The following is a 258,572-nucleotide window of genomic DNA, read 5'->3' as shown; positions in this document are numbered from 1 at the left end:
ATGAAAGCGCTACAACACATTCTTGAGCTCCATACCAAAGTTTATTTCAGACATTTGACTTGTGCTTGGACACCTCTCCCCTACCCCCCTCCAGCTCTGTTTAGTTGAAGACATGGAAGAAATAAGACAAAAATTTTTAAAAAAAATTCACAATTCATATATGTAAACATTTTCACAGACACAAGTCAAAAGTTCCAGTATTTTAATCTCAGTCGCAGACATGTAACAATTTTTTAAAGGTAGAGGAGTTGTTTCCTCCTCATCAACAGGCCACTGGCGAAATAAGGTCCTAGTGGACAAAACAAACGTTTTCCTCCCCAATGTCCCACCAAACAGCATTGTTTGATTTGGCTCAGTTTGGTTTCTAAAATGTTCAATTTCAAATATTATACAATCAAAACATTGGAGCACTTCATAAACATGGTCAGATGACGACATCGGAACACAGCAAAGAGATGGTCAGTTGGTACAGAGATTTCACTCTCATTGGCATGGCATTGAAAGTAGGCGGAGCGATTTACTTGAGATAACAGAGCGAGGAGAAAAAAGGACAAAAAAAAAATGGTATGACCATCAGCACTAAAATATCTGCGCCACAACGTCCTGCTTTGTTAATAGCACATGAAATCAGTTGTATTCTAAAGCGTTTACCAAGGCTACAATGAAACAAATGTTTGTTAGTGTTTTTTTTTTTCTTAAATTTGAATCACATCCCTGAGTTACTTTAGATAAGAATGTAAGACTTGGCGCTATTTTCTTCTTCGGCCTTCGCAGGCAATCAAGAGTAATATTCAAACCAGTTCCATTCCAATATAATGTCTATCAAGTGGCAATATCGAATATTTTAAGAATAGATCTCATCTACCTCAAGCCGTTGTAATTACATTTCAAATCTTCAATGCCCTATGGGCCCATACCTCTGTACCTTTCCCATCCACACTTTAAGAAGCACCCTTTGACTGTTTCTCTAATAGAGCGTGTGTGTGTGTGTATTTCTAGTGTAAATATAAAATAGGAGGGTGTTTTGATTGGGCAGATTGGGGAGTTTCTGATGAAACCACGAGGTGGTCTTGCATAAGTTAGTGGAACTAACCGAGAGTCGTGAGACGGAAAGAACGTGTTTTTGTAGTGAGTTTTGTTGGTACTGCCGTCACTGGGGGGAACTCATGTGTGGGCGGCATCGTTCTGACCACAGCTAATGTCCAGGCATTCATCTCATTTCCATGAGATGATCCATAGTAGCTTCGCGACTGAAGGAGGCCATAGCATATCTGGTTTTAATTAGCGTTTGTTTCTCCATGTACTTTCAAGTTAACTTTGTGTATACTGTTTAGAAAAATTACATTCAGTTTTATTTAATCAAGTAGTTTGTTGAAGTTTATTTCAAGTTGTACACCTGTGATATAACACGCCCACATTGGTCTAGGTGTACTAGATGTTTGGAACCTGAAGACAACGAGCCACCTACACCAGTAGAGCCTGTATTACTGTATAACGTATTTCTAATGTCAAGAGGGAGGGGGGAAGAAGATGACCAGAATGATGATCAAATGCCTACGACTGCAACATCATTTACCATTCAACCAAATTGTGTTTCCGGTTTTCATATGAGCACGAAGCTGTCGAACTATTTTCTATCGCGGATGTTCATGCCTTCAGTATGTGGAAAGAGTCCTACTTTCTACAGATCTAGTATCTGAGTGCTAATTGAAGACAAGGGAGTAGACGCCATTTCTCTTCTTTTAATTTCTTTCTTTTAATTGAGCACTTGGAGACAAGGCTGTGACATGTTTAACTCAAAACTCAAACATTGTCACCGAGAACACATGCACGCATGCACGCACATACACAGCGTCATCAACGAAAACAATGCCAGTGTGTGCAACTGTCTTGATGAGCAAAGAAAGCACGATTTCCGTGTCAATAGTTCGCATCCCTTTCGATACACAGTCGCCGTGCAGGTAGCCATCGCTGTTGTTTCCTTCCTCACGCTCTCCCATATTGAAGTATTCAACTGAGCTGGTGGCCATGTTGGATAACCGTTGACATTTAAAATTGGCCACCTTCTCCTCCCCCCTTCTCCCAGTGAGGTGAAATGTTTGTTTCGGAGATTAGGCAATGGGTGCCGAGTTCGTCTCCACAGGGTCAGATCTCCACTGATTCTTGTATACTCTTGCACTTTCACAACCAGAATTTATTATACAATTACCTATAGACTACATCAGACATAATTAAGAGTGTCAGCCCTTTATAAATAAATATATATATTCCAATTTCTGTTATTAGCTTACATTTTCTTCATTAGTTAACCCTTAAAACGCGTGTGGTAGTTTAGCCTCTAAACATCAGAATTGTAATTCCATTTTGTATGCACTCATTCTAAAACAGCTCAGCATTTTAAGGGTTAAGGAACTCAAAAGTGGAAAGTTGATCAAAGTGTGCAACGTGGTGTGAATATGAAATGGTTCGAATGCGTGCTTAGTACAAAAGAAAAACAAAATGAGGAAGACGACATCTTAGGGAGATAGATTTCTATTTATTGATGTAATGGATGTAGTCAAGTAGTAGAGAACGTTCTCGATAGTATTGTTAAAATATAAATGACGTAGGTTCGATCCCCATACTGGCCTTTTTTTTGTTCATAACATAACTACCAAAAAAAGTCTTTCCACTAGTCTCAGCCATAACGTTCCATTGGCTAATAACAATAACAAGATACACTAAACAATGTCAAGGACTCTAAATGAAATATCACTGCTGCCAACTACAGAAAAAAAAAAGAAATGGGTTATAATTTTAACACTAGGCTATCTCACTACGAGAAGGGAGAGGGATGGTAGAAGATAGCCAAGAAATGGGGCAGGGGGAAAGAGTGGGAATAGATTTTATATCTTGATTGAGGAGAGCATGGTGTTTGACACCTAATATAGAGACACACCATAGTTTACGGACTTTGAACGCGACATTTAGTAATGTCACGGATTAGTGAGTTCTAGTTTATTTATGATATTTTCAGTCAGTTTGGTGTTAAGAATTCAAGGCGACAACATCGTATTACGGACAGAGACTCAACTGTGGCCTTTCTTCATTAAACTTTATTCAAGTCTCTAATGGTCTGGACTTGGTCCGTACATCTTGTTCATGTGTAGGTCTTGTACACAAGTAGTTTAAACGATTCTAATACACCCGGCTATGGCCAAATTTCGATTCACGGTGCCCCCGCTGTGGAGAAGAAGAGGTAACCGTGCCTTATATTTTGTCTGACTGCCCCAGACTTGCTGATCTCCGCCTCGACAGGTCTGGGAAACCAAAAATTCTCGACCTGTATGGCGACATTTATGCACTACGCAAGACAGCAGGGTTTCTGTCCAGGGCTTTTGCAAGAGAGGAGCCTCTCAAGCCCTCACTCAAATGGAGTTTGATGGTGATGATGATGAATACACCCGTACAAGAAACATCTCATGAGTTATCTGTCGATGTCAGACATCATACAGCTACAAGATTAATGCTTATCACAATTGTTTATTTATACACACGATTTTTTTTTTCATGGAACCTGGATCCAGAAACCTTTATCCTGCAAAAAACCTGGATCCTGGAACCTGGACAGCTGATCTAAAAAATAACGGTTCTAACAATTTTTCTAGAAATGTAAAGCTGCTTCAAGTTTATTCAAGTTTCTATGCGTTGCTTATATTTGTACGTCAATCTACTAGAGAGAGAGTACACCTAGACTATGGATCTAGATCTACTAGAGAGAGAGTACACCTAGACTATGGATCTAGAAGTAGATCTAGACTAGATCTTAAGAGTTCTCAATCAGAACTTAGGTCTATAGATCTAGATGTCCATAGAATGAACATACCAATAAATAATTGCAAAAAGTATTCCATGCTCGCTGGACAAATAAACAAATTGCTGAAGTTGTAGCAGATGACGGTGTTGCGTGTTCGATACCCGCATTGATTCAAAAATTATTTGATGATTATTTTTTTAGTATTTTATTATATATTGTGGACCAGTGGAGGAAGGGGGTATCTGCCTTTAGGGCAACTCAGCTCGAGTTAGGATTTAAACTCAAACCCCATCCCCCCTCCCCCGATAAGGAGCAAAGCGGATTTTGCCACCAAGCCACACATCCCACAACATTGACTTGCGTGTCTACCAAGATACTAGAATAACTAGATGCCTTTGTCACATCTGAGTTGTATTTACAGTCTCCGAGTAAACGTCGTGTCACATTGATTTTACTATTTAGTCTGTTAGAATAATGCAATTGATTTATGACAATACACGTGACAGAGTGTCTTTGTTAGAGACAGAACTATAGCAAACGCAATGAGTTGATTGTCAGACTCTACCGAAGTGTCTTTAGCAATGTCGTAAACACAGCAATGGGCACGGTTGTCTGATCACTATGACAAATCTCATTCCCTTTATGAGTGTGTGTTTGGTCATTGAGCTTAGTGACTAGGGCATAGTCACACTGCTACCAAACAATTACTTTGGATGAGTGAGCTCATTAATTTGGACCAAATAAATATTCAACAAGCGAGGATTTAACCAAATTAAATTTGGACTTGATTTATTTAGCCCATTCATTTTTTATTTAAAACTCCTTTTAAAATAGCACGAAATCATATTTGAAACAAAATATCTGAAGAGAAAAACAGCAGTAAAAAAACAAACAACTGAGTTGACAACCAAAATAAAGAACATTTACAACTATCTGTCACCGACCGATAAATTTACAACTTTCTGTCACCGACCGATACATTTACAACTATCTGTCACCGACCGATAAATTTACAACTATCTGTCACCGACCGATAAATTTACAACTATCTGTCACCGACCGATGCATTTACAACTATTGGTCACTGATTAATACATTTACAACAATATGTCACTGACCAATACATTTACAACTATAGGTCATTCACAGATACATTTACAACTATATGTCACTGACCAATACATTTACAACTATAGGTCATTCACAGATACATTTACAACTATATGTCACTGACCAATACATTTACAACTATAGGTCATTCACAGATACATTTACAACTATAGGTCATTCACAGATACATTTACAACTATATGTCACTGACCAATACATTTACAACTATAGGTCATTCACAGATACATTTACAACTATATGTCACTGACCAATACATTTACAACTATAGGTCATTCACAGATACATTTACAACTATATGTCACTGACCAATACATTTACAACTATAGGTCATTCACAGATACATTTACAACTATAGGTCATTCACAGATACATTTACAACTATATGTCACTGACTTATACATTTACAACTATAGGTCATTCACAGATACATTTACAACTATATGTCACTGACTTATACATTTACAACTATATGTCACTGACCAATACATTTACAACTATAGGTCATTCACAGATACATTTACAACTATATGTCACTGACTTATACATTTACAACTATAGGTCATTCACAGATACATTTACAACTATATGTCACTGACTTATACATTTACAACTATATGTCACTGACCAATACATTTACAACTATAGGTCATTCACAGATACATTTACAACTATATGTCACTGACTTATACATTTACAACTATAGGTCATTCACAGATACATTTACAACTATATGTCACTGGCTTATACATTTACAACTATATGTCAATGACCAATACATTTACAACTAAAGGTCATTCACAGATACATTTACAACTGTATGTCACTGACTTATACATTAACAACTATATGTCACTGACCAATACATTTACAACTATAGGTCATTCACAGATACATTTACAACTATATGTCACTGACCAATACATTTACAACTAAAGGTCATTCACAGATACATTTACAACTATATGTCACTGACTTATACATTTACAACTATATGTCACTGACCAATACATTTACAACTATATGTCACTGACTTATACATTTACAACTATATGTCACTGACCAATACATTTACAACTATATGTCACTGACCAATACATTTACAACTATATGTCACTGACTTATACATTTACAACTATATGTCACTGACCAATACATTTACAACTATATGTCACTGACTTATACATTTACAACTATATGTCACTGACTTATACATTTACAACTATATGTCACTGACTTATACATTTACAACTATATGTCACTGACCAATACATTTACAACTATATGTCACTGACTTATACATTTACAACTATATGTCACTGACCAATACATTTACAACTATATGTCACTGACTTATACATTTACAACTATATGTCACTGACCAATACATTTACAACTATATGTCACTGACTTATACATTTACAACTATATGTCAATAACCAATACATTTCTATGTGTGTTTTTGTATGTATGTGGGGAAATGGTTAAAAAAGGTGTCAAGTTGCCAGCACAACTTCTAGCGGCCTTGACCTCCCCAACGTATGTCGGGTAGCCATTACAGACTGTTAGTCACTGTTCAATAGTTTAGTTAGGGATTTTATTTGTGTAGACATGTATCAGCTACGATTATAAAGTCAAGACCTTGCGACATAGAGTTTGGAAGATATTGAGCTTTTCTGTTTCTATGGTCGACCGCCTTGACTTCTCCGTATGTCAGGTACTCAGTAGAGTTGGGTGGACAGGGCCGTACCAAAACCTTTAGGTTTAAATGTTCCGTTTTCGCGGGGATTCAAACTCGAGATCCCTTGGTACTGAAGCCGAGCGATGTACTACTCAGCCTTCTCGACGACGAGGGTTATTAATTACTTTGATTCGGGTGTCCATTAACCTTTGTTTGTTTTTTAAAGTCTCTCTAATTCATTCTTAAAGTCTGCGTTTGATTGGCCAGTTCGCACTCTTTATAGCGTCGTTTAAATATCAACGATCTGACAAATATGTATCTGTTTGAGTGAAACACATTTGTTTAAAAATAGTAACATAAAAAGAACAGGTTTTTTTTTTGGTTTCAAATCAATTCCTCCATTGTGAAGTTGTCTCTAATTTCTTACTCTACTTAGTTCTTCTAATGGTTGAATATCGCAAGGAGTCTTTCAAGTCAGCTTTCCACAATCAAGTTCTTCTATTACAGTCCAGCTAATTTCTACTCAAGGCTGCGCACAAAATCTACAAGAACGTCTATTTATGTATTCGACTCTTTACTTAATACAAAGAAACATTCGAGTCGAATTCGGGAATACCCGCTGAAACGTATTCAAAATACAAAGAAATATTTGAGGTGAGTGCGCGAATTTGCAATGCAGCGTGCTCAAAAATAAACCAAATTTAATTTTAAGATGATAATATTTTGAAAAAAAAAAAAAAAGCTTATACGAAGTGTAAACAAAGTAGTTAGCCTTTCAGACCTTGCGACCTATGGGGCAGATGATGTCCAGGTCATTTGGTCATTTCTATACGAAGTGTAACTGTAGCAATTAGTTTAGATCAGTCATGTTTGTAATAGATCTAGACCAACAACAATCTGTGCGATTAATAATATTTGTACCAATTTGTTTTTGTTTATATTTCATGCTTTGAGCTTTCTCAATACGCTTCTCTGGACCAGTTGGAAAAATTGTGGGGAGGGGGAGAAAGAAAAGGGTTATCTGGGTGGATTTTACAGTAATCGATCATTTTTATCAGACAGGCAGAGTGAGTGGATATAAGCTTTGTACAAAAATTATATCTGTTAAGGAAGACTTTTCAATGTGGCCAATTAATTAGTATTTTCCCCAAAGATATTCATAAACTGTCAAATTTCTAGGAAAATATTTAGAGCTGTTTTCGTAATCAGCGTCCACCCAACCTCCAGCCATGACGAGCTTGCAAGCTAATAAGAGGAACTGCAATACTTACAGTAAGCTGGAACTTAGACCCTTCAGCAACCAAACAAACTATTGTTGTGCAAAGAAGACATTTGTGCTGAAGACATTTTGAAATGCCAATTTTTAAAACTGCTTGAAGACATGAATACTAAACAATAAGAATATACAAAGATATCCAATCATGGTAAGAGGTGTGTGAACAGTTATTAATGGAAACACTGAAGTTCTAAAACTATATTTTAGAAAATACAATTTTGAGACACTTAAATACTTCAATATCGTTCACACACTGAAGACAGGATCTAATATATGCATATATATATATTAAGTGTAAGTAGTATCATGGAGTGTTCTCTCCTTTTTCAAAAGTGACATAAGAGAAAGCCATTGTAACCCTGCTTAGGGATGAATGACAACTGTCGTGTTGAGTAATTCTCTCCCTTTACTCTATTTTAGTGCTGTATTTTTTGCGTGATCGAGTTGTCTTCCCTTGTCGTCACTCGCCCGGAAGCTGCTTGGTGACAGAATCACTTTATTTAACCCGGTCTACGCCCCAGCGCCCTTGCCTTAAAACGTGTCACACCCTGTTCATTGGTTTCATCCTTTCTTCTTATTTCGGTTCTCTCTCTCTCTCTCTCTCTCTCTCATCATCCTTGAAGAAAATGAATTTCATTTGGGGACAAACAAGCCACAGAAAAGTCAAACATTAAAGTTGATCGACACTCCCAGACCTAAAAAAAAAAACAACCCTGCTTGGTTCTCGGCGCCCTATCAGACATACACACACAATCGCACACGCTCTTAGGAGAAAAAAAATAATTCGTCTGACCTTCTGGGCGCTAGATTATAACATCATATCAATGGCGCCCTGACCCTTTGTCATCTAAAGTCCAGTAATGATATTTTCTCTGGGGCTCCCAGTGTCTTCATGTCCAATGTCCTACCTCGTGACCTGTCAATTGCTAGGAGATGGTGTTATGTCAATAATATGTGATTGGAGTTTCCGCCTCTATCCCCCCCCCTTTTTTTTTAGATTTTTTTTTCTGTCCAGGGAAAAAAAGAATCGTCTGCCGACATGCAATGACATGTAATTTACTCCGGAAACAAACGAGAGAAACACAAGAGAAAGAAGAAAAAAAGAAGATGGATATTCAGACAGGACTCTAAGAGATAGATGACAAAGATGGAGGACATTGAGAGTGAAAGAGAACATTTAGAGTGAGAGGAATTAAGAGATGGCATAGAGATATAGAGCTGTTTTCGTAATTACAGGTTTTTCTTACAGATTCAGCCAACCAGTTCCATGCTCTAATGGCCCTTAGGAATAAAGAGCAGTTGTGAAAATTTGTCCTAGCATACGGAATAAGAAATGTGCCTTAATTGAGGTTAAATGTTTTAGGTACTTGTGCTAATTTATGTCTGAAGCCTGTCCTGTAGTGTCTCTAAATTTTATGATTTTAATTATGGTGTTACTTTAGTCATTTGGGAATATTCATTTTTGGTGAAGGGAAAAGGCATCTTAGTTTTATGTTCTTTTCCAAATGCCTCGGTATTCCAGTTTTCTTATTGCAAATGTGAGAACTACTGCATGTCTTCATCTACCTTGAAATTCATTTGAATGCCATTATTAGCATTATGGGGGGGGGGAGGGGTCGTTATTGTTCTAGAAAGATCGTGAACATCACGCCTAGACCAGACTCTTGGACACCACATCTAAAACATATTTTATTTTCTCTTGGTCTCTTCTTCAAAATTAATTTGAATACACACAATATAAAACGAGTTTGTTTAAAGAAATGTGTTGACTAAAAGGCCTTTGAAGTAGATTTACTTGGTTGAAATAATAGTAAAATTCATGTCATGCAATCCACCCTCGCACTTATTACAACGCTTATATTAACTCACTCTGTCTGACAGTCTGGTAAAAACTTTGTACACGTTATTTCTCCAACACACAATCTCGGATCAACCTGAAATTTTATTTTGCACAATTAATTATTTTTTTTACCTGACAACAGAAGAATCGATTTAAAAAAAAAAACAACAACTAATTAGTTAATTAACTATTTGTGATTAGTTATTTTGTTTGGTATCTTGAACAAGACAAAGAAATCGTACTTGACAAATGTTGTGGTATAAGTTGAATTAGTCCCCTTGAGGAATCCTGAGCCCTAAGTGAGCATTTTTTTATGCATTGAAAAACGACCATGTAAACATTCACCAAGATCCCCCCTTCTTCCCTCACATTTTCACACCTGGTCCAGACAAGTGATAGGATCATAGCGCAATGAGAAAGCTAGAAGCTAAGCAATCATTGGTAAAAATATTTCTATCGCAGATTTATATGTCTAGGTCAGTCATGCATATAATTACATGACTGATCCAAACTAATTGATACAATTACACTTAATATAGCATTTTTTAAAAGTAATTTTTATGTTGTTCTTGTCTCTGACCTCCCCCTCCCCTCTGTCAGCCCTCCATGTTTTCTGGTTAGTTCGGTCTTTTCCTGCGCACTGGCTCTGCCGTTGAGGTACATTCATTACAAAAATGTTTCACTAAAACTAGAAAAAAAATTGTGTCCACGCATGTTGTCCACTGCATTACCGGTCAGTTTCCGTGGACAGCTAGTGGCTCATCAGTTGGTTCAACAGTTTGTGTGTGTACACGCCCCAAATGTTGACTCCGCCAAAATACAAGGGGAGGCTACTGAAAGGTGTAGCAGACGTCACAATCTCGCCATTGTTTCTTGTCCTGATGACACTGAACGAAATAAAAAAATTGTTAGAATTTTTTTTTTTTGAACAAATAGCAATTTAAATGCAAGGGAGAAAAAAACAACACGGAGACAGGCTGTCCGGGTATAGTGTGTATATCTACCTCAATCTGTCTCTGAATAGAACAATGTAAAGCTATCATGTAACAGTACACAGGTGTTTGCTTTCCGCATAGAGATACAGTGGAATGAGGACATAGCAAAATGTTTTTTTTTTCTTCACCAAAGTGTTTTGTTTTTTTATAAAAAAGTTTATATCAACTCTGTCTGGTAAAAAGTTTTTACATGTTATTTCTCCCACACCCAACAACGGATCAAGTTGAAATTGTGCACAATTATTTCTTGTACCTGACAAAAAAAATCAATAAAAAAAAAACTAACCAATTAGTTAATTAACTAATGTCAATTGATCATTCTATTTGGTATCTGTCACGGATGAATGTGTGTATGTATGTATAATCTATTTTTACACTCTGCGCGAATGACCGGGAGTGTGTTTTGTTGTTAGACAAGAGTCCAGCGTGTGTGATATGCAGTAAAGCTGATTAAAGTTTATGTGTTTGATCTAGTGGTTTAATTGTTTTATTTCGTTAACTAGAACTGAACCAGGCACACCTAGACGTATCGAGACCTAAGGTAGATTCTATCGAGTTATATAAGTATAGATAGAATAGGAAAGCTGTGACAGTATCGAACAATGGAAAAGAAATTGTACTTGGTAGATGTAGTGGTATAAATTGAATTAGTCCCCTTTATACTTTGCGCAGAGAATTAGGCCGTCGCTTAACTAAGAATAGATAACTATAAAACCTTATATTTTCGTATGTCCTTCGCTGGCACAGTGGTTCGTGAGCCCTCAAGGTTAAATGCAAATCGTGCAGCTTTTTAAAAAATATTTCTTAATTATAAACTGCATTTGAAAAAGAGGTAACGTAACTTTCCAACAGTCTCTGCCCGCCCCCCCCCCCCCCCATTTTGTTTTCCTAGCTGGTCCAGACAAAGTGATAGGATCATGGCGCATTGAGAAAGTTAAAAGCATGAAATTGTGATAAACAAAACAATTACAACAAAATATTTCTTATCGCACAGATTTATTATAGTTAGTATAGATCTATTACTAATTAAATTTAATGACAGATTCAAACTAGTTGATACAATTACATTTAATATAAGTTTTTAAAATATTTTTCTTATTTTGCTCGTTTATATACTAAAATTTGACAGCAATTGAAATCGGTTTATCAGCGTCATAATTGAAACAGCATCACAGTTGCAACAGCATAGATCAGTCTATTAACATCCCAATAACAACAGCATACTTCAGTGTATCTACATCATAATAACAACAGCATAATTCAGTGTATCTACATCCCAATAGCAACAGCATACTTCAGTGTATCTACATCCCAATAACAACAGCATACTTCAGTGTATCTATATCACAATAACAACAGCATACTTCAGTGTATCTACATCCCAATAACAACAGCATACTTCAGTGTATCTACATCATAATAACAACAGCATAATTCAGTGTATCTACATCCCAATAGCAACAGCATACTTCAGTGTATCTACATCCCAATAACAACAGCATACTTCAGTGTATCTATATCACAATAACAACAGCATACTTCAGTGTATCTACATCCCAATAACAACAGCATACTTCAGTGTATCTACATCCCAATAACAACAGCATACTTCAGTGTATCTACATCGCAATAACAACAGCATACTTCAGTGTATCTACATCACAATAACAACAGCATACTTCAGTGTATCTACATCACAATAACAACAGCATACTTCAGTGTATCTACATCACAATAACAACAGCATACTTCAGTGTATCTCCATCACAATAACAACAGCATACTTCAGTGTATCTACATCCCAATAACAACAGCATACTTCAGTGTATCTACATCACAATAACAACAGCATACTTCAGTGTATCTACATCACAATAACAACAGCATACTTCAGTGTATCTACATCACAATAACAACAGCATACTTCAGTGTATCTACATCCCAATAACAACAGCATACTTCAGTGTATCTACATCACAATAACAACAGCATACTTCAGTGTATCTACATCCCAATAACAACAGCATACTTCAGTGTATCTACATCACAATAACAACAGCATACTTCAGTGTATCTACATCACAATAACAACAGCATACTTCAGTGTATCTACATCACAATAACAACAGCATACTTCAGTGTATCTACATCACAATAACAACAGCATACTTCAGTGTATCTACATCCCAATAACAACAGCATACTTCAGTGTATCTACATCACAATAACAACAGCATACTTCAGTGTATCTACATCCCAATAACAACAGCATACTTCAGTGTATCTACATCACAATAACAATAGCATACTTCAGTGTATCTACATCACAATAACAACAGCATACTTCAGAGTATCTACATCACAATAACAACAGCATACTTCCCTGTATCAAAATCTGAATTGCAACATCATAATTCAGTGTATCATATGTATCATATTGCAATATTGAGAGATATTACAGTGATTTGCAGTGCTTTCCATTTATAAGCTTTGTTTATTAAAAACATATTTTATATTTTGCTTGTTCGTAGTAATTCTGTTTACATTTAGAAACACATACTGCACACAGAGAACGCCCTCGGTTACACATTCAAATGTTGTTAGGTGGTGCATGATATTAATGGATTTTTTTTTCAGAGCTCATAAAACAAAACAAAAAAAAAGTCTGGGGTCAAACCAATTCAGAGTAGGTCACGTCACTGTTGGTACCACTGGGGCTCCCTGGGCTCCTCTATTCTGGCCACTTCAACGCCCGGGCCACTAGGCGTGTGACGTGGGCACCAAGGGAGATAACTGAAGGAGGAAATCACTTCGACTGATTCCTATCTCGTGTTCAGTGAACGCTGGACCACCAGGCTAATTATGCAGTTTCTTTGGACCGGCTACAGACTGATGACCACAGCTAGCAGGTCATCACAGCAATGCATTCAATCGTCGGACGCTGTCGATTGACATTAAAGGTTGGTATGGTCTAGAGCTATCCCTTCGGACTAGCACAAAGCAGGCTGGGGTTCGACCCCCTCCTATCATTCTCTCAAAAACTTGCTTAATACATAAACAAGCTCAGTTTCCCAATTGTTAAAATATCAAGCGTCTAGAGTAGTCTAGACGTTATACTCATTCGTGCCGTGAGTTATCAAAACAATAATAGTGTAATAACTCAAGGGAGACAACTCAAGGAGGCAGGGATGTTTATTCACAGGACATCACAAATACATTATAACAACATCCATCTCTAGCACAGTTTCTTCACTTCGGCTCTAGACTTGGGCGGAAATCGCTCTTCGCATTCATAATGTTGACATCCTTCTCAGTCTAGTTTATGACAGTGCGCACTTTCTGCACTTAGATGGCCGTGCGCATGGCGGGGTTATAACAATATTCAAAGAAAGTTCTCAAAGGACACGTTTACTTTTTAAAGAGAAGAAGTGAAGGTCACCTACCCCCAAATTGGGATTTATCCTCGACCCCTTTTCCCCAATTAAATACATGATAAAAATTAAAATTACTTTAAAAAAAAAAAGACAACTCCTTATACAGCTTATAGAGCGATTATTTTTATCAACTCACTTTGTCTGTCTGGTAAAAAGTTTGTAAATATTATTTCTCCCACACCCAATCTCGGATCAAGCTGAAATTTAGCACAATTATTTTTTGTACCTGACAACACAAGAATCAATAAAAAAAAACAATTAGTTAATTAACTATTGGTAATTGATTTATTTTGTTTGGTATCTCGAACAAGGGAAAGACATTTTACTTGACTGAAGTGGTGGTATAAGCTGAGTTAGTCTCCTTTATAGGCCGCCGCTCTAAATTGTAATAAACAATATAAAACTAGACAATCTTCTCTAGTCATACGTATCTCATTAGCAGAGTGGTTATCACGTCGGCCCGAGAAGGCGTGAGCTACGAGTTCGCATTTAGGCCGTTCACACCCCTCCCCTTTTTTTTTTGTAAATGCTCCCTCCCCCGCAATTTCCCCAACTGTCCCAGATAAGTGAAGAGATCATAGCGTATTGAGAAGGCTAAAACTATCAACTAGCAATTTCTAGGACCATCGTTTCAGTCGTTTTCTGTGTCCATCCAGCTTTTTGAGCCCAGAAGGTTTTAGTTTCCACGAAGGTACGAGTTGATAAGAGGAAATGTTATAACAATAATCACCTATCTTACCAGCTTCACCTTAGTCTTTTAGAACTAGTCTAATACTTAGTAGTGCATTGCATCTACAAACGAATCACGCTCAGTTTGTTTTTTAAAAAAGTGGTTTAAAAATAACTCATTCACTGTGTACTATAATAATAGCACTGACCATCACCCATCCAAATGTGGTATAAACAAGTATAAAATTAGAAATCGAAAAAAATCAATTTCTTCTGTATGTTCAAATAATATAGAAAATACATTAATATAGGCAGGCGGTTTACTGAGTGGTAAAGCGCATGGCTTTCGAATGGATGCCCCTTGTTCGAATCCTCGTGAAGACTGGGATTTCTATTTTCGGGTTCCTTGGGCGCCTCTGAGTCCACCCAACTCTAATGAGTACCTGACTTTGGTTGGGGAAAGGTAAAAGCGGTTGATCATTGTGCTGGCCACATGACACCCTCGTTAACCGTAGGCCACAGAAACAAGGTCTGAAAGGGGAACTTTACATTACTTTTTTTACATTAATATAGAAAACTTATCTTTCAGATTCTATTTGAAAAATACAGAGAAAACAAATTGTCTTAAAAAAAAATCTTAAAAACTGTAAAAGCTTTAAATCTACTATCGCGGTTACAAGCATGGAAAAACTTTCCGTATTTAATTCTCAGTTGACAATGTACATTTATAGTTCAATGTTATTCGTCTGTTACAGATAATCCAGCTATACAGCTTTGAGACACAAGGATTCAATCTGTGAACATATGCTACTCATGGACGATGGGTATTAACGGGCGCCATACTCCCGTGTGCGCCCTTCCTGGAGCTCTGTTTTGATAGTCTCCCTACAACACCTCCTCCATCTTGTAGCGGATGAAGCCCAAAAAGAGAGAGAAGCTGACCACTAGAGGCAATATTTTTACAATGTTATTCTGCTGGTCACTCCGATGTAAAACAGGGACTGGTCATTTACTGACCCTTAGGCGCTAGCGGCTGTCAAAACATTAAGAGTGCTATAGAAATATAAAGGGAGAAAAAAAAAAGTAAATTTGAGTGATGGGGTGGAGGTAGGAAGGGAGACAATCTACTCTTTTAATGTTTTTTTCCTTGAGCATGTTGGTTCCTGAGAGCTAGAAGACTGTCCAGTTTGAATAGCTCGTTGGAATGTTTCAACATTATGTCCAGAGAAATAAAATTGTTAAAGGATTCATTAATACAAGTGACCAGCTAACAGAAGCCTGGTGGTCTCGTGTCAGATTGTGAGGCTTTACCTTTCAAATAAATTGATGTCAGAGGCCTGGTTGCCATGGTGATCTCACCTTACTCATTTGTGTGATAAAGACGCAATGAGGACGACAGAACCAAAGTCGTCAATGTCAGACCTCAAACAGAGTGGTCGAGGAATGAGAGTTGACGGATTCGAACCCAGATTAAGTTGGCAAAGCTAAGTGAAAACCGTTTTCTTGTACTCATTTGTATAGAGCCAGAAGGCCGCTTCTTGAAACCATGTATTCTTGTCATCCATCTGGGAGTTTATCAAACGTCTAGTTTAAAATATGCCACTCATAAGACTTACTCACTGGGCTATGTTGCAGAAACATAAAAGTGTACACGTTTCCGTCGCAATTTGAAGCACATTTTCCAAATTGAACTTACGAAATTAAATGAGGTAGTTCCGGATCTCTTCTCAGTCACGTGGGTGTGTTGTTTACATTAATGACCTCATTGATTTCATTGTAATTTAAACATGAAAATAGTCTAGATCTATACATCTTTAAGTAATAAAAAGTATGTTACAATAATTCACTAATGTTTATGATTATTTAGTAGTAGGACTACTAGATCTAGGCTAGCACCAAATCTAAATCTACATCTTATCATAGGAAGATATTGCCATTATTGCCATGAATAAGACTTCAGACCACAGTCATACATATGCTAATTTCTATATTTGACATGATCAATATTCGCCTCGTGACTGAAGGAGGTAATACATTTTGTAAATTTAATTCTATCATAGAATCTAATAAAAACTGTATTAATACATTGGAGGCTAATTGATGGCCTTGGACTTTGCTGATGATGTTGCACTACTCGGGGCTACAAATAAATGCATTCAAGAAATGACGGAGAGCCTAGACAGAGAGGCACCCAAAATTGGCCTCCGCATAAACTTGGATAAGACTAAAATTATGCGAGTGGGATATAAGGCAAAGGGTGTCCCCATCAGACTTGGCGAGTCAAAGCTTGAAGAGCTGGACAAGTTCACGTACCTTGGCAGCATCATAACAAATGATGGAGATGCTTACCATGATGTAGCATGTCGAATAGGAAAGGCAGGGAGCATTTTCCAAAGGCTGCAGCCTATTTGGACTAGCCAAGCCATTGGACTCGAGACAAAAATACACCTTCTCAACACAATCGTCATTCCAACTGCTACATATGCATGTGAGACGTGGAAGTCATCTGTCAAAATTGAGAAAAGACTAAATGTGGCTCAACAGAGATGGCTGAGACGGATTTTGGGAGTCAGTTACACAGACCGGATCTCAAACAAGGAAATCCTATGCCGAACTGGGAGTCGAACACTTAGTGAGGTTGTGACTGAGCGTCGCATGAGGTTTGCGGGACATGTTCTACGTCAAAATGAATTACGCACACCAAGAGTTGCGATAACCTGGAAGCCAAAACGAGGAAAGCGCAAACAGGGACGTCCTCGTATTACCTGGCGACACACCTTCATGGAGGACCTCAGAACAGTGGACACCAGATGGGAGGAGGCTTCAGACATTGCCAGTGACAGATCATTATGGAGACAGCTTGCCGCCCAATGCGCCGAACGGCGCGGGAGGACCTAAGTCTAAGTCTAAGTAAGTCGTCGTAGATCTCAGAGAAAGTATCTGTTTAAGATTCCAACTGTACTGTTTAGATCTAGATCATGACCTAGATATCATTTATATTTTGTTATAGGTCTATGATACACGATACTATTATTCGTATAAAAAACAACAAATAAATCTTTAAATAATTATTTTTTAAAATTTGAATTCCAATCAAATGCTATATCTGAACAGAGAGTGTAGCGGATTTACCAAAAACAAAATGAACACAAATAGGGCGAGGATGTGCGAACTACTTATCTAGTTGTAGATCTAACAAGTTTCGATATTGTATATTTTTTTTATATGATCTGTAACTGTTAATTTTCTAGAAAGAAACTTATCATATTAAAAGGCTTAATTCTACGCATATATATATATTTATACTAATACGCACCGGTAAAACATAGCTTATATTAAGAGTAATTGTATCAATTAGTTTGGGTCAATTAAATTTGTTGTAGATTATAACTAAAAAAAAAAATCTTTACGATTGTTTAGCGCAATTTCATGCTTTTAGCTTTCCAATGCTTTTTAATCCAATCACTTGTCTGGACCAGTTGGGTAAAAGAGGGGGGGGGGGTAGAAAGAAGTGGAGTATTTGTATGAAGATTACCGTGACCTCTTTTACAATGCAATCTTTGATCTTTATGTCTGTTTAGCAAGAGTCTATAAGGGTAGCCATACCGAGATTTTAAACTCTTTTTGGTAAAAGTCTAAAAGGTAAGGTCTATTTTGGTCTTTAAGTCTATTTGGCCAAGGTCTAATCCACATGTCTGTACTCTCTCGTAACAGGTCGTGAAAACATCTAGACGGCCGGTCTATAACGGTCAGTAGATCTACTTACTTATGCTCCAGTGGCTGCCACCAGAGTTCAGCTCAAGTTGTTTTCACAGGTTGCAGAGAAGGTGTTCGCAGGGGGCTCGACTCGACGGGTGGTACGCCCCTGTCCTGTCAGGCGTTAAACGAGGGCAAATGAGCTGTACAATGCCCGAAAGGGCGCCGAACAATGATCAGGGGACGCCGAACAATGTCCACGAGTGGACACTTCAGGCTATTTATTTCGCGATCTTTACATTTCCGACATCCATTTCTTCCCTAACGAGTTGGCCTCTTTTATTCTTCACCGTGTTCTTATTATCCCCCCTTTTTCAATATTCTTTTTTTCTTTTGTTGCTAAAAATGTTCGTTTTAGTCCAGTGATTCCCATTGAATGTTCACACCGACAGATCTCTTTCTCTAGCCCGCCCCCTGCGCGACCCCTGGCTTTCACAGGTAGCCGCCTTGTATAGTTAATTTGAGACACTGCCAAGGGAGATACAAAAGACTGAAGGCAATTTTCTCATTACTGATCTCCACACAGTAGTCTTCCCCTGGCAGGCCCAGCAAAAGGATTTAAAGAAGACAACATTTGAAAGAGAAAAAACTGACAGACATTCTCAAAATATATTCCTACATCCTCTGAACCTGCCATTGTAATGAAAAAATAATACCCTAGGAACAAGTATAAATTCAAACATAAAAGTAATATCAACAACAGCAATAATAAATTGATTTGCATTCACAACAACAAACGTAGGTGTATAATAAAGAAAAATAAATAATGGGAAAAACTCCATATTTAAAGACATTTAAGATTTATTTTCCCCTTTACAATATTAATTAATTATTTAAATAATTAACTAATTGGTTAATGTTTAATTGATTCCTATTTTGAAAGGAACAATAAATAGTTGAGGAAAATTTCAACTTGATCAGAGAAAGAGAAGTGGGAGAAATAATCATTATTAAGAATCAAACCCGAGACGCCTCAGTTCAGAAGCTAAGCGCTTTACCACTCAGCCACAACGACCTCTTGTGACAGTATAAGGCGATCTCGAAAAATACAATAGAGATCTTTTTTTAGCGGCCCCCAAAAGGGGAAAAGAAGCTTTTAATGTTGTGTGGTTTGTCTGTCTGTCCGTCAGTCCCGTTTAGATCTCGTAAACTAGAAAATAATGAAAATCCGACATCATGATATTTTAGTCCATTCAAAGTTCTGATGCAACGGCTACTTTTTTTTTCTAAAAGCGAAAAATTAATTTTTAAAATCAACTATGCAAGCAGTTTTTTTCATAAAAATACACCATTTTTACAACTATTCACTATTAATAGTAACAAACATAGGAGGCTATTTAGTATGGGAGAGAACCATTTACCATATTTTGAACACATTTATGTAAACGGTTGAAATTTTTAAAAAATTTTAAATAAATGTATTGCTAAGTTAAATAAGTTCTGTCACGAGAAATAATGTATTTAATATGCATTTAAGTAGTTTTTCATATTATCGCATGAACCGCTAGGAACAGTCTCATATACATAGGATACTGAACTAATGGGATTTTTTTTTTTTTTGCGATATATAAGATACAATATTACACTGAGACTTTGAATAAGAGACTAACTCTTTGCAAAACAATTAGATCAATTAGATACTCATTATAAACAATTAAATCTACTAGTTAGGATAGGTTCACATTTAGCTTCACCTTCACTTTCACCTATTCCTTTGTCTGCTGGATCGTTGGGGAACCGCACAGGATCTGTCAACCTTCTTTCTCCATTCTCCTTTGTCATTAGCCTTTGATAGAATTTCATTCTGATATTCTTTCTGAAAATATTGCAACCTGCGTTTTTACCTGCCTTGGTGGACCACTTCGGGAGCCGATTTTAAGTTTGTGTTTCCACATAAACTGTCTTTGTATCATTGTTTTTCTTTAATCCCATTTACCACTAATAAAGACTATTACTTAATATACAATTTCTATGTATTTCTGTTGTTATGTTATAAGATTATAATAAACTGTTATAGTTACACTTCAAATGTTACACGATATTACTTTAATGTTACAAATGAGATATTTCTGTAACAATTCACACAGCTTCAATATGCCAACTCTAAAACTGCTTTATAGCAATGTTATTTTTAAATATTAAGGTAAATGATCAGATCATCAGAGAAAGGTTGCCTGGTCGAGTGGTATGCCCTAAGAATTGTTGCTTTGATGGTCTTGGGCTCAACCCTTGCTTACCGCTATCCCTCGTCGCTCTGTGGGCGTTTTCGGCTATGATGTAATAATATTGAAAATTATGAAGGACCACCCAAATCGTGTAAAAGAACTCTTTACCAAGAGGCCCGTACAAGACACTGGCCCCAAAACACCCCAATAGAAAGAAAACTATATGGAGAGCTCCCTGATTTAGAAACCACTGCGCAGTTCATCTCATGTATTGGTCTAGTCATCCGAAAGCTCCAACAGTTCATCTCATATATTGGTCTAGTCATCCGAAAGCTCCAACAGTTCATCTCATATATTGGTCTAGTCATCCGAAAGCTCCAACAGTTCATCTCATATATTGGTCTAGTCATCCGAAAGCTCCAACAGTTCATCTCATATATTGGTCTAGTCATCCGAAAGCTCAAAAAGTTCATCTCATATATTGGTCTAGTCATCCGAAAGCTCCAACAGTTCATCTCATTTATTGGTCTAGTCATCCGAAAGCTCCAACATGAAAAATGAGAACTAGGAAGATGAAGTGTAAAAGAAAAGGAACAAAGTTTGACACTTCCAGTTGGCAGGCAACAAAATGTTTTGTTCTGTAAAGGAATTCTAAGAAGTTCTTAACATTCAAAAGTTTTCCAAAATGTCAGATTTTCACTTCAAGACTTATGCGTTTTATCTTTCACTGTGTGTTGAGCTGGTGATGAGTTGGCAGCAGAATGTCTCGTTATCAAATGTCGCAACACGAAATGTTTAACAATTCAGGGGAGGCAATAAAGAAAAAACATTGTTTTGACTTTGGTATCAGGAGTTATCAGTAGCGTATAGTTCTGGCTTAGTTATGAAGAATTAAAATTAATGAGCCAAGTTAGTTTTACATGGTCAATCAGTTTTAATTAAACTGCATGTTCAAAATATTTCTTAGGATTTGTCACGGACATTAGTGTTATAGTGTATACTTCATTAAAATATGGTATTGCTTTCATCTCATCATCAGCATCTTTCCTTTGCGTTCTTTCGTGGGATATAGGCAAAAACACGCCAAGCTCCAGTGTCTCTTGCTAGTTTTTTAATGGCTTCCCAGCTCTTTCCTGTCCTCTCTGCTTCCTATTGCTTTCAATAAGGATTATTAAAATATTCAATACTTTGACTGTACATTCTGTTGAAATTTTTCCACCTACTTTTCGTAATTGTGGAACTATGGCATTGTACGAACCACACAATATCAGCGTGAAACTGGCAAATGTAATTTGTGCCCATCTCATCTCATAAAGAGTCCTCCGTGGAGTAATACTATTAAATTGTAACGTTGAACCAAACTAAGAAGTAGTCTTATCTATTTGTATTAATAACAAACAGGTCACCTGAAAACTAACTGGGCAAACAAAGAAATGTCCACTTTGTGTGTACACTTCCGATACTCCGTTTGGGTTTAAACCCGAGACATTTTTTTTTAATTTAGACATCTAATAAACACATTTAACCAGATGATTAAAAAAAAAAGAAGCCCTAACAATTGCGGGGCCGTATACGAAACGGATTTCGCGGGGCCCAGTCTAGGTAGGGACAAGCATAGATGTCAAAATTTGGTTTTAAAAATTAGAAAATACATTCGTCTTTGCAATAAAGTTTTATTAAATGAAAACTGACAATGCCGTTTTTTTTTTAATCGCGCGTAGGATTTTAATAATTTCAGGAGATTTCCAGGACTTTAAAAAATATATTTTGCAATTACAAGAAATTTCCAGGAGGCCATGGAAAATAAGGAGGCCAAGGGAACCTTGTTATAATGATTTAATTTAATAATTTACATCTAGTATTAGCGCGGGGCCTATTATTGAGGAAGAGCTTCTAGAAAGTATCATTTGTATTGAAAACTCGAGGTGAAAATTGTCGTTTGATTTCGAACACGATGTGGTATGAATCTCTTTATATATTTTATGCCGTTAATGTAGATATTTCTTTGTGAGTTTTTTACTAAATTGTATTGTATATTGTGTTTGTTGTATGCTACGTACCCGAATAGTTATTTATATTCATAAAAGGTGTCATCATATTGTTATGTTTTGTAAATACAGTATTCACAGTTACATATAGTTCGTGGTATTATATATGTATATGCTATATCGTAAATTGTTCTTGTTTTAAAAAAAAAAAAAAACAATGTTAACTTCAACCATAGATAAAAGTTTTTTTTTTTAAATAAGTGCAAATCAAGGGAGAATACTGATGAAATAATAAATACCTTCCAATACACGATACATTCCCTTATCCGAGGTGTAAGCCAGATTAGTTGATCGTAAAGCATACCCCTAGTGACGTATCGGAAATATAATCAGAGCTCTGTTCTATGGCCCTTTTGGTAGAACCGTATTTTCATTCGGCGGAAATATTCCGTAAAAAAATATAATCTGTTACGTATTTGGCTTTTTAAAATTTTATTTCTACAATCTGATCTGACAGTATCTATCGGTGTAACACTTGCTTGCACAGCGGGTTCTAGTGCACTAGCTCATAAATGACTATGGACGGACTAAGTGAAACAAAGAATATAACGTGCTGGCATAGAACTGGAGTTGATCCGTCTAGTGTAGAGATAGGAGCATCGCTGGAGTAACGGTTCAGGGAGGTGAGAAGCAGCGTCGGTTCTCTGCGTGGGTTCTCTGTAGGTTCTTTGTGTGGGTTGTCTGGTAAAGACGTTGTCTAGGGAAACCGTGGAAGGGTTGTTCCAACGAATGAAGGATATTCCTGTAGCTTTGTGAAGGCAACTGGTCTTGAGGCGACGTGACCATACAGAGCGACATGGTCTGTGAGTGTAAACTTGATAGGAAAGTGAAGACAGAAGGGCGACTGTGAACTCCACACGTAAAGGCTGACAGACCTGACAGCAAAGACTGACATTTATGTTCATTGTGAACATGTGGTCATCTTACATCCCTATACTAGACATCATTCGTCTGTACCTTCATCTGCACTTAGATTTGCTATAATAAAAATATTATATATATGTATATATACAGGGAGGGTCAAAAAAATGTATAGACACTTTGAACTGTCATAGACAATTTATTTCTCGTTCTACAATGCTAAATATCTGCACACGGAAAGCTTAATGTCCAATTGAAAAAATAAATGTGAAGGTGGTTCTGTACCACGCACAGTGGCGGAGTGGCAAGGAAGTAACTGTAACATGGCGGACGTGCGTTTGAGTTTTGAAGAGCGGAAGCAGATAATTAACTGGTATTGGAAGTTTGAGAATGTTGCTGCGGTTCGAAGATAGTGGAGACATGAGTATGGTACAGAACCACCTTCAATGTAAACAATTACACGTTTGCGAGACAAATTTGAAATTCACGGAACAGTGTGTGATGTGCATAAAGGTCGATCAGGGCGACCTCGTTAGAATTTTGTGAACGTGTTCAGGAGAGGGTGAGAAGTGAACCGGGATTTATGGGTGGCATAATTTGGTCGGATGAAGCCCAATTCAAACTTAATGGAACTGTCCATAGGCACAATTGTGTGTACTGGGCTGAAGATAATCTTCGCATTACAGTTGAAAAGGCTGTGAATTTGCCTGGCGTAAATGTGTGGTGTGGTTTGTCTGCAAGGGGACTCATTGGGCATTTCCGCTTTGAAGGTACTGTTACTGGTGAAACGTACCTAACAATGCTTGCTGACTCCATATTCGCTGCCATTTGTGCATTATACAGTAATGATGAGTTTTATTTCCAACAAGATGGCGCCCTGCCGCACTATCATAGGGACGTATGAGCATACCTGGATCACAATGTGCCAGGCTAGTGGATAGGCCGCAGGGGACCAATCGAGTTTCCTGCATGCTCTCCAGACCTCACGCCACTGGATTTCTTCTTATGGGACACAGTTCAAGATGAGGTATACAAACATAAACCACGTCACCTGGACACACTGTGGAATGAGATTCTGGCAGTGTGTGCAGAAATCTCAGTGGACTCTTTGGTACGATGTACGGAATCAGTGTTGACTCGTACTCAGCAATGTATTGATGCTGAAGGCCACCAGTTTGAACATTAATCACATTTATTTTTCCAATTAGACATTAAGCTTACCATGTTCATAAATTTAGCAATGTAGAACGGGAAATAAATTGTTTATGACAGTTCAAAGTGTGTATACATTTTTTTTGCATTTTACGGTAATGCCCAAAACAGAAACAAGAGAATGAAACTTTCAAACACAGGTGACTAGCTGTGGATGATGAAATGATTCAAACTGAAACACTGTTAAAATTAAACATATTTATAAGGTGGAGAAGTTAGCACGTGTGAGATGGATGCTGACTTTCACATGTCTACAGCGGAACATTGGACTTCGGAATGAGAACATAAACATTGTTTTAGTAGATTTTACATCATATTGTGAGGTCTAAACCCAATCTCTGTAGGGTATTATTATTTGAAAACAAATGTGGGTGTGAATGCTGAAAGTCTTAAATTGGGATATTTAATTACATTTTAAATTAATGTTTCACATATGGTGAAACAAGTCTACATTTACGGATAAATAAATAAACCTACTCTCTAAGACTGCAAAACCAAAAAAAAAAAAAAAAAAAACACCAAAAAATAACTAACAACAATAGAGTGTAGTAGCACAAATAAAATATAAATTTATATTAAATATATCTATATATTTTTTTAAACACAATACCTCCATTATTAAACTTCAAGTATAAAAAAAATAATGTTTACAAATATTTATTCCATTAGGGTATCGAACCCGTAATACCGTCATCTACTAGAACTTACGAGTTCCTAATTCGGCCAGCGAGGAAGGTATTATTTATTGGTAAGTTCATTATATGGACATCTAGATCTAACACTAGAGACTAGACCTTAAGTTCAGATATAGAACTCTTAAGATGTAGTCTAGATCATAGACATATAGAACTCTTAAGATGTAGTCTAGATCATAGACATATAGAAATAATTGGAAGACCGAAGTTTAAGTTATTTGGGGAGAGACAAATTTTGTATGTACTCTATCTGTTTTACCTCAAATAAAAACACAATTGAACTATAAATTCTAGGACGTACATTTCAGCCTATATATAACTATGATCTTCAGTTTTGAAAAATACAAAATTACCATATTCCCAATATTTTGCCTCTATATCATAATCATAGACATAAGAATACATCTATAGGTTTGTGATGTGGATCTATTTTCGTTATTATGGCTTCTTTAATGTATGGCGGTCGGCCTGTCGATTCAAATTGTTAGAATTAGTTTTTAGCAAAAAAAAAACAAAAAAAACAACAACACAAAGAGCAGAGCGTGCTCTAACGTTCGTAGTCCGATAGACCAAGGCAGCCAAGGGATAAATTCTAAAGGTTAAACAATTATTTTGCACTATTTTGCTTCAATAAATTGAATACACAGTAGACTAAAAAAAAAGTGACTTTTAAAGTCATGTGAGTCTATGCCCAGATATTCGATGGCATCTAGTCTAGATCTAGATCTACAATTAGTCTCCAGCCAAATTTACATTTATGTATTATTTTACTTAGAAAAATTATAACGATCAAACTAGAGTTTGTAGCTCTTTTCTCAGCGATATACACCAACGATTAAATTTCTAGGAAAATCGTTAGAGGCGTTTTTGAGATTAGTGTCCAAGTTCTAGGTTCCACGAAGAAGTGACTTGAATAGAGGCATTGTATAAAGATATGTACGGGATGAACTTCGGTATCGACATTATAGAGGGACTTCTTATGGTCCGAGAGTTACGCTGGGCAGGGCACGTATCCCGAATGCAGAGGCGGCCTCAGCAGTGCACGGGGCCCTGGGCGAGTGTCATATCCGGGATCCTGAGCCGTAAGGGTAGACTATAGAAACCGTATCACATCGTCCGCCCTTACGCTTATTTTTGTTACTAGCATAAAACCTTACGTAAGTACTGTACTAATGGCCGTTTGAATACATTACATACTGTATTGTAATTGTTCTGCATGAAAGATTTTGCCTTTAAGATTAGTTAACGCATGGAACTACTAATGATTCAGAAACTATTGTATGATGAGAAATGAACAATCTGGATACTAATAATTTCTTCCAAACCTGCTGGAGTTGTAAAGTAACTATAATTTACAAAGTAGAGCTATCACACTTACAATAAAACTTTTACCAAGTTTAACAAATCCTAGTTTATGAGAACGGGGATCTGGTTTTCGAAGCAGACGTTAACAGGAAATCACCAATCTTAGTCACGGGGCATGGGGCCGTTGCCCTATTTGCCACCTCCTATGGCCGCTACTGCCGTATAGAGGACGAACGTATGCCAAAAGCGGTCTTTTTAGTGAGCTAAAAGGTGGTCAACTTAAAAGAGGTGCTCCACGGAAACGCTTTAAATACCAGCTTAGGCGCCAACTTGCCTAAGCAGACATAGAAGAGAACACCTGGTTGCATGCGGCTTCAGAAGAAAACAGCTGGAGGTCACTCACAATGGCCGCTGAATACACATTTGAGACCAAAAGATAATCTGCTTCCGTGGACAGACGCAGACGGCGAAAGGAACTTCTTAATCGACCATCGGCGAACAATGGTTATGCTTGCCATGGATGGGCAAAATATGTAGGTCACAGCTGGGGCTGCGTTGTCACGGGAAATATTGCATTCCTCATTAATCTTCGGACTCCAATACAAACCTTACTATTATTATTGTAAAAAGAAAAAAAAAACAAGTAGCATAACCTAGGAAATTCACGTAGAGGTCTTATTTCAAGATTATTTCCCTTACTATTTTTTTTTTCCATGCATGGTTTGATGCCAACTATAAATGTCGAGGTTATTATTTACTTTAACTCAACAAATGTCAAACATTCTATACATAATCTATATGGCTGCCTTGTTTCGTACTTTGCCAGTAGCATATACATGTACACTTTAAGGCTCGCTGTCATAGAACAAGAACATTTGAAAATCTGAAGAATAAGATCGACCAGGGGCGGACTGGCTATATGGGCAAACGGGCAAATGCCCGGTGGGCCGGTACCAAATGGGCCGGTCTGGTCGCGACCTAAGAAAAAAAAAAATCAATGCAAAAAAAAAGTGACAGCAGCAAGACACAAAGGTTCGAACACTTTATTCTTATTACAATTAATTTTGTTTGAAATTCAATAAGAATATCAACAACAAAACAATACAAAATACACTGTACGTATTATCATTTGCAAAACGCTAGACCGTACTTTCTGCTATGCACGAGCGGCATGGACTGCTTTGATGTCTTCGAGGTTGTGTTTGGCCTAATCATTTTGCTGGTCGGCATGGGCCTTTGATGGCATTCCCATTTTTTTTGCTCCTTCCCTACCCCGTCTTTTAATGGTTCCAATAATATTTAACTAAAAAAAGAGGGATGAGAGAGGTTAAGTTAGAAAACCTTGATATAACGCAGAAACAAAAATTAAAAAAAAAAAAAAAAGATAGGCGCGACAATTAGCTCTTTAACAAAACTTAATAGAAATTAACTTTAACACATACACACAGCCGCAAAATTGCAAACCACCCAACTTACTCACAGCTCAATATGGGTATAAAGCTCTACTTTCTGCGATTTGAAAAAAAAAGTAAGGTTCTTTATTTTTATTTTTAATAACATAGATCTAAAAATACTACACTTAAGGCTTAAAAAAATATTATTTAATAAAAAAATAAATCTAGATCTTAATCGATTTTTGTATAATTATGATAGATGGCAAACTTATGCTTAGTATGAAGTCATTAATGATGAAAATAATTACAATAATATATATAGCGCTGTCACATCCGATATTTAATGAAAGGAGATTTATATTTTAAATAATAGGTCATGGTATATTCATATACAAATCGAGTTTTTGAGAATGTACTTGGAGGAAGCAAGAGCTTTTCACATTAAGTAAGTACCTCTCTAACCGTTCTGCTTTCTCTTATCTTTTAATGGAATGGGTTGCCTGAGTCAGCCAGGAAAACCAATGATTTAGCATATTTTAAGTCACAGATCAACATGCATGACTAGATTGACACATGAAATGCGTAAGACGTAACAATCTTATTTTTTGAAGAAACGTCTGTTACTATAAGTAATACCAAAAAGCTTCAAACTCATTAGGCTGCTATTGTATTGTTTATAGTTTTCAGACTACATACATGTATAAATAGAATACATTATGTAATCCTACTAATGCTTACATCCAGTTTTCGATGCGTTATCAAACTTTATATATTTTGTAGAGAATTAGGCTTACACCTAAAATATAACACATGGGCGTAGCCAGGAGGGAAGGGTCTTCAAACCCCACTTGCCTCAGACCTCATTGTCTGAAAGGGAAATTTTACTTACTGCCCCAGTGCAGCCAACGTAAGCAAACTACAATTTCTCAAATTTCATGAGCGTAGCCAAAACGGGTTTTGTGGTTTCCCTTCCCCCTCCAATACCAGGGGCGGACTGGGTATCAAAATCGGCCCGGGCATTACCATATAAACCGGCCCACAAATGGCATGTCATATATTTTCGGTTGGAGGGGAAAAATCCCCCCCCCCTCCGCAATTTATATACATATATATATGTGTGTGTGTGTATATGTAATTAACCTTCATTACATTCGGATCTTTCATTCTTTCAAACGTTTTTTTTTTCTAGCCTAGAATACTTTCTTCCTATAATTAGTGGAAAGACAGTACACACCGCCAAAGGGCAGCTAGGAAGTCCGGGGGAGCGCTGCGAGCTCCTCCTAGTGGGGTCCGGGGCGAAGCCCCGGAACAAAGAATTATTTCCGTTATTTTAAGCTTTAAAAATGCATATTCTGAGGTATCTACAGTGCAATTAACCTGTTACTCTATCGCTAAAAAAATTCAAAAACCAAATCTGCTATTCAATGGAGTCCAGCGACTGGTAGAAAATGGTAAAATGCTTTAGTTTTTTGTACTGGAGGGGGAAGGGAAACCACAAAACCCCTTTTGGCTACGCTCATGAAATTTGGTGACTGTAGTTTGCTTAAGTTGGTTGCACTGGGCAGTAAGTAAAATTTCCCTTTCAGACAATGAGGTCTGAGGCAAGTGATGGTTTGAAGACCCTCCCCTCCCGGCTACGCCCATCTGTTATATTATAGGTGTAAGCCTAATTCTCTACAAAATATATAAAGTTTGATAACGCATCGAAAACTGGATGTATGCATTCGTAGGATTACATAATGTATTCTATTTATACAGGTATGTAGTCTGAAAACTATAAACAATACAATAGCAGCCTAATAAGTTTGAAATTGTTACGTCTTACGCATTTCATGTGTCAATCTAGTCATGTATGTTGATCTGTGACTTAAAATATGCTAAATCATTGGTTTTCCTGGCTGACTCAGGCAACCCATTCCATTAAAAGACAAGAGAAAGTAGAACGGTTAGAGAGGCACTTACTTAATGTGAAAAGCTCTTGCTTCCTCCTAGTACATTCTCAAAAACGCCATTTGTATAGGAATATACCATGACCCATTATTGAAAATATAAAACTCCTTTCATTAAATATCGGATGTGACAGCGCCATATAAATTATTTTAATTATTGTAATAATTTTCATCATTAATGACTTCATACTAAGTTGCTCGACCGACTAACCCACTCTTTAGTGGACGAGGTCTTATCTGAAAGCCAATGTGATATTTGTTCTGCGACAATTACAAGAAAAATGCAAAGAGCAGAACTTAAACCTATACGCTGCCTTTGTGGACCTCACCAAGGCTTTCGACACAGTCAGTCGCGATGGTTTGCGGAGGATTTTAGCTAGGCTGGGATGCCCACCTACGCTCCTTTCCATTCTCAAGCAGCTTCACGTGGGACAAAGAGGCCAGATCAGACACAATGGTGCCCTTCCTTATCACTTCCCAATAGAAAATGGTGTGAAGCAGGGCTGTGTACTTGCTCCTACTCTATTCGCTATCTTCTTTGGCGTAATGCTGGGTCTAATGAGGCAGCGATTGCACGAAGGCAACTATATCCGGTTTCGTTCTGACGGCAATGTGTTCAATCTTCGACGTCTACTACCCCATACAAAAACAAAGGAGATGGTCATAACGGAGCTACTCTATGCCGATGATTGCGCCCTGCTAGCTCACAATTAACATGACCTCCAGAACGCGGTAAACGAATTTGCATACGCTGCCGCCTCTTTATGTCTATGTATAAACCTCGGGAAAACAGAAGTCATGTTCCAGAAGTCACCCAATAAAACATACTCAGCCCCAAGGATCACCGTAAACGGACAGCCCCTTAATGTGGTAGACCACTTCACATATCTAGGTAGTATAGTGTCAAATGACGCCTTTCAAGGGAAGTTGATAACCGTCTGGCCAGGGCTAGTAGCGCTTTTGGACGCGTTCAGGCGAGAGTTTGGCCGAACAGATCGCTCCGCCTGCCTACAAAAATCAGTGTCTACGAGGAGGTGGTTCTTTCAACCCTTCTGTATGGCTCTGAGACATGGACACTATACAGGAAACATCTTAGACTTCTTGAGCGCTTCTACAAAAGATGCTTGCGCTCCATCATGGACATACGGTGGCAAGACCGCACTACAAACAGCGATGTCCTTTGCGAACGCCGGTATGAACAGTATAGAGGGACTTCTTTTGGTCCGACAGTTACGCTGGGTAGGGCGCGTATCCCGTATGGGAGACGAACGTATGCCAAAGGCAGTCTTTTTTTGGTGAGCTAAAAGGTGGTCGATGTAACAGAGGCGTCCCACGGAAACGCTTCAAAGACTAGCTTAGGCGTCAACTTTCCTTGGCTGGCGTAGAAGAGAGCACCTGGTTGAATTCGGCCAAAGAACGAGACATCTGGAGGTCACTCACGAAGGCCGCGGGATACACATTTGAGACCAAAAGAAAATCTGCTGCCGAGGACAAACGCAAACAGTGAAGATGCAATCTAAATCGACCACCTGCGGACATTGGTTATGTTTGCCCTGATTGTGTCAAAATATGTTGGTCTGAGCTGGGGCTTCGCAGTTAAGGGAAATACTGCATTCCTCACTAATCTTCGGACTCGAAGACTAGCCTTATTATTATTACTAAGCATAAATTTGCCATTAATTATAATTGTATAAAAATTGATTTAGATCTAGATTTATTTTTTTATTAAATATTCTAATTAAGTGAAGTATTTTTAGATCTATGTTATTAAAAATAAACAAAAAGAAACTTACTTTTTCTTATCAAATCGCAGAAAGAATAGCTTTATACCCCTATTGAGCTGTGAATAAGTAGGGTGGTTTGCAATTTTGCGGCAGTGTGTATGTGTTAAAGTTAATTTCTAATTTTCGCGCCTTTTTTTCTTTTTTTGCTGCTTTATAGCAATGTTTTCTAACTTAACCTCTCTAATCCCTCTTTTTGGTTAAATTTCATTGGAACCATTAAAAGACGGGGGAGGGAAGGAGCAAAACAAAATGGGATTGCTATCAAAGGCCCATGCCGACCAGAAAAATGATGAGGCCAAACACAGCCTCGAAGACATCAAAGCAGTCCATGCCGCCCGTGCATTGCGGAAAGTACGGTCTAACGTTTTGCAAATGATAATACGTACAGTGTATAGTGTATTTTTTGTTGTTGATATTCTTGATGAATTTCAAACAAAATTAATTTTAATAAGAATTTAAAAAAAAACAACAAGAAAACGTGTTCGGGCCTTTGTGTCTTGCTGCTGTCACTTTTTTTAAAAGTTGTCTGCGTTAATTTTTTTTTCTTTGGTCGCGACCAGACCGGCCCATTTGGTACCGGCCCACCGGGCATTTGCCCGTTTGCCCATATAGCCAGTCCGCCCTGTCCAATACAAAAACTAAAGCATTTTACCATTTTCTACCAGTCGCTGGACTCCATTGAATAGCAGATTTGGGTTTTGAATTTTTTAAGCGGAAGAGTAGCAGGCTAATTGCACTATAGATACCTCGGAATATGCATTTTTAAAGCTTAAAATAACGGAAATAATGCTTGGTTCCGGGGTTCCGCCCCGGGCCCCTCTGGGGGGAGCTCACAGCGCTCCCCCTGACTCCCTAGCTGACCTTTGGCGGAGTGTACTGTATTTCCACTAATTATAGGAAGAGAGTATTCTAGGGTAGAAAAATGTTTGAATGAATGAAAGATCAGAATATAATGAAGATTAATTACATATATACACACACTAATATATATATATGAATTGCAGAGGGGGGAAAAATCCCCCCCCCCAAACGAAAATATATGACATGCCATTTCTGGGCCGGTTTATATGGTAATACCCGGGCCGATTTTGATTCCCAGTCCGCCCCTCAGATCGACCATGGTTCATCCCGAACAACGTATGTCTGTACAGCCCTATCCTGGAGAGACTTTCAATCAACACACAACGCAGGTAAAGGAGGCATTTTCTTAGGTGAAAGAAAGAAAGAAGCGATTTTTCGTTTGACTTGCTTTCTTCCAGAGCCGGGTCATTGTCTTTTCAGTCCATAGTTTTCTTTGTCCATAGTTTTCTCTTGCCACGTGGAGCGTCGGCCCTGGACTACGTCTTCTAAAGTGTTTCTCAAACTTTTACTTTCAGACCTTGCTATCTGTAATGCAGGAAATGTAAAGGTCATTTGTTTTATGGCGGACGATTTGCTAGGGTGTCATGTGGCTAGTACAACGACCAACCGCGTTTCCCCAACTAATGTCAGGTACCCATTAGAGTAATAAAAAGGCAAGGCAACGATAACTTAATACAAGTTTACAAAGAGAGTCTGTGTTATCACACAAACTCAGAGGCCACCACAATGGATCCGCACATGGAGAAAGAATATTCAAGCCATGGACTTGTTTTGATTACCTAAAGTAATGCAATGTTCAAGATTCATTTGGCTTGAGAAACAAAACAAAACAAAAAAAAACATCAACAGAAAAACATATCAGAAGATCAATTTCAATTAATTATTTGGCGTTGTTTTTCATTTAAAAACAAACCTAACAACCTACTATTGATAATGAGATATTTAACATATAGGATACTTTTTTTACCCAAAAAGGAGAAAATAGCCTTTCAATAGATTTCTAATTTTTCGATTTAAATATGTCAGAAAAACAGACAGACAACACAAAACTTTTCATTTTAATGGGGCCGCTAAAAAGGATGCACATCATTTGAGACTATTTGGGGACTAACACAACCCACAGTTTACACGAAAGGCATAACACTGCATGAAGTACTGTAATTATTTTTAATTAAACAGTTCACTTTCAGAAAACAAAAATTAGTAGCACCAGAACTGTGCAAGATCTAAGACATTATGATATCGGATTTTTAAAAATATCTTTTTCAGCTTCTGTTATTTAAATGATACGGACAGACGGACAAACAGACATACCACACAAAACCAATGGCGGCCTTTTTTCTGTCGAGGTTCAATCCCTCTCAAGTCAAGGTCAATGGGCTCCATTACTACAGTAAATCTACAAGAAATACAAGATAAAATTTGATTAAAAAAAAAAGAAGCAAAATACTGTAGCCAAATAAGATAAGTTCCAAGGCCCCGCCCCCCCACCTGTAAAAAATTAATTAAATCTGTAGTTACCAATAGAGGATTTGAATACAGTGAAATAATGCCCCCTTCCCCAAATGTGCTGGGTACCCCAAAATGCCCCAAATTATATACATATAAATCTATATGGTCTCCATACCAGGTGCAGTGAGGCCCGAATCCACCTTACACCACTTGGAGAAACCATTTATCAACACTAAAGTCTTCTGTTTCCGCCCATGATAAAAGACAATTTTGAAACAAAGCTTGGACAAAATTTCTAAATTAAATAAACTACTTTTAAAAAAAAATCTCTTTAAAATGTCGTAATTGATTTTTGTTTTTTAAGGCACAATTTCAACTAAACAAGATAATGAAGAAGTGGGCGGGGCTCTTCAAACTAGAGTAGGTCACACAAAAAAAAAACGTGAGACATTAAGCCGTATAAGGAAATCCTGCTTCACGTGCTGTAACTTGTGTCAGAAGTCTTGCCCAGTTGACGGACTCGCACTTTGATCCGACTAGAAGCGAGAGTGCATTAAAAAGAAAGATTACACAACAAAAGGCAGTAAACATCAACAGATGGTGTTTATAGTTACATTCATACTAGATCTAGAAAGTCTTGCTGGCTTTGATAACTCGGCAGACATCGAGATCTATAGACAATGCGTCATCTTTATGACGGCAAAGCTAAGCCTACCGCCTCGTTTTCTCCAAGTCCGTGGCCGAATGCTTATCACGCTGTGACCCCGTGGTTGAATTAGGTCAAGTCTGCTACAAGCCAAGTAGGATGGGCTTGTCCTGGAAGCAGGAAGCGAATAGCATACTGACAAACTCTATCGAGAAAAAGGGTAACTAACAATATGCTCTAATACAGGGGTTCTCAACCTGTGGTCGCGACTCCCTTGGGGGTTGATTGACGATTTGCCTGGGGTCGCCAAAGACCATAAAAAAAAAATGGATTATATTTGTCTATTCTTCTATTGCTGTGTGTATTTGCTGGGGGGGGGGGGGTCGCGGCAGACTGGGGGATTGTAAAAAGGGGTCGCCAAGCATAAAAGGTTGAGAACCGCTGCTCTAATAGTATTACAGATGTCCAATCCATGACATCTATAACTGACTTGAGCATATTTCTTACTTAAATTGTTATCTGAATAACAAAATGTTTTTATTTATTTATTTGTCTTTATGTACAGACCAATATCTTTACGACAACAGGTTGAAACTAAAACTTAAAATATCTATTTCGCTTTTTTTTTTGTTCATTGTTTGATGACTTTAATGATTCAAAGCTCCGTTTAAAGATTTTAATTACATAATTTGTGTTATAGTCTTGTGTATGTGTGTGATGATGTGTTCACATAAACCTTTGTTAAACATTTTACTTGAAGTAAAAGAAAAAAGGAAACACATATTTTAAAAACTATTCAATTCTAAAAAAAACTTCGCTCATTTCTTTTACACCAAAGATTCGTTGGGCATATCTGTTGACAAGACGAACAACGTTGATCATGGAAGCTGAAAAAAAGGAAATTGAAAACTTCTAAAACATGGTGTCGCTTCTCTTCTTAGAAGACTTAAAATTCTTAGGTACAAGGTGGGAGGAGGATTTGGAAATCTCTATTGAGATGTCTTGTCAGCCATGAGATGTCTTGTCAGCCATGAGATGTCTTGTCAGCCAATGCGCCGAATGGAACAGGACTCAAAGGCTGACTGTCTTATGAAGGCATTCAAGCAAATGACGAATGAGCCATTTTGAATGACATTAAGTCTCGTAATCGTGACTGGCCCCTGACTCATCTTTTATGAAAGATCTTTCGAGATGTCATATAGGCCTATAGTCTTTTAGTCTACCGTTTAGAGATGTCATTTACATAACGTGAACCTACTTTTGCATGCTTGCGTTCAGCTTTCATATATATATATATATATATATATATATATTATCTAAACCTTACGGAGCGCTATTTGAAAATCAATCAGCTCCATGGGTGGATCTAAGTGTTAGTCTTCAGTAAGCTATTTTACACATGCACATTAGATCTTTATTTATATCTCACTGATAAAATGTGCAAATCGCTTGTCACATCCATAGGACTAAAATGGTTTTAGGTTAGCACAAGCCCGAGTACGCTATTCTGCACTCAGGTGGAAACGATCGCTAGAGGAAGGGGTTAGGCTAAATGAATAGCAAAACAAAACTCCTGTGGGAGTGTATAAGGGAATACGATAGCTTTCCCATTGCACGGTGCGGAATTGAAAGAGAGATTCCACGTGCCTGTCGATAATCCGCGCGCCGTTCCTCAAGGGACCGTTACACTAATGGCGAATCCTGCACGGTTAGCTTGGTAAAATATAGGAAGATGGTGGGGTTCCCGGTGTGCTCGGCCTTCAGCCATGCATTCTAGTCCATGCGCCCGGAGTGCCAAATATATCGGAAATTGCAATTGACTTGGACCTCTTCCAGACAGAACGGTTTGTTCAAGCAGGCTTACATAGACATTGACTTGGACCACTCCCAGACAGAGCGGTTTGTTCAAGCAGGCTTACATAGGCATTGGCTTGGACCTCTTCCAGATAGAACGGTTTGTTCAAGCAGGCTTACATAGACATTGACTTGGACCTCTTCCAGAGAGAGCGTTTTGTTCAAGCAGGCTTACATAGACATTGACTTGGACCTCTTCCAGAGAGAGCGTTTTGTTCAAGCAGGCTTACATAGACATTGACTTGGACCTCTTCCAGAGAGAGCGTTTTGTTCAAGCAGGCTTACATAGACATTAACTTGGACCTCTTCCAGAGAGAGCGTTTAGTTCAAGCAGGCTTACATAGACATTGACTTGGACCTCTTCCAGAGAGAGCGTTTTGTTCAAGCAGGCTTACATAGACATTGACTTGGACCTCTTCCAGATAGAACGGTTTGTTCAAGCAGGCTTACATAGACATTGACTTGGACCTCTTCCAGAGAGAGCGTTTTGTTCAAGCAGGCTTACATAGACATTGACTTGGACCTCTTCCAGAGAGAGCGTTTTGTTCAAGCAGGCTTACATAGACATTGACTTGGATCTCTTCCAGACAGAACGGTTTGTTAAAGCAGGCTTACATAGACATTGACTTGGACCTCTTCCAGACAGAGCGGTTTGTTCAAGCAGGCTTACATAGACATTGACTTGGACCTCTTCCAGACAGAGCGGTTTGTTCAAGCAGGCTTACACAGACATTGACTTGGACCTCTTCCAGACAGAACGGTTTGTTCAAGCAGGCTTACACAGTCATTGACTTGGACCTCTTCCAGACAGAGCGTTTTGTTCAAGCAGGCTTACATAGACATTGACTTGGACCTCTTCCAGACAGAACGGTTTGTTCAAGCAGGCTTACATAGGCATTGACTTGGATCTCTTCCAGAGAGAACGGTTTGTTCAAGCAGGCTTACACGCCTAGAGTTCCAAGGGTCTTTCCGCTCTAAATTTCCGGGTGCCTAAATATCCGGGTGCCTAAATTTCCGGATGCCTAAATATCCGGTGCCTAAATTTCCAGATACCCACACGATCACGACAAGCCAATTAATTATAGATATCAACAACAAACTATTACAAACTTAAGCATTCTTTTTAAAACAAAAGACACTCCAAAGTGCATGCCATACAATCCATATCTTAAATATTAATGCTAATTTATACAGGTCTCAAACAAACAGCATTGCCAATACGCAATCAATACAACCTCTTTCAAATGGTCATGCTAAAATAAATATCACGCGTGTAGCATAAAGCGTTTGCGATTCGTTCTCTGGGAGTGTCATTAATACGTCTGAGGAATATTCAGGTCACGGGGATTCATTGCGCTAAAAATAGCACTGCTAGCACGCCTCTAGCTTTCTATTCTGCAAAACAACACACACATTTCATCAATATTCTGGGTGCTCGCGACTCGGCCCAAACATTCGTTTTAACACTGAACTCATTGAATATATAAAGGCGATTGCATTACACTCTTTCACTCGCGGTCAAACTGAACTTTTAAAATTTATCGTGCGAATAAGTGAAATGATAGTTGATACTATCCCATTAAATATTTAATTGAAAATTGAACGTAAGAATTCTCTCCTAGAAATAGAAAGACAACTAAACAGCTGACGAGGAAAGAATAATTAGGTCAACTGCAGGCTTCATTAATAGTTTCGTGTTTCTGCTGGTTTTAGTACACACAAATACTGTGGGATTTATAATTATAACTTATCTCAAGTTTGCTGTTGAATACACTGAAAGGTAAGTTCTCAAATATAATTTATTTAGATCTAGATCTATATAGATCTAGATTCCATCTAGACCTGGCGTCCTAGAGTCTAGATTTAGATATCTGTAATCTAGATCTTGATGAAAGTCGATGATCTAAACATTTGGTCATCACTATGGCATTACTAAATCTAGTCTATATAGATCTAGACTCTAGTGTACCTAAATATCTAAATTTAGACCTAATAGTGTACTATTATAGTGTTTGAACAATTCCTCATCAAGCCGGCTACCTGTAAAGGCCACCAAGTACACGTGACAAGCAGACGATGTACTTTCATGTTAGTAACAGGCACATGATGGCTTTTTTTTTTTGGATCACTTCTGTTGCCAACGTTGTTATTCCTCTTGATCGATATCTTCATATAGTCTATTTATAGACTCTAGACCTATAGAGCTCTGGGTTATAGGATATATATCACGGCCATGGACGAAGATAGACTAAAAGTTAAAGTAAACGTCAATAAAATATTTAAAAAATGATTTCAAATTTAATCTAGATCTAGCTCACCGCAAGCTTGCTATGATAGCAGAGTCTAAAGCTCACGTCATGGTTTGACCACCAAATCGAGGGGGTCCCTTATCGATCCTAGAAGGAGTGGGGAGTATTTGGAAGGCATATTGGAACGTTCTTGTTGGGACCAAAACAAAAATCTCTAACGAGTCCCATCCTTCTGTTGATTAGTTCAGAAAAGTAAAGGCGGTTAGTCGTTGTGCTGGCCACATGACATTAACTGTTGGCCAAGAGTGACCTTTACATCTTCTGCCCTATTGATCGCAGGGTCTGATAAGTTAATTTTGTTTTACTTAATAGGCTTTGTCTTGGCCACGTGACATCCTCATTGAACAGCTGACAACATGGACACGAGTTCGTGTTTATTTGTTGCTGGTGGGGAAACACATAATAACAATAACAATTGCTAGTTGATAATAGTTGATTGTTTTCTGGAAGTTGTCCTTGAAAGTTGCTGCATTGTTTTTCACCTTGGGTGTGAAGGGTTATGTTGACCCTGTGTCACTGTACATGATAGATGTGCTATTATTGGAACAAAACAAGGAGTGTATGTGTGTGCGTGAGTGTATATGAAGAGGACGCCAGGGCTGGTTGTGATACCCGGCAGTGTCAGTGGGGATAAGCCCCCAGTCTAAGAGTTACACCTAAATGCCACGCGTCTGAAATAAGCTCTGGAAACTTTATGCACTAAGGGGAAAAAATGATGAATGTTTACGATCGATACCTGCCGCTTCTAAAAAAACCTGGAGCTTCGAGCTGGTGGAGGTCTTTAGCATCTTCACCGAGGAGTGATCTAGAAGGCCTTGTCTCTGTAACTGAGCTGGTGGAGGTCTTTAGCATCTTCACCGAGGAGTGATCTAGAAGGCCTTGTCTCAGTAACTGAGCTGGTGGAGGTCTTTAGCATCTTCACCGAGGAGTGATCTATAAGGCCTTGTCTCAGTAACTGAGCTGTTGGAGGTCTTTAGCATCTTCACCGAGGAGTGATCTAGAAGGCCTTGTCTCAGTAACTGAGCTGGTGGAGGTCTTTAGCATCTTCACCGAGGAGTGATCTAGAAGGCCTTGTCTCCGTCTGTCTGTCTGTCTCTCCAGTCATATGTTCTCATGTATGTTGTTCGTTTATTGAGCATTATTGACGTTTATTCAGCATTATATTAAGCTTTTGTTTTATTATCTACACTGTGAGCGCAAGGTGGTTATGTGAAGCACGCGCTCTTAGCGGAACTATTTCTGTCCTCTTGACCTACTTCAACCACTTCATTGTTGTACAACAATAACACAATCTAAAGCCAAATAACACAATGTGTTGCACTGTAGTTAGACGCAGTTTAAAATGGTGTGATAGCATTCTCTAGCATGTTCTAGCAGCTGAATCATCGTTGATGTGACTCAAAGTTTGGCACTTAACGAACATTAGACACAATCTACTCTGTTCGGATGTTTGTTCTAGATGTAGAATAAATTCTATAACAACTTTGGACCTATTTCTCCAATCTTCTTAGTTTGAGATTTAAATTATTATCTTTTGGAACATTCCGAAGTATAATACACTAGTCAGTCAATAAATCTATTTAACAATCAATCTTCTCGATGTTATGTTGTTTTTCCCCCGTTCAAACTGTTGTAGTGTTCGTTTATAAATAAAACACTAAATATAACATCAGTTACGACATCTGGGATCTACAGAAATTCGCAATGAGACTTGGAAGTCGTAAAACCATGAGAGTTAGAATTTGAGCCAAGAAAGATAACCAATATTTCTTACTTTCATTAGTGCAATGTGTGACCAAGGGAAATTACTAGTTTGTTCTTGCGTTCTATTCTAAAGTAACAAGCGCTGTTGTTTGCATTCATATCAAATACAATTTTTATGGCGGAAATATAACTCTGGACCTCAACATGATTACATTTCTACTTCACGAAATTCGTTATACTTTGAGAATTGATCGATACATGAAATTACATTGTGCCAGATCACAAGTCAGAATTGACTCTTGTCTCTCACAGAACACGCTCTCCGGACTATGGCATGCCCGAAGACTTCACCAAACTTATTCTGTATCCGTTGTCTGGTGGTCCTGGGATTTGTGTCCTGTTTTCCAATTGAACAGATAACCAGAGCACAGTTTATTAGATAACTTGTGTCCCTAGATCTGGAGCTTGGATGAAATGTCGCTGATCAACTTTCTTTCCGTTTTTCTTTGGTCATTCATTGTATGTGTGTGTGTGTGTGCGTATGTAACTATATGGTTATGTATCGTTCACTGCATGTGTGTGCGTATGTAACTATATGGTTGTGTATCTTTCACTGCATGTGTGTGTGCGTATGTAACTATATGGTTATGTATCGTTCACTGCATGTGTGTGCGTATGTAACTATATGGTTGTGTATCTTTCACTGCATGTGTGTGCGTATGTAACTATATGGTTTTGTATCGTTCACTGCATGTGTGTGCGTATGTAACTATATGGTTGTGTACCTTTCACTGCATGTGTGTGTGCGTATGTAACTATATGGTTATGTATCGTTCACTGCATGTGTGTGTGCGTTTTTAACTATATGGTTGTGTATCTTTCACTGCATGTGTGTGTGTATGTAACTATATGGTTGTGTATCGTTCACTGCATGTGTGTGTGCGTTTTTAACTATATGGTTGGGTATCTTTCACTGCATGTGTGTGTTTCACTCTTGCGAAAGTGCCTACAACTCAGCAGTAAAATGCTGGCTAAAAAACAGTTATTTCACTGCATGTGTCTTTCAGTAAATATGTATGTGTGTTGTGTATTGGAGTGCATATGTGTTTATTATAATCATGTATTGTTGAGTGACAGTGCTGAGGATATGCTAAACGTCATATTAAGACGCACGTTCTAAGAAGTGGTGGGCGGATGTAAGCTCAATCTAACAACAAGCTAATCTTCTTCTATTTTTACCTCCCCCTCTCTCCACTTCTATTTCATTTTTTGTTTATGTGGTAAGCGGATTATAAAAATGAATTGAAAACGAGGCGTTTGAAATGACGCCATTCGCTTGCTTTGTCTTCAGGGTAACATATTCATCTCCCCTTTTGGTTACTGCACTGTATCTCTTCAGGTCTCGGGTGCTGGTCTGCACGTACCTATCTATATATTGTTTCCTTAAACTGTTTTAATTGATTACCTTGTTTTTCTGTGACAAGTATTTATTTAAACCTCTTTAGATCTATTATACAACTTGCATGGCGTCGGATGTGGACGCCTCTCATATGAGTGTGACAGAAGGTTATCCCGTACAGTGTCACGCCTAGGTCAATGCTGCAGTTTATTATATCATCCTAATAGAGACCGAATGTGTTTAATGGATTTATCATACAAGTTTAAAGTCATTACAAATCAATGGGTTGGAATTAATCTAAGACTAAAAGGTCTAACACAGTTTGTATTTTAATTATAATTACCAACCTTCTAATGTGGCCTACGTGTAGACTTTGTTGGAATTAGAACAAAAAATGCCAAGATCAAATCAGAGTCCAAGTCTAAAAATTCTGTATAGTTGCTGAAGGTTATTTACCAACTTTGTAAAATACACTCACCCTCTCTTCCGCCACCAAAGAAAAATAAAAACCGAAATTATTTTTTTTGACACAATTAGATATTTTTTTTTTTAAATCTAATAATTGGCCTATATAATTTTTCAAAACCTTAAAATTAAATTTGGCTTACGTCTTACTTATAAAGTAATCCTCTTTAAAGTAACCATAAAGTAACCTCTAGGGAAATCTCTAAAGTGACTTTCAAATATAACTAAATTTATTCCTAAAGTAAAATTTAAAGTATCTCTAAATAAATTAATCTTTAAAATATTTGTAATCATAAACTAACCTCTAAAGTATTACTGAAGTAACCTCTAAAGTATTACTGAAGTAACCTCTATTTGTATACCTCTATTTACCATTACCACCTCTACTGGCCTCTACACCAGTGTAACCCTCACCCCCCAGGCTGAGAACCGTTGCCTGGAAGGGTAAAATATATGCATCAAGGGTTGAGTGTACGCTGCATGCAATAACTCGTCCATAATTATTTATGTTGAACGTGCGTGGTTAGGGTTGTACCATACCTTTGATTAGTTCTTATTTATTGATGGGGCCACAAAGACAGCGCTGTCACGCCATGTTGAAGTAATAAGACATTGAACTGGCAGTAAAATAAATCACTGGACTTTTATAGCACGATATCTTGGTGTTTGGTTAGCGCTGGTGATAGATCTCTCTGTTGAACATACTAGTAGGATAGCCATGGTATCGAAATGCTATAGAAGGATTCTAGGTACCACATAAAAAGACCGCATCACAACTGAGAAAATAAAAAAAAACACAGGATCATATTGGCAATCAGGCCCCACGATGGCCTTCTGACCATTGCTGAAAATGCAAGTAATGACTGTGCGAGTTTATCAAAAGATCCTCAGGTCTCGCTAAAAACTTTCCTGCGGGGAACATTTCTAGGAAAACGAAAGACAGGCAGACAAAATAAGCAATGGGAAGACAACTTCAGTGAATGGATAGACCTGTCAATGAAATCCTATCGAAAGACATAGGGATAGAGATAAATGTTCAGCAGATCACATGTAGTGCCCCAAAGGTCAGAAAGACTAAGCTTAAGACAGGGAAGGTGAAGGAATGTGTATGAAGGATCTCTCTATATAAAACCTACTACTAGAATATTTGAATGCATGTAGTGTCAGTGGATACTTATCTGATACTCAGGTGACTTTGACTTTTACCAGAAAGTTATTTACAGCACAATGGTGTTATCATACTAGTCTCTCATATTTTAACCAGACGTTTTAACCACAATAGCGACAACAAATCATAACAAAACGACCACAAAGCCTGCGTCTATACGTTGTAATTAGAATGCTTTCTACCTGTTATAATCAATCACGTGCTTTTGTCATATACCATAAGATAAGAGTATGGCGGATACTATATATCACAATGGGAAAAGGGGGGAAATACAAAGGATTTAGGATTTCCGGCCGGAAATACGACTAGAAGCAGAAGATTATTATTTAGTATTAATTTTTTTTAAGGACGTTAGATAAATGAAGAAAAAAAAATCAAGATTCACCAAAGTACTTTCTCTCGAGTGTCTATGACGTTGAATCGTCTAATACTAAAGGTATTGACCGAGTAGCCTACAGCCTAATAACCTCCCTTAGCATGTTGCCAAATGTCAGTAAATTTATGGACAGACTGCATAAAGTTGATCTCAAGTGTTGGAACCTCCCCCCCCCCCCTTTCCCTTTTCAACAAAAAAGTCATAGATTTTTTTTTTTCGGTTCTTTACTATAGTCCATCAAAGCTTATTTTGTTGTTGTTCTATATTTGAGACATTCTGTGACACGATCTCCTGTCTCGTTTGTTTGGCTTGAGCTATAAATTCCTTGTCACGTTTTAAAATGTGACACTATGTCACAGCGGCTCTTTAATGAGTCCACTGTAGTCATAAAACAAGAATGATTAAAGTGCAGATTGGATTCGATATTTCGCCTTACACTAATAGCCCGGGTGCTTATAAGAACAGCACGACATTACTTACATAGAGACAACAGTTTCAAGATGTGTTAGATGTAAGTCTTTTTTTTTTTAAATATTGTAGATCAAACTGATATTTATGCAAGTGGAATCCTCTTTTTAGTTCTAAGATGAAAACTGTCTTAATTGAAGATTTTCATTCAACTCTATAAATAGCAAACTTTGTGGTGTATCCGGCGTACAAAAGAAAGGAAGTGTTCAGCTGTTCTATTTTGAAACACGTTTTAGGATTTGTGTGTGTGTGTGTGCACTTTTAGCGTTGCTGAATCAAATTGTCTAAGCGCTTCCGTTTGTAGCTTTGTGGTTAGCAGCATTACAGTTTAACGTCCTTGACATTGATATCATTGAAGTTTAGCGTCCTTGACATTGATATCTTTTGAAGTTTAGCGTCCTTGACATTGATATCTTTTGAAGTTTAGCGTCCTTGACATTGATATCGCGAAAAACGTCAAAGTGATACCATAAATAGAACTTGGCTAGAACATGATAGAAGCATCACGTTTTGGTTACAGGAGGGAATAAAAGAATGAAGAAAACAGATCCAACACACTATGCTTACATTTGTTTAAAAAAAACGTTATTGCCAATGGGCCATGTTGAAAGTTGGGACACAGTTCTCCCTGGGCAGCTACATCAGTATATTGCAGGTGGTTCTTTATCATTTCTTACACGTTAATTTTTTTTTTTACAATACCTCTATTCATGTTAAAACTTCATGGAACCTCCAGGAACCTGGAAAGCTGATCTAAAAAAAAACTGTTTTCTTAGACATTTAGATCTATACATTGTTTTTTAAAATTTTTTTTTTAAGTATTTTAACTGTTTTTCTTGTTGACTTGCATGTCCCGAATAACACGGATTCTGTTCATGATGGCACTAACTTCCTTTATTGTTAATGACACTAGCTCTAATGTCACTGACATTTCATATGGGCATATGGACCTAAGCAAAATTTTATGAATTGTTTGTTTTGTTTTTGTTTTACATGTTTCGGATGTTCCTTCAGAGTTGAAGATAGTTTTCTTCCTAGTCCAAACCTCCCGCAGGACGACGGGGGATGGGAGCGGGCAGGGTTTGAACCCTCGACCGTCGATAAATCCGAACGACAGTCCAGCGCGCAAACCTCACGACCAGGCAGCCATCCAATTGGTGGCAGTAGAATGAGTTAGTTTTAAAACGTGAACAAAGTTTCAAATATTGTTTTCATTTTCTTTCTTAGCTGACATAGATGCACCTTGATTCTAAAAGTCGATAGCTTAGACATTATTTTCATGACTAGTCAAACCGAGTCGAGATTTGCTACCCCATTGGGTTGATATACAAGTTTGACTTGTTATGTGATAGTTCCGCGTAATCATCAATTTGTCACAATTAATGTGTTTGTGTCTCGCCTACCTTAGACAACCTTTACTCCTCTCACGTGTGGCTTCCCCTTCCCCCCTCTTATTCAGGTTTGGCTAGTTTTGTTTCTCCTCCCCCTCTCCCCCCCCCCCCCTCAGTGTGCTATTAGTTAAATAAATGAGAACGGAGTAGAACACTGGTCTATATGAACGCATTACATGCAGTTCATTCATGGGACTTGTCTGTTGTTTGGCAACAGTAGGTGTCTCTCACCTGTCTTAGCCTACATCTCCCCCCAGGCCTGGAACGTAGACTTCTCACGTAAGTTGGGCTGCTATTTATAGAACCAGTGCGTCCGTGTGACGTTATTAGCAGGTTTCACTGTGATTTTCTATTTCAATCGTCTTCTGATTGACCTGATTGTATAGGGAAAAGGTCATCACCGCCAGCGCTTGTCATATTTGTCCTCCCTGACGTAAAGTGTAACATTGGGAGGACGTTCCATGGGGAACTGAGTTTTTTTTTTTAAATTTTTCTTTGTCATTGCATTCTGCACCCACTTTTTTTTCTTTCTATCTACGTGTGTCTCATGTTTGCCTTTACATGTGGCTCAATTTTTCCTTTACATGTGGCTCAATTTTTCCTTTACATGTGGCTCAATTTTTCCTTTACATGTGGCTTAATTTTTCATTTACACGTGGCTCAATTTTCCTTTACATCTGGCTCAATTATTCCTTTTCACGTGGCTCAATTTTTCCTTTACACGTGGCTCATTTTTTCCTTTTCATGTGGCTCAATTTTTCCCTTACATGTGGCTCATTTTTTTCTTTACATGTGGCTCAATTTTTCCTTTACATGTGGCTCAATTTTTCCTTTACATGTGACTCAATGTTTCCTTTACATGTGGCTCAATTTTTCCTTTACATGTGGCTCAATGTTTCCTTTTCATGTGGCTCAATGTTTCTTTTACATGTGGCTCAATTTTTCCTTTACATTTGGCTCAATGTTTCCTTTACATGTGGCTCAATTTTTCCTTTACATGTGGCTCAATGTTTCTTTAACATGTGGCTCAATTTTTCCTTTACATTTGGCTCAATGTTTCCTTTACATTTGGCTCAATGTTTCCTTTACATGTGGCTCAATGTTTCCTTTACATGTGGCTCAATGTTTCCTTTACATGTGGCTCAATGTTTCCTTTACATGTGGCTCAATTTTTCCTTTACGTGTAGCTCACATTTTTCCCTACGTGTGACTTAATTGTTTTGTGATCGCGCTGCCCATTAAAGGCATTGTACGATGAAATAATTTGTTAACACCCCCACTTCCCACCTGACATGACTAGATTGACCTTGGGACACGCGTAGGACGTAATCGTCTTTTTTTTTTTTCAGTAACGTCTGTATTTTTTAAGATAAGCTAATCTGTCATAAGCAATGATACAATGTATTTCAACTGTATGCTTCTACTCTAGAGAGATATGTTCAAGATTTCCAGCAGTACCTCTGATGTTAGCTGCTACTGTATACATTATAAACCTGGAACAAACCAACCACGTGGCCTCTTTCATGATCTAAGCTTGACCAAGAGAGTCCCCGAAATCAGAATTAGAACTCGAAACAATCAGTTCGAAATTCATGCTTTGACCACTCGTCCACAAGGCCCGCAGTTCGTTTGCAACGAGTTGATTGTGTATGATCGTAAAGGAAAGTCGTTTAAATATACGATGTCTATTTCCTTGGTTGTGGTGCTATTATCATCAGTGCCAGGCCATCGTGTGTTTTGTATTCAAAAGATTTGATTGTTAATCTGCCCCATGGCTCATGCAGGTCTTGAAACAAATGAGGAATGTGCTTTAATTAAAAGTCAACGTTACCATTGGTAATTCTGATCACACAACTTTTATCGACGAGGTGAATACTTTCAATATCACTTAGTTTTTAGTGTAGTTTGACTCTTTGTGCTGTTGGGTCCATGTTTACCTCGATGACTAAAACCTAGCGCAGATTTATGATAATTAGCTCGTTTCAAGTTTTAAAAAAATTATAGGGTTTTTCCTTTTAATGTCACTTTTAGCGGCCCCCGATAGGGGAAAAGACGCTATTAGTTTTGTGTGCATTGTCTGTCCGTCCGTCCGTCCGTCTGTCCTCCCGTTTAGATCTCGTAAACTAGAAAAGATAGTGAAAATCCGATATCATAATATTTTAGTCCATTCAAATTTCTGATGCAACGGTTACTTTTTTCTTTTCTAAAAGCGAAATATTTTTTTCTCTATTCTTCTGTCATTTGTCTTTGATAGAATTTAATTCTTATGTTATTTCTGAAAATATTGATACCTGCCTTTTAACCTTCCTGGATGGAACCCTTCGGGGGCGCTTTTTAGTTTGTGTTTCCACACAAACTGTCTTTGTAACCTTGTTTAAACAAGTTTTTGAAGATCAAAGCCTTTGATGAGGACTTGTGTTTTTTTTTATACCTATTATTCAGTGTTTAACAACTTTTCTTAGATTGGAGTTCACTTTGTATCAATAGAAGGTATACAAATATTAACTATGAACGTACGTAATGTCTCATCGCTTTACAAACTTGTTCTTACACTGCTCTGTGTGTTGATAACTTGAACCTAGTTAGAATACTAGGATAAGAATTTCTTTCTTTTTTTAAATTTTGGTCTTAATTTATTTTTGTCTTGATTTATTTTACTTTGGTCTTGATTTATTTTATTTTAGTCTCGGTTTATTTTATTGTCCCAGCAGCTCTAACTTCTTGTATAGTTTTGTTTTGTTCTTTCATAATGAAAGATTTGTACCCTGCTAGCCCAGCCGGCGGGCTGGGATTTAACCCGGAACCATCGAGACGACAGTCCAGAGCGCATACCACACAGACAGCTTTTAAGTAGGCTACCAAATTTCATGGATTACTTCTTTTGCTACTTTTCTTTCTCCATAATTTCATAGTCCCCATACTCCCGCCCCCTAAGCAAGTGCTTCCTCTTGCTGAAGCTCCAACTCTGCAGTAAGTGTCCAACAGGAAAAGAGAAAATCTGATTTTTTTATATTTTTTTTGAAGTAATTTTGAAATGGTAGGCTATAGAAATAAAAAAGATAACCTCGCCAAAGCAGTACTCTCACATGTTATCCACCCAAATGAATATTTCTTCTTTTATCCTCTGTAATTCGTCATGCGACGTTGTTGTTTTTTTCTGCTGACAACCTTGGCATTTTCAGGTAGCGGAGTCTGTTCCAGTTAGTTGCCAACTCTCTTACAGACTTCGCCTGGATAAAAGTGCAATGGTTCGCTCTCTCCTCTCCCCCCACTTCCTCCTTAAATCTCTTCTCTATTTTTTCTTTCCAGTTGATGGGATCGTTTTATGGTGGGGTGAAGATTGGCTTGTTATGGTTTAGGTATTTAACGAAAAGGATGCATTTAAGTCAGCTTGACCCTGTCACATTGACCCTGCTCGCCCTCGTATTGATTGTTTCCATAGGTTGACACCATTTCCTTTGTCTGCTTTCATTGTTAATGAATGAATTACTCTATTGTTTTTCTTTCTTTCTCTCTCTCGCTTTATAACTGTCTCTCTCAGTTCTTATGTTTATTTCTGCTGTTTATTCATTAAGACATGGCGTATCTATGTAACTAAATACATGACGATGCAGAAATCTCAGCATGAACTGTTTGTAAACAAAAATAAATCAAGACATGGTATTATGCTAATATTTTGTCATCTATTTGGAAACACAACCATATCAACACATGGTAATGTGTATCAACACATGGTAATGTGTTACCATCTTATCAACTGTTTAGAAACAATAAGACGATGTTTACAAAGCTTTAAATCAACTTATTTTGTCTGCCTGGTACAAATCTTGTACACGTTATTTCTCCCACTTCTTAAGTTGAAACTTTGCACAATTATTCATTGTCGATGACAACACATTGGATTAATAGATAGAAATAACCATTTAGTTAATTAATTAGTAATAATAATTTTTTTTGTTAAGAAAAAAGGGATTTAGATCTCACAGTATTGAGAGACATGATAGTAATTGTGCGGTTCTTTGCCTTATATGAGCTTTTTTTTTTTATACCTTTTTTTTATATATTGCTTGTTGTAATGTCTGTAAAAAGCCTTAACAGAACATGAGCTGATCAGGTGTTGGTTGTCTTACTACAAAAATCTATATTGATTTATTGTTTGGGTGTTGTTGTTTTTTTTTAAATCCCAGTCTTGCATTTTTGAACGAATTTTTTTTTCTTTTATCGAACGTTACTTTTCAATCACGTAATGGAATCAGTAAAATCGAATGAATCCAATGGGAGTGGATCTTTGAATGGATCGATGAAAATGATTGATTCTTTGGGTATTAAGCATTGCTCTCCGTGACCGCTTTCTCTGCCCTCTTTTTTTTTCTTTTTCTCTTATCCTCTCTTCCTCTCTTTCCGGTCCCTCGCAATGTTTCTGTCCTCAACCCATCTCCTCATTGTTACTCTCTGACTGTTATATCCCTTATCACTGTGCGGACAATGTATCAGTTGGTCTGCTAATCCATCGTTCCATCTCTCTTACTGGATCTATGCCTGGCGTCACTTCTCTTGTCCACTATAGTGGCGTTTTTTTAGCGGCCCCCGAAAGGGGAAAAGACGCTATTAGTTTTGTGTGAAATATCTGTCCGTCTGTCCGTCCGTCCCGTTTAGATCTAATAAACGAGAAAAGATATTGAAAATCCGACTTCACAATATTTTAGACCATTCAAAGCTCTGATGCAACGGCTACTTTTTTTTTTCTGAAATCGAAAAATCTAATTTTTAAAATCAGTTATGCAAGCAGTTTTTTAACGAGAAAAAGCTAATTAGTATGCATTATAAGTTAGACATAATTTAAAACGAATAGTAATCTTGTAAACGTCATTCTCCTGAACAATTCTTTTTATTGCTGAAGTATTCGATTAAGAGATTGAGACTTTTCAAAATAACTAGATCAAATATAAGACATCAGTTAGGCCAGGGTAGGTGCGGTGGCTGAGCGGTAAAGCGCTTGGCTTCCGAACCGGGGATCTCGGGTTCGAATCCTGGTGAAGACTGGGATTTTCAACTTTGGAATCTTTGGGCGCCTCTGAGTCCACTCAGCTCTAATGGGTACCTGACATTAGTTGGGGAAAAGTAAAGGCGGTTGGTCGTTGTGCTGGCTACATGACACCCTCGTTAACCGTAGGCCACAAAAACAGATGAACTTTACATCATCTGCCCTATAGACCACAGGGTCTATAAGGGTAACTAGTTAGGCCAGGTTCACATCTAATTTTACATTCACCTATCGTTTGACCTGCTGGACCGTTGGGGCACTACACAAGATCTGTTAACCTTCTTTCTCCATTTTTATCTCTCATTTGTCTTTGATATAATTTCATTCGGATGTTCTTTCTGAAAATATTGAAGCCTGGGTGGACCACTTCGGGGGCCGATTTTGAGTTTGTATTTCCACACAAACTGTCTTTTGTAACCTTGTTTTTTTGTTGTTGTTGTTTTATGAACGCGTTACATTGCGAAAAAAAACTAGGAGTGGCAGAAAGCTTATAACACAATGTCATTAAATACTAAGAAAATATAAACTTTATATGTGTATGTATAATGATAAATTGTGTGTGAGTGTATGCATTTAAATGATAGAGGCTACAACAATCTTTAACCTCTTCCTAATTGTTTTTATTCACAAAGTAAAAAACTTTATTTATATCTTCGATTTTTTAAAATATATTTATCAATAAATATTTTTTTTTAGTCAGCGGAGTACATCACTTCGATACACATGTACTATGTTATTGTCTATTTTAAATTCATTTTACTGTTTTGATTAGAAATGGTTGTGTTTACCAAATGCATATATATGGTAGCCGAATTACTGGAAAATAGCATACGCATCACTAATTAGGAAGTCCCCTCTATCAGTGTCCGTCAACACACAATTTAAGAAAAAAACTTTTGAATATCAAACCAGATCTCAAAGAAGCCGGCCCAGGACAACAAGGTCATTCGTCGACCTAATAAGCCAGACTTTGCCCATCCATGTATTAGTTGTACAGCGGTTCTAAATCTTTCCAGATTTTACGAACTCTCAGCTGACCACCTCGGAAATGATTACACCATATAAAGTATCTATAATGTAATATAAATGTGTTGCCTTGCTCGCTACCGCTAGAGACGTTGATCCGGAAAATCTCCACAAAGTGAGAAACATTGACTTAGAATTGTTTGAGAATCTCTGTCAATCAATGCTTCATCAGACTAACTTCGGCTTTACCCAGAGGCTAATGATGTAGATGCTCCAAATTTGCAAGTGTTCTGACCTATGTTCAGGCAACATCTGTTGAAGACCAGAATCATATTACTATCTCTCATTGGCTTATAATTATACAATCTAAATCGACCACTGAATCAACTGGTTCAGTGTGTATATGTTTGCGACAGCATTCAGAATACGCGCTCCCAATATAGAATATATTGATGTAACTATAATTGTTGTCTTGTCATTTTCGCCAATCATTAATTTGTAATAACTTGTCTAATGAAATTGAACATTACTATTGAAACAGCCTACAATCATCAAAGAAACTACTCTGAATAGATTTTAGTTAGGATGTTTTTAAAATATTGTCTCTGACCTTTTTTACTTTAATTTGTATTTTTTTTTCTATTTGCTTGTACTTTTATTTTTAGTTCCCAAGGGACGCAACACCTCTTTGATAAAACAAAAACAGCACATGGGTGACATCCGTACTACTCTGAAGAAGTTTCATAGTAAAAGTACATTTTCATGGGTTTTGTATTTATAAGTCACGTGATTAGGCGTCTAAATATAGCCGCCCTGAAGTATTAACACGCAAAGTACTCCGGAAAGTACAATAAACATTTGTAGTTATTCAGGGTTGGGCCTGCTTGCCTTAATCGGGTATCTTAACATTAATCCATCATCATCTCCTTTCTTCTGTGTGGTCGTTTATGAGGTAAATTCCACCAACCAGCTTCCTCCATGCTCCCGTCTTGCTCATCTGCTTAGCATCTGCATCCAAATCTCAGCGCCATGTATTCCTGTGCCGGCCCTCTTTCCTAGGAGAGTTCCAGGTGAGAGCTTGTATTATAATGTTTGATGCAGGCTTGCGAAGGGTGTGACCTATCAATCGGGTGTGACCTATCAATCGGGTGTGACCTATCAATCGGGTGTGACCTCTCCATCGGGTGTGACCTCTCCATCGGGTGTGACCTCTCCATCGCCAGCGTCTCAGAAGTATATCACGTCAATGGGTAGCTGCTTTGTTCTGGCCACAGTTCCTGATTGGTCAATGTGTCTGGCCAGCAGACCATAGAAATGACTTAGGACCTCGTGTAATACGGTTTTCTTAAACGAAACACAACTTCCCATCAACAAACACATTAGCAAACCGACCTTAAGTGGAACCGTCTTGCACGCCCTTCTTGTGGCTTTAACCTAATTAGGCGATTAACTAAAAGGCCAGATTTAATGGTCATGGACTCAATTCGTTAAGGCCATTAATTAAATTATGCAATTAAGCTGTTTGCACTGCTCTACCTTTAAAAAAAAAAAAATAAACAGATATAACAAAATAAGTAACAAAAAACACAACACAGAAACACAAAACAACAACAGAAACACAAAACAACAACAGAAACACAAAACAACAGAAACACAAAACAACAGAAACACAAAACAACAACAGAAACACAAAACAACAGAAACACAAAACAACAACAGAAACACAAAACAACAACAGAAACACAAAACAACAACAGAAACACAAAACAACAGAAACACAAAACAACAACAGAAACACAAAACAACAGAAACACAAAACAACAACAGAAACACAAAACAACAACAGAAACACAAAACAACAACAGAAACACAAAACAACAACAGAAACACAAAACAACAACAGAAACACAAAACAACAACAGAAACACAAAACAACAACAGAAACACAAAACAACAACAGAAACACAAAACAACAACAGAAACACAAAACAACAGAAACACAAAACAACAACAGAAACACAAAACAACAGAAACACAAAACAACAACAGAAACACAAAACAACAACAGAAACACAAAACAACAACAGAAACACAAAACAACAACAGAAACACAAAACAACAACAGAAACACAAAACAACAACAGAAACACAAAACAACAACAGAAACACAAAACAACAACAGAAACACAAAACAACAACAGAAACACAAAACAACAACAGAAACACAAAACAACAGAAACACAAAACAACAGAAACACAAAACAACAACAGAAACACAAAAAAGAAACATCTGGACGTTGTACGTTATTGAAAATCTGTGTGTGCAAGGGCGAGTAGAAGAGGAAATCAAATGTGGCAAGTCGTATATCGAAAGCTGAAATAACAACTGATCCTTTCATCAGAAAGAGAGTCGAGTTAGCGAGGATCTTGTGCTTTACTCTATACGTGATATACAGGATAAAAGAAACTTTGACTTAACTACCCTTGTTATAAAGTTTATATTTTATCAGCATTCTGTTGTATAGAAGCTATTTTAGATAACTCGTCTTTTGACACTATAGTGTAACTCCCTCCCTTTTTTTTCATCTTAAAAAATTTCACTTTTCGAAAATATTTTGGTCTCTCTTGTTTCGGAATTTCCCAGAGACTGTATATTCTGACATTGTTGACATGAAATATGGATTTATTAATTAGTTTAGATTCTTTAAAGGTACATTCTTGTGGCTGTGTATGATTCATAATCAGGTATCCTACATATTGCCACTTCTAGTTTATGCTTACATAAGCATCTTACAGTTGATAAACACACTCCCATAGTTTGCTAGATTAGTGTTAGAATTTGTCAAAAAAAAACCTCCCTTTAAAAAAAAAAAAGAATTTTCTACTATTAACTTACACATTCTTCATAATGGACATGTCAATGGGAGAAAAAAAAAGTGGATCTTATCAGTAAATTAAAAAAAAATGTTTATTTATTTCAAGCTAAAATGGTGCACATTGTAGTGTAGTTGGATAGTTAAGTAGATAGAGCTAGTAGCGCAAATGTGATAGACCTTTTTATTTTTTTACGACAGAACAAAATGTGAATGTACAATTAAACTATGTATATATATAACATGTTTCTGTGTGTGCCTAATTTTTAAGGCCTTAACAGTCCAGCAGAAAGTCATCATTTCATATAAAAAAAAAAAAACTTAAACGCTTGTTTAGAGTGGGACGTGAGGTTCTTTCACTGGAAATTGATCCACCGCCAGACTTGTTGGCTATTGACTTGAGACACAGAGCTGAGTGACCGCTGAGAGTGAGGTGGGAAGCGGTCAAGCGGTGATCTGGTTATCGGGATAGAACTCAAGATATTGATGAAAGGTGAAAGATTTGACGTATGGACCCGAGACACTGTCGAAGCGGGGGAGGGCAGGGAATGTAAATAGCCTGCATTCAGGAGTCTGGCAGGTCGTTGGGATAACAATAGAACTCATGTCATTGAAGTCGTGACTGCTTGGATCTAAAGTAAGAAATCCAGAGGAACTTGAGTTAAATCACTGCTCTAGAGGTACTTGAGTTAAATCACTGCTCCAGAGATATTTGAGTTAAATCACAGCTCCAGAGGTATACAATCACTTAGCCTTTGCTGTTGTCTATGAAAATCAAAGAGAAATTGGAATTGACTTCAAGTGGGAAGGAGTAAAACAAAGTAACATGCAAACAAATAGTCCCAAGACCTGAATTGAATATCATATGAAGGGCTTGACGGAGATCTAATGAAACTTACAACTGAGGAACTTCGATATGCTTGGTAGTTTCAGGAAGAGATGTCCAGACTTCGGCCCGTGGACCATATCCAGCCCGTGACGTCTGCTTCATAATGAAGCCGCAAGAGTTAGTTTCCTTTGGATTTTTTTTTTCGACGATGAGACCCGTGGTACGCCTGTCGGAGATGTAAATGTCTCCAGGCCCGTGGTACGCCTGTCGGAGATGTAAATGTCTCCAGGCCCGTGGTACGCCTGTCGGAGATGTAAATGTCTCCAGGCCCGTGGTACGCCTGTCGGAGATGTAAATGTCTCCAGGCCCGTGGTACGCCTGTCGGAGATGTAAATGTCTCCAGGCCCGTGGTACGCCTGTCGGAGATGTAAATGTCTCCAGGCCATGTAAATGTCTCCAGGCCCGTGGTACGCCTGTCGGAGATGTAAATGTCTCCAGGCCCGTGGTACGCCTGTCGGAAATGTAAATGTCTCCAGGCCCGTGGTACGCCTGTCGGATATCCGTTGTATTCCTCGTTTCAAAAATAAGTTTGGCCGCCACTGACATAAAGTGATAATGTAACAATATTACAGTAACAACCAGAAGTGACATTCAGTGTTGGAGACGTAAATCTGTCCAAGTGTTTACTTCTAATAAATGTCAGGAATTGAAAAGAATGAATTGGTACACTTGTGTGTACACGTAGAGTCTTGTGGAGTTTAATGTATAAATGTTGTATTCATTTTGTTCTCTTACCCTATTGTTTGTGCCCTTTGACATTCTCTATTAACATATAAAACAACCCATCTCACCCATAGCTGGGATAAACTGCTAGTAAACTAAAACTATGACTAGAATACTATGTAGGCATAAAGTTTATTGAAGATGTTGAGTAGATGTTTAAAAAGAATGTCGTTTTCCTAACAAAACTGTCATCTTTTTGGTGCCACTTTCTCTCCGTAAGTTGAGTTACTTTCTCTTATCACTCCGTCGTGTGTCGTGTGTCACCCCCCTATTGCACCGCCACTGACTAAGCAATGGCTTTAAATAATTGAGATGTAAGTCCAGTCTTCAGTCTCCCTGTCAGCTTACTATGTTCTAGACCGATGTTCAGGTTTTATTAATGGGCTAGTCTCGTCTGTTCTCGATATGCTAATCAATATGAGGCTTTTCATGAGCTTAGTGGGTTTTTTTTTATTTGCTATAAATTCCTTTGGGCTTAGTGAACGAGTCTAGGGCTGGAGGTCGATGACGTGATGGTCTTACTGTGGGCTAATGACACTTTTAATTTTAAAACAATCTGCTTAATTATAAGCGGTCATCTTTCTGGCAACGCTTTAACGATTTTTACCGAGAACAGTTGTTATAGAATTGCAGAACACTGACCTGCAACGTCACAACCTGTGGGCAGTTTAGACCAATACCTAATTAATAGAATAATAGAATTAATCTCTCTAAAAAAAACAAAGTGTTCTGCTAATACTCAGAATGTGCAAAAGTTTTTCCGTTTAGGACAAAGTGTGGAAACACTGAATTCTAAATGACAGACCTGTTTCCTAAATACGACATTGAAACAAGTTCAACCAGTGATGCCCAATCTGTTTCCTAATTACGACATTGAAACAAGTTCAACCAGTGATGCCCAATCTGTTTCCTAATTACGACATTGAAACAAGTTCAACCAGTGATGCCCAATCTGTTTCCTAATTACGACATTGAAACAAGTTCAACCAGTGATGCCCAACCTGTTTCCTAAATACGACATTGAAACAAGTTCAACCAGTGATGCCCAACCTGTTTCCTAAATACGACATTGAAACAAGTTCAACCAGTGATGCCCAATCTGTTTCCTAAATACGACATTGAAACAAGTTCAACCAGTGATGCCCAACCTGTTTCCTAATTACGACATTGAAACAAGTTCAACCAGTGATGCCCAATCTGTTTCCTAATTACGACATTGAAACAAGTTCAACCAGTGATGCCCAATCTGTTTCCTAAATACGACATTGAAACAAGTTCAACCAGTGATGCCCAACCTGTTTCCTAATTACGACATTGAAACAAGTTCAACCAGTGATGCCCAACCTGTTTCCTAATTACGACATTGAAACAAGTTCAACCAGTGATGCCCAACCTGTTTCCTAATTACGACATTGAAACAAGTTCAACCAGTGATGCCCAATCTGTTTCCTAATTACGACATTGAAACAAGTTCAACCAGTGATGCCCAACCTGTTTCCTAAATACGACATTGAAACAAGTTCAACCAGTGATGCCCAACCTGTTTCCTAATTACGACATTGAAACAAGTTCAACCAGTGATGCCCAACCTGTTTCCTAAATACGACATTGAAACAAGTTCAACCAGTGATGCCCAATCTGTTTCCTAATTACGACATTGAAACAAGTTCAACCAGTGATGCCCAACCTGTTTCCTAATTACGACATTGAAACAAGTTCAACCAGTGATGCCCAACCTGTTTCCTAATTACGACATTGAAACAAGTTCAACCAGTGATGCCCAATCTGTTTCCTAAATACGACATTGAAACAAGTTCAACCAGTGATGCCCAACCTGTTTCCTAATTACGACATTGAAACAAGTTCAACCAGTGATGCCCAACCTGTTTCCTAAATACGACATTGAAACAAGTTCAACCAGTGATGCCCAATCTGTTTCGCCACGAAGTTCAAGGCCACATCACTTCAAAAGTTCAATGGCGCCGAGCTTCTGCAGCTTTATTATGCGCTGTGGTCAGACGTTTGAAAGGGTTAGTGTTAGCACCACATTCCAGGATGGATAGCACCACATCACAGGATGGATAGCACCACATCCCAGGATGGATAGCACCACATCCCAGGATGGATAGCACCACATCACAAGCACCACATCCCAGGATGGATAGCACCACATCCCAGGATGGATAGCACCACATTCCAGGATGGATAGCACCACATCCCAGGATGGATAGCACCACATCACAGGATGGATACTCTAATATCGATCAAATCGTTAGACTCGTTCTGTGATGACAACATTGCAACAAGCGAACATTATCAGAATTGTTCTACACACTGCATAAGTGTTACATACTAGATCTGTTATTGACACACTTTAACTATTCAACACACCAGGCATTCTGCCCAATCGATTTACTCATGGCAGTCCTAAGAAAGGGGCACTTATTAGATCGCGTTCCTTCGTTTAAATCCCTTCATGGTTGGCTGGCTTAGAATCATAACTAACTTTGTTATTAACAGAGCATAACGCGAAGTGGTGACGGCAGACGTAACCTGGGATTAACGGCACTAACCTTGCATTCTCGTGATCTTGAACTTTGGATTATAATGCACAGGTTGTTGGGCAAACCAATGTCAGGGTCACTTATTATTTTAACACGGTTCTCAATACTTTGTACCGAATGAGGAAGACCGTTGGAGGAGTTAGTTACAGTCAGCGTTGTATACATTTCTGTTAGAGACATCTGCGCATGCTCCACTCGACCTCTGTATCTTCGTATCATTTTTGTTTCCTCTCTATTTAAATACCCACATTTTGTTCTGGGGTTTAATACTTACATTCTGGGTATTTTTTTTTAAAGTATGAGTGGAAGCTTTATGAATTATCAGGCCCTTATAATCACATTTGTATGTATCAATGAATACTTGAAAGAAGGACCATGTAAAATAAAACATAACGCACGCTGAATAGCTGTCATTAAATGTAATTGTGTTGTATTTATACTCTCATCGGCCCTCGGGAAGTGTTGACTGTTCAATTAAGAAGATTAGTGTTAAAATAAACATTCCATGATTGACATTATTGAGTGGAGAAGTGCTTGGTAAGCAGCAGGTAAGATTTGAACTTAGTAAATTTAATCTTAGCAGCATCTTCGACGATTGGTTTATTGAGTTATTTTGTTACTTTCAAATTTTGATTTGTATGTGCCTTCAAATATGAATATGATTACATTCTAGCCCAAACCTTCCGCAGGACGGTGAGGGATGGTTTCGGGCAGTGTTCAAACCCTGGATCATTGAGCCGACAGACAAGGCAACCCTGCAACATATTGCAACAACAGGGGAACAGCTTCCGGGTTAACTCATGGCGAAGAATGTGTGTGTGTATATATGTGTTTTGTGTGTGTGAGAAAGAATTAAGTTGTATTTTATTGTCGAGTCCCAGTGGAACTTGAGTCTTTGATCATGGCTTTCAATGAAATCGAGTTTCTTATTACCACGTCCAACCCTTCCCGCCATTTCTTCTCCAATTCTTTCTTTCTATTTACATCTTTGTTTCTTCAGACCAGACGTCCTGTGTTCATTCGTCTTGGTGGTCTAGTGAAATAAAATGTCTTTCAATGTTGTAAATGTCCATTTGTCGTCGTTCGACTTTTTAAGGTTAAAGAATATCGTTCCATTTTTTTTTTATCTTTTTGATGGTATTTTTTAAAAAAGTCCTGCTAAATGATGGACCTGGCTCCTCAATTGACGTTACATCCACAGCACGATACGTTAAAACAAGACTTCAGTTGTTAGTGAAACATTATTGTGTTTGTATGTATTTATTTGGACAAACAACGTACATTGGTTTATTGTACACAAGACTTACATCTCACATGAGAAGTCAACTCCAAATATCTACGCTAGCACTGAATACCTTATGACCACGTCGAGCTATTGCAACAGAAAACGCAAACCATTTTTTTTATTGAAACACTCTTCAGCAACAGAGTATCATTCCATTGGTTACGTCAAGACTTTTTTTGTTGAAATTTGTCGTGACGATAGCTCGTTCAGCCTCCTTAGTTACGGAAATAGCTCGTTTCCAGGGAGATAATTTGTTTTATCCGATGGTAAATCCGAGTATCTGGTTGTCTGCTAAACAAATGAACATTCTTTGCAGACGTCAGATCCTGGAGATTTTCTTTAGCGCGTTTTACGTACAAGTTTTATTTCAAAGTTTTTTCTTTTATTATTACAATTTGAGTTCTTTCAATCTGGCCACCGCGAATGTTCTATTTATTTTAATATCAGTTTACAACACAGACAGACAAGTGGACTTTACACAGACAGACAAGCGGACTAAATACAGACAGACAAGTGGACTATATACAGACAGACAAGTAGACTATACACAGACAGACAAGTGGACTATATACAGACAGAGAAGTGGACTATACAGAGACAGAGAAGTGGACTATACACAGACAGACAAGTGGACTATATACAGACAGACAAGTGGACTATATACAGACAGAGAAGTGGACTATACACAGACAGACAAGTGGACTATATACAGACAGACAAGTGGACTATATACAGACAGACAAGTGGACTATATACAGACAGAGAAGTGGACTATACAGAGACAGAGAAGTGGACTATACACAGACAGACAAGTGGACTATATACAGACAGAGAAGTGGACTATACAGAGACAGAGAAGTGGACTATACACAGACAGACAAGTGGACTATATACAGACAGAGAAGTGGACTATACAGAGACAGAGAAGTGAACTATACACAGACAGACAAGTGGACTATTTGGTTCTAGCTATCTACGTATTTCTCATGTTGTGCTGATAAAAGCCTCATAGACAAAATGTTCCTTGTTTGTCCATAATCCAGCAAGGTTTCCTCTATGTATGATGTTTGTACTTTATATACAGTGGTTCACCCCCTGCAGCAGTCATTGTTTGTTCGTCAAACTTATCAGTAATACGATGCATGTATCATCAGATATTATTTTCTTACTAGAGTGTGAAAAAGTCGATTTTGGGTAAAAAAATCGATTTTTCAATTTTGGTGTAATTAAATAGGTGGACATGTATTTTATAGACTGGCACCAACAATTTTCTAAAAAGTAGCATTTGTTATTGAAAAAAAATTTTTTAATGATGCATGGTGAACACTATTTCCCATATTTTTCTTAAAATTCACTGTTTTTGAGTGAATGCATTTTTTGTGACCCCCCCTCCTCCCCCCCCAAACATATTTCTAAAATCTCTAGAACTAATAGAGATAAATGTGTCAAATTTGGTGCACATATTCAGAGATAAATAGTACAGAGAATCAGCTAGTTTTAATGACTTTAGCTGAAGAAGTTTTTAATAAATGATCTTTTGGAAAAAAAAAATGTGGATTAATTTTACAGGTAAAAAAATCACCCTTTTGAAAAAAAATTATAAAATTCACAATACTAAGGGAAAATGTATAAAATCTAGCTAGCTCCTTCCAGCCACCCATATACTTTAAGGTGTAAGTATTTTTAGCTTTGAAATTTATCAATTTTGAAAAATTTTAGAATTTTCCTATATGAACTAATTTTTGTTTATATTCAAGATGGCCGCCATTACCATGGCAACCCGGAAACAATAGACAACATTCAATATATATATATATATATATATATATATATATTTTATTGAGTGTCATATGATATAATATAACAAAAGTTATTAAGTTACACCAAAAATAAAAAAAATAATTTCGCACTCCAGTAACCCATTTTATGCTTATTGGCGACTTGTTATGGTTTAGAAAATTGGCATTTACGTTCTTGCAGTAATTTTTTTTTTTTTTTTTTTTTTGAAAGGAAGTATTTTTTTATCGTTATTAAAGTAATTGAATTTTAGATGTGCAATCCGTCTTTCAATTATGTATTTGAAATACAAGAAATCCCTCTGTATTTGAGTGCCGCATCTCGAGAAATCACAAGCGAAGCGTGAACGCATCGCGTGCAAAGAGTGGCTGGATATATTGTGTCATCATCTGCTGCGTCTCTTAATTCTCTAATGCGCTGCTCTCTAATGACGTAACGACTTGTCCTCTAACTAGATTGAGATGTCATGAGATGTCATGAGTGGATCGAAACTACGGAAATGTCACGCAATACTCAAATTCTTTTATTTGTAAACTTATCACTAGATTATTTTTTTGTTGTTGTTTTGAAGTGAACAAGAAAGTTTTGACTGTTCTGTAGGCATGCTAATGCCTCGTGTGAAAGGTAAATATATTGCCGTGGTACAATAAGATTAAGCAAGTCTACTGTACAGGCCAGCTCGTACGGTGTCTTTAAGCGGTGAGCAAGTGTGTGGTGCGCTTATGTGGTCGGCAGATGTTTTCTGTATTCACACGAAGCATCAGCTCTGAGCTTCAAAATCCTTGAGCCCGAAATTAAATTATGCCTTTTGTGAACGTAAATACTTTGAAACTGAAATTTAGATTACTAATGAGAAAAACATAAAAAAATACTTTTTCAAAACAAATGCTTATATTAAATGTAATTGTATCACTTAGTTTGGATGTCATGTCATTTAATTTTATATATGATAGAGACCTAGGCATATAGGCCTAAATCTGTGCGATAGAAATATTTTTACCAATTGTTTTTGCTTAGCTTTTAGCTTTCTCGATGCACTATGATCTTATCATTTGTCTGGACCAGTTTTGAAAGGGGGAAGGAAGTAGGGGGTATCTTGGTGAATGTTTAAATGGTCGTTTTTTAAATGCATAAAAAAAATTCCCTCAGTCTTGCAAGTAGAAGTAACTCTTGTGCCTCGTAAATGATTTTTTTTTTTGGTTCTAACTGCTTTCTGAAAACAATTATTTCTGTAAAAGTTTTTAACTCAAGCATTAGCCTATGACTTGAAGACAAATAGTGTTGAAATAACTATTTTAAATTCCACATATATTTTCAAGTCAATAAGACATTGGGTTTGTCTGCCTTTGAAACTAAAAGTATTGTTTACTAGTTGTAATTAAATTTTCAATTACTCTTTGAGATGGAAAAGGTTTGGGGGGGGGGACTTAGACAAAATCGATTCTTATGTCAACAAGTTCTACGGTAACGAAGTTGTCCTGGAGGTGTGTCTGAGATCGTTAGTCCCCCGCCCCCCACATTTCAGAAATGGATTTTTTTAATGTCCCTTCAGACGCCACAAGCGTGCGTTGTAAAGCTTAACCTAAACCTCAGTAGAGCCCAGAAGTTTTGAATCACTGAAGTCATTCTTGAAGTAACAAGGAAACATGACACACACACACACACAAAATGTTTCAAGTTACATGTTCACTGCCGTAATTTAAACTTCACAATGAAGTAGAGACATAGTCTGAATGTATATTTCACACAAGGATACGTTTATATAGCTGGTCTAGACTGAAGGGTGTGCAACATCATAGGACCTGGACTTGGGTCTGGCGATTACTTTTTTTTTTTTTTCAAATTCATTTTCATTTAATGCATTTCTGTTCAGAATCAATACGCTTGGTGGCCTGGGCTCCTTACATGACCTTCTTTGGTATTCCTCATCGCTTCCACTGTCCACTGACCCTAACCTCATCGCTTCCACTGTCCACTGACCCTAACCTCATCGCTTCCACTGTCCACTGACCCTAACCTCATCGCTTCCACTGTCCACTGACCCTAACCTCATCGCTTCCACTGTCCCTTGACCCTAACCTCATCGCTTCCACTGTCCACTGACCCTAACCTCATCGCTTCCACTGTCCACTGACCCTAACCTCATCGCTTCCACTGTCCACTGACCCTAACCTGAAAATGTAAGAAGAACAGGCCCCTTTCGATTCGTAATAACGGACTTGTGAAATAATGGGGGGTGGGGGGGGGAGCTTTTTTTTTTGAAAGTCAAGGTTAAAGTGTCTGACGTGGCTCTTTGTTTCCCATTTCGTTGTTTTCCCCCATCGAGTCTTGTGTTTCAATCTAATGTGGCTCTGGTCATTACTGCTGGAGGAAAATGTTAAAGTGGAAGATTGAAGGCAAGAGCCGAGCAAATATTTCAGTCACAAGAAAAATAAATAAATAAAACTACAATAAATAATATTGAGATTATGTTTTTGTTCCGGGTGATAGATTTTGATCTTGTCAATGTGGCCTTTCTCTTTCTATCCCATCTTTCTCCTTTTTTTTTCCTCTTCATTTCTCTCTTTTCTTTTATTTTTTCTTCTTCTCTGTCTCTCTTCAGTCTCTTCTCCCAATGTTTCTTTCCCATTTTTATCTCAGTCTATCTGTACATCTCTCTTTTCTCTCTGTTTCTCTCCCTTCTCTCTAATTCTCTACCTCTATATATATCTTTCCCTTCTCTCTTCCTTCTCTCACTCTTTCTCTCTTTTTTTTCTCTCCTTGTCGTTTTAATGTCAGGAAAGAAAACAGCTAGTTAGTTGTCGCTGATGCCAAGTTTTCATAGCTATGAGAGAGAGAGAGAGAGAAATATTCATGACATGTCAAGACCTCCACTTTCTGTACTAGAAGAAATGTTTAGACATTAAGAATCACGTGACAGCGACTTCCTGGACATCATCCTATCGCATGTCACGTGGTGTCTTTCCCTTCCTCTAGCTGCTATTGCTTTTGTGCTCTCCGTCTGGCAGTCACGTTGAAATTCAAAACCTTAAAGCGCTGTTGAAAATCAAATTTTAACGTCGCTTAAAATAGATTCACTAGCTACTTCTCAGTATTCTAATAGCGTCTTCTTCTTCTTCTTTTTAAAACTAAAAATGTTTAATTTATGCATATTACCCTACTTTCGAGTGAATGTGTTAGTGTATGTTTTGTTTATTTATTTTTTTTTATTAATGTAATTAACCAGCAGGGTCGCTTACGAGTTTGTGTGCTATACTAACTCACTTTATGACCTTTTTGTATATTATAGTAAATGTCTCTGTGTAGAGGAAAAAAAAATCTGCGCTGAAAAAGAAAGAAAATCTGATGTCATTATTATTCGCTTATGCAATGTGAGGTGAATTTTTCAAAACAGGGAAAGTATGAGCAAATCAGGTTGGGTTGTTTCCCTTGTGTAGAAGAATCGATCCTCTCTAGCCAGACCACTTCAGCCCTCTCCTCAATGTCTTGAATTTCTACATTTGTCCTTCGATCTCATTCGTGTCTTGGAAGAAGAATTTCAATTCTTCGCATCCACAGAGAACAGTGGACAACAATATTTCAATTTCTGACCAGACGTAGTAACATTGACATTGTTCTCTTTCACACTTACCCTTGTGGTACTGTACTAAACGGACTGGTCTGTGTACCGTTCCTCAATGCCGCGGTGATTGCTCTCTTACTGTTAGTGACGGTACATTATAGGAATACGTACGAACCCCAAGTGGGCTCGGCCTCCGGAGGAAATCAGATGAGGCTCAAGGAGCCTAGACTACGCATTCCATTTCCCGTTTCTTATTTCCTCTTTATACTTTTTAATAAACCATCCTCGTATGTAAACCTTTAATTATTTTGTAAATCAGATATCTTATTTTTCTGTTTTGTATATCAGATATCTTATATTTCTGTTTTGTATATCAGATATCTTATATTTCTGTTTAGCAACGTCTCATTTTTGTTTTCTGAAACATTTCACAGATATAATTTTACAAAACTCATTGGACGATTCAGACTAACCCCACCCACACACCTCTGAAAAAAGAATTCGTTCCTACAGTCCATTAACACCTAAGTGTCGTCTGCCAGTCACATTTGAGTGCCACGTGATGTCACTACGTTTGCTTCACCTTCAGAACGAGACTAACGCCTCGTGTCCAGATCTGAAAGGACAGAACTACAGGGCCAGTTTTAATACTCTTGCCGCCTCAAAGGGACAGAGGAAAAAAATCTACCATGGTCATCTGGACGGCAAGGGTCCGAGGAAAGGCGAACACGCTGTCGTTAAAGTAAAACTTTTTTTTTTTTGTTCAACTGCTTTTTGAAAATGTTTTTGATTTTTACAAAGCTTATATAATTATAAATATAAACTCACTCTGTCTGTCTGTCTGGTAAAAAGTGTATACTCATTTCTCACACACTCATTTCTCACACACTCATTTCTCACACACTCATTTCTCACACACTCATTTCTCACACACTCATTTCTCACACACTCATTTTCGGATCCAGTTGAAACTTTATAGAATTATTCATTGGCATAGACAAGACATGAATAAATAAAAGAAGAAAAAGTAATTAATCATTAGTAATTAATTTTGCTGATACCAACAAGGGAGTTTAATCCTTCAGTATTCACAAATATGACTAAATTTGAGGGGGTCAGTCCCCTTACATAATTGTTGACGCTATTTTCTCTATACGCATACTCCGATCAAGTTAATACTTTCAGCAATCATTTGTTGTACATTTATTGAACTTAACAAAACAGGAATCAATAACAAGGGATTATTGGTAATTATTTATTTTGTTTCATTAATATTATTATAGATAGATTTAGTTGTAAGGGCGGAGTTAGCCCCCTTAGATAGGCTTTTTTTTTTTTTAATATATTTTTTTAAATTAGCATAATGCATTGAGGAGTTTTAGAATGCACGGTGGCCATGGTGAGGGTGTAAAAGCTTGCTGCATTGACATGTACACACATTCTAACTAAAACGCACAGGTTTACAACTTTTTAAAGTCAGAGGAAGAGAAAAGGGTGGCTTAAAAGTGAGAGGTAGAAAACGGAAACTGCAGACATCTAAATTGGCATACTGTATTTATAATAGTGAAGTAGGGAGTTGTAAAGGTGAAAATTGACACCAGCTTTGGGAGCAAAGAGAAGAATGAAAAGAACGCGTTGACTAAATATAATTGTACTAAAGTAAGAGAGAAATGAATACTGCTATGTAGAGAAAGAGAGAAGAGGAGAAAGAATAAATTCTGTATATCAAACTTTTTTTTTGTCATGGCTATTCATCCTAAAATTGGCAACTAGTCACCATTGTCATACCATAATTCCCTCCCCTTTTCCATACCACCCTTTGATCAACTTCCAGCATATAGCCAGCGTAGGATGATCCAATAATGATGCCCAGCACATTGTCAGCGTAGGATGATCCAATAATGATGCCCAGCACATTGTCAGCGTAGGATGATCCAATAATGATGCCCAGCACATTGTCAGCGTAGGATGATCCAATAATGATGCCCAGCACATTGTCAGCGTAGGATGATCCAATAATGATGCCCAGCACATTGTCAGCGTAGGATGATCCAATAATGATGCCCAGCACATTGTCAGCGTAGGATGATCCAATAATGATCCCCAGCATGTCAGCATGACCCTCCCTCCCAATCTATTTTGTATCCTGGGCTCTGAGATCCTGCCACTAGACCTCACTACCTCAGTCTCATGTTTAAGCTTACATCAATATTTTTATAAAACCCAACCAATTTTTTTTGTATGAATTCCATAGCAATAAGCTAATAGAATGTTGTTTTTTTCCTAATCAAATATTCAAATACAGTAAAGTTACCTCTTTCAGACCTTGCGATCTATAGGTCAGATGATGTAAAGGTCATCTGTTTCTTTGGCCTGACGGTTAAGGAGGGTGTCACGTGAGCAGTACAATGATCCACAACGTACACCATAGGCTCATTAGATTTGAGTGAACTCAGAAGTGTCCTCAATGACCCCCCCAATGTTTTTGACTGACGTTGGCCTACAGCACCAAACTGCTAGTAGACAACTATACCGCTGTAAGCAACTAATAAGACTTTAAATAACTTGAATAACTTCCTTGTGAAAAATACTAAATATAACTTTTATTACAATGTAGACAGAATCCAGTTAATATGAGATAAAATAAATGTACTTGACTTTAGTAATAATATTTTTTAAACAAAATCTAACTCACTACAATAACACAAACTTTCAGTCTCACGTTCTGGAGTTGTCTGTCCTTAGACCATGACGACAATGCCACCTATCTTTCATCATTCGCAACCAATCGCTAACCTCTTCCCACCGTCACCATATAATGACAAACTCCATCACACCCAAGTTCAAATTCTTCACCAGGATTCGAACTTGAGATCCATTGATTCCAAGGCCAATCATTTAACCACTCAGCCACCGAGCCCCCTCTATCTGTTTGTTAATCTCGGTGCCATACTTTCATGTCATTTGTTTTTGGACAACTTATTTTTACCTTGAAATGTTGAACTAATGTAGTGTTCATAGTTACAGTTTGTATAAAGTAAAAGATGTTCATCTTGTCTGCAGGTGTTCAGAGACGCTCCAGGAACAGAGGCCATGTGTGACACTGAGATAGAGAAACACAAACTGGCCAGGAGGCTGGCCCGGAAGTTTAACAAGCTGGTGCCAGATGACCATTACAAGATAGATTTCACGTTGCCACTGAAATCGACAGTGGAGAGGCTTGGCGTGGGCTGTTACTTGAGCAGACACAAGTCTCGTCAGATGGATAAGAAAGAGTGGGTGCTCATTGAAGAGAATCTCTTGAAGAAAGTAAGCTGTCAGCACCTTTAAGTGTTAGGCATTTAGAGAGCTGACTCACACAAGAGTCTTTAAGAGAGTTCAATTAATTGAGTCTTTTAGAGTTAAATCAAATATTTACTTGAGAGTGGAGTCAATTGAGCCTTTTGAGAGTTAAATCAATTGGATAACTGCCTGGTCGTGCGGTATGCGCGCTGGACTGTCATTCGGACTTCTCGTTGTCCTGCGGAAGGTTTGCACTAAGAAGTAAATTATCTTTAACTCTGGAGGAACATCCAAAGCATGTAAAACATTTTTACAACCACAGTCTTTCTGAGAGTTAAATCAATTGAGTATTTATCAGAGTTGAATCAGTTGAGTCATTCTGAGAGTTGAATCAGTTGAGTATTACTTAAGAATCCGTTGAGTCATACTGAGAGTTAAATCAATTGAGTCTGTCCGAGAGTTTAATTTTTTAAAATTAACTGATAGTAAACATTGACCTTTGAAAAGAAACTTCTGTTTTCTTCATTCATTTGATACAATAGCACATTTTAAATTGTTATTTAGTTGTGGTACCTAGTCTAGTGGATCAGTCACTTTTTTTTCTTTACAGCAAATAAAAGTTTTGTTTTGCTGAATGGGGTGTGGGCAGAAAAGAAACCAAAAAGGAGTGGGGAAACTGAAGTTACTAAACAGATGTTTAGAATTTGGCCAATCAAATTATTTTCCTCCACTTCTAATCAACTGTAGATTTGCAATCTGTCTTCACTCCATAAGTTTTAGCATTTTCAGATATTTCTAAAGAATAAGAAAATAATGACTAAATGCTAATGAGAATATTTTGTATACTAAAGGGTAAAGGCTAAGTAATATTTCTGTATCTCCTAAGTAAATTGTCCCATACTTGTGTTATCCAGCAGTCATCATTTATACATTATAGAGGTCATTCGAATATATTATCAAAAACATTTTTATATTTAAAGGGAGACTATGTCAGTTTTATACGTAAGACTGGATTAAGGAATCAAAAAGATCCCACGACACTTGATGCATTTCTTCATTTCACTTATCATGAAAGTGATGGCAAATACGTGTTCTGTGGTTTTCAGGTTAGTGTTTTGGTTTTCAAGTTCTTGTTTAATAGTCTTGCCTTCAAAAGAATTAAATAGCTGATTTTAAGAACTACTTTCAAATGTACACATTAAATAAAAAACAACAACAACACACAAATGATATTTGATACATACTTATGACCATCATTACATTATTAGCTTGTGGCTGGTTGGGGGTTAACCATGTGCTTGCCCTACTTTTAAAACAAAACTCAGCTGAAATGACATTGACCTTGTTAAAGTATTCTGACATTTCTGGATTTATGTTCTGATAAATTCTCTGAGACATGAAATCTATCCAGATAATCAGAAAGCAAGTTTATTGCGGTCTTAACAGTTTTCATTGGCATGAGGAGCCACTGAAGAATTTCTGGCTCTGACATTTGTCCAAGGCAATGAGAAGCCTGTTGATATTCCCTTTTGTATTCCTCTTTTTCTCTGTTGTATTAGGTTTTGCAATATACACCATTATATCTGTATGGCTTCTTTATTAAGTATATGCTAAGAATTTTCAAAATCACTTCATACAGCAGATAAAAACTTGATAATTTAATTTTGCACATAATGATCCTAGCATCTAAAATTTAATAATATTCTTTACCTTAGCCAACTTTATCTCTACAGGGAGTTTTGACAGACGAAGGCTACCTGCTAACAACACCCTGTATACACTCAACTGATGTTAGTTTCGGGGTCAGTACTGACAAGGGACCTAAATATATACGCAAAGTGTTCAAGCAACACAAGTGCAATAATCTGTGCTACAGCTTCAAACTGCCAGAACCATGCAGCGATGAGGAGGACAGCAGTGATACTGGTGAGGAGTCTGATATAAAGAGTGTGGACAGCAGTTCCACAGACGGCAAGAAATATGAGCAGGACTTGGTTGGTAACATGGAAAACATGGTTTTGGAAAATGGAGATTTCCTGACTAAAGTTGGCATTGAAAAGATTGAGGAGACACCAGAGGAGTGGGAGAAAACACCAGTCAGGAGAGAGAGCGTGAAGAGAAAGGAAAGCATCAAGCCGAGAGATCATCGAAGTAACGTCGTTGCATTAGGAAGCTTAAAGAAGCAGCCCTCATTTTGATCAGATTATGAATAAATCATTCTATTTATTCTATCCCCATCCCCTAAAAAAATCAACATATTTATTTATTTGCAAAACTTGACATTGTAAATACAAATAATTCTTTGTTCCAGTTTGCACTTTTCCATTGAAAGTTTTCTGTTTTTAACTTTGAGCTTTGTTCATTTTACTTAGCATCTTACTTTGTCTTAATCTTACTTTGTCTTAATCTTACTTTGTCTTAATCTTACTTTGTCTTAATCTTACTTTGACTTAATCTTACTTTGACATCAACAGTTATTGTCTAGAAACAAATGTGATCTCAGGATAAAAACGTGATAAGGATAAAAAATTTTATATTTTTGTTACATTTAATAAGAACTTCTTGCTGTCAAAGTGACATAAGTGTCATGCACCTTAAAAAGAACAAGATAATAGGTATCAGTATTTTAATGATTGTGGAGCAAGAATAATACAGATGATCACAGATTTTGTGCAATAACTATATCAACTAGTTTGTGTAGTTTTATAGTAAAATATGTAGGTCACTGCTGGGGCTGCGTATCCACAAAAAAATACTGCATTCCTTATTAATCTTCGGAGTCAAAGTCAAGCCTTATTATTATTATTATTAATATAGTAAAATCACAAAATGATGATTTACTAAATTGTTTAAAACTATTAAATGTCTCTTAGAATTATCTTTTTAATTTGACTAATAAAATATTGAGACCCCAATAGCATTATGTAGACTTTTTCATAAGGCTTTCTATTTATTTATATTTCATTCAAATATATTTTGGCAAGTGTCAGTAACTCAAATTGTTTGTTGTTTTTTTCTGCACAAAGAAATGTGGGATATCTTTTAATGTAAAGGCACAAATATTTATTTGTAACAAATTTGTTGGAAAATGTGACCTGGTGAAAAGGAGACAATTTAGTAGAGTAACTTAAAGTTTCAATCAAGCATTTAAACAAATAGATATCAAGCTAAAGACTTGGTGCATTATTCAAAGAATTGTAATAAAGGAATTGCATTTCTATTTTAAAAAAATAACAATAAAATAAAGCAAAGAGAAAAATTTGAAGAATGTTTAACTTGGAGGTACATTTAGTGAAAATTTTAAAGAAAATAATGTTTCATGAACAATAGTGTGTACAACTGAAAACATTTTGTCAAGATGTTTTACAAATAAATATGACATAAGCTTGAGAATATATTATTAGATGTTTTCTTAATTTACTTTTATTCCAATAAAAAAATATGATACTCTATAATTTTTCCATTTAATATGATCAGATTGATCAATATCAAAAGTGTGATAATTTCCTGTTGTAATTTAATGATTCATGGTAACAACAAAATGTGTAACTTACATTATTTTAAATTATTATCGCATCTGTTCTAATTACCAGACCAGAGTGCTGGGGTTTAAATCCTCCTATGGCAGGGTTGAATTTTTCACTGAATCTTTAAGTTCAGTGTCAATAGAGGTGTAAAAAAAATGTCAAATTCACATGACCCTGTTCAATTTGTTTTGGGACAAACTTACTGATTAACTCGACCAAACAAATAAAAGGGTAAAAGTTTAATTTATAAACTATTTGGTCACTACAGAAATTGTTCTCACTTTGATATTGTCAGTATCTTTGATATTTCATGCTTACATTCTTGCACAATTATTGTCAGTTATTTCTTGTGATAACCCAAGGCTGAACAAAACTGATATTGTCTTAGTGAAATGTGAACTCTTCTGCAACATTAGCAGCCATCAAATGTAATTGTATCTATTTTTAATTTCATTTTAATTTGTTATATCAATCAATTGTCTTGAATTTTTTTTAGCACTATGGTTTTTAAAAGATTTATTTTTACACAGTTCTACAAACATTTTGTAAATAGAAGAACTATTTCATTTTTTGTTTATATATAGTTTTTTTTATTATGAATATATTAAAATACCTAAAGTTTGAGTTTACTAGACTTTTCATATTACAGATTTCTAAACTTAGACCTTAATTTATTAAATGATATTTCTTATTTTTTAAACTTAAATGAAATGTTGTTTTGAAAAATAATATTTATATTGATAAATTTGTTTTTTTTTTACTCTTTGACTATGTAATTATTTTTTACATTTGGACAGAATTAATATTTGGCCCTTTCGGAGTGAAAAAAATACTTTGATTAAACTTTTATAACTTTTTTATTTGATATTAGAAATTTGTATTGCATAACAAAAATAAATAATTATAAAATATTTTTTAATGACATTTACAACTGAAAACTGACTACTGAAAAGTCTCAATGGTGTGGTTCTAGACAAGATCTAGGAAATATTTTATGATCCAAAGTGAAAAATAATAATTTTTTAATCGTATTTCTTTATATTGTCACAAAACTATGTATAAATAAAACATTTTAAACTCATAAAATGTAAATCTGGAACAAATTATCCATATCACTAATAATAAAAAGATGAAAATGGTGCAACTTTGGACAAGTCAACAGCTCTAACTGTAGTAAATATATTATTCAATTAGATTAATTAATAAAAATATTTTTTTAATGATATTTATTCATATATTTAAAAAATTTATATATGGCCTCCTTTAGTCATGAAGCGACTCTGGATAATGGAAATGAGATGAATGTCCAGTCAATGCCGCCCACACAGCAGTTTCCCATCTCCACACAGCTGATGTGTGTATAAGACATTTAAAACATATACAATGATTGTTTTGAGCTCCACTTCTCTACATTCGGGAACGTCAATGTTTAGAAAAAAAAAAGCCTTTTTAAAAACCACTCTTTAAAAAATATCATTCTCTGTAAAAACACTTAGAAAGAAGGAAATTCCAGATGTTTAGTAAAGGGAAACTATTCAGGATAAAGTTTTAAGCACTAAAAAACATATGCGAGAGCAAAAAAATTAGAACATTTTTTTTTTAAAGAACGAATGATGCCGCACATTATGGCCAGGTAAAATTAACGCTGCAATCATAATTACAGTGTCAAAGAGTTCAATAAATTGTTTTATGTTTGGTTTTTGTAATATATGAGACAAGCTAAAATGTGATTATATGACGGAAGGAAATGTTTATTGACTTTATTTTTTTGGTAAAATCTTGCACCCTTGAAAATTTAACACTACTAGGTAATTCAGTAGCCAATTGTGATTTTGATTTTAGTTAGGATTTAATATATTACTATTGGTTTGGCATAGTTTAATATAATTCAATCGAATATTTTTAAAAATCTCTTATAATAATTTTCTAAAACACCATTTATATTTTTTAATGTTTAGAACTTTTGATTCCTATCTTTGTTTCACACATGGTGCTTTTTTTTTTTTTTTTAATTGCTACTCTTAATGGTTTCTCTCTTATAAAATATTTTCCAAGTATCAACAAAAATATTGTATTAAAATAACATATCAGTTTTTGTTCAATTTATAATTTTAACAATGTAAATACACATGATTTATGAAATAATATCCAAAGAATATTTGTATTTATGTTTGAGTAAACCCCTTGTCATTACACAGTTTGCTTAATTCTAAGCACCATTTGAAAAGCCTGAACATATTTATAACTGTGGCAGGCTTTTTGCTTATGCTATTTAGCACATCGCATAATTAGAGATTGAATGGCAGGTGAGCTATTAAGCTGGTTCTACTTTTTTTAATGTTATTTTTGATTTATGATTATATGCTTATTATAGTTTTGGTGACAAAATATATATACCCCCCCCCCCCCCCCCATTTTTTTTTATTCTCCTTAAAATGTGAATTGACCTGGTTGTCTATTCTTGATGATAATTATTCTCTATATCATAGTAATCAATTTATCAGAGACCTTGATAAAAAGGTCCATTAAAAAATTGAAGAGCATCCAATTTGATCTCATTGACAGATAAGGATTTCTCTCAGCAGACTGAGAGCTCTTCTGTCTGAAGGTTCCACAATGCATTAGAGAAGAGAAAGTTGAAGAATCCTTCATTTGAGTTCACTAGTTACCTTAAGTTACTCTTTCAAACCATCTGCTCCATGGGGAAGATGATACAAACTCAACTGCTTCTATGGTCTAGAGATAATGAGGGTGTCATGTGGCCAACATAATGACCAACTGCTTTTTCTATCCTCAACTGATGTTAGATACCCATTAGATTTGGGTGGACTTAAATTCTGAACTTCAAGTTCCTAATTTCACCAGGATTTTAGACTTTTCAGTTGAAGAGCTCTATCACTTTACCAGCTCAACCTTTATTATCAGAGCAATATTCCTTGTCATTCAGCTTCACTTTATGCTCAGACATAATTTTTTTTTGCTTTAGGGCAGTGCGAAAAAAAAATTCTTTGTAGATTTTTTTCCCCCATGATACTTAATCCAGTTTAGTCTTCTGGGGTGATATCTCTTCAGTGAATATGAGGAGGATTTTCTCTGTTGCTTTTAGCACTAAGTTAAATTTCAAATTCTAGTCTTTGTTAGCTTTGGAATTAAATCCCCTTGCATTAAGCAGCTAAGGATTTTATGTTACTGAACTCACACTTCACACTTTCTGTTAAAAAATTAGAATGATATTCTCTGAGGTATAACTAATCTTTTCTGCTAAGTCTCATCAGGAAAATAAGTTCAATTATTTATTTGTATTTATATCTCTTGCTGGTTGAGGTTAGGTAATCACAAGTTGGAACATTATTTTTGTTCAAATCTATTATTTTAAGAAAATTCATGTAAAAAGAAAAATCTTTTCAATTATAACTTTTTTTGATCTACAAGAAATATTTTCACTATGTTGTCTGTTTCCATTCTTTTTTTTTTTTCATCTTTGAAACAAAAACAACTTAGTTGTGTTATAACTAGTATTCACATTTGTGTTGATCTATTTTGATCCTAAGCCAAAGACATGCAAAATGTTTTCTTTTTATGACCTAAGTTGTTCTCTGTATGATGTAAGTTCTTCTTTTCATGACCTAAGTTGTTCTTTACAAGAGCTAAATTGATCTTTTCATGATCTAAGTTGTTCTTTCCATGACCTAAGTTGTCTATGGGGGTATCCTTAGCATACTAATTTAATGTCTTTTTTGGTACTAATTTCCCTCTCTGTGTATTTTAAGCAACCAGGTTTCATGTGTTTTAGTATATGACTGTTTGACATTTTTAAAAAATTAAAAACTAAGCTTTGGTCATATAGTAACAGTATATAATTAATACCTCTAAGTTTCAACACTATTCTTTGACTGCCCTCTAAACCAAACCCGCTTTGATGTTATTTTATTATTTATTTATTATATATATCTTGTTGACTTCATTTAATTAAATCTCATTGATATATTTGTCTCTGCCTTTACTACACACTTCCATGTTATGGTCAGATATTCTGTATCTTTTTTTTCCCGTCATGTGATGTTTTCGAATGGTTAAAGACCTACCTATGTTTCATAAAGGATTCATCATGTTACTGTGAAGTATGGAAGCAGTATTTGTGAACAAGCCATGCAATAGTAAGCTGATACTCCAATATGCATCTTAATGCATTCAAAAGTCTCTTTGTAAAACTTATCTTCTTATTGTTTAAGTTACAGCTCTCATTGAAATTTTATTGTCAAAATATTTTCTTTTTTTATGAATGTTGATATTATTATTACTTATGATATTTTTGGCAATGGATTAATTATTTTTTTCCTGGGCTGTACTTTGAGTAGTGACACATTGTGTTACATGTAATAGTCATCAAGGACTATAGAAAGTAACACACAATGTCCAGTGGCATAGCTAGGGTGGGAGAAGGAGGGTCCAAATTCAAACATCCCCTCAGCCCCCCCCCCCTAAATTTTGTTGACACATTATTAATTAAATATTATGCCATTGCCTTGTAATTTTACTCTTCAAAAATACTTGACAACATTGACCTACATAATGTTATAGATGATCTTTGCCCTTTGCTGCACATAAAGCATGACATGAGGCGATATGAATTGAGATGTGTGCATTATCTCGCCAATAAACAACGGTATTATTCATTAAAAGTCTTAATGATTATTTTACTAAAATATATTATGCCAATTTGAATTAAAACATATTTATTAAGTACATTATCTCATGTCATGATGTTGAATGTCAAAACGCAGGTTCCCCGAAAAAGGTCAAGCCCTTTGGGCCCACAAATCTTTAGCTTTGCCACTGTCAATGTCTGTCCTATTTAAACATTAGCCATGATTCCTTGTAAAACATTTTGTTGTTTCATTTCCATTGGTTTATAATTTAGAACTGTCTTAATTGCTTTGGATTGAGTGGCCAGATTTTGTAAAGATTGATAGGCATATTTTCCACCAAAGTTTTTGTATATTTTGTTTGTAAATATTTTGTGTTAAAACAAATCAAATATCACATAATATGTAGTTCACATTCCAAGTCCAGGAATATCAATCTCATAACTGTAGTAATAAGCTGCTAATTATCATGTGTCTCAATTGTTTTTGTTTTTTTTATTCTAAAATTGGATGATCAATTTTTTTTATTACAATAAATTTGAATTGTCTTACACTTATGTTTATCTGTTTTCTTTCTATATAATCTCAAAAGATTTTATGTAATTTGAATGAATCCCTTCTTATTTAAGTACTCTCTCTCTACATGTTAAACTTTTTTTTTTACAATTAATCTTTAGTTTGAAGTAAACAATTACCAGTACGGTGAACACAGAGCCGGATGTTGGTAAGTGGAGACCCATATGCAGTATTCATTGTTATTCTGTTGTTGTGTCTTCAACGAACTCGCATGCAACATTAACATCTATAATCATTAACGAACAGACCATCAACAGATGTGTCGAGATTCTAGATGTTGATATTGCATACGAGTTCGTTGAAGACACAACAAAATGAATAAAGAATATACTTGATAACGCAGGCTTATAACTTCAACAATTTAGTGAACAATAAAAAGGCCACAGTCCTCTGTCGTCGCTAGCCTAGAGTCGTCCTCCAAGGCGTCTTGTCCGTTACTCTCTCTAGTTCGTAATCCTACTTTTTAATTACTCGTCACGTCACTAAGGAACAACCCGATTAAACTCAACTTCTACGCATCTTGTGTCAATAGGCTTGTCACTAGTTAACTTTATGTCATGCTTTATGATATTTGTTTTTCCTGGCAAACTAGAAACAATTTCTTTAAAATCACTGATTACATTTATTATGTCTTGTTTTTTCTGGAGATAAATTTTCTAAATTCAGTTTTTCCCATGTTTGATTATCTTTAGTTTCTAGTATAGGAATATTTTTAATATCATTTGCGTTATCAAGTATATTCATTGTTATTCTGTTGTTGTGTCTTCAACGAACTCGCATGCAACAATAACATCTATAATCATCAACAAGACAGACCATCAACAATATACATAAACTCTTTAGCTCATTGAGATTCATGAATTACTATGTTATGTTCACAGCAATTTGTTCTTCTCAGTTATTATTATGGCATAAAAAAATATATTAACTAGAAAGGAATACTTACACTATTAATTACATTAGATATTCATCATATGGACTCAAAGTTTATCAACAGACAAGCAAGTACGAAGACTAATCATCACAAGACAGATCAAGTTTTGTTTGTTTTCATTATCTTCTTATCTTATATAATACAGACGTTACTTCAAAAAAGAAGATGATTACGTCCTACGCGTCATGCATTTAGTCATGCATATTAACCAATGACTTAAATTCTGCCAAGTCATTGGTTTTCCTGTCTAGCTCAGGCAACCCATTCCATGCTCTAATAGCACTAGGGAAGAAGGAGTATTTGTACAAATTTGTCCTAGCATATGGGATGAGGAATGTGCCTTTATCTTTTGTGTCTTTCAGAGTATTTTATTAAATTTTGTTTTTGTATTTGAAGATTATGGTTCAGTGTAATGTATAATTGCTACTTTACTTTTGAGTCTTCTGTCCTGAAGGCTTTCTAAATTTAGTGATTTTACTAAAGGTGTTACTCTAGTCAAATGTGAATATTCGTTTGTTATGAATCTCACTGCTCTATTTTGTGTCTGTTCCAGTTTCTTAATGTTTTCTTGAGCTGAGGGGTCATTAATCTGGAACTTTCTACCTACTATTTATGTAGATGTACTATTTTAATTACTAATTAAGTATGGATTAATCATATTTCAAAGTATAATTTTAATTCGGAATACTTTAATATTTGTGAAATGTGAACTAATAATAATAATAAAAAAGCCCACAAAAGAGGCAGGAGGGCCCAAAAAAAGAGGAATATATAGCCCAAAAAATAGACGAAGAAAGAGGCATAAGGCCCAAGGATTCCTATAATGACAAAGCTAAAATTGAATAGCGCAAATTCTGAGGTTTCCTTTAAAAAAAAAAGTTGTACAGAAATGAAAGAAATTCGACTGCAGCTTCGCTCAGGCATTGCTACTGATGAATTGCACAACCAAGGGGGATAACTTCACTGAAGAAATAATTGAATTTCTAATTAAAGCTGAAGAAAAAATTGTGGAAGAGTGGGTGGCCTGATTTCTTAAGTATTTTTTTTTTTTTTTGTGTAGCCTACATAACAAAACCTGCCTCAAACCAACCTCTGCACAGCCTGTTATTGTACAGCATTCTCACTTGGACACTTAATCAATCAAATCAGCTCTTATAGAGACAATTATTCTCCATCTTTTAATTTGACTTCGGATATACTTATAATGTGGATTGTATGTGAATAGTGTTTTGTGATAGTCATTATTCTTTATTCTACTACTCACTTTCTTAGGTGTATGGCATACTCATTTGTGATGGTTGTGTAAAATAAGGTTTAATGAGGTAGACCAGAACCCCCCCCCCCCCCCCCACATTATTCTACGTTAAAGACTAACAGCCAATAAAAATAAATGTAATAATGTGTTTAAAATAAACAATACTCTCGTTATAGCGCTAAGGAACGGAACTATTGAGTAAACAATAATATTAAGTCCTATTTGTTCTAGCTAGGTACTTGAATATTTAAACAAATCTTAGACTGATCTATTTCTGTGAGCGTCATAGAAAATAGAAATATTATAAATAAAACCTGAAAATTCAAGTCCAAAAAATTAGTCGCGGTGCACATGGGAAATCCGTGAGAATCTCTCTCGCGCGCGTCTTTAGTTTGTTCAAATGAGCTTCTAATGGACGAATATCATTTATTTTTATGTTTTCTAAGGATAACGAAGATCTATATTAAAAAAAAATACACGATTATTTAAAGAATTTATTTTTGGTTAAACTAAAATTACAAAATTGTTAATGATGGAATAGCAATTTGGCCGAATGCCCTTTAGCCTACGTGTCTAAGTTCAGTGCACTGATACATTCATGTCCCAGCTCACCCTTTTTGTAACTTCTGTACATTTCTATGAGATATTCTGAGCGGGCACTCCACATTTAGGCCGTATACACTATCCTCATCAATCTTTCTTCTACACATAGGGCCTACCTCTTATCAATCTTTTTTTTTTTCTTCTTAACATCAAAGATCCTCACATCATTCTACTCTCCACAAATTCTATTCATTGTCAACCAAAAATTATCGCATAGTAACGACTCAATTTATTTCTATATTTATAATTTTTAATTTTGACTTAGATATGGGTAGATCTTTTACACAAACATCTCAGCACCATCTTGTTTATTAATGCTGCGTATCTTCTTGTTCTGTCATGGAAATGTTTCATACACACGGAGGTTTACTGACATCATTGGCTTTCGCAATTAGTCAATCAGGGATGTACTTGAACTTTTGAAGTCCATTATAGAGTTGATTGTTGGTTGACTCTTTGAGTAAGCTGACAATAACTGGAGATCTGAGAGAGGAAAAAAAAAACAGCAATCCACACTTTGAATTGTTTTGAGCATGATAAATCTGTGTTGAAACAAAAACATTTACAAAATAATGTACATAAAAATGTTGATAAGTTGTAATCTATGCCATCTTCAAAATATATGAAATTTAAAAAGAAAATAAGAGATGCGATCTTACATTCCTAAATAAAACAACAACAACAACAGTTTGTAGGACTAAACTAAAACTGTATCTCCTACATAGTCTACCTGGTTGTTATTTCTCTAAAGTAGGAGCTCTTCAAATGTCACATGGAGATGTCCATCTATGGCGGATAACTAGAAATAGCGAGCTTATTTAGTGTCTCCAGTGTATAGATATGTTTCTTCCTTTTCGCTTGTAAAAGTTTTAATATCCAGTTGGTAACAGAGATCTTTAATATAGCAGCCTTGATCATTTGTACAGTTGTTGTTTTTTTTTTAATTTTCAGTCTCCTCTTTTATTGTTTCCCAAACTGTTTCCTTAACGGAAAACTTCTCACATTCTGAGTATTTAGAGGAACACTTTGCTATTTTTTTAATTGAGATTCATTCACATGTGGTGGCCTAGTAGTTTTAGTAGTTCATGGAACACCTAGTCATGGCTCGCGGAACACTAGGGCTCCGCAGAATACAGTTTGGGAAACACTGTCTTAGGGTTTATAATTTGTTACCTTTTATCGCCCCCACATTTCTCTATATTACTTTAGTTTTCTACGTTTTTGTATTTTAAAACTTGTCAATCGAATCTCAAAAATGAAAAACTAAACAAAGAGGAGATTACTCTTTGTTTAAAATTTATAGGTTTGGGCTAAAATCGTATTTATTGTAATAAAATGAGTGCGCCCCCCCCCCCCCCCATTTATCGTAACTTATATGCCTGACCTAATTATGAATTATATTTTGACTTTTGACCCCACTGACTTACGTGAAGCTGCCGATACTGCACTTGAATCCTATAGTTGTCACCAAACCAATGGTCACCCACTCGCCAGTCACTAAGTGGTTGCAGATTAATGGAGCACCTTGGTCACTCTGGAATGTGGCAATGCAAAACAACTAGAATTATTTCCTTCAGTTAATTAGTGTATTAACTTAGGAAAGTTCTGTAGTGAAATAAAGAAATCAATGTATAATGAAATGTGGGCTTGCATTTTTAATTTTACAAGAGCGGGTAATGAAAATACGTGTAGCTGACTGGCTTAAACCTCTTAAGGGGGCTCTAATTCGAATCCCGATTTAAATTTTATTTGTTTAGCAAAGGCAGCAGAAGTCACCTAGATACAGGGGCGGACTGTGTATCAAAATCGGCCCTGGCATTACCATTTAAACCGGCCCACAAATGTCATGTCATATATTTTCGGTGTGGGGGGATTTTTACCACACTCCGCAATTTATATATATTACTGTGTATGTATATGTAAGTAATCTTCACTGCATTCTGATCTCTCATTCATTCAAACTTTTTTCTACCCTAGAATACTCTCTTCCTATAATTAGTGGAAAGACAGTATACACCGCCAAAGAACAGATAGGGAGTCGGGGGGGGGGGCGCTACGAGCTCCCCCCAGTGGGGTCCGGGAACCAAGCATTATTTCCGTTATTTTAAGCTTTTAAAAATGCATATTCTGAGGTATCTACAATGCAATTAGCCTGCTACTCTTCCGCTAAAAAAAATTCAAAAACTAAATCTGCTATTCAATGGAGTCCAGCGACTGGTAGAAAATGGTAAAATGCTTTAGTTTTTGTATTGGATTGGGACAGGAAACCACAAAAGCCCTTTTGGCTACGCTCATGAAATTTGGAAACTGTAGTTTGCTTACGTTGGCTGCACTGGGGCAGTAAGTAAAGTTTCCCTTTCAGACAATGAGGTCTGAGGCAAGTGATGGTTTGAAGACTCTCCCCTTCCGACTACGCCTATGTGTTATATTATAGGTGTAAACCAGTGGTTCCCAAACTTTTTTGTCTCGTAGACCCCTTGCCATGTTTTCTGATTTTCGGTAGACCCCCTGCTTAACTTATATTGCATTTTAACACATTCACAAACTAATTTTTTAAACTAATTTCTAACTGCAGTGAGTCAAAGAGTGAAAAGTAATGTAAAGCTACTTCATAAGTTAGAGAGATCTATTTTTTTTTACAGATATAATTCAAATTTAAACCTATTAAAATAACAATTAATATGTATTGCTGGAATCACCATGCACATTGAAAATGTTTTTTTTTTGTTGTTGTTTTTTTGTATGTTCATCATCCGTTTCTGCGGATATTGTTTCATATAGGAATTCGTTGTTCTATGAAGTAGTCCTTCATACATTAAATATTAATTTATTAATTTGCATTATGTATTATTGTAAAAGTTTTCGCAAAGAGTTTCTCGTGTATTTCTTGATCTTTCACGTTTGGCTCAAAATATTGAGCCTGCGGAGCTGTTTTCACTAACAGGAGAAAGGGCAAAGATGAGTTACTGGCGTCTAAACCAGTAAGCTTTGGACAGGAGGGACTCATTAGCCTTGGCTTGCAGCCTACCTAGCCGAAGGAAAATAGAATTCAAACCTCTGCTGCTTTGCAGCTATACACCCAAACATGGGAAAGGTTTCGTGGGTCAGCCCTGGGGAAAAATATGGAGCTGAAGACCATTAGGCAGTTTGCAGCTTTAATGCTCATCACACCGATGTGCCCGTGAACTGTAGTGTTACTAAAAGATTCGTTTCATAATATCAGATGAAGGTTTGTGTAAAACAGTTTTTAAAACTACTCCAAGGGCTGGTAAAATCAATGTTTTATCTACAGTGTTTTCCGTATTTGGCTATAGGTAATGAAATCTTTTAAAATGCTCACAAACCACCATCTTTTCTATATGATGTTGAAGAAAGATTTTGTGAGTCTATTCTGAACTTTTTTCTCACTTTTGACTTTTTATCAGGGTGGCATCGTCTCAAATAATCCTCGAGTGTAATTGGTTTCTTATAGTCATAAAAAGGCTCTTATTATAGACTATTGCTTATTTAACAAGGAAATAAATAATCAACGCTTTAAAATCAAGATTTTTTTGTGTTAAACATTACTTACATGTAGACAAAATTAACTATTTAAATAAGTATTGAAATTAAATACAACAATTTTACTTTTGAACTATAGAATGAATATTTATAACTAAGGTACAAATCATTTATAAGTGTTTGAAATAGTTACATTAATGGGGTGTGAACATTAAAGTCATAGACCCCCATGGACATCTCATAGACCCCCAATTTACTTTTTCACTTTCGTAGACCCCTTGGAAGTCTTCATGGACCCCTGGGGGTCTATATAGACCACTTTGGGAATCACTGGTGTAAACCATAGACATATATATATATATATAGACTGGGCGATAAAGTAAAAATTATTATGGGAAACATTTGGGAAAAGATAAGTTTGTATGAGTTATACACCAGTTATGAGCAGTGTAAAATTAAAAGTATTTATAGTTGTTGTTTTTTTCAGCCATAACCTATATAATTGATAGAACCCCTTCTGTATTATTATATCTCTAGTCGTGCCTACCAAATTTATTAAATTTACATAATTAAAATAATTATAAATAGTTTTAAATACTAGATTTAGATCTAGTCTATATAAATACTATAGTAAAAAAAAATACTACTTACTACTAGTACTATACTACTATACTATAAACTATAATTGTAATCTGTATAGTCTAGTCTATAGTTGGTATATAAATAGTCTAGGACTAGATTGTCACTAGATCTATAATCTAGAATAATCTAGATCTATACTTATACTAGATCTAGTCTATAGTCTGCATGCATAGATGATAGACTGACTAGTTTAATAGTTAGTAGTAAAAAGTATGAAAATTATTAGACCTAGTTATTACAAATATTAGTCTTATTTATTAGATTTAGATCTATCAATATTTATATTAAATTAGTGACAGTCACAGTCACAGTGATACTGAATTATTCTGACTTACCGAAACTGAAAGTTAATGTGTATAATATTCAATTTTTTTTAACCTAGAATTTATCCTTGGCCTATCGTACTACGAACATTAGAGCACGATCTGCTCATTTTCTTTGACTTTTTTGACTAAAAACTAATTTTAACAATTTGAATCGATAAGACGACCGCCATACATTAATAAAGAAGCCATATCAACAAACATAGATCCACATCACAAACCTATATATATTTGCCTATGTCTATGATTATGAAAGAAAGGCAAAATATTGGGAATATGGCAGTTTTGTACTTTTCAAAACTAAAGATCATAGTTATATATTGGCTGAAATGTTAGTCCTAGAATTTATAGCTCAATTGCCGCCATTTTTTTTTTCACATAGATATATTACATAAAACATATTTGACTTCCCCCAAATAAAAATAACTTCCTACTTCCAGTCTATATTTATTTATGTCTATGGTGTAAACCTAATTCTCTACAAATATATAAAGTTTGATAACGCATCGAAAACTGGATGTAGGCCTATGCATTCGTATGATTACATAATGTATTCTATTTATACATGTATGTAGTCTGAAAACTATAAACAATACAATAGCAGCCTAATGAGTTTGAAGCTTTTTGGTATTACTTATAGATTAGAGACTTTTCTTTAAAAAATAAGATTGTTAGGTCTTACGAATTTCATGTGTCAATCTAGTCATGCATGCTGTTCTGTGACTTAAAATACCGTTATGCTAAATCATTGGTTTTCCTGGCTGACTCAGGCAACCCATTCCATTAAAAGATAAGAGAAAGCAGAACGGTTAGAGAGGCAGTTACTTTATGTGAAAAGCTCTTGCTTCCTTCTAGTACATTCTCAAAAACGCGATTTGTATATGAATATATTATGACTAATTACCTATATATATATATATATATATATATATATATATATATAATTCTCTTCTTCCCTCAACAGTTTAAACGAGAAGAAGAAGTAAAGGAAAGATCACTCTCTTATTTCTGCGGATAGTCATCCCACGAAAAAAAAACAAGAGGGGGGGGGGAGCACGTTTTCACAGCTCGCTACGGATAGCTGCGCGCTGGACTGTCAAAAAAACCCTGCCCGTTCCCACCCCCCTTCGTCTTGCGGGAGGTTTGGACTAGGAAGTAAACTATCGTCAACTCTGAATAAATATCCGAAACATGTAAAACATTTTACAAACACACATTTTACAAACACTAAATAGCTGGGTCGGACTAAAGTATTATTAGGCCCTATTCGAAACGGATTTCGCGGGGCCATGTTTGGGTAGGGAAACGGACAATAAGTGAAATTTAAGAGTTTGTATTAGAAAATAAATTCGTCTTTGCATTTTATTCATTCTTTACTACGTACAGAATTACTTTAAGAGCCTTGCGTGTAGCAAAGTCATACACTATATCATAATAATTCTGTTTCCTATATAGATCCCGCTCAATAGAAAGAATTACCAAATGTTTCAATCTATCTTTGAGAATTGTTGACCTCAATTAGAATTCTTCATTAGTTTGAGGCACGAGAAGCTTCTTTTACCTGATTACACAATTACGGCTAATGCATAATGCCGTTTTTTATTAATAGCGCGTAGGATTAGCGTTTTCCATATTGAATGACACCCCAAAATGACAATTTTTTTTCTATATATTTCCGTATATTTTAAGGACTTTTTCGTATATTTTTTTTTCAATTTCGGGAGATTTCCAGGAGGTCCTGGTTAATCGACAGGAGGGGGCGGGAAATCTGTTACAAAATGGTTTAATTTAATAATTTATACACCTTGAATTAGCGCGGGTCACATGAAAGTGCGAATCCTTCGGTCTCATAGGTTGCAGTGGCCCAAGACCGGCCCTGCAAAATAGCGGCGTATTAATCTCCTTGCATTAAATATCGGATGTGACAGCGCTATAGATCTATAAATTATTGTAATTATTTTCATCATTAATGACTTCATACTAAGCATAAGTTTGCCATTAATTATAATGGTATAAAAATTGATTTAGATCTAGATTAAATATTTTTTTTGTAAGCCTTAAGTGTAGTATTTTTAGATCTATGTTATTAAAAATAAACAAAAAGAACCTTACTTTTTTTTTCAAATCGCAGAAACTAGAGCTTTATGCCCATATTGAGCTGTGAATAAGTTGGGTGGTTTGCAATTTCGCGTCTGTGTTTATGTGTTAAAGTTAATTTTCTATTAAGTATTGTTAAAGAGCTAATCGTCGCGCCTTTTTTTTTTTTTTTTTTTTTTTTTTTTTGCTGCGTTATATCAATATTTTCTAGCTTAACCTCTCTCATCCCTCTTTTTGATCAAATTTCATTGGAACCATTAAAAGACGGGGGAGGTAAGGAGCAAAAAAAAAATGGGAATGCCAGCAAAGGAAGGCCCATGCCGACCAGCAAAATGATCAGGCCAAACACAACCTTGAAGACATTAAGCAGTCCATGCCGCTCGTGCATAGCAGAAAGTACGGTCTAACGTTTTGCAAACGATAATACGTACAGTGTATAGTGTTTTTTTTTTTTTATATTCTCTGTTGAATTTCAAATAAAATTAATTATAATAAGAATTAAAAAAAAACAACAACAAGAAAACGTGTTCGGGCCTTTGTGTCTTGCTGCTGTCACTTTTTTTAAAAGTTGTCTGCATTGAATTTTCAATATTATCAGAATGAAATTCCATCAAAGACAAATGACAGAGAATAATATAGAAAAAAAGTTAACAGATCTTGTGTGGTGCCCCAGTGGTCCAGCAGACCAAAGGATAGGTGAAAGTGAATGAGAAGTTAGATGTGAACCTGGCCTAACTGATGTCTTAGAATGAATATCTAATTGTTTTGTAAATTGGCCAATCTCTTATTCCTCAAGAATAAAACATTTCTGTAAAAAAAAATAATGTTTTCTTTTGGTCAGGTGTTTCGTACATATGTGCAAATCTGCAATTCACCGATAATATGAAAAACTACTTATTAATTGTTGTTTTAAATTATGTCTGCCTTATATGCATACTAAATAGATATTTTTACTTTATAAAATAGTAAACATTTTTTATGTGTAAATATAGTACTTACTGTAACATAACTTAACAATAAAAATAAAAATAAAAAATTGACAAAAAATTTACAACCGTTTGCATACTTATGTTAAAAATATGGTAAATAGTTGCCTCCCCTAATAAGCCTCAAATGTTTGTTACTATTAATAGTGAATAGTTGTAAAAGTTGTGTATTTTTATGAAAAAACTGCTTGCATAAGTGATTTTAAAAAAATTAGATTTTTCGCTATCAGAAAAGAAAAAAAATAGCCGTTGCATCAGAACCTTTAATGGTCTAAAATACTGAAATGTCGGATTTTTTCACTATCCTTTCCAGTTTACGAGATCTAAACGGGACAGACGGACAGACAGGCCACACAAAACTAATTGCGTCTTTTCCCCTTTCGGGGGCCACTAAAAATAACAACAATAATAATAATAATGAAAAATTATGCAGTTGTCGCCGACAGTCTTCATATGCATGATTGTCAGCATGCCTTTATCTAACAATAATTGTACATTTAGCCACGTAGACACATCTTTCCAAATAATTCTTTGGAATAAGGTTACAGGTACGCGACACTTTAACGCATCCGTTTTGGCGCGAGAGGTTCTGACTATAGTTTATAAAACACAACTATTTATAGCAACTCACTGTATCTGTTAAAACGTTTGTACACTTTTTCTGCGTCAAATTGACGATTGCGCCCAAACGGATGCAACAAAAACAACTGCGTTAAAGCGTCCTGCTTTGAGTCTACAATGCGACATGATCTCCACACTACAGCTATGCTCTCGAGAACCAGTGTTGAATACCTACCTAAGATATCTACTTACAAAACATGGGCCTGTTCTAGAAGAAATACCATCGACTCTGCTGTAAATGAGATTTCCGGAAGCTACTGATGAAGGATTGACAACGACCTTGACTTCTAAAAGTACAGAGCTTGTTGCACCAATAGCTAAAAAAATTAAATAAATAGGGCCTAATAAATACATTTTAAAAAGATTATTTGCATTATTTCCCTTACAATTGTTTTCTATAGAACAGTGTTTCCCAAACTTTTTCTTTAACGGAACACTTCGTACATTCTAAATATTTAACAAAACACTTTGCTTTTTTTTATAGATATTAATTCACGTGGTGGCCTACTAGTTAATTATTTTAGTAGTTCGTGGACACACCTATTTAGGCATCGCGGAACACAAAAGACCCACGGAACACAGTTTTGGAAACACTGGTTTAGAACAATACTTGGCATGTCAATATGTCGCAATTGAAATAAAGTTGAAATAAACAGTCTTCAAGTAAACGAAGACATTTAATGGTTTTAATTTCTTCAAGAAGTTAAAGCAGCAGATAATTATATTTCCCATCTACTTTCACATCATGTTGTGGCCATTTTCAAGTGAAAGAATTTGGTGATTTATAAGTAGCCTTTGGAAAAATCCATTTCGAGCGGAGAATCATTCCCACAGAAATCTATGACCACTGAGAAGGACTCTCTCAGCAGACAAGTGGTTCCACAGTTATATCTGCAGTTTACCCAAATGTAAAGGCCACATACCACGATATCCATTATGTGATCATCGCATACTTTGAAGAGGCTGCTTTTCTTGCTGACGGGATTCTGGTGACGGCTCCTTTGCAGAACCGTGTTGGTGGCTTGTTTGGGCTGTGGGTTTTATTGAGACCAATCCTTATAGATGGCCTGAACACTGACCTGCAACGTCACAAGCTGTGGGGAGTTTAGACCCATAGCTCTTTGCCACATCGTAAAGTGCGTCTAAACCTGTGGGAATCTTAGACCAACAGCTCGTTGCCACGATGTAACTTGCGTCACAACCTGTGCGAAGTTTTAGAAAGATGGCTCGTTCCATATCGTAACGTGCGTCACAAATCTGTAGGAAGTTTAGACCAACAGCTCGTTGCCACGATGTAACTTGCGTCACAACCTGTGCGAAGTTTTAGAAAGATGGCTCGTTCCATATCGTAACGTGCGTCACAAATCTGTAGGAAGTTTAGACCAACAGCTCGTTGCCACGATGTAACTTGCGTCACAACCTGTGCGAAGTTTTAGAAAGATGGCTCGTTCCATATCGTAACGTGCGTCACAAATCTGTAGGAAGTTTAGACCAACAGCTCGTTGCCACGATGTAACTTGCGTCACAACCTGTGCGAAGTTTTAGAAAGATGGCTCGTTCCATATCGTAACGTGCGTCACAAATCTGTAGGAAGACCAACAGCTCGTTGCCACCTCGTAACGTTGTGACGTTGCAGATCAGTGTCGGTCTCGCTTGTAAACTCTAATACCATCGCAGTCATACATGTGACATGGCAACGAGCTATTGATCTCGCGTCTAGACTGACCACTCATTGCCACGTCACAGATCTGCAGTCAAGCCTGCTATAACGATTGGTCTGTCTCGATTGAATGTGTTTCTTCTCATGCTCCAAGAGTAAACTGAAAGTGGCTAGTTTTGGTATCCACATTGGGTCAATAGGAGTTGAAATTCCTCAGACAGCCAGAGCGCCTTAGTGAAGAAGACCTAGTTCTAGGTTGACACGAAGAAGTCCTCAATGGGATATTGAAATGTTCTCTTTAAACCGATGCTAGAGGAAGTGAAAGATAAACAGGAGCAACCAAACTGAATATTTATATATGAAAGTATTTTCCTTTTTTGAAAACTTATTTTAATGTGATGTTTTGATTCAGATGCACATTCCAAGGTAAAAGATAGATTGTAGTGCAGTTTCAATTAAATGTGTCTTTACAAACAAATAGAGATATTTTTTTTCAAAGAATTTAAATTGGCTCTCTATGTTTTAGATCAGGTGCGACGACCCAAGTGTCACAATAAACATAACACATTTAAATGAACTTTAAAAAAAAAATACTCACTGTCATTTATGTCGCCGTAGCCAACAAGTCTGCAATCATTCAAATCAATGTCAGCCATTGGAAGGTTTGCATTGGGCACGCAGGCCGGCTGGACACAACCGTCGTTAAAGACAACAGCTTTGCTCAGAGTGATTGTGTAGATTTTGTTGTTGGCTTTAGCTGATGAAGTGGACATAAACAATAATATTTGTGGTCATTCAGTTGATGATGCATCAACCAGGACACTTGTACATTTACATACGCGATGAAGTTAGCATTGAGGAGGAAGACAGAGAATACTCTAAACTGAACAGGTGATTTAGACAGAGAATACTCTAAACTGAACAGGTGATTGGTAGTTTGTAAGATTTACATAATTTAATTCGTTTGTCAAAATATTTAAAGTATAATCATTTCTTCAATCTATCTTCTTTGTGCAATTGTTCATTTTATGCTGTCTGCGTTGTACAAGTGTTCGAATGGTACACACACCTTTGTACATTCTTTCACTTTAAATCATCGTTTATCTTTTGTTTTGTTTTTATGTATGCAAATGCTTTTTGTTGCATATTTAATTTTGCTGCAATGTTTATATAATAATTGTTTTTTTTTTAATTAAAGGAAATAAACTTAGATACAACAAACTTCAGTATGCTAGTGATAATAGCACTCCTTAAGGTCGAGAAGATAGTACTGGCCAATGTACTTACTTGGATCTAAAAGTCATTTCTGCTAAAAGTATTAGCGTCAAAAGTACTGTTAAAAGTACTCACTTGGGTCTAGAAGCAGAGCTGACGATGCCACGACAGTTGGAAGAGTTGTCAAATCGGAAGGTTTCTGGTACATTTCAATGGCAGCAACACACTTAGTACTGTCAGAACAGAACATTTCAGTCGCCAATAGAAACGGACAACTTGACAATGTTACACTTGTCATTTATTTAAAAAGCTTAACATCTTTACAAGCGATTCAGTGACAACTAGTGTGAAATCTCTGTATGTCGGCGTGCATTCTGCCCACAATATTAAACATTAATTACACGTGCAATACATTTAGATAAATGTAACAATTATAGCCTTACATTATAGCGAACTTTGATAAACTTTACATCTATAATGTAAAAATAATTAAAATAAATGTAGTATTTATGCTTAAATACATTTATTAACATAGAATATTCTTTTTTTTTCTTTTCCTTATTGGAGGTAACAGATTTTCTGTATTGCAGTTCACAAATATTCTCTATCGGAGATAACAGATCATCTAAGTAAGAGACGTTACATGGATATTTATATAGATTTAGAGTTAAAAGACTAATCGTAATGTAAACTAAGAACTAACCCTTAGGACATTGTCTTTCGCTGCAGTTCCAAGTGCAGCATAATTTATTATTCAAGGATTGCAGCGTGGAAAGCAATAAGAAAGAACAAAAAACTTGGATAGCCATGTGCAGTAAAAGAATCTTTATAATGAGCAAGAAAAGACATTGCCGATAATTGACTTCGACGGTACTTGATTATATCCTAGTCATACACAGAACTTAAGGGGAATGTTGATGCCCATTGAGACCTAGGATGAGTAAGTAACTAACAAGAAACTGACCTGTTGACCAATTTAAAACAAAAGCTGTCGATCGCAATGACGTTTTCTTCCAGCAAGATGCCCATACAAAGTACTTTAGAGTTGGTTGCATTGTAAATACCGACCACTCCTGGATATTCACAATTCTTAGCTATTGGCTTAGCAGAGTACATCCTCTTGTTGACAGACTGAAGTTTGGCCGGCCTGTTTCTTGTATAGTAACAACTTTCTAACACAAATGGAAAACAACAACTGTTATTCTACATTAAGTAATAATATTGGCATCACATTTTATTTTTTATTTTTAAATAAAATTTCAAAAGTTTCAATGAACACCCAGTACAAACAAGTGCTTTTGATAAAAATGAGACATTTAGAAATCAGAAATTAGAGTCCGTAATACACGACATTAGGAAAGAGTTCCAAGCTGAGAACAAATGTATTATCTATGATCAAGTCTTGGTCACATTGTTTCTCTCCCTGTCTCTCTCTCTCCCACCTTTCTCTTTCACTTTTAGAATAGAAACTAGATTGAATTGTATAATGTGCATGTCCAATTTACGCAACGCGCCAGAAATAAACTTGAGGTGACAAAATAGGTCAATAAACTTGTTTGGACAAAAGAAAAAAAATGGAATCTATGTAAAACTTTCAAGTAGTGGAGATTTCTAGAAATGGCAGAAAATCTAAAAATAGCAAAAGCTTCTTGGTGTGTCCGGTGTATGACTTCAAACAAATGTTGCTAAGCTATATTTAAACAAAAGTTGTGTGTCTATCTCTGTGTACATTATGACTTCAAACAAATGTTGCTAAGATATTTAAACAAAAGTTGTGCGTCTATCTCTGTGTACATTATGACTTCAAGCAAGTGTTGCTAAGCTATATTTAAACAAACGTTGTGCGTCTATCTCTGTGTACATTATGACTTCAAGCAAGTGTTGCAAAGCTATATTTAACAAAAGTTGTGGGTCTATCTCAGTGTACATTATGACTTCAAGCAAGTGTTGCTAAGCTATATTTAAACAAAAGTTGTGCGTCTATCTCTGTGTACATTATAACTTCAAGCAAGTGTTGCTAAGCTATATTTAAACAAAAGTTGTGCGTCTATCTCTGTGTACATTATGACTTCAAGCAAGTGTTGCTAAGCTAGATTTAACAAAAGTTGTGCGTCTATCTCTGTGTACATTATGACTTCAAGCAAGTGTTGCTAAGCTAGATTTAACAAAAGTTGTGCGTTTATCTCTGTGTACATTATAACTTCAAGCAAGTGTTGCTAAGCTCTATTTAACAAAAGTTGTGCGTCTATCTCTATGTACATTATGACTTCAAGCAAGTGTTGCAAAGCTATATTTAACAAAAGTTGTGCGTCTATCTCTGTGTACATTATGACTTCAAGCAAGTGTTGCTAAGCTAGATTTAACAAAAGTTGTGCGTCTATCTCTGTGTACATTATGACTTCAAGCAAGTGTTGCAAAGCTATATTTAACAAAAGTTGTGCGTCTATCTCTATGTACATTATGACTTCAAGCAAGTGTTGCTAAGCTAGATTTAACAAAAGTTGTGCGTCTATCTCTGTGTACATTATGACTTTAAGCAAGTGTTGCTAAGCTAGATTTAACAAAAGTTGTGCGTCTATCTCTATGTACATTATGACTTCAAGCAAGTGTTGCTAAGCTAGATTTAACAAAAGTTGTGCGTCTATCTCTGTGTACATTATGACTTCAAGCAAGTGTTGCTAAGCTAGATTTAACAAAAGTTGTGCGTCTATCTCTGTGTACATTATGACTTCAAGCAAGTGTTGCTAAGCTAGATTTAACAAAAGTTATGCGTCTATCTCTGTGTACATTATGACTTCAAGCAAGTGTTGCTAAGCTAGATTTAACAAAAGTTGTGCGTCTATCTCTATGTACATTATGACTTCAAGCAAGTGTTGCTAAGCTAGATTTAACAAAAGTTATGCGTCTATCTCTGTGTACATTATGACTTCAAGCAAGTGTTGCTAAGCTAGATTTAACAAAAGTTGTGCGTCTATCTCTATGTACATTATGACTTCAAGCAAGTGTTGCTAAGCTAGATTTAACAAAAGTTGTGCGTCTATCTCTATGTACATTATGACTTCAAGCAAGTGTTGCTAAGCTAGATTTAACAAAAGTTGTGCGTCTATCTCTGTGTACATTATGACTTCAAGCAAGTGTTGCTAAGCTAGATTTAACAAAAGTTGTGCGTCTATCTCTGTGTACATTATGACTTAAAGCAAGTGTTGCTAAGCTAGATTTAACAAAAGTTGTGCGTCTATCTCTGTGTACATTATGACTTCAAGCAAGTGTTGCTAAGCTAGATTTAACAAAAGTTATGCGTCTATCTCTGTGTACATTATGACTTCAAGCAAGTGTTGCTAAGCTAGATTTAACAAAAGTTGTGCGTCTATCTCTGTGTACATTATGACTTCAAGCAAGTGTTGCTAAGCTAGATTTAACAAAAGTTGTGCGTCTATCTCTATGTACATTATGACTTCAAGCAAGTGTTGCTAAGCTAGATTTAACAAAAGTTGTGCGTCTATCTCTGTGTACATTATGACTTCAAGCAAGTGTTGCTAAGCTAGATTTAACAAAAGTTGTGCGTCTATCTCTGTGTACATTATGACTTAAACCAAGTGTTGCTAAGCTAGATTTAACAAAAGTTGTGCGTCTATCTCTGTGTACATTATGACTTCAAGCAAGTGTTGCTAAGCTAGATTTAACAAAAGTTATGTGTCTATCTCTGTGTACATTATGACTTCAAGCAAGTGTTGCTAAGCTAGATTTAACAAAAGTTATGCGTCTATCTCTGTGTACATTATGACTTCAAGCAAGTGTTGCTAAGCTAGATTTAACAAAAGATGTGCGTCTATCTCTGTGTACATTATGACTTCAAGCAAGTGTTGCTAAGCTAGATTTAACAAAAGTTGTGCGTCTATCTCTGTGTACATTATGACTTCAAGCAAGTGTTGCTAAGCTAGATTTAACAAAAGATGTGCGTCTATCTCTGTGTACATTATGACTTCAAGCAAGTGTTGCTAAGCTAGATTTAACAAAAGTTATGCGTCTATCTCTATGTACATTATGACTTCAAGCAAGTGTTGCTAAGCTAGATTTAACAAAAGTTGTGCGTCTATCTCTGTGTACATTGAACACTGCAGACTGAACGTTTGTGAAGCTTTTCTCTATGTAATTTTCATGTAGTTGGCAATGTGGAAGTGTGTCAGTTCAGTGTCCTTGACATTGTTTAGTTTCTCATGAACCTCTCCACCAGATCCTCTATGCTCTCTTGCCTTTACAAACTGGGATTATAATCCTTTCGAAATAGCTGAACAGTTTCATTCTAGCCCAGCGGTTCTCAAACTTTTTAGTGCCGCGACCCCTAATACGATTCTCCACTTGGCAGCGACCCCCAACCGTAATTTTTTTTCGTTCATAAGCCTAGATAAAGGTAAATTTGCTAATGTTATGAAATCGTTATCGAAAAAAATCTATATCTGAACTATGACGTATGTATTTTCATTGATAGACGCTGAGCACAGAAAAAAGCTTTATGTAAATAGTGTAAAATAAATGTGTTGTATAATTAAATTGCTAACAAAAAATTTTTCTTTATAAGTTGCATTTATTAACTTTTCTATGCGTATTCACCATATTCATGTGCACAGACTTGTGTGACAATTGAAATGTATGGCAAATAGTGAAGGATGATATTAAATAAGATAGATTACGTTGCTACACATTTGTAAATACGCCAACGTTAATGCGAAGGTTGGATTCTTGTGGGAGTCTTTGTAAGAGCACAATGAATGTCCAGTATCAAGACAACTTCTTAATTTAGACTTGATAACTAACAGGCTGGAAAATCTTGCTTGGCAGAGATATATGCCTACTGTTAGTAATGGACGAAGAAGGAGCAATACAATCTCAAAATGTCTGCAGACACGTGAACCAGAATTGTGTAACTGACATTGAAAAGAAATCATCTTTAGCAGCATCGCTTTTGATGAGCTTAATAAAATTTTTCTGTCTCCGCAACATCTTCAACTATGACTTCTAGAAAGTGTAAATGTAGATTTGGAAGTTTATTTTGACAAAAATTGCCATTGTAGTCGGTGTGTCAGATTCAATGCTCTTTTTCCTTATAGACAGAAGATTAGGTTGGCAAGATATACGTTATATTTTCATCAAGTTTTGTTTGCCAAAGTTGAAGTTTCAGACAAAACGAGGTCTTTTCAGACAAAACGAGGCATAAATGTATTTTGTACAAATGTACTTGCATTGATAATTTAATTATTTAAGGTGACAACGGTCTGCTTTTTTTTCTGTATTTTTGTTTCCTGATATAAAGCAACAACAAACTTCTTCACGAAGATTTAAAAAAAAAATACTTTTAGAACTTTGCCTCTCGAGCACCTTGTCACATCAGTGTGACGTAGCAGAACACATTGAACGCATCGAACTCTTTACAAAGCAATAGCTGTCAATCAATAAAAACAACATGTCTACCTTCCAACAATGATGTTACACTAACTCAAAGTGCCATCTGTAACCCCTAACAAAATATCCGTCTGATTAAATAAGTTACCTTTTTTTTTTCATTAATAAATTATGTTTGACGGTCGTTTCATAGTTTGCTAGACGGATTTCAATGTGAGTAATGTCCCTTTGTTTTGTTATCAAAAATGAAAATGTGTACTTAACTATGGTACAATTAGGCGTGTTAGAAACGACCAAAAAAAAATTTCCGATAAGAAATAGACCAAAAACCCAAATAATTTCCGATGGTCTTAGGCGACCTCTGGCAAATGGTTATTCGACCCCCAAAGGGATCGCGACCCACAGGTTGAGAACCCCTGTTCTAGCCTATAGGGCAATAAATCAAAAAGATCTTTAGTTAAAAAAAAAACAAGTAACAATTTTTTTTTTAATATTCCAGTCCACCTTTCATGAGACGTTACTCAATTATATAAAATCTTCACTATATCCTATGCTCTCTAGCCTACACGAACTGTACACACACACACAAAGAAACATTAGATTAGATTTCTTACTGAGTCGTATTCGAGTTGAGACGAAAGCTAAATTATAAAGGTCAAACCACGTTTTTTCACTGTGTTGCTCATTTGGTAATTGTTTTTTTTACCAAAAGAAATACCCGTCTAGTGTCTCAGGTTATCAGCCATAAGCAGTGAATAATTTGCAAGCAAATAGGAGGAAATGTCAAATGAACGGTTTTAAAGTTTTCTTACCATTAATTTAAATTTGACTTTGACTCTAACTATGTAGCTGTTGATAATGAGGATAACCTCATAAAGATGACATCAATGTATACACATAGAATTTCCAAGACATATAGCTTGATACAACATTGAGACGATTATTCTCCACCATGTGATACAAAGTTCCGGGGACTCCAAAAGTAATTTTATTATTTCCTCTTTTACACATTAGTGCCACCGATAGAGAAGTACATTGGTGACAAAAATGAAAAAAAAGAATATATTTACCTGGACGTGGAGTGGTTGTGGCCATTGTGGTTGCAGGTGTGGTTGTGGCACAATCACAAAGTGAGCTGAAAACGTCATCAGCACCTTGGGAGCAAGCTGAAGCACAAGACAGAATGGTTTTAAGGTTGCCGTCATGTGTTTACAAATGTGGTGAAGTCAAATTGAACTCTTCTTGATAAATTGATTGATAGGCGAACATGAACTTCCTAATCTTATCTTATAAATTACAGACGTTCCTTGAAAGGAAAAGATAATTACGTCCAAAATTACAACTAATTTTTTTTAAAACACAAATAAAAATGTGTTCCTGTTTTAAATTGATTCATTTTTTTTTATTAGGTTTAAGTTTATCTTACGCCGAAGAACAACTCAATGGAGACATGAAATAGGCCATTCAGTGCTTAAGGAGTATTTATGGATTTTTATGCATTGTTTATGGATTGTTTATGGATTGCTCATGGAGTACTGTATAACCTAACTGGAAGCTATTGTCTTTCAAGGATACAACTGTATTTCACATTACCCAGCCACCTGGGAGACAGAGGCACATGACGTTGCATCATGGCGTCGCGCTGTAAAAACTGGCGCACTAATTGCTGAGGAAAAGAGAACAACGCTGGCAGAAGAAAAGCGTCAGAGAAAAAAAGCAAGGCCAATGACACTAACTCCAGCTGGAATAACCTTCCCAGTGTACAGCCGAACATTCCAGGCTCACATAGGTCTCACCAGCCACATGAGGAGGCATAAAACCCCAGTGCAAAGCCCTCAGCCCCCTGGATTACAAATGTGGTCATCATCGAACCACGATGGACGAATCATATTATTTGACAATGATTTGTTCATTGCGTTATAAACACAAAGTGGTGTATTGCCTGTCAATTATCATTATCAACATCATCATTAAAATCTTCTTTTTTAAGCCTAACGAGTTCTGCATGCATATTTTCATACAGGTCAAGGGGGAGTGACTTTCTCGACCAATCAAAGTCTGGTTAGGCATAAAAAAACATGAGACAGGCTTAGTCTTCCTGTCCGTGACATAGACATCGCCAGTAAATATTTGTTATCTGGAGTAGTATATTATCAATGTGACAGTAAATGTTATATAAAGTACAGATTTACCTAACTGGCAGTAGTCGCTGTCAGCTCCCAGGTCAGCTGGGGTGGTAGTAGTTGTAACTGTGGCACATGGCCCGGTCACCTGGAACTCTGGGTGTAAAGTTAAAATAATAAAAATAAAAGTCAGAGTGACCCTATCTTTTTTTTTATTTCACTGATAATGACAATAATCATTTCTGGCAATAATTTAAAAAGAGTATACATTTGATAAAACTGCTCAGTATTGAAATAAAATGTTCCTGAAATGTGTCTACTATTTGAATTATTTTAAGAATTTCCCATTAGGTCACTTACTTTTAAAAATTGATTTTTGAAAACTAAAATATTACCCTGAAAATGCATAGAATGTAAAATATATTTTAATTTTTTTTCTGTTTCCAACACTGTCTTAAATGTTTGAGAATTGGATGTAGGGTAAATTAGTAAATGGTGATCCAGTTTTAAATAGAGAACTTTATACTTTTAAAGAACTCTACGAGGTACTCAAATTTAGTTTCAAATTTTTATGGAAAAAGTTAAATAAATAATTAAAACTTACTTCCACAGATTGTTGTGTAGCAAACTTGACTTAAAAGTGAACAAGTTAGTACTGTCAAAAGTATCTGAACATCTCGCTTCATTTCTAGCTTAGTGCCTTACAATTTTTTAAATTTAATTAGTGGTCTTTTTAACAAAGAATAAAATACAAATGGACCTCAGGAACAACAACTGAGCTGTTTTCACAAGCTCCCACTAAAGGTCTAAATGACGTCATCTTCGTTGTATCAATCAATACACTTAATACAGACTATGCAATGTAACAAACACGACTCCACGAGACAGCTTTTGTGACCATTGTCTCTATATTGACTTAACGCTGTGACAGTTTGTATCAATTCAATGTTGTCGGCCGATGTTGTCATTAATAAAGTCACGTGATGAAGAATAGATGTTATTTAGTAGATAAACGACTACATAAGACTCAATCATAGACGCGCTGATACATAGTAACTAGATCTAATTCAAGAACAAAAAAATGAAATTAAAAGTTGAATAAAGTTCACATGGGCATACACTATATTTGTTCTATAACATAATAATGTTCCACTAACGAGCTTATAGATACAGGGCACAGAGTTAAGGTATTAACAACATTTGAATGGAAACAGTATCTATTCCTTCATATTTACTAATATAACTACTAATATGATTACAGAGATACCGTCCACATTGAGTTATATGTTGTAAGGGACATATTGAATATATTTTTTTTTGTAGCGTTTTTAAGTTGTTTTTTTTTAAAGAATGTAATTATAATTTTACAATTCACAAAAACTCACCGCGACACCCGGAAATTTCTATTGCCAAAAGTTAACAACACATTAACTTTAAATTAATTTTATTTAGATTTCTTTTGTTTGTGAGCACTCGGAGTTTTGCGAACATAAATCTGGAAGCTGCATTGGTTATCTTTTGATGGAATGGCATATTTCAATTATTATTGCAAAATAAATGTAAGCCTGTGTATGTGTATGTATATATGTATGTACAGTGTAAAAAAAAATAGGTGCCGGTACTCAGTAGTTGATTGCCTAACTTTTAACTACTAAAAAGTAATGATATACGTTGAAATACAAGAATTTTTTTTTTATTCAAAATGGTGCCGGTACGGTCACAAAAAAGCCCTGTGCATGTATAAGTGAATATCTATCTATCTATCTATCCATCCATCTATCTATCTATCTATCTATCTATCTATCTATCTATCTATCTATCTATCTATCTATCTATCTATCTATCTATCTATCTATCTATCTATCTATCTATCTATCTCTCTTTCTGTATATATATATATATGCTCAGTTTCGAGAATGCGATGGCCTTACTAACAAACAAAACACATCTACGAACGCATCACAGTTGTTTTTGTTTCCTTTTCTGGTATACCTGTATTCTTTCATTATCTTCCTAGGGTCATTCAGCTTCCTGCCGAACTTGCATATTTAAAATAGACCAATTCTCGATCTAATATAATTTGAAATCAACAGCAGTAGATTATTAGTTGAATTACAACAGCAGTAGATTATTAGTTGAATTACAACAGCAGTAGATTATTAGTTGAATTACAACAGCAGTAGATTATTAGTTGAATTACAACAGCAGTAGATTATTAATTTAATTACAATAATAAGTGTGCAACAAATAGTTTTGTTAGCGAACTATTTAATTTTTTTTATTGCAATGTTAGGCCTTTAAATTTTATATTTAGCTATTCTATAAAGGCTTATAGCTATTTTAGATATAAATAACTAGTCCTGATATTCTGTTCAACGAATACTTTCTTATAATGTCAGTACAATACCTAAACAATGTACATACTTGTTTAATAATTAAGTTTTGTTTGCTAACTTCTATTGGCAGGACTTTTCATTTCTGTAACATTTACATTGATGTTTTATAATATGAGACAGTAGACATTAGCATATATAAATTTGGCTTTCTCTAATGTTTAATTTATCTTTATCTTCAAACAGGTACAGTATATTTAAAGGTTTGTAGTCCGTTATATAAATTGTGAGTGGTCGATTCTTTCAGTAGACTGTAAATAGCAGCCGCTCTGTAAGTATACAAATGTTAAGCAGTGTCGTGTTAGTAATTTAGGCAATACGCAGTGTTTGAAATTAAAATAATATCAATTTAAAAGCATTTTGAGTATAAAAAAAGGAACATATAAATTTTTTTTTCTATAGATCTAACTTACGTGCTAGTTCCTAGGCTGCACTTTAAACCAATTGTCGATACGGTACCAATGGTCACCCACTCTCCGGTCACCAAGTGGTTACATATTAACGGAGCGCCTTGGTCATTCTGAAAAAGTTACTTACTAGTGTAAAATCTGTATTGAAAAAATGATTTCACTAGAAGATTGAAGGGACATAAAAAGAAAGGAATATTTTGGAAGAGCAGTTTTGAATCCAAATTCTAATTTAACATCTACGAGTTCATTTTTAAATACCGTAATAAAAAAAACAACAACACACGTACAAAACATGGACCTGTCTTGGAACTCAGGCCGTCATTTCTGGTATATTTTAAGTTGCCTGAAGCTACAGTGGCTGGATCTACTTTGACCTTGACCTCTACAAGTGTGGAGCTTGAAGATCCAAGTGCTGAAATACCAATACAGTGGTTAAGTTTTACACCTCTTGTTATTCTAAATATAAGAACCAACTCGCTTTGAATGGTTTTAGCAATGAACTTGCATTCGACACCGGCTACTCCCGATGATTAGTTTCCATGGTATATATTGTTTATTTTGATAAGTAACCCCCTCCCTCTTTTTTCTTTTTTCTGATCCACTTCCAATAAAAGGTAGGAGCCTCCCATTTTCTTTTTAAATTGCATCCTTCGCATCTTTTCGCTCTTCTGAAACGACCCCCCTCCCCAATTTATTTCCAATGAAACAGTTTCCCATTATTATCATTTGCCTGGTAAGTAATAACACGTAAAATTTTCGTATTTTTTCGTCCAAAGCAAGATGGGAGAATTAATGATAAGTGAGTGGTGAGTGATAGTGTCAGGGCTTTTAGGAATATAACATAGATTTGTAGCATTTTGAGATGTTGGTCACAACAAGAAAAGTTGAAAAAATATATGGGGATATATTCTGTTGGTAACAGGATTTCTATTTATGACCTTCAAATTGAGGTCAGGAAGAATGTAATGTAAAAGTCAGTGCTAGATTGACACATGAAATGCGTAGGAGGACGTAATTATCCATTCCATGCTCTAATAGCACTAGGGAAGAAGGAGTATTTGTACAAATTTGTCCTAGCATATGGAACAAGGAATGTGCCTTTATCTTTGTGTCTTTCTGAGTTGTTTTTTTAGGTTTTGTTTTTGTATTTGAAGATTGTGGTTGAGTGTTTTATGTATAATTGCTAGTAAACTTACTATCTGTAGTATCACCGTAGCCAGTTATCCTGCAGTCAGTTAAATCAACGTCTGACAGTGGAAGGTTTGCATTCGGAAAACAAGCTGGCTGGACACAGGCGTTGTTGAAGAGCACAGGTTTGTTTAGAGATGCAGTGAAGACTTTAGCGTTTAGTCCAGCTGGAGAGAAAGTTATTTTTTCAAGAGAATTTAAATTAGAACAATGCAAGGTGAAAAATACATTGTCTGGAATGTGGTTGGGATGAGATTTGTACACTAAAAATGTATCACAGTCATCTGCTTTTTGTCTACATTTCAGTTTGTAAAATATAGTTTACATTCTTTACATTCCATTGGATTCTGTAAGAGACAAACAGAACAGAAAGAGATATGAAGAAAAATGGTGGTAAAATAATACATTTAAAAAAGGAAAAAAAAAGGAAGATTTAGAAAGATTTTGTAATAAGTAGAGTAAATAAACACTTTCGAAAGAAAACGCCATGTATAAAGTCTACTGTTGTCAATTAAATATATAAAAGAAAAGCAAATATTTTTTAAAAATATTTTTAAAAAGCAAAGCTTATCCAAATGGAAAGAACTCCGCCCTTAAAGCTATATCTATCAATAATGTACAGTTATTTCCACTGTGGCAATATGCAATTTGTGCTTTTAAATTGAATACTATTATTATTATTACTATTATTTTTATTATTATTAAAACATCAAAGCAAATAATTAATTGTCTACTTTAATATTTGTTTATTGATTCATGTGTTGTTAGGTCCAATAAATAATTGTTTAAAGGATCAAGTTGATAGGAGAGTACGTAAGGGGGAAATAGCCTTAACAATTATTGAAGGGGACTAAACCCAACAAATTTAGCCATATAAGTGTGGTTTTCCTTGTTGGTATCAAAGAAAACAAATTGCTACAAATACTCCTTCTTCCCTAGTGCTATTAGAGCATGGAATGACCGAATGGGTTGCCTGAGCTAGCCAGGAAAACCAGTTACTTGGCAGAATTTAAGTCATTGGTTAATATGCATGACTGAATGCATGACGCGTAGGACGTAATCATCTTCTTTTTTGAAGTAACGTCTGTATTATATAAGATAAACTTAATTGCTTTTTAAAATTGATTCATGTCTCGTTTATGCCAATAAATAATTGTGCGAATTCAACTTGATCAGAGAATGGGTGTGGGAGAAATAATGTGTACATACTTTTTACCAGACAGACAGAGTGAGTTGATAAAAGCTTTGTTATTAGTTTGTGCTACAATAGAAAGAATATAGAAATTAGATTCTACAGAGTAGAAAAGTGCAAAAAAAAAATGTATTCTATGGTTTGTTCCAGGACTTCACTTCTCACTACGTCCGTAGTCTGTACACCGGATACACCAACAAGCTGGCTATTTAAGGATGTGCTTCCATGTTTCAAAACCTCCAATGCAGTCCAAATCTCAGTCTCTAGTGTTTTGGTTTCGAACTAATTGGTTTCTTATCACTCTTAAATAAATATATCTACTTGACAAAGGGTTTTAACTTTAGAAAGTTTGTTAGGCATATGAAAAATGAGCACATTACTACACATTTTGATAGATCTCTTAAATCAACTTTAAATCTAATACATACTTGGATCCAACAGTTTAGCCGTTGATGCTACAACCGAGGGTAAGTCTGTAAATACTGTAGGCTTCTGATAAGACTGCACAACGACATAGTTTGGCGTGTAGGCGCTGGAATGGACGTTCAAATCAAGGGATGGGGAAAATAAGTTAGTTTTAATAAGAATTAAAAAAAAAAAAGAAAAGCCAAAGCAGAAACATGCACTTAGAAAGAAAAGTAAACATCAACTGGAGACCTTAACAAATTTAATACTTTAATACATGTATTACGTATTTATATGTATTGACATGAATATTTATTACTAAGAAACTATTTCGCATTGAAAGATGAAGCCAAACATAATAATAAAAGTATTGAATCTTAAAACAACAACAACAAAACAATTAGCAACATTTCTTAAGCTCAGTAAAATCCTACTTTTTAATTTTTATATCTTATGCATATATATATATATATATATATATATACTATCTAACGTTTTAAAAAAGGACATTTTTATTAGCGGCCCCCGAAAGGGGAAAAGACGCTATTAGTTTTGTGCGAAATGTCTGTCCGTCTGTCCGTCTGACCGTCTGTCCGTCCGTTCCGTATAGATCTCGTAAACTAGAAAAGATATTGAAAATCCGACATCACAATATTTTAGACCATTCAAAGCTCTGATGCAACGGCTACTTTTTTTTTTCTGAAAGCGAAAAATATAATTTTTAAAATCAGTTATGCAAGCAGTTTTTTAAAGAGAAAAAGCTAATTAGTATGCATTATAAGTTAGACCTAATTTAAAATGAATAGTAATCTTATAAACTTCATTTCTATGAAATTTAACACAACGCGGAATATTCATTCGAATAAGAGATTGATCCTTTTCAAAACAATTGGATCAATTATAAGTTAGGCCCAGGAGAGGCGCGGTAGCTGAGCGGTAAAGCGCTTGGCTTCTGAACCGGGGGCCCCGGGTTCGAATCCTGGTGAAGACTGGGATTTTCAATTTTAGGCGCCTCTGAGTCCACCCAGCTCCAATGGGTACCTGACATTAGTTGAGGAAAAGTAAATTCGGTTGGTAGTTGTGCTGGCCACATGACACCCTCGTTAACCGTAGGCCACAAAAACAGATGAACTTTACATCATCTGCCCTATAGACCACAAGGTCTGAATAGGGGAACTAGTTAGGCCAGGTTCACATCTAACTTTGCATTCACTTTCACCTATCCTTTGATCTGCTGGACCGTTGGGGCACTACACAAGATCTGTTAACCTTCTTTCTCCATTCTTATCTCTCATTTGTCTTTGATATAATTTCATTTGCATGTTCTTTCTGAAAATATTGAAGCCTGCCTGGATGGACCTTTTCGGGGGCCGATTTTGAGTTTGTGTTTCCACACAAACTGTCTTTTGTAACCTTGTATTATCTAAGTTTATTTAGATAATTTAATTTACTTACAATTAACTGGATTTTCGTATTATTCCTATTTACTCCATTACTGCTTAATAGAGCAAAAACATTAAGTTTTGAATATGTTTATTTTATTTTTTTATATAGACTAGTTATTTAACTTTATGAATATAATTACCTTAGAATCGAACCATAAAACCTACCTGCCAACAAGACTCTTACACAGAGTGTCAAACAAAATTTTTGACTCCTCTAGTAAAACGCCAATACACAAATACTTCCCAGATGTGCCGTTGTAGATACCAACAATTCCAGGGTACTCACATTCCTTGGCTATTGGTGTGGCAGAGTACATTCTCTTGACTACAGACTGAAGTTTGGCTGGTCTAGACCTTGTGTAGTAACAACTCTCTAAGATTCCAAAAAGCAATGAAAAATATTCTTACTCCTGATGGTGCACATACTTTGAAAAGTATCATAAATGTTTTAGAGCTCCTTTTTTGGAGGATAAAATAGGTGTTTGACTGAAGCAATAAGTAAAGTAGGAACCTATTGACTATGCTTAGGGAAGGAAAAGTATTCTCTAAATCAACTAGCAACAATATAAGACCGCGGGGCATTGCATCAGTCCGTAACTGTTCCAGATAATATACCTAAACAACAAATCGAAGGTTTGTTAGTAAAGTTTGTCGAAGGAAATGATTACAGTCGTTAGCTTAAAGTCACAGCTCAGTCAATTAAAACGCAAGTATCTTTGAGTCGAATAAATGTTTAGCCTTTCGATGTTGTACGGTAGCTATAGAACTCTTTTATTGGGGCTCATCCTGACAACGATACTAATAAACAACAGAGAAAAAAAGACAAAAGTAAAACATGAACTTAATATTTAACAGTTTAAAATAACTCTCGAAGCAAGATTGTATAAAACGATAGTGGTTACAGACTACTAGCAAAAAGGAGAAGAGGCAGAGAAAGCGATGGGAACATGCAAGAATGAACGGTCTGCCATTGATAGAGGTTCTATCGAAGGCAAAGAGAGACAGAGAGGAATAGAGAAAGACGGTTGACAAATCTTGACAAACGGTCCAACAGACTTAGGGGTAGGTAAAGGTTAAGGTGATTTACCTGGACGTGGTGTAGTGGTAGTTGTTGTAGTTGTGGTAGTTGTCGTAGTTGTAGTCGTTGTGGTTGGTGTGGTTGGTGTGGTGGTTGTGGTTGTAGGCTCTGGTGTGGTTGTGATTGCGCAGTTACAGAAAGAACTGAAAACATCGTCATTGCCTTGTTCACATGCTGCAAAAAGATGACATTACTATAAATAAACAATACAATAAACAACCCATGATCGTATTTGTCTATTGTGTCTTAAACAAAATAAAAAAAAAAAAACTAGAAAAACAAACTCTTGAAGCAGAACCCTGTTGGCTTACAGCAATCCCCAACCCCTAACTAGCTAAAAGTGGCGTGTTCACATTTTTTTCGTTAGGAGGAAAGAGAGTCACAAATAAAAGTTTAAGAAACACTGATCTATTGGTTGCTACAAATAATTTAATTTTCTCTACAGTGATGAAAAGAAAGAGTTTACCTAGCAGACAGTATTCGCTGTCAATCGCTGGCTCTGTTGTAGTAGTTGTGGTCGTTGCACACAGTGAACTGACGCTGAATTCTAAAGAACAAAATTTGTATTTATTAGTTTCTTGTACCAGGTACATTAGAATCATTAGTAAAGTTCCCCTTTAAGACCTTGCGATATATAGAGCAGATGATGTAAATGTCATCTGTTTCTTTGACAAACGGTTAACGAGGTGTCAGGGTGTCATGTGGCCAGCACAACCACCAACTACCTTTACTTTCCCTAATTAAAGTCGCGTAGTCATTAAAAGTCAAAAGATATTGTGTTGTGCCTCAACGGTCCATCAGACTAGGAGAAAGCGAGGAAATTTTAGTGACTTCTTAATGCTTGCAGACTATTTCAAACGCCAACAAAATAATAGAAACAATATGACGACTTGAGCTCTCTTGTCTCTGGTTCAAGTTATTTCATAGAAAAGCTAAATGTCATTTTCTTTTCACTTTTTTCTATGTAGAAGTTGAGATTTTTTTCTGTGATGTTCACTAAAAAAATTCTTCTCTTCTCTTCTTGTCCTCTACTGTGCGGCTAGAGTAAAGTTTGGTGAATCTGCACAAAACCGTAATTAAACAGTAACCACGAAACTTTCAAATTAACTAATTAACATACTTTTAAAAAATGCAAACACTATTAACCATAAAATTGTTATTAAAAATATTAGAGACTTAAAGAAAAACGAAGAAAATATGCTATACACACATGGAACACTTATTCTTGTGTTTTTTTTTCGTAAATTAATGATTTATAGATCTAGATCTATATAGAATGCGGCCTTTGATGGAAATACCGATAATAAAATACAAATATTTTATGAAAAGCTTGCGTTTTGTTTTCGCAATTTTTAGGCTATCAGGCTGCGAATTTGCCAAAAACTTTCGTTGAAGATAAAAAGAACCTGTATATGAAATATCATGAGAATCCGATATTCATTTGATGAAATCTCATGATACATACATAAATGGATGAAAGAGTGGGGAGATTAGGTATGTCTTGCAAATAGCTGACTTGTTGTTGTAGCTGATTATAGTTAGCCTTAATAATTGATTTTATGAAGAATATGACTTCATGCGAATTGCTGAACTCATGTTTTATTTCGCAGTTTTACATTTTAAAAAGATTTTTGCATATTTATATAACTATCTATTTACCCCCTCTCTCTCTGTCTCTCTCTGTCTCTCTGTCTCTCTGTCTCTCTGTCTCTCTCTCTCTCTCTCTCTCTCTCTCTCTCTCTCTCTATATATATATATATATATATATATATATATATATATATATATATATATATATATATATATATATATATATATATATTAACATCTTAGCAATAAGTATAATGAAAATTTTATATATATGTTCTAAAATATTTATTTAGGTGAAGACAGCTCCAAAAGAAAGACAAAATAAAACTTACTTCCACAGATTGTACCACCCTCTGACTTTTTGGTCACCAACACAATGATAATTGAAATAAAATAAAAATTGAAAGTTTTGGTCATTTTCTTATTCTATGAAATAGTGTCACCGTTTAAAAAGAATGTTAGTCCGAAAGTTTCCTCTACAAAAGTTCTATTTTTTCCTAGAGCAAGTCCCTCCCACGACTACATAAAACACGTAATGTCTGGAGAATGACGTCACACTTGAAAGACGTCAATAGATTGGGTTAAAACTATATACAAATCAATAGCAGCGGTCTAATGTTGATTTTATAGTCGTGTCTTCTTTTGAGATGTTAATATAGATTTTGTTTTTGTTTATACAATCGTCTTTCTGGAGACGAAAAAAAAAAGAAGCTCTAACATCTTTAGCAGACGTCACGATAGTGTTGGTATTTAGAAATACATGTTAAACATACATTGACTCACTTAATTTACATATTAGCCACAGGGGCGTATCTGAATTAAGGGTCACCATCATTTTATGTTTAAACAAGACAGTTTGTATGGAAACACTAACTAAAAATCGGCCCCGAAGTGGTCCACACAAGCAGGTAAAAAGGCAGGTTTCAATATTTTTAGAATGAAATTATATCAAAGACAAATGACAGAGAAGAATGGAGAAAGAAGGTTCACAGATCTTGTGTGGTGCTCAAGAGGTCCAGCAGACTTAAGAAGAGGTGACAGTGAATGTGAAGATAGATGTAAACCTGGCCTATCTGATGTCTTATAATGAATATCTAATTGATCTAATTGTTTTGTGAAGGGTCAATCTCTTATTCCTCAAGAAAAAAACTTTCTGTAAAAAAAAGAAAAAATTCCTGTTTTTTTCAATGGCACATCTGTTTCTACTTAACCAAGAATATATCTTCTATATTCCTACCTGTATCAGTCTACTGAGTAGTCAAGTAAAGATGCACTAATTACAAATGAATGAATTACTGAAAGCTTTGGATCAAAAGAGACTGGATGAAATAATAAACAACAAACAAAGTTAGACTCAAAAGAGTAACTCGGGTGACTTTTTGACTCAACAGAGTGACTTAACTGACACAAAGTTAGACTCAACACACACAAAAAATATCTTTTTTTATTTTTTTTTAAATTGTAAATTAAACAGCATGAAAAGTGTCAGTAACATGTAGAGCTATGTAGTGAACTAAGAACCCATCACCAAATAGTTGCAAATGTCGCAGTTGAATTGGAAAATGAACAAAGGATTCACTAAACCAGGGTTGCCTACAAGTAAGCATCTTGCGTATTTTGTACGCAAATGGACTCGAAAATACGCGAGTACGGTTTATCATATCAAAATACGCATTTCCTCTACTAAAAAAATTAATAAAAGAAAACAACAAAATAACAAGTAGATCTTGCTAATCATATGTATATGTATATGTGCGTCAATGCCTGGAAATGGACTATTCCTATTAGATCTACCACAAGATAGATCTAGTATCGCTTTTTTTTGCGCACGCGCTGACGCGCGATGATTTAATATATAAGATTTAAATGTTTACTAGGTCTAGATCTTACTGATCTAAATAAAGTTGAGTTCCTTTCAATGTGTCAGCTTATTTGAAGTCTTCAAACTAATTGGGAATTAATTGATTGATTAGTTCTAATTCATCTAGACTGAATCTAGAACCAGAGATATTTCAGTTGAAAGAGAGCTCCTATGGCCCTGTCGATAATCTATGCGCCGTTCCTCAAGGGACCGTTACAATAATGGCGAGTCCTGCACGATTAGCTTGGTACAACAAAGAAAAATGGCGTAGGTCCCCGGTGTACTTGGGCTTCGACCATGATTTCTAGTCCATGCGCCCGGGGTGCCAGATGCATCGGAAATAGCAATGTTTTATATAGGCATTGACTTGGGTCTCTTCCAGACAGAACGGTGGTTCAGACAGTTTTTTTTTACTGTTTGACTTTTTAACAGTTTTTTTTTTCAAACTTAGGCTCAGCTCTTCGACGATCAAACGGCGCCTATACTAGAATGTACGTAAATCTAGATTTAGAATTGAGATCCAGATCTAAATCTAATTGTGTAATCTAAACATAGATGACTAGAGTAACACCTTTTGTAAAATCACTAAATTTAGAAAGCCTTCAGGACAGAAGACTCAAAAGTAAAGTAGCAATTACACATAAAACACTGAACCATAATCTTCAAATACAAAAACAAAATTTAATAAAATACTCTGAAAGACACAAAGATAAAGGCACATTCCTCGCCTCATATGCTAGGACAAATTCGTACAAATACTCTTTCTTCCCTAGTGCTATTAGAGCATGGAATAGGTTGCCCTAGCTAGCCAGGAAAACCAGTGACTTGGCAGAATTTAAGTCATTGGTTAATATGCATGACTAAATGCATGACGCGTAGGACGTAATCATCTTCTTTTTTGAAGTAACGTCTGCATTATATAAGATAAGAAGATTTAGATCTAAATCTAGATTCTAGATCTAAATCTAATGGGCTTTGTTGCTGAACATGAAAATTATATATGTGTCAGACGCGAATAGCCCAATTTTTCTGTAAAAGAAATTACAAAAGTCATTTCTCTATAGAAGAAGTTACGAAGGCTATATAAACTTCAACCACAGACCTATATATACTACAATAAATATAGGTTTTTGATTTATAGTTACTATTGATTTAGGTAGGTGCTATTTTACTATTACATACCAAGTATTAGAGTTTAGAAAAACCCAGGTTCGTTTCTTGTGCATCGCTATTGGCTAACACCGCATATCATCTCTCCATTACTATATTTAGATCTATAATCTAATTATAGTCTAGATCTATATTTAAAAAATCGAATAGATCTAGTAATAGTATAGATTCTATCTTGAGACTAGATTGCCGAGTCTATCCTATGCTATGCCTATAGTCAAATTTGTATTAGAATAAAGTCTAGATATTACTGAAGACTAAAGTTTATTAATTCTTAGATTATTAGATATAGACATAAGACATAGATCTAATAATAGGTTACTTTAATACATTTACTATATTCTATACTTAATCTACTAGACTAGAGATCTATCTATAGATCTATCTATAATCTAGTCAATCTAGATCTATACAATATTCATTATAATACTTCTACTTATTTAATAAGTTAGTACTTAGGCTTAGAACTAAGTCTAAATCCAAGTCTAGATCTAATTCCATTATGGATTATTAATAGATTTACTTTTCAATGCCTAGACCTAAAAATAAAATTGCTAATGATGTCTAATGACTGATTATTTTTATTTTTTAAATAGTAATAGGCCTAATAGATCTAGGTCTAGACTCTACTACTTAAATCACTGAGACTTTCAAAACTATTAAAAATAATTCTATTTATTATTCCTTTTTAGAATAAGGATATTAACAGAAATTTGCCATATGACTTTGTCTAACAGAAAAAAATGAAACTTACGTCTATTTAAACAGTTATTTTTAGTTATCTTCTTTTATAATACAGACGTTACTTCAAAAGAGAAGATGATTACGTCCTACGCGTCATGCATTTAGTCATGCATATTATTCTGCCAATTCACTGGTTTTCCTGGCTAGCTCAGGCAACCCATTCCATGCTCTAATAGCACTAGGGAAGAAGGAATATTTGTAAACTAGCATATGGGATGAGGAATGTGCCTTTATCTTTGTGTCTTTCAGAGTATTTTATTAAATTTTGTTTTTGTATTTGAAGATTATGGTTCAGTGTTTTATGTATAATTGCTACTTTACTTTTGAGTCTTTTGTTCTGAATGCTTTCTAAATTTAGTGATTTTACTAAAGGTGTTATTCTAGTCAAATGTGAATATTCGTTTGTTATGAATCTCACTGCTCTATTTTGTGTCTGTTCCAGTTTCTTAATGTTTTCTTGAGTTGAGGGGGTCTCAAACGGAGGATGCATATTCTATTATTGGCCTAACCAAGGTTAAATAACATTTTAGTTTTATGTTCTTTTTTGATTTATAGAAATTTCTTTTAATAAATCCTAATGCTTTGTTAAATTTTTTTATAGTTTCATCAATATGTGGATTCCATGACAGTTTTTCATTTATTATAACACCTAGGTATTTTGCGTTTTTAGTCTGTGTTACTGGTTTGCCATGAATAAGATAAGTGGAATTAATTGTTTTAGTTTTTTTGTTACTCTTAACAACTGACATTTTTCTGGATGGAAAGACCTGCTCCAATTTGATTCCCATTTCTGTAATTCATCTAATTCTCTTTGTAAAATATCTGTGTCTTGTGTTGTTTTTATTGTTCTATTAATTATGCAATCGTCTGCAAATAATCTGACTTTTGTTCCTGAAGTAATGCAATTTGGTAAATCATTTATGTAAATTAAAAATAGTAGTGGACCCAAGACTGTTCCTTGAGGTACACCTGAGTTTACTGTTATTGGTGTTGATTTAGAGCCATTTATTATTACAGTTTGTTCTCTCCTTATCAGAAAATCTTTAATCCATTGATGCAGTGGACCAGTGATGCCCAACTTAATTCGACCTGCGGGCCATTTCACTTTCCGACACTCGTGTCGTGGGCCACATGACCGAAAAGGTACAAAAACGAAATAAAATTAAACTGAAACAATTTTATTAGAAACCTCTGGATCTAGTAGCCTGCTTACATTAATTAATGGGATATCTGAAATGTATCTCTTTTGTTTTTACGTGCCTCTACTTAAAATGCGAGCGACACTGTAGCCAGCTACCAACAAATCATTTTCTTCTTTTGTTTCTCCTCCAATCTCTTGGCGTAGCTTAACAATCTTTGTATCTGAGACTCAAACCAAGAAGGACGACATATTTGTTTTATAACACCGTGTATATGTTGTTCCTTTTTAAAACAGCCAAACTTTCTTTATAAATCAAATATGTTGGCTTATTATCATGTTTCACAAAAAAAAATAATTAAAGATCCGTTGAACTTTTCCTGGTACATTCTAACTTCAGAGTTTCTTCAGGTCTTTCATTACATAACGTACATGTACTAATGTTAAAGGCCATTGTACCAATCCATCAGACAAAAAGAGAGGACCTAACGTACTTCAAGATGCTTTTCAACTTTAAAAAAAAGGGGGGATTTTCTACACTTTAATTGTGTCGACGTTTCTGCGGGCCGGGTGGAACCACGTCGCGGGCCGTATCTGGCCCGCGGGCCGTATTTTGGGCATCACTGCAGTGGACCATTAATGCCGAAATATTTTAATTTTTTAAGCAATTCTTTTTTGTCAAAAGCCTTGGAAAAATCTGGTAAGAAAGCATCTATTTGTTCACTAGTATCTAAACCAACAAATACTGGCAGGAGCTATGCGAAGATATTCAATCTTGTGCCGACTGTGGTAACATAAGAGGACTATATGAGGGCATGAGAAAAGCCTTTGGACCTCACACCAGCAAGTGTGCTCCGCTCAAGTCAAAAGATGGCTCAATCATCAGCGATCGTGCGCTGCAAATGGAACGATGGGTAGAACACTATGCAGAACTCTACCAGATTGAAAACGCCATCTCACCAAATGCTGTTTCCAACTTCCCATCACTTCCAGTTTTGACGGAATTAGACGAAACGCCCTCAGTAAAGGAGCTGAGCATTGCCATTGACATGCTTGCACATGGGAAAACACCCGGAGGAGATGGCATTCCTGCTGAAGTAATTCAGGCTGGAAAACATGCCCTAATCAAACCACTCCATGAACTGCTAAGCTTGTGCTGGGAACAAGGAATGGTCCCCCAGGAATTGAAAGACTCCAACATTGTTACAATTTATAAAAATAAAGGCGACCGCTCTGATTGTAACAATTACAGAGGCATCTCACTGCTTAGCATAGTCGGAAAGGCTTTTGCTAGAGTGTTACTAAAGCGATTACAGATCCTGGCAGATCGTGTTTATCCAGAGTCGCAGTGTGGCTTTAGGGCAGGAAGATCTACAACAGATATGATTTTCTCTCTGCGGCAGCTACAGGAGAAGAGCAGAGAACAAAAGCAGCCCCTCTTCATAGCTTTTATTGATTTGACCAAGGCCTTTGACCTTGTTAGCAGAAGCGGTCTGTTTGCTGTACTAGAGAGAATCGGCTGTCCAAATAAGTTAAGAAAACTAGTGTCAGCTTTTCACGAAAATATGCAGGGCACCGTTCAGTTTGAAAGTTCTTCCTCCAGGCCATTCTCCATTAAGAGCGGTGTAAAACAAGGATGTGTACTGGCCCCTACACTATTTGGCATCTTCTTCTCAGTCGTACTATCCAGTGCTTTTAAATCCCTGGAAGACGGAATATACATCCATAGCAGATCCGATGGAAGGCTCTTTAACCTGGCACGTCTTAAAGCCAAAACGAAAAGGCGTCGTATCTTGATAAGGGAGCTGCTGTTTGCCGATGACGCGGCACTCGTATCTCACTCACAAGGAGGTCTACAGAAGCTAGTGAACGCCTTAGCAGCTGCTTGTCAAGAGTTTAGCCTTACTATAAGTCTCTCCAAGACCGAAATCCTGGCACAAGACGTTGCAGAAATACCTATAATACAAATTGGGAACCACACCCTTTCAGTGGTGCAGGAATTTACCTACTTGGGTTCAACAATTGTCAGTAACCTAGACTTAGACATCGAGCTGACAAAAAGGATAGGAAAAGCTACCACAGCATTGGCAAAACTCTCCAAGCGCGTCTGGGAAAATGGTAAATTGACCACAGCCACCAAAATCCTAGTCTACAACGCCTGTGTTGTGAGCACTCTCCTTTATGGCAGTGAAAGCTGGTCAACATACATGTACCAAGAGCACAGATTGAATAGTTTCCACTTGCGCTGCCTGAGACGCATAATGGGCATCTCTTGGAGGGACCATGTCTCCAATCAGGAAGTTTTGAGATTGGCCAATATGAACAGCATGTATGCTCTCCTGACACAAAGGAGATTACGCTGGCTCGGACATGTCACCCGCATGCCAGATGGTAGAATCCCGAAAGATATCTTATATGCTGAGCTTGTGGAAGGAGTCAGACCCATGGGCCGCCCAAGACTAACATATAGAGATGTCTGCAAGCGAGACATGAGAGCCTCAGGCATCAGTGAAAGTATGTGGGAAAACATAGCCAAAGACCGGAGTGCATGGAGACAGACTGTGCGTGCTGGGACAACACTTGCTGAGAACAAAAGAATTGAAGCGGCTTTAATCAAGAGGGAAAAAAAGAAAGCTGCCCTGTCTGCTAGCCCTAAATCAGAGGCATACAAATGTACGAATTGTGGCAAAGTCTGCCGTTCTAGAATTGGCTTGATTAGCCACACCAGATTCTGCCCCGTCTCAAGATTTAGCCAAAACCAGTGACTCACTTGGGCGCATCCATTGCCTTTCGAGACAAAAGGAGCCATATATCTAAACCTTTTGAAAAATCATCAATTAGTCCTATTAGTTGTGTTTCACATGATCTATATTTCCTAAAGCCATGTTGGTATGGGGTGAGGACATTATGTTTGTCTAAGTGGTTTATGATGTTGCTACATATTATGTGTTCTAGGATTTAACATGTGATGCTGGTAAGTGATACTGGTCTGTAGTTTCCTGGGTCAGATTTTTCTCCTTTTGTTAATTTATTATTAGTTGAAAGTTAGGCAATCTATCACTGAGTACCGGAGCCTCTTTTTATTTAAAAAAAAAAAGAAAAGCACTTCATATACTTTCAGCCGACATGCCGTATTATTAAAAACACCTCTATGTGAACTTCTCAATCATCTAGAGTCTTAGAGAGTCATTATTTTAGACTAGATTTAAGTAGAGTCTAGACCTAGATTTAGTAGGCCTATTATTATATAAAAAAAAAATAATCAGTCATTATCGACATCATTCGCAATTTTATTATTAGGTCTAGTAAATCTATTAATAAACTATAATAGATCTAAGTCTAAGTACTAACTTATTAAATAAGTCATTATAAGTAGAAGTATTATAATGAATATTGAATAGATCTAGATTGACTAGATTAGGCTATAGATAGATCTATAGATAGATTTCTAGTTTAGTAGATTAAGTATAGAGTATAGTAAACGTATTACAGTATTATTAGATCTATGTCTTATGTCTATATCTAATAATCTAATAATTAAAAACTTTAGTCTTTATTAATATCTAGACTTTTTTCTAATAAAAACTGACTATAAGCATAACATAGGCTAGACTCGGCAATCTAGTCTCAAGATAGAATCTATACTATTACTAGATCTATTCGATTTTTATATATAGATCTAGACTAGAATTAGATTATACTAATGGAGAGATGATATGAGGTGTTAGCTAATAGCGTTGCACAAGAAACAAACCTGGGTTTTTCTAAACTCTAATACTTGGTATGTAATAGTAAAACAGCACCTACCTAAATAAATCGTAACTAGCAATCAAAAACCTATATTTATTGTAGTATATATAGGTCTGTGGTTGTATTTTATATAGTCTTCGTAACTTCTTCTATAGAGAAATGACTTTTGTAATTTTTTTTTTACTGAAAATTGGGCTATTCGCGTCTGACACATATATAATTTTTATGTTCAGCAACAAACCCTATTAGGATTATCTATCTGAAAAACAAATATTTAAAATGTTTGTTATTAGTGATTGTAGAGGATGCCAAAGCTTTCATAGCTAACAGCAAAAAAAGGTCTGGAAGAAGAAAATCTAAGTGATATAATATATTTCCAGTGGCTGGATACCTTGTAAAGAAATTGCCTGTAGACAAAATTACTTTTATAAAACTAGATGTCACTGATCCAGCTAAATGTTCTGTTGCCGCTATAATGGAAAGTGAAATACACAAGAGGCATTATGATCATAAGATCATTGTCAAGTGACAAGAACGTTATCATTCTAACATAGTCTAGAAAAGTCTAAGACAAAGACTAAAAGGGTAAATATTTTGACTGTATAACTTTATGCTGTGTTAACTCAGGATAGCTGCCTTTCATGCATGTTATGTGCTTGAATGATTGAATTTTAGTCTTTTCTGGGTATATTTCTTGATATTTAGGAAAATACGTATTTGCCCCTCAAAATACGCAGTTCAATGCTCAGTTCAACAAATCACAATGCAGCACTAATAATAAACTGGTAATACTGGAGAGCCAACTGATCCAGTTAAGATTTTTGTAGTGCTTGCTTGAAAATTGTTTGGTTCATCTCATACAATTAAACAAAATTGTACTTGAAATCAAATAGCAACAAGTTCATGCAAATAGTCAACATAAATAAAGAGTGGTTAAAAAAAACACTAGAAAACATTAGATGAGAAAAATCATGAGCTATGAAATACTGTTTCAAATAGGAGAAGATCTTAGAAGTCAATTGTCTCTGACTAATCGAAATGAGAGCTGAACAAAATGACAGAATCAATGAGACACTTGAATAGTCCTCCGTGTCCCCCCCCCCCCCCCCCGGTGGTTGCTATCTAGTTCAATAAGCAAAATGTTAACATGGGTCTAACGAAAATAAAATAAAACTGAAATCCAGAGCAATTCATTTTTCGTTCGCTAGTCCAACAAAAGAATTAAAAACTACAAGTTTGAAAATCAATAACCTTCACTACACACCATGTTGTCTAAGCTGTATTAGTAATATACTACAAACTGTGTTGAGTAAATTTCTTTTTTAAAAGTGAAATTAAAACAAAAAACAAATGTAAGTAAATTCTTAAAGTAAACAAAAATATTTAAAATTAGAGGATTTTGAAACTAAAACTTGATCACAATATCTTGCTCTATTTTTACACTCAGATTTTTAAGCACCCTATTGGTCTACATTCACTGAGCACTACAATCCAATAAGAGGGAAGAAGAAAAGAGAACGAAATACAAGAAAAGTGTTGACGATATAATGGAAGAGAAAGGAATACTTAACAAAAGGGAAAGATAAAGACTGGGAGAGAGTTGGAAAACTCACTGTTGCCAACTAAAGAACAAAATGACTTTCTGCTACAAGAGAGCTTCAAGAAATGTGATTTTACACTATTGCCAACTAAAGAACAAAATGACTTTCTGCTACAAGAGAGCTTCAAGAAATGTGATTTTACACTATTGCCAACTAAAGAACAAAATGACTTTCTGCTACAAGAGAGCTTCAAGAAATGTGATTGTACACTGTTGAAAAGTTAACCAAAGATAGTATACAATTTAGTTAAATACATTTTCTCTTCAATGGATCAGTGGCGTAGCTAGGGTGGGGGAGGAGGGGTCCAAATTTGAAAGCCCCCCCTCACTTGAGCCCCCCCCCCCCCCAAATGAATGTCCTAATTTATTTATTTTTTACATTTATTTTAATACCACTGCCATGTAATCTTGCTATTCACTTGGAGTAAAAAATACTAGACAGTATTGATATAGATGAAGTTATAGATGCCTTTGTTGCAGAGAAAGCCCGACGTGAGGCGACATGAATTCAGATTTGTCACTTGTGCATTATCTCGCCAATAAACAACGGTATTATTAATTAAAAGAGTCTTAATGATTTTTTTTTTTAATAATTTAACTTACACACAAGTAGCAGTTGGAATTAAGACCTAAATATTTTTAAGTACATTATCTCATGCTATAAGGTCGAATGTCAAAATATCCGAATATCCTATCTACGCCACTGCATACATTAAAAGAATTGCTATTTAGGGAAGAGCCTTTTTTAGATATCTTTTTGCGAAGCTTATATGAACTCGATTTGTCTGTTTTTATGCCTGTCTGGCAAAAAGTTTGAACATGTTATTTGTCCCACACCTCATAGATTTTTTTAGCAGCTTCTCTCTATTCTTATGTATCACACACACACAATTGCTTTCACCCACACTCTTTTTTTTTCTTTTTATTGTCCTTTTTATCAATGGATCAGGTCATCCTCAACTCATGGCTAGACCTAGTAGTGACCCCAGCTCGACCCTCCCCATCTTCTTGGTCACACTCGTTAGCTACTTATTCAATTTTGAATTGTTTTGGGGAAATATTTTACCTCCTTTTACCTCGACACTGTCTTCCATATTCCCTAAAAAAATAAAGATCACTTCACCTTAAAAAGTTCCTTCTCCCGAATTTAAGCAATAATGACTACATTTGCAATGTTGAAAATGTTCAAGATAAAGTAAACAGTGTGAAGGGCACTAAATTGAACTTCACCCTTTTTCTTGTTTTATGTTTTTATTGCAAAGCTTATATCAACTCTGGTCTGGCTGTCTGGTCAAAATTGTGTACACGTCATTTCTCCCACACCGATTCTCGGATAAATTCGAAACTTTACACAATTATTTATTGTACCTAACAAAACATGAATCAATAAAAAGAACTAACCAGTTAGTCAATTAATTATTGGTTACAAATTATTTTAGTTGATAGAAACAAGGGAAATTTATCCTTCAATATTAAGAGATTTGGGGTTTTGTTCCCTAAGGTAATTGTACACATCATTTCTCCCACACCCATTCTCGGATCAAGTTGAAACTTAATAAATTATTTATTGTACTTAACAAAACATTAACCAATTTAAAAATTAACTCTCAATTAAATATTGGTTAACTTTTTTTTTCATATGGAAATAAGCAGGTATTCCTCTAAGATTAGCTTTACTTGTTTTTTAGGTAACTCTTGTATTTTGCTTGTTTGTGTTAGCATCTATAGTAATAGTACTGAGGTGGAAATTGTAGTCAAACTGAATTTCCATTTGTTAGGTCAGTGCCGGGCATTGGAGAAACTAAGCGAAGCGAATAAGGAGACACTTGGCAAAGTAAATAGGGTTGCCCCAAATAAAAAAGAAAAACAAAAATTTAAGACCGAAAAATACGAAATAAATTATAAACCTTCCTGTCCCTTACTATCTATACCTAAATTAACAAATAAGTCAAATTCATATAGCGCCGAGAGCACTAATTAGACTGATGGGCGATTAATGATCACCAGACTAGAGATAACGTTTCGACATTTCACCAAAAGAAAGAAGCGATGCTCTTGTAATATATGTAGTCAGGTCAAGTAGATCTAAACATTCAGGAATAAACTTTGAATCATAGTAGACACTTTGAGCTAGGCTAGTACACACAGAGGTCGTTAACCGTTGGCCATAGAAACATACGACCTTAACATCATCTGCCCCATAGATCGCAAGGTCAGAAAGGAGAACTTTTACTTTTCTTCATACAGAAATACAAACAAAAGCATACAGAAGTGCCCACAAGCATACATAAGTACACACAAGATTACATAAGCGTACACAGGCATACATAAGTAGACACAAGCATACACAAGATTACATTAGCGTACACAGGCATACATAAGTAGACACAAATATACACAAGTGCACACACGCATACACAAGCAAACATAAGCGTACACAAGCACACATAAGTACATAAACGTTCGCACAAGCATACACAAGCATGCACAATCACACACACAAGCACACAGGCACACACAAGCACACAGGTACACACAAGCATACACAAGCAAAGCATACACAAGCATACATATTCATACACAAGCACACATATGCATACAGAAACACATAAAAGCATACACAAGCACACACAATCATACACTAGCACACACATACGCAAGCACAAGCAATCATACACTCATATAGGGGATGTTAATGTAGGCTGTCTCTTAGTAAGTCAAAGAAATAAATAAAATGATAACAAATGTGAGGAAATAACATTTTCATTTTACCATTCAAGTGTTATCTCACTGTAACTGTGTAACACTTAGCAATATTGTTAAAGAATAACTACCAAGCACCAACGTAAAAAAAAAAAAAAAGTAAAGTTTCCCCTTTCTGACCTTGCGATCTATGGGGCAGATGATGTTAAGGTCGTATGTTTCTATGGCCAACGGTTAACGAGCAGGGTGTCATGTGGCCAGCACAACGACCAATCGCCTTTACTTTTCCTAACTAAAGTCAGGTATCCATTAGAGTTGGGTTAAGGGTGCCCTTAAAATCACAAAATTCACAATCCCAGCCTTCCCCGAGGTTTGAATCCAGGACCTTAGGTTCGGAAGCCGAGCGCTTAACCACTCAGCCACCGCCCCCCCCCCCCGTATTTGTGTATGCTTGTGTATGTGCTTGTGTATGCTGTTGTGTATGCTTGTGTATGGTTGTTTGGTTTCAAAGGAAATGGTTTGATCTTCTAGGTAGGAGATACTGATAATGGCGAGTCGCTATAGTGCTAAACTCCGAGACTAAACAATCTGTCATCAGCCAAAAAGATATCAATAAGTTACGTCCATAGACATAAATAAATATAGACTGGAAAAAGGAAGTAACTTCATGTAACTTGAAAACATGTATATCTATTGTATTCGGATTTCCGAATTATGAAAAGTTGCATGATCTTCATTCTTAGAGATTAAACAAAACTACACTGCCTCTTTATTTACAATATATATAGGTGTGTATAGATATGAATACTTAACTTTTATACTGCTTATAAATTCTTTATGATAAAGTACACAAAATTGCAAGTCACACATTTTCGTTTCATAAAACTCTTTAATTGGCCAGTCTATATTTATTTATGTCTATGGTTACGTCCTACTGAACTCTTCAACATTTGAGAAGCCAATTTGCACAAAAACAATTTTTAACTTTTTTATTTTGGTCTGCCATTTTCAGGTTCTCTATCCAATAGATCCGTTCCGGTAGTGAATGAATAAAGGAAACATTGTGTGCCAAGAACACTTGTTTGAAGTTATACAATGGTTTAATTTAATAATTTATGCACCTTGAATTAGCGCGGCCCCTATGAAAGTGCGGGTCTTATGAAAGTGCGGGGCCCACTGCGCTCGTAGAGGTTGCAGTGGCCTAAGGCCGGCCCTGCAAAATAGAGGCGTATGCTACGCCGCCGGTCGACTAGTAATAATTATTTATCTTGAATGTGTAACGCCCAAAGTAATTTCATTTCCACTAACAGTACATTGGTAATGGTAATATGCTTTGATGGACTCTCAAAAGAAATTAAGTTATACCATTAATTCATGAAATGAAAAATTGTAAGAACATAATCATAACTTTAATAAATGTCCAAATGGCTCATTAGTTCACACTGACACTGCACACAATGCGAAATTTTCGAATTATTGGATACGAAAGAAAAAATAAGATGATCTCAATGTGTTAGAGTTTTTGCCTACAGTGAAATTCTGAGAGTAATCTTTTAGCAGCATAACATCCTTTTGATGTGATCTTGATCAGATTGATTCGTTTGGAAAACCTGTTAAGAAAACAGTAATATTTAAATTGCGGGCATTCCATAAACAATGAAATTAAATAATATTCGGAGACAGAAATATAAATCCCCTCACAAATAGGCACAAAACGTTTTTCAAATAAACTGTTAATTATAGATCTATAGAACTGATTATTAAGAGATAAATGGACAAATTTATCTCTCTTTCACCTGTTCTGTGACACATTCTTAGTAAGCAACTTCTATTTTTTTTTATATTGTCTTCCAATAGAACACAACTACTATTTACTCTTTTTTTTTGTGAAGTACGATGTGGAAGTCTACAAGGCATGTCTTTTGAGCACTCTAATGTAGACAGTGAGTCATATATTGGTGAGGGGGTGGAACCTCATCACTTCAAGAGGTAAAATGAACCTGCATACGAAATTTCATTTTAACGCTTCTCCCCTTGCTATTAGTCTAGAGCTCCTCCTTCGTGGTCGACGATGAGCACATTTCTCATTTCCTATGGACTCGCAGATCACTGTAAAGTCCAATTCTCCCTTTAAAAAGCCGGCCGCCCGCAAACGTGGCATAGGTAGGTTTGGTCAGTTGCAGACAGGCCTGTTTCTTCTCTCAGCTTTTTGTTTGTTCGACGCTCTTTCACCCGGGCTAGTAGTCTATATCTAAAATTAACTTCAAAGATTATATTATTTTTAAGCTAAAATGAACGCCATTTAATATATCTATACATGTCTTCTAGGGCTAACTTAAGTTTGGGTTAGCACTGGCTTATTATTTACATCATAATAAACATTTAAAACCGAGAACATGTGCGTATATCTTTTTAATACAAGAAAAAAGATTATGAGTTCGAAAAAAAAAACTTGAAACTTCTTTTGAGTTCTTTAAATAATTTTAAAAATGTATATAAGTTGTTTGTGTTGAGAGTAAGTTCACAAAAAGATGGAGGTGGGGGGGTGGGGGGAAGTCAGTCCTCTTCGAATTGCATGAGAAAAGAAAAAAAATATAGTTAGCAATTCTCAAAGGGAACCTTAAAACCTTAAATAGTGGCATGAGGTTATATGTGAAAGTATACGTTCCACAATTAATGTCTCATTGAGAAGACCTTCTATTAAGGAATAGTACAAAGAAAAAGAAGAAGAGGCAGGCAGAGAAAACGATGGGAGGACAACATAAAGATTGAACTGGCCTGTCATTGAAAGAGGTTCAATCTAGTGCAAAAAAATAGAGGAATGGAGAAAGACGGTTAACAAATCTTGCATGGTGCCCCAACGGTCCAACAGACTAAGGGATAGGTAAAGGCAAAGGTGAGTAATAAATAAATTAAATTTCCCCTTTCAGGCCTTGCGATCAATGAGGCAGATGATGTTAAGGTCATCTGTTTCTTTGCCGACGGTTAAAGAGCAGAGAGTGTTATGTGGACAGCATAACGACCAACCACCTTTACTTTCCCCAACTAAAGTCAGGTAAACATTATTAGAGTTGGGTGGACTCATGGTCACCCTAAAAATCCAATAATTCAATTTCCCAATCTTCAACGAGATTTGAACCCTGGACCCCAAGTCCGGAAAGCCAAGCACTTGAACCACTCAGCCACCCGCCACTGGCGTTTGGTCGTTGTGCTGGCCACATGACACCCTGCTCGTTAACCGTTGGACAAAGAAACAAGATTTTAACATCAACTGCCCCATTGACCGCATGGTTTAAAAGGGGAAATTTACTTTTCTCATCGAGTAAGGTTCGAAGCAAATAAGAATTATCTTATCTTATTCAAATATAAGAGAATCCACAGCTCTAGTGAAAAGAGTTGTCGAACTTTGTAACATACTTCAAATTTTAAACGTTGTAGGTTCTGGAGTTGTTTCGTCTGGGGTTGTTGTATCTTCTGATGTTTCTTTCGGTGGCGTAGTTGTACTGGTTGTGGTTGTTATGGTAAGGGAAGGATATGTTGGTGCTGGCGTTGTGGTTTCTCTTGGTGTAGTGGTCGTGTCTTTCTTAGCACAGTCACAAAATGAACGGAAGACATCGTCTTGAAGTGTACACACTTTAGAAGGACAAAAAAAGACCAAGTAAATTAACCAGAGTTTCTTTTAATAAAATAAATACGCAGATAGATTTTGAAGGTTAACAAGCTTTTAAGTTTATGACATATAAATAAAGCAAACTTCTGTCTTTAAATTCCATGGTGTATTAGGATATGTTTTGACTATTTCAGGGCCGGCCTTGAGTGAATTTGGTGGCCCCATAGAAACAAAACAATTAAAAAGAAACAGCTAAAAAATAAAATAGCGCAATTACGCCCGTCTAGATCTAAATCGACAAATATCTAAAATTCATATATTGAAATTTCCGTAGTAGAGACACGAGTAAGACTTGTAAACATAGAGTCATATTCGAGACAAGAGTTAGACTTGTAAACATAGAGTGATAGTGCTCAACTATGTCTGAGATCTGATAAAAGTTTCGTAATTTTTTTCTCTAAATTTTTTTAGTCCTGTGCGAGGCCATCACCAATAGGAGGTCCTAGGCGGCTTCCTAGTTTCCCTATGACTAAGGCCGGCCCTAGGCGGCTTCCTAGTTTCCCTATGCCTAAGGCCGGCCCTAGGCGGCTTCCTAGTTTCCTTATGCCTAAGCCCTGCCCTAACTATCTGATATGTAAGGTCATTTTTTATTATTTTCATTCGGTGTCATTTACTGTTTGTAACAATGCTCGCCGTTTAGTCTTATTTGTCATTAGGGAATCGAAGTTATTGTTATAATTCCGGTCAATAGTAAATCCTTAAATAAATCAAAGTCAGGTGGTTTGCAAAGGTGATACTTATAGTATCGCATAATTTCAAATGAAACAGTTTTCGTCTTTGTAAGGCATTGGAAATGGGATTATCATATGATACTACATCTTTACATAAATAATTAAAAATTATACACTTTTCTGTTTATAACTATGACTAAAAATATTTGATAAAACATTACCCAGAGTACAATAGGAACGCCGTGTTCGAGCTGTTTTTTTTATACGAAAGGTCAAAGTTAATGGAATGTGTTGACACCCTCTGCCATGTGTTAATCCTGAAACATAATAAAACTATAGTTGAAATAGTGGAGAAAGGAACTTTAACTTTTTTAGTTTCTCTCTCCCTTTGATTTTATTTCTGTTTGCATTTTAAACTTCAAATATGAAAAAATGAAAACAAACATTATTAATTTAAACATAGTTCAACATATTACATGGAGATTGTTTATGTTAAAGAACATTGTACACAAGTTTTCTGTCATACCTGCTCTGTGCCGAATGTAGACTTTAATGACCCTAAGCTATTTGAGATATGGTGTCCTCTATAAGTCCAGATATTATATGTCAGGACTGACTATCTGTATGGCAGGCCTACACTAATGTATAGATAGTGTCGCCTATATTTAAATCCTGTAGCTGCTGAACAAGAAGAGGCTATTAAGATACAGTGCTAAAGCTTTTAACTGGGGATACATTGTATATACTTTGTGTGTTGCCTTGCTGCATTTATAAATATTTAGAACTATATGAAGAACTATTTTCTTCTCTATTTTGGTATTTAGGTTTGGTTTTATAAGTTTGGTTTTATAAGTTTGGTTTTAAGAGTTTGGTTTTATAAGTTTGGTTTCATATGTTAGGTATGTTGCTTCAGAGATGAACATTAACGCCCTACACCTGCTTCAAGGTGGCAGAGAATGACGTCGAGCAGGGACTGTCTGAGTACGGCTTGGAATGCACACTATACGACCTAGCAGTCATCGAATGCCAGTATATGTTTTAGATCTATAACAAATGACAGCAAAGTTGAATTTCTTTAGCTATAAAAATTCGAAACGATGATTCTTAAAGAATTAGAAATTTGATTTACTTCCCCGTTCATTAAAACAGGAACCTGACACTGTGAATAGTTTGAAAATGAGGAATCCAAAAATAAACCAATTTTTCATGGCTAATATCATATCAGATGAAATATTAAAACACAGACTTAATGTTGTTTTACAGAAAACCTTATACGCTACTATGCAGTTTCTAAGTCAAAGTGTTTGATAATTAATATTGGTAGACTTCATAGTACTGTTATATAAGGAGTTATTACTATGTATTTATATAGCTTTACGATATTTTGTTACATTAAAAAATGTAATATCGATTAAAATATTCACACATAGTCCGAGTGTTTCTACTGCGTGCGATCTATACTTTCCATTGTCAGTTGCTGTACGATCGTCACGTGCTATTTAATAACGATGTCGCTTAAAACATAACTTACTTCCCAGGATACAGATGTTAACTTTGGTATACACAATTATACTTTTATTAAAGGTAGTCTATGAGGGGAAAAGTATTCCTGGATTAAAAAAAAACAACTTCTGTAATGCTTGCTTTCATTTCTTTAATCACACACGCGCGCACACTCTTACACAGCTGCAAACCTGACACATCACCATAATAATAATAACTATAATGCGAATGTTTTTTCACATTATAATAATAATAATATTTATTATCCATAGGGAAAGTTTTCTTACAATATGTGCATTACACCAAACAAAACATTAAACATCAGAACATTATTTTTATCTGAGGCATCGGTCTGGAGATAAAACTTTGGGAGGGATTGGGAAAGACTGAGAGGGATCAGACAAACGAAGAATAGGAGAGACTTACACAGACAAGCCTGCACCCAATTCCACGCCTACCCCGAGCGTGCACCCTATTCCACGCCAACTCCCGCGCGATTTTACGATGAGAAACAACCACATGACTGTCTTGACAAGAGTAAATGATTAGAAACAGATTCACAAACAAAAGTTTCAATACTGTATTGTAATAATTGTAATAATTTAAAATGTTGACAAATATTATAAGCAAGTTGAAATTATAAACAACAATAGGTGCATGGCATACAGTAAAAGACGTCATCTATGGCCAGTGTTGGTGTCAAGAGCCAAACAGAGAAATGAACAACAAAAGTGTGAACTAATTTCAAAGATGTTAAAACTACAAGCCCGTATTTCATTTAAAAAATGAGATCAGAGATTTCAATTCTAAATAGCAACTTATAAAGATCTGGGGCTATTTTGTTGTTTTCAGAACATTCTAAGTTTTACAATTTTTCTTCTATATGAAGTGTAACCAGACAGTAAGCCAACTGTAAAGTTCGAAAGTATGCTAATGGAATATTCTCTGTTTTAATACGATTTCATTCTGGTGAATGAAAAAAACAACAAAAAAAAACAACAACAGAGGCTGGCCAAAGAATTTGAGACGGAGTAGACATAATGGTCGATGGGTCACATGTGCCCAACAGGTTTAGACATCCATAGCAATAAAGAGTAGATGAGTTTGTGTCCGATGTGGAGATATCTGAAGATAGGCTTGTAACAGGAATAATATAATGATACTTTAAAATGAAAGGAGGGATATTACAAAATGGAACATAAAATGTATCTATGGTTGGCATTAATATATTCCAAAAATTAAAATGCATACTTCCATCAGCATTATGCATTATAGCAATATAACAATAACAATAGAATATTAATAAATAGTCAATTGATGTGCTCAAAAGGTTCCACGAACTTATAACGAAGGGAGAAAATTAAGCAAAGTGTTATTGCCCTTGGCACACGCTCAGTAAAGCAATGTCACAAGGCATTATTGTTCTGGCTCATGATATACATTTAAACAGTGGCATAGATCTAAATCCTTTTTGTTTATGAATTATTACATTAGTAAAACTTTTAGGACTTAGATGTTGACAATTAGATATAGGCTAATACATTGGTTACAATTACAAATTAAAAGAAATCTTGTTTTCAGAAACTTTGGAAGTTTGAAACCTCCTTGAAAGACGTACGCTTTCCATTAATATCAGGTGTGAGCGTTTGGAACTTTTCAGCGGTGCCAATGAAACGGGGATAAAGTGTTCCTCAAGATATCCCGAGACACAACCGCACTGAGCTAGAATAATGATGTTGAATGATGGAAGATCTAGAAGAACTGCTGGCTGCATTGATCAGCCGATGACAAACCAAATACTAGCACACTCTACTGGCTTTCTGTCATCAGACTTGAATCGGTTGATAAACCTTGTCACTTGAACTACTGGACGATGACACTTGATGACCACTGTCCACCTTAGTGTTAATATAATCCTGATATCGAGTTACTACCAACTTGCTGATCGGCACATACACACCCAGCTGAGGACAACAAAATAGAATCAGTTCAATGTCATGGTCAGAACAAAGAGTCATAAACAACAATACTAATACATAATATTGCGGACTTGTTTCTCCCAAATACAGACTCACTACGAAACAACAGAACAAACAGACAAGTCGACAAGACTCTAGATTATAATTGACCAAATTCGTCTTGATTTATTTTTGCTTGATAAACACAAAATAAGCATTAGTCATAAACAGTCCCTTTTTTTGTGACGGTTCGCACCGATACGGCGTACCGGCACATTTTTCAATGTGGGGAAAAATTATTACTTTTCTTGTATTTTAACGTATATTATTTATTTATTAGTAGTTAAAAGTTAGGCAATCCATCACTGAGTACCGGTACCTATTTTTTATTTCACAAAAAAGCACTGGTTATATGTAATGTATTACCTCTATTTGACAACCAACTGCAACCTATGTCATGCTAAGTTATATATCAGGCTAGCTAGATAAACTATATCGTCTTTTTATCTAAAAACCCATCTCGTCTCATTCCATCATTCTATGTAAGGGCTAAAGTCTAATTACCGAAACGTCTAAAACAGTATCAAGCTCTCGAAGCTGACAAAACTTGGCATAGCCCGGTGGTGTAAACATGTACCTCACTCCTTTGTACTCGCCGTCAGAATCTCCAACTGAAGAAACAGACAATTTAATAATTTAATAATTATATTTTCCACGAAAATCTTTTGCAATAAACAATCATTCATATAATGTTCATATACAGTGAACCATGCTTTAAATACACACTTCGATATAGTTATATACTATACAAAAAGAACTGTTGCAAGATCTAGATCCTATTGTAAAATGACTAAAACTAATGTTAAAGTTTTAGAGAGTTCCTGTTCACATTAAACACAATGATGAAACTATTGATTGACATTCTTATTAGTTGATCAAAATATGAATCTAATGATTATTCTGTCATTGATTGACTGAATGAGTCTAGTGATTCTACAAATATATTTGGAACAACGAATGACAAAAGAAAATTCAAGTGACCTACTTGGTTCATCTAATAGAATGCCTACATACACCGTGGACTCGTTCTGGGAAGATGAAGTCTCGATCTGACCTATGAACTTCACCAATCCTGAGTATTGGACTGCTTTAGCTGGGGACAATTACAAGAGGTCAATAAGAAATGATATACTATATAAGCTTGTATGTACACATGTATGTTTAGCGGATTATATCGTATCGCACGAGGTATGCATCTGCTTAACCGTTCAAAAGACGAAAGAAAAATGGTTTGAGTCTTGGGACACAAAGAAAAAACAGCGAAGTCTAAGAGCTTAAGTGGGGCCCCGACCTGGCCAATCCGTAGTGGATGCTAACCATTTAGGCCCAAACAAGCTATTGTAGCACAGTGCAGGATTTTTTATTGCCCCATTGTCTTTTACTTAGCACGATTCAGTCAAAAACTTCGACTCACGCTATCCCCGTTGTGGATAGAAAGGGGAAACCTTGACCCGTATTCCTTTTGACTGTCCCAGACTAGCTGAATGACCTTTAGAAATACATGGGAAGCAATATGTTCTTGATTTGTAAGGAGACTGCATTGCAGGCTTTTTGTCCAGTGCTCTTGCAAGAGAGGGTCCTCACAAAATTTAATGATGATGGTGATGGTCTTAAAGCTTTATGATACAAAAGAAAGAGAATCAAATGTCCCTGACCTTCAATCAAAAGATAAGCTCATTATCTCAAGATGTATTCTTTAGTTGAACACAAAGAGAATGGCCATAACCATAACAGATGTAATCTGAAACCTTTTTGTTCATTTTGTTTTCGTGTCTACATGAATGAGACGAGACAAGCTAAGACTTGGTTGTGAACGCAAGGAGGTCCCAGAGCCGGAGTTAAGGGAGGGCAGGTGGGGCTACCGCCCTTTGACCTCTACTTACTTTAATCCGGCCATGTGAGGACATATTATTCAGGTATTAAATTTCAAGAAAAACTACCTACGTTGTTTTTTGCCATATCTTGGTGGTTTTTGGTCTAATTCGACGGAAACTCTGTCTCCATTTTGTATGGCGTAACACAAGATGGAGTCCAACTGAGACGGTGAAAGTCTTGACAAAATTTTCTTCTCTTTTCTGGTTAGTTTCGACAATAGTGTCTCCGTTGCCAGGTTGGCTTGTTCGTTACTGTTGTCAGTTTCGGCTCCATTGCTGAGATTGTTTGAAATTTGAATTTGGCTTCTTCTTGACGTGGCAATGCTTGATGCCGGCCTTTCGGATTTAGCACCAGAACTTGATCCTCGTCCCTCAGTTGTTCCGTTCAAACCTAAGACGTAGTCCAAGGATGGTCTGAACTTAGAGCTCAGTTTCGGTGTCCTGCTTGGTGTGTACACTATTCCACTAGTGCTCCGAAATGATGAACATAAATAAGGCGAATCGCTGAGCCTGCTCCGATTAGGGGAAGCAACTCGCTTCTCTTTGCTCTGGGCAGAATGGGTGGTGTCCCGGCTGGTTGTGATCTGGTGAAACGAGGCACTTCTTTGTACGAGGGATCCACTTCCAGGGGAGGAAGATTTTGATGCTTTTCGTTTTCCCGAAGAATCGTTATTGAGATCTGACAGATCCAAATAGACGGCGTTTTCTTTGTTACTCTGTTGATCATCGTGACAATGATTGTGGTGGGTACCACGGACCTAGAAATACAATTAAATACAGTAAGCTTTATTAATGTTTACAGAGACACTCTGAACTTATAATTTACAGACATTCTTTCAAGAAAGAAGATAATTACGTTTTACGCGTATCCATGTGATATTGCAAACTTCTAAGTTAGTTAGAAACTTAAACTTTGCTATGTTATTGGCTGATTCAAGCAACCCTTTCCTTAATCTAATGACACTAGAGAAGAAGGAGCTCTTGTATGAATTTTTCCAAACATGTGAAATAAGAATTATTCCTTTATCTTTGTTTCTTTCTTAGTATTTTATTATTGTATGTAAACAAATATTAACCCAAAGACACTATCTCTACAACTTCTAAATTTTAATGGTCTTTCCTCAATAGTAAAAAAGTAAAAGTAAGATCACTTAAATAAAAAACCCAGTTTTCACTTTGATTCAAACCCGGGGGAGGATTTAGACATATGTAGCAGAAAACATTTCTCATTCTCTTTTTTTTTTAACATTAGCAAGTATTGAGTTATAAAAAAAAAAGATTATTGACTTAAGCCAAAAGCTATATTGGAGGTGGACACTATAAAATCACGACTAACCATTGCTGACTTTGATCTGCCTTGTCCACACCATGAACTGGACTGTTCTTTTGGCCTAATATTCAACAAAAGTTTAAATGATCCATTATTTCTAGACCTTAAGTAACGTGAAAAAGAATTTGGAATTCTAAAGGAGCAAACAATATCACTTGATAGATGTATGTAGTAGAGAGAGTTTAATGTATTCAAAATACATAAGAATTACATTTACTTTTCATTTAAAAACTGTTTTTTTTGTAAATACATCATAATGCTGCTAATTTTGTAGTTTTTTTCCTCTGCTTTTTTTAAATTAAATCAAAGAAAAGTGCCTAAATACGTTTTAAAAACAATATTTATATATAAAGTTGAAGGTAAGAAATGGTTATAGGAAATGAAATTATATGACACAATGAGATACAAGGCTCAGGAAAATAATTTGTTTAGTGACTGCTTTTTTGTTCTCTTCTCTTTTTGTTTTTCAGTGACTCCAGCCAAGATAGGAGAAATGTAACATTTATGGTTTCGTAAAATATGCATTTTTTCGCATTCATTCAGATGACATTTGATGAACTAATGTCCAAATAGATCTGGAGGTACTTGTTGAGGGGAATCAAAAACAGAAATCCTCTTAACGAAATAAAACACTTTGATTCCTCAATATATCAAGAAAAGATTAAGTTGCTAACTTACAATAAAATTTAACTTTATTAATAAATTTACAAACTATCTGTGTATGTGGATTCAAACTCACAAAAAAGCGGACCCTAATATAAGCTTGTCTTCTTGTTTTTAAAAAGGTTTATAAGTAGAAACATCTCGATCAGGAAAAAAAAGGATTTTTTTTTTCCCCTCCAAACTTCTGTTTACAAAATTGAATATTTGCAAAGCCAATGTGGACACAAACTTCCTGTTTGCACTTCTCCTGCGACATTGCCGCGTACACAACGTAACAGTGTGGGTATAAAAAAGATTAAATATTTAGAATAATTTAGACATAAGCACAAGTAGAAAATATATTCTAAAAACTCACGAGATTGGGTCATCCTGACTAATACTTCTCAGATTTAACTGCTGCAATTTACTTAACAACTTATTGATCTGTTTTAGTCTCGTCTCCTCTTCTTGTGAGTAAGCTGTCTGACAGAGCAGGTCCACAGCATACTAATAATCATTAAAAAAATTAAAGTTTAAAAAAAAATAAACTCATCTGACATCTATGTGAGTAAATTAGTCACAATTTGCTAACTTACTTTCGCCTGGTCCAGCTTCTGACACCTCTGTTGTAACAAGACATCTTTGCTACTCATCAATGTTTTCAGTGTGGTCACTTCATTCTGCAGCAGCTCCATTTCCTCCTTCAGTGACTGGCATTTCTCATCTTGAGTGTCAACATCCTTAGAGGGATAGAATAAACTTAAGTAAAATAAAAAAGCTTTTTTTTTATTCTTTAGAATTCATCCTACATAAAAATCAAAGTTACAGGTCTTTAAGTGTTGGTCTGTAAACCCACTTAATGATGCTGCTGAGCTGTTATTGAGGAGTCGTTGATAACAACAAAGATAGCCTGGAGCATCCTTGGTAGAACAGTTCAACAAAATAAGATGGCGTTAAGTTGTAAAAGTATCATCACTAGCATCCAACGGTTCGGGCATGGCAATAGACAACAAAACAATAGTGTATGAAAATTGTAAGATATATTTGGATATTTCTGGAATGTTACATTTTCTTTTCCATTTCTTAACCAACCCTAACCCTCCCCGTTAAGCCCTATCAATAATAACAAAGCCTAACCTTCAGTTTGCCTTTAAGTTCTCGTGCACATTTCCTGGAAGAATTCAATAAACAAGTTTTCTCCGTGAGTTCTTTTTCCAGACTTTTAATTTTGACTTTCTTCTCTTCAATCTCGTCTCGGAGTCTTGGGATGGTCTCCAGACCCTGGACAAACAAAACCATTGGTCAATATCCGTCGGCATTCATTTTAATATTAAAATCATCGGATTTAACCTTTCAATATTTCTACATAGATATGTATAATTTTTTTTGTTTCAGTTCATACTTCTAGAGTCCCAAAATTTTCAAAATGTTTTTGTAGCTTTTGAAAATTGTGAATTTTCCAGCCCTCTGTTTTGCTCCCCAAATGGTTACCCTGTAATCAATTTTTTTTTTAAACACAGAAAATTATCTTTTATCATTGTGCCGCTATGTGCGGTAACGTTTTTTTTTTGTTTTTTTTTCTGTAACAGCTTTTGTATTGCTCATCTTTTATGCCAAAGCTCAACGCATTCTGGTTCTGGCTCTTTTGTGAACATGTGGGAAGAGGGTGTGACTGGGAGAAGGTTTTCTTGCCGCCATTAGGCGCTCAGCAAACTCACAGCTCAGGTAGGGATTCGAACTCGAGCCTTCTTGATAGTTAGCCAAGGGGTTTATACCACTCAGTCAATCTCATTTTAATATTCATTAATATTCTTTGAAATAGTTGAATGTTTAAAATTACAATTAAATCTCAGGGAGTATTTCACTCAATAAACCTTGATTTTCTCCTCTGATTATTGTTTTCCAAACCCTCCCCTCCCCTCATAGAAAAGTTACATAATTATTATTTTAAAAAACACAAGAAAATCAAAGAATAAACAACGTAAACACATACTATACTGAAAAACTTGTATTAAAGTTAATCATTCCAATGTTTAAATGGTGTTTTTCAATTTTTACTAAATATTGAACAAGATATGGACCTAGAGAAAAAGAATGTTACCCTTTCAATGTTTTCATTTTTCATCAGTTCGTGGCGTATTTGGACATTCAAATCCTTCATCTTGGACTCGAGTTCTTTGATCTTTGTCCTAGCTTCCTGTTGGAAAGTTTGTGTTTTGTTCAAGTAGATTTATAAAACAACATCAAACGATAATCTATTCCGACTAGTCACAGTGTTCCATAGGACAGTAATATCAGAATTGGTCTCCCCTTTCTACGTTTATCCTTCCAGGTGTGTGTTAAAGCTCAGTATCTGTTCAGGCTACAAGCTACGTCACATTTGTGTTCGGTTTTTTAAAAATATTATTAAAATGTTGCGCAGATCTAGATTTTTAAAACAATCTTATGCAGGATTCCTCCTCCAACATTTCCCCTCCCCCAGACTCCTCCAATTAAAAAACAATAAAGGTTATATAGATATAGCATTGTATGTAAGAGATGAAATAAACTTTATTGTCTAATTTAAAGGAGGGGGGTAACTCAACATTGAATCAAGATGAAGAAGAAGAATGTTTATTACAGGTGATTAGAGAAATGAGACTATCTCAATGAACATAGTCTTGGCTATCAAGTCTTTTCACTCTGGCCTACAGGTTTCATAGGCGCCGCCTGTGTCTTCACGTTCTACAGGGTTCATTCTCTTATCTTCTTATCTTATATAATACAGGGTCACACTTCGCTTTGCTCTTCTGGTTGTCTCAAGAAAGATTGCATTCACAAACAAACAGGAATGTCTTCCACAATCCTTCCACAGTTTCCATAGACAGCTTCCAGACCAAACAGCCCAGAGAACCACCTGCTTACCAGCTTGCTGGACAGTCCACAGTTAATGTGCTCTTCTATAGATGTAGGGCGCTCGGTGGATCGAACCAAGCTCTTGCTCTGTTTCTCCATTCACTTAGCTGAAATCAACTGTCTGTCCCTTTTTTTTGGTCATCTCAACAGCCTGTCCATCACTAGTGTTGAACAGTACGCTGGTGTGCACCTGAGTTATTACAATATGATGGGTATGTACATCTGATATATCAAAATGATTTCATCAATGTGAAGTGATATTAAACAACACTTTCTCCTTCAAGTTGTAAATATTTTTTTTTATCCGAAAATCAAGGAACTAAATCTACATGCTTAGAGAAATCAATAATTTAACACACACACAATGTAAAGTGGGAGTGGATTTATGTCCAATGTCTGTGTGTGTGTGTCTAGTTGTCAGACTGTTCTCTTATCAGCGATCCATGACTGTAAAATGTTACATACGCTGTATAAATATTTAAGTGTCAAGGATGCACCTGGTCGTATATGTTAGTACATTTCCATGACGAGTAAATATGACATATTGATTTCACATGTAACCATATGACCTATTGATTTCACATGTAACCATATGACATATTGATTTCACATGTAACCATATGACATATTGATTTCACATGTAACCATAGGACATATTGATTTCACATGTAACCATAGGACATATTGATTTCACATGTAACCATATGACATATTGATTTCACATGTAACCATATGACATATTGATTTCACATGTAACCATATGACATATTGATTTCACATGTAACCATATGACATATTGATTTCACATGTAACCATATGACATATTGATTTCACATGTAACCATATGACATATTGATTTCACATGTAACCATATGACATATTGATTTCACATGTAACCATAGGACATATTGATTTCACATGTAACCATATGACATATTGATTTCACATGTAACCATATGACATATTGATTTCACATGTAACCATATGACATATTGATTTCACATGTAACCATATGACATATTGATTTCACATGTAACCATATGACATATTGATTTCACATGTAACCATATGACATATTGATTTCACATGTAACCATATGACATATTGATTTCACATGTAACCATAGGACATATTGATTTCACATGTAACCATAGGACATATTGATTTCACATGTAACCATAGGACATATTGATTTCACATGTAACCATATGACATATTGATTTCACATGTAACCATATGACATATTGATTTCACATGTAACCATATGACATATTGATTTCACATGTAACCATATGACATATTGATTTCACATGTAACCATATGACATATTGATTTCACATGTAACCATATGACATATTGATTTCACATGTAACCATATGACATATTGATTTCACATGTAACCATATGACATATTGATTTCACATGTAACCATATGACATATTGATTTCACATGTAACCATATGACATATTGATTTCACATGTAACCATATGACATATTGATTTCACATGTAACCATAGGACATATTGATTTCACATGTAACCATATGACATATTGATTTCACATGTAACCATAGGACATATTGATTTCACATGTAACCATATGACATATTGATTTCACATGTAACCATATGACATATTGATTTCACATGTAACCATATGACATATTGATTTCACATGTAACCATATGACATATTGATTTCACATGTAACCATATGACATATTGATTTCACATGTAACCATATGACATATTGATTTCACATGTAACCATATGACATATTGATTTCACATGTAACCATATGACATATTGATTTCACATGTAACCATATGACATATTGATTTCACATGTAACCATATGACCTATTGATTTCACATGTAACCATATGACATATTGATTTCACATGTAACCATATGACCTATTGATTTCACATGTAACCATATGACATATTGATTTCACATGTAACCATATGGCATATAGATTATGTCTTAGACATAAGTAATCCAGCACCGTTTACTTTTGTGTATTTGTGTTCTCTGACATCAAGAAAATTGCTTACAGTTAAATAAAATGGAGTCAGATGCTGACCTTCCATTCACAATCTCTAACCATTTATTCTAAATGATCCTCACTCTTGTTCAGTCTAGTGTGTGCAATTAGGCTTATACAAAATAGAGTTAGATCTTTATAGTTTAGAAAGGTGTTGCCTTGGCCGGGAAAGAAATAGTCCTGCTAAGCGAACACATTTCTCTGAGTCCGAGGAAATTTTTTAAAGTTGATAATCCTCAACCAATTTCACACCACCTGCCCAGATCCACACCACCTCCCCCAAGAAACATTGTCGTCTCCGCCTTTGACAGCTAGGTTTATGAACTTCAGAGCTAAAAACAAAAAGGCATACACATGTGTACCAGCTAAAGTGTATAAGTGTACCAGCTAAAGTGTATATGTGTACCAGCTAAAGTGTATATGTGTACCAGCTAAAGTGTATATGTGTACCAACTTAAGTGTATAAGTGTACCAGCTAAAGTGTATATGTATACTAGCTAAAGTGTATAAGTGTACCAGCTAAAGTGTATATGTATACTAGCTTAAGTGTATATGTGTACCAGCTAAAGTGTATATGTATACTAGCTTAAGTGTATATGTGTACCAACTTAAGTGTATAAGTGTACCAGCTAAAGTGTATAAGTGTACCAGCTAAAGTGTATATGTATACTAGCTTAAGTGTATATGTGTACCAGCTAAAGTGTATATGTATACTAGCTAAAGTGTATATGTGTACCAACTTAAGTGTAAAAGTGTACCAGCTAAAGTGTATATGTGTACCAGCTAAAGTGTATAAGTGTACCAGCTAAAGTGTATATGTATACTAGCTAAAGTGTATATTTGATTTTTATTCATTATACAGTTGGCGTTCCAAAGCTTCGAACGGTACTCAACTATAACAAAGCTCTTTAGACTTCTAGCCAACCTCAATTGTGAACGTCAATGATCAGTTATAAAGATTACACGACATGAGGTAGATCTAGCAGATGACGTAGTTTGTTGGTTTAGGGAAGACTTCAGAAAATCTCTGAACCTACCTGCCTGTCCAACTATGTCATAAATTGTATTGATAGGGAAAAGGGAACTAGACGAAGTCCACTTCAGGGCAAAGATTTCATAACTCTTGTCTGATTGGGACTTTCCCTAACGGCGTCTACTGTCCACGAATACTAGGAACAAAATGTCACTGTGTAACTTGATTTGATGACAACTACAAACTTTTATTTAAACAAAAGTTTAAAAATAGACAATGTGAGTTTGAAAACAATAGTGTAGGGGTTGTAAAACAATGCTTGCAAGATTTTTTTAACAATTGTATAGTTCACAGCAGTCACATCTGTCATTCTCTGGTTTGAAGAGAATCCTTTTAAAGAAACAAGACATATACATTGCATTGAAGTTAATAAGTGACTATTTTGATAATACAATAAATATCAAATTTTCTGACTCACTAAGGTTAAGACATTGTATATATCAGAAACTACATTTTTATAGCCGTAAAATTATTTTAGTCTAACAAATCCAGGAGGTTAATAAAAGTGCTCTGTTATCATAATATCGATTCTAAAAGAAACTGTTAATACAGAAATTATATATAGGTCTTTATCAGGGGCGCATTGGGTATCAAGATTGGCCCGGGCATAACCATATAAACCGGCCCACAAATGGGGGGGTGGAGGAGATTTTTTTACCACCCTGCGCAATATATATATATATATATATATATATATATATGAATAAACATGAGCTTGTGTGTGTATGTAATTAATCTTCATTACATTCTGGTCTTTCATTCTTTCAAACGTTTTTTTCTATCCTAGAATACTTTATACCTATAATTAGTGGAAAGACAGTACACATCGCCAAGGACAGTCCAAGGAAGCGCTGTGAGCTCCCCCAGCGAGTCCGAGCGAAGCCCCGGATTCAAGTATTAGTTCCTTTTTTTAAGCTTAAAAAAATGCATATTCTGAGGTATCTACAATTAGTCTATAATTCTTCCGCTAAAAAGTTAAAAAAAAAGTAAAAGAAAATCTGCTATTCACTGCACTTATTAACGGAGTCCAGCGACAGGTTGAAAATGGTAACTATAGTTAAGCTTTAGTTTTGTATTGGAGGAGGAGGTTAACCCCAAAACCCCTTTTGGCTACGCTCATGAAATTAGGCTGAACTGGGGCAGTAATTAAAGTTTCCCTTTCAGACAATGGGGTCTGAAGCAAGTGATGGATTGAACCCTCCCCTTCCCGGCTACGCCCATTTGTCATATTATATGTGTAAGGTGTAAGCCTATTTCACTTCAAAATATATAAAGTTTGATAACGCATCGAAAACTGGATGTATGCTTGCGTAATGTATTCTATTTATACATGCATGTAGTCTGAAAACTATAAACAAAACAATAGCAGCATTAATGAGTTTGAAACTTTTTGGGTATAACTTATAGGTTACAGAGGTTTCTTCAAAAAATAAGATAGTTACGTCCTACGCATTTCATGTGTCAATCTAATCATGCATGTTGATTTGTTACTTATAATATGCTAAGGCATTGGACTCAGGCAACCCATTCCATTAAAAGATTAGAGAATACAGTGCGGTTATAGAGGCATTTACTTAACGTGAAACACTCTTGCTTCGTTCTATTACATTTTCAAACATGCGAATTGTATATGAATATATCATGACCCATTATTTAAAACTATATATCCCCTTTCATTAAATATCAGATGTAACAGTGACTATAAATTATTATAGTTATAAGAATTTCCGTCATTAATAACTGCATTTTTTAAAGGAAACCTCAGAATTTGCGCTATACAATTTTAGCTTTGTCATCATAGGAATCCTTTGGCCTTAGGCCTCTTTTTTGGGGACAACCTGCCTCTTTTGTTTTTTTTTTTATTATTATTATAAGTTCTCACATTTTACAAATATCAATGATTGCATACTTACAATACGTTTACCATAATTTTTAATAGTGAGAAAACATGAATTCGATGTAGATTATTATTAGATTTCATTAAATAATATATAAGTGTATAAAGTGTGCTATTTTTAGGTTTGTGTTATTAAAAAGAAACAAAAAGAAACACTTTTCTTTACAAATCGCAAAAAGTAGAACTCTCAACCCATATTAAGTTGTGAATAAGTTGGGAGGTTTGCAATTTCGTGGCTTGTGTGTATTAAATTTAATATCTATTAAGTATAGTTAAAGAGCTAAATGTCACCTTTATTTTTTAATTATTTTTTTTGCTGCGTTATATCAATGTTTTCTAACTTAACCTCTCTCATCCCTCTTTCTTGTTAACTGTCAATGTAACCATCAAAAGACAGGGAATGGAAGGAGCAAAAACAAATGGGAGTGCCACCAAACGTCCGTGCCGACCAGCAAAATGATTAGGCCAAACAAAGCCTCAAAGACTTCAAAGCAGTGTTGAAATCCATGCCGCTCGTGCATAGGAAAGAGTGCGAAAGATAATACAGTGTATAGTGTACATTTTTTTATATTATTGATGAATTTCAAACAAATTAATTATAATTTATAAAAAAATACTAAAAACATGTTCGGGTATCTGTGTCTTGCTGCTGTCCCTTTTTTTTTTAATTGTCTGCATTGAAAAAAAGCTAATTCTTTGGTCGTGACAAGACCGGCCCATTCGGCGCAGGCCCACCGGGCATTTGCCCGTTTGCCCATATAGCCAGTCCGCCCCTGGTGACTCTTTATACTGGTTTCATACTGCATGAGTGAGCCAAGCATTGAGTTATTCACTCAATCGTTTAGTAAAAAGTTTAACTCTCTACTCACTGTAAGCTCCGAACATTTCTTCTCGTATTTTTCTTTTTCTTTCTCCAGTTGTCTCTCTTTCATCTTCAGATCTATTCTGTTCAAAAAAAAAAAAAAAAGTGAAATACTAGTCTCCCTTGTTGTTGTTTAGTTGTTTACTTTTGAAAGTGTGGAATTGAGGCCACATTTTGACCTAACAGTTTACAAATCAATTTCCCAGCTATTGAACATGAATGCTTGTAACAAAAACCTCACCTGTAGTTTACTCATAATAATACATAATTAATGGTGCATTCTGGGCATATACAAATGATTGAAGGGACTTCGTGGAGGTGGTTAGGCGCTTGGCTTCCTAATTTGAGGTCCTGGGTTCCAATCTCGGCGAAGACTGGGATTTTGAAATTTGTGATTTTGAGGGCGTCCCTGAGTTTACCCAGCTCTAATGGATACCTGAATTCAGTTGAGAAAGTAAAGGCGGTTGGTCGTTGTGCTGTCCACATGGCACCCTGCTCGTTAGCCGTTTACCAAAGAAACAGATGACCTTAACATCATCTGCCTCATAGATCGCAAGATTGTGAAGGGGGAACTGAAGGGTAACGTAAAGTAAAACTTGAAGTCTGGGGCCCACCATTCCCACAAGGCCGGAGTAGCTCGATAGGGATGGCGTTGGTGAATAAACATTTCCAGCGTCTGTTGCCTCATTCACTACTCACTAAATTGTGTATACATATATAATGTTATAGAGTGGGGCAACACAAAACCCAAGTATCCGACACGAGGCTTTCATCCCATGTTTACTTACTGACATGATTCTAGATTTCTTTTTGTAACCTCCAGACTTATCTCTGCTTTCTCCACCTCTGAAGCTAGAACGATACAAAAAGAGATGTATTTAGATATGCAGCGTAGGAGAGATGTGGTTTGTAGTTCGTTTTTTTAAACATAGATTTTTAAATTAGAGGAAGGAGATCTTCAACACAGAGAAATAAAATGTGATCATTTCAGACAATTATTAGCGGCCCCCGAAAGGGGAAAAGACGCTATTAGTTTTGTGTGTCCGTCTGACCGTCTGTCCGTCTGTCCGTCCGTCCCGTTTACATCTCGTAAACTAGAAAAGATATTGAAAATCCGACATCACAATATTTTAGACAATTCAAAGTTCTGATGCAACGGCTACTTTTTTTTTCCTGAAAGCGAAAAATCTAATTTTTAAAATCAGTTATGCAAGCAGTTTTTTAAAGAGAAAAAGCTAATTAGTATGCATTATAAGTTAAACCTAACTTAAGACGAATAGTAATCTTATAAACTTTATTTTTTTAAATTTTTTTTTTTCGGATTTTTTTTTTTTTTTTTTTTTTTTTTTTTTTTTTGAGGATTCGAATAAGAGATTGAGCCTTTTCAAGACAATTAAATTATTTATAAGACTTCAGTTAGGCCTGGAGAGGCGCGTTAGTTGAGTGGTAAAGCAATTGTCTTCAGAACCGAGGGTCCCGGGTTCGAATCCTGGTGAAGACTGGGATATTCAACTTCGGAATCCTTGGGCGCCTCTGAGTCTACCCAGCTCTAATGGGTACCTGACATTAGTTGGGGAAAAGTAAAGGCGGTTGGTCGTTGTGCTGGCTACATGACACCCTCGTTAACCGTAGGCTACAAAAACAGATGAACTTTACATCATCTGCCCTATAGACCACAAGGTCTGAATAGGGGAACTAGTTAGGCCAGGTTCACATCTAACTTTGCATTCACTTGCACCTATCCTTTGATCTGCTGCACCGTTGGGGCACTACACAAGATCTGTTAACATTCTTTCTCCATTCTTATCTCTCATTTGTCTCTGATATAATTTCATTTGGATGTTCTTTCTGAAAATATTGAAGCCTGCCTGGGAGGACCACTTCGCGGGCCGATTTTAAGTTTGTGTTTCCACACAAACTGTCTTTGTAACCTTGTTATTTCTTGACTTTTTGAAAACGAATCCTTATGCTAATTATTCAGTTTTGTGTGAATGTATGTAGTTTTTGATGTAATTTTGAGAAGGATTGTCACGACACGAGCGGTGTATTAAAGCAGGCTGGCCTGTGCGGTGTTTAAAAGAGCAGACCGGCCTATGACACAAGATAAGTTACTCATATTTATAAGTCAGAGATTTTTTTTCCTTTTATATCTATTTATCACTGATATTGAAAGTACTTACACATTAGTAAATGTAAAAAAAAAAAAAACATCGTTTATAAAAGTAGATTTCGAGCTTTGTTCAAATTTTATTTGAACTTTTTCTAACACATCTTCAAGGTCTAGTTATAACACATCTACAAGGTCTGGTTGTAACACATCTACAAGGTATGGCTGTAACACATCTACAAGTTTTGGTTGTAACACATTTATAAGGTCTGGATGTAACACATCTACAAGGTCTGGCTGTAACACATGTACAAGGTCTGGATGTAACACATCTACAAGGTCTGGTTGTAACACTTCTACAAGGTCGGCTCTATCAGATATCTGGAGCTATATCACATGACAGTCCACAACAAAAATGTTATAATAATTTCTTTAGTGCGAGCGGGCCTCCAGGTTACTATAGCATGCTGGGTGCCCTATAGTTTCCAAGCTACTATAGCATGCTAGGTGCTTTATTGTTTCAAAGCTACTATAGAATGCTGGGTGCCCTATTGTTTCCAAGCTACTGTAGAATGCTGGGTGCCCTATTGTTTCAAAGCTACAACAGCATGCTGAGTGCCCTATTGTTTCAAAGCTACAACAGCATGCTGAGTGCCCTATTGTTTCAAAGCTACTATAGAATGCTAAGTGTCCTTTTGTTTCAAAGCTACTATAGAATGCTAGTTGCCTTATTGTTTCAAAGCTACTATAGAATGCTGGGTTCCCTATTGTTTCAAAGCTACTACGACAGTGATCTACTGTTTCCAAGTTACTATTATTACCTGCAATTCAAACTATCTAAATAAAGATCTACCTGCAGCTCAAACTATCTTGATCATTATAAAATCAACAAGTTTGCTATAAAACCAAATCAACACCTCAATGTGAAGTTCTTATTTACAACCGGGTCTCTTAAAAGTTGTGAATGTTTATTTATAACAATACAGTTAGATAGACTGAAGTCAGTTATTGTTAGGTGAGATTTCATGGATGTCGTAAAGAAATGTTTGGTTCTGGTTTGTTCCATTGTCTGTAATGCAAATGATCAACTTTTTCAAAAGTAAAACATAAGCAATAACGTAACAGTGAGTGGGTGAAGACTAGTCGCTGATGTGATAGAATCAAGAAAGAAATTAAACCTGCAATGTACTTGTTGCCGGAAAACTGGAAATCAAAGCATTCTACAGAATTTACGCCAGACAATGTAGAAAATGACATTTTTATCTAAGAAAATATTTATGTATTTAAAAAAAAGTGTTTTCTAATACATATTTTGTTTTTTATGCATTTTATAATTCCCACTTTTTCTTCGTCTTTACTTCTAGTAAATTATAATCTATTATGGGTATGTAAAACAGCAGCACATAGGGAACACCTACACATCAGTAGGAGGACAAAAGTAAAATAAAGACAAACAAAAAACGATATTTTTCTACCAATAGTAATCAGTAAAAAAAAAAAAAGCCTCTCACTTGAGAATCTACTTGTATCTTTTATTTTTCTGGATACGACTTAGTATTGATAAGATAAAACGGACAGCAGTTGTTTAAATCAGAAAACATATTATTACTTTTTAAAACTCAGTTCTTTCTTCTAGCATAGCTCACACAGTTGAATGACTAATCAAGATTTAGTTATTGGAGAATTTGGAGACATGTCTTTTTTTTTTTAGCATTCTGTCTTTTATAAAATGAGCATCGACTCTATGACCGTCGTAGATAATGTCGAACATTTAATGGATGAAAATGATTGAACTAGATGCCTAGATTTAATTCATTTCTTTTCTACAATCATCCCGACAAAAGGTTTCATCAGCTTACAGATCAAGATCTAGTCACGTGTTTCTTTCTTAAGAGTCATATCAATCTTGATCGCATTTCAATTTAAGTTTTCCATCATGCAACACAATATAAAACATCTTCAATCATACAACACTATATAAAACACCTTCTGTAATAACAATCTACAGATAAACAAAATAAAGTTGTACAGAGCATGTGCACTTAGACAATTTATTTTTTATTTTCCTTTTTTTTATGTGACTCGTGTTTAGAACCAGGCAAATAGTATTTGAAAGGAAGTTCCTCCTTTTAAAAGACGACAAACCTGTTCAGATTACTTGCCAAAAGAAGTGACTCCAACAAACTGATGCCATTGTTTAGTCAGCTGACATCGTTCATGTTTCTTCAGAGTCCAAGATTTTCAGATCATAGCTCACAATCTCCCAAAGGACGACGTAGGATGGCAGTGAGCAGGGTTTGACCCCGGGACCATCGGGACGCTAATCCAGAGCACATACCACACGATTAAACTAGAGCATCGTATTTGAGTAAATGGAAGCCCTTGACATACGTTTTGTGGAGACAGATACTCTCTTGAAGTTTCGATTTAAATGCATAATAATAATTCATATAAAAACATGTCCTACTTTGTGAAGGATTAAATAGAGCACTTGTAAATGTTAATCTTTTTTCCATTATTTTATCATATTTCATAAATATATTTTGTTACAAAATGATTTTTTTTTTACGTCGAGGTCCCCTTTAAGGTTGAGGCTTTGAGCAGCGGCACTGTCTTGGTGTATTTCCTGACTTGTCCCAATATTTTATTTAAAACAGTAGTAGTAAGTATAGTTCGTTGACCCATGTCAGAAATCTTCGTCAGTGTGTCGAGAGGCAGGGCCTTCATTTCTGCCGGGTCGGGGGCAGTCCATATTAGTTGGTCAACAGACTGGTCAGTAGGCTCAAGTTGTCTAATAGCTTGGTTCAAATTATTATATTTGGTATCAAATAAGATGTGTTCAAAGAATCTAGTTCAGAGAGTTTAGAGTGACGACTTTGTCCAGGCAAGGCTATTTTACAGACCGTGTGTGTAGGGTCGTATATTTAAAGGTCTAATGCAGTGATGCCATGCCCTAAATTCTAGAGCCCAGTGAGGGCATATACATTTCCTGTCCTGTAGGCAAATATTGAAAGGGCTGGATGTAGCCCGCAGGCCTTAGTTTGGACATCACAGGCACAATGTACATGATATTAATGATAAATATAATCTTTATTCCTTACCTCTGGAGTAATTTAATCGGGACGACATTTACATGTGCGCTTCAACTTTTCAAGATTCAAACTGGAACCCAGTAGTTGAACATGTCGAGATTCACAGCACAAACCATTTGACTTAATCCTCCATCTGATTTAAAGTCACACAAGATATTTCTAGCATTTCACTTTTGAGATTTCACTTTCACCATTTAGCAGAAACTCGAATGAAAGGTTTATGATCAGAAATGAAGGATAGTTCAAAATGTTCCATTCAATCCGCAATCATTGCACCCGTTTTGTTCAACCTATGACAAATAGTTCGATGTATACAAACAGAGCCAAAGCTAACCAATAAAAGTGGGTGTGCACTTTCAAGTCTGACAACTCTCTAACCTCAAAGTGCTATTTATTCGGTCCTTTTTTTTTTTCTTATGTGCAGGCAGACAAAACGGAACTCAAAGACCGTCAAAATACAGTCAGCAGTTAGGGCCCTTCGTAATTTTCAATTTCATTTTTTATGGTGCGGCAAAAGGTAATGACAAGTGAAATGAGAACAAGGGTAGGTAAGTAAACACAGACACCCACCTCACACACACTACCACACAGAGTTGTTTTCTCTTGTTACCTATCCATAAATTTCCCTATTAATTCGCACTTCAAGCCAACAATGAAAAATGAACTTACAAGAAAGGGCTGTCAGCCAGCATGCATTCAAAAACATTCAATATTAAATATTTGACCTTCTTACCTCCCTTTTATATTTTTCTTTGGCCCGAGTTATCGATTTCTTTTTATAAAGAACTTTTGAGGTATAGAGAAAGGGAAGTCACAATAAGGGAACAGAGGAGATCAAGAAAAGTCAACAGATATGTTTGGTTCAGATTTAAAGAACCACAAACTGGTGGCAGAAGAAAATAAAAAAGAGGCTTATCTGAGTATGGATTCATTCGATTGTAGATAGTTTGTGCTTTGGATTTAAGAGTTAATTATTTTATAATAAACACGGGGCCTCATTACAAACCCACTTCAAAATTCCAGGCTTTACCTGATTACACACTCACAAATATTGATTTTGTTTTTCATAATGTGTGTGTAAAACCGTGTCATTATCTACCGAGCAGTGTCGTTAGAAAGTCTGTACTGGTAATCAGCATTCAAGTTGGCTAGTTAGACTGTTTTAAAAAAAGCATTCTTTTGTCAGAGATAAAAACTTACAAGTAAATTGAGCGTCCTGCTCTAATTCAGCTGACCTCTCGCCCCAAACGAAAAAAACAACAACACAAAATCCAATTTATTTTGTAGCTATTAAATCAAGTGGGACTTACGTTGAGCAGATAATGGCTTTTTATACAGCAGTTTCAAACCCAAGGGCGATAGCGGAACAAATCTATCTACGGTTAGGTCTCTGTGGGGCTACGGAAATCACATATAGACTTAGACCTACATAGATTTACTTTTTATTTTATAGGTAATTAATAAATGAAAGAGATAAAAAAAATTAGCAACAAATCTTTGACGTTGTATGCTATTCGACATTTTTCTTCTAATAACGCTCCTACATTCATGTCGACAAACATTCCTACCATAAGAGACCGTATTGAAAATATATCCAAAACAATCTGACTACATTCCAACAGAGCTCAAGGAAATAGCGAACACTTTTCTACAAATTTATTATCAGTGGATCAGAGTTTACACGGATGGCTCATCCCATAAAGCCACCACAAATGGAGGAGCTGGAAGACTCATCGAATGGCCCGATGGAGAAAAACTAGAAAAATCCATTGCAACAGGATAGCCCTCTGACAGCCACAGAGCAGAAAGGGAAGCACTAGAACTAGCAGCTACCACGCTAATAAATCATCCAAATACCCCACACAGTCAGATTGTCTTTCTAACCGATGCGAAAACAAATCCTCCAAAGCTTGGAAAACTCTGATTCCTCCAATATATAAAACGACTCAGGACAGCAGTTATACAGCTCAACAACAGCAAAAAAATGTTTTTCTATGGATACCAGCACATATTAAACTTGCCAGGTGTGAGAGAACAAACACACAAGTAAACATTGCACTCTGTATGAAGAAACTTGTAGTGTATAGAATAAATGGTTGTTGGGTGCACTAGCGGTGGGAGACTCATCAAGGTGACTTGGTTGTTGGGTGCACTAGCGGTGGGAGACTCATCAAGGTGACTTGGTTGTTGGGTGCACTAGCGGTGGGAGACTCATCAAGGTGACTTGGTTGTTGGGTGCACTAGCGGTGGGAGACTCATCAAGGTGACTTGGTTGTTGGGTGCACTAGAGGTGGGAGACTCATCAAGGTGACTTGGTTGTTGGGTGCAGTAGCGGTGGGAGACTCATCAAGGTGACTTGGTTGTTGGGTGCACTAGAGGTGGGAGACTCATCAAGGTGACTTGGTTGTTGGGTGCACTAGCGGCGGGAGACTCATCAAGGTGACTTGGTTGTTGGGTGCACTAGCGGCGGGAGACTCATCAAGGTGACTTGGTTGTTGGGTGCAGTAGCGGTGGGACACTCATCAAGGTGACTTGGTTGTTGGGTGCACTAGCGGTGGGAGACTCATCAAGGTGACTTGGTTGTTGAAAGTGTCTCAACTTTCTCCGTCGCAGGATGATAGATGCGGATTGTATGGGTAGATCTACGTAGACTGTATTATTCAGAAGGGAAAGGCGTGTTCAGAGCGTAGCCGTAGTGCTGTTGTTTTTTTCTAGCGAATGTCTTCTATTTTCTATACATTACATGTTATGTTTCTTTCTAATGTTTAGGTCGAATCTTCTGTTTTAGTCACTTCACAGTATTATATGCTAAAGAAAAAGCCCATCTATCTCCTTGGATACATTTACATGTTTTTCTTTGTAATAAAAAAAATCCTCTTTTATTATAAATAAAGTTTCATATGTTTAAATGTTTAAATATAGTCTTTAAATTCTTATACATTTCAAATTCATTTACTTTAATGTACATTTTACTAATTTTTATTTTTTACAATTTTATTTCACATTTTCTATCCTACATTTTATAATTCTTCTGTATATATGATCTTCTTGAATTCTATTTAGGATTTTATTGTTAAAAGTAGCTTTTAAATACATGTTCCATATAAGTATCCTATACTCTGCTAAGAGAATCAAGTTCATATCTTTAAGGTTTTTTACTTTTTGCTTTGGGTATTTTATTTAAAACTATTGCTAGACCTATGTTGACCTTGGCCAGACTGTTGGCATTTAAAATGTTCGACAGAGTTTCTCTCACAATGTTGAAAAGTTTGGACAATTCCCAAACAAATGTTTCTCTATAAGATAAGATAAGATAAGATAAGATAAGATGGTTTACATGCGAATTTTTGGCCTGCACTATCTTTACCCTTCTTCTTTATTGGGGTCATTTCGTAAATCAGCCTGTAGGCCACCTCCCGTGCTTTCGGAGTTATGTTTTTATTGTGCAATTGCCTTTAACCCTTAAAACGTGTGTGGTAGTTTAGCCTCTAAACATCAGAATTGTGAATGCACTCAGAAGTAAAACAGGTCAGCACTTTAAGTGCTGTGTAAATGGTTTTAGTTATGTGACGCATTGATGACATTGGTACATTAATGTGTTAAATTGCTAATTAATAACTTGGTCGATTTTGCTATCTTTTCATTATAATAGTTACTGCATCTTAACTAGTGAATATATTCCTTAATATTAAAGAATGCAATAACAATGTAACAAAAACAAAACAAACAATTTATCTAATAGAGCTTATGCACGTTTTGTTGCTGTTGTTTTTTACAAAATCGACATTATTATTATTATTATTTTAAAAAATATAACAAGTTAAAATTTAATTAATAAAACGTCTCACCGACAATTTAAAAGTTACCCCCCCCCCCCTTTAAAAGATTTAATTTAAGATCAATAAGATTTACATCGATTGGGCATTTTGCTTATTTGATACCAGGAAAATAATTTAAGAGCAAAAAATATACATTTTTCTAATGCATGTTAGCTGTGGGGGCCAGGACGCAAAGAGCCCTTTAGCGCCATGGCTGCTACGCCACTGTCTCTCTAATTTAAGAATGTTAAAACGTATTTTAAAAGAGAAACTAGTGAGTCGAGGAGAGCAGCGACTTCCAACTTTACGAATTATAAGAAGATTTACGACGCTAGTTGGCCTGACTTCATTCAAGCAGTTAGTCCAGTTGGAGATTTTCTCTATAAACCAAACAATGTCAATGACGCTCTATTAAACGACATAGTCTCCAACTAAATAAACAAAAAGAATTGAGCTAGAATTTAACAATAGCGCAATGCATGTCAGTTTACCTTCGAAGAGTTATTTAGGAGATTCAAGTGTTACAGGATGTCTTGGGATACTGTTCCTATCCAAAAATAGTGTACGCATATAAAATTAAATACCGCGGATATTTTAATTTCTCAGAAAGTATCCCTTTCGAAAGTCAAGAACACGCTATAGTTCTTTATTAATTTTCGTTAAAAAATATATTTTTTTAAAGTTGCATTTATTTTACATCGTAATTACAACTCTATCACTTAGAAAGAACTATAATCTTGCAACTGGTTCAAAGTTGAGCACTTCGCGTTTTCCTATTCAGATCCGATCGGGTGTGATTTATTTACGAGATACATTATGTTAGTTGGTCTCTTCCGGCTACTTGTTTTTATTGATGCCAAGGTGAACTGTTAAACAATGACAGCCTCGTAGAATCGACAGGTCATAAGATGCTGTCTTTACCGAAACAGAACGGTATTTGAAACCAAAAATGTCATGTTGAGAGCTTGCATGGTATTTGGTATCATATAGATGCCGGGAAGGCTTCCAAACTATTGAGTCACAAGTCCTAGTTAATGTGAACTGATCTGGATTGCGAAGCTCAAGGTGACAAGGAAATCTACGATCGCAGGGTCACCGTCTAGCGCGGGGTCTGGGGCGGTATTCCCACTTGCCACCTTCTAGGGCCGATACTGCCCATACTAAATTTGGGCTAAACGAATAATTTTCTTTTAATGGGAGAAAAGATGAAATTTCAGTTAATTATTTCTTACTTTTCTAATATGACATGTTTATATATATATATATATATAATATGTGTGTGTGTGTGTGTGTTATTTAGTTCATTTGTATTGAAGCTTGAAGACGGCAGGGGCCACCACATATATCCTGCTTAGTGACTCCACTTACTAAGATCCGGCATTCCGTTTCACAGAAACCAAAATCGTGTATATATATATATATATATATATATATATATATATATATATATATATATAAATGAAAAAATGGTATTGTATAACATTGTCCTAGTACAGTCTACCTACACGGTATAATTACAGGAGAATATCACTTTTTTGGAGGGTCACATAACAATGAAGCCCTGTCATCTACCATTCACATTTACAAACAATAGAGAAAAAAAAAAAGGACTACAGGTTGGTTATACATGTCAGTGAGAAGGGTTGAAACAATTATTAGCTTGACGTAGCTCAGTTGTGTGGGGTGACACCACAAGCCTGGCCCGGCCTAATACAACAGAAGAGTGTCTTAAACACTTTTAAGTTAATTAGAGGTGGCATTTCTTGACGTGTAGTTCAGGTGCACAGTCAATGGCTACACGGCCCTTTATCTAGAACAGATTGGCCATCAGCTAATTGACACTTCTGCTTTTACGAAGATTACCTGGGCACTAGAGGGCGAGTTCAATACAATGGCAGGTCTTTTGGTTTCAGTTTTGTGTATTATTCAAACTCTCATAAGTCAAACGTGTGGTATCGTCTTCAGTTTTCAATGTCTGGGACAGCAACATATTATATCAAACAAATGTTTACACTAACGACCAATACACAATATGTATGATAACATTTAGATATAATGTATTTAGGTCACCAAAGCATGAATAGTGATAAAGTATCTTGTTGGTGGCATTTGTAGTCGCCAGTGTATTATGACGTGTGGCGCTTGCCCCATTTCCTTGTCACATGGCAATATACATGTATCCAGGTTTAAATCAAAACGTTTTTGATTGGCTGAGAATTATATAAGAAAAAAAGGAAGACTGGGGTTTTCAACGAATGACTTTGTTGTCAACGAATGACTTTGTACTGTCAACGAATGACTTTGTACTGTCAACGAATGACTTTGTGGTCAACGAATGACTTTGTACTGTCAACGAATGACTTTGTGTTGTCAACGAATGACTTTGTGTTGTCAACGAATGACTTTGTGTTGTCAACGAATGACTTTGTGTTGCCAACGAATGACTTTGTGTTGTCAACGAATGACTTTGTGTTGTCAACGAATGACTTTGTGTTGTCAAACGAATGACTTTGTGTTGCCAACGAATGACTTTGTGTTGCCAACGAATGACTTTGTGTTGTCAACGAATGACTTTGTGTTGCCAACGAATGACTTTGTACTGTCAAAGAATGACTTTGTGGTGTCAAAGAATGACTTTGTGTTGTCAACGAATGACTTTGTGTTGTCAACGAATGACTTTGTACTGTCAAAGAATGACTTTGTACTGTCAACGAATGACTTTGTACTGTCAAAGAATGACTTTGTACTGTCAAAGAATGACTTTGTACTGTCAAAGAATGACTTTGTACTGTCAACGAATGACTTTGTGTTGTCAACGAATGACTTTGTACTGTCAACGAATGACTTTGTGCTGTCAACGAATGACTTTCTTCAGCTGAACCTCTTCAGCTCTGAGTGACCCCTTGGAGCTAATCAAAGCGCTAGGGTTTAACTCCGCTCATATAAACAATACATTCCTTTATTTACATTTGCATTAACGTGATGGAAATGTTTGTGTGCAATGACCTCTGACCTTTTATTTCTAAGTTCCTCATCCGGTCCTCCATGTGTGAAATGTTGCGCTCCAGTTTCTCAATACAGTCCGCCATTGCCTTGTTCTCTTCACGCAGCTTGTCCGCCATTTCTTGCGTCCGCGCCAATTTGAAATGAGTGTCGGCCTCATCTCTAGTAAAACTGTCCAGTCTCTGCTGGAGCTTCTGAAAGACATGAAAATGTCTTTTAATATCTTCATGTCAAGTGGTCAAATAAAAATAAAGCGCTTGGCTTCCGAACTAGGGGGCCCAAGGTTTGAATCTCGGTGAATACTGGGATTTTTAGTTTCATGATTCCAAGGACACCTCTAAGTCTACACAACTCTACAAAGTACCTGACATTAGTTGTCGATTGTAAAGGCGGTTGGTTGTTATGCTGGTCACATGACACCCTCGTAAACCGTTGGCCATTGAAAACGATGAACTTTACATCAACTGCCCTATAGATCGCAAGGTCTAAAAGAGATACTTTAATTGTTTTTGAATCAAATAATAGAAAATCTGAAACTACTTTTCCCTTCAGAGTTTTAATTTATTCTCACGAGTGTTTTAAAGCTACGCAAGGTCTAAAGATTTTAAAGCTACGCAAGGTCTAAAGATTTTAAAGCTACACAAGGTCTAAAGATTTTAAAGCTACGCAAGGTCTAAAGATTTTAAAGCTACGCTAGGTCTACAGATTTTAAAGCTACGCTAGGTCTACAGATTTTAAAGCTACGCAAGGTCTACAGATTTTAAAGCTACGCTAGGTCTACAGATTTTAAAGCTACGCTAGGTCTACAGATTTTAAAGCTACGCAAGGTCTAAAGATTTTAAAGCTACGCAAGGTCTAAAGATTTTAAAGCTACGCAAGGTCTAAAGATTTTAAAGCTACGCAAGGTCTAAAGATTTTAAAGCTACGCAAGGTCTAAAGATTTTAAAGCTACGCAAGGTCTAAAGATTTTAAAGCTACGCAAGGTCTACAGATTTTAAAGCTACGCAAGGTCTACAGATTTTAAAGCTACGCTAGGTCTACAGATTTTAAAGCTACGCAAGGTCTACAGATTTTAAAGCTACGCAAGGTCTACAGATTTTAAAGCTACGCAAGGTCTACAGATTTTAAAGCTACGCAAGGTCTAAAGATTTTAAAGCTACGCAAGGTCTACAGATTTTAAAGCTACGCTAGGTCTACAGATTTTAAAGCTACGCAAGGTCTACAGATTTTAAAGCTACGCTAGGTCTACAGATTTTAAAGCTACGCAAGGTCTAAAGATTTTAAAGCTACGCAAGGTCTACAGATTTTAAAGCTACGCAAGGTCTAAAGATTTTAAAGCTACGCAAGGTCTACAGATTTTAAAGCTACGCAAGGTCTACAGATTTTAAAGCTACGCAAGGTCTACAGATTTTAAAGCTACGCTAGGTCTACAGATTTTAAAGCTACGCTAGGTCTACAGATTTTAAAGCTACGCAAGGTCTAAAGATTTTAAAGCTACGCAAGGTCTAAAGATTTTAAAGCTACTCAAGGTCTAAAGATTTTAAAGCTACGCAAGGTCTAAAGATTTTAAAGCTACGCAAGGTCTACAGATTTTAAAGCTACGCAAGGTCTACAGATTTTAAAGCTACGCAAGGTCTAAAGATTTTAAAGCTACGCAAGGTCTACAGATTTTAAAGCTACGCAAGGTCTACAGATTTTAAAGCTACGCAAGGTCTAAAGATTTGAAAAGTAAGTTTTCACGCAAACTATGCCTTGAAGTTTCACACATTTCTTTGAATTCTTTCAATATCTCTTCATATACTTAAAGGTTACAATTATTTATTGAACTCTAGAGATGAAAGTGACTATGCTTGAAGGAATGTTCTAGTACAGTGATGCCCAACCTTACTTGGTCTGCGAGCCATTTTAATTTTCGGCATTCGTGTCGCGGGCCATATCACCAAAAAGAAAAAAAATACAATAAGCTATTTTTACTAGTTTTATTTGTGGACATACCTACATAAATTAATGTGTTTCATGAAGTTTATCCAAAACCATCTTCTGAATATCTAGCTGCATAGGTGAAACACCAAGAAAAAGTTTGTCAACACAAATAAGTGCTTGTAAACATTGTGATCATCCTTAGCGCTTGCTCTCGAAGATTTGGTAACACTTCAGCAGGTAACACGTAGTAGAAGTCAATAGTTTGCATCACTTGAAATGTGTCAAGCAGGGATGTCTGGCTTTGTAATCAATCAGTTCCAGTTGCAGATCTGTCGGGTCACTTAACACATCGGCAGCAAAAGGATTTTCAAAAACACGGATTCCATTTTTTTAAATTATGAAAATCCACAAAACTTTAACTGCAATTACCCATCAAGAGCCTCAAACGTTGGATCATACTTTCTTTTGGGAAAGACATATTTAGCTGCTTATCATTTTGTAGAGTGGCACAGGTTGGAAAGTGGACAAGATGCTCCCTTTCCGCCTGTTGAATGTTGAATTTTGTTTGGGAAGCGCTTATGTCTGCATACACATGCGAAATCAATTTGTCTTTCCCCTGTACTTTGGTGTTGAGCTCATTTAGATGTGATGTCGCATAAAAAAAAAAGCCAAATCCTACAACCATGAGGTGCCGTCCAGTTGTGGCACTTGTTTTGATTTTTCCGTCATAAATATTTCAATTTCGTGTCTCAAATAAAAAAAAAAAGTTTAAATACCTTTCCTCAGCTTAACCAGTTCCCCCCCCCCTCCCCCACACACACACTTTACTGTGAAATAGAACGTCTTCATATTTGGACTGTATTTCTGTCAGAAAATCTTTGACAGTTATGTCCATTGATTTGATGAAATTTACAGTGTTGAGCACAATCATCATCACATGGTCCTGATTCAAAACCTTTTCACAGAGATTTTGTTGGTGAATGATTCAGTAAAGCCGCAGGGGTCAGTTCCATTTGACTCAACAACTTTTAAATAACTCTTACTGTCAGTCCACTGTGACATCCAATCATATTTCTAGCGCCATCAGTAGTCACTCCAACTCATTTATTCCAAGGAAGAGCAAGGTCCTCTATGACGTCTGACACTTCTTTGAACAAGTCTTCTCCAGTTGTAGTCCCATGCATGCTCCTCATAGCTGCTAACTCTTCTGTTATATCAAAATTGCAGTTGGTACCGCGAATAAATACTAAGAGTTGTGTGGTATCAGTTATGTCAGTGGACACGTCAGCGGCAATAGAAAATATTTCAAATTCTGCTGCTCTGTCTTTTAATTGTGAATGGAGATTTTCACCCAAATCTTCCACTCGCCTTGTAAGTGTCATGCGAGAAAGGCTGACAGCTTCTATTGCATTCTTCTTTTCAGGACACAGTTCTACCATCACTACTAGCAAGCACATTTTACACATTCGCCATCGGAAAAAGTCTTCATTGCTCTACTTTAGATGTGAGTAACTCTGTAGCTGGCCCTTATTGCAGACTCATTTTCTTGTCTCTTTTTGTTCTATATTCTCGTCAATCTCCCAATCTCTAGTCGTAACTTGACAATCTTGTCGTCGCGGCTCCAACCAAGAATGCCACTATACGTGTTTATGTGTTTGGTTTCATAATGCCTTTGAATGTTATGTTCTTTACAAATTAAACATGTTGGCTTACTATCCTATTCCACAAAAAGTAAAGATCTGTCCACTTTTCCTGAAAGTTTCTACATTCAGAGTCCACTTTTCATATCTTTGGCTCTCCCACTTTATTAAATCACAAACGTTAAACAGTACGGTACCAATGGCTTTGATATCAAAAGAAAACGACCCAAAACGAATCATCAATGATGCTCTGTGTTGCACACACAAGGTGTCAAGGACACGGCTAACTCAAGACAGTAGTGGCATAGTCCAAGAATTAAAAATGGCTGTCAAGTTTTATCGCCATTAAAAAAAAACCACAACACTTGTGTTCTTACAATAAAACAAATATTGACTACAACTGTTAGAATAACAAACCCAAAGAAGGAAATCATCCAAGAAAGGGTTAGAATCTTAACTTCAATAGAATATTTTTTCAACATTTTAATTTTTTACATTTTCTTCCAATGTTTTGGCGGGCCGGATATAAGCACGTCGCGGGCCGGATATGGCCCGCGGGCCGTAATTTGGGCATCGCTGTTCTAGTAAGTATTAGAAGATTTACCTTTTTCTCATCTTGCTCCTGAGAAACTTGACCTTTAAGCGCATCAATCTCTTCATCTTTTGTCTTTAACTCTCTCTCCCTAGAGCGAACGAGACAAATAAGTCACAACTTAACAAATATATATTTTTTTTCTGTTTTAATTAAATAGGTTAAAGTGTAGACAATGTGTCGCAAAGTCAGTAACTAGCAGTCATTTCTTTGTTTAGCTCATTGGATTATACAGGAATTAGAGAATGTATACCTTAGAGTAGTATAATGAGAATCTATATCTTAGAGTATTTTCTGAGAGACTGTATGTTAGAGTATTATACTGAGAGTATATATCTTAGAGTATTATACTGAGAATCTATATCTTAGAGTATTATACTGAGAATCTATATCTTAGAGTAGTATACTGAGAATCTACATCTTAGAGTATTATACTGAAAGTCTATATCTAAGAGTGTTATACTGAAAATCTATATCTAAGAGTATTACACGGAGAGTCTGTAGGTTAGAGTATTATACTGAGAATCTATATCTTAGAGTATTAAACTGAGAATCTATATCTAAGAGTATTATACTGAGAATCTATATCTTAGAGTATTATACTGAAAGTCTATATCTAAGAGTGTTATACTGAAAATCTATATCTAAGAGTATTACACGGAGAGTCTGTAGGTTAGAGTATTATACTGAGAATCTACATCTTAGAGTATTATACTGACAGTCTATATCTAAGAGTGTTATACTGGAAGTCTATATCTAAGAGTATTACACGGAGAGTCTGTAGGTTAGAGTATTATACTGAAAGTCTATATCTAAGAGTATTACACGGAGAGTCTGTAGGTTAAAGTATTATACTGAAAGTCTATATCTAAGAGTATTACACGGAGAGTCTGTAGGTTACAGTATTATACTGAAAGTCAATATCTAAGAGTATTACACGGAGAGTCTGTAGGTTAGAGTATTATACTGAAAGTCTATATCTAAGAGTATTACACGGAGAGTCTGTAGGTTAGAGTATTATACTGAGAATCTACATCTTAGAGTATTATACTGAGAATCTGTATCTTAGAGTATTATACTGAGAATCTACATCTTAGAGTATTATACTGAAAGTCTATATCTAAGAGTGTTATACTGAAAGTCTATGAGTATTATACTGAAAGTCTATATCTAAGAGTATTACACGGAGAGTCTCTAGGTTAGAGTGTTATACTGAAAATCTATATCTAAGAGTATTACACGGACAGTCTGTAGGTTAGAGTGTTATACTGAAAGTCTATATCTAAGAGTATTACACGGAGAGTCTGTAGGTTAGAGTGTTATACTGAAAGTCTATATCTAAGAGTATTACACGGAGAGTCTGTAGGTTAGAGTATTATACTGAAAGTCTATATTTAAGAGTATTACACGGAGAGTCTGTAGGTTAGAGTATTATACTGAAAGTCTATATCTAAGAGTATTACACGGAGAGTCTGTAGGTTAGAGTATTATACTGAGAATCTATATCTTAGAGTATTATACTGAGAATCTATATCTAAGAGTATTATACTGAGAATCTATATCTTAGAGTATTATACTGAAAGTCTATATCTAAGAGTGTTATACTGAAAATCTATATCTAAGAGTATTACACGGAGAGTCTGTAGGTTAGAGTATTATACTGAGAATCTACATCTTAGAGTATTATACTGACAGTCTATATCTAAGAGTGTTATACTGGAAGTCTATATCTAAGAGTATTACACGGAGAGTCTGTAGGTTAGAGTATTATACTGAAAGTCTATATCTAAGAGTATTACACGGAGAGTCTGTAGGTTAAAGTATTATACTGAAAGTCTATATCTAAGAGTATTACACGGAGAGTCTGTAGGTTACAGTATTATACTGAAAGTCAATATCTAAGAGTATTACACGGAGAGTCTGTAGGTTAGAGTATTATACTGAAAGTCTATATCTAAGAGTATTACACGGAGAGTCTGTAGGTTAGAGTATTATACTGAGAATCTACATCTTAGAGTATTATACTGAGAATCTGTATCTTAGAGTATTATACTGAGAATCTACATCTTAGAGTATTATACTGAAAGTCTATATCTAAGAGTGTTATACTGAAAGTCTATATCTAAGAGTATTACACGGAGAGTCTGTAGGTTAGAGTATTATACTGAAAGTCTATATCTAAGAGTATTACACGGAGAGTCTGTAGGTTAGAGTATTATACTTAAAGTCTATATCTAAGAGTATTACACGGAGAGTCTGTAGGTTAGAGTATTATACTGAAAGTCTATATCTAAGAGTATGATACTGAAAGTCTATATCTAAGAGTATTATACTGAAAGTCTATATCTTAGAGTATTATACTGAAAGTCTATATCTAAGAGTATTACACGGAGAGTCTGTAGGTTAGAGTGTTATACTGAAAGTCTATATCTAAGAGTATTACACGGACAGTCTGTAGGTTAGAGTGTTATACTGAAAGTCTATATCTAAGAGTATTACACGGAGAGTCTGTAGGTTAGAGTATTATACTGAAAGTCTATATCTAAGAGTATTACACGGAGAGTCTGTAGGTTAGAGTATTATACTGAAAGTCTATATCTAAGAGTATTACACGGAGAGTCTGTAGGTTAGAGTATTATACTGAAAGTGTATATCTAAGAGTATTACACGGAGAGTCTGTAGGTTAGAGTATTATACTGAAAGTCTATATCTAAGAGTGTTATACTGAAAGTCTATATCTAAGAGTATTACACGGAGAGTCTGTAGGTTAGAGTACTATACTACATTCAATCTATTTTCTTGATGAGCCAGACATTAAGGGGAGACAAACTTTAGTGAGTGTGACTTTGTAATACGAATTATAACAAAGAACTCAATGCCAATTTTAGGTAATAACAAGAACAACAAACAAAATTAGTTTGTAAAAAAGGACGAAGTTTTTGTATTCATGTGTTGTACAATAAATACATAACTAGAGTTTCAATATGCTCGGAGAATGGGTAAGGGAGAAATGACGTGTACACTTATCTAAGAGGACAAAATCCCACATATTTAGCCACAGCGCTAAATATTTGAAGAATAAATTTTATCTTTTGATATCAAACAAAATAATCAATTACCAAAAATTAATTGATAGCTGTTTAATTTTTTTTATTCATATTCTGTAAAGTACAATATAAATGATTGTGTAAAGTTTCAATTTGACCAGATAATAAGAAGTGGGGGGAATTGCACATTCAAACCATTTAGCAGACGACAGACAGAAAGAGTTGACATAAGCTTTGTAAACAAAAAAAAGAGCATGGAAACAGAGACGAATTCAGACTGCTGCTAAAACTAAGACTGAGCTCTTCTCTATTCAATATTCTTTTGCTCTAGACAAAATTAAGTCTTTTCAGTAAGTGGGTAAGACGGAAAAAGAATTAATTTTTTTTTGTTTAATGAATTGGTAAAAATCACAACAAAAAGAAAGGATGTAACTGAAGACTTCGACATTGTTTGAGACACAAAGTTAACAAATTTTGTACAAACATATATATGCCAGTGGGCTTATTATAAACATCTTTCCTACCTTCATTTCAACAAACTCTATTTTTTCTCGAAGCTAAATTTGCTTTCTGCTCATTCCTCAGAATATAACATCTCAACCAGTTCCTAGTGCATATTTACTGCATTTCAAATAATTTTGCGTCTAAATTGTAAAATCCAATCTAATGTTTAACCTTGAAACAGACATGTACAAATATATGTAGAAACACAGGCAGCAAAACTGAAAACAGAAAACTTAGATAGAAAGAAGGCTCCTAGCAAAACTTACTTTTCTTGCAACTTCTTTGTCTCAAAGATATTTATAGCAATTTTTTGGAAGGACATTTTCCCGTTCTCACAGCCACGGGCAGACAATCCGATCTTATTACCACAGTTGTTAGTGTCATTCGGATTTCTGGCGCGACTTATTTTGACCGCCTTCTGCCAAAGCTTTCTTCCACTGGCTTTCTCGCCGTCTGCCATTGTGTCTTTTAGCAGGCAAGAAGACAAATATAATTATTGATAAGGCGTTGTTTTCTTAGGATACAAAGATATCCAGTTGTAAAATAAAGTCTAGAGTGTTATATCCCTTCTTGAAATTCTTGTAGTATCCATTGTTCTATATAGTTAACTGCATATTAAATATGAAATAGAATCGAGTTCTGGTATTAATTTGTAATAGTCCTTCTCTTTCTTTCTCCCTCTCTCCTCTACCTCTTTTGTCTCCCTCTCACTCCCCATGTTGTAGCTGGAGAAATCTTAGAAAGATAGCGGGCCACACATTTGAGAGCCCCACAGTAAAAAGCCCGAAGTAGGGCTCATACGGCTTTGTCTGCGTTATGTGTGACAAAATATGCAGGCCGCAAAGGGGTCAGCGTTATCTCACGAGTCATGAATAACATTACTTTTGTCTTTAACTTCGGGCTCACAATCAATATTATTTTCTGAGCGGATTTTTTTAAATTTTAAGGTTTATTAAAATAGTTTTAAAATAAAAAAAAAAATGTTCTCATTTCGTCCAGACGCTGGTCGTTAACCTAAACTAGTTTTGAACATCCACCGAGTGGAGCAGAACTAGGACATGTGTCAACTGGGCATGGTATCAGTGGAACAGGTGTTGGTGGGGATAGTAAAGCAAAACACAATTATGATTAGCCCACTCAGCAGCCGACAATAACTAGATCGATTCTGCCAGGGTATATACGATACTTAAGGAACAACAAGATTCGTGTAACTGAAGGTTCCCGCCTGAATACAAATCACGACGATCTGATTGGATCGATACGGTTTACTAATAAGACGACTATTCCTCTCGGGGTCAATCCCCAATCAATCACTGGCGATCGATTAGGGGCATTATGGCTTACGTCATGACGAATAAAAGGAATCATTTTTCTCAATTATTATTATTATTATATATATATATATATATATATATATATATATATATATATATATATATATATATATACATTTCGGTTACTGACAATAATAATTAGTAGATCTACAATATCCTATCTAAATTATTTCATTATTTTCTAAATTTTAGTTATAGCCTACTGTTTCTCATTTCAATTAAAAAAAAAAAACGATTGGCTTTACAGAAGTCTTTTATGATCTAAATGTGATGTTAAGCTCGTTAGGCATAGTTAAGTTCTTTGTATTATATTAGCCATAGATGGCGTATGTGGATGCAATGGCGTATCTAGGGTGAGGGTAGGAGGGGGGAGAATTTGAAAATCCCCCAGGCACCACTTGAGAAAGACCCCAAATGAGTGTTTTTTACATTAAAAATTAAATATTACGCAAAATGAATGGGCCCCCAAAGAGTTCAAGCTCCCCGGTCCCCCAAACGATTGAAAATTCCTCGCTACGCCCCTGTGTGGATGTTTTTATTTAGAATGATAAGAATGTGTGTTTTGTTAGTAGAATGTGTAGGCCTATATCTTAATATGAGACGTGTATGAAAAGAACATCTTGAACAAATACAATGGCAAGTGTAATTTTACACAAAGTAAGATTTGTTTAGTTTACAGCTCGAAGTATTTATTCATGTTTGTATAAAAATTATCTTATTAAAGGCCCTACACTTAACTAGTTGATACATTTCAGTTTCTTGGTTGCATCCCAATCATTCTTTTTAATTTGTCAGACATGTTTCTGGTGTTTCTTCAGATTCGAAGGTTACTACATCTTAGCCCAAACCTCACGCAAGACGGGGGGAGGGCGGCAGACAACCATTGAGGCGACAGTGTTACGTCATATATGCATGTGCGACATTTAACAAGTAGGGCCTATAATGTAATAGTAAAGGTTTTACTGTCTCGGGATGGTTTTAGGTTTTAGGTTTTAGGTCAGAAGACGAAATTCAAATTAGTTACTATCGTGGTGAACATACACATGTGATCTACCATATGGTCATGTGATCTACCATATGGTCATGTGATCTACCATATGGTCATGTGATCTACCGTATGGTCATGTGATCTACCGTATGGTCATGTGATCTACCATATGGTCATGTGATCTACCATATGGTCATGTGATCTACCATATGGTCATGTGATCTACCATATGGTCATGTGATCTACCATATGGTCATGTGATCTACTAGTGTACAGAATAGATTTTAAAAAGCTATTGACGCAAAAGATGGTCGAGTGGTAGAGCGCTTTATTTGACGGATAAAAATACTTTTTTCTGTACCATGGAGAAAAAACCAACGAACAATGAACTAACTACTCAGTCCCTTAAGCTAATATTCACCTGAAAATAATAAAAACAAAAAAATGCTTGATCTTTGTGTTGGATATGCGACACCATAGCCCACAGAAACTAATCAAAGTTGTCTTGCGAATACTTTGTCTTTGAAAAAAAAATACTTTTAACTTACGGAGTAGATCGACTATTTACTGCTATACCAACACAATGATATCACACACACACGCACACATTGGCGAAACTTATGAACGCACGCTTGGTGTCCAGGATGAAGAAGAAAGTAGAGCACAAGTTATTGACTGCCCGACTGTCCAACTGCTAAATGTATAACGCATATGAAGACAAAAAGCATGAGAAACTTTACATTACTGCCCAGACTTGACCTTTAAGAGGAACACACATGAAGAAAAATGGGTTTAACTCAGCGGTTCTCAACATCGTATTAACGCTGAGTCTTGCTGATGATCTCAAAAATAGAAAAATGTGTGAGATATTTGATTATTTAGAATCTCCAAACGAATCGGAAATGTTTCTCCATATTTGAAAGGTTTATTTATATTCTAAACACTTGTAATTCAATTGCTTTCATGTTTTCTATTTTACAAGATTTTAAGTTGTAGAAAAAGTTGGCTATACAAACCTAGATATTGACAGGTAGAGGTTTACTGAGAAATTAATGTCCAATGAATTATTAATCTATTTTAGCTAGCAAATCTTAATTACATTTAAATTTACTGAAATATCGAAAATCAAACGTAAAAATTTAGTTTAGCTGATACGTTACGACTGTCATCCACATTATGTGGTGTCTCTCAATATTTCCAACCACCTAATGGGGTTTCTCTCAAGTTGTCCAACCATTAAATGGGGTTTCTCCCAGGATTGCCAAACACATAATGATGTCCTTTCTCCCAAGATTGCCAAACACATAATAATGTCCTTTCTCCCAAGATTGCCAAACACATAATTATGCCCTTTCTCCCAAGATTGCCAAACACATAATGATGTCCTTTCTCCCAAGATTGCCAAACACATAATGATGTCCTTTCTCCCAAGATTGCCAAACACATAATGATGTCCTTTCTCCCAAGATTGCCAAACACATAATGATGTCCTTTCTCCCAAGATTGCCAAACACATAATGATGTCCTTTCTCCCAAGATTGCCAAACACATAATTATGCCCTTTCTCCCAAGATTGCCAAACACATAATGATGTCCTTTTTCCCAAGATTGCCAAACACATAATGATGTCCTTTCTCCCAAGATTGCCAACCACATAATAATGTTGTTTCTCCCAAGTTCACGTTAAAAGCTTCATTTCTGTTGGATCTACTTTACAATTGAGATAGTCGACTAGCATTAGATTAAGGGTAGGTAAACTCACTGGATTGAGAACCATTTGTTTATGTCTGGTAGAAGTATGTTAAGAAACACATAAAAACATATGTCTCTATATTTGTGCCTAGAGTTCTTTACAATTCTTTGTAATGCGAAGTTTTAATGACTTCTGTTATTGTGACTTTGCGAGTTGCGCCTATCAATACAAGTGACAGATCTGTCGACTGGGCACTTTCTTGTCAGTCCAATGACACAACAAACCACACACAGACATGCAAACATACACAGTCACACATATACAGAGAGAGAGACGGAGAGAGAGACGGAGAGAGAGAGAGAGAGAGACGGAGAAAGAGAGAGAGAGAGAGACGGAGAAAGAGGGAGAGAGCGAGAAGGAGAGAGCGAGAGATCTTATATTGAATGAAAGAAAACTATTTGAATCAAAAGTGTCAGATATCTTGAACAAACATTGTTTCGTTGCTTTTAACGTGCAGTGATGATTTCTGTTTTACAACTGCAGCTTCTGCTTCTATTAGAGATAGAAAAAAATGTAGTCACATAATTGTGGTTAAACTGGTGAAAATCTCCTGTTATTACTGCAGTTCACGCGATAATATGAAAACCTACTTATTGATTGTTGTTTTAAATTATGCCCAACTTATATGCATACTAAATAGATTTTTTCTCTTTTAAAAAAAAGTGAACATTTTTTTTTTGTGTAAATGTAGTAGTTAGTAGGACAAACTTACATAACTTAGCAATACAAATGTAAAAAAAAAATTTGTTGACAAAATATCTAAAACCATTTGCATAAATGAATCAGCCAGGAAAACAAACGACATAGCAGAGTTTAAGTCACTGATTACCATACATGGTTAGATTGACACATGAAATGCGTTGGACGTAATTGTCATCTCTAACGTCTGTAATCTATAAGTTATGATATAATATCAACATCCCTTTTTCTTTACAGAAAAACATTTCGGGGGATATATTTTTAAAAAAATAAACACAAGATATTGGCACACATCCATGGTTATGAAATACAAGACATTTAAAAGACAACAATCAAGAATTCATTTAGAAACATACAGCATTCATTTAGAAACATACAGCATTCATTTAGAAACATACAGCATTAATTTAGAAACATACAGCCTTCATTTAGAAACATGCAGCATTCATTAAGAAACATACAGCATTCATTTAGAAACATACAGCATTCATTTAGAAACATACAGCATTCATTTAGAAACATACAGCATTCATTTAGAAACATACAACATTCATTTAGAAACATACAGCATTCATTAAGAAACATACAGCATTCATTTAGAAACATACAGCATTCATTTAGAAACATACAGCATTCATTTAGAAACATACAGCATTCATTTAGAAACATACAACATTCATTTAGAAACATACAGAATTCAATTAGAAACATACAGCATTCATTTAGAAACATACAGCATTCATTTAGAAACATACAGAATTCAATTAGAAACATACATCATTCATTTAGAAACATACAGCATTCATTTAGAAACATACAACATTCATTTAGAAACATAATTTTTGAATCTTATCGGTTTCTTGAACTGATTCCTTGGTCGCAGCAGTAATAGTAGTTCTTTAATAATTACTTCTGAAGTTTGCTTGTAATGACCTATGGCTAATGTTTTGGTATTCCGCTCTAGTCTTTTGTAGATTGTCTTTAGTATCGGCCAATAGATCCTGTTGTTCTGTTTCTCTGTTGGGGTTGATATGCACTCTATTTCATGTTGTATCAACTCTTTCTCTTTGGCTTGCTGCTTTGTTTTGCTGACAAATGTAGCATGAGTTGGTTATTTCCCTTATCTTTGCTGATAAGCCAGGCTAGAAACCTTTCTCTTCGTTGAGTCAAGTCCCGGGTTTTCTGTATAGAGCTTTACTTGCGAAGCGACCTCGGTCTAATTATTTGCTCTCCTTTTGAGCAAGAGTCCTTCTTCATACGTTGACATATCTCTGAAAAGTACTCTTATCAATTCTGGTAGACCGTTTGCCCGGCCATTCATTTGTGATGTATTTGTGATGTATTTGTGATGTATTTGTAATGTATTTGTGATGTATTGAATCCGAGTTTGTATCGTGCCATCTGTGTCTGTCCTAAGTCTTGACTTTCTCCATCACTGGGTCTGGTATTGTCTGTCCTAATGTCTGTCCTAAGTCTTGACTTTCTCCATCACTGGGTCTGGTATTGTCAGTCCTAATGTCAGGGATATCACAGTTTTCCTCTAAGGGGTCTCTACTCAAAGTGTCAGCAACGAAATGTTGTTTCTTCTGTAATGTACAGAAGTCTGAAACTGAATATCATAGCGCAATGAACGCATCATTTGACTCTGTTATCTTCTTGGACCAGAATTCAGTGGTTTTTAAAAGAATGTGTTCCAATGGTTTATGGTCATTTGGGACTACTATTACTGTCCTGCCATACGTGTCATAACTATGTTTTGTGCACATTTTAGCATCGAAGAATACATTTTTCGAAGTCACTCTGTTGGTAGATCATTTTTTAGTTGTTACTTTATTGACAACCTTGAAGTTCAGCGTCCAGGATATTTTTAGTTCCTCTAAATAGTCTTCAGTATAAGAAACAAGTGAAAATCTTTTCTTTGTCGTTTGTTTGAACTAAAATGTGGTTTATTTGTTTCTTTCTTTTGTATTGGATGGTCTGTCATCTTTCTGTTTAAGTTACAAATAATTCATTCTTGTTTACTTACAAATGTGGAATATAATCTTGAGAAAAAAAAATCTAACATTAAATTGTGTTGTAAAGAATGTCAGACTAACAATGTCATGCTATCAATGTCATACTAACAATGTCAGACTAACAATGTCATATTAACAATCTCATTCTAACATTGTAATATTAACAATGTCATGCTAACAATGTCATACTAACAATGTCTTACTAACAATGTCATACTAACAATGTCTTACTAACAATGTCTTACTAACAATGTCATGCTAACAATGTCATACTAACAATGTCTTACTAACAATGTCATACTAACAATGTCTTACTAACAATGTCTTACTAACAATGTCATACTAACAATGTCATACTAACAATGTCATACTAACAATATCATACTAACAATTGGAAGCTCCTAGACATCATCAAGTCCACCTCCCATCTCCCCTCTCTGTAGTCCAGTCTCTTTACAAAGAATGTTTTTGTGAAGCCAAATCTCCATCTTAATTATTTGACGTCAGTCTCGTATTGTGTCGCCTCATAAACCAGATATTGATCAGAGGAGAGGGTTCAATCAATAGTCTTAATTGGTAGGACAGAGCAAGGTGACCTAAGTATCTTCACGCATAACTGCACACACAGACACGCAAGTTGACTCACACACAGACACGCAAGTTGACTCACACACAAATAGAAAAATTGAGTTAAATAAGTGGGAATAAGGGTTCAAGAGATCAGATTAAGTTGTACTTATACATACACTACATTGGTAATACTTATACAAACGCTGAATTCGTAACACTTATACAAACCTTGCATTCGTAACACTTATACATACAAACCTTGCATTCGTTACACTTATACAAACGCTCCATTTTTAATAATTATACAGACATTATATATATATATAATACTTATACAAACACTACATTTGTAATACTTATACAAACGCTGCATTTGTAATAATTATACAGACACTACATATATATACTACTTATACTTACGCTGCATTTGTACTATATAAAAGTGTACAAAGTTGTTTTCACGTTACTTTAACAACTGCAAAGTAAGACAACAATAAGAAACGGAGTCCAATCTTCTTGGAGAACTGTTGAATGTGAATTTATTTTAGGCTTTCATCCAAGGTACATTTCTGCTGTTCACAAAAGACTTATATGGCAGTAGGCCCAGGTATTAGAACAAGACATAATCACTTTAGCGGTAGCAAGTGCGTGATTCTTGTTTTCACTTTAAACTATCGCCTAGTAGGCAATGTACACTCTATCAAGGTATTCGCGTTACTAGGGTCGGTGTCACCCGGTGCGGACAGCTCAGGGTGTCATTTCCCCAAACTCCCTTCCCCCCCCCCTGAACCATAATACTGTGAGCTAATTAATTGTTACACTGGAAAATGATAATCGATTTTGCTTTTTAATAACATTTTAAGGATTCTTGAAAAGATGGTTTAAAAGTATAAATTAGGAGAAAGTGAGTTAGTTGTTGGCTTTGAGTAGTTGCATGTCTTATCTTATCTTATCTTATTTAATACAGACGCTACTTCAAAAAAAGCCCACAGAAACTAATCAAAGAAAACTTGTCTTGCGAATACTTTGTCTACGGATCATGCATTCAGTCATGCATATTAACCAATGACTTAAATTCTGCCAAGTCACTGGTTTTCCTGGCTAGCTCAGGCAACCCATTCCATACTCTAATAGCACTAGGGAAGAAGGAGTATTTGTACAAATTTGTCCTAGCATATGGGACGAGGAATGTGCCTTTATCTTTGTGTCTTTCTGAGTATTTTATTAAATTTTGTTTTTGTATTTGAAGATTATGGTTCAGTGTTTTATGTATAATTGCTACTTTACTTTTGAGTCTTCTGTCCTGAAGGCTGTCTAAATTTAGTGAGCTGTTGCAAGTCCTACAGTTGTTGCGAGTCAATAAGTCGTTATAAGTCTTAGAGTGAGTACTTTATATCTTTGAAGTCAATTATTAGTGAAAGTCAAGTAGAAGTTAATAAGGCACACAATGTAGTTAGCACGGTTAAAGAAGTCACGAGGATTCATTCTAGTTCAAAGTCAACTTCAAAAGGATTTCATAGTTCAGAAAAGTAAAAACTTCTAATGATAATTTTGCGGTCGATAAGAAACAGTTATTATTATAATTCTAAAATAGTTACAAATTAAAGACTTGGATAAATAAATTAATTAATAAAAACAATAAGCATTCAAGCAATAAACTGCTAGTTATTGTGCTAATAAAATGCTAGATAGTGTGCTAAAATAATTAGATATATAACTGAACCGTCTTTTCCTTCAGCCAGTATTTCATTTGTTGATCACTATTGTTATTATTATTTTTATTATTATTATTGGTACTATTGGGTAAAATATTTGTAGAATGTTTTAAATGTATCAGAAGTTCCTGTAGACTTGAAGATAATTTACTTCCTAGTCCAAACCAAAAGACAGGATATGGTGGTAGGCAGGGTGTGATCCCGAGACTATCGAGACAACCAAACGACAGACCAACGCACCTACCGCACGACCAGGCAGCCATCCAGTCTATCTAGATAAATAATTTAGTTCAAGGACTGCAGGTTATGAACGGTTCATGTAGATCTATACGATAAAAAAGTAAAGCACCTTTTCAGACATTTCTATATATATATATAGGGTAGATAATGTAAAGTTTATCTGTTTCTATGACCGACAGTTAACACGAATATTATTGACCAGCACAACAACTGACCGCCTTTCCCCAACTAATGTCAAATACGCATTAGATACGGGTAGTCTAATGAGGATCCTAAAAATCCCTAAATTAAAAATACCTACCTTACACCGAGATTCGAACCCAATATTACTAGGTTCATAAGCCAAGCGACTTACCACTCAGCACCCATATCTATATTGTAAGGTTACAATAAATAAAAGTAAAATATGAGATAATTACATGAACTTGTCACGTGGGTTGGTTCTCTCGATACTTGATAAACGAGACACAAACGCCGAGGTTTTTCCCATCCTTTTGAGACTTTTGTCAGTCGAGGTACAAAGTTCAGGCTTTGAGGAAATGTTGGTGTTTGCCTTTACGACAGATAGCAAGTGTGTATCACCAATGTCGGATCCCAAAACAGAATCCTTGTGGGCCGTGAAGTGTGATGCAGGAGTAGACCCAGCGGCTGACAAGAGTGCACTGAGAAATGTCAGCGAGTTCTTGCAGGATCTCATCGTCTGTTGTGAAGATAAGAAACTGGGCTCAAAGGTATTCAAGGTCAAGTCTTCGACATTTATGTTCAGGAAATGTTGTGCGCTGTCATTAGTGAAGAGCAGGTTTTGCTCCTCCAAGGAGGTGGACATGTCAGTGACACAAACAGAAATGCCGTTGGGATACGTCCGGTCTACGCCTCGAGGTGCACCCGATGGAACAAGTCCAACGCCAACACATTCTTTCATTAACTGACCAGTCTTTGTCTTTGTCTTTTTCACCACTTTCGCTTTAGAATGACTCGTCGCACCACTCTGAAAGATGAAATAAAAATAGCACTTTACGATTCCTCTTATTACAAAGCGTATATCAACTCTGTCTGTCTGTCTGTCTGTCTGTTACAAGTTTTGCAAACATTATTTCTCCCACACCCAATCTCGGATAAAGTGGAAATTTTGTGTAATTACTTATGGTAACCGACAAAACAAATTAAACAATTACCAATTATTTGTTGGTAATTAATTGTTTGTTTGGTATCCAACTGGAAAAGAAACTGTACTTGACAGATGTGGCTGTTAAAGTTGAATTAGTCCCCTTTATTATTTTGTGTAGAGAATTAGATGTTCTCTTAGAAGTTTGAAACTAACTATAGATAGCTATTAAACTTCTTTTCATAGCACTTCGCTGGCACATTGGTGGATGTATTAGCTTGTATATATTTTAGACCTTTTTTTTATATTCACTTAATCCACTTAATTAAATAAGATAATTGTATGATAGGTCTAAAGCAGTGGTTCCCAAACTTTTTTGTCTGGTAGACCCCTTGCCATGTTTTATGGTTTTCGGTAGACCCCCTGCTTAACTTGCAATTTTTTGCAAATTCATCAACATGTTTTTAAAACTAATTTCTATCTGTACAAAAAGTAAAGTTCCACTCTCAGACCTTGTGGTCTATAGGGCAGATGATGTAAAGGTCATCTATTTCTGTGGCCTACGATTATCGAGGATGTCATGTGGCCAGCACAACGACCAACAGCCTTTACTTTTCCCAACTAATGTCAGGTACCCATTAGAGCTGGGTGGCTTCAGAGGCGCCCAAAAGATCCCGAAATTAAAAATCCAAGTCTTCAACAGGATTCAAACTCGGGACCCCCGGTTCAGAAGCCAAGCACTTTACCGCTCAGCCAAAACGCCTCCTAATTTCTATCTGTAGAGAGTTGAAAAGTGAAAAGTAATTTAAAGCTACATATTAGAGATTTTAGAGATCTCTCTTTTTTATTGATAAAATTCAAAACCAATTAAAATAGCAATATGTATTGCTGGAATCTCCAAACACAATGGCCTTTATTTAGTATCATTGTAAGAGTTTTCACAAAGAGCAGTTTCTCGTGTATTTGTTGACGTTTCACGAGTTGCTCAAATATATAGTCCGCGCGAAGATGTGAAGGCGAGTGACTGTCGCCTAAACCAGTAAGATTCGAGCATGAAGGGCTCATTAGTCTTGGCTGGCTACCCACCAAGCAGAAGTAAAACTGAATTCAAAACTCTCCTGTCTTGCAACTCAAACATGGGAAAGGTTTTGTGGGTTAACCTGAGGAAAAATAAGGAGCCGGCGACCATAATGCAGTTTGCAGCACACACCTCTACATCCTGTCAGAACCTGTGACGCTGCTAAGCCCAAACTTATATATGTCGTTTGCAAAGAATTACATATGAAGCTTTTAATTTTATAACATGCCACCGAAGCAACTTTGAACTGTATTGTTGCTTAAAGAAATTATTTTAATATCATATATGGGTTTGTGTAAAACAGGTTTTAAAACTACAACGGCTGATAAAAATCAATGTTTTACCTATGGTGTTTTCCGCATTTTACCATAAATAAGTAAATTTCCCCTTTCAGACATTGTGATGATGTTATGGTCATCTGTTTCTTTGGCCAACGGTTAACGAGCAGGGTGTCATGTGGGCAGAACAACGACCAACCGCCTTTACTTTTACTAACATAATTCCGGTACCCATTAGAGTTGGGTGGACTCAGGGGAGCCCTAAAAATCCTGAAATTCAAAATTCACCGAGATTCGAACGAAGGACCCCAATTACGGAAGCCAAGCGCTTAACCACTACCACCACACCCTTATTTTGCTATAAGTGAACAGATATTGTAAGACTCATAAATCACCATCTTCTCTACATGATGTTGAATAGAGATTTTGTGGGTCTATTCTGAACTTTATCTTTGAATGTTCAAAAGTTTTTCAAATCTATATCTTTTTATCAGGGTGATATTGTCGCAGATGATCCTCAAGCGTAATTAGTTTCATATTGTCATAAAAAAGGCAATCGGTAACCGCTTGGTTGACTATGAAAGAATGAACAATTTTATATAATCAACGCTATACAATCTACATTTCTTTTTGTTAAACATTATTTACATGAAGACAAAATTAATTTATTTTAATAAGTATTGAAATTAAATACAACAATTTTTCGTTTGAATAGCAGGATAAATATTTAAATGATTAACTAAGTTACAAATTATATCTAGTGTAAAGAATTACATTACTGGGATGTAAAAATTAAAGTCACGACCTGCTTATATGAAATCTATTATCATAGACCCTCTTGGACATCTCATAGACCCCCAATTTGTTATTTCACTTTCGTAGACCCCTTGAAGGTCTTCGTAGACCCCTGCGGGTCTATATAGACCACTTTGGGAATCACTGGAGTCTAAATAATGTTGAGGACGCTAAATTTAAAAGTACCAACTCAAATAAAAGTGCATTGTATGCAATCACCTCACTTTTTGAGAACGTAGGTTATCAACACTACACAGCTGTTTTGTACACCAAATGCACATAGCCCTCGACACCAACATCAGAGTTATGAGGTCACTGGCCAACATCACATTCTAATGTGTTTGCGAGTCTCGGGCGCTGACTGCAGAACTAGAGGCGGATCGTAGTAATGTAATTCAGGTGCTACAGAATGATCATAGGTATCACTCGGTATCACATTTAAAGACACAAACGAAGAGATTAGAGACAGGGTTAGTACAGCGATTGGACCCTACGATGACCTGCTAACTAGTGTAAAAAAAAGGCAAAGTAAAACTCTATGGCCATATTACAATTTATTCAGGGATCGCAAAAACGTTCCTTCAGGGAACAGTAGCAGGAAAAAGAAAAAGAGGCCAAGAAAACGATGGAAAGAAAATATATAAGAATGGACGGGCCTGACTTTGAGAGAGGTTTTAAACAAGGCAAATGACAGAATGGAATCTTGTCCAACTTTACATAATTAAGTTGGTGATTAAAAAATGATCTATGTGAGCCATTTCTCTGTATCACATTAGTATTGCTGTCAATAAAAAAAATTCAAAACTATATAAAGTTAGAATCAATGTTTAAATCAATGTTTAGAAACATCTATTTGTAAAGAGACTGATTTATTACCGTAAAATCATTTAGGTCGATCTCTAGCACGTAGTATTTCCAAGTGTAACACTTAGAATGAATAAATCTATTTATATAACTAAAAAATAACAGTTTTTTATATGTTGCATTTGTTTGGGTGATAAATATGTTATTATTTTAACATTTTTTAAAATTTTTTTTTATTCAGTACTGAAAAGATGACATTGCCAACAACACATAAGACACTAACATAAGTTTACGGTTTACACAACAGTTCAAGTTAAAATTGTTTATCAACTGTCCAAACTTGACGATCACTGGGCTGTCCATTGCCCTTTTCTGTAGACGAACGAAGTTATTTTAACAATTTGTCATATTCTTTGCAAGTTACAATATCGACTAAAGATGCATAATACATAAACTAATTATATGTTCATATATTTGGTTTAAAAATGGTTCAATCTTGTCTTATAATAGTATAATGTCGTGATAGTATAATCTTATGTTAACTTATAGAGCATATCAAACTGACCATAATTTAGTATCTAGACCGGAAAAGTTTCACTTTTCTTCCTAAAATTGTATTTCCTGGCTCACAGTAAGTATCGGGTACCTTCACATGTACATCAGTTACTCCAGACACACTTTACACTTAGGAGCTTTGTTTACGGTAAATATAGACCCAGTTACCCATCACCTAGCAGACCTAACTGATTCACACACATACAAACAACTCCATAAGCGGGGCAGGGAGATGTGGGCGCGGTCAGTCTCCTTAGAGACGACATCCGGTGAACATCGTTGTTGAATTAGTGTATTCAGTGGTCACTAATCAATGGCTTCTCGAACACAACCGTTTACACGGCTAATACAGCGATACAAGGGTTCTTTTAATAAACATGCTTGCAATGATAGAAGACAGCCAAACGTAGCGCACTGAACCTAGACAACTGACAGATATGTTTACTCTTTTTTTTTGTGACCACCATTTTTTCTTTCGTCTCCGGACTTCTCTTTCTTGTTTTTATTTTATTTTACGAATTTTTGTATTTTTTTTTTGGGGGGGGGGGGGGAGTGAGGTGGAACTGCTGTGTTAAAAATAAATATGAGAACCTCTGTCAGACGAGGCGAGACGAAGTGTATTTTAGTTGTATCGATACGACCCAAGACACCAGAAATCTAACGTAAGAATGTTTTAGAACAAGGGTGGGCAAATTACAGCCCTTACAGATCGCCGGAGCGTTTTATGCGGTCCGCGGACACCTACAACTATTAGGGTGTGCCAAAAGATAATATATATTTAAAAAATGCATAATTAATCATTTTAAACATCTATATAAATTATTGAATCTTCTTATTCTTATAATGAAGAGGCTAAAGAAACATTGACTATACATGCCATTCTAACAAGATAAAAGTACGCAATTAATATCAGGCCAGTATATATTCTATACTATGTAAAACTGTGTTGCCTGAGCCAGCCATGAAAACCAGTGACTTGGAAGAATTTAAGTCGTTGGTTAACATGCATGACTAGATGCATGACTAGATGTATGACTAGATGCATGACTAGATGCATGACTAGATGTATGACTAGATGCATGACTAGATGTATGACTAGATGCATGACTAGATGTATGACTAGATGCATGACTAGATGCATGACTAGATGTATGACTAGATGCATGACTAGATGTATGACTAGATGTATGACTAGATGCATGACTAGATGTATGACTAGATGCATGACTAGATGCATGACTAGATGCATGACTAGATGCATGACTAGATGTATGACTAGATGCATGACTAGATGTATGACTAGATGTATGACTAGATGCATGACTAGATGTATGACTAGATGTATGACTAGATGTATGACTAGATGCATGACTAGATGTATGACTAGATGTATGACTAGATGTATGACTAGATGTATGACTAGATGCATGACTAGATGCATGACTAGATGCATGACTAGATGCATGACTAGATGTATGACTAGATGCATGACTAGATGTATGACTAGATGCATGACTAGATGCATGACTAGATGCATGACTAGATGCATGACTAGATGTATGACTAGATGCATGACTAGATGCGTGACTAGATGTATGACTAGATGCATGACTAGATGCATGACTAGATGTATGACTAGATGCATGACTAGATGCATGACTAGATGTATGACTAGATGCATGACTAGATGCATGACTAGATGTATGACTAGATGCATGACTAGATGCATGACTAGATGTATGACTAGATGCATGACTAGATGCATGACTAGATGTATGACTAGATGCATGACTAGATGCATGACTAGATGCATGACGAGTAGGACGTTATCGTTTTCTTTTTTGAACTAACGTCTGTATTGTATAAGATAAGTGTTGGGTTGGCATAGAACAAGATGGCGAGTGCCCGTGCTTTGACTACGAAAAACAAAAGGTTTGTAATTTGTTAGTAAAATTAAAGAATAATATCCCAACCATGAACTCAGCAAGGGAAAGTTTGTGAGAACTGCATAAAATATCAATGATGTTATTGACCCAACCATGAACTCAGCAAGGGAAAGTTTGTGAGAACTGCATAAAATATCAATGATGTTATTGACCCAACCATGAACTCAGCAAGGGAAAGTTTGTGAGAACTGCATAAAATATCAATGATGTTATTGACCCAACCATGAACTCAGCAAGGGAAAGTTTGTGAGAACTGCATAAAATATCAATGATGTTATTGACCCAACCATGAACTCAGCAAGGGAAAGTTTGTGAGAACTGCATAAAATATCAATGATGTTATTGACCCAACCATGAACTCAGCAAGGGAAAGTTTGTGAGAACTGCATAAAATATCAATGATGTTATTGACCCAACCATCTCAGTGATCAAACTTATCAGAACTAGGGCGGTTCCGACAAGTACTTGAAGATTTGGAAACAAAACATTCCGATGTATGGTACCTCAGCAGTATCCGCTAGCTGGTATTGAGAATAACATGCGATTTCAAGGAAGAAACCATTGTGTTCATTGGAGCACATCATACTGTGACTTGTTACTAATATTTCTAATTCACAGTGCTTACCATCGACATTATTGCAACAAATGTGGTAATTTTCCTTTGCTGAAAGGTGAAACTATTTCTATTGATATGGTTGACAAGTACAAGTCTTTTTTTGATTCCTTAATACTGGAATTTGAAAGCAAATTTTACGATGTCAAGAACAAGTTTTCAACACTGTGGTGAAATAGTTGATGCTAGTTATAACGTCCTGAGAATGTGTTCACAACATTGATTTAGTGTGCTACTGTCTTTTTCATCAGTTCATGTGTCGCTCTAGTTGAATAAAACCTTGTAAATAAAACCAATAGTAAATAAACACATTTAGGCACGTCACAATATAGATAAAACAATGAAAAATACGTATCACGTGACAGCTTTTATGGATTACATAATTTGTATAGAAGATATAGAGAATCACGTGGCTAAATGTTGTTCGTTTATGATTGATGAATGAGGTCCATTAACTCAAAAATTTTTCACAGCTCCTTGCCAAGAGACTCCTCTATCCTGTTATAGGTATTGAATCAATCTTCAGATCTTGTGTCTTTGATTTTCTTAAAGCTAACTGACTGTGAACGTGAACTAGTGGGATCACTGTTGAAAGGGGAAAACAAAACATTAGACTAGTAAACCTAAAATATGCTCGTGTTATAAGAGCATAGAATGGGTTGCCTGAGTCAGCCAGGAATACCAACGACTTTAAGTCATTGATTAACAAACATTAGATTGACCTAGGGGCACGCGTAGGTCGTAATAATCTTCTACTTAATGTCACGTCTGTATTTTATAAAATGAGATAAAATCTATTCATTTAAATAATATCAATGCCGCATGGTTTGTGCACACAATGACGTCATCACAAAAAGCACACTTTTTTTTTTACTAGTCTCACAACTGAACATCGAATGGAGACTCCATATTGAGATCTAGTTTGAGATAGACCAGCATAGGTTTTGAAAAAAACTACATCTAGATCTACACTTATGACCACAAAAATGAGCTATATAGCATCAGTACTAGTAGTGGTTTGTATTACATCTGGAGTATCTGCTACACCAGGTTAGTGATAGACTCCTTAGGGTAGTCTTACTTCAGTTAAACATGGATTAGTCCATTTTTTTAGTCTATCATAGTCTATGATCTATCTATAGACTAGATCTATATATAATATAGTAATATACTACAGTAGTACTATAGCTATAGTAAAGTCTAGAACTCTAAACTGTCCACAGGTTACGACGTCGCGGGTCAGGGTTCAGGCCCGCTATGACGAATGGCCTCGGTCTATCGACACGGCTGCCGGAAACCAAACAGCAGTAATTGGCCTCGCTATTGTTTATATCTGCGCTAAAAACAAATTCCCCAAGTAGACCCTAGTGATTCTTGTGCATTTTCTTCTAAAAGTTGTTCATGGTTAGCATGTTCTGTAAGACAAAACACACTTACACAAGATGACGTACAATTGAATCGGTAAAAGAAGTTTCCACCCAGGGATCATGTTATGACTCAGAGCTATCTGAATACATTCAATCTGTTGTGATACTGTTTAGTTAATTGGCTAATTTGTGATCTTCTTGCAGCTACTGATAGCCTGTTGGAAAAGCTAAAAGATAAGTCTTACCCTTGGTTTGGGGAAAACCAAACAGAGTGTACAGGAAATAACACCAACCTCAAAGTGAATTGTTTTAATGTCAGGTAACTAGTGAGATGCTGATCATGTATGAAAGTAAAGTTTACTTTGGTCACAGAGGTGTGAAAGAAATGTTTACTTTGGTCACAGAGGTGTGAAAGAAAAGTTTACTTTGGTCACAGAGGTGTGAAAGAAAAAGTTTATTTTGGTCACAGAGGTGTGAAAGAAAAAGTTTACTTTGGTCACAGAGATGTGAAAGAAAAGTTTACTTTGGCCACAGAGATGTGAAAGAAAAGTTTACTTTGGCCACAGAGGTGTGAAAGAAAAGTTTACTTTGGCCACAGAGGTGTGAAAGAAAAGTTTACTTTGGCCACAGAGGTGTGAAAGAAAAAGTTTATTTTGGTCACATAGGTGTGAAAGAAAAAGTTTACTTTGGTCACAGAGGTATGAAAGAAAAAGTTTACTTTGGTCACAGAGATGTGAAAGAAAAAGTTTACTATGGCCACAGAGATGTGAAAGAAAAGTTTACTTTGGCCACAGAGGTGTGAAAGAAAAGTTTATTTTGGCCACAGAGATGTGAAAGAAAAGTTTACTTTGGCCACAGAGATGTGAAAGAAAAGTTTACTTAGGTCACAGAGATGTGAAAGAAAAGTTTACTTTGGTCACAGAGGTGTAAAAGAAAAAGGTTACTTTGGTCACAGATGTGTGAAAAAAAAGTTTACTTTGAGTTGTATTGGAATTCAGAATCGTCAGTCTGGAAGTTACGTATCAAAAGTATCTAGAAGATTGCCGTTCCAACATTTCAAATGGAAGTCTCCGATTATGTTTTTATTGCATGCGCTGCGTGGCCCATTATTTCTTGATGTTTCTTTTAAAACTCTAAATACATTTCTTTCCTTTATTTTCAATTTCTAAAACATTTTCTTTTTTTTTTCTTTTCGGCTATCTAAGAGAAAGAAAACTTTGACCGCAAAAAAATGAGGTGTGATTAAAAAACTTGATGATGACTGAAAAATCTATTTTACTTTATTTTTCTGGCCTTTTATGGAAGTCTGTTTTACAGGCGCGAACACTTGGAGTCCATACTAGAACGAGCTGGTATATCTAGTGAAATCACTCTGACCAAGGTATTGAACGTAACCTTCAAAGCCGAGAAAGGTAAAGTGTTTTTCCATTCTGTCACCTTGCAAAGCGTGGCCGAGAGGCTAAGTACGCTTGAACTTGGTTTGGCTTTGTTACCTATGAAGGGGGCCCTAGGTTCCACACCCGACTCGAGCAGAGCAGAGCTGTGTTTACTGAGCACCTAAAGGCAGCACGGAAAACCTTCTAGTGCTATATAAAAGCTATAATTATTATTTAATATAATTCATATACAAGATGGTCCAAAAGTAGGCGGACAGACAAATGAACAGCGTTTATAGTACTCAATAACTAAGATAACATGCACTGTCACGTAGCAGACTGGGCGAGTTAATTTTATTCTATCCGGACGTCAATCAACTCATCTTACAACCCCTCCAACAGCTCACTATTGAGCATCGCCTTTCTGGGAATTGTTTAAAAAGGCAATCATAGCAAGAGATATAATACAGCATCACGAGCAGACAGCCAGTGACGTCATTTTGATCAAGTGATTGGGCTGGGTTTTGCCCGGGGTCTTGCTTCAGCTGAGCTAGACGCGTCAGTTGTTAGATGGAAAATAAAGAGACAAGTCACCTAAATTTCAGTTGTAGAATTAATATATTTGTTTGAATTCTATCAACTCACTCTGTCTGTCAGTCTGGTAAAAAGTTTGTACACGTTATTTCTCCCACACCCACTATTGGATCAGGTCTAAATGTGCACATTATTTTGTTTGCTATCAAACACGGGAATGAACTCGTACTGGACAGATGTGGTGGCATCGGTTGAATTAGCCCCCTTTGAGGAGGCTTGAGCCCTGAATTCGAATTCAAATCGTATAATTCTTTTTATGCATTTAAAAAGCGATCATGGTAACACGCAGATACCCCCTTCATCCCTACCCCCCAACACAACTAGCCCTGACAAGTGATAGGATTCATGGCGCATTGAGAAAGCTAACAATATGAAATTGCGCTTAACAAAAACAAATGGTACAAATATTTCTAATCGCACAGATTTATTATTGTGAGGCTAGATCTATTACAAATTTAAATACACGACTGATTCAAACTGATTGATACAATTACACTAAATATAAGCTTTGTGTTGTTGTTTTTTTAGTATTCTTTCATATTGCAAGAACCTTAACATGAAGTAGCTTAAGTAAATATCTTCGACCTCAACATTTTGGTCCAAACTCTAACTCTTATGGTCTATATGCACTCTTATATTAATAATTGTACTGTTGTTTTTTTAATAACGCCTTCAGTCAGTTGGCAGTGTAATGAAATAAAAGTCGAGAGTGGTCCATACTGATTTCAAATGCAATAGTACATCAAGTCTGCATGCACATAGGAATTATACAGCTTGAGTTCTACTTTCCTTCATATCAGGAATATGAAAAGAAAAAAACTTATGTCTCATTTAATGATTTGTAGATTACAGGCTACTTATTGATTGGAGAATGTGAAACACAAATGATAAGATAAGATTTAATTTTGAAACTACACACACACTCAAACTGTTTATGTTCTTTGCTGCAATGTTTATTAATTCCGTTTACAACAACTAGTCGTCGTCTGAAAAATTTAAGAAACTTCATACTCCATTTTTTTTTTTTTTTGGGGGGGGGGGTAAAAATTTCACACAGAGAAAAAAAAGCCGCCTCCGCATTCCATCTGAGGCCCAATAAGACAGTTGCCCTGTCCTTTCTATCCACATGTGATGCAACAACAACATAGGTCACAGCAACGAATTGAAGAAACCTCTTTTCTGCAGACCACTTCATTGACTCTTCTTGCACAAACCAAACCAAAATGAGTATAATTATAGGTATCGAAAATGCAGAAACAAAATACTGTCTCTGGAGTCTGGGGCAGTAATTTTTTTTTAGCGGCCCCCGTAAGGGGAAAAGACGCTATTAGTTTTGTGCGAAATGTCTGTCCGTCTGTCCCGTTTAGATCTCGTAAACTAGAAAAGATATTGAAAATCCGACATCACAATATTTTAGACAATTCAAAGTTCTGATGCAACGGCTACTTTTTTTTTTCTGAAAGCGAAAAATCTAATTTTTAAAATCAGTTATGCAAGCAGGTTTTTAAAGAGAAAAAGCTAATTAGTATGCATTATAATTTAGACCTAAATTAACACGAATAGCAATCTTGTAAACGTCATTTTCGTGCACTTTTTCTTTTAATGCGAAAATGTTTACTTTTTTTTTGTTTGAGCATTCGAATAAGAGATTGAGCCTTTTCAAAACAATTATATCAATTATAAGACTTCAGTTAGGCCAGGAGAGGCGCGGGAGCTGAGCGGTAAAGCGCTTGGCTTCCGAACCGGGGACCCCGGGTTCGAATCCTGGTGAAGACTGGGATTTTCAACTTCGGAATCCTTAGGCGTCCCTGAGTCCACCCAGCTCCAATGGGTACCTGATATTAGTTGGGGAAAAGTAAAGGCGGTTGGTCGTTGTGCTGGCTATATGACAACCTCGTTAACCGTAGTCCAGAAAAACAGATGAACTTTACATCATCTGCCCTATAGACCACAAGGTCTGAAAGGGGAACTAGTTAGGCCAGGTTCACATCTAACTTTGCATTCACTTGCACCTATCCTTTGATCTGCTGTACCGTTGGGGCACTACACAAGATCTGCCAACCTTCTTTCTCCATTCTTATCTCTCATTTGTCTTTTATATAATTTCATTTGGATGTTCTTTCTGAAAATATTGAATCCTGCGTGGGTGGACCACTTCGGGGGCCGATTTTGAGTTTGTGTTTCCACACAAACTGTCTTTGTAATCTTGTTTAATTATATTTACCTTGTCAAAGAAGAACAATAAAGATTAATATTTCAATCCTTCATGCTTTGATAAAACTACACACTAGGCCAACACATTTTATTTGAACACACATTTTTATGTCTACACAGTCAGACCTACACACTATGTTATGTTTACACAGTCAGACCTACACACTATGTTATGTTTACACAGTCAGACCTACACACTTTTTTATGTCTACACAGTCAGACTTACACACTATGTTATGTTTACACAGTCAGACCTACACACTATGTTATGTTTACACAGTCAGACCTACACACTATGTTATGTTTACACAGTCAGACCTACACACTATGTTATGTCTACACAGTCAGACCTACACACTTTGTTATGTTTACACAGTCAGACCTACACACTTTGTTATGTTTACACAGTCAGACCTACACACTATCTTATGTTTACACAGTCAGACCTACACACTATGTTATGTTTACACAGTCAGACCTACACACTATGTTATGTTTACACAGTCAGACCTACACACGTTGTTATGTTTACACAGTCAGACCTACACACTATGTTATGTTTACACAGTCAGACCTACACACTATGTTATGTTTACACAGTCAGACCTACACACTTTGTTATGTTTACAGTGTCAGACATACAGAATCAATAAAAAAAACAATCATCAATTAGACTGATAAATAATCATTTTGTCTGATATCAACAAGGGAAACTAATCCTTCTTATATATTCTTAAATATGGCTTGATATGTAGGGTTTGGTCCACTTAGATAACTGTATTTCTCCTACGGCTTGTTAATGGTGTGATGTGGTCTTTAACAAAACAATAGAAAATGTTCTCAAACTTACAAAAAAAAAAACAATTTTTATTTCTTCTTTTCCCTCTAACTTAGAGGGTGTTGATGTATGTGGCAAGACAACTCTGTTGGCAGAAGTCCCACCCTTTCAACTTGACCCAGAAGGACGTCCACTCAAAGTAAATACATTTAATACTTGAACGAACAATAGGAATCAGCTTTAATATTTTAGAAAGGAAAAATTGAGGGCTTAATATTTTTTTTAAGCCTGTAATTAATGTCAACTTAGTTTGTAATGAACGATTGGAGATATACAATGTGACCTCAATACAAGGTATAATAAGTAGTCAGATAAAAGATATAACGACAGATACTTCCACAATAATGCCGACAGATGCTCAGGTCCAGATAGACTGGCTTTCAAGTTTCTCGCGTTCTTCAGTAGTGACGACAATGCGTCCCATCTCATACCACCTGCAGACTGCAAGGCGTGGCAGCAGGTACGAATCGAACTCACGGCCATCATGACCACAGTCCGGAAAACATGCGAAACGACCAAGAAGCAAGATCTAATGAGCCCTGACACAATATCTAATGACCCCTGATACAAGATCTAATGAACCCTGACACAAGATCTAATAATCCTGACACATGATATGCCCTAATAACGATTACAAATGCGGAAATTCTTATGACAGATATATATATATATCTATATATCTATATATATATATATATATATATATATATATATATATATATATAGATAGATAGATAGATAGATAGATAGATAGATATAGATAGATAGATAGATACAGATAGATAGATAGATAGATAGATAGATAGATAGATAGATAGATAGATAGATAGATAGATAGATAGATAGATAGATAGATAGGTAGATAGATAGATAGATAGATAGATAGATAGATAGATAGATAGATAGATAGATAGATAGATAGATAGATAGATAGATAGATAGATAGATAGATAGATATAGATAGATAGATAGATATAGATAGATAGATAGATACAGATAGATAGATAGATAGATAGATAGATAGATAGATAGATAGATAGATAGATAGATAGGTAGATAGATAGATAGATAGATAGATAGATAGATAGATAGATAGATAGATAGATAGATAGATAGATAGATAGATAGATAGATAGATAGATAGTGATATATTGTTCAAAGCTTAAATTCTGCGACGATGCTCGTGTTTAAAAATGTAAAAAAAAAAATGCTATAATAAATTCTACATGAATTGTTAATTCTATATGAACATATTGCTTGATAGCAAACAACAGAAGCTTATCGCAATCAGCCAGAGGTCGATTGGGATGCTGATGCTGACAAAATTTATTCCTTGGTTCTCTTCGATGTCGGAATGCTGAAAGTCCGTGGATGGTGGTATAATGTAGTAAAAGAAAGCAATGGAGATATACAAGGCAAGGTTAGTGGCTTATAGAAGGACCGTAATCTTGTATCTTGACCTACAAGGGGGGCTAATTCAGCTTTTTCCACCTCTTTAGTCATGAGTTATTTCTTACACTTAGTCGATATACCAAACAAAATAATTAATTACCAATAGTTAATTAACTAATGGATTAATTAATTTTTTTATTGATTTTTTTGTTTTGTCAGGTAAAAGAAATAATTGTGCCCAATTTCAGCTTGATCGGAGATAGGGTGTCGGAGAATTAACGTGTACAAACATTTTACCAGACAGACAGACAGAATTGATATAAGGCTTGTAAAAAGGAGGGGCTATTCCAGCCATAATAGTCAATACAAAACTCTGTGAACAAATACGCGGGTGTAGCCGGTGTGTAAATGTTTGTATAGATAATCGTGATGAGCTGCTTATAGAGAAATCATCACTTAGTTATTAGATGCAAGGTTAGTGGCTTATAGAGAAATCATCACTTAGTTATTAGATGCAAGGTTAGTGGCTTATAGAGAAATCATCACTTAGTTATTAGATGCAAGGTTAGTGGCTTATAGAGAAATCATCACTTAGTTATTAGATGCAAGGTTAGTGGCTTATAGAGAAATCATCACTTAGTTATTAGATGCAAGGTTAGTGGCTTATAGAGAAATCATCACTTAGTTATTAGATGCAAGGTTAGTGGCTTATAGAGAAATCATCACTTAGTTATTAGATGCAAGGTTAGTGGCTTATAGAGAAATCATCACTTAGTTATTAGATGCAAGGTTAGTGGCTTATAGAGAAATCATCACTTAGTTATTAGATGCAAGGTTAGTGGCTTATAGAGTAATTGAACTATAGAAAATCTATTGATTTATAGAAAATAAATCTTTGTTTTTAATTTAAGAGTATTGCAGACTTTAAAAAATAAATAAATATGTCCGAATTTCATTGTAGTCATGTGCTCCATAAGTAAACTAGTTATCTTTAGTACAATAACAACAGGAAACGGATCCATTTAGAAAAAAAATGTATAAACAAGAAATATTTTTAAAAATACTTTAAAAAAACAAAGCTAATATTAAGCGTACTTGTATTGATAAATTTGCACTCATGGCTTAAGCCTTCTCAGACTTCTCAAGCCAACACGGTAACCACTCTTCTAGTGGAGAGATTATGAACATGGAAGATTGTATAGTTATCTCTTGTTTCTTTAGTCTCATACTATTTATCAGGTTTGTGTTCACTAAGACTCAGACGACGACCTATAAAGGGGACTAATTCAGCTTACACCTCCACTTCAGCCAATTACAATATCTTTCCCTTCTTCGAGATACCAAACACAATAATTTATTACTGAAAGTTAATTACCTGGTAAATTTCTTTTTATTGATTCATGTGTTGTCAGGTAAAAGAAATAATTGTGCCGAATTTCAGCTTGATCCGAGATTGCCAGTGACTCGCCTGTGAGAGAAATAACGTGTGCACACTTTTTACAAGAGAGACAAAGTGAGTTGATATACTTATTTGTAAAAATCTATATCAATTTCAACACATTTATATCAAAGTTTTGATTAATCTTCTTTGTTTGCAAGTGAGGGTCAAAGAATGTTGTCTGTTATTTCCAGATCTACGGCATGTATCAGCCACCAGCTAATCCTTCTGCCAACAAGAATCCAATCCTCATCATCCTGTTTGAGCAAAAGACAAGACTGAAAACCATGGACGAAGAAATGTATCAAATTTGCATCAAAGTGAATCCTACCAGAGAGGCAGCCGATAACTGTCGAACTAAGTTCAAAGAGTGGACTAATAATCTAAGTAACTTTTTAAAAAGGAAAAACGTGTTTGTCTATCCGTCTTGTGTAGTTCCTATGGCAAGTCCGTAGTACTCCCAACATCAAATGGGTAAATGTTTGTCTTTAAAAAGGGAATAAGATTTGTATTAGTTTATAATGATACATTTTTCTCTTATTATGTAGCTTCTTCAAAATCGTTTCTTTGCAGTAAGCGACTTTGTTTTTAAAATTCCTACATCCTATAATATATATATTATATATATATATATATATATATATATGAAAACCAGTGACTTGGCATTAGAATAAATAGACTGTATCATGTATACCTGTATATTCATTATATACACTTACCAAAAAGTAACAACACAAGTTTTAAAATATGTTATTTATTTGTTTGCCAGCCATCGTCGGTTTACAAGTGTATTATACTGAGGGCTACACACTCTATCAGCAGTACAGGGCCTGCATCGAGAGCTACACTTGCAGCGAAGAATGTATTGATAAATTCAAACAATGTTAGTCTTGTTTGTTATCTATCTATCTATCTATCTATCTATCTATCTATCTATCTATCTATCTATCTATCTATCTATCTATCTATCTGTCTATCTATCTATCTATCTATCTATCTATCTATCTATCTGTGAGCAGGTCAGGCAGGCGCGAGTGGGAAAGGACCTATTCTTACTGCTCAACATTAAAATTTACCAACAGTAGGCAGATGTTTGCGCTACTGGGTGGGCTCAATCTGTGCACCTCGGTATGGTGACCAAGGGGCTAGAGTCACCTAAGTAACCAGACAACTAACTATACTAACTTAACTAAATGAAAACAAAATAACAAACTTTAGTTTACGATAAATAAAACAAAAAGATACTTTATTTACATAAAAAAAAATCAATAGTAAAATATAATATATACACTACAATGAAAACAACTAATACTAACCCTCTAAATCTACAACACTACAAACACCAACAAACTAACCAAACCAACTATCTAACTAAATCACTACTACTACTACACTAGACCTAGATCTACAATAAACACACTACAATAAACTAATCTAGACCTACAATATTCTACTACTATAACCAACCCATAACTCTAACACTAAAACAAGAACACCTTAGTCTTAGTACCTACTAACTAGACTAAACTAATTACTAACTAGCTAAAGCAAGAAACAGACAATAACTAAGCCACTTAGCCTATAACTAAGTTTACTAAGGCGATAATAAAGAAACAAAATAACACTAGTCTAGATCTACAGCAACAATAACAATACTAGATCTATCAATAGCTGTTTATAGCAGAAACAAAATTAGAAAATAACACTAGATTCCCTAGAATTAGAATAGATCTACAACAGCAATTATAGCAGTAATATTAGATACAGCAGCATGTATTTCAACGGTACTATTCATCAGTAACAGCAGTAATAATAGCAGGCCGTCCCAAGTACAGAATAATAAAATAATTAGACGACAGACCACAAAGATCTTCGGCTGTCACACAGACATACTATACTGACCACTAGTCAACTGTACACTGAACTGTTTTCAGACAGCATGTAGTACATCCCTTTTTATACTATCCCGCACTAACCTATATAAATATGCGGAAGTACAATTATAAAATCTGACACTAACCTATAAAAATAAAATATATAAAAATAGCTCTAACCTATACAACAAAAATACATTTAAAAAATAGCTAAAATTGCATATAAAACTAGCTCTGGGAGCGCAAGCTCACATATCTATCTATCTATCTATCTATCTATCTATCTATCTATCTATCTATATATATATATATATATATATATCATGGGCGTAGCCGGGGGGAACCCCCCCTCCCCGAAATGAAATCCCCCTTCCCCCCCCCCCCCCCCGCAGGGGGAATCGGAATTCAGTAATTGATTTTTTTGCGTTGATTTTGTTTATTTTGGGTGACATTTTACTACTATACCATCACTTGCCCCAGCGCTGCCAAGGGGTTTTGAGTTTAAAACCCCTATCAGGGGGTTTTGAGTTTAAAACCCCTACCTGGGGGGTTTGAGTTTAAAACCCCCTACCAAGGGGGTTTGGGTTCAAAACTCCTATCAGGGGGTTTTCAGTTTAAAACCCCCTACCAGCGGGTTTTTAGTTTAAAACCCCCTACCAGGGTTTTTTGCAGTTAAATCCCTCTCTTCTAAAAACAAAACACAAAAAAAAAAAGCAAACGACTATCCCCAAAGTCCAAGAGCACAGTTAAGGAAGATTTTTATTTTATAACCACCTATTTGATATAAAAAAAGCAAATTACACACTCAAAATTCTATGAGGGTTTTGAGTTTAAACCCCCTCCCCCTCTTCAGTAGGGTTTGAAGCTCAAAAATACCTCTTCAATATTAAAAAAAATGCAAATAACGCACTTAAAATGTTATGAACGTAGGTAAATGGGTTTCGACTCAGATTTAAGATTAAACCCCCATTCAGCGGGGTTTGAAGCTAACAATGCTTCTTCAATATGAAAAAAAAAGTAAATTATGCACCTAAATGTTATGAGCGTTTAAACCCCTTTCAGTGGAATTTTGAAGGTAAAAAATACATCTTTAATATTAAAAACAAAGCAAATTATACACTCAAAATTCTATGAGCGTAGTCAAAGGGGTTTTGAGTTTAAACTCCCTCCAGCGGTGTTTGAAGCTAAAAAAAATAACTCTACAATATAAGAAAAAAAAGCAAATTACGCACTCAAAATGCTATGAGAGTTGCCAAAAGGGGTTTTGAGTTTAAATCCCCTTTCAGAGGGGTTTGATGCTAAAAAAATACCTCTTTAATATAAAAAAGCAAATTACACACCAAAATTATTTGAGCGTAGCCAAGCCAATTGGGGGTTTTGAGTTTAAAACCCCTCTCCTACATGTGGCTTTTCTTAAAAGTTTAAAACCCCTCCAGATGGTTTTTGAGTTTAAAATCCCATTACAGAGAGTTTTGAGGTGGAAAACTTCTATCTTCTATATTATTGTAAAGCAAACTACAGTTACCAAATTCTAAGACCGTAGCTAAATGGGGTTTTGAATTAAAAAAAAAAAATAACTCCAGTTAAAATCCACAACAGATGATTTTGACGATAAAACTTCCCATTTCGATATAAAATCTAAAGCAAACTACAGTCACCTAATTCCAAGAGCGTATTCAAGAGAGGTTACACATTTCTACCAGTGGCGGGGCTCCATTAATAAAGTGCATTGAATAGTCATCTGCCGAAATTGAAAAACACTAAATGTGGCTCAACAAAGATGGCCAAGAAAGATTTGAGGAGTCAGTTATAGAGATTTGGGCTAAATAAAGGAAATCCTATGCCGAATTGGGAGTCGACACCTTAGTTTAGGTTGTGACAGAGCGTCGCATGAGGTTTGCGAGACATGTTTTCCGACAAATGAATTACGCATACTAAGGGTTGCGATGACATCCTAGTACAAGTTGGCGCCAGTAAGGCAGTAAGAATAACATTTTAGGTTTTTGAAATAAAACATTTAATAGCAGGAAAATTTACTGTAGATACCTCAGAATATTCATTTTATTGGCTTTCAATACCAGAAATAGAGCTAGGCGGACGGGCTTCGCCCCGCGCTGGAGGAGCTTCAAGCGCTCCCCCAGACCCCATTGCTGGCAATGGCGGGGACTCTATACAATTTTTCCACTAACTCCAGGAAGAAACATTCTAGGGCATAATAAACGTCTTCCGAACGAATGAAGGGTCAGAATGTAATAAAGATCATGTACACACACACACATATACATACTATTAATTTTTTTTTGCGGCGGAAAAAATCCTGGCTACGCTCATGATATATATATATATATATCATCTATCTATCTATCTATCTATCTATCTATCTATCTATCTATCTATCTATCTATCTATCTATCTATCTATCTATCTATCTATCTATCTACCTATCTATCTATCTATCATCTATCATCTATCTATCTATCTAACAATACAACAGTATCAGCCACACTTTCGACACGTCGCTTCTGTGTGTATGGAAGGAGATACGGTTGTTGTTGCTGATAGTCTGTAGTTCATAGTATCCGTTATCCCATGTGAAAATATTTAACCTGCCGCCTTTTTACTAACATTGTGTACCACTACAGGGGCCAAGTTTGAGGTTATAATTCCACATCGTGCGAACAGCGAGGACAAAGCGATTGAGACTCTTGAACAATGTTGTAAACAAACAAATACGGCCTATATATTTTGATATAATTATTGATAGTTTTGTTATAAAAAACAAAGTAAGATTCACAAGTGTGATTTTTTTCCCGCAAATTATCAATATTTTAACAATGAATACACATCTTGGAGAAAAAAATCTTTTCAATGTTTTATTTTTTGCATTGTTATTTTTATTTATTGAAGGCATCATGAGGAGCTGCCGCGCCGGGATTATAGAACTTAGCCCTTAGCTACGCCACTGATATATATATGCCTGTCTACTTTTTCTGTTATTTCTTTGTCCTTTCTTGCTAGTTAAACATGCTTATAAAGATTTCATTAGTCTTGTAATTACGGTTATATTACTTTACTAGTCGACCGGCGGCATAGCATACGCCGCTATTTTGCAGGGCCGGTCTTAGGCCACTGCAACCTATGTGACCGAAGGATCCGCACTTTCATGGAACCCGCGCTAATTCAAGGTGTATAAATTATTAAATTAAACCATTTTATAACTTAAAACAGATTTCCCGCGCACTCCTGTCGATTTACCAGGAGCTCCTGGAAATCTCCCGAAATTGCAAAATATACGAAAAAGTTCTTAAAATATACGGAAATACATAGAACAAAATTGTCATTTTGGGGTGTCATTCAATATGGAAAACGTCAATCCTACGCGCTATTAATAAAAACGGCATTATGCATTAGCCGTAATTGTGTAATCAGGTGAAAGAAGCTTCTCGCGCCTCAAACTAATGAAGAATTACTTGATGTCAATAATTCTCAAAGATAAATTGAAACATTTAGTAATTCTTGCTATTGAGCGGGATCTATGTGGGAAGCAGAATTATTATGATATACTGTATGACTTTGCTACACGCAAGGCTCATAAAGTAATTCTGTACGTAGTAAAGAATGAATAAAATGCATAGACGAATTTATTTTCTAATACAAACTCTTAAATTTGACTTATTGTCCGCTTCCCTACCCAAACTTGGCCCCGCGAAATCCGTTTCAAATGGGGCCCCACAATGCTTAAGTCCGTCCCTGCTATTTAGTGTATGTAAAATGTTTCACATGTTTCGGATGTTCCTTCAGAATTGACGATAGTTTACTTCCTAGTCCAAACCTCCCGCATGGGATGGGAGCGGGCAGGGTTTGACAGTCCAGCGCGCAGCCATCCCTAGCGAGCTGTGAAAACGTGTTCTCCCCGCCCCCCCCCCTCTTGTTTTGTTTCGTGGGGTGACTATCCGCAGAAATAAGAGAGTGATCTTTGTTTTACTTCTTGTTTGACCTGTTTAGGGAAGAAGAGAATTATATAAATATAGATTACCAACAAATACAAATACAAAATGCATATGTTCAATTCCATCACTAGATGTCAACACTACCGAAGATAAACAAGGGAACGTCAAATTTCAGAATTTCGATAAAGTCAACTTAGATCACTATGTCAACGTCAACTTCTATACTACCAGACAATACACAGAATCGGAACTTTAGTAAGTGTTCAACTAAAGAAACGTAAGTCAATGCTTGCTGTTACTTTGCACTCTCTTGTGGGGTGGAAAGATTTCTTCTATTTCAAAAATGGCTTTAACTACCTCATTTGCATAGTCATTTGACAGTTTATGTACATCTTTGGGATATAAATCACTAGCTGGACACATTAAAAACTATCGTTTGACTGTTTTAATTTTTTTCAGAATTAATTAGCCATCTTAGAAATTGGCTAACCTCTTTTCATCAATGACAAGATTTTTGTTAACACGTGACGTTAGTGGAGATTCCCACACTGGACTGTAACACGTGACGTTAGTGGAGATTCCCACACTGGACTGTAACACGTGACGTTAGTGGAGATTCCCACACTGGACTGTAACACGTGACGTTAGCGCAGATTCCCACACTGGACTGAAATCTTTCTTTGTATTCAGTAAAGAGTTGATTAAATAGGCCTAAATGTTTCTCGAAAAGATTTACTTACTTCCGAAACCTGATGAGTTTACGCCAGACATGTATTCGCACAACCACCCTGGCATTGCTTTGGACCCAGCCAAACCTTCCATTTAGAATCACAAACCAGAAGAACAACCTGGCAATCTAAATTTGAAGATACTAGTAATAGCCTACTAGTAAACATAGTGCTTCAAGATGATTAGCTATAGTACATACATTAATTGAATATGGCCACAATAAGAGGCACCACTGTGTCGGAGTGTGTCCAATTCAAATTACTTAATAAAATGTATTTTTTAAACAAAAGTTTGTTCATTAAAAAAAAAAAAAAAGATTCAATAAATAGACTTAGGTGAACATTTTGCGCCTCGTCTTATGTAAGTATGAGCGCCAAGAATGTTTTCAAATATACAAATATAAAATACTAGACTAAATCTAGATTCTAGATTAATGATTGTACAAAGCTCACTGTCAGGTCTATTTGCGATCACCAAGTATTATAAGAAATGAATGGGATGAGAAATCAAAGGCCACCATCAGTTCTAGTGAGCAGCGAATTGTTTTGTTTGTTTTTAATAACGAATGGTGGAAATGTTGTCAGATAAGCGTATCTTGTTTTATAGAGAAGTTTTGTTGTTTTTACAAAGCTTATATCAATTCACACTGTCTGTCTGTCTTTCTATCTGCTTGTTTGTCTTATAAAATGTTTTTATGCTTCCCCCTCTCCCACCCCCCCCCTCCCACCCTCTAGTCTCGGATCAAATGGAAACAATTATTCATTGGGAGAGACAAGAAATGAATCAATAAAAAGATAATTATTTAATTAATTACTGCTAATTAATTATCTTGTTTGTTACCAAAAATGAAATTAATCATTGAGTATTCACAGATACGACTAAATATGAAGGGTTTGGGCCCCTTAGATAAGTGAACACGTTATTTCTCCAACACCCATTCTCGGATCAAGTTGAAACTTTAAACAATTATTTATCGTACCTAAAACAAAACATAAATTAATTAAAAATTAACCAGTTAGTCAATTAATTGTTGATTATTAATAATTTTGTTTGATATTAAGTACTGTGATTTAACTTCTACATTATTGAGAAATATAGTTGCAAGTTCGGAATTCTTTCCCTTTGACAGCTTTGTTGTTTGTTTGTTTTTTTACCAATTGTTTTGGGCTTCCCTTATAGAAACTTGTAACTTGTAACCTCATTAAAAGTAAAAAACTCCAAATTCATACCTTGCTATCTGAAATCTAGATAATGTTAATGTTAACTGTTTCTTTGGCTAATGGTTAACGAGCAGGGTGTCATGTGTACTTTCCCAAGCTAAAGTCAGGTACTTATTAGAATTGGGTGGACTCTGGGGCCCCCTAATGATACCGAAATTTAAAATCCCAGTCTTCAGCGAGATTCGAACCCAGGGCCCCAGGCTTGGAAGCAAAGCGCTTAACTACTCGGCCACTATATTTCATTAATAGTAACAAACACTTGTGGCTCTTTAGTAGATGAGATAACCATTTGCCATATTTTTAACACATCTATGCAAATGGTTTTAGACTTTTTTTAAAGAATTTTTTTTTTTACATTTGTATTGCATTGCTACGTTATATAAGTTTCGTGCCACAAACTACTACATTTACCCAAAAATAATGTTTACTTTTTTTTAAGAAAAAAAAATCTATTTAGTATGCATATAAGTTGGGCATAATTTAAAACAACAATTAATAAGTAGGTTTTCATATTATTGCGTGAACTGCAGTGTTACACTACAGCTATAGTACACTGAACTAAAGGAATTTAAAAAAAAAAAATTTTAACGGAAATGTTTTTTTTTTTATTATTTTTTTTTTAGGATTTGAATGAATAAGAGATTGACCCTTTACCAAACAATTAGGTCAATTAGATATTCATTATAAGACATCAGTTAGGCCAGGTTCGCATTTAACTTCACATTCACTTTCACCTATCCTTTGGTCTGCTGGACCGCTGGGGCACCACACAAGATCTGTCAACCTTCTTTCTCCATTCTCCTCTGTCATTTGTCTTCGATAGAATTTAATTCTGATGTTCTTTCTGAAAATATTGATACCTGCCTTTTTACCTGCCAGGGTGGACCACTTCGGGGGCCAATTTTGAGTTTGTATTTCCACACAAACTGTCTTTGTAACCTTGTTATATTTTTATTTCTGTATTTAGCGACTTCACTGAGCACAATTCAATGAGTGAGGAATGGTACGTGGACTGGAGAGCGAGGCCTGGGGACAATATGCAAGTTAAGTACAGCGACACACGCGTCAATGCCTTCAAAGGAATAATTAAGGTTCATTTCGAAATTGGAGCCCCACTTCAAAGTATGGAGAATATTGTGTTTACTTATATAAGTTTAGTTGTTAAATGATCAATCGGTCTATGCGTACGTATATTATATCACACACAAACACATACACACAGATTTTTCAATCTATAATAGATTTGCGAAATATGACTGACTAATTCACTGATCATCAAGAGATCTCAGGAACCGTCGAATTGTTTCACATGAAATTTAATACACGTTTTTTTTTTGTTTTTGTCTGTTCAAAAAAATGTATCCTGGGTTTATTTCAATTCATATTGTAAGCTAATTATCTGTTCTTTTTACTTAGTTTATATAAGTCTGAACCAAAAAAAAAATTCGCAAGGTTGTAAAGGCATAAGCTTTTAGACAAGGAGGGACGTTTAAAGAACAGACAAGACGATAAACATAAGAATTGAAGGAAACATAAAATTTGAAAAATGTAGACACAAAAAAGTGAACTTATAAATAAATAATAAGAGAATGAGGTAATACTAGAGAAAATATATAACAAGCTATTACAAGAATTTTTAATTTTGTCTATTAGTATTTCCTTATTAATTCTTGGCTTTTGTTTTCTGTCTGAAGTGTATACTAAAGAGTTTGTCGAGAACCCTCAATCCTATTACACGCTCCTGATTGTAGATCAAGACGTACCAGGAATAATTAAGAACCCGTTGTGTTACTACTATAAGACTAACATTCAGTTTCCAAGTAAATGTATTTGTTAAATATTACATGATAAATGTAGACTCAATATGTACTTACCTACCTACCTGCAATCACTTTACAACCTAACTGTCTGTCTGCCTACCTGCCTCCCTGACTGTTTACCTACCATACTTATCAGTCTACCTCCCTGGTTGCCTACCTATCTACCCACGTACCTTACCTACCTGTCTGCTATCAAATTTACCTAGTTACCTACCTGCCTACTTAGATATCTAACTAAGCTACATTCCTGAATGTCTGCCTACCTACCTAGGTGTCTGCTTACATGCCCAGGTGTCTGTCTGCCTACCTACCTAGGTGTCTGCCGACCTACTTACCCTAATAAATAATGCGAATGTCTTCAATTCCAAAGAGTAAGGATAAGTTGCGACCTGACATTTTGACAAAAACGGCCAGGGCATTACCACACGATCCGGCCCACAGCTTGCTTGTCATATGAAAGGCATCTTTTTCTTTCTGCCCTTATGATAATGAAAGTTGTAGAATGAAGCTGAACACTTATATGAAAAACGTTGAACTAATGTATTGCACTACTACATAAACATAGACTTACGTTGGCTATGAAAAAAAAATATGGTTGGAGGAAGGGGAGGGGGTTTCGCCGCATAGTGTGGAATTGTAAAAAGGGGTCGCCGAGCTAAAAAGGTTGAGAACCGCTGCTATAGCCCCTAAGTCTATTTACATGTAGAAATAGAATACGTTATTGAATCTCACTTTCGTAAACATGTGTTCAGATGTGGGCCGAATCGTATGGTAATGCCCGGGCCAATTTTGACACCCAGTCCGCCCCTGGGAGTGTTCCAGACAGAGAGAGAGAGAGGGAAGGAGAGAGAGGAAGAGATGAAGAAGAGTGTAAGAGAGATAGGGAGAATGAAAGAAATATGAAGAGAAAAGAAAGAGAAAATAACGGTCCGTTCTAATTTAAAATAAGAGAGCATTATCATGCGCAGAGTACAAAAAAAGGAGGGTTCCAGGAACAGAGGAGAGAGAGAGAGAGAGAAGGAGAGGTTATATTTTTAGTCAAATAAACGAATTTATTTTTGTTGTATATAAGTTAAAGAAATTTTCGTCTCAATTTTTGTTTTAATACATTAAATAGACCTACTGAACTATTTCAGATATTGAAGGCTCGGTGAACGAATCTCTAAGTTTTATAGACTTTGCTCCATTAAACAGCTCTCATCAGTATCACATCCTGTTGTTTAGTAGAAACAATACAAGTAATGAAAATCTCCTATTTAAATATAACGGTAAGTGTTATGTAGATGACAATTGTTTATGGCATCCACAAAAGACAAAACTGTCCCTGCATAATAAGTTACAGTCGTTCCTTCAAAAGAGAATTACGTCCTACGCGTATCGATGTGTCAATCAGCTTGTGCATGTCAATAAGAGACAACTGGCTGATTAAGCAGACCCGTTCCATGCAGAGGCGAAGCTAGGTGAGGGTGAGAATCTGAAAATCCCCCCGGGTCACCACTTGGGGGCCAAATTAGTGTTTTTCACATTAAATGCTAAATATTACGCAAAATGCAAAGAGCTCAAGCCCCCAAATTATGGCAAATTCCTAGCTATGTCACTAGTTCCATGTTCTAATGGCACCTGGAAAGAAGAACTTGTAATATTTTGTCCTAGCATATAGAATAAGAATAGCGTCGAGGCTTCGCCCCGAACCTCACTGATGAATAATAAGCTGTAGATGTCAGGAGAATGCGTTTCTGCAGTGAAAAATGCAAGAAAACGCTTTTGGGTGTAGGGGCGAAGCCCCGAACTCCACCGACGAAGCTTAGAGCGCTCTCACAGACCCCCAAGCTTGCAAGAGAAAGGCTTCAACATGACTGTTTTTTTTTTCTGTTTTTTTTCGCTAAAGATTGAGAAACAGTCTTATTTTATTCTCATATATCGAATATATATATATATATATATATATATATATATATATATATATATATATATATATATATAAAAGCTGTACGCACGTTTATGCATAGGGTTAGGGTTTACTGGGCGTTAGGGTTAGGGTTTGGAAAAAAATCGCCCCCCCCACTCCAAAGTTCTGGATCCGCCAGTGACCGTATCTCAGATTGGGAAAATATCCTTCAAATTAAATTTTAAGCTACACTTCCCTCGAGAGCCTATAAAATATTAGTAATTGTATTGCTCTTAAAAGTCTGTTTCCTTTTCACTTGATTGTTATCAACTACTCCACGTCAATCAAATGTACTATTTTGGTAATTACAGAGGTCTGGCACATAAACTCAACTAAGTTAGATGCCTACACCTTGCGAGCCGTGTCATGGCTGAGTGTAAGCAATGACGACCGTAAGTACTGTTGGAAATCAATATTGAATAGTGCGGGGTATCTAGAACTATAATTATATACAGTGGCATCACTGGGAGTGCGGGGTATCTAGAACTATAATTATATACAGTGGCATCACTGGGAGTGCGGGGTATCTAGAACTATAATTATATACAGTGGCATCACTGGGAGTGCGGGGTATCTAGAACTATAATTATATACAGTGGCATCACTGGGAGTGCGGGGTATCTAGAACTATAATTATATACAGTGGCATCACTGGGAGTGCGGGGTATCTAGAACTATAATTATATACAGTGGCATCACTGGGAGTGCGGGGTATCTAGAACTATAATTATATACAGTGGCATCACTGGGAGTGCGGGGTATCTAGAACTATAATTATATACAGTGGCATCACTGGGAGTGCGGGGTATCTAGAACTATAATTATATACAGTGGCATCACTGGGAGTGCGGGGTATCTAGAACTATAATTATATACAGTGGCATCACTGGGAGTGCGGGGTATCTAGAACTATAATTATATACAGTGGCATCACTGGGAGTGCGGGGTATCTAGAACTATAATTATATACAGTGGCATCACTGGGAGTGCGGGGTATCTAGAACTATAATTATATACAGTGGCATCACTGGGAGTGCGGGGCGCACTAGGCGACATCTATGTGGAAAATGCAATTTTCCAAAATGCACTTAAGCAAACAACTTTAAAAAAAAAAGTAAACAACTGTAGTTAAATATCCAAACATACTATGCCCATTTAGTATCGATATCTATATTATATATTATTTTTTTCGGCATAATTTGCATAAAACTTTACGTGCTTACAAAAAAAGGGGGGAGGGTGGTAGGGTGAAGGCATTTTGAAGGATAAAAAAAAAAGGTTTTGTGTTTGCATGGTAGTTACTCCATAGTTCAGTTGTCTGTTCATCAAGGTCAAACGATATTATTACTCACGTTTAAGTATATTTTCATTTTCGTAAAACGTGAAGTGTCTGCCAAGTTCTTAGGTCAGAACGGACCAATGTTTCTCGAGATAGGTACGTCGTTAAACTGACGTCTTGTGAGTGAACTGGGCAAGCCCGCTAGCGGACCGCTTGCTGAATACGTTGATCTAGGCCATTACACTTTACAGGACAAACATTTTCTGAAACTCAGAAATGAAAAAAAAAAACGCTAGACGCCCTGGGCGTAGCCCCGGACAACTCTGTGTACACTTACGGCGTTCCCCTAGACCTCTTATCTGGCCAATTCGGTGGCAAATGTAGCATTTTTGGTTTCCAAAGTTTGAAAAATGCTTAGACCTTCACGCGCCGTTCCTCGCATAGGGCGCAAGTTCTCTTCACAAAGATGGCGAACACGGATTGTCGGTCTTGTGAAAAGGTACGACATGAACGAGATGTCGGTAAGTTATTCCCAGGATCCTCAGCCATCAGTGCTGAGATACTTTTAGCATCTTTTCAAGGAGTGTCGGCCTACTGGGTGTCAAAATCGGCCCAGGCATTTCTATACACTATGGCCCATAAATTCTATATTATACGATGGGCCTCCAATTATAGGCCTACCTGTCTTCAAAATCATTATGTTAAGTTGAATAATGTATCGAAAACTGTACGCATGCTCTATATTTTTAAAAGAAATATAGGCCTTGTTTTTTTTTTTCATCCCTAAGGCCCTAAAGGATGAAGCCTTCGGTAGCACTGTCTAAGGATGTAGGCTATTACCTCATTTCGGAAAATATGTTAATTTAAATTAGTATTAGGACCTACAATGAGGTCCTTTAGGTGCCCCTACCGACCCAACGGGCAGTTGCTAGAATGCCCATATAGCCAGTCCGCCCCTGCTCTTTTCAACCTCTTATTTCTGGAACTATAGGTAGCTGTTAGGGCAATGATTGTACGGTGTTGGTTTCCAGGCTAATTGATTTGTTCGTTCAGATAGGCCTCACTTCTTGAAAGAACGCCTCTGCATTGCCAATCCGATAGAAACATCCCAATATACATCTCCTTCGCTTGTGATAAGGCTACCTAAAAATTTAACTTTTTTTTTATTTCTTCATGATCTGTATGACCAATGTGGGCAAGTGTGACCTGTCACTAAAACACATAACTATGTGGGTGTGTTTTTATCAAGGCTGTCAGTCATCTCTTGCATACATTCAATCGTATCCCCGAGTAAAGTTATTTCGTCTGCAAAATCCAGGTCCACGCTGGTCACATGATACCCTCGTGTTCAATTCAAACATAGAAAAGGATGACCTTTACTTCATCTGCCGTATAGATCGCAAAGTCTGAAAAAAAAAGGAAACTTTACTTGTCTTGTATGTTAGCTGTCTGGCTTGGACAGATTACTGAGAAGATGTTTGACTGTCTTGTGCTGGCTTAATAGATGTAAATGTGATCAAGTCGATCAAGAACTATTAAGAACAAACCAATCACAAGACGTAAAGAACTAAATTCAGACCGTTGAATAACTTGAAAGGAGTGGAGTACGTAGAGTCTCTGTCCATAATACGTAGAGTCTCTGTCCATAATACGTACTGCCCATAATACGTAGATTCTCATTCCATAATACGTAGAGTCTCATTCCATAATACGTAGAGTCTCTGTCCATAATACTTAGAGTCTCTGTCCATAATACTTAGAGTCTCTGTCCATAATACTTAGAGTCTCTGTCCATAATACTTAGAGTCTCTGTCCATAATACTTAGAGTCTCTGTCCATAATACGATGTTGTCACCTTTAAGTCCTAACACTTACTGAAAACAAACTAACCCCCACTATCTAGGACGTCACTAGATGTCGCGTTCAAACTCCGCCAACTGCGGTGCGTTTCTATGCTAAGGCAGGCTAAGTGCCCAATACTTGCTTGTTTGGCGGGTTTTTAACCCGTTGTTTTTTTTAAAGTTTAGTATTATTCCTCTTTCAGAAATCACTTGCCCTGAACTGGGGAGAGGTGGCTGCTTATGGCCTCAGCCTTTAACTTCAGCCTATTTGAAGAAATCTATAGTCGTGCAGGCAGTGACTAATGTGACATTCACTTCCTCGACTTCTTCTCCACCGACTTCCTGGATACAGACTTCTGAATCTTTGCCTACAGCTCCAGAGACTGTAATACCGAAACCCACTGTTTTTATTGCTCCGAAGACTCCAGGACGCGGATGCCCTGCCAATAGAGCAGATCATGAACTGTGAACAAAAAAATTAGATAAACTCCGAGTGAGCGTGTCCGTATTCAGATAGGCGTGTCTTATTTGTCCACAATATATGTCAATACTAATATATTCTGAGTTCATCTATGCCAGAACGCAAAATGTCATTTTAACCTTTATAGGTGAGAATAAAAAAAAATTGACACCACCAACTGTTTATTTTTTAATTTCTTTAATAGATTATAACATTTTTATATTTAAAAAGAGACATGTGGAGAAGGAATGAAGTGCCTTTTGGTACAAACGTACTTGAGATTACTGCACAAAACTGACTCTTTCCAAACAGGTTCTAACAGGATTCCGACTACCTGTATGTTAAAGAAAGATGTGCATTCGTTAAATTAACGCCCACATACACACAAAAAAAGTGTATCTTCAAAAAACATTTACGTCCGTTGTTTGTGCTATGAAAAGAAAGTCAGATGATCTCCAAGTAAGACTCGGTCAAATATGAGTGTAAAAAAAATAATTACTTTTTGCCTAATGTCCTCTGTGTCGTCTCTGGTCATTTCAGACCTAGCGATCTTTAGGGGAGATGATGTAATGATCATCTGTTTCTATGGCCGACGATTAAAGAGTGTGCCATGTGGTCAGCACAATGACCAACGCCCTTTACGTGGCCCAAAAATATAAGGTATCTATTAGAGGTGGGTGAACTTAGAACCCCCTGAAGTCCCGAAAGCAAAAATATTAACCAAGATTCGAACCCGTGACCCGTCTGTTCACTGTCACCACGAATATTCCATTTTTTTAAATAAAGAAATGCTTATTAAGCTTTGAAATGCAATCTTTAGATTATATCCAAGGTAAGCATGTGTAATGCCGAGAAAGATACTTAAGAAAAGTAGTCCACTTTTGATACACATCAGCTCAGCATGGATGCACATCACAACAGCATGGATACACATGACATCAGCATGGATGCACATCACATCAGCATGGATACACGTCACATCAGCATGTATACACATCACATCAGCATGGATGCACATCACATCAGCATGGATGCACATCACATCAGCATGGATGCACATCACATCAGCATGGATGCACATCACATCAGCATGTATACATGCCACATAAGCATGGATGCACATCACATCAGCATGGATGCACATCACATCAGCATGGATACATGCCACATAAGCATGGATGCACATCACATCAGCATGGATACATGTCACATAAGCATGGATACACATCACATCAGCATGGATACATGTCACATAAGCATAGATACACATCACATCAGCATGGATGCACGTCACATCAGCATGGATGCACATCACATCAGCATGGATACATGTCACATAAGCATGGATGCACATCACATCAGCATGGATACACATCACATCAGCATGGATGCATGTCTGTTGTTGTTTTTTTTTATTACTTGGGCATTACCTTTTCTTTTCCAGTACAGTTTACTTGCAATTCATGAAAACAAAAAGGTTAGAAAGGACAAAATGAAAACTAAATTTATAAATTCATTTAACTTACAATAAAGATATCACTTTTCTCTTTTTTTTTTGTTCAAGTTTACAGTCGCCCTGAAACTTAAACATTAGACATTGTCATGTTTTTTTAAACTAAATTTTAACTCTAGATCACTTACTTGGTTTTTCACTTTGAAATTAACCCAAGTGATACTAAGTCTAAATACTGGTACCCAGGAGAAGATAAAAGTTAAAGTGAGTGAACAGACCCACTATTTCACAGACCCACTATTTCAGAGACACACTATTTCTGGTCCCTATCCCTCATAAAGCTTAAAACATGTTTTGCACAAAGAAAATCACACACATAAACACAAATGTTGATGCATTGACAAAGTTTATTATGAGCTTCCAACAAAATTATAACAGTTTTAAATACACTGCTATAAAGAAATGATAATTATATAGATCAGACACACACAGCAGAAGTGAACATTTCCTTGCAATACTAAATAGAGCACCCACACATACAAACTTTCCTAAAGGTTTAAGTTTTCCTCTTGGAGCGATGACCTTTGCGAGGCGACCATCCCATCTGATCCATCATTGGTTGAAGGCTGGACAAAGAGACGACAGGCAGGTAGGAGTCCATCTTTTTTCTTTTCCACCAGTGACCTCTTGAGGCCTCAGGAGTTCCAATTTTAGCAAAGATGTAACGATAGTGGTCAGCTTTGACAAACCTGATTTTAAGTGAAGACAACATTTTATCTAGAATGTATTTCTCAAAACAAATCACACGAGTCCAAGATGTAGTAGGGAAAAAAGTTTTGAATCTTACAAAGTAAATGACTAAGAGGAGGTACTACACAAACTTTTTTTTTTACAAGGATGATTGTAAATTTGTCAGAGACCCACCATAACAATCTAAAACATTGACTTTCCACTATTTGCTGGCTATAGCCTTAAGGAAAAGGACTTGGATTTGATTACTGCTACCATCCAGGACTAGTGTGTAGGAACTGCTAATTTTTCCCTGGAGTTGAGATGAGGACTTTCTCTACTGCTTGGGTGTGGTGGAACAGTAGCAAAGGTAACAGAAGTCCAAAATATAAAGCTAGCCCATAGCCCTGAGGATTCACTTGTAACTTATATCTAAGAGCTAATTGAGCTTTGTCTATTGTGACAACTGATTGAAAGCCACAAAACCTTTCCAAAATTTCTGTCTATCCCCAACTAATTTCAAGTATTCAAATTCAAATTGCAGTCTTCTATGCTATTCAAAAGGATGATAATGTTCTATTCTCTTGGGATTAAAAAAAACATTACACACACCACTCCTTAACCTCAGATCAACATTTTCCAATTAAAAAGCCCAAAATAAAAGAACTTATTGAACAAAAAAAACAACAAATAAGTCTGAAAGTAATAAAATTGTTCACCTTGGAGCGGGTCTGTCATGGAAAGGGTTGAAGGCTATCAAAGATTCAACTTCTTTATCATTGGCTAAAAACTTCGCAGCCAAGTGAACCAGCCATGGGTTGTGGTTGTAGCTCTATATGAAGATACAGACAAAAAGATGGACAATGAGTAGAGTTGGTCTATCAGCGGTATTCTATTATCAGGTCACATTAAAGCCAAGAGTGTTCCAACATAAATCACGTGATATTCTCAAAACTCAAGTGAAATATCTAAATCACATATATAAGGTAAGATCATTTTTATTGGTCCAATCAAATGGAAACCAGTTGTACTACAATTGACAACCTCAGATTAACTACTGTAACAATAACAATATAGAAAAAATTGAAAGTAAAATATCTCAATCCCAGCCCTGATTAGCACTCCAGCTCTCTGGCTCAAATGTCTTCATTTAATTTTAAGTGTTCATAAGATAGAATAACTTCTAATTTCCAGTAAATACATTTCTTCCTTTAATTGGCCAATAGATAAACAAGTAGCTTCTACATAAGTTAGTGTTAATTGGAGTTAAAATATTTTACTTAGTAATTTTATATGACCAAAACATTGTGATGATGGACAACATAACAGTATAAAGATGATGTCTAGATAGTTTCTTGAGTGTTTGCATTGGAATCCAGAATATCTTCCAATAGATTTATTTTCTTTTCAAAGTAAAATGACTTTTAGATATTAATTTAAAACAGACCCTCCACTAAATAAGTTTTTCTTCGTGGATGAGTCACTGATTAAGTTAATTTTATGGTCATTTCTGTTGATTTCAAAGGTTTTAAGTGATTGAGACTCTTACAACTTGTTTGTTATTTTTTGCTTTTAAGATAAAGATATAGAGTAACTTACATCTATCGAACACCTTCGTTTTAAGGTACTTATCGAACACCCCATTGTATTTTTTAAAATTCTCCTTTATTTCGATGATTATAAAGAAACTAGTCCATTCTTATTGTGCATCGTCCATTTCTTGATAGTTAAGTTATAATTAGTTTCATTTTCACCCGAGGATCATTTTTTTTACTTATATTCAAAGTGCATTGGTAATATTGGTATAAAAATTTCACATTTTTTGAACTCTTGGGAAGAGTGGAGTGAGTCTCGGGTTAAGGGTATTTTTTAATGCTAATGACGCTTCAGCTCAAAAAAACTATATAATACGCTTCTAATTAGGCTGAGAAATATTTACAACTATTTATTTGAAAGTGTCCTTTGTTACCTAAACATGAAAATTGAGGTTTAAAAAGGGGGTGTTCGATAATAGCAGTTTTTATATAAGCAATCTCAGCTTCGTAAGATATCGAACGCCATTTTAATGTTAAAAATAAACATCAAAGGGATATAACCCAAAGAAGACAAAATATTTAAATTATATATTTTTTATTGTTATTTTTTAAAATAATGTAATGCAAAGTACAGATATAAATTAATCATATGTTACAATTTGTATCAGCTATTTGTGGTGTACCGTAAATGTGCTATATTTTTTTAAGTAAATAGATTTACATCGATATGCACTAATAGTACCCATTTTAAAAGCTTGATTTTATGATACATATATATTATAGCTTGATGCTAATGGCATCCATTTCCGATCACAGAGAGAAACAGAGTGGAATGTATTCAGTTGTGGAATGTATTCAGTTGTTGTTTCTTTTTCAGATGCCCCATTCTATTAACTTCTGATTTTGCCCGATTCTATTAACTTCTGAATTATGTGTCATAAATACCAATACCTAGCGCATGTGCTTGATGTGATGAGATATTAATAAAACGAAAGGGCAAAGGGGGAGGTATAGAATGCAGATATGGTATTTTGAAATAAAAATGTCTTGGGCAGGTAAAAAAAAAAAAGGTCGGTGGGTGGGGGAGAGAAACAGTCAAGACACTGTATCCAGAGATCATCAATAATTGATCGACCATTAGAATGTGACGTCAGCCTCAAATACATAGAGTCAGTTGTGCTTCTCGATCTAGACGTGTGGCGCCGAGTCTATAAAATTATATATATATATATTTGCCATAAAGTATGATAAAGCTCATAATGCGCTACAAAGACACTCCTTTGAAACATCACAAATACACAAAATAATAACAATAACGCATTTAACCACTCTCCTATTCTGCCTACACCCCCTTACCCGCGCTTCCACTCTCCAACATTCACACTTTTTCAGTGCAAAGTAACAACGTAAATTTCAAGACTCAATCCAAACGCAACCACAACAAAAAAAAAAAAAAAGGTCAGTGATAGCGTAACACACAGGTGTAAACCAGGCCATCAACACAGCACCAAAACATTGTTCAAGTTGTAGTAAGAACAATGTTGAGGGGAAAGGGGGAGGAGCCATCAGTCGAGTACCTACGGTCAAGCCGCTAATTAGGTCACAAACACTAGGCATGATAGATACGTAGTATATATAGATATGTTGTTTGTGTGTGTGTGTGTGACGAATACTAAGCGTGCTCTAAAATATGTTGTTTTTTTTTTGTTAACCAGGTGGTTTAGGGAGGGCGGATTTATCTACATCTATAGGTAACACAGCTTGCAAGCTACCATAGCTTTTCAGCACCCCCCCCCCCCTCCCCGCCCAGATCGAAAAATATCTAGCACTGACTTTTGGGCTGTTACATACAGTGAGCGTGCTAGATCGGCGGCTAGTTACGTAGGGCCGCGTACCGTATGTTTCGTTTTTAGGTCAACCAATTAAACTATTGTGTCCTGCAATGACTTGGGGAGGGCGGGATTATATATTGGCTACCAAAGCTTATTAGGCTCTACCTCAAATAAATAATATCTGGATTTAATTTATTAATGGCCTTATGTCTCAAAATAGCTTAGACCTAAATAAGTACTACGGTAATGCGTTACTGGGCTTAGCACCGTCAGTTTCTAAGCAGAGCTGATCAGTGATATATTCCTTCGATGTGGACCATTTGAAAATGACTAAAAATCTGTCTTTCTTGACATGGCGTAAAAAGAAAATGATATAAATAAAAAAATATAGATTATAACACTTTTGAAACACCATACTTTTCACAAAATTTTAAGATTATAACACTTTTAAAACACCATACTTCTCGTGTGTTCGATAAGTTCTTAATATGTTCGATAAGATAAGATAAAGCTAAAAAAGTGTTCGATAATTTAAGCTTTTGAAATCATCAACCTGACCCATTTTAACATCAAATATAAGTTTAACTATGAGTAGTAATAGAATAAAACATGTCTACTTTTTAAGAAAAATGGATGAGGAGTTCACAGATACAATCAGTTTTTTTCTAGGTCTAATTTTTACGGAGATACACAAATTCAAACATAAAAAATGTCGGCGAATGAGCTTAACTTGTTCGATAAACGTAAGTTACTGTATATATATATCTTTTTAATCATTTTATCTGAAATATGCTTAGGGTAATTTCGATTCTATTATGTCTTAAGTTTTCCTATCATATAGTTGTTTTTGAACTTCTTTGTTTTTTTTTGCTTCTATTTTCGAAATACTTATTTTTTTTTTGTATGATCAAGGATGAAGCACATACTACAAGGAGAAAATTATGGTATGGATATGGAGCAGTGGCGTTTCTAAAGGGGTACAAATGTAGATTACTGGTGTATGGATTTAGAATGGTGCTAATGTGTTGCTTTTCTTTAGGAAATCATTTTTACACATTTTTTAAAATATCTATTAACATTTTTGTAATCTTTTTTGATGCAATTTAAAAAATTACAAATAGCTATTGAATGTTGAATGAATCAGAGAGATTACTTGGAGACTCTTACCTGAAATGCTGCAAACCACATCAGCCAGTCCAGACGATAGTGATAAGGGGAAATAATGCAGGGTCTGCGCATTGTGTCCCCTGGCTTACATTTAAATTGATACTCCTCCCATACAGCTGCGGGCGACTCTGGATCAGTGCTGTTCGTGCCAAAAAATATCACTTCAGTTCTTTTCTTAGTTATACTGTATAATAAAATTACATGACTTTAGATTTACAAGACATAAGCAAAAATGAATATGAAGCAATAATTATGTAGTCTGTAGTAGCTGATTTTATGAAACTACAAGTAAAGTAATGTTATCTATTATACTGGCTGGACTAAGTCATATAAAATCCAAGATTATTATTAAATTCAGCGTAGTTATTTGACCAGAGAGTAGTAACATATACAATTACAAGGGAGCTAACACTTTGCAATAGTAAAATAGAAATGCAGATATTTAGATATTTCTAGAAGTATTCTTAGGTAGCAGAATATACATATGAAAACTAAAATGAAAATTTGGTCTCATTTGTTAATTGTGCCTAATGAAATAAATTCACTGGGAAGTTAATATTTCAACTCATTACAATATCTCTATTCAAGTCAGAACTTCATGGAGGGTGGAAGAACTGGGACAATTTTTCTAGAATTTTAACAGGGTTCGGTGGGGAGGTATGATTGCAGCCCTACGCTTCCCTGGAGTCAAGTAAGTCAAGGATAAGCAAAATAAATGATTAATTTTAGTAAAAAAAGAAATAAAAAAATACAATAAACACGAGGTCGAATTATAATGTATAGTAAAGTAAAGTTCCCCTTTCAGACCTTGTGGTCTATAGGGCAGATGATGTAATGGTCATCTGTTTCTGTGGCCTATGGTTAACAAGGGTGTCATGTGGCCAGCACAACAGCCTTTACTTTTCCCCAACTAATGTCAGGTACCCATTTGAGCTGGGTGGACTCAGAGGTGACGAAGATGTCGAAATAAAAATTCCCAATCTTCACCAGGATTCGAACCCGGGACCCCTGTTTGAGAAGTCTAGCGCTTTACCACTCCGCCAATGTGACTCCATAATGTATAATGCTACTACCACAAAATAACCATAGAAACAGAAACACAAATGTGAAGCTGAGGGCTGAAACAATGAATGATGCAGACATTGTACATGTAGCACCAGAGACCACATTTTCAATGAGAGAAAATGGTGAATTAAATACAACTGGAAAGGGCATTGGATGATGACAACTGCATCCTGTTAGAGGTTTGGGCTAGGAAGAAATGTGATCTATTTAAAACTAGCTTTACCTTCCAAATGCCCCATATGTGTTGACCAATCGCAATGGATCAAAGGAAGTGTTCATGGCCTGCTGGGATGAAAGGAGGTTCATTACCACTGGTATACTGAGGTAAGCAATCAACACACCAAAACTAATGTTAAAGATTCTCCTGATAACTCCAGCTAAGGAAGAAAAAATGGATCAAAGTGAGACTGAAGATAAATTTTGTGCTGAAAAAGACAAGTGCTATTTGCATATTTATATCAATATTTGAGCATTTAACAAGTTGGCTTCTACAAAAGAAAAAATTATTATGCTAAACAGAATATATAAACATATCCATCGATGTGTCTGGTAGTTTAAGAGATAAGTATTGTGTATTATGATTTTGTAATGTTTGGTAGTCGGTTCAGGTCATGTGCCCTTTTAGTTCATTAAACTAATCACTCCACTTTTTTCCAACTAATCTTACAAGTTTATTAAAAATACAATTTATATTTTAAAATATAATGTGGTGCCCCAACAGACCAAGGGATAGCTGAGAGAGCTGAGCTTAGAGTATTAGTATCAGTACAAAAATAATTAAGTAGAATCTTTTTATTTCCTCAGTTACTTGCTAATATTTTTTTAAAAAAAGGACCCAATGTTGTTGTTTTTTTGCTAATACATTTGAAATGTGAAGTATATTAATTAAAACTTTCTAGAACATAAAATTCAAATTTGGCAAAAATTTGCATGTAGAAATATTTCAATAAAGAACATAAGAATATTTAGATGACAATTTTGTTCAGTATTATGTTGCATGCTGTTTTCAACGACATTGCTTCAAAAAAAAAAAAAAACCACTTGATCACTATCTTGTTTTGCTGTAACAACCTAATTTTATAAATTATGCTTGATTCAAAATATATCTTTCAACTTAAACAGTTTTTTTTGTGTTTTTTTTTGCAATATGAGCCCATTATTTAGATGTAACAGTCAATATCTTATCTTATCTAATACAGACGTTACTTCAAAAAAGAAGATGATTACATCCTATGCGTCATGCATTTAGTCATGCATATTAACCAATGACTTAAATTCTGCCAAGTCACTGGTTTTCCTGGCTAGCTCAGGCAACCCATTCCATATGGATGGATGAACAGATTCATGGCACCCATGCCATAACTAATAGAGGTCCACTCGGGGCCTTGAAAGTTTTGTTACTTTTAAAAAGATTGGGGAATTCATTGGATTGTACTGATAATTACAGGATGATTTGATACTGATTTGCTTTTTGTCACACTAAGCCTTCTAGTTTCTTAAAGGGTGTACATCATATTCTTAACCTATTCCCACAGATCTCAGATCTATTGCTACGTAAATGGTAACAGTAGCTGGTGACCTATGTAAGAATGATTCTGCCTAGATAAGCTTGATGACCTCTAAATAAATACATAAAAAGAAGATATTGATAAATGTACTTACTGAGAGGAGTCTTAGTTGTCTTTCCTATTTCCAGGTTATGTTTGATAGCCTTTGACTTAACTCTCTGGGAGAACATCCACGACAGACTGGCATCATCAAAACAAGCAAGACTGGGCAGTATGGTCAACCAGTTCAAAAAGCTGAGATTCCCACTGATGATCAAAACAACCTACAACATATTAAAATGTTTTACAATTGTACTGCTCATACACAAAGCACTAAAGAAATTATAATACAAAATAATAACCAATACACTGGAATATTAACAATTCATGAAAAACTCATTTTCAAAGATCACTATTTTAATTGGCTTAGATCATCATTTTTTTTTAGATGGTTTCTTTTAAATTTGGTTCATGTTATAGTCAAAATGTCTAATTTATTTTGTCAAGAATAAAAGCTAAGAAATAACCAACTGATAGGAAAAGGTAATTTCTGGATTTTGGAACAAAGATGTTGCCATTATTACAATGAGCTGGGCATAAACATTTTTAATGAATTTATTTCTGAACTTATTTTAAACTTAAGTCTTTATATGAAACTGTTATGAGATTGTAGTTATTTTATAAAATAATATAATTTATATCTTTACCCCCCAAAAAAATGTACCTGTTACTGATCTTATATTATGATATTAAATACATTTCTACCAACACAATTACAGATAGATCCCAGAATACAGAATAAGAATATAGTAGCATCCTACAGCATTTCCAAAGTTGGCTAGATGAGAGCATTTTTAAAGTACCGACAGTCTAGTATGAGTCTACTATTAAACTTATTGTGTTTCTACTCCAAGATCTAGGCATTGGTTTGACTAATAGACAGAAACGGCTTAATGTGCATTAATTTATGTTAATTTATGTTGTTGCTTTGATCTACCTGAAACAAGATTTGTATGGCTCCACCAATCATGCATGTCCTCCGTGGAATCAGGAGAAAGAAGGGAGCAATCAATTCCACAAAGTGATTGCACAAAACTTCAAACTTGTGGAAAAACTCTGGTGACTGATGCATCAAATAACTCATTGGGTTGGGTACTGGCTGGGTCTGAACATGAAACACAGTGCTTTAAACACTCATATATATATAAATAATGTTATTAATTGGTTGAAGGAGTAGATTAACAAATAGATATAAGCATCCAGATAAATTGAACAGTTTTATAAACTAAATCTTTTTACTTGATTTACTTAACATATGTATTTACTTGATATATGTATTTACTTGATATATCTATTAGTGCCAAGGTAGAAGAAAAAAAAAAGAGGGAAATAAAATTCTAATTTTTGCTAGTATCATCTACACATTTATGTTGTCTAAGGCTTAGGCATTAAGTTATTGAAAATATATAACAATTACAAATGTGTAGCTATCTTTATTGCTTAAATTTCAAAATGACATTAGAATAATTCTTTAATTAAAAAAAAAGCTTATTATGTACATATACATCTATAGATATTAGGGGTGCACCGGATAGTCGCTCCAGCTTCTGCCAAATATCCGGCATTTTTTACTATCCGGTGCTATTCGGCTCCGGTCGGATATCACTACCGGATAGTAAACCGGATAGTAAAAAATACACCTATTTAATATGCATAAAGTGGACCTTGTTCCATTAATGCCTGTTGTAGAATGTATTAATGTTTATATATTCAAACAAAATAATGTGCTTAAAAATAGAGCCTTTATGAATATGCACCAAACATCATTTATTATAAAGACAAGGCGTGTTAATAACTTAATATAAATAGAAATGAAAATTTACATCATAAATGCGCTTTACATACAGAGCAGCAATGGCTGGCACTTTTTTCAATTTGTCTTGACCTTTGAGTAGGTTAGTTAACATGTTAAAATGCTACATTCCTTGACTACGTCATGCTGACCAGACGTCTGTCTAGCTGTGCGGGTATATCTCCAGAGGTAGAGATGAACAACTCCCATCCCTTTTATTTATCACATTGAGGTTTTTTTAAAGGCAGGTGACCACAAGTTAAATACAATGGACGTAGGTTTAATGTCAGCATATTGACACTCTCTAGAGGTCACACCTTTCGAGGGAACTGAGTTTGTTTATTTAGTAGTTAATCTTTATTAGGGGGGCTGGATTACAAGAGCCACACCTCTCAGGTAACTAGGTATATTTACAGACGAACAACACCCTCCCCCTTTTATTTGTTTAGTCCATCACATTGAGTTCATTGATTGACAGGTGAACCCAAGTCAGATACGATGGACGTAAGCACTCTCTAGAGGTCACACGAGGGAACTATGTTTGTTTACTTAGTAGTTAATCTTAATTGGGGGGGGGAGTGGACTGGACTTCAAGCCAAACATCTACACAGGTATCCGGACAAAGAGTTTGCTTATTTGGAGAAAAATCTTAATCACGTGGTTGGGCTAGAGGCCACACCTTTTCAAGTGTACCGAGTTACTTGAACATAAATCTCAATTAGTAAGCTGGACTAAAGATCACACGCACCTAAACGAGTGACCTTTAGCTACACAGAACACAAACCGCGAGATTATATAGCCCAGTAAGTCAGTAACTAATTATTTTGTAGAAGACACGACCTACTCTTTATTTTATTTCTTTGGTCCTTGAAACTCAATTTATTGATAGACATTGACCATTTTTACACACCTGACACCCATAGGCTTACTATCGTACCCTTTTGTAACAGTTACTGAAACCACGAATAAAATAATTAATAAGTAATAATTAAGGAAGATGTTTCTAACATACGTTCTTTGCATTTAATGTTTCTTACGTACGTTCTTTGCACAATAAAATAAAACAAAGATGTGCATGTTTGCGTGTGTGTATTTTTTTGCCTTGTATTAAAATCATTAGAAAGAAACCTAATTTTAATTGTTTAATTCTTTTGACTTAATAAATAACGGAAAACCTTACAGTAAATTTTAAAATCGCATAAAATAAATTGAATAATAGTACCACAGTTAGATCTAGCAAACAAAGAAACAATATGCTGGAGCGTAAAAAAAAAAAACAACCCTTGACCTTTAACTAGTGGACGGGTATAATTTATCTATATGCTTGACTGACCATGCCAATGTGTTGTCTTTTTTGACTGACACCTAACTCTATTGCGTGCGTATGCTCAAGGAAAAAACAATGCGTGATGGTTAACACAAACAACTATACACACTACACTAGGACTACATGTGTAGGCTCACTAGGTATATCTGACCAGGTTGTTGGTCTGAAATTCATGAACACATACATCCAACCACTATACAAGGCAGATTGCACTTTACTTATGAGATTTACATTAGTAACTAGTTAAATATATACTAACATTATTTACATTGACCTTCCTACACACATCCTTTACAGTTGGTGGCATCGTACATACACACAGACACACTCATGCTATACAGATTTTTAGAAATACTGTTAAGCTTGAATAAATCAATCAGTATCAGAGTTTAAAACAATAAGGTATATAAAAGGGAAAAAAATAAAACCAACCAATAAAGATATGTTATTTAACAGTTTCGTAAAATGTTCAGCAACACAAGCTATTAACAAGACACATAGGTATCCGGCTCCGGCCGAATATCAAATTTTACTATCCGGTCATATCCGGCCCCAGCCGGATATCAAAAAGTACTATCCGGTGCACCCCTAATAGATATATATATATACATACATAAATTGAAAAAAATTACTAAAATAATTTAATAATTGTATGTTACGCTTGCAAAAAAAATATCTTTGCTGCATTATAAAAATTGTACAAAGTAAAAGGTCTGGGTAAATAATAGTTGTTGAGAAGTTTCTAGTTTATATAATCAAAGGGTCTGAATAAATTGTAGTTTTTAATTAGAAAAACAAGATTCTTATCTTCCATAAAGATCCGAATCTACAAATTTAAGCTTTAAAAAAAAAAAAAACAACTCCTAGCCGTATCCATTTGGTTCAAAAAAAAAAAAAGAAGTTCAAGATCTTAGGGCTCACTGCTTTTATTTCCCTATGTAAAATTAGTTTTGAAAACAAAGTTCATAGGGAACAGTACTGAAAAAACACTGAGGTGCTATAAGCCAAATTTGATAACATTATGAACATGTAAGAGCTTTTGCACTATCAGTCCATGAATTATAAAGAAATGATTAAAAAGAAATACAAATAGTGTTTTATTATGTTTTTAAAATTATTATTTTTAAAATTATTCTGGGCTATTATTATTCAGTTAGTACATTATATGGTAGAAGATGGTAGGATGTTCCCTCTGATGAAATGAGTAAGCTGAGTAAAAAAGTATGTTGGTACATAGCATAAAATGTCACAAGCATGTTTGCTTTGATTGTACCTACCTCATAATGATAGTTCATGCAGGTCAGATCTAGCCAACATTTATCTCCCCTTATTTTAATGAGTCCCTAAAGAAATAAAAAGCAATGAGGGCATTGAGTCTACAAAATTCAAGAATTTTACTTTATTTTGAACTTAAATTTTAAAACAAATCAGTAATATAACAAATGTAGACAATCAAAGAACAGCATAGGTGCCGACTTGCATTAACTGACATAGAAGAGAGCACCTGGTTTCATGCGACTTCAGAACAAGACAGATGGAGGTCACTTATGAAGGCCGCGGAATACACATTTGGGACCAAAAGAAAATCTGCTGCTGAGAAAAGACGTAGATGTCGAAAAGAAATCCTATCAACCACCGATTTATATGTGGCAAAATATAAAGGTCACAGCTGGGGATGTGTAGCCATGGGAAATACTGTATGTCTCATAAATCTTTGTACTCGAAGACAAACCTTATTATTATTATATACTTGTAGATATATATATATTCATGTATTTAAAAGCAACAAGTCAAAAACAACATCTGGTTTGTTGCTGCAAACTATTTAGGTCTTATTTGAATTTTTACAGAAGCATCTTTCATTTCAAAGATAATGTTACATTATAATTCTTAAAGTAATTTATTTTATTTTATAGCATTTTTTTTTCATTGTAAAATTAATACATTTTTAAACAATTTGTTAGTTTAAGAATAAGAATTAAAGGTCTTCAGTCTATTTAAATGAAGTCTAGGCTTTTCATAAAGAAAAAGACAAGAAATAAAAAGCCCTAATTAAAATAACAAGAGAGAAATTATTATTCTGCTGGTGTGTTGAGCCAGTGGAACACATGACCCATGACAAAATAAAAGGAATTAGTATCAATACACAACTATCTAACATTTGAAATTCTTTTTTGTAACCTCAAGTACTGAGATGCACCTGATCTTTACAAGCAAATAGATGCACACAGTACTAGTGTATATATTTTAATCTGAATGTAATCACATGAAGAAGACTGGTTATCAACAAACTTACTTAATTAAACTTAGATCCTCCCGCGCTGTTTGGCGCATTGGGTGACAAACTGTCTCAACAAAGATCTGTCACTGGCATTGTCTGAAGCCTCTTCCCACTTGGTGTCAACTGCCCTGAGGTCTTTCATGAGAGTGTAGTACAAGTTATACAAGGATGTCCCTGTTTGTGCTTTCCTTGCATTGGTTTCCATGTCATCGCAACTCAACTGAAAGCTATATGACAAATGGATCTTTACAACACCAACTCTTAAAGATCCTGTGGTATGCACCCTGCACTTTTGTCTCAATGGTCCCAGGTCGAGCCCTGCCCGCTGCAATCCCCCATCATCCTTTGATAGATTTGGGCTAAGATTTAATAATCTTCAAATTTGAAGGAACGTCAACATATAAAAGAAAACAAACAATAGTCAAGCTTAGAATGCATCAACTTACAGCCCCAAGCATGATCCTAAAGATGAGCCATCTGTAGGCAAATATTATGATCCGAGATGGAGGTGTGGACTTGGGAAGGGATGACAATGACAACATTGGACAGAGAAAGGTAGTCAGGAATCCAGTCTCTAGAACTTGACTCTCCCAACCTGTCAACATTTTTAATGTGGCCCTTTATAAATAAAATTATTATTAATATAGAGCAAATAATTGCTGTGTATATATATATAAATGTATGTATGTTTGTATATTTGTGTGTATATATAAATATATATATATATAATATGTAACTGTGTGGGTGCTTGCAGATGCGCATGCATGTGTTTTTCTTTTTCTTGTTTACATTGTTGTATTACTGATTGAAAATACTTATAGGCTACTGGTATATTACAGTTAATAGATTTCTTTTAAAGCTAGAATTAGTTGCTTAAAATGTAATGCTTTATTTATTATGTAATGTGGCAGTCACTTTCTAATTATATACAAAAAAAAGCAACATATTTTAAAAAATTGGTCCAATTTTTAATAAGGAACTAATTAAATGACTTAATATTAGTCTGAGTCTTCTCAGAAACTAAATTACTTATTAGAAAATTATGTAACAGTATCAACCTTAAAATAATTTGATATCTAGTGCGAAGGTTAGTGGTTTTTCTGTTCTGCTGTTTTTAAACAAAAATTTATTTTAAATTAAAATATACTTACCAAATGAAAACCTGAAGCAAAAAAAAAAAAAAAGAATGAAATTTTGATAAAGGGTATTATTAAATTACCAAGATTGTGCAGGAATTATTAGTTCTGTTTAACTACAACAGTAAATGTGTAACTATTACAGAAGACTAGATATAGAATATTAAGATGTGTGAATATTATTATTCAATTACTTCCATTCAAACAAGCCTTACCATCTTTGGCCCACATTGACCAAAGAATGATAAAGGATCCACTGAAACAACAACAAGGGCCAGTTCCCAGCACCAGTGACAACCATAAACAAAGCTATAGATAGACCAGTCTGAAAGAAACAACAACAACAAAAAAAAAAGTTGAGAAAAAATTAGTAATCAGTTCAAACTTATCATAAAACTTTATAACTCATTCTAAACTTCAAGAAAACAAATAGTACTGATGATAGTTCTTTATGTACCGGTAGTTTGAAGATTTCAATTACAAATATACTTAAGTTGGTCAATTACAAATATAAAATTATGATCCTCTCACTGGTATTGAAATCAGCTAAGAATATTTCAAACTAAATTTGAAAATATGCAGGAAAAAAAAAGTGTTATTAGATTTTATCTGAATCTATGTCTTTTACATTTTTTTAAATTAAACAGTCCCATTTTTTTTTTAACTTAACTACTGCATAAATGTATGACAAAATTACTAGTTATTAAAATTCAGATAGGTTTTCACTTCAAAGCAATCTTAGTGCTAAGTGAAAACATGTAACTTTGTATTATTTGTTCATGAATTTTGTCTAACTGGGAAGCACCATATCAGCAAACGCCAACCTAAATGATGAGGTAGACTTCCGTGTAGCGCGTACCAGAGCTGCTTTTGGCAGACTTTAAGGGCAAGTGTGGCAACAGAGAGGACTCAGCATATCCACAAAACTGAAAGTCTACAGTGCTGTAGTCCTCCCGTCACTCTTATATGCATCAGGGTCCTGGACCCTATATTACCACCACATCAAAAAGTTAAACTCCTTCCACCTACGCTGTCTAAGGAGTATCCATAAGGTGCGTTAGTCTGAACACATACCAGACACAGAAATCTTAGAGCAATCCAACATGAAAAGTATCAATGCAACAGTGAAAAGGTCCCAGCTTCGATGGGCGGGACATGTAGTTCACATATACAAGTTTTTACAAACAAATGTCCACTATCCGGGGTATACAAAGGCGCAGGGTTTACAAAATTGTAAAATCATAAACATAGCATAACGGAAACTATGGACATACCAGTGTGTCTTTATACCTCCAATAGTTTGCTGGGGGGTTATGAAATGTACATTGGAAAGCTTTATGAAAATCTCATTCTAAACCTCAAGAAAACCAATAGTACTGATGATAGTTCTTTTGTACCAGTAGTTGAGGCTAATCACCATTTGCACACGCGGGGCATATAAGACTGCGGGTCATACTATTTCGATTTTACTTATTTTGTAATTTGTGCTGGGTATACACATTTGCTGGTTATATGCCTATGCGGGGTATGAGCGCGAAAATATGGTACTAATGTTAATTATTTTAGATTACTTTTTATTTTTTAAATATATCAAAAAATAATTTTGTAAGCCATATAAACATATAATGTAAAGGAACTGACCCAAGCAATAACATCCAGCCAGAAATTCAGATTGTTTTCATAGTCTACAAACCAGAGCAGGGTTGGTGCAGTAGTGATCAATGACCATGCACTGGATGAGCCCACATGGTTGCGCACATTATCTAAATATGTATTGGCAGGTAGAAGTCCAGTTTTACCTAACAGTTCCTTGTTTTGGTGCAAGCTGACAAGATAAGCTACAACTGTCAAAATATATACAATATATATGTATATATATATATAATAATGTCTTGAGAAAAATACATATATATCATTTAGATTGAAGGATTGAAAGGCATATGATATGGGAAAACATTTGTACTAGTTGTTTTTGTTTGTTTTTTTCAATGGAAAAACTTCTGTGATGAGATTGTGTCAAAAACATTATATTTTATTCTATGCTTATTTATTTTATGTTGCTGATAGGAAGGTCATCTTACACAAGAAACAAAAAGACAAATATTCCCTACAAAGCAAGATTTTAGACTAAAGAAGCAGAGGGGTTGGACTTGGGAGAGGAGTAGATTTTTACTCAGGATTTGAAGAGGTTCCTATTAATTACCTAACAACTGATAGGGAAAGCAAAGAACTGATGGCCACTAGTCATGTTTTAAATGTTTTCCCTGCAATTTAGCCTTAATGGTAACATACTAAAAGCAATAATGATTATAGAAGATAATTAAAAATATTTGCCAAAAATATATATAATATAATATAATATGTTACTACCATTAAATAAAAGTGGCCCTGGGTCCAACACTGTCTAAGCATGCCCCCCTTCTATCAAAAGCTGAAGAAGAAATTACAGATCAAACCAAGCAGCTAGAACAATGGACAGAACACTACATCGATGTCTATGCCACACAGAATACAGTAGACGATGCCACCCTGACTTCTCTACCAAATCTTCCAGTATTGGAATGCCTATCTTATCTTATCTTATATAATACAGACGTTACTAGATGAGCTTCCGAGCCTTGGTGATCTCAAAAAAGCAATTAACTGCATGAAAAATAGAAAATTTCCAGAGAGTGATAGTATCCCAGCGGAAGTAGTTAAAGTCAACGAATTACTTCTGCTCCCTGAACTCTACATTCTCCTCTGCCGCTGTTGGGAAACAGGTCATGTCTTACATGACATGCGTGACGCAACTATAGTCACAATATACAAGAACAAAGGGGATCCAAGTGACTGCAACAATTATAGGGGTATCTCTCTCCTCAGTATAGTTGGCAAAATCTTTGCTAGAGTGGCACTATCCAGGCTACTTAGAGTCACAGTATGGATTCAGGAGTGGTAGATCCATTATAGACATGATATCCTCTCTACGACTACTGCAGGAGAAATTCAGAGAAAGAGACAGACATCCTTTTTGTTGATCTGACTAAAGCCTTTGACATGGTCAGCAGAAGTGGCTTTTTCAAACTCCTAAAGAAAATAGGTTGCCCTTCCAAACTACTGAAGTTCATTGAGTGCTTTCATGAGGAAACAAAAGGTACTATCAAATTCAATGGAGCCCAATCAGCACCTTTTGAGGTTAGCAGTGGTGTCAAGCAGGGATGTGTGCTCGCACCTACTCTGTTTGGCATATTCTTCTCCTGTCTACTGCATTATGCATACAATGACATAAACGAAGGTGTGTTTCTCCATACAAGATCCTCTGGAAAACTATTCAATGTATCAAGGCTGCAGGAAAAAACCAAGGTTAGGAAGTTACTTATCAGTCCCTGGTTGACAAACTATCTGCTGCTTGCCAGAAGTTCGGCTTAAATTTAGTCAAAGCAAGACTAAGATACTAGTCCAGAACACAAATACTGCACCTTAAATTTAACATTAATGGCCAACCACTAGAAATTGTGGATCACTTTTGCTATCTCGGCTCCATCATATCCAACAATACTCTACTGGATAAAGACATTAACAACAGGATAGCCAAAGCAATGGCCACCATGTAACGTTTGGAGTAAAGAGTGTGGGACAACATATTGCTGAATAACAATACTAAAGTCCTAGTCTACCGGACCTGTGTGTTGAGCACCTTGCTATATGGAAGTGAAACATGGTCAACCTACTCATGGCAGGAAAAAAAGCTGAATGTCTTTCACCTCTGATGCCTAAGGCGGATCTTTAAAATAAGGTGGCAAGATAAGATAACTAATGAGGAAGTGCTACAAAAAGCAGGATGCCAGGACATCCGCTCTGATAACAGCAGCAGATGCCTTGGCTGGCTTGGCCACGTTCGTAGAATGCCATTCACAACAGAAGCAGAAAGAAGGGTGAAAATGCAATGGCGCCTAGTGATCACATATACCCAACCTGCGATTGCAGCTGTGTATCAAGGATTGGCCTCATTAGTCACACAAGAAGTTGCAAAGGGAAAAGATCATCTCTCGAGACGTAAAATGCCACAGATGTTACTACTAAACCCAAGTGTGGCCAGTTCGCATTTCTGCCAACTTTGGTGGTCATTTTGTGAACTGGTTGGCCAAATCATGAAATGGCTGGCTATTTTGCGCATTGGCAGGTCAATGTGAAAAGATAATAGCCAATTTGCAAAATGGCCAGTCAGATCACAAATTAGCAGATTTTGAAAAAAAAAAAAAGTTCCTTTAACTATCAAGATTTTTTCATATCTATATAACTAAATAAAAATTGAAGTTATAAAATATTGAAGATAGGATTCTATTTTCTATGTTGATATTGTCAGTTTAAAGTTTTTATGATTAGCATTGTTTTTTAGCTGTAAATAAATTACTCAAAAAATGTATGTACCTTTCTTGTCATCATTGATGATGTTTAACTGAGATATGATTGACATATAAAAAAGCACAAAACATCTAAACACAATCAAATAGACAACTTAACTAGAATCAGGGAAAATCTGGAGTAGAAGAAAAATAGACAGAACTATTTTACTTTAATAATACAAAGTAAATTAGGTAATTTTGTAAAAAATTAGATTTTTTTCATCACTAGGCTTATTATGAACTAAGTCTATAATGAAACAAGCCTAATAAATATTAATTACCGTAGATGAAACCCATGTAGCGGACAATCAAAACTCTTGTCAGCCAGTGAGAGCCATAAAGACTATCAGACTCAAGCTTTGTATTGCTCTCTCCATTCTGAACTTTTTTTGAGCTGTCAGAATCCTAAAAAAAAACAAAAAACAAAAAAACACTATATGAAGAAAACAGTAAATTTAAAATGAGAAAAACCTTTTTATTTTCTCAGAGTCCCAGCTCAACAAAAGGTTAGTCAATCTGTGAGCCTAAGAGTTTACTTGGTTGTAGAATTGTATAAAGAAAGCACTGAAATTAGATTAAGAAGCATCTAGGTAAAGGTACTCTTATCAAACCTTGTGATTTATGGGACAGATGATGAAAAGCTAATCTGTTTATTTGGCCAACAATTAATGAGGGAGTATGTCACTGTTATTGAGTATGTTTACATGTTTCCTATGTAGCCATGAGTAAAACAATGCTGAATAATTTGTTTCTATCAGCTCAGTAGAGGAAGTTTGTCATAGTTGAGGTTATAAATAAAGAAGTGAATGTTGAAAGAAAAAGGACAAGCAACAGAAAGGTGTGTATTTTAGGAGTGAGCTGTAATTTGTTTAAATTGTTCAAGATAATATTTCAATAATATTTTTACATACATCTATATTGAAGTTGAAAGATGTGTATTTACTATAATTAAAATTATGTTCATTTTTTTTTTTTAAAGAAGTTTTAAATTTTATTTAAGTTCAGCATTCAGAGATAAAAACTCCTACAATAGTTTAGTTAGACGTATTACCTGTTTGGAGCTAAAACCCAACACAATATAAGCTAGTGCAACTGATTTTATATATCCAAAGTATGTCTGTTACAAAGAGGCATCTTAATAATCCTGAAGTTCAAAATCCCAGTCATATTTGTTATATTTGCCTTAGATGTGAAACCAAATGTGATGTGAATGAGTAAAAAGAAAGGGAACATTGCTGCTGGATAAAAAGAAAGAGATGGCTACATGAATGTAAACATAGTGCTAATGGTGGGATCCATTTAAGTTGCCCAGCTGGCTTGTGACAAGTTTATTATAGCTAATATAGCATGTTCATTATTTTTTTTTACACTTTGATTACATGTGAGAGATACAAAAATAAAAAATAAAAAAGGTTGAACATGGTATTGTATGAAAATAATGTAATGGAGTAGGGTGGGGTGGGGGCAAACTGAGACGCCATGAAATAAATGCATATATGGTGAAATCTTTTGACACTTTTTTGTTTGTTAGTGTAACCTCTTGAAGATGTGTTCACATCATTTATTGATCGACCAAGTCCAATTATAAACCATCATGAACAAGGTGTGATATCAGTATCAAATACTGAGTCAGTCACAAACATCAAATTGTTAGAATTGTGGGGCAGCAGAACATTTTTTTACACTATTTTGCTACAAATCACTAATGGGCTACATATTTTAAAAAGACAAAGAGGTAAGCTAAAGAGATAGGCAATTAAACCAAAAAATATGCTAACACAATTAACAAACAAACACAGTGGTAAGCAGAACCCTGTTCTCCCTCTCTCTTATTCTGTCTCTCCTTGGTAACCTAGTAATTGATAGACCAGATACTAAGCATGCTATCATCAATACATTACCAGAAAATAAAATGTAGTGGGAAGAACAATTATTGATAGATCAGGTACCAAATTTAAATTTAGTCAGTCACTGAGTGTAGTGAGCAGGCTAGACATGCAGGTCACTCATTTTTATTTTCTTTTTCGTCATCTAGGTAAGCTAAAAGTACATGTAAAACTTGTGTCTAATGGCCTGGTTGTGGCGTCAGTTATAAGCAGAGAAGGGAGCAATTTAGAGCGGGAAAAGTAACACTGACATGTCTGTCTTGAGTTGGTGTAAAAAGAAATCGATCTAAAAAAAAGAAAATTGAAGATATAACATTTTTTTTTATGTATACAATCACTTTGAAAGATTTATAAGCACACTGAGTGTTCTCTAAGTTTCAAAGCAGGGAAGGAGTTCGTTTATGTCAGTGCTAAATTCATTAACAGTACCTGACCAACTTTGACATCATATGATATAGTTTATTGTAACTTAACTATGCATAGTGATGATTGTGAAACAAAACAACATTGACTTATAATATATCAATTATTATTAACAAATGGATAACCAGTCTAGATCTAATTTATAGTATAGATGTTTGCAGTTTTTTACTATGACTAATGAAATACAAATGTAAAGTAGATCTATAATATCTCTAGAATTTTTGTTTCTTAATTGACTTATTTATATTTATAAATATTTAAGTTCAAAAGTTTGAAAATGCAGTTGCAGTAAATTCACCTTTTTCCGAGAATCTTCCATTTTTGTGTTGTGAGCGGCAATACCATATTTGTGTTCATTCGAAGATATTTCCGCAGTTTCTGAACCACCAGTGCTCGTATTTTGGATAAATTTGGTGTTGCGATTTCTGAGATGCGCAGCATCTTGGACTTGACTTCGTTCTCTATTTTTTAGATTATGCATTACGTTTACTGGCGTTATGAGATCCTTATTTAAATAATATTTAACAGAACTATCTATATAGATATTATAGATAAAGATCTAGACTTGATCAAGTGAATAGATCTAGATCTAGATCTAGTGTAGTCTTTATAGACAAATAGTCTAGATCTATTTATGTTTAGATCGTCTCTAGAGATAGATATTTACGTTTTCGTGAATAATTATAGATTATATAGGTTTGTATGTTTCACTTGGTTTACTTAGAAACTACAAGAGATTGGAGAAAAAAACAACTTAGAATTGGTATTCCATATTTAATGAAATTTTCGTTTTTAATTTTTATCATTTCATCTTGTATAAACTATATATACAGAAATAATTACGTTCTACGCTTATTCATGTGCCAATCTTGTCGTGCATGTTATTTAGAGAGGCAAAGGGTTGTCTGAATCAGCCAGGAAAATCAATGACCTAGTAGATTATGCAGTATGCATTGCATGACTAGATTGACACACGATTGCGCGCAAGACGTAATTATCTTCTCTTTTGAAGTGATGCCTGTCATTTATAAAATAAGATTTTATTGTTTTGAACATACTACTATTGTATGATCCGCTACACATGATATAATTACCTTTTAAGTTGGGTTTAGAGGTGATAGGAATTTTGTAATTTATGAGTAAAATATGTCAAAATGCAAGCACGCAACGCAATGCTAGAAATTGATCGGTGGCTATGTTCTACTGACATCAAAATAGCCAATTTTTCCCAAAAGAACTGAGATGAATAGAAACTAACAATGAAGCAAATGTGAATTGAGCGAAATTTTGAAATTTATACGAGTTCAAATTAGCAGATCTGTTCCGATTTCAATGTATTCATGGTTTCATTATACTGAGCGCGTAAAAAATACACAGATCTAAAGAGAAATACCTAATATCAGAAGCACGGACGAAATAGTATTGCGACAGTAACGCACTGACATAAATAGATTGTGTAAAGTCATCAAACTTAGGTAGATAGTTTTCTCCCTTGTCAAGATGGCGACCTCCATAGCGGTTTCTACAAATCAATTAATCATTGAGTCTCTAAAAATTCTTACATCACCGGGTGGATCAAAATATTTAGTTTCCGAAGGTAGATCTGTTTTCAAAACTGTCTCAAATATAATCTAGACTCTAGTCTAGTGGGGGAGAGAGTTGTTTATAATATTTTAGTAATCATAGAATAGATAGATCATAATAGATGATTATCATTATTATATTGCCTCATTATTAAATAGTATTATTATAGATCTACTAGACTTTAGTACTTTTAACTTTAGTAAGACTACAGTGACAGTCTTTACTAGATTAGATTAGACTTAGTAGAGTCACTAAGAGTGATCTGATACTCATCATTATCATGATTATGATCATACTGATAGTCCGGATAGTGATAGAGTATTAGAGACATAGATGATAGTCACATAGTTATAGTTATAGTAGTAATAGAATCTAGTAATATAAGTTATAAGTAATCTAATAGTAGTAATAGAGTCATCATACTGATTCTGATACTCATACAACTTAGAGTCTTTAGAAGCAGGTTTCCCATCCCATGCAACTCATGGAATTCATGGATACTATTTAAGTGACCACCTTTCACTGCCCCGCCAATGCCCAATGAGGCTTTGACAGATAGATCTAGGTCAAGATTGAACTGATTGAAAGAGACTAGACTAGACACATTAGTAGTTGGAAGCATTTTATACTTTATAGGTAGTGGCAGTGGAGTGCTTAATCAATTACCTTTCCACGCAATAACAACCTTATTTGTCATAATATGGTAATGATAGTGGGGAAAAAAAATTAAGATATGTTAATTGATGCATATTTTTTTTTTCAGATGGATCAGAAGAATTACTAAATACAGTACTTCAAATGAATTTAAAATTGTTTTTAGAATTTTTGTCCAAGAATCCTTCTTTGTTAGACAATATTAAACTGGAAAGTAATTTTCTCCCGGAAGATATGGGTCAATCGTTCCAAGCATGCGACAACATTACAGTCAGACAAAAATATGCTGAAATATTCACTGTTCTGTTGAACTGCTTAAGGAGAAATGTTAGTAATAAAATATTTGAAACAAATTTGAAAGGAGATATAAATAAGGAGTCAGGATTGGCTGATGATGCTCTTAGTGTCCAGCAAGAAAAAATTATATCAACATCTCTCCAATTCCTGTTGGTCTTAGGTATATACCCATACCTTCCTCCTGGAGTTGGCATCCCTGTTTCACAGCGACTTGGTCCTGGACAAATCTTTTTGGCAACTGCAAATGATTATTCATCAGAGTTAAATGACTTGCAGAGAATTCGGCTCATTCTTCCAATCATTAAGCTGTTCTGTGATTTGTTTTCTGTGCCTTCACTCCAGTCATTGATTGTCAATAATTACCTGTCTGATGTGTTAACTGCATTGATCTATCTCAGACACTGCGCAAAACTTATCATGAAGAGAACAGACTTTAGCGTGAAGACTTCAGTTGATGACACAGCTATAAACAAGGATAGAAAAACACTTAGCCTTAATGACATATCACAAGAAGTATCTAACCAGAATGCAGATGTTCTTGTGTACCCAATAACAAAAACATTCATGAACATTGATCCCTATCAGCAGCCATGGAGTCTACTTGCAGTTATAAAGTATACCAATATCAACATTGATTTAGTCATCAGATCATCCAGTGCTTCGCTAGTGTTAAAATCCTTAATGATATTATCTGGAGCTGGAAAGGTGTGTACCCTGGAAGTTTTGTTTTTTTTAATTAATACAAATAACTTTGAAATGACTACAGGAATAATAGTAATTGACTGAAACATTTCTACACTAAATATGACTAAGACTGCTTTATTGATCCTTATGATTACAAGGACTCTTTTCTCATATAAAGACAACACAACAGAAAGATTCACATAAATAGAACAGACATTACATAAAAAGTCCATTGAGCAACTACACACAGGCATCTTTCATTATAAATGATAATCAAACATTAAAATGGGACATTTACTAATATGAGGAATTTTAAATCTTTGTAATTATATGAAATGTAATTATGTGAACATTTTAAAACAAAAAACTTTGTGAGGTCTTAAGTTAAGTTTATTTGTTGTTTGTTTAGGCAAGTTCTCTGACACCAAAAACACCACCATGGTTCAGGAGAATAATAGCAGGCATAATGAAAGATGTCCTAATGGTTCCCCCTGGTGTTTTACATTTTATCTCATCATTCATTGCAGGTTTGTATTTCTTTTGGTTTTCATACTTTTGTTTACTAAGAGTTTGTCTATTTGAGGATATTTTTTTTCTTCTGCTAGTAAATTTTAAATCTTTTTTTTTTTATTTCTTAGGGTTTATTATAATGTTAAAAGCATTTAATGTTTTGTATACTGATAATGTCTATTTCTGTGTTGAGTTCAACTTTAACTTCCATGATAAACAAGTCTTAGCCTAAAATGTTCTTGGCTTACATTAGAACTTAAATACTTTTTATAAAGTTTTACATTTCAAATTTTGAATACATTTTTTAGCATTTCACAAGTTTATATTGTATACATTCATTTGTTTTATATATGCATTGTTGACTAATAATTTAGGTATCTCAGTAGAAAATAAATAGGAAATGTTGCCATACAATATTTAATTTCATTTTCACAATGTACTGGGTAAAAAAAAAAAGATTTTTGTTTGTATTTTCTCTCACAGAGTCAGCATCATCCAACAGCAACTCACAAGACTGGCAGAATTGTAAAGCTGTTGCTCAGATAATCTCAAGATGTCCAGTTAATGATAAAAATATGCATCAGTTTTTTACATCAGTTTGTCATCAGGTAAATAAATGTATGACTAAGGATTTGCTTTGACATTGGTCTATTTCTTTGACAATTCATTGTTTGTTTCTTGTTAAACATGTATAAAAAGATAAATGTATGTGTACAGTATAAAACTTTGTTTTGTAAATGTCTCTTCTCAGCTGATAGACTTGTTGCAGTCCGCTCAGATTAAAAGTCACCCCCTTATAATAAGAGCTGTTGGTGCCACCATTTCAGAAGTGAACCTACTCCAACCAGTCATCATGAAAGATGTTTGCCTTTCCCACCTACACTCTCCTTTGCTGAGGCTTGCATCAAATCAAGGTAAACAGTTCACAGTTTTTAGAGTTGCTTATTGGCTACCTATCAAGGGGGCTCGGGATCAAAACCCAACTCGAGCCGAGTTGTGTTTGCTGAGCACCTAGAGGCAGCCTAGAAACCTCTCAACTACCTCTCCACTTACTGGTCCACAAAAGAGACCATAGCACACTGAACATGCTAAAAGCACACATACAAAAAAGTGAGTTTAGGTGGATTAAAGCTCAACTATCTAAAATGAAATGTTAAGATCATTAAAATGCAAAGATAATTAGTTGATAGTTTTTTATATTAAGGTAAATATTAATTTTATATCTTCCATTCAAAGGTTTGTCATCTGCTACAAGTGATTTTGTTTTGCCAGAGACAGTTCTGACTTCCTGCATTGAAACTTTACACAAGGTAGAAACCTTTAGTAGTTGCGACATTAGATAAAGTATATTTAAGAATGGTAAACTAATTTGTTAACTACTTTGATTAAGCTAAATTAAAATGATTTCGTAATTATTGCTATTCTTCAAAGATTTTTTTTAGTTCCTTTTAATTTATCAAGAAAGTTTATTTATGAAGCTTTCATGTTGACTATTATTTTTAAAATATTTTTCTAGCTCTCTTTTTCTTATAGATTATTGTGTATGTATTTTTTTAATATGGTTATGAAGTTCTGTTTTTAGGGAAAAAAATCATGCCTCTTATTACATGCATTTGAATGATATTGAAGTTGTGTATTTCATTCAACACAAATAGAGAAATGTATATATGCCACTAAATCATTACTAAATCAAATCAACCCTTAATAGAGGCATTGTGGCTGAGTGGTGAGTGAAGCACTTGGCTTCTTAACTTGGAGTTCTGGATTCGAATCCTGGTGAAGACTGGAATTTTTAATTCTGTGATTTTATGGGCGTAACCCTAGTAGTACCAACCCTTGAATAAGCCTTACTTTTAGGCTATACTGAACCTACTTAGTATTGAAATGAGATTCAAGCATCAATTTAAATATATATATGATGCTTTCTTTGAAGCTGAGATATTCAACTTTAATATTCTGGAGAGATTGCTTGAGATGTTATTTTACCTCAGACTTATTATGTTACCTCAGACATATTATTTTACATCAGACATTATTTTACCTAAGACATATTATTTTACCTCAGACATTATTTTACCTTAAACATGTTATTTTACCTCAGACATGTTATTTTACCTCAGACATATTATTTTACCTCAGACATGTTATTTTACCTTAAACATGTTATTTTACCTCAGACATGTTATTTTACCTCAGACATATTATTTTACCTCAGACATATTATTTTACCTCAGTCATATTTTTTACTTCAGACATATTATTTTACCTCAGACATATTATTTTACCTCAGACATGTTATTTTACCTCAGATATTATTTTACCTCAGACATATTATTTTACCTCAGACATGTTATTTTACCTCAGTCATATTATTTACTTCAGACATATTATTTTACCTCAGACATATTATTTTACCTCAGACATATTATTTTACCTTAGACATATTATTTACTTCAGACATGTTATTTTACCTCAGACATATAAACTTATCTCAGCTGGAATCAGTCTTTCAGGGCTTAGAAGCCCTTAAATAAATTACAGCCCAAAAATGGGTACATCTCCCTCAACTGTTCTAATGAGAGTGGAACTTATAAGATAATCAAAAGGAATTGTTGGCTTATCTTTTTATTTTTAATGGAAAATGTTGACATACCATCTTGGCCACTTTTCATTATCTTTTTTTTTTTTAATAAGATCTAAATTCATGTATTAAAATATATTTTAGGCAACTAGATTTTTTCAACTTATAATACATGTAGTTCTATGTTTTGTCTGCAGCTTTACATCATTGGCCAAGAGCCTCAATCACCCTTCCTGAAGACATTGTTTCCAGTAGTTGGGATTCTCTTTTCCCTTTTTGTTTTCATCAGAAGTAGCCATTGTAATCTCAGGTAGCTTTATTTATTTTTATAGACATAATATATATATATATATACAATAAATATCACTCTTCAGACCTGGCTAGAGATAACAATATATATATATATATATATATATATATATATATACAGCCAGATAATGATTTGGAATGCCAAGACTATAAATATATGTATTATTATATATAATTATAAATATAACTATATATATATATATCGTTATCTCTAGCCAGGTCTGGAGAGTGATATCTATAGTGTGTGATTCTATGACTCTCCAACATATACATAAAAATTTAGAAACACTTTTGGTTTTTTGGGACAATATTAGAGAATAATTTTGCTTTATTTGCATTTTGAAAGGGTTATTCCTTTACACATAAAATATTTTTTTGTCTAAACTTGAGGCTAAAATGAGTAATCCATTTGTTCAATGTACATTGCTGCTCATGTTTTCTCTACAGATTGTTATTCTAGTTGTAAGTCATTTATTAATTCATTTTTTTATCCCAGGACTTTGTGCTGTGATCTTGTCAAAAGTTATCTGACTGCATGTGACACTAACACAGGAATTAGTTGCCTGATGGCATTAGTTCTACAGTCAACAGAGACCTACCCATGTGTTAGTCAGAATGTCAAGTTGATCTGGGGATCCAGTGGAGGAGTGGAAGCAATCAAATCAGAAGCCACAGAGAAACAGTAGGAAAATAGAAATAGTAGATCCTATTGATTTTGTAGGTTACATCTCAATTCATGAAGTAAAATTTCCATGATACATTTTTGTTTCATTACAGTCAAGAAATGAGTTCCTGGACTCTGCCAGTAGATGCTGCTCTTGATATAATATCTAGTTTAGACAACCCAGAGTTGATTTCAGATCTTTTCATTCATCTATTGCAGGTCTTTATTTTTAAATAAACATTAATAAGTCGTTGTTTGTTTTGTTGTTTTTTATCAATAACTGAAAATAATATTTTTTTTTAAGGAAATGTCTGGCAATTTTTTTTTTTGTTTTTTTTTTAATTTAATAATTGAACAAAAAATTTTTTTTTGTGCTATTTAGAAGCTAACTGAAATCATCTCTGCAGAGACTTTACAAGTTGGCATTGTGCTACCTGGTATAAGTTTGGCAAAAGATCAGCAGTCTGCCAAATTAGATGAACTGAAGAAAAAAATTGTCATGATAAGCTTTTTGGCTTCACTGGGGGAGAAATTTGGTGAAAATGTGATTCAGAGTTGTCAGCATGTCTTGTTATTCACCAAGGTATGGTTTAAAACTTTTCTTTTAAAAGTGAGAAACATTTTCATTTGTGCTACCCTCTGGTGTTCAGGTCCTCTTCAAATGTCTTTTATTAGTCAATTTCATTTCCTCTTGTAAAGTGGTTTCTATATCATTTTTCTACCTCACTAGATTCACTCTTCAATATATTTTGTAGCATTAAAAGGCCATTGTCCAAACACCTTTAACAAAATAACTACAATTTTATTTTTTAGAGGAAAGAAAGAAAAAAGTCAAAATCTTGTGTCATTATAGCTCATACTGAAAGTTAGTATTTTACTAGATCTGTTTAGGGAATGTCTTTTTTTTATATTAAAAAAAACATAAATTTAAAAAACTAAAAACTAGTTTTTAGATTTTAAAAAATGAATGCAACATACATAAGGTTGACATTTACTTTGCTGAAAAAATTAGAAAGCAAAAGTTTCAGGTCATGATTCGTTGCTGTTGTTAACATTTTTTACATACCTATTTTTAATGTCCAACTGACATTTTATCCAAATATTTTAATTTTGCAGATTTCATATAAAGTAATGTGAAATAAAAATCAGTAAATAGCTTCATCAGACTTTTAAAGAAATTACTTTTATTATATATATAAATTGAGGCTGTTATCAGATATACTTTTTTTTATATAGGATACAGCTATGTCTTATTTATTACTTCTTATTCATTGTCCAGAAGTTTATTTTGATGTACAGATGTGTAGTTAATTGAACATGCTATACTGATTTATAAATGTGTAGTTAATTGAACATGCTCTACTGATGTGTAGTTAATTGAACTTGCTCATACAAAAGTTATCCTGGTAAAAAATTTGTGTTAAGGTGACTCTAGAAAGATGTCTAAAAGTGTGTCAAAGTTCTGATGAAGAAAAAACACAAATGTTTGAATGGGAGACAGTCTCAATGGCACTCAGTTTGTTGACTGCTGTGTTAGGTGGGGCAGTTCAGGTATGGAACATTGTTGTACGTTTTTTCATAGTATTTCATAATACTTTTTAAATAATTTAGATTGTATACTTATCTTATAAAATGTTACTTCAAAAAAGAAGATGAATACATCCTACCCATGTCCCTATGTCAGTCTAATCATGCAAGTCCACCTAGGCATTCCTGAAGGAGTATTTTATTACTATTTTTTGCCCAATAATAAATTTTAAGATTTTCGGAAAATATAAATTATAGCTTTATTAAATACTTGAAAAAAAGAAAGAAAGGTTTATCATCCTTCATAATATCAGAGAAAGAGAATAAAAGACAACATGGAAATATGGCCAAATCTGGTTAATCAAACTTAAAACTTATTAAGACAAAATATTTAAGTACTAAAACTGTCTTGTTACACAGGACATGTTAATCTCTTCAGGCCTACCAGTTATTTACTATTAAGACCAAAGGAATCTCATGTGTTCTCACTAACGGTTGACTAAGCATAGTGAACTGTATTAAAAAAAAACAACCTATATTTAATTAATATTTGTGAGCTGTCTGTTAAAATTTATCACATCACATTGTTGGCAACTATTTATTTAAAACACTTACACACACACACATATATATATATTTTGTTTTTCCTTTCCAGAAATTTTACTTTAAGCTAGCTTTCTGTACATGACTAATGGCAGCTGGCTAAAATGTTTCTGATTATTGACAGTTGACAGAACAAGATAAACAGTTGTTGGATGAGTTGGTTCCCATACTCACTGCCCTGCATCAGAATCAGGCCACTGACCCAATGGTAAAAGAGATGGCTGAAGACTTGAAAATAGCAGTGGCTACCCGGGGTCTGGTCTGGGGAGAACTGAACAAATCCAAACGCAGTACTCAGGTAGATTTTTATTCTGTCATAAAAATAACTAATGTAGTTAATATACTCATTAGGAGTTCTTCTTTCAAATTAATAAAATGTTATTCCTGATCATATAAGAGGCACAGACCTTCGTCAAGATAGAATTCATTCATCAATAGCTTGAAAACCTAAATACATTTTCTAGGTCTTTAAAATCTTCTATTCATTCAGTTCAATATTCTTATAAAATATTTATGCTGTATAAACAATTATACAAAAACAGTAGTCAAACCATATTCCAGTCTGCATGTTAAATGTCAAAAATGTTTGTGCAATTACAAACAAACCATAAATTGTCGACTACTGTATGTACCTCGCCATTTCCTCACATACTGTGTTTCTTTCAAATGTTTCTTATTGATACAAAGTTTGTTGTTAATACATTTGTCTCACTGATTTATGCTTCCTTTATTCCCTATACCAAGCATTATATTAAAAGTACTAATTGTTTTTGCTTTTTATCCCTGAAACTGTAGTCTTATGTTTTATTGTGTCTGTCTCATTGAAATAAAAAGTGACTGACCACCATTTCTTTGTTTACTTTCAAGACAGTGCAGTCCCTATCACCTGCTCTATCAACATTTTCTACATTTGTAACAGAATGACATTGTCAAGATCAAATCCTTAGAACAAATAAAACAACAAAGATTTAAATAATTTCACTATTCCAAGAAGTTAGTAGGACATCCTTATTATTTAGTTATCTTCCCTTGCAGTTCAAAGTTAATTTGAACTTTATTAATTCCAAGTCTCTCCTTGTTTCCTTCAACTTTGAATGATGAAGATTTCACTGGAAATATTTGTTTTTTTATTCAATAGTGTTCTAGTGTTCTCTATTTGATGTTGTTTTTTAATATAGTTTTGATTTTCTTTCTGCTAACTTTATGCAGCGACAGATACTGAAATCTTTCTATCAATATGATGTGAATGATAAAATATTTAATCTTCTTTCATTACTGTCCTCAAGAAATCTGGTGTGAAACAAATGTCAACAAGCTCTAAGTCCACTCAAAGTTTAATTGAGGTTCTGTCAGAAACAAATATTGATGATGAGTCACCAAATGATGTTGAAAACAGCCACCAAATGACAGGTAATACTGGATAGAGAGACACTTAACTATTACTTTCAAAACTTAATAAGATTATAAATTAGATCTGAGTTTTATCCATTTATTTCATAACAAAAAAAAAAACACTTATTATATTCTGCCACAATATGGCAAAAAAAAAGGATAAAATAATTCATGTCCACCTTTTTATGTAAAATATCTCAACTGAAACTAATTCCATTTGCAAAGATTTCCTTTTTAAATATATTATTTAACTTTATAAGATGGTTATGGCATATTACAAAAAATTAAGACAAGGTTTTGTTATAACACGCTTTAATAATAATTCTGAAGCTGTTGAGCCATTAGATTTCTGTTTTCATTAAAATAGTCCAATTAGGCCAACGTCACTAACAAAATTAAACATGAAAAATTGCAACATGTTGATCAAGATGTTACAAGTTTTGATGCAGTTGTTAAGACATTGTAGAAACTTTTGTTATTACTTGGGACTAAGCTAAGGCTATTCCTTGAACTGTCTATATATATCATTAATATTTTGTATAAATTGTGTTTCGTTTACCTGAAATTTTTTTTTATTAAGAGATTAGATCTTTTAGAAATTCTAAAATACAAATAAGTCACAAATATGTACATGAAATGTTCGTCATATATTTCAAACTTCCCAGATGTCCATCACAGCACCAAGGTTCAACAAGCACTTCAAGATCTGTGTGACCCACTTTTACCAGTTAGAGGTCATGGCCTCATTAGTCTGTCCAGACTGGTGGAGGATAGGGACCCAGAGGCTCTCAACAAATCCAAACTGTTGCTCAGAGTGAGTGGCACCCACATATTCTGACTGCGTTGGCTTTATAAATATTGCCTTTAAAAAAATCAGAATTTAAGCATACATATTGCACTACTGAAGTAATGCTTTTAAGTCTGTACTATCTACATCAAGAAAAAATTCTAATTTTTTCATACAAACTGTTAATACCCACATTACATACATTTTATAATATAAATAAAGTAAATTGTATTGCTTAAGTTATATTTATATAGCAATAACTTCAAGGTGTTAACATAATGTTTTGCATTCATTTTTTTTTTATTTGATCATTTGACATTCCTGAAATCAAAACTGGTTTTCTTTTATTGAAGATTGAAACAGATAATACTAAGATGTCAGAAAAATCAAACAACTTCATTTAAATAAATACTTACAAGCAAACTGAAAACATAATCAATTGTATGCATGTTTTTATGTGATCTCATTTTGAAGAATGTGAAAGCAATTTTCTTTTTACAATACCTCTATTCAAGTCAGATAATAAATTGCTTTAACAATTTTCCTAGAAATTTATCAGTTGATGTTTATCACTGAGAAAAAATTACTTACTCCTTGGTTACATGGGGAAAACTCTCGTTTGACCGTTATAATTTTTCAAAGTAAAAAAATAAATAAATGTAAATTTGGTTGCAGATTATATCTAGGTCTAGAGCCATCATTGCGTAGTCAGCCATATTACCATAATTATGCAATGGCAGTAAATTTAAAGCTGCTTCAATTTTATTGAAATTTTTAAGTGTAGCTTATATTTAATACATAAATCTAATATAGATTACATCTAGAAGTAGATCTAGACTAAATATTAAGAGTTCTGAATCAGAACTTAGGTCTGGTATTAGATCTATATGTCCTGTTATGACATGATTAGGAATTAGTTATTTGTTTTGGGAATAGGGTAAAGTTTTACTTAGCGACGATGACGTAAAGTGGGTTAAAAAACAACGCTCTAGGTGTCGCTAAAAAGAAGACGCTTCTTGTAGAGCAGTAGAATAGATATAGGGATTTACGGACATAGCTGACATCGGACGATTCCCTTCTTGATTATTAAACATATTTGTAAAACAACATCAGCGTCGACTACATATTTTGATTGTTTCTGCCTTTCGCCGGTGTTACTGAAGTAATTCGAGTTCAGCATTACTTCCAGTCAGACGTAGATGCAACCATGTATATATTTGTACACCTTATTTTATTTCCTCTATCTCGGTTGATCGCCTTGATGATTTTACTATCGCACTAATACTGCGCTTAGAAAGAAGATATGAGTTATCTTCCCTGTATTGAATTATCTCCCCTTTACTCATTTTACCCTAATGAGAGTTGCGCCGCTTGAACGGACACACCATTCAAGCGCGCTCCATTGTTCTCGACCCACGGTCATATGTAAACAATCATCTGGGTCGCTGACCACCGCCCAATTCAACCCCCCCCCCCTTTTTCTTTCTCTATCCACCTGTGTTGTTTATTTGAGATTATTATTTCCCCTTCTATGTACATTTTTATATTATTATTTCCCCTTTTATGTACATTTCTATATTGCTACTATCTGCCATCTATTTTCCCAAATCCCATTTGTCATCATCTCCTCATTGTGCTCTAAAGCAATTTCACCAATCTGACAAATGCACCTCAGTCGAGGGCATCTATAAGATGTATGAGAGACATGTCCTAACTTGTCTTTATGTATCCGCAGCCTCCCTCAGGTGTCTGCCTATTGCCTATTTATCGGATTACTTGCCTATTTATTCATTGGATCAACGATCTATTTACCTGCATCTGTACTTAGTGCTATTCAGCACTGCACTTGCCTACTGAGATCTACTCAACTCTACCACTTGGCGCTATCGGCATTGCCCGCCTATTTGACAGCCCACCTGTCATCTTATTAGGTGCGACGTCCCTATGGACTCAGGTCTGTGCGAGACGTCATAGCTACGCCAACCCTCTGCAACTCACTGGACATATCCTGTCAACTACGCTGCCCACGGCAGATCAGCTCTGCCCGCAGTAACCTTGTGCCCACGGTAGCTGGCCACCCGCCCTACTGTGCCCACTACAGATATTAGATTTTGGGGATTGAGACTCCACAAGAACTATATCACCGGCGCCCCTCTATCCGCTAGAGTGCCACCTCCAGCTGCAGAACCTCAAGCCAGGACACAGCCAGCTGCGACATCAACAGGACAACCCAGCTAAGTCAGAGGACAAAGTGACATACTCTCTTATTAGGTGCAAGAGTGATGATCAAAATACCTTACTAATTAGAGATAGATGCAAACCCTCCCTCTTTTTATTCTTATATGTATATTTATGTAAATAAATATTCTTCATTTTTAACTTTTGTATCTATCTTTCATTGCTTTGTCTCGTTGCGTGTCTGCTCCCGATTCATATGCTGATAAGTGGGGGTGTGATATCATTAAAAATAATCATCCCCTAGACATAAAACGCGCCAAACACACATCACATTTCCCCACCTGTCACATTTTGGCCAGCCCGTCCGGCATTTAACCCATTAGTACAGCAGGCACGAACAGGCAGCAATAACTAAAATTCCTATCAATATTTTTTTTCTTTAAATATTTATAAGTATCATCACTTCGCATTATCAAGAGTGTCACTTCTGTCATATTTTATTTATACTATTATTGCATTTTATTTGTAATATTTCATTGCAGGAACTGTGATTAACATAGGCAGACACCACATTCCTTTTGCACTCTTTCCTATAACCAGCGACTCACTTTTGCTAACCCACTTTCTTTAATTCTAGCTCAATCCTATTATCCATTCTATCTGCCCCTCCATCATCCTAGTACCTCTCATCTCCCACCCCTCATCATTATGGCCAGCGGCACACGCTCGAAAGCGGACTCTGACATGAAGCAGAAAATGGCTGAATTGAAGGATTTTGCGGCCACCTTATTTGACGATGAGGCAGAACGGAAAGAATTTGTGAGAGCACGATTTGAGGCGTTTGAAAGAGAAGAAGAAAAAAGAAAGGAAGACGAAAAGGAAGAAAGAAGATTAGCAAGGGAGCATGAAATAGCTATGGAAAGGGAGAGAAGGGAAACTGAAACAGCATTGAAGGAAAGGGAAGCGAGAAAGGAGGCCGAAATAGCCATTGCGAAAGAAAGAGAAAGAAAGGAAGCTGAAATAGCTATTGCTAAAGAAAGAGAAATCACGGAGCGAGAAAAAGAGCAACAAATAACAGCGAGAGAAAAGATAGCCGCGGACAAAGAGAACGAGGCCACCCGCCAGGCTTCTTCCGAGTCGCGCCCGGCTAGCCCAGCATCCTTTCAAAGTTCCTTGAACGGTCTAACCCACATGCCAATGGAGCACTTCGACGACAAGACAGAGAACATCGAAGTTTATCTTGTCCGTTTTGAGGAAGTAGCACGTTTTTACGGTCTGCCAGAGGAGAAATGGTGCTTCCGGCTATCCCAATGCCTCCGAGGCAAAGCCTACGAGGTTTACTCCAAACTTCCCTCCGGCCAGAGAGAGAACTACACAGCCCTCAAACAGGCGCTACTCGTCCAGTTCGAGTTGACCGCCGAGGCCTACCACAAAAAGTTCAGAAGTTCCCGCCTCGAACGCAGAGAGACCTACGGCAACCTCTGCGAAAGGCTGGACAAGTACCTTGTCAGGTGGCACGCTCTCAGCCAATTGCCAGAGACTTTTGATGGCCTAGCATGCCTCATACTCTCTGAGCAGCTGTTGGAATGCATGTCCCCAGAGGTCAGAGTTTATGTCAAGGAGCAACAAGCAACTGCACCCGCCGACATAGCTTCCGCCGCTGATAGGTACTTGAACGCTCGTAAGGACTTAAAAGGCAAAGCAACCGCGACAGACCAGCAAACAGACCAACCAACTTCTCCTGCTCCGTCAAACCTTCCTCCTAAAACTCCCCAGCATAACCAGGCACCAGGTCGGCAATCAGCCCCTCATAACTACAATAACCGCCCCAACCATCAGTCTCGCTATAACCAGTCCAACTACTCTCAGCGTGACTTACGTCATAGCGCGCGTGACAGTAGACCCACTCCACAACGGCAGCAGCAGGCCCCACGGACCCTATCTACGGTGACGCCAGTCTCTCAACCCTCCGCGATCGATCCTTCTGACCAACCGGAGGAGGACACATACTTCGTCTCCACGATGGCCGTGGTTCCTCAACCCACTGCCATTGATCTCGGCCAACCAGAACTCCCACCAGTGCTACCTCACCCCATCTCTTCTCCTCCGGGAGTAGAGAACGTTCTGGCCAACGGCGTCGAAGTTTTGGGCCTATACGACTCAGGCTGTTCGTTCGGCGCGGTTATCAATAAGACGCTGATTGACCCATCGGATCTCACTGGTGGAACAGTGACGATCCAGTCCATAGACCGTGGCACTTCTCCGCAGGTTCTACCTGTCGCGAGAGTACACGTGGAGTGCAGGTACGTGCATGGCACCATTGACGCCGCCGTCATGGACACGCCAGTGTACGACTTCATTCTAGGTTCCAAATATGTCCCTCTTGGAGTAGTCAACAAGCCATACTTCTCTCTGCCCGTCGGTAGATCGACGAAGCAGAGACGTGGCAGCAACCAGCAGGTTGGAAACCCTGGTCGCCACACTAACACGCCTAGTCCCGACTCATCAGCGAAGCTCAAACCACTCAGCCCTGGCATTGACTCTGCTAGGAAGTCACGAGTTAAGTCGTTTACCCGCGCTCGTGAGGGTCTACTTGACCCAGGCTACTCAGCCAAAATCATGCAACATTCCTCTGACATTGACAGTGTCAGAATGCCCCGAGGTAAGATGAACCCTTGCTCTCGTGGACTCACTCCTCTTCATGGCTCCTCAGCCACCATTCCGAATCAACCTTCCCCTGGCATTGACAGTGTCAGGAAGCCACGATGTAAGCCAGATTGTCGCACTCGTGGGGACGTTCTCCGGCAGAACTCCACATTCTTTATCAGGCCACTCTTCCCTGACATTGATCGTGTCAGACGATACCGAGGTAAGCTGACTACTTACTCTCGTGAAGAAGCGCCTCACAGCGGCTTCGGAGGTAAGCCCCAACGAGCACACGTGCCTCGGGCACTCCGCCTAAGCCCTAATCACCCTCCCCATTCCGCCCCAGGAAGGAATTATTGCTCATCCAATCGCCCAATCTACTCTCCCAAGCAACCCCAAATGTTTCACCCAGGTGACTACGTACTCGGGGACAGGAAGTAGACAACGGACAGACTTGGACAGACTCTCCTCCTGGCATGGCTACCCCTTTAATTTCCCAGATTTTTTTTTCTAATGCTGTGATAACAACTGATCTTAAAGTTAGAGTGACATCAGTCTGCTCGCACTTTATGGATCTTCTGCGATAGATCCATCTTGGCGGCGGCGTATGTGACAAGTCAAAAACTCGCTGTCAGAGTCACTCTATATTATCACAGCATTAATTATTATTTTTCATTATTTATTTATTTTATTTTAATTATTTCCCCATCCTACCCCTGAATTCTCCACCCGCACCACCTTTTCCGCTCCAGGCTAGACTTAGTTGACCAGCTTGGAGATAGCTAAAGCGCGTCCTTTCATTTATCTGCCCTTGATCGGGGAAAGGTAAACACACAATCTCTTTTGTCTTGCCCACCGGATGTATGAAGGACGGTCGCGGTTGACACCACCTTGGTTTGAATGCAAGCTAATCCTTCTCTCCCCCCCCCCCTTCTCTCACGTCTCTCTCTGATCTAAGGGATTACCCTGGTCAACACACCGCGTGATATTCCAAGGTGCGGCTCCCACCTCGAGTCAAATCCACCCACGTGTAAGATAAATCTTAGCCTAGGGCATTTCCTGTGTCCGCCCGCACTTTCCAGGCTTATATAAAGTAAACCAACTCAAGCCAGACCCTTTTTCATTTCTCATGGTGGTTGGGCTATCGAGTCTGGACTATATCATTTATTCTCACTCCTAGAGGAATACCTGGTGGTAAGCCGAACTTAATCACAAGTTCCATCTTAATTACTTTTGTGCTATTTCCATTGGATATCATCATGTGTATTTTGCTTAGTTCATTTATATTTAATTAGTGCATTGTGTATTTCTCACTGGCGTAAGTAGAAAACATAAACATGTGCTATGTATATATTTTAGTATTGCATTAATCTATTAATGCTACGTTGCTCAATTGATCATTGATGCAACCATGTATATATTTGTACACCTTATTTTATTTCCTCTATCTCGGTTGATCGCCTTGATGATTTTACTATCGCACTAATACTGCGCTTAGAAAGAAGATATGAGTTATCTTCCCTGTATTGAATTATCTCCCCTTTACTCATTTTACCCTAATGAGAGTTGCGCCGCTTGAACGGACACACCATTCAAGCGCGCTCCATTGTTCTCGACCCACGGTCATATGTAAACAATCATCTGGGTCGCTGACCACCGCCCAATTCAACCCCCCCCCCCTTTTTCTTTCTCTATCCACCTGTGTTGTTTATTTGAGATTATTATTTCCCCTTCTATGTACATTTTTATATTATTATTTCCCCTTTTATGTACATTTCTATATTGCTACTATCTGCCATCTATTTTCCCAAATCCCATTTGTCATCATCTCCTCATTGTGCTCTAAAGCAATTTCACCAATCTGACAAATGCACCTCAGTCGAGGGCATCTATAAGATGTATGAGAGACATGTCCTAACTTGTCTTTATGTATCCGCAGCCTCCCTCAGGTGTCTGCCTATTGCCTATTTATCGGATTACTTGCCTATTTATTCATTGGATCAACGATCTATTTACCTGCATCTGTACTTAGTGCTATTCAGCACTGCACTTGCCTACTGAGATCTACTCAACTCTACCACTTGGCGCTATCGGCATTGCCCGCCTATTTGACAGCCCACCTGTCATCTTATTAGGTGCGACGTCCCTATGGACTCAGGTCTGTGCGAGACGTCATAGCTACGCCAACCCTCTGCAACTCACTGGACATATCCTGTCAACTACGCTGCCCACGGCAGATCAGCTCTGCCCGCAGTAACCTTGTGCCCACGGTAGCCGGCCACCCGCCCTACTGTGCCCACTACAGATATTAGATTTTGGGGATTGAGACTCCACAAGAACTATATCACCGGCGTCCCTCTATCCGCTAGAGTGCCACCTCCAGCTGCAGAACCTCAAGCCAGGACACAGCCAGCTGCGACATCAACAGGACAACCCAGCTAAGTCAGAGGACAAAGTGACATACTCTCTTATTAGGTGCAAGAGTGATGATCAAAATACCTTACTAATTAGAGTTAGATGCAAACCCTCCCTCTTTTTATTCTTATATGTATATTTATGTAAATAAATATTCTTCATTTTTAACTTTTGTATCTATCTTTCATTGCTTTGTCTCGTTGCGTGTCTGCTCCCGATTCATATGCTGATAAGTGGGGGTGTGATATCATTAAAAATAATCATCCCCTAGACATAAAACGCGCCAAACACACATCACATTTCCCCACCTGTCACATATACCAATAACTAATCTGAAAAGTATATCTTCCTCACTGGCCGAATAAAAAAATTTGTAAGTTCTAGCAGCTGATGGTGTTATGTGTTCGATACTCGAATTGAACCTAAAATAATTTTTTTTTAAATTATTTTATTATATTTGAATTTTTAAAATGTTTTTCTTGTTTTTTGTTGTTTTTTTTAAATCTTGTTTCACCTTTTGTTCAGGTATTCCAAGAGAACTTAACTCACAATGATTCCTACATTTACTTAGCAGCTGTCAATGGGCTAGCCTCACTGAGTGATCTGGACCCCAAGATGGTCATAGCCTGTCTGACCACTGAGTTCAAAACGCAGTGCTTGGCAAGCAGTGTCAGCTCAATCCAAACAGTTTTGAAAGTTGGAGAGGCAGTAGTCAAAGCTACCAGACGTTTAGGTTTGTCACTGCTTTGTCCTGTTTAAGTTAATTGACAAGTAAATGCTTACAAGTATTCTTTTTTGCAAAGATTAACACACTATAATATCATAAATAGATATTTAATTTAGCCTTCTTATAACACAAGCATAGTAAATTATTTGTAACCAAAAGTAATAAAAGTTACCATTAATAGCCTTGCTGAAAGACCAGTGTTGGCCCATGGTGTCAGAAGCAACTCGCAAAGTTACATTTAATATACACAAAATTTCTATAAATTGATAAAGATTTCAATTTCTTATAATCTCAGATTGTCTTCTATGTATAATTTTGAAAACAATTTGTATAAGATTCATGATTGAATTGCAGCCATCACTTATGTTTAGAAAAACTTAAGAAATTTTGTCTTAAGCCACTGAGTAAAAGTAAAGTTCTCATTTGATTAATTTTTAGGAGAGCTGACTCCACATTATCGTGATGTACTGCTCACTGCAATGCTGATTGGATGTCGCCATGGTGATTCCTTAGTCAGGGCTAGTAGCTTATCAGGGATGGCAGAGATTTGTAAATTACTTAGATATGCTGTTGGACCAGTACTACATGAGGTACTGCAGATTCATCAAATAAATATTTATAATAAATATATTATATTATTATATATTAATATTATTATTCTGTGTGTGTGTAATTTTATATAATGTCAACTGCATTGTATGTGTGTGTTTAATGGCATACTTTTGTAATGAAAAGAATGCTTACTCTTCGTTAGTGATGTAATGATCTAAACTATTAGACTCTCAAAAATATAGTTTCATTAACTTGCTCTTATTATTGCTCTGTAACAGTAGTATCAGTGTTAATTATCCGATCCAACCATATTTAACAACGGAGTCAACAAAAACGCTAGCTGTGGCATTCATACTCTCCTGCCTTGACTACTGCAACGCCGTGCTAGCAGTTATACCTGATGACAAAATAGCCAAACTGCAACGTATTCAAAACAATGCCGCACGAATAGTCCTTAGAAAAACAAGACGAGATTCTGCTACTATGCTCTTGCGCACGCTTCATTGGCTTCCTGTGAAAGCGAGAATCGATTACAAGGTGGCCACACTTTGTCATCATTGTTTATATAACAATGAGATACCATTGTACCTTAGCGAACTGATTACTCCATATGTCCCCCAGAGAGCCCTGCGATCAATGGACTCAACACTTTTAGTGGTGCCACATTTCTCCTTCAAAAGCTACAGTCTGCGGGCTCCCCATTGATCTCAGACAGACAACATGCTACACCACTTTTAAATCTGTTTAAATCTTTTTTAGATTAATTGTCATTTTGCTGTTGTGTTTGTGTTTGTAATGTTATTACAGCGCCTTGAGCCTACATTTTGTTTGTTAACAGCACTTTATAAATAAAATTATTATTTTTATTATTATTAAATAACTTTGTATGCCATTCAGAGGTCAGCAAGATTGTAATTTAATGTTCAGATATTCCGAATGTCAAGTTTATTAACACTATTATTATTTTAAAAATGTTATCACTATGATACATTTCACAGTTTGTCATCTATAATTAAAAGACAAGCTTGTAGCAAATGTTTTGAAACTTAAGACCAATCTGTTTGTTATGCCTTAGAGCTCAGCTGCTAAGCACACTTTTTCATTATATTATCTTCAATAGTCAATCAACTGTGTTCCTCAGAATATTGATGATTTAATTCAGTTACAATGAGTGCCAGTGAGGTTGTCTGTTTTGGATTCTCAGATAAACTACTCAAATGGCTGCCTTACATTAGTTGGGGAAGTAATGGCGGTTGGTTGTTATGTATCTTCATTAACCATCAATCCTAGAAACTGATGACCTTAAGGATCGCAAAGTCAGAAAGGAGAACTTACTTATTTACTTTACTGTACTTAAAATATGTTGGTGGTTCTTTTATCTTTGGCTTCATTCTAATCATTTTTTCATTGCCTAGAATGAACACATCATTCAATAGAATACATCCTGAGTTTTTTTTGTTTTGCGATATTTATTAAATGTGCTGTAATCTTATGGTGGTTAGTTAGATTGACAATATCTGTGTTTGTCTCTTACAGATTGTGACATGTTGCAGAGACGTTATTAACTCTGACCCTGACCCTGAACCTCGGAAGGCTGCAGCCTTGACATTGAGTCAACTGATTCAAGGTTTTGGAAGAGATGCTCTGAAGGTATACCTTTATAAAAATGGCCACATGCTTAAGTCTGAATTCCAAATTTGTTATGGTGTTATTTTTTTTTTATTATTTAAAAATTTCCCTTCCATTGTTGTGTACTGGTACTTCTAAAACACATACAGTTATTTACGTCTTGAAATGTACATCACATTATGGTTGAAATACTTCTCATTCGACCAAATCCAAAAATATATATACATACATTGCTGTAAGAACTTTATATTAAAAAGTTACAGAATCAGTTGTTTTTTTTAGCACAAGCTACATATACATCAATCCAATGGCGTCTATTTCTGGTTTGAAAAAAAAAAAAATTGCCTAAAGTTAGCAGATAACTGAATTTAAAAAAAGGAAAAATTTTAATTGAAAAAATAATTATTATATTGAACACAAAACTAATTAATAAACAACTAGATCTATGTCAATTTTTAATAATAATATACAGAGTGTGGCCTAAACACTAAGACTACAGGCCTGTTCATTCAACAAAATTAATAAAGAGCGTCCCAATATACTCTATCACATTCTACCGCATTAGGCTAATTCCATAAAAGACGCATCCTGTTTGCAATAGACGCTATTTCCTTATCTCAATGGAGGCTCCATTGTTGCAAAGATAGCTTGTTGAAAAGGCTTAAACTTTTTATTACATCTTCCCCAAAATAAAACAACAATCTTACCCCTAAAGTATTTTATCTATTGTGATATATAATTGTACCATCCACTTGTTTAATCTTTCATTGAATTGGGTCTATTAAATCTAATGTTTTATTTGTATTCATCTTGATTATTCTTTGACTGCTACATTTACAAACATACAAAGTTTCTATTTGTAACTCAGACATTTATTTGTTGTCAATAAAATGTTCTTTTTTATATTTGAATAGGCTCTTGAAGATGTGTTGCTAGATATCTATCGCACCCTCAAGCTATGCCTAGCCCATGACAAAGATGAAAAAGTTCAGCTGAATGTCCATCTGGCCTTGACTGAGCTAGACACAGTGATGAAGGAAGTGTTATTTGCTAAGCCAGAGCTGAAGAAGACCATCACCATTTTGGGCTACCAGTGATGCTGTCCACCTTTGGTTACCATGGACACTGTCCATTTTGGGCTACCAGGAATACTGTCCATCTTTGGCTACCAAAGACACTGTCCAACTTGGGCTACCAGTGATGCTGTTCATGTTGATGACCATGACTTTGCAGAAAATTTCAGATTAAAGTGAATCCAGTTTTTAAAAAAAAATTCTGCTCACAATTTCAAGCAATTTACTTGAATACATTGGCTCTCAGTGTCAGTCCAGTGATGTTGATGATGACCTATCTGGTCCTGCTGGCAAGCTTCTTGTCTTCTTATTGTCAGGCTTATGAAACAAAATTTTGAGGACAATCTTGTGGATAGAGCTATTAAGTCCCTAGATATTCAGCTTTGACTGTATTGAAGTGTATTGTTGACTGTACTACTGCTGATATGAATATTACTAATTTACATGAGACCAGAAGCCTATTGATTAAAACCTTTTTCATGTTATTTGAGTTAGTGCATCAAAAAGTTTTAATTTTTAAGCTGAATTATTCACAATATATTGTAATTGTAATTTCCTATGAATTTTCTTTGTCTATGGTGTCCAAAATATTGACCCAAGTTATTGTAATGTACTACTTACTGCCCTAGAAAGACACAAAGATAAAGGCACATTCCTCGTCCCATATGCTAGGACAAATTTGTACAAATACTCCTTCTTCCCTAGTGCTATTAGAGCATGGAATGGGTTGCCTGAGCTAGCCAGGAAAACCAGTGACTTGGCAGAATTTAAGTCATTGGTTAATAAGCATGACTAAATGCATGAGGTGTAGGACGTAATCATCTTCTTTTTTGAAGTAACGTCTGTATTATATAAGATATTGATTGTGTCTCAAAGTATTTGTCATGAATACAGGAGAATTATTAAATTTCTTGTTCTGTATCTGTTTCTTACTTTAGTTGACAATCAAGGATTTCAAAAGGTGTCCAACACATTTTTGTATGCACTAGTCCACACTATAAAAAACAATTTCAGATCTCTTTGACTTGTGATACCAAGCTTATATCTATTCACTCTGTCTGTCTGGTCCAAAATGTTTTACACATTATTTCTCACACTTTCCAGTCTGAGAAAGAAGTGGAAACTAATTAGTCCCTAGTTATTTATATCTTTGACATTGTTAAGTGTTTAATTCAACATCTCTCGTATCTTTTTCCTTACATTTTTCATTGGGTTTCCACAGGGATCAATATATTTTTCTGTTAGAGAGTCTTTGAATGCTTAAAGACTGTAAACCAGATTTTACAAAACCAGAGGGAGATAATTGTGTTGAAAATGTTCAATGTCATGGGTCATTTTATGTTTAAGCACAAAACCGAAAATCTTGTAGTGTTTAAACATAGAAAAAAAATCAACTACAAATTTTGAGGAGTTTCTAGCATTAGGAATCTATTCGCTTTGTTGTCGGTACATTAGCCTCTCCTAGGAAATACTTTAAAGAAACAGGAACCACTGTATAGTGTCTATGGTACTCTATACTAATGTTAAAAAAAAAAATTTAGGGGCGTGCATTGCAACCAAAAGTATCTCGTATTTTTTATACAGCTATTCTTTCGTAAATTCCATTGTACCACATTTCCCTTTATTGCTTTCTCTTCTTTTTCTCTCTTACTTAATTTGAATTGCTTTAGGGAGGTAGACCGGATCTTCACAATGTAAACCAAGAGGAGGTTACTGTGATTACTTTCAGTCCGATCATCTTCAATAGCATTGTATTCAACCAACTTAGGTCACCATAACTTTTTTTTTTTATTTCTTAACTGTCTAGCTTCGCTTAAGAAGAAGATGACTCCTCCTTGGGGAAAAAATGCTTTTGTTCTGAGCATGTTATAAGCTAGACGCAGGAGATTGTCGGGATTGCGTCCCTTGAGGGGAGACAACACTGGGACGGATACATGAAACAAACCCGAGTTACAGAAGTGGAACACGATACTTACTCTAAACACAGCGCCATCTAGCGTCTGTTGATATCAGAGATGGTTGCTGCTTCCAAATGTTAACACCTGTTGTAGTACGTCTTTCTGTTAGGCACACTCAACATTTATCCACTGGCTCTACACTAATGGTTAGGTTGATAAGAGTTTGAATGACGTAGTTCTAAATAGTTCCTTTTCATAACATACACACACACACACACTAATTGCACGTCTTTAAAACAACTCAAAAATATCTAGGTGTGATAATAAATGAAAAGAAACAACCCATGGGGATAAAATTATTTTAAAAAAATGGAACAAAGCAATTTTACAAGTGCCCTCTTCTTCCTTAGGGCTGTTAAAGCATGCTACGAGTTGCCTGAATCAGCCAGAAAAATCAACCAACCGGTAGAGGAACTGATTATCATGCATGACTAGAAAGACACGTGAAATGCGTAGGACGTAAATATCTTCTCTTTTAAAGTAACTTCTGTAATATATATATATATATAAGATAAGAATACAATTAGTCAAAGCCACTAGTGAATTTGCTCACTGACAGAATTATAGTACTTGTCACGTGACTGTCTCCTACATATTCAAAACAATTCTTATACGTCTGACTGAATGCTGGGGGGTCCTACCGGTTTACTCTTTAACAGCTACAGAAACAGATGGCATGAAGTTGTACAAGAATCAACAACGTTGTGCCCTATTAGTAGTACTGAAACAAATCATTGAAAAAAAAATAGCAAAGATTTCCAATAGTACTCAAATCAGGGTCTTTCGGCTTCTTATCTTGTATATTACAGACGTTAGTTCAAAAAAAAAAATTATGTCCTACGCATTTCATGTGTCAATCTATTCATGCATGTTAATCAATGACTTAAACTCTGCTAAGTCGTTGGTTTTCCTGGCTGATTCAGGCAATCCGTTCCATTCTCTAATGGCTCTAGGGAAGTAGGAGCTCTTGCACGAATTGTTCTAGCGTATGGATTAAGAAATGTGCCTCAATCTTTGTGTCTTTTTGAGTATTTTGATTTTTTTTTTTTACACAGTTTTGTATATAATCTTTTCCTTTCCAGCAAAATTTATACTAGATTCTCATCCAGTGAATGTTTAAGAATCCCGCAAAAGTGAGGATGTCAGCCATGGGTGTAGCCGCAACCCCCCTCCCCCGAAATGGTATTTTTAGACTGATTTTTGCTTTGCTTTTTTTTTTATTTTTTTTATGAGATTTCAATGTTAAACCATCATTTGTCCCAAACGCAGCCAAAGGCGTTTCTCCCTCCATGGGGTTTGGATGTTAAAATGTTGGATGAGGGAATCCCCCCCCCCGAAAAAAATCTTGTCTACGCCCATGATGTCAGCTGCAAACTTTCGATTGGGCAGAGGTGTAGCTAAGGATTAGGGGCGCCCCCGCTTTAGGCCTACTGATTTCTAGAAGCCCTGAATTGAACAGTGAAAAAAAAGTAGTTTAAAAAAACGTTAAGTTATATATATATTTATTAATGAATTTCTAATTGAAAAGAAGCATAATAATTTGAATATATAATACATGAAAATAATATGAAATCACCTAAAAAATTATAAAAGCTTGTAAGTGAGAAGGATGAGTCGGATGCTTTTATTAGTTTTAATCCTAGGTTAGTAATGTCCATTCTGTTTTTCACTATTAGAAGATTGGCAACCAAGCTGAAACTAGACATGAAAATGGAAATTTGATGGCTCTATTCCATAACATCAAATATCAAGTATATTTGTTAAAGCCAGAAGAGTTGATAATCTTTTTAAAGTTGTGCTTTAAGCTCTTCATTATCATCCCCAGTAGTTTCTCTTGTAATGGTCCATCCGTCTCGTTTGTATCTAAATCCTATGGATTGATTATCTTTTGATGTGTTATACCTTATACAGAATATCCTTTAAACAAAATTTGAAATATATATAATTCTCTTCATGGCTCAACAGTTTGGACACCAAGAAGTTAAGGAAAGATCAATTTTTTTTATTTCTGCAAGTCGGACTAGTGTTACCCCACGAAAAAAAAAAAATAAGGGGGGGGGGGAACAAGTAGTATTCACCCGTCACTAAATAGCAGGGCCGGAATAAACCATGCGAAACTGATTTTGCGGCCCAGTTTGGGTAAGGATACGGAAATAAGGGAAAATTAAGAGTTTGTATTAGAAAATATATTCGTCTATGCATTTTATTCATTCTTTACTACCTACAGAATTACTTTACGAGTCTTGCGTGTAGCAAAGTCATACAGTATATCATAAAAATTCTGTTTCCTACATAGATCACGCTCAATAGCAAGAATTACCAAATGTTTCAATCTATCTTCGAGAATTGTTAACCTCAAATAATTCTTCAGTAGTTTGAGGCGCGAGAAGCTTCTTTCACCAGGTTCCACAATTAGGCTACAGGTAATGCAAAATGCCGTTTTTTTTTTTTAATCGTGCATATGATTGGCGTTTTCCATATTGAATGACACCCTAAATTTTTTTAATGAGTTTTCAAGATTTTAATGATGTCCGGAGATTTCCAGGACTTTTTCGTATATTTTGCAATTTCAAGGAGATTTCCTGGAGCTCCTGGTAAATGAGGAAGCCGCGGGAAATCTGTTACAAGTTATAAAATGGTTTAATTTAATAATTTACACCTAGAATTAGCGCGGGTCCTATAAAAGTGCGGGGCCCACTCAGTGGCGTAGCAAGGTACCCGTGGGCCCGGGTTCAAGAACATCTTGTTAGGCCCCCCTCCAGCCAATAAAAAATTAGTGTGTGACAAAAAATTAGTAATCTAAATGTAAAGACATTCCAATGTAAAGATCGTACCTTTTTTAAAAAAAAATAAGTAATTCGAATGGATGGTTTTAATGAATGTGTGGGCATTGCGTCGTATTGGTTTCAAAATCAACCACAGCTGGAAAAGAAAAGAACAAACAAACTTCGAATGGATGGTTTTGAGGTCATACGATGTGAATGTGTGGGTATTGCACCGTATTGGTTTCAAAATCAACCACCGCTTGAATCCGCTGTCAGAATAATTTAAATTGGCACTCTCTGAACCTCCAAGATAACATTTAACATTTATAGTTCATTTGTCCTTGACAAAAATTGTTTAGTATGGGGATCGAACCCAGGACTTGCGTGTCAACAACCAGTCATTCTAATATGCGCAGCATTTTGTTTTTGAAATAAATGATTCAGTCTTTTACAATACCTAGATCTGCATGTGTCTAACATGTTGGTTCTAGAATCTATTTTCTTTTCTGTTCTGAAACAGATATTGTTAAATCTGAGTTAATGCTTTTGGAGATTTTAAAGACACCATTTTGTCAGTGTTACTTTGTTGTACGAAATTTGGACATTGTAATGACACAAGATGCGTAGAAGTTGGGGTTAATCGGGTTTTTCCATAGTGACGTGACGAGTAATTAAAAAGTAGAAGAACGGAACTAGAAGAGTAACGGACAAGACGCCTGAGAGGACGACGCTAGGCTAGCGACGACAGAGGACTGTGCCCTTTTTATTGTTCATTAAATTGTTGAAGTTATCAGCCTGCGTTATCAAGTATATTCTTGATTCATTCTGTTGTTGTGTCTTCTATGAACTCGCATGCACCATTGACATCTATAAGCATCAACAAAATAGACCATCAACAACATGTAACTCAATTGCAGTAATGTGTGCTTCTTAAAACAAAATTAATTATAGGCAGTTCTATTTATTATTCAAGTCTATCTTTGTTCGTCCATCCTCGGTATGAGCGTGCAAAAAAACACGTCATGTTGATGTCTCCTTGTTTTAAGTCTAAAACTATAAAATCATAGGGGAGTTAATGTTCGCGTCGGATCTATTCAGACAAGGGTTGGCAGGCAGGACCTTTTGCTTTGATTGTAAGCTATCGCAGCAGTGCCGGATTTAAGGGAGGGCAGAATAGAGCCGCTTTGCGTAGAAGACTCGACGAGCATTCTACCTTTAAATAAACGTTTTACGGTTTACTACAGCGATATCCAGTTCTTTCAAGAGCGTCTGAAAAGCTGTGCGGACTCGCATGTGTGTTATAACTCTTGATTGGAGCATAACAATTTATCCAATGTGATAGCAGTCTGGGTGAAAGCACAAACAGTAGAGACTGATGTAGACATAGCTTAATTTAGAAACTATAAAGACAGCCTCGAGCTAAATGGGAGATGGCATAAACACGGCATGGTGTTGGACCGAATTGATGTTGGAAATCAATTGCCAGTGCTTCATGTGACTGAATTAGAGACAATATTATAAGCGCACATTCTTAAAAGCACGGGATAAAACGATATTATTAATTAATATCTATTCGTTTTAAGACACATTAGGAAGTAATATGTAAGCATGTAGTTTAAATATTGGAATATTAGTTTTAGGTTAAATTTTAATTTCGGTGATGGCCAGAGACGGTAGATCTATACGACGTAACCACAGTATCACACCAGTACTGCGAGGACTACAGGACGTAACCACTGCCTGCCACACAAGTAAATATCACACAAGTACTGCAAGGACTACAGGACGTAACCACTGCCTGCTACACAATTAAATATCACACCAGTACTGCGAGGACTACAGGACGTAACCACTGCCTGCCACACAAGTAAATATCACACAAGTACTGCAAGGACTACAGGACGTAACCACTGCCTGCTACACAATTAAATATCACACCAGTACTGCGAGGACTATAGGACATAACCACTGCCTGCTACACAATTAAATATCACACCAGTACTGCGAGGACTATAGGACATAACCACTGCCTGCTACACAATTAAATATCACTCCAGTACTGCGAGGACTATAGAACATAACCACTGCCTGCTACACAAGTAAATATCACACCAGTACTGAGAGGACTATAGGACGTAACCACTGCCTGCTACACAAGTAAATATCACACCAGTACTGCAAGGACTATAGGACATAACCACTGCCTGCTACACAAGTAAATATCACACCAGTACTGAGAGGACTATAGGACGTAACCACTGCCTGCTACACAAGTAAATATCACACCAGTACTGAGAGGACTATAGGACATAACCACTGCCTGCAACACAAGTAAATATCACACCAGTACTGAGAGGACTATAGGACGTAACCACTGCCTGCTACACAAGTAAATATCACACCAGTACACCGGGTTCAAGAACATCTTGATGGGTTCCTCTCCAGCCAATAAGAACATCTTGATGGGCTCCTCTCCAGCCAATAAGAACATCTTGATGGGCTCCTCTCCAGCCAATAAGAACATCTTGATGGGCTCCTCTCCAGCCAATAAGAACATCTTGATGGGCTCCTCTCCAGCCAACAAGAACATCTTGATGGGCTCCTCTCCAGCCAATAAGAACATCTTGATGGGCTCCTCTCCAGCCAATAAGAACATCTTGATGGGCTCCTCTCCAGCCATCAAGAACATCTTGATGGGCTCCTCTCCAGCCAATAAGAACATCTTGATGGGCTCCTCTCCAGCCAATAAGAACATCTTGATGGGCTCCTCTCCAGCCAATAAGAACATCTTGATGGGCTCCTCTCCAGCCAACAAGAACATCTTGATGGGCTCCTCTCCAGCCAATAAGAACATCTTGATGGGCTCCTCTCCAGCCAATAAGAACATCTTGATGGGCTCCTCTCCAGCCAATAAGAACATCTTGATGGGCTCCTCTTCAGCCAACAAGAACATCTTGATGGGCTCCTCTCCAGCCAACAAGAACATCTTGATGGGCTCCTCTCCAGCCAATAAGAACATCTTGATGGGCTCCTCTCCAGCCAATAAGAACATCTTGATGGGCTCCTCTCCAGCCAATAAGACAAATTTAGTGTGTGACAAATAATGAGTAATCTAAATGCAAAGACATTCAAATGTAGAGATCGTACCTTTTTCTTAAAAAAGTAATTATGTCATAACGTTTGATTCAGTTAGGACACAAGTAATAGTTTCTTAAAAGTCCATGTTTGTACAACCTCTTCACAGAGTTCAACGACTTCAAAGTGTTTCAAATGAACAAACACATGTTCTTCCTAAGCTCCAACTGGCCATGAGCCATGGGCCCAAGCGTAATGAGCTCATTCGTGCCATGGTTGCTATGCCACAGCTGTGGGCCCCTGTTGCTCGTGGGCCCGGGTTCATTGAACTCCTCCGCGCCATGGATGCTACGCCACTCGGCCCATTGCGGTCACATAGGTTGCAGTGGCCTAAGGCCAGCCCTGCAAAATAGCGGCGTATGCTACGACGTAGGTTGACTAGTGTTATTAAATTTAACAAGAAAGTAAAGTGATAAATTAATGCAAATCCTTTTACGAAATCTTGTAAAGGAAGGATACTCAAAAGTTGTCATTACATCGTTTCACTAGATTGGAACATGTGAGAATTTTCAATAATTAAATATTTGAAAACAAAATACATTTTAAAATCACTTATAAAGTACAATTTAGAAAAAAAATACTTTTTTTTTTAAAGAAAATTATTATTCCTTTATTTAATATTACTTTATTTGTTTACTCGTAATGATACGTGAATTAATATTGTTATGACTTTGCCATGCGCACCACCATCCAGGCTAGTGCAGAGATGCGCACTTCTAGTAACCAAACTAGAACAGGATGTTGACATGAAGAGACAAACGATTTCCGCCCAAGTAGAGAGCCGATATGGAGATGCTGTACTCAAGGCAGATGCCCCTTTGTGTTTGTCATGTCTCTATGTAAATAAACGTCTATGTCCTCGTTGAGTTGCCTCACTTAAGTTATTACAACTTTTTTTTTGTTTACTCGTAATGATACGTGAATTAATATTATTAGTTGACAGAATATTCAGCTTTCTATTAGTTGGTATAAATGTTCTAAAAGCGTCTGGAACATTTATAATTTTTTTTTTTTTAAAAGATAGATTCTGTAAAGTGAAATTATTCTTTTAAGAAAAATAATTTAAAAAAAAAGGCGAGGTATCACCACAAATACAAAGCTAGGGATCTATCGAGCTGTCATCTTCCCTAAATTGCTCTATGCCTCAGAAACGTGGACAGTGTACCGGACACATGCAAAGGAACTGAACCACTTCCACATGACATATCTGAGAAAAATACTGAATGTCAAATGGCAAGACAAAATACCAGATACTGAAGTTCTTCGAAGAGCGGGTCTGCAAAGCATCCACACAATCCTGATGCAGTCTGCGATGGGCAGGACAATTCAGCAGAATGGAAGACCGCCGCATCCCTAACCCGACTCCTGTATGGCGAAATAAACGAAGGAAAGCGCTCGCAAGGCGTTCAAAAACAAAGCTTCTCTGAAGGCGTTCAGCATAGACTCAGCCACCCGAAAAGATAGCAACGCTGACAGAAGAAAAACGCCAGAGAAAAAAAGCAAGGCCAATGACACTAGCCCCAGCTGGAATAACCTGCCTACTGTGCAGCAGAACAATCCGGGCTCACATATGTCTCACCAGCCACATGAGGAAGCACAAAAGCCCTCAGCCCCCTGGATGACAAAGTGGTCATCATCGAACCACGATGGACGAACTATATATATATACATATATATATATATATTTGATTTAAAGTAAGCTTTTCATAATGCTATATATTCCATCTGCTGATAACTGTGACATTTCTGTTACAGTTTACATACGACAATTAGTAGTAAGTGGCTAAAACTACACGCTACATAATCATCAAATCGGCTGCACTTGTCATGAATATCATATGGATAAAATAACAGTCGCTTAAAGCTAAACATTGTTATTTCTTGCTGACGCAACCACACTTACCAATGTTTAAGACTGGAAAAAGAAATACCGCTGTGCTAATGAAACGTAATTGAAATGGAATTCTGTTCTTTGTTGAGCTGAAGATTTCTAGGATTTAGTGCGAAATTCGCTCATATTTTCCCTTTTACAGGCTTCGGATGATCCTTCATATCCTGAAGATTATTACATCCTAGTTCCTAGTTCAAATGTCCAGCAGGGCGATGGAGAACGGAAGTGGTCAGGGTTTGAACCAGAGACAGTTGAGACGACAGCCCAGAGCACATACCACACGATTAGGCATATGAAGATATATATATATATATATATATATATATATATATATATATATACTGTTATAAACCTGTTATAAACCTGGTGGTGGCACAGATGGGGGTAGTGGTGTGTGTGTAGTCAGCCGACGCAAATCGCCCCAGGCCAGCGCTAGACGAGCGGTCAACCGTGACGAGTTACGACGGTCGGCCGAGACGAGTATCAACATGATGGTTCGGGAAGGGTCGACGTCGTGAACAGATCTCAGGAGCGTCACGAGGGTTGTAGTCATCT

General features: G+C 35.8%; 7 protein-coding genes and 1 long non-coding RNA gene across 16 annotated transcripts; 3 read left to right on the top strand and 5 right to left on the bottom strand.

Moving 5' to 3' along the window:
- The first annotated feature begins 38,192 nt into the window (after positions 1-38,192).
- LOC129927291 (uncharacterized) lies at positions 38,193-77,792 on the top strand. Of its 3 annotated transcripts, none has more exons than XM_056035663.1 (5): positions 38,193-38,581; positions 66,219-66,526; positions 68,848-69,093; positions 70,047-70,172; positions 70,800-77,792. In XM_056035663.1, exons 2-5 carry the CDS (start codon positions 66,347-66,349, stop codon positions 71,262-71,264), a joined length of 1,017 nt encoding a protein of 338 aa, XP_055891638.1. In that variant the 5' UTR covers positions 38,193-38,581; positions 66,219-66,346; the 3' UTR covers positions 71,265-77,792. The 3 variants fall into 3 exon arrangements, with proteins under 3 accessions (XP_055891638.1, XP_055891640.1, XP_055891639.1); XM_056035665.1 differs by lacking the exon at positions 38,193-38,581 and adding an exon at positions 44,595-44,733; XM_056035664.1 differs by lacking the exon at positions 38,193-38,581 and adding an exon at positions 59,398-59,688.
- A 3,027-nt stretch (positions 77,793-80,819) lies between these two features.
- LOC106070089 (uncharacterized) lies at positions 80,820-101,556 on the bottom strand. Its single transcript, XM_056036025.1, has 9 exons — positions 99,780-101,556; positions 99,245-99,331; positions 98,123-98,218; positions 92,617-92,824; positions 91,788-91,885; positions 91,036-91,194; positions 88,970-89,094; positions 82,035-82,141; positions 80,820-81,090 (listed from the first exon to the last, which is right to left on the bottom strand). The coding sequence occupies exons 1-9, from the start codon at positions 99,859-99,861 to the stop codon at positions 81,003-81,005; spliced, it is 1,050 nt and encodes a 349-aa protein (XP_055892000.1). The 5' UTR covers positions 99,862-101,556; the 3' UTR covers positions 80,820-81,002.
- A 151-nt stretch (positions 101,557-101,707) lies between these two features.
- On the bottom strand, positions 101,708-109,433 carry LOC106051906 (uncharacterized). The gene is made up of 9 exons (XM_056036023.1): positions 109,209-109,433; positions 107,753-107,833; positions 107,296-107,460; positions 106,374-106,581; positions 104,787-104,890; positions 103,175-103,333; positions 102,266-102,390; positions 101,982-102,088; positions 101,708-101,837 (listed from the first exon to the last, which is right to left on the bottom strand). The coding sequence occupies exons 1-9, from the start codon at positions 109,291-109,293 to the stop codon at positions 101,747-101,749; spliced, it is 1,125 nt and encodes a 374-aa protein (XP_055891998.1). The 5' UTR covers positions 109,294-109,433; the 3' UTR covers positions 101,708-101,746.
- A 13,802-nt stretch (positions 109,434-123,235) lies between these two features.
- Positions 123,236-127,529, bottom strand: LOC106052573 (uncharacterized). The gene is made up of 4 exons (XR_008778991.1): positions 127,313-127,529; positions 126,405-126,500; positions 125,260-125,475; positions 123,236-123,452 (listed from the first exon to the last, which is right to left on the bottom strand). It is a non-coding gene; the product is annotated as an uncharacterized LOC106052573 (long non-coding RNA).
- A 293-nt stretch (positions 127,530-127,822) lies between these two features.
- On the bottom strand, positions 127,823-176,059 carry LOC106070090 (myosin-7-like). 5 transcript variants are annotated; one of them, XM_056036159.1, is made up of 15 exons: positions 175,947-176,059; positions 171,741-172,309; positions 158,469-158,547; positions 154,312-154,495; positions 143,070-143,133; positions 142,289-142,364; positions 135,652-135,747; positions 134,688-134,831; positions 134,147-134,290; positions 133,927-134,057; positions 132,915-132,969; positions 131,649-132,336; positions 130,690-130,797; positions 130,209-130,315; positions 127,823-129,650 (listed from the first exon to the last, which is right to left on the bottom strand). In XM_056036159.1, exons 1-15 carry the CDS (start codon positions 175,947-175,949, stop codon positions 129,513-129,515), a joined length of 2,586 nt encoding a protein of 861 aa, XP_055892134.1. In that variant the 5' UTR covers positions 175,950-176,059; the 3' UTR covers positions 127,823-129,512. The 5 variants fall into 5 exon arrangements, with proteins under 5 accessions (XP_055892134.1, XP_055892135.1, XP_055892136.1 ...); XM_056036160.1 differs by lacking the exons at positions 171,741-172,309; positions 175,947-176,059 and adding exons at positions 162,274-162,742; positions 164,878-165,068; XM_056036161.1 differs by lacking the exons at positions 171,741-172,309; positions 175,947-176,059 and adding exons at positions 162,274-162,615; positions 164,878-165,068.
- Positions 176,060-179,365: 3,306 nt separating this feature from the next.
- LOC106079865 (uncharacterized) lies at positions 179,366-203,013 on the top strand. Its single transcript, XM_056036615.1, has 13 exons — positions 179,366-179,545; positions 180,067-180,181; positions 181,180-181,274; positions 184,941-185,023; positions 186,149-186,304; positions 187,909-188,101; positions 188,484-188,597; positions 193,670-193,793; positions 196,455-196,609; positions 197,182-197,307; positions 198,444-198,575; positions 199,567-199,647; positions 202,579-203,013. The coding sequence occupies exons 1-13, from the start codon at positions 179,470-179,472 to the stop codon at positions 202,842-202,844; spliced, it is 1,716 nt and encodes a 571-aa protein (XP_055892590.1). The 5' UTR covers positions 179,366-179,469; the 3' UTR covers positions 202,845-203,013.
- A 1,664-nt stretch (positions 203,014-204,677) lies between these two features.
- LOC106064283 (lipase maturation factor 1-like) lies at positions 204,678-226,124 on the bottom strand. The gene is made up of 13 exons (XM_056036182.1): positions 225,755-226,124; positions 223,429-223,552; positions 220,401-220,603; positions 218,975-219,084; positions 218,775-218,785; positions 218,070-218,218; positions 216,620-216,685; positions 213,161-213,328; positions 212,279-212,447; positions 210,840-210,993; positions 209,552-209,735; positions 205,737-205,849; positions 204,678-205,037 (listed from the first exon to the last, which is right to left on the bottom strand). The coding sequence occupies exons 1-13, from the start codon at positions 225,935-225,937 to the stop codon at positions 204,845-204,847; spliced, it is 1,827 nt and encodes a 608-aa protein (XP_055892157.1). The 5' UTR covers positions 225,938-226,124; the 3' UTR covers positions 204,678-204,844.
- Positions 226,125-226,943: 819 nt separating this feature from the next.
- LOC106064281 (transport and Golgi organization protein 6 homolog) lies at positions 226,944-248,753 on the top strand. Of its 3 annotated transcripts, XM_056036174.1 has the most exons (18): positions 226,944-227,053; positions 227,804-228,696; positions 229,085-229,202; positions 229,669-229,793; positions 229,937-230,099; positions 230,422-230,495; positions 231,964-232,076; positions 232,572-232,757; positions 232,853-232,958; positions 233,122-233,322; positions 234,165-234,290; positions 234,994-235,167; positions 236,156-236,279; positions 236,927-237,075; positions 244,813-245,020; positions 245,453-245,604; positions 247,103-247,216; positions 248,110-248,753. In XM_056036174.1, exons 1-18 carry the CDS (start codon positions 226,957-226,959, stop codon positions 248,290-248,292), a joined length of 3,306 nt encoding a protein of 1,101 aa, XP_055892149.1. In that variant the 5' UTR covers positions 226,944-226,956; the 3' UTR covers positions 248,293-248,753. The 3 variants fall into 3 exon arrangements, with proteins under 3 accessions (XP_055892149.1, XP_055892151.1, XP_055892150.1); XM_056036176.1 differs by lacking the exons at positions 245,453-245,604; positions 247,103-247,216; positions 248,110-248,753 and having other exon boundaries at positions 244,862-245,014; XM_056036175.1 differs by lacking the exons at positions 244,813-245,020; positions 245,453-245,604; positions 247,103-247,216; positions 248,110-248,753 and adding an exon at positions 238,784-238,876.
- The last annotated feature ends 9,819 nt before the right edge of the window (positions 248,754-258,572 follow it).

The sequence above is a fragment of the Biomphalaria glabrata genome, chromosome 7 (genome assembly GCF_947242115.1).
Source record: "Biomphalaria glabrata chromosome 7, xgBioGlab47.1, whole genome shotgun sequence".
Taxonomy (NCBI): Eukaryota; Metazoa; Mollusca; class Gastropoda; family Planorbidae; genus Biomphalaria; species Biomphalaria glabrata.
This window is presented reverse-complemented; position numbering and strand designations above follow the sequence as displayed.

Coding starts and splice junctions, on each gene's coding strand:
- LOC129927291 (XM_056035663.1), top strand. CDS start 66,347: ATGTCACTACGTTTGCTTCACCTTCAGAACGAGACTAACGCCTCGTGT. Junction 66,527..68,847: donor GCGAACACGCTGTCGTTAAA/GTAAAACTTTTT, acceptor TCTTGTCTGCAG/GTGTTCAGAGACGCTCCAGG. Junction 69,094..70,046: donor AAGAGAATCTCTTGAAGAAA/GTAAGCTGTCAG, acceptor TTATATTTAAAG/GGAGACTATGTCAGTTTTAT.
- LOC106070089 (XM_056036025.1), bottom strand. CDS start 99,861: ATGAAGCGAGATGTTCAGATACTTTTGACAGTACTAACTTGTTCACTT. Junction 91,195..91,787: donor AGCTCTGCTTCTAGACCCAA/GTGAGTACTTTT, acceptor CCACTTCATCAG/CTAAAGCCAACAACAAAATC. Junction 81,091..82,034: donor TGCAGTATCGGCAGCTTCAC/GTAAGTCAGTGG, acceptor TTCCTCTCTCAG/ATCTCCAGTTATTGTCAGCT.
- LOC106051906 (XM_056036023.1), bottom strand. CDS start 109,293: ATGACCAAAACTTTCAATTTTTATTTTATTTCAATTATCATTGTGTTG. Junction 102,391..103,174: donor CTACGGTGATACTACAGATA/GTAAGTTTACTA, acceptor TTGGTATTTCAG/CACTTGGATCTTCAAGCTCC. Junction 101,838..101,981: donor TGCAGCCTAGGAACTAGCAC/GTAAGTTAGATC, acceptor GTATACTTACAG/AGCGGCTGCTATTTACAGTC.
- LOC106070090 (XM_056036159.1), bottom strand. Junction 135,748..142,288: donor AGAAATGTTCGGAGCTTACA/GTGAGTAGAGAG, acceptor ACTTTCCAACAG/GAAGCTAGGACAAAGATCAA. Junction 134,832..135,651: donor AAAATGAAAACATTGAAAGG/GTAACATTCTTT, acceptor TTGTTTGTCCAG/GGTCTGGAGACCATCCCAAG.
- LOC106079865 (XM_056036615.1), top strand. CDS start 179,470: ATGACCACAAAAATGAGCTATATAGCATCAGTACTAGTAGTGGTTTGT. Junction 197,308..198,443: donor GACTAACATTCAGTTTCCAA/GTAAATGTATTT, acceptor GAACTATTTCAG/ATATTGAAGGCTCGGTGAAC. Junction 198,576..199,566: donor TCTCCTATTTAAATATAACG/GTAAGTGTTATG, acceptor TGGTAATTACAG/AGGTCTGGCACATAAACTCA.
- LOC106064283 (XM_056036182.1), bottom strand. CDS start 225,937: ATGCATAATCTAAAAAATAGAGAACGAAGTCAAGTCCAAGATGCTGCG. Junction 205,850..209,551: donor TGTGGTTTGCAGCATTTCAG/GTAAGAGTCTCC, acceptor ATCTTCATATAG/AGCTACAACCACAACCCATG. Junction 205,038..205,736: donor CATGACAGACCCGCTCCAAG/GTGAACAATTTT, acceptor ACTTAAAATCAG/GTTTGTCAAAGCTGACCACT.
- LOC106064281 (XM_056036174.1), top strand. CDS start 226,957: ATGGCGACCTCCATAGCGGTTTCTACAAATCAATTAATCATTGAGTCT. Junction 229,794..229,936: donor TTACATCAGTTTGTCATCAG/GTAAATAAATGT, acceptor GTCTCTTCTCAG/CTGATAGACTTGTTGCAGTC. Junction 233,323..234,164: donor ATGTCTTGTTATTCACCAAG/GTATGGTTTAAA, acceptor ATTTGTGTTAAG/GTGACTCTAGAAAGATGTCT.